This window comes from Plectropomus leopardus, chromosome 5, assembly GCF_026936395.1.
Source record: "Plectropomus leopardus strain MGB_pleo_1.0 chromosome 5, ASM2693639v1, whole genome shotgun sequence".
NCBI classification, from domain to species: domain Eukaryota; kingdom Metazoa; phylum Chordata; class Actinopteri; order Perciformes; family Serranidae; genus Plectropomus; species Plectropomus leopardus.
The window spans coordinates 12350657-12639014 of NC_142180.1; the positions used below are offsets into that span (position 1 = coordinate 12350657).

The window sequence follows — 288358 nt, forward strand, 5'->3', positions numbered from 1 at the left end:
TCTGCAGCAATCTTTTCATTCATTTATTCATTCATGCTGTTAAATTTCAGTGATTCGTGGGACGGTGCTGCGTTACATACAATGTGATTGTGATTGTTCACTTTGGCATTTAGTGCTGTAATCTGTGGTTGATCTGAATTGGTAGTTTTATAAGATTTTGTCTGTTTGCATACTGATTGGCCTTATCGCAGAAATGAGATTCCAGAGGTTAGGCGTAAATTAAATGATTTAAAGGCACAGGCCATGATTAATTTAAGTTTATTTATACAAACACTTGATTAAGTGAATCAAGTGATTCATTGATGTGGTTTATGATTAAGAGTCATCAACACTGATTGAGGTTGCTTGAAATTAAAAGTTAGATTTAGAATATTTTTAACACATTTATATTCCTCTAGAAAATAAAATAAATGTTATGTAAAAGAGCATAAATGTTATTTAAAACAAAGAAATACATGGTACAGCATGAAATTGATTACACTCAATGTGGGAGTCATGATAAAGTGATGTTCCTATAACTATGTGATTTTATTTAAGACATAGATCGTTTGACGTACCTGACATGATTTATGTTGTTTAAGAAATGAATATGATTTGTTTTTCTCTCAACAATACATACTTCAACCATCATCACTTTAATAAATTGAGTTGAGATAAGTGGAGATGCCCTGCATCCTGTGTGGTTATCTATTCCGGGTCAAGTTCAGGCAGGCTTAGAACCCCACAGAAACTCAATGATGTCGTAGTACAAAACGTTAAAGTCTCTTGTGTTGATCGCAGGCCTTAGTTAAGACTTCTGACCAAAAACACATTAAAAAAAAACATTGACTTTGAGACCAGGGAACAGGTGCTGAAATGCTAACAGATTTCCGGGTTTTAGGACCCAAGGGGATACCTGAGTGGCATCATCTTCTCGTTTAACTCTTGATAGGAAAATGAAAAATTTTGCAAAATGTGAAAGATTTGTTTGACAAAAAGAAAACAAACAAACATTTTTTAAAAGTGTTTTTAACAATGATTTTGCAGGTCCTTAACGGTCTACATAAAAATCTAAAAAGTCCAGCTCAGAGTGACTCGGCAATATCTGCAGATATGACTTCCGCTGGTTAACAACCGTTTTTGATGTTAGTTTTCTCTACCCACTACATTAACCGCAGGCACCATCCCCAGCTATCCCGCCCATAAGCGTCACTGATTCAAATTGCAGCCGAGGCAGAGGGAGAGAAAGGAGCGAGCCTGGCGGATCACACACACTCACACTGAGGAGCAGAGGCAGAGAGAGGAACACACAGAGCGAGTGAGAGGTCGGGGATCCTTCAGTGGCTTTCTACTTGCATGAACACAACCGGAGAACCCCCCAGGATCTAAAGATGTGGACAGAAGTCGGGAAGCTTGTGCTATTACATTTGTTACTCATGGAGCTCCAATGCGTGAAAGGTAAGACACTTGTCTCTGCGAGGAGGTGAATATGCATCGCATCACCGACGCTTTTTGGGGAATCGTTGCATACATAGAAACGTCTTGTTTGTCAGTGCAACGTTAGTCCGAGTCTTCCTGTGCTAACGTGCCTCTCAGACACTTCTGTCGTCTCGTGCATGCTATTGCTCTCACCTGGATGGCCACTTTTGCCTGCGCGGTGAATGCGATCACCGGTGACATGAGGTGACAATACGCGGAAGAAAAGATCCGTACAGCCACAACACGTGTCCAAACGCAGTAGGCTGGTGTTGCTGGTGGAAAAGGCTGCCAGTGTCGATGTAAACACATAGCAATGGACTGCAATGGTTTGGTGTTTTTGTAGCTGCAGCCATGAAAAGCTGAAATCGATTTGCCTAAACAGATCTTTGTGTCAGAGGGACACTTGTGATAGGCAGTCACGGTCGCACTACAGCTTATTGAAATAATCAAGCTAGCACATCATAAGCATATTATAACAGCTAAAGGGTCAATTACGTTGTGGGAATGTTTGGGAAAATAACTAACCACAGATTGAAATTATTATCATTGGAGGGAACCCCATATTGTAAGATTTCTAGCAATTATATACCACTCTACAACCTACAATCCTCAGGACAGAATTAATTACCTGCTTTATTGCAGTAAAGCATGTTTGTAATGTATTTGAGGCTGGTTTGAAAAGTGGAGATTGTTGCCATGTACCTCACAAACTAGAAGCACAGCCATGGAAAGTAATTTCAAGCCCCCTTTTGCCACATGCTGGTCTCCTTTAAGTACTCACGCTGCCTCTTTTCTCTAAATGCCTATAAAATGTTATGTACTGTCTATGTATCTGTTATAAATAGATTCATTTTAAAGTGACTCACATCCTGTTAATCTGAGATCTATATTTATTCTGTATTCACATTCTGATCACTGAAAGAACTTTTTATTATTGACAACACAGGAACTCATACGGAGTCGGAGTGTGAAACCGGGCAGTTTCAGTGCAAGAACGGACGGTGCATCCCTACCCTGTGGAGATGTGATGATGATGATGATTGCTCAGACAGCAGCGACGAAGAGAACTGCCGTAAGTAAAGTCTGGTTACACTGGCTGATAATGATGCTTTTGCTTGCCACCACATGGACCTTGACTATATCTGCCGTCATTTATGTTACAAGCAGGAGTCTATCTTAGTGAAGGACTCCCAAACATTTCCATGTGAAGGATATGAAACACCATAAGGCCTATTTAAGGAGATTACACATTCTGCTATTTGATATGAGCTGGAACAAAACTGGATATAAGTACATATAGCTGATTAAATTTGTGTTGCAACTTTTGAATGAATGAAGTTATCTTAAGAATAAGCTGCTTATTATTTAGCTTTGGGCATGTCTGGAATCTCCCTTTCAGTTGTCAGTGCAAGAACTGCTTATCCTGGATCACTGGTGGGGTCACATGGCTGCAGGAATTTAAATCATTTCACTTCCTAGGAAAACCTGTGACATAAGCAGAGATTTCATATTTTTGTTACTAATATTATAATTATTAGAATAATCTTACTGTGACTGTAGAGATCATGTTAGCTCTGTATCAGCTTATTCTGCTATACTGTCTCATACTGCTCTAGATATATAAAGGCTTCGCAGATTGGGTTTTATCTGTTTTGTGTAATGACAACTCACTGCTGAGTTATGCAGCATGCTCTAATGCAAATATTGTGGCACTTTGATATGGCTGATCAAACTGGCTGCTTTTGTGTTCTCAAGGTTGCTTCTGCTTCCGTGGGCAGGTCATTTGTGCATTAGAGGTTTAACATACAGAATTGCATTTCTGATATTGCGATTTAATGATGTATTATGCCCCTCAGGAATGTGTGAAAAAGACCCATAGTATGGGGTTTCGGTTTGACTGCCTCTGACTCAGTTCTGTTCAGGAAATTGCACGGACAACCAGCCGAGTAATCATCGCTTATAAATTTGTCATGGTACTAATTGCTTGAATGGTTATATTAGCGGCCAATTGATTCATCGCTTATCTTGTGGACCAGCACGCCAAAGCCATGATTCTCTCGTCTCGCACGCCCACCACGAGGGTGGCCCGCTGAATATCATGGGAGTTCCCTGGATGAATGCCGTGACATTTACAAGCATGTCTCATTGACTGCTGAAGCTGATTGGTATTATTAGACATTTAGTGGCCGATACTTGATGGCAGTGGAATTAGATTTTAATGAGCTCTCCTTGCCTTTAACAGGTATGGTTTGCTTTGTAGTTTGGTTGAAGAGTTGCTCAAAGAGAATGTGGAAATGGTACTTAAGCCACAAGGTGACAAATTGTTCTTTTAACCGAGCCACTTTGTCTGTAGCAGAAGCGTGTTCTGCCTCCGTCTTCTGTTCTCACTCTTTTTGCTACATATCCTGTAAAGCTTCAGATGTGGTTTCACTCTCCTCTTGGGCAACTCTGTCACTGTCTCGATCTCTTCCCCTACTCTGTCACTACCTTATCTAATTTTTACCTCTTGCTGTGCCCCATTCTATTCTTTGGGAACTCCAGCTCTTAGTCTGTGTTGGAAGTTGGGTGCATCTTTCTAAAAGGCTGTCTCACTCCCCCAGCATTGTCGCACCCACTAAGGGGCTTTTCTCCCCCCATTTTTAAATCTCCTGTGGGCACCTTGGCAGTGCAAATGCCAAAGAGGCTATGCCCACTCGTCTTACGCCCACAAAGAGCATCAGCTGACAGGTTGGTTGGAGATAAATCCAACAGCGTGACTCGGGTTGCCGGAGTGATGCTCAGTGGCTGGCAGCGTGCCAGCCCTTCGAACAGATGCCAGCACTGCCATTGTGCCCGCTCTCCAAAACGCAATATCACCAGCAAAGCTCAGCGGAGAGGAGGAAGAGGTTGAGGAGGAACAGAAAAGATGGGATAGATTTGATTGAAAGGATCTGAACAGTGGGATGAACAAGGGATGGGATATTGCGTATTTTCAGGAAAATGAAGGCTAACTTTACTTCACTCATGGTTGCGTGGCGAAGCTACGTGGGCTTGGAGCAGGTGTCATGTAAAGTAAGCTGTACATCAAATGAATGACATTTGTTAATCTGACTTGATGGCTGTAACCCTCGCTTGGCTGTCATTGGTCTTTGCTTCTGACTTTCAGAATGCAAATACATGTCCGGTGTAAAAAAGCTGTCAGATGTCTCCAAACAGGGTTAGACCATAAGAACTAAAATCCATATCATAATAAATTGTCATATTTACTTTCATAATGATACGTTTTATAACACTTCTGCCAACTGAAATATGATGCAATGATGCATTTAATATTTGTACTAAAAAACATCATCATTTATCTTTCTTGGGTTGGATAACTTGTGATGTATGTCTAAGGTAATTACAAGTTAAAGGTTGCAGACATCTGCACTAGACTGTGAGCTGATGAATTGTTTAAAGTTAGGGTTAGATGCCACTGGTTGTTGTAGCTATTCTCACTTTAATTGTATGGGACAGCGCATTTGTCCATAACCCGATGTAGTTCTGGCACCTTCTGGTTGGTTGGTCAATGGGTTGGTTGATATGCTCTTTCTTTGACCAAATTCTCATTGATTGGACAATTGCTGGTATTATTTTATTAAGGTTGTGAGTCTACCAAAGTGTTTCTTTTCTCAGCTGAAAATGGCAGTTGTTGTTGTTCAGCACTTCTCCACTGTGATTGGACGGCTGACAAGCGATGACAAGCACAGCGTTTCAGCCAAAGTTAAACATTTTTCAACTCCATTATTAATCGGAAAAGCTGTGAAATAATTACAGAAGACATTCAGTGTCAGATTTATCATTATGTATTTATTTTAAGAAGTCTGAAAAGAAATCGCAGGACAAATGTGGATTACAAAGCTTCTTCAAGGGATACGATCACACAGGAGCCCTTGTTGGAGCAGCAGAATGGCTAAAGTCAGCTAATGGGCTAAATATAATAAGTCTCTCTCTCTGGCTCTGGCTCTGGCTCTCGCAGCATTACAGAGATATTTAATAGAAAAAAACGTTATGTTGAGTAAGGCATCTTCAGTCCTCTTTTGTGTCCAGTATATCATATTTTTCTCAACAGTCCCATTCCACACTTGGTGGTGAAACAGACTCGCACTTAGACACTCCCAATGATACAATACGTAGTTTATTTTTTAGATAATATTACATTGGAGATTACATTTATTTTTCACTTGAGGCATTCCACTTGCCTGAACACAGAGTTTACTTGCCCTGTGCTAGTTTTAATGTTGAGCTCTGTGACAGGAAAAAAGAAACGCTTTGGTGCACATAATGCTACCAGGTATAGTGCACTGTGGCAGATTTAATTAGCTTACAAATAACATATGATTTTTTATCCCTGTTGACCAATTAGTTGGTTAAAAAGTAGGTAGAAATTTAGTCATCCAAGATTTTCTTTGTTTAATTACAGCCCTAACCCACTGAAGTTGGTGTCTGAACAAAGCTGAGGCTGGAAATACTCCAGTGGTGCTCAATCTGGTGTTTCAAACACCTGCTTTTAGTACTTGTTGAGGAAGCTTCGGGAATTTCAAATGCATTACAACATGTCACGATACCATTGTGTCATTGTAACATTGGTCACTCCTCATGTGCATGCAAAAACACACCAAGCATGTTTCTTTCATCCACGCCCAGGCCAGGGATAACTGTTTGCATGTGTGTGTATGTATGGGTATGAGCTAAGGTATTGTGTGCCTATCAGTCAGTAGTCACATCATCACCCATCTCGTTCACACAAACACAGGTCTCTCACAGTGAGGATTAGTCCTGTAGCATCCTCCCTCTAGCAGCTGTATTAGAATGAGTCTTGGAAGATTTGGTTGTCTTTTGTGCCTCGTCTCTCTCTGTTCTTCCACTCTCCGTTCTTCCACTCTCCATTCTTTCACTCTCCTCCCCTCTCTCTCCTTCATTCTCAACATGCCTCTTGGTAGATTTTGCTCTTGTTGCCCTGGGAGACAGTAAAGTGGTGGTGATGCTGGTGGTGGTGGGGTTTTTGTGCATGTGTGTGCTTTTCTTTGTAGTGAACACAACGCTCCTGCACACATGTATGCATACACATGGCAACCCTCCACCTCTGCACGGCTTTGTATGACCTATATTTAGGCAGTGGAATATACGGAAAAAAAGCCTTATCATTTTTACAGCGGATTTAAGTGGATTTAAACAACCTAATCCGAAGTGCCACTGTAAAATCATCTCGTATCTGAACCACATGTTAGCTTTCAGTTGTTCTCCCTCTCTCACATCGCTGTACAGTCCTCTCCTCCTAAAAGCCTTGGCCACACTGCACTGTAAAAACACTATCTGTGGGGATTTATTAGCAAGAGGAGTGCAGTGAAATCAGTCGTGGTGGTTTTCGCTGCCATGATTACTCAGTTAAATAGCAAGTTCATTCATACACCAAAGGAGCAGTCATTGAGAAACACATGGAGCTAAACATGTAATGTTATAGGAAAGGAACAGATTCTGAATCCTAAACCCTAAATGAACCATGAAACCCTACTGTTTTACAACAGTCACAAACAAGGGGATGGAAAGAGAACACATAATGGTGGGAATAAAGTTCTTGAGCTTTGTGTGTGTGTGTGTGTGTGTGTGTGTGTGTGTGTGTGTGTGTGTGTGTGTGTGTGTGTGTGTCACAGCAGGACAATGAGTCTGAGCAGGTCTGAGAAGGGGAGCGTCTCCTATGCAGCCTGAGACCAGCTTCCCATAGAGGGAACATCACAACACATTTCACGCCGCCGCTCTGTGTGCGTATGTGTGTGTGAGGCGTGCTCGCTCTCGCACACATTCACACACGCACACACAGTCACATGACACTGTAATAAGAGGCTGCAGAGAAGCGCCTCAGGCAAAAAAGGCATTGTACTGATAGACTCACAGAAACACATTCTGGTCACCTGCTGGCGCACACGCACACACACACACACACACACACACACACACGCACACACACACACACACACACACACACACACACACACACACACACACACAGCTTGCTATAGCACAGCTGGGGTCAGATTTTAATGGGAGTATGAAGTCAAAGAGACCAGTAGCTTAATCAATTACTCACAAACACACACATACAGACACACAATGAGTGTGTAGTAGAAGGAAAGTATGGCAAGACTTGTATAAAATAAAACAAAACACACACTGCTTCTGAACGGAAAAAATACACACAAACACACACTGACTGTGCTAAACACTAAGCAGTTCAACACTAACACTGAGCAGGTATTATTCTCATTGTGCCGTGTCTAACTCATAGGAGCATATATACACTTTCAACAAACCACACACACAACCACATAATGATACCCAATAGTGTATGAGTCCAATCGTGTTGTGTGCATGTTTGTGTGTGTTTACATGCATGTGAGGAGTGTACGCAGCTGCAGTGCTCCTGTCTCCAGAGAAAGAAACCTACTGCTGTGCTGTGTGACTCTATTTGTGTGCACGCATGTGTCTGCGTGCGTAGGTTTCATCTGGTCGGCTTTGTGCGCCGAGAGAAAGCATTTCACAAACGGATGACAACACACAAGACACACATGTCACGGAAAAAAGAATAAGCAGTTTTGGGGGGAAACTGGGTAGTTGGTAAACAAAGAACACGTCTGTTTTCATACAACTTATTTTCATAGTTTTGAAAATCTTTCAGATTCAGTGTGATCATGTTTGGTTAGTATGAAGTGATGCTTCCTTTGGGAGCATAAAGAAAACACAGAGACATAGAGACAAACACCAAACACCATGTGTCCCCTAGATCCTTTCATTCAGTGCACCATGCTAACACTCAAACTTACACTACTGCCTAAAAGCTAAACACTGAGGCTGCATTTACCGGTTCTGTGTGGAGGTTTGATAATTCATGAAACACATAAATCAGTTTGTACGATTTTCTCTGCTTCCCAAGAAATTAAACATGGAGGGTAATGACCAAAGTTATTGAAAATGTTCCAAAAGCGATCACAGAAATCAAACTGGCTTAATTTCATCAACTGTGCTGAGGCTTTATTGATATTGGGCCATTCCTAATTCACATTAACCCTTTGAAACATGGGCAAATTAGCTTGATTTCTTTAAAAACATTGGAAGAAGGTGATAAAAATCTGAAAATGAAATTGAAATAAATTTTGCAAGAAGTTAGAAAAAAATTATCTGAAAAAAAGTGAAAAAAAGAAACAACCTGGAAATTGCTTAAAAACTATAAGAATTTTGCAACATAGACATCTTCCTTAGCTTTTTAAAAATAATTTTCTAAATTTACTAGTGTCTTACAATTTGCAGAGCAGTCAAGTTAGATTTATTTATAAAGCCCATTATCACAAATCACAATTTTCCTCAGAGGCCTGACAGCATACTGACATCCCTCTGTCCTTAGACCCTAACATCGACTTTGCCAAGTTTCTCATTGCCTTTTTTCTAATTAAAAAAAACAAACCCAAAAAAACAAACAAACAAACACACAAAAAAACATTTTGCTTAGGGTTCAACAGTTTAAATACTTTTTATAAGGTGTCTAAAATCAGCACACGAAAATTGATGTTGCTCAACGTTTCAAAGGTTAATGCACCAATCACCACACTGAGAAATTAAAAAAAATATATTATTAACAAAATATTCTTTGTTTTATATCTAGTCCCATTATTGCTCTCTTGACACACTGATGGGGTGAGTGTCCCCTGGACGAACCCTCACTTAAAGAAAATGCTTTCCTTCAAGACTGAATATTAAACATAATCAAGTTGACACATGCATCATTGCTCTCCTGTCAGATGACAAGCCCAAAATATGCCAGGGCACCACCTTTGTCAGACACTGTATCATGCTCTACAAGCTAACAATACCATGGTGTGCTGAATAGGTGTTGGGTGCAGTGGTGCAAAACAGCAGCAGGGTAATTTTAGTTGAGGTCAGTGCTTACCTCAGGCGTTCGCTCTCTCTCTCTCTCTTTCTCTTGCTCTGGTCATCTATGTTTTCATCTCTCTTGCAGATATTAACCCACTTTCTGCCTTTTGCTCCCCTTTCCATCTTCCTCTTTCTGCATTTGTTACCTTGGACTGTCTTTCTCTAGACTTTGGAATAATGGCTTTTTATTGACATGAAGGGCAGCGGGATAAAATGCAACAAACCTACAAGGAGGAAACAGATGCTGTGAGAGAGAGAGAGAGAGAGAGAGAAAGTGAGACTGCACTGTCCATCTACATACTTCTAATCCAATTAGTGAGTGTCCCAGTGGGTGAGAATCTGCACTGTGAGGTGTGTGTGTGTGTGTGTGTGTGTCTGTGTGTGTGTGTGTGTGTGTGTGTGTGTGTGTGTGTGTGTGTGTGTGTGTGTGTGTGTCATCAGGGAAAGCAAAGCTAGGTAAGACTAGTGAGTTTGACTCTGTTCGTCTTTGTGTATGCTGATAATACACACACACACACACACACTCACACACACACACACACATATATATCAACAGCTTTATTGTCCTCTCGTCCTTTCTCTTAGACTGTCCATTTCCTCTTATTGCTTCTTCCAAAAATAAGGGCATATTTATCACAGCAAGGTTTTCTTGAAACCTAACTACTAACTTATTTATGGGGAGAATTAGTAAGTACCTAATCAGGAAAGCAGAAGTATATTGGGAGAGCGTGCTAACATTTCTTCAATATCAAATTCTGTTTTTAATGCGTAGGTTTGGGATGGTTACCACGAGGGATGGTTTAAACTCATTGTGCAACAGTTTAAAAGCATCTTTGAAATTATTGCACATTTTATCTCAGTAACATTTGAATGCAGGCCATGCTAAACTTGGATGATGCCAAGTTTATTCAGTTATTTTTGCTGATGGCAGAAAATACAGCTCACATCAGCTGAGAGTGCCAGCTTGAATGATATTAATCAATACCTGTGTGAATGTGTAATGTGAAAGGGGTCCCTTGTGGAGATAAACCCATCGGGAATTAAAGCCAAACTTTGCAGTTCCCTTCAGCATTAAGGAGCTTGTTTTAGATCATTGTGGTTTTATGGCTGCAACTTCATGTTTCCTTCCCACCACAAAAATGCATAAAATCAGTTTGCAACTAGCTTGAGAAAATAGTGGAGCATTTAGCTGCTATGAACTAGAAGAGGAGTCAGTTTCGGGATAATATTCCACAGGTGGCCAGAATCACAACTCCAAATGAATACCAATGTTGCGTCCACGTTTGCCCCACATTTCATTTATTGTTTATTTATTTATTAATGATATTTCTTTATTGCATTGACAGCTTGTTGTGCTGCTGTGGCAGCCCAATAATAATGAATGCAGTTTATTTAGTTTATTTATTTTTTTAAATATAGATGTTATTTAGTGTTTATGTATGTAAAACCTTATTTGTTTGATTGCAGGTGGCATGCTAAAAGCATGCAAACACCTGCTGACATTGATTAATTACTGATCAAGTCTACTGAGACCAAACAACCAAATAAGACTCAAAATTACTTCAAAGAGGCACAAAGGACTACAAAAAGACACAAACCCACAAAAAAGAGACAAAAAAAAAACATCCACAAGGAGACACACAATTACATAAAGAGAAACAAACCAAAAAAGAAGCATGATCACTGCAAAGTTTGTGTGTGTCGCTCCTGAATAGGAGAAGTGGTGGGGCCCTTTGCAATTATGTGCTCATGGCCCCAATTGTCTCATAGTCTGCCCATGCTTGTTGACCAACCCTCAATACAAAGTATGCGAAAATGCAGCTTATAAGCTTTAATGAAGGGGTAGCAGTGAAATCAGTGGCTCATATTGAAGCATGTGAGAGAATTATTAGTATAACTTCTAAACTTTGGAGAAACTGAGTATCACACTTACACTCACATCTGCTTTCTGACAAACACAACAGCGAGAGTTCAGCTGACCTGCAGCCGGGGCCTGCAGCATAGTCCCGGTGTCACAGATAGTCAAGGTGTTTAAAAACAAAAAAAGAAGCAGTGTTCATGGCCTCTGCTTTCACCTGAGGAACATTGTGGCTGACCCTGGAAATAATGTAACTGCCCCTGGCCTGATGAATGATGCAGAAAAGTAGTAGACAGTTAAAAATTATTCAAGGTGAAACATACTGTGGATAGAGAGAGAAGAGGTTAGATGGAGGAAGTTTGGGAGAGGTGTTGGTAGAAACTTTGTTTCTCTTAAAGTAAAGAGGGGAGATGCTGCTTACCTGAGAACTGACACTCTCTCTTTATTTCAATAGTTTGTTAATTCTTCTTTCTCTCCTGCTCTTTATCTCCCTTCCTCTCTGTGTACAGTACCTGTCAGAATTAGCTCGTCATTTTCCGACAGATTACCTCGCGTTGTTTGTCTGCTCTGCTGCAAAGTCACTTATTGTTCAAAGTCAAACTCCGATAACGCTACAATCCTATTTCCCCACCCATGTGTGTGTGTTTAGCTGCATTCTTGTGTGCCTCTTTGTGCCTGTGTTGTTGTGTTGTGCTGTTGTTATCCCCCCGCCTCCCCTCCCAAACCCAGCCGTGTCTGACAGGGTATCATGGCATTAATCCCCAGCTCAGATTAAGCGAATATCTTCATGTGCCTCCATTTTATTATTTACATTTGCTGTAATCCTGTTTTTCACCTTGCGCTCTGTCGCCTGGTATATGCAGTCAGGGAGCGGTGTATGAAACGACAACTAAGAATGCTAATGAATAAAACATGGCTGCTAATACCAGTCTGCTGGGCTGACACTGAGATAGGGCCCTTGAGTGCTGCATGTCAAAAGTTTTCATGAGAAGTTTTACATGAAAGTTACAAAGTGGAGGAAAGAGAGTTTAGTTGACTCCTTTTTTTTGGATGATATTGCCTCAATATTCTCTTCCTGCAGTCGCTGTCCCCTTTCGCTTTCTCTGTTCTGTTTCATTTTTTTCTTTATGCTCTTCTTCTCTTGTTCATTTGTCTTTGCTCTGTTGCTCTAAATTCTACTTTTCATGTTTTGTCAACCATTTCGCTTCCCTCTCCTCTTAGTCTTTGTCTATTACTGAAGAATTAACTGTTGGTTTGTTCAGTTTTATTCATTACATCTTACCCTGTTCTAGTGTCTCTTGTTAAAAAAAAAAAACAAGAAATTTTCCACCCACCATGACAGCAAAGCAGGAAATCATTTTGGTAAAAGTAGGAGTTTAGGGTTGTTGCGAATTTGGTGTGTGTACCTGTGCATTTGTGCACGAAGGTAAGCGTCTTTGTGTGTGTTTGTTCTTCTTTGATGGGTGAAACTTGATTTTCTTGCCCAACTCTTGCCGAGAGAAAACAGATGGAAAGAGGCTTTGAAGTGTCAAAAAAAGGAAAAGGTCTGAAATTATATAAACTCCAATCTCACCCTTATATCATCTGCATCATTAGGCAGCAGAAAACACCAACTGATGCAGATGGATTGCTTCCTAATAATACACTATGAGCTGTTTGCGGTACCACAGATTTGATGTGGCACAGCTGAAATGCAGAGCTTTCATTCTTGTTAATACAATTGCAGCAATAAGTAGTAAATTAAAGCTATAATGGTAGTAATGCAGCACTTGTTCCCAATCATGTTGGATTTTCATTGTCAGAACAAGTCTTTTTGCACAGAGTTTTGAGATTTAAGTTTTTTTTTAGCTGTATTCCCATCACTGCTTTACTGTTAATTGGGACACTTTATGTATCATTACACAATGGTTGCTCTCCAGTTACAGTAAACATATCTAGATGTAATGCATTTGTTAAAGTTGGTCTTTCTCATCATGTAGTATTGGCATACCAATCGATGCATAAAAAAGTAGCAAAATGCAAAGGTGTTGGCAATTTTGCATCAACAGATTGTAGAAAACTACAGCAGTGTATGTGGCTGATGTTAGCTGCATTTGAATTTTGCAGCTCTCCATCACATAGTGAATTTACCTTTCAAGTGCTGATCCCGTGTTAACTTCGGTTTTGATGGAACTATATCGTTGTCAAGCACATGGTGGGTAGTTTAAGGTTCCTGGAAGATTGGGAAATTTTAAACTTGTCTTAGATGCATTAGTTTAAGTCCAGTGTTTCCCACAGAATTTCATTCAATGTGTGGCAGTTGATGATGAGGGGAGGGGCGGGGGTGGTGGTTGGTGACGGCAACAGCAAACATTTTAGGGCTGATCAGATTGATGGATGACAGGAGCAACTGCTGCGAGTGAATGCAAACTTTAAGACCCAGCAGAATGAACAGTTAAGTTTCACTTTCAATGCACCGGACATTCTACTGCTCCATCTGTGCCCAGAGTACGCTCACTGCTCTGAGAATGTGAATGGATAACTGAATGGTTTATATATTCCAATAGCGCGTCTAATGAACGGTCTAGCTCCATTAATAGAAAATCAATATGTGGTGGCAGATGTTATAATCGTGGCGGATTGCCACAAATAAAAGAATGTGTGGGAGACCCTAAAGTCTTAGGAGTAATGCTGAGCTAATTTTTCTATTTATTATTTAGTTGACTGACAGAAATACAGTTAGGCAACTATTTTGACAATCAAGTCATTGTTTACAGTTATTTATCATCCAAAAGTAGCAAGTCACTTGGTGGTTCCCACTTTTTAAATGCAAAAATTTTTTGCTTTTGTTTTTCTTAATTGTAAATTGAAAATATTTAGGTGTCTGTAGGGTTGTGGCACTATGCATACTAGATTCAAGGTGTGCCTTGGTATGAACATTGGTGGTTATCATACCGTGCAGATCTGCTTAAGTATGGTATTAAACAGGACAGAGAATCTGACCTTTATTTTGTTGTTTTTAAATCCTTTAAAGGTCATTGTAATTGATCATAGTAATAATAATTAGATAGTTTATACTGTGAAACTATGATATTTTCTAAATGAATAACTTATTATGAAAATTATATACAGTTGCAATCACAGGACAGTTGATTGACAAACAAAGCAAAGCAAGCAATTCAAAGATGTCAGGCTGCACTCTTGAAACTGGTGATGGGGATGTTTTTTTAACACCTATAGGCCAAGCAATTGCTTGTAATATTCAAGCAGTAGTTTGAGCCCCCATTTATATGTTAATTACGCCTGTAACAGAAATTCCATGGAAAAGCTGACCAAAACATCAGTAACCATTAAAAGGTCCTTAATTAAGGACGTGATCAGCTAAAGAATCACAAAGGAGATAGAGGATTACCAACCTGAGAAAGCTGAGTCGACATCCTCAACATATTTTTTATGTATTTCCCTCCCTGTCCTACACCTTTCTCACTTTTGTCCTTACTTCTTTCTCTCTCTCTTCCTCTTGTTCCCTTCCCTCCATTTGGCTTTTGAATGAAGCTGTTTATGTAGATTACACACACAACGTATCTCCTTCACACACATGCCTTGCCAGCTCCTAAGCCAGGGAACGGGTCTTTTACCTTGAGGGGATTTTGCTTGTCATTCGTTGCAGGATGGTGGGGTGAGGTGGTGGTGATGATGGGGGGAGTCACTCTTTGATGATATAGCTGGTGCTCAGTAATACCGGTTATCAGCAAAAAGGGTTGCTGTGACACAAAATCTCTCTCTCTCTCTCTCTCACTCACACTCACACACACACACAGACACACACACACACACACAGCCTATGTTTTGGGGATAGGCTAATGTAACACTTTTACCTGCAGCGTGCTTTATTATCACAGCACACTGACACCATGTCAACATGAAGGGGTTGGGGGGGAGATTAAAGGGTGAGGAAATAGTGAAGGAATCAATGGTAAGAGCACATTTTCCTCTTGCTGATTAAGGAGAAAAAAAAATAAAACACCTCCTGTTGTGATTATCCTATCAAACTCCTGATAAAAAGTCCTTCCTCTTGGAGTAACGATGTGGGGATTATTGGAAATGTGTTTGAAGTAAAAAATAAAAAGCTGATGTGCTGTAGTCGCTGGAGCGGCATCAGGAGTCTCTCAGGATGTATTGACGTTCAAAACGCACTTCAGCTATTTGGGATGTTGGCTGCTTTGCAAATCTTTCAACTCACAGTTTAAAGATGCTACGTTGCGGGGATGAGCCAAATGTAGAGAGGGAGAGCAGATTCTGGTGGGAGGAATGAGTTTCTATCTGTTGTGCTTGTTATGTAGCGAAGTAAAGATAGTTTTTTTTTTTTTTTCATCAAATCTCACACCTCTCCCTCCATCCTCGCCTTCCTCAAGGTCTCTTTTCTTCTTTGCTGGCATGTGTTCACAGGGCGTTTAACCAATGACGACCACCTCTCTCTGTACCCTCCACCCTCCACCCCCACACCCTATTATGTGTCACTGCAGCAGCGCTTGAATGTTTGGAAGCAGGGTGACACCTTCTCAATGGGGCCTGAGAGGCCCCTTCTCTGTCTCTTGAACACACACACACACACACACACACACACACACACACACACACACACACACACACAAACACTTAAAAAGATGCATTAACAATTGGTTTTGTGTGTGTGTGAGCATAATGAATAGTGCCGTGACCTTGCATGCAACATCTGCATTATCTTGTTGGGTTCAATATTCTTTGCAAGAATTTCAATACAATTTTTTTTTTAAACAGAACTCCTCATGTTTTCATTAGCTTTTTAAATCTGTGTCTATATTTTACATAAACATGCGCTGACATGTAATTTCCATGAGGAAAAAAAGTGCATCTGGAAGCCCTTTTGTTTGTCTGGCTCATGTTGCTGTTGTTTTCCTTGGACAGGTCTCAGAGGTTTAGTATGATTCAATGAAGCAGCAAGATGATCGGCTTAAACATTTTACACTGGGTTTTAGTTGGAAGAGGAGAGGCTTGTGCTGCACGCACGCTCGCACACACACATACACACACAGACACAGACACATGCATGCGTGCACTTAAGCATCAGCTTCTTGGCTGCTGTAGCAGGTTGAAGAATGACTACCGCAACCTTTTCTTTGACATACTCAAAGTAATTTTCCTTTTGTTTGGTTTTTCCAATGTTGCTTGATACCATAGCTCACTAATGCTGTGCTCTTGCTAGAGATATTGATTCATACCTGACCTGTGTGTATGTCATGTCTTTAGATGTACAAACTTTCTTTTCATGTGTTGAATCACTTTCAAAAGGTTTTTTTTGAGGAGCTTTAGCACTGTTAGTGATGAGCAACTCTATTCTTCTGTACACAGTTCCTTTGTACTGTGCTCCATTAGTTTCTAAACATTATCATTTAGTTTTGGTACCTTCTTATCTCCCCTTTTAATATGTTGTCTACATTCTGACCCTTACCCTCCCATCTGTCTCTTTGCGTCTCCCACCAAATAACTTGCTGTCTAAGTCTAAGTAATCAGGTGTTTTTTTGGCCAAAATAATAATAATAAAAAAACGAATTATTTGGAGCAGTTGTACACTAGGCAGATTCTGCTGCTGCTGGCCATTAAGACACAGCCATGATCTTGAAAAGGTTTTTTACATTACATATTAAATAAGGTGATACACATTTTAGCAGTATAAAGCATTTGAAGCTACTCCCAAAAACTGACATCACAATAAGCAAAAATACCAATCTAGGTACTGGCAGACCATTTCTATTGCAGAGTTCATAGGGTTAAACTGAATTAAAGGGTTAAACTGAATTAAACTGAATTTAAAGCCATGATGAGTAAGATAATACTACTGCTACTACGAATAATACTAGATCTGTTTGCCTAAGAGTGAAGCTCTGACTGTCAAACTAGAACAGTGGGATGAGTCTGTGTAGCCAGAGAGACTATTGAAGGGGTGAATCCCTGGCTGCCATGGCCCATCTGCAAGTTTTCACGCGTAGTTGGCCATGAATTTCCACTTTGCAGTGCCTGCTGCGCTCAGGTGCAACCACCACTAAATCCCGAAACCATGTTTAAAAAGCCAACATTTAATGCCCAAAAGTAAACATCCCAAAAAAAAAAAAAAATACCCAAGCTAAATTCCAAGTACCTTCCAAACTAGTGTGCCAAGACTCTGTGATGTGTGTTCATGTGGCCCCTAAGGGGGACCCCTCTGAGAGATTTGAGACTCTGGGAACACACTATTATGATGCTTTGGTTTCAACAGACTGCTTAACTTCTGCCTTTAGGTACAAAGAAAAACAGATTCCTATTGACAAAAAGCAGAATGTTGACACTTTGATGTTCAAAAAATGAATTTAAACAACCAATATTTGCTTTCCCAGCTATAGAAATGGTTCAGTTCTTTAGAATATCTGAATCATCTCAAGAAATGATGGGGCTCAGTACAATTAACAAACACCTTAAATGTGATTTTAAAAAAATATATTAATAGCCTCTTGTATTCTACTGTCGCATTTGCAAAATAAATGTCCAATTTAGATACACAGAGAACGCTGATTCTAGAATTATTTCATTAAATAATGACACATGTGCAAACCAGACCCTTTACAACACGCACAAATTCACTTACTCCACTCTGCATGGAGAAGACCCAGTGACCCAGTTATGACAGAAGGCAGTAGTTAAGTATAAATGGTCCATGGTGTTATCACTGTGATGTTTCTGCTGTCTTTATTGGCCTTATTCCATCTCTTTTGGCCCAGACAAGGCGGCCTTGGTCCAGTTTTCTGTGTGCTTTCATAAATGATCGGACAGCTTAATTAAACCCTGACAAAATCTGGATGTTAAAAACTACATGGGCTTTAGTCTACTAAAGTTTAAGACTTTATTTCATGATTTTAACGTTAGGGCTTGATTCAGACTCCAAGGACAGATTATGTATTTTGTCAGAGTGGACTGCCCATTCTCCTCAAGAAGCTAAAGTAAAAGACTGTTTTGTGGGCAAAAACATGGTCCTCTTTTAGAAAAAAAAAAGATCCCCAGACTGTGAAAGAAAGAGGTGAGTGAAGGTGAGTCACAATCAAAGCAGACAGCCTATTGTTCTCCAAGATGACCACAAGTCTTTTTTCTGTAGTGCTAGAAGGCTTTTTTCACTTGAGTGGCTACTTGAACAGGTGGATGTCAGTAATTGTTTGACACTGAACAGTGCAGATGGAGCATGAGGGCGACTTAAAAGGCGACATAGGTTCCAACGTACGAGTCTGTCAACAAAAAGATTCTTCAAAAACGTTATTAAGCTGACTCTGTTGTTTTCGTGTTTGTTTTTGTGTGTCCCTTCGTATCATTCTGTGTCCCCTCTCTAAATTTGGAGGTTTTTTGTGGGTCCATGAATGCGGCATAGGGGGAGCTCTTCTTGAATTTATTTTATCTCAGAAGCATTTTGGAGTTTGATTAGTGGGGTTGATGACTGATCAGACAATCTGATCAGATCTGATCAGATTAGATCGATGGACGAGAGCAGCTGCTGCTGCAGAGGCGAATGAAAGCTATATTTTTAGAACCAGGACAATGAACAGCTAAGTTTCACTTTCACTGCATCTGCTATTCTGCTGCTTTATCTGTGCCCACAGTATGCTCTGCGCTCTGAGAGTGTGTAGCAATAAGGGATGCATGATAATATTGGCATTTGATTGATATTGGCAGGTAACGGCTTTTAAATGAAATATTGGAATCTACAAAGATGCAGATGTCCTAAACCAATTTTTGTTTTTAATTGACAAAGTGAACATGTGCAAAACATATAACCTACATTAAAGTATTTTTCTTATTTTGCACAATTAATGAATATTACATACATTGAAAAGCATTGAATTTTATGTCTCCATCTGCTGGTGGGCCATCGCGATAAGAGTTTACATAATATGATGTAAATTCCACTATAGAAGACACTTGATGATCACTAAAATTATGTGGGGAAAAAAGTGGATATGTCAGTATTGGTAGTTATTATATATCGGCAAAAAAAAATCAGATATTCGGCGTTCCTAGGTGCAATGGCTAACTGAAAGGTATACAAATTCCATAACGCTCCTAATGAACAGTCCAGCTCCAAAAACATCAAACCAATATGTGGTGGCAGATTGCGGCAGGCCGCCACAAATAAATTAGAATGCGGCAAACCCTGCTCTTTAAACAAGAAGACCCAGCTAAAAAAGTATTGATCAATAGCACTAGGCTATGATCTTCGTCATACTAAGTCCAACAAAATTACTGCCCATTTGAAATCTTCCATTCAAGGATATCACTACCTAATAAGTTTCTTTGAAGTTTTGTCCCTGTCCTGTGACAAAACTCTACAGGAGTTCATAATACTGTAAGTTCAGAATAATTGTTATTTTGTTGCAATTTCACTGCCAAGGGAGGGAGAGACAGTCTCGGGTTGCCTTCTGTAATTGAGACCCCCTTACAGTTTGTCTGATTAATTCTATTCACTTCTAGTTCCTTCTTAAAGTCATGAATATTGAAATGACACAATGTCTTCCTGTCAAGAATCCCAGACCTCATTTTCCCATAATCCAATTAGTCAGATGCCACGAAATGATGCTTTCACCCTTAAGGATGTTTTCTTTTTTTTTGCAATGGTAAGAAATATTAAGAGGGTGATTGTGTGAGTGTATTTGTGCACGTAAACACAAGTATGTTTTCCCCAAAACTTCAAAGAGCCTCAAAATGTTTTCATCTGAGCGCACTTGAGACACATTGATCCATTTCTAATGAAGGGACTCTTGGACTTGTTAAAAAAGAGAACAGACTTTTTTTTTCCTCACTCAAAACTTAAAAGGTTGGGTTGAGTAAGAATAAAGGTGAAAGCGATAAGTATAACAGAGGATGAAATAGAGGGAGCAAGGGAAAAAAGCAGGAGTGTTGCGGGTGATGAAAGGATAAAAAAGATTCAGTCTCCTTTCATATGTGCTCAGGGGATTGATAGAGAGATGAAAAATGAGTGTGGAAGGAGAGACACCTATAGGGATATAAGCTTTAAGATAAGATAGACTTGTCCATCAAAATACACGTGCCCTCATGGTAACTGATAAATCTTTTTGCAAGTTTTTCTTGCTTTGGAAATCACAATCAATACACGCACATCTTTTCACACTAAAGTATTCTCTTCTATCTACCAAGGAGTTTTTTGGGTTGTTCTGTGTCAGGTTGCAGCAAATGATTGTATTGATTATGAATTTATCAAAAGATCATTTTTGTGGTCAATGTGACGAATGTCTGTAAAATGTCTGAAAAAGGGAAAAATGCCCAACGGTGTTTTTCAGAGTCCATCGTGACCATCTTAAGATTGCTTGTTTTATCAGACCAAGACTCCAAAACACAAAGATATTCGATAGCAGACAGAGAATAGCAGAAATGTTTCACATTCAAGAATGTGAAAACATCAATCTAGGCCCTTTTTTTCGATTGTTGGTTACTGTCTGTGGAAAAAGTGAAGAAAAAGCCAACCCCAAATTCACCCTTGTTTGGCATTTTTGCCTCGCTATAGTTTCATTTTTTTCCCACACTGCCTTCTGTTGCTTGTGAGGGATCCAATGAAATCCTTTTTTTGTTTTTTTCTGCTGTCCATTTAGTATTTCTGAAATCTGTGTTTTAGGATTTAATCACATTTTGCCATCAGAAAAAGTGTTTAATCATGTGGTGGATGCAAAAAATATTGACAATTCAATAAGATAACATTCTTATTTTAAGTAATATTAATGAATTTGATGTAATACCTCCTTTTTTAATCAAAGAAAGTGCTTCTCTACAGTTATCTGTTTTTTTATGACTGCAGGGACCCACAATAATGTTCATTGTCAACACAACCAGTTTATAGGACCCTACTTACAGTCCAGCTCCTGATCTTTAGCTTTTGATAAAGCCCTGATCTCACCTGAGTGCTGTGGGAGTACACACCCATGAACATCCTAAACACAGATGATAAGAAAATATAGGCAGAGCACAAAATTACGAGCGAGGGATTACTTCTGTAGAAGTCTAAATGGGTTTTTTCGGGGTGAAAATCCTGCTTTGTAAATCTTTAAATGAGCAATTTATCATCAAAAATGTTGCCAAACCACTTCCTTTTCAAATGACTAATTGGTTAATAGACTAATTGTTTCAGCACTAGTCCTGTGGCTGTACTAGCGTGAGAAACACATGTACATACTATATGATTTTTTTGTGTGAGGTGTTTCCATCATTTGGCAGATATCTAAATCTGCAGTTGGCAGTATTCTAGTATGTTAATTGGCTGCGGCTGTTGTCGGCCAGTGGCAGTCATAGCTGATCTCAGGTCACTTGGCGAAATCACAGCACACAGATTTACTAACAGCCACGTTTATTTGTCACCTGTCTGTTTCAAATTTGTTTTTGTTTTTTTTCTGCCGCAGTCCCCGTGTAATGCTATGGTTACTTGAGGTAAATAATGCAAAACATGGGCTAGATCTATAAGTTGCTAATGCAAAAAGTAGTAGCAGAAAACCCTGCAGTGTGTGTGCATGTGTGTGTTTATATGCATATTTGTAAGTCTGTGCTGTTGACCTTAATTCATCATATTAGCACCGAGGCTCCAGAGGGCCTAAGGAGATGTGTTCAAAGTTAGAAACCCCCGGCTAATTGATTTCAATGAATGCCACATTTATACTTCACTTAGTAAATTACACCAACATGCAGTTGGGGGCGTTCATGTTGGGGGGGGTGTGTGTGTGTGTGTGTGTGGGGGGGGGCTCCAATGGCAATCTGTACAGTCAGAGTTTTTTAATGAGATCAATGCTTTCCTTCCTGCATCCCCAGATGGTCACGGTAGTAGAAGGTGTGTGTGTGTGTGTGTGTGTATGTATGTGTGTGTGTATGTGTGTGTGTATGTGTGTGTGTGTGTGTGTGTGTGTGTGAAGAGGGAAGGGGCTGTGGGGACCTTGGGCAGATAAATCTTTAATCATGTACTTGCTCTCATGTTTCATTTAATTGCCCCCCTAAATCCATAAAAGGATGACGGCATTGTGGTTTAGAAATACGCAGTGTGTGTTGAAAAGTGTTTGTGTGTTCAATAAGTAGCATTAGAGTTGCGATTAATTGTTTTACAGTACATGTAGGTCACTTTATGTGTGTTTTTCTACATATGGTTGCAAGCATTACATCTGTTGTTAACATGCTCTGTTTCTTTCTCTGTGTGTGTGTGTGTGTGTGTGTGTGTCATGATTTCTTTTGGGATGTACATGTATTATACATATTCTGTTTATGGCAGAAATGTCTTCAGAGATCTCTTGCATGCTTTCACAACTTGATCTATTTTTTTGCATTTTGCGTGTTCCATTGCATTTCCATTTCCTGGTCTTTATATATGTCAGTAAATCAGACAGACCCATTTTCATAATTTACCATTCCATTGTTTGTCTATTTAATTGTACATCTTCATCATCATTTTAAAAGCATTTGCCACTTCAGATAAAAATAATCCTTTGTGCCTGTGTGCATATGCATGCACACAGCATGTGGCTAAATTCTTGGCTGCAGTCCGTTCTTTGCTTGTTTTTCCTCCTTCTATAAGCTTAGACACAAGACTTCCTTCCAAATGTTGTTATTTTTTCCTTCTCCCCTTGTATCTTTCTTTCTTTTTTCTTCATTTTAAATCCTTCTCTGTCTCATCCCTCTCTCCCCGGTGCATGCTTTTTAATCAACAATAAGAACTGTGCAGAGGAGGTAGAGCTTTGTGGAGGTGATGGAGAAAGAGCTAAAGACAGATGTTTAAATTTGTTTGCTCATCTTAAACGTGCGCCTATATGTCTCCTTGTGTGTGGTTGCTCTTGCTTTAAGCAGCATCACTACCTGTATACAGTGCAGCTACCTAAAATCAATCTAACATTGGCACAGTGATAGAAATAGATGCATTGATTGATGAAACTGATAAATGGGGCTGTTTGCGTCACTCAGTAATGACATAATGTGTAGGTGTGTGAGAGAGTTTCACCGACTGTTTTCCTCAGTCCATCTTTCTATCTGCGGTGATTGAAAATAAAAACATTTGCTATGGCAGATATAAATTACGGCATTCGTTTTTAATTTTGTGGCACAGATGTTCATGCTTACCACAAGGGAGTCTCTTGAGGTAGCTGTGCAGAAAGTGTGAGAAATTTTAAAGAAGCATGACGTGACATTTAGAATGATTTGTGCATCTGTTATTTGATGTTCATCTGTTTTAAATAAAGTTAACTGAGTAGATGCTAATTTTTTTTGCACAGGGCCTTTGACCTCCTTTAAAGACTCAAATCGCTGCACAACAGCCTGTGTGGTTTCTTAATGTCACTGTGTTCACGTCTGAATTTAAAGGTTTATATGAAATGAGGTAGAAATGGCTTAATGGGAAAAGCAGTTGGCAGTTGTACTCTTTGATATGAAGCCAAACACCCAATCGGACAGGTATACAAATTTGACCAGGTGTCACAGTAATAGCTGCTCCGGAGTGGAACATAATGACAGAGAACTAGCGTCTGACCACAATGTAGTATCACGTAACATCAGAAACTCTCTGTCCACATTGAATTCATTAAATAAGCACTACTATTTCATCATGTAAACAAACCATGGAGCTATCAGCTGTGCACTCGATATCAGACTGGAGGCATAAACACTTAAAAGATATGTGAGTGGCCTACTCACTATTCTCCTACGTTTGTTACATTACTTTTTTAAAACAGAAAATGTTTTACAATGTGATATTTACTGGAAGCAAGTGGCCGAGTTTATAATAAATGATTGTCATTTTGTTCACCAGAAAAACTTTCAGCTCTGCAAAGTTTCGGCGAACTCTCTCAAACCAGCTTCAAATTTATTTTGGTTTTTGTAGTGAGATAAGGGGGCATTGTATTGATAAATCCTCATTTCAGCTTTATGTATCAGCTGTTCCTTGCAGTGCTTTCAATGAGAGTGAAAGGAATAAATAGAACAGACACCATCGGCACAGATGTAGGCTACTTTTTAACTTGCCAGAACATGTCAATTAGCAGTTCAGCCGGTTTTCACAACATCAAACTGGTGTAAGCTCATACACTCATACACTAAGTATTGACAGAATATTTGGGTGCAAATTTTAAACAGCTTAAGATACTCTGCATGTTTTCTATAACTTTCCATGTGTGCTTTATTGTTGACTACCGTCAACAGTCACATTCAAGTGAGTCTTTTGCATCATTCGGAGAAAAAACAAAACGGGTTTGACCAGGTTTTAAACCCTGAAATTAAATTTCAAAAATACTGTTGTCAAATATTGTACACAAAAATGCATCAGGATATAGACCAATGTCACTGAGATATGCTTCTTTAAGTTATGCAGCTATATTCTCTTCATGTAGTTACTATGTTTTCAACATTATACTGTATGTGTGTGTGTCTCTGTGTGTTTGCATTTACATGAGCCTCTTCATCTTACATTCCTTATATCTTTGTGTTTCTGTGTGTGGCTCTGGTATAAGTGTGTATGTGTGACTGCTTCCTACTGTTGGTGTCACCATGATGAAGAGACTATAGATTGGTGTGTCGGTTAATGAGTCTGTGTGTGTGTGTGTGTGTGTGTGTGTGTGTGTGTGTGCGCGTGTGCCTGCATATGCTTCAGAGATGTCGCAATGATGAAGAGTTTCCTGCCTTCTCTTTCTGTGTGTGTGAGTGTGAGCACATTACAGAGTGTGTTCCCAGAGATGGTCATTAGCTGTGAGGGACTATAAAGCCAGTGACCCCACAGTCAGAAATGGAAGAGCCTGACCATTCCCCGTTCACCTCGCAGACCCCAGACTTCTGTACTAATGCACTAAAGCAGCCATTGATGAGGGAGGGAGAGACTCATGGGGTAAAAAACGGAAGAGAATACATACACACATACACACACACACCAAAAAAACCCTCCTGCACTCCACATAGATCTGGGAAGCTTTCTTTGGCTTTGAACAATAGTTCATAGCCATAGTGTGTGTGTGTGTGTGTGTGTGTGTGTGTGTGTGTGTGTGTGTGTGTGTGTGTGTGAGTGCGTGTGTGTGTGTGTGTGTGTGTGTGTGTGTGTGTGTGTGTGTGTGTGTGCGTGCGTGCGTGCGTGTGTGTGTGTTTGTGTGTGTGTTAGAGAGAGACAGACAGAGATAGAGCTGTGTATATTTGCTTGAGTCTTAAAAGTGGGCAAACAAAGATCTAATAGAAAGAAGCCATGTGTATCACTATACATACATTAAAATTTGTAATTTGCTTCACAACATGCCTAGAAACAGCTTTTTTGGTGCATCGGTGCTGAAATATTTATATTGACAAACTGTCTTTGTTTTCCCCAGGCTGCGCCTAGCGATCTGTAATCAACTTCCTCCGCAAGTGATGGTTGTATGTCGATGATTGCGACAACACCGGGTCTTTGCCATTACAGCTAAATTAACCTAAGTCCCTTGGCTTATAATAAGCGGAGCGTTCACTCACAGGTACCACCAGGGGTAATCTAAAACATTCCAACGGATGGAGCACGCCTCGGCAAAAAGTTGACCAGGACTCGTGGGGAGCGATCGAAGAACATAATCCGTTTTCTCCAAATCAGCCCAACTAACCGAGGAAGCATAGTAATGAGAAAATGATTAGATTTTCTTTTCTGCCGCGGCTGCTGAAGCTCCCTCCATCTCTCTGCCTCGTCCTCTCACTCTCTCTTTCATGCCCACAGCCACTGTGGATTTGTTAAACAGTTTGTTTACCTCTTGCTCGGGTTTCTTGAATTCTAAATCACATCCACATGTCCACATCTGTTTTCCTGTTACTTCCTTTTCCTAACTTTATTGGGTGTTTTTTGAGATGTGTCAAGATTTATTGTAGCACAAACTGGATTTTACCAGCTACTTAACATAATTCATGGCACAACTTTTACTTCTCTTTACAACTTCTGGTTCCAGCTTCTCAAATATTAGGATTTTCAGCTTCTCTCTGGTATATATCAGAGATCCATAGATCAATCAGCTGGTGACCAGAATTGGATAATTTTCAGCTTGATCAGTGACCAGACGGTCAGTCTCCCATATAGCCGATCCTGTGCCAATCAAATTTATATGGATGTGCTGCACAATCTTTCATGTCGCTACTATTACACTAACTAGCACTCTTAGGTTTTACCACTCAAATCTGTATCACAGAGTTGAGAAGTGGCTCAAAAGTGTTGCATAACAGAAATGATAACCATTACATGTAGGAGGATGAAAGATGCTAAAACAATTAGCTTCTTAATTGTGGAATCAATAAAAACACAAAAAATGGTGGTCTATGCTAATCTGCTAGTTAGTCAAGATAACTTGCAGACCGCTGGGGTAGTTAATGAGCTCAGGCTGTGGCTCAGGAGGTAGAGTGGGTTGTCCACTACTCTGAAGTTTGGCAGTTTGATCCCTTGCTCCTCCGGTAAGCATGTCCAAGTGTCCTTGGGCAAGACTGAACCCCAAATTGCACTCAGTCGCTGTTCCATCTGTCTGTGAGTGTTTAAAAACTGAGTAGCAGGTGGCGCCTTGCACGATATCCTTGACCATCAGTGTATAAATGTGTGTGTATGAATGAGGACCTCACTTTCAACTCTGTGACCTTATGATGGGAATTTTGCTCTATTTCCTGACATTTTAAGTACTAGCTTATTACTCAAAAATAAATTATAAATAAGTAATAAATATGAAAAATACTCAGCTACAGCCATCATCTATCTAGGAGTTTGTTTGACAGCTGATCATACTGATTCGAGTTCATACGCACTTCTGAATTACTGGTTGTATTTGGACACATTCAGATTACAGCAGTGGAGGACAACTGGCAAGGTGAGAGACGATAGAGGCAAACAGAATTTTAAAGCATGTTTACTTGCTAAAATGTCAATTGTGGTTTAAAGTCTCTAGTAAATTGCTTTCATAGCACTGCAGGGCTTTGAATCGGGAAACAGAATTACACTTTCACACATAAACTCGTGCACACAGGGGGGTGTTGGTGTAGCGGGGAGAGTCTATGTGATTCTGCATGTGTGTTCTCTCAGTGTGTGTGCACCTGCTGCTTTGGAAAAAGGATGATGGATCCAAGAGGCAGATGAACACTGTTTCCATGGACTGACTCAGCTGTGTGTGTGTGTGTGTGTGTGTGTGTGTGTGTGTGTGTGTGTGTGTGTGTGTGTGTGTGTGTGTGTGTGTGTGTGTGTGTGTGTGTGTGTGTGTGTGTGTGTGTGTGTGTGTGTGTGTGTGTGTGTGTGTGTGTGTGTGTGTGTGTGTGTGTGTGTCAGTCTGTCTGGGCTCGAGGCTAAAGGGAATGGGAAGAGCGGGCGAGCCACAGATCAATTTCCTTTTTATTGTGGCGGAGTGGAGACTTGAGATGCATGGCCTCCTGTGACCCAGATTCATTCCTCCTTTCTCCTTCTGCTCCTCCTCATTGGCACAGTGGCATAACATCAGAAGGAGGGAGAGACAGGGAGAGAGAGATGAAAGAGAGAAAGAGGGGAGCTGAAAGAGAACGGGTGAGGGAGAGTGTGTCGGAGCTGATAATGGAAAAGAGGGGAAGCGGAGAAGAATGGAAGTACGGGGGGTTATTGTAAGGACAATTTGAGAATTACACCTGAGTGCCGAGAGTTACACATGAAAGCATCACTTGAGACGTCCTACATGTAAAGAATGCTTAAGTGAAGAGACTTATACAGTACACAACTGCAGTGATGTGGAGATTTAAGAAAGAGTTTCAAAGTAAATGACAGAAAGTCAACGAAAAAGAAAGAAAGAATGGGATGAAAAAGAAGAGAAGAATGAACTGGGGCCCTTTATAAACTGATAGAGACAGAGCTACACCACCCAGGAGGAAGGGAGTCTAACAGCTATTATGCTATGCCAATTATCATTATAAAAAGCCTCTATCTGCTTTGCTTCCTCTCCTGCTGTTTCAGAGAATCGGTTTCCGGCTCACATGTTCCAGGTGGTGATCCAGCATATGTCTCTGAGTGGTTACTGTCTCTCGTTCTTGGTTAATACCTTACTCACCTTCTCTTTGATGTTGTAAAGTACATTTTCAAGGTACTTTTGAAACATAAGAGAGAACAGTCTGTTCAACCCGCTGTGTGGCTGCACTGAAATCTGCGCATCATTACACATTGTTGTTGAGGTCTGCATGCACACAGCGCGTACCAGTGAATTATACATATTGTTTTATTTTATATTATATCACTGAATGAGTTTAGCATTTAACTATAATGGATGTTCATGTAGATAAAGAAAAAAAGTAGCAAGAAGTAGTAAAATTACTAGAAATTATTGTTTTAACACGAAATCACAAGAACATCTACAGGTCTTTGACACTGTGATGAAGAGATGCACACATTTATTTAAAAAAATGTTATTTGCTAGCGAATTGGACCAGAGATGGGGGTAAAAATACTCCACCCCTCAAATGACCTTTGGCATATTTGCATAATTACTCATAAATATTTTGAATTTTTGAAGAAAAGAAAACATATCAGTAGCAGTAGACCCGCAGCTTCCATGTCTAGCAAGGTAAAATGACATGACAATGGCATCAATAAATTTCACTTTCCGGTCAGTTCCCCATCAGAAAGATCTCTGGGTAACGACTTGATAAATGAGACTTGGATTATAGTATATGAGTTGTGTATATGTGTTTGTGAACAGATGTTTTTATATAATTTTACTGTTGTAAAATGTGGTTGCTTACGACTCAAATTCATCAAGAACTGTCTCAGTTTCTGGATTCTTTGTTTACTGAAAGCATTCATGAAAATTATTTTCTTCAGATTATTCATTACTTGACACACAAATTGTCTTTAATGAGGGTTTTTCTTTACGGGCTAGGAAATGCCTCACTCAAAGAAAAAATCTGTAAAATTGGTAATCCTTTATACTGCAATTTAATCCATCTGTGTAGCAGATTGCAGTAAATGTGGTTGGAGACATTCTCCACACTGCTTTTGAGAAACATTTATTGTGGATCTGTCAGGTATGCAACCTGTAAAAGCAATTGCCCTTTATTTCATCACTTTGAACATGTAATATATTCATGTTTGCATTACCTGGTCAGTTAAAGACAGCAACAATGAGGTGAAGCAATCTCATAAAAGTGCTGCTGTAGAAGCTGTGGTAGTAGTCTGAACATGGACCATTGGACATCATTATTACTTCAGATAAGAGCGACAAGTTAAAATGCAAACAGTGTTTGAGGCAGATTGAGAACAGCGCATTTGACTGCCTTTTCCAAGATCTGACAAAGACAACTGCCTGGTAGAAGCGCTAGAAAACAGCAAGAAATGGCACAGATGAGGATGTCCATTTGCCCTGTCCTTACCTTCTGTGGCTGCCATCTGTTTCCTCTTCCTTCATTTCACAATTTACATTTCAATTTCAAATTTACATTCATTGTTAATTCTGCACTTTATTGGTCTGGCAGTTGCGCCTGACGCCATATTTACCAAAGCAATTTACATAATATTGAAAATGAACTCTCTGCACAGGCTTTTGGTCTGAAGCTTGGTTTGATTTGGCCTGTTTTAGCCTTATTTGGCATGCTTTGGGGTTCCACCACCCAGGCGCATCCTGCCAGTGCACTTGCATAGATCTTGAGTCCATCCAGTTCAACAGGAAGTCCCCCTCATTCCAAAAAAATCTTGGGAGGTGTGAAGGTTGTTGCATCCAAAAGTGACTTTCTTCCACCCCCATGTGAACCGCCACTATGGGAGCCCATCTGTCATATGGAGGGGAGGCGCCATTTGCACACACACAGTGGCCCTTATGCATGCACACAATGTCATGCTGAGGTAGGGGAAATGGCTGATTATCCCCCGTGTGTGAGTGTGTATTCAGTGAAGCAATGCAAGGCCATAGTATGCAGCTCAGACTCCAGCTTTGTCTGAATTGAGAAAAAAGTAGCATAGCAACTGTCATCACATACACACACACAAACTGTACATACAGTATATAGAAACACACACCAATTTGCACACCTAAGCAGTATTTTTCTCACTAAGGAAATGGACAGTAAACAAAGACAGGCAAGCAGATTTTGTCCACACACTGACACACACACACACAATTCACCAGGTTCTTTCTTTCTTTGTGTGTTTAAAGCTTAGGGGTTTGCTGCTGCTTGGTCTCATGGTTTGGCTTTAATTGTGGTCTTCTTTCAGATAGGACAGGATGTCACTGAGCTTTCCAGGATTTGTCTTACTAATCAGTCATCTGGATGTAGCCTTATACATCTTAGTGTGTGTGTGTGTGTGTGTGTGTGTCTGTGTCTGTGTGTCTGTGTCTGTGTCTGTGTGTGAGTGATATGAGAGGACAAAATGCAGTATGCCAGCTATGGTCCTCACAAGTGAAATTGTGATTTGGTAAAATACCACTAAGTATATTTAGTGAAGCACTTTGTTACCACTAAGTCTGTTGTCTCTTGACACAAACACACACAGACACACACGCTAAAGCCAGCAGACCATGTAACCCATTATTAAAAGCCCAGTGACCTCCATCTAAAACAGGCCTAAATCTGAATTGTACTGCTGATGAGAAAACACTCATCCTTCACTGTGTGGTTGTCACCTCATTAAACAAGGAGAGATCCCAATCAGCCCCTCTCATCCTCTATGAAGCTTTATGCTCTTTTCCTTGTCGGATATCGTGTAGAAAAATGCCATGATACCAAGGAAAAGGATACAGACGGAGGCTGATTCTGATACTACGATGCTCAGTGGTGTAGTGGAGGTTATACGCTGGTATACTGGGTATACCCACCTCCTCCTCTGGTTGTGAGCAGTGTATCCACCTTTAAGCCAAAAGGCCATTGTAATATCCATATATAGGAGACTATACCCTCATCTCTGTCAGTATCCTACTCATCTACGTAGTAGTACACCCACCTCATTAACTCACACTACACCACTGACTGTGCTGAATATTCTCTGGTCCTGTGCTCCAAAGGTGTGGACTCCAGTCACCTGGCTTCAACCCAAGTCATAATTTTAATGACTTTGGACTCCACTTGACAAAATTTACTTGCAACTCAACTTTGACAAGAAAACCAATGACGCTTGACTTCTCTTGGACTTCAGCCTTGACTTGAAAATACTTAATTCCTAAGTGCAAAGAGTATCTAAGTATTAAAAGTACTCAATTTAAAAAGTGTAACACAGTTCAATTATTTCCCCTGTATTTCCTCAATCAAGAAACCCAAATGCGTCATTTCCAGCTGATAATTAACTCTCCAAACCCACTTTGTTTGAACCAATCCAGCAGCATCAAATCAAGTTGCAGAAAAGAACCACGAAGAATTTAAGTTACATTAAGCCAGCTAAAAAAAATTATAACAAGAATGATTTGTTTCACATACAAAAACTAACTCAACAAAAAATGGATTGCAGTATGCAAAACTTGCAGGTCGAAATGATTCAACTTCCAACTTCATCTGACATTTGCGGTACATCGGTGCAAATATTAAAACAGGGAGCTAATGATTAGCTAGAGGTAGCTTAAAAGCTAAGTATATTTTTTAACAAATTAAAGTAAATTTTAAGAAGTATTTTTGATATTTGTAAATTTAATATTGGTGTTCATAAATTTAATAAGAGCGCATTATGACTTGTTTAGAACTCAAAACTAAAAGTTTAGCACTTGGGACTTAATTTTGGACTTGTCAGTTTTGACTTTGGACTTGAGTTAATTGACCTCAGACTTACCTGTGTTTTGCAAAACAATGACTTGGTCTCACCCCTGCCAAATACTAATGTTACCATTTGTTCATTCTGAAAACTTTAAATTAACTGTACTGATCATTCCTCTATGTTTAAGGTGACATAATACACAGTTTCAAATACACCACACCTCTTGAGAAAATTGAGTCAAACACTCAAGACATGTATAAATCTTATCCTTCCTTCCTTAATGTTATGAAGAGAGAAGAGAAAACTTTAAGTGACTCTCTAGGTTGTCACGACGAAAAACTCTTGCACTGTTTTCTGGGGAGCAAAATTCTTCAATCAAGTTTAAGTACCCATTCCAAGGTATTTTTAAAGAAATAAATGCTGCCTGTTGGAGGGAGACACAACATGAACCATGTTGTCTGGCCTTGAAGTCACATGCTTTGAACACCCACCTATCCACCCCAACCCGCCCCCTACAACTATTTGAAATGCTAGAACAAAATCATGGTACTTGTCTTTGCTGCTAAGAGACTACAGTCATTATTTGCACAACCACAAGAAGTCACTTGTCAGGAAAACATACGCACAGGACAACAAATGGCCAAAGCTTTTGTTTTTCTGAGGACATTCTCTGTAAATGAGCGCACCGTCGCAGGGATCCAGTCAAAGCACACATCTCCAGGAAATCACAAAAACCACTAGTGGTGGCAATGATGCTTTGGTGATGAAACACACACGTGCGCACACACACACACACACACATCTGTCTGTATGTTAACAGGGGTGTCTGGCTTGTCACTGAGTCACCCTCGTTCTCCACACCTTCACATTCTCACTATTCGCACTCACCCACCTACCATCACCACATTACTGTCTTCTTCTCACACAACTCCCAGTGTGTTATTTCTCACCTTGGCAGCAGGTATGCACATATCAAGGATTTGTTGGCGCCACTGTACGTGTGGGCACAATGCAGCCAGCAGGTCATTACATCGTGATAGTGTCCATCATGCCCAGCAGACAATGTCCACATTCAGCTCAATATCCTAAACCTGGAGTTCTCAAGGATTGTCATTTTCAGAACAAGGAAATAAATGGATATAACTTAGTTACAAATGGCTACAGAGAAACATTTGACTCTTTGACTCAACATTTGAGAAGAGCAATACCAATATATAGAAATATATATTCATGAAGGCGCTGGTGTGTGTGGCTTGCTGTCTGCTGCTGTCAGCCAGCACTTTGGTCAACTTTGTTGTTTTTAAACATGCTTTATAAATAAATTTGGATTGGACTGGAAATTTGGAATCACACAGCCAGAAGACTACCCTTCTCTCTCCACAGTTAATTTGCCCACCAGCACATATAAAGCTTAGTAATTAACACATTTGTTTAACCCTATGCAGTGACTTCCTGTGTGGATTAAGCAAGATACAACATGTTAATTAGTGAGCAAGTAGATAAGCTTTAGGCATAATTTTGGAACTTTGGTAAGAGCCAGGCTAGCAGTTTCCCCCTGGCTTAAGTGTTATTGCTAAGCTAGGCTAATCACGAATCAGCTCTGGCTTTATATTTAGTGTAGATACAAAAGAGTGATATCGATCTTCCCATCTAACTCTCAGCAAGAGAGCAAATAAGTGTACCGATATGAGGTTCATACTATTTTAGTAAGTTCCATCTCACCACAACAACAACTAATCCTTTAAAACTCACCAAATCTGTCAACCTTGCAGGGTTGGAAATAAAAAATTTTGTCCACCTGCCACTGTAGCTGGTGGATTAAAAAATCTACCAGCCACTCCATAGGTTATCATTCTTTTATTGGCTAGTGAGTGAGGCAAATATAGCAGCCACTTGCACATTTTACCAGAATTTGGCTGGTGGCTGATGCTAATTTGGAAACACCTGTCACAAGGATGCTGTGTCTTAGCTAAACTTGCAGTCTTTTTTTCCCCTCTGTCTTGTGCACTTCACCCACCAAGGTTCTCCTCTCCTATTTAACTTTGTCTCTCCTTCAGATGGGACTCCCTCTTTGACTGCCCTCCTCATCCTCCCCTTGTTATCTCAACTGTTCTGTCCCTGTCCCTGTCTCTCTCTCTCTCTCTCCCTCTCCCTCTTCCTCGTCTGATTTGCTTTTCATTAAGTCTTAATCTACGTCAGGGCTCCAGCGCGTCACACGGTGCTCATTGTGTAGGATTGATGTGTCGCTCGTCTCCTCCCTGGCTGGGCCCTTATCAGCCCTGACAAACCACAGCGCCCCTAATGAAGGCCGCCCTTCTTTCCATGCTAATTCAGTGGGCTACAGCCTATTGGAATTCGACTCATTGTGTGCCATCCAGCTTAAGGAGGTACCTAGAGAGGGATAGATGTGTGAGGTTGTGGTGTGGCTTAACCCAAATCACTGACAAGACATTACTTTAGATAACTAAAGTAAAACTAATTTTCTCTCAATCTGGTGTAATCTAGCTGGCACAACTTCAACAGGCTAACACTGAAAATGTGAAGGTGTACCGTGAAAGCAGCTTCATGTGACTTTTAGATGTTTTGACAAGTATTTAATTGCCCATAACTGCCTTGCATTAATGTTAAAGAGTAGATTATTCCCAGTTTCCCACACATTCCTTTATTTGTAGCGGCTTGCCCGATTAAAACATCAGCTGCTACTTATTGATATTATATTTTTGGAGTTGGGCCGTTTAGTCAGAGTGCTAATGGAGTATGTTTACAATTCAGTTATTCATTACACTGGGAGCACAGAGCATACTCTTGGCACAGAGGGAGCAGCAGAACATCAGGCACAGTGAAAGTGAAACTCAACCATTCATTGAGCTGGGTCTTAAAGTTTACTTTCACTTTGCAGAAGCTGCACCTTCCTGCTCCATATATCTGATCACCTTTGATCTGATAGACCAATCAGTATCTAACCCATGGCTCAAACCCCTCAAACAGTCCAAATTTAGAAAGGAGACACAGAATGATAACAAAAGGGACACACACACTAGATTTAAAAAAAACAAACAAATTTACATACCTGTTGTTGATCTGTAGCTGTTTCTCTCGTGGAAACTGGATTGCCCCATCTCATCGATAGGTTTCCAAATTAACATGTAATCAGTGTAAAGAAACTCAGAGATTTGTAAGTGCTGTTAGAAATTATGTAGAATGACATAAATGGCAATTTGCATTTCAATAGATATTCAAATTTCCAGAGGTGTGACATTAAAGATAGAGCATGCATGCATAATTTTAATCCTCATATTTATGACTTAAACGCCTAAAAAACTATTCTCTGAATTGGCTTCTTACTATGAACAACTGGGCCATTTAGTGATGGATATTTAATGTTGAAGAGAATTATTTGAAGCTGGGCCCCAAGAACTTGAAAGTCAGAGCTTATAAGAGGCTCCTGAAGGTAGAATGCTGTCTCAAACAAAGGTATTTTCTGTGAATCTGCATGTAGAAAGTACTCACTGCGTGTAGCTTTAGGTCACTTAAGTGGGGAACTGTGATGTGAGGATGGATGAGAGAGACGAGGGACGGGAGGACAGCAGGGTGGGAAAAAATATGAAAGAAGACGAGATGAGAATATGAGAGAGGAGAGGACAAGAGAGAGACGTAGTGCTGCATATTAGACAGCAGAAAGTGTATAGAAGGGGAAACGCTACTGTGGCAGACTAAAGGGCACTGACAGGATTACAGATTCTATAGTCACCCTTTGTGCTTTTAGTATATACCAAGTAACTTTGGGGGAATATTCAATATTTTAAATATATTCTGAATTTCCGGCAACATGCTGTTAGTTCCTCATGGTAATAAGTTTCATCTTGGAATCTTGTGTGCCTGGTGTTACATCAGGACACTGAATTACATAATGACTCCACTGAAGTTGGAGGACTTTTGCTTTAAATCAAACATTTGGCCCACTTAGACACTGAGCTTGATTTTTTGCACTGCTTTTGCTGGATTTGTAAGATAAAGTGTGTTTTGAGTGTTAGTCATCTTCTCACTTGTCCTAGCTTTGATGAGCGAGATGTGCACTTTATAGAAAACCAAATCTTGGGTTTAAATTATGTTCTTGCCAAAGGATGAAGAATGAGAATAAAGGATGAATCATTATGGCGAGGCTAGGGCATATCTGGACTGCCCTACTAATTATTATTATTGATTTTATTTTTCAAAAGGTTGCGTTAATCTTTAAAGCTGTACTAATCAATATTTTTGTATTATCAGTGACTGTAATTACTTTGTATAAAGGGGTAGTTTGGAGTTATATAGCCACAGAAAATTATCACCCGACTCTGCAGTTCCCCCTCAGCTTAAAAGAGTGTTTGAGCACCTTCCAGGTCATTGTTTTGATTTTTCAGCCCAAAACGTAATGTTTTTGAAGCATTTAGCCACTAAATATTCAGAAAGTTCCACCAGGAGTGGGTGGAGACCCAAACAAGGTTAATAGGAATGTGTGCATTGGACTTAAGACACTGTTTTCCACAAATTCATAAGGCCATAATGTGGCAAAAAAAAAAAAAAAAAAATCAGATATCATTGCTTAAATGTCAGAATACATTGGAAAAATGCCATCACATGTTCTCAGAGCCAAATGTCACATCTTTCAACTTCTTTTGTCATCCAAAGAAGAATCGAAAACCCATAGGTATTCAATTTTCACTGGCATTAAATCAGCAAATCCTTATAGAAGAGACTGGAATCAGCAAACGTTTGCATTTATGCTTTTAAATGGCTTAAGCAATAATTTGATTCTCTTTTTTTGCACTGACTAATCATTTCAGCACTAGATTGTATTTTATTTTATATTACCTGAATTGTGTTGGTAAATTAGATGTGCACACATATTGCCCCGGGTAAGAACAATTTGATAATGGAAATAGAATCGATTCATCAAGCCATTAATCATCCACAAAAACATGGTGGGGGGTCCTTTGGATTGATTGTGTGTAACATGGCAGCACAGCCACTTGAGAACATTATATAATATTGATAACAATATTGTATAATGTTGTTTTTTTATTTCAAAATTGTCACCAAATGACTCAACATTGCAGTGTTGAAGGTCTCAGCTTATGGAGCCACTTAAATGACAGTGAATTGAATGTGACTCAAAAGGCTGTGTGAGTCATTTTGCTTTGGACCCATATCAAATGTGCATTAATCTCTCCATTAAAATTTATATGCACAACATGCCGCATTTTCCTGCAGTATGTAGCAGGAGTGCGGCGTGGCTCAGGCAGCTCAGCCACTGACAAACAGCTGAACTTTTCAGTGCAATAATAGCAGGCTTTATGATCAGGATTAATGGACACGTGTCGTGTTAATGATGATTGTTAATCTTCACCCCATTGCCCCAGCCCCAACACACATACACAGACACACACATGCTTTACATCCGTCCGTGTCTAATCATGGGGTATCAGTCTGGAGAGATTAGGTTGCGCGCACACACTAATCATGGGGTGTCAGATGGTCTACGTGGGGTCTCTCCTGCTTTCTCCCTCCCCTTCTCACTCTCAGTAATCCTGGGGTGTCAGTCAGTGAATGAGCCAGTGGTTTTGGGTTCAGTAATATCCAGGCAACTGTTGATTAAAGACACTGAGATGATCCGTAAAATGACGGAGGAAAGAGTTGATCTAGCTGTGATGATAATCATCATGATGAGAAAGCTGTCTTTGTTGGAGGATTGTCTCTTTTTTTTCTGGCTTTCCTGAGGGACCCAATGTAGGACTTTTGCGAGAATATTAAAAGTGAGATTGTTCTGTGTGGTTCATTGCTCTTTGCACCTCCAGTGCACATGGCACCATATCCCCTCCCTGCCCTGTAACTTTTGATGATCTGCTCATCCAGTTAATACATTCTGACCTCTATTATAACGTCTGACACACCACTCAGCAACTTTTTTATCCTTTAACCCTGAGGTGGGTGCGATCATTGTCTCAGTTTCCTCTTTCTCTCTTCTTTTACTGCTGTACAGCCTTCTTTTTATCAGCTCAATTGTAGTACAATAGTTGTTGATTTACGATGCTTTATAGTTACCCCTGCAGGTTTCAGCAGAAAGGTTACACATACGTGTTTGATCCTTTCTGTCTGCAGTCGTGGGGCACTGGTGTAATGATGGTCTGTGTTTCCAATACAATTAGATTTTTGTGTGTGTGTGTTTCCCTTTGTGATCATTTTGTGTCATCTATCTAAATTTGAAGATTTGTGCAAGTCTGTGAACGCAGCGCAGGCGGAGCTTTTTTTCCCCCCTCAGCAGCAGTTTAAGGGTTTTTCCACACATCTATTTATTTGTGTCAGCACACAATGATTAAAAGATTTGCCTCTACACATTGATTTTACATTTTTGGAGCTCAACTGTTAATTACTAGTACTGTTAAAATATATATACCATCTGGCTGTTAATTGTGCCATACCCTCTGACTGCAGAGCATACTCTGGGCACAGATGGAGCACCAGAATGTCAGGAGCAGTAAAAGTGAAACTTAACTGTTCATTGTGCTGGGTGTAAAAATCTGCAGCAGGTGCTCCTCTCATCAGTAGTTTGATTAGCTCTGTCTGGATCAACTGACTAATTACTCACCCCGTGACTCCTCAAACTGCTGCTAAGGAAACAAAACAGAACTCATGCTGCGTTCCACCTGTACTGCATTCATAGACCTGCAAAATATGTCCGCATTTAGAGGGGACACAAAATCTGCTACCACCACACATAAGCTTTAAGGAGAAACACTGAGTTTGAGGAGCTGGTGGAGAATTAATCAGTCGATCAGTTTGTGTTCAGATCAATTAGAACTGAATGGATTAGATTAGAGGCACACCTGCTGCAGAGGCGAGTGAAAGCAAACTTGTACATCAAACACTGGACTGCGGGATGCGCACTCTTCATGGGAATGTAGTCCATTTCATCCAAAGTAGTTTGGAAAAATGATGGACAATACTAAAATGAGAGCACTGTTGTTTTAGGAAGTAGAGCGTTCTATTTCTATGTGAATTAAGGACCGGTTAAGTTTCACCTTTACGGAGCCTAGCGCTCTGCTGCTCAGTCTGTGCCCAGAGTATGCTCTTTGGTGCTCTGAACAATCAAATACATTCAAACAGAGCTCCAAATGAGCGATGAAGCTCCAAAAATATAAAATCAATATCTAGTGGCAAGGCCGAGACTGTTAAATGTATATGTGGGAAAACCATGGATTTTGTGGTTGAACTGTACATATATGATTATAGCTAAGAGGAAGAGCACATTGTTGGTATGCACTGTATGTATATCGAGCTTTTCATGAGAGAAGTAGAAGTATGCATTGCACAAGCAATACAATGAAATTAAAAAGCAATACAACAAAATTAAAAAATTAAAAAATTATTTAATTGATGCAGTGCATAGATAAAACTCTGTTAAGTCTATTCCAAGTTATGAGATAATTAATGCAAGGACAGAACAGAGGCTACAACTCAGTATCAGTCTCTTGATGTTTTACACTTTTATTGTATGTGTGTTGGCTTTTACCCTCTAATTTTTTTGCACCCTTTGCAATGTTCCTAATTGCCATTATGGATATTAGCAAATCATATGTCGTGGTTTATCTTTTTTGTTCTGTTAAAAGAAACGACCAAGCACAATTTTCACCGGAAAAAATCGACCTCGGGTTCTCACAGTTGCTCCTCTGTGTCTTCCTTTTTATTTACTTGCCACCGGTTTGTAGTGCTGACTCCTCCAAATCCTCCAGCAGAGGATGTGATCAGTCACGAACAGACTGTGCTGAGCATTGCCAAAATTAAAAATGTTTATAAAAGGTAAAATAAGTTTCACCATTAAGCATCTCACACAAATTTTACCCTTTAGAATGTTCTTTTAAAGTCTCACACCTGCGTGGTCTGCAGTGCTGACTCCTGCAGAACCAGCCTGTGCCGTGATCAGTCAAGGTCAGCCTGGGAGCTCCTCTACCCCACCTGCATTGCTAAACACACGCAGGCCCTCTTAGGTTGGTTCATTTTTGTCCTCTGCCTGACCAAAATCCAATTATTCTCATCCTTGATGAATGTAGGAAGGACTTGGGCCTGGGGATCAACCCCAAATTCATATTCAGTAATTTAATAAATGTGTGCATGTATAAAAGTAAGAGAAAATCACCTTTAAAAACACAAGAAGTGTACACTATTTGAGTAGTACATCACAATATATCATTGAAAAAGTGTTATTTGGAGAAAACACACACAGAGATCAGTGTGGAAAATTGCATTGTAACACATTTGTGTGTAAACAGTTTAATCAAATGCTTTTCATTATAAAGTAATCTGTCAAAATCCTCCCTGTGGATATATTTACTTTGCCTTTGAATGTGACTTTTACATGAAAAATGTGTTGCCTTCTATGGAAACCAACTGGCCAGGTAACTTTTTATGAAATTCCCCTATTGTTTCAACTCAGCTGCAGTCTGTTCTTTTTATTCATCTGTCCACCCCATATATGTGAATGCATTATCTCAAGAATGCCCTAAGAGGAATTTCTTCAAATCTGGTAAAAACGTCCACTTGGACGCAGTCATAAAAAGATCAGATTTTGGTGGTCAAAGGTCACTTTGACCTCATCTGTCTGATACTTGTGTGCAATTTCATTAACACCTTAATGGATTTTCCTCAAATTTGGAACAAATGTCCACTTTGAGTCAATGACAAACTGATTAGAATTTGGTGGTCAAAGGTTAAGGTTGCTATGACCTTATCTATCTCATTCTTCTTAAAGCAATATCTTAACTACACCTTGAGGGAATGTTTGCAAATTTGGCACAAACCTCCAATTGGATTCATCAACAAACTGATTAAAATTTGGTCAAAGGTTAAGGTCACAATATTTTGTAAAAACACATTTCACTTCTCAGCTTCAGGTCACATACTGGACTGGTGACACTAATCTTGAGTGTCCACCTTGAAATTGTGCTGATTTTGTGGATCTACTATGCTACCTGGTCACAGGTGTGTGAAGCATCCATGTTTTCACAGACACAAATATAAACGGTAATGTGAATCGTTTTCATAAGTGACTATAACTCCTTTAATGTATGGAAAAAAAGACACCAGCTGCTAAAATGTCAGGTGGAGAAACTGAGAGAAAGCAGACCATTAAACATAGGTGATACAAGCAAAGGCACTCATAGACAAGCCAAGTGTCTGTTTATCCTTAGAGGCTGCTAATGATGCACAGGGACATGTTGATGGAGCTCTCCCTAAGGAGAAAGTGAGAGGGGAAGAGTGAGTTTGTGTCTCAAATTTTATGTGCGACTCAGACAGAGAGAAAGAGGAAGCCTTTATGTGTCAAGTGAAAATGTCAGCATCCTTGTGTGTAGCTTGCTGTTGAACCAACTAAGAGAGAAGGAGAAAAAGAAGTGTCTCTCTTTGATGCTTTTTATTTTTTACTTCCTTCCTCTCCTTCTTGGGTCAAGGCTGTTATGACTCACCCTTGAATCCTCAAAGTACTCAGATGTCTGCGCTGAAGAGAATGAAATGGCAAAATGGAAAAAAAAAACATGATTTCATAACATGGAAGTCTCTCCAAAAAAAAAAAAAAAGTAGATGGATGCCAACATGCAGTAACTTTTTTTTCCCTTCAAAGTTTTTGAGACGAGGGAGTTATTTTTAAATCTGTTTTGACCTAGAAAGCAGTGTGTTGGAAAAAATATGCAGTTACTTTTTTTTAATTTTTGAGTATTAACATCAGTATCTAAATCCTGAAATATCTTTAATGAAAGTCTTAATCTGTTATATATATTCTGCTCATAAAACCTGAATAAACTGGAAGGGCGGGTTGGCTGTTGCAGAGGAAGTTTGGATCTTTTGAAAGGGTGTTGTATGAGGAACTTATCCGTTGTCAGTGTTTTACATACAGTAGATGTCACCATGTGGGCAGTTTAAGGAAGCAAGGTGTACCAACACTAGAAAAAATCAAGATTAGTAAAAGTACACACATTATTTAGAATATTTTCACTGCTTTATCTGTCCATCAGACAGCATTTTCTGCTGAGGAATTGAAGGCACTATATGTCTTTCATTAAAGCCAGACTCCATTAAGAAAATCAAGAAAGACATTTAACATTGCTGTACATAGGAGTTGCTGGTCTACGGCTGACTCGAATAGTAAGCTAGTTAATATTATTGTGTGATTTTGGCTTTAAAAAGAGTTTTTTTGAATTGAGACAGTGGTAGACCAGCAGCTCCCATGTTCAGCAAACTAGAATGACTTTCTTTGTCAATGGAGTATGGTGGCTTTGACACGAGCATAGATGGGGAACTGAAGCAGTTATTGGCTTCCCCATTGAGAGTGGCAAACCATTTCCAAAATAGTGAATACTTAAACTGATATTTTTTTTTTATTTATTTTTTTTTTTTTTAGGTGGCTAAAATACATTTTGTTGCTTCCCCCATCCGTCACATTGGTACATTGTTTAGCTTCCGTGGTGGCGCTCCTCTCTGCTTCTTCAAACTGGGGTTGTGCAGACCAACACCTGCCATAGATAATACTGACTATGGATAGGTACCTCAGACAACCCCTCTTCAAAAAATCCATACTAACTCTTTAACCCCTGATGTTTAGTGGATGTGGTTCAGACTATGAATTGTGTAGAGTGTGTGCTATTCTTCTTGGACCTGCTTGAGTTAGTAAAGTGGAATATACTTTTTTGAGTTAGCTCCAATGAAGCGTTATAGATACAACTGATAATAATAAGAAAGCTTTCCTTGTTTGTTTAAATTTGCTCAAATATAGATACCCATTTATCTTAAACATAGAAACCTCAAAAACCTCAGAAACACATCTTGGCTTTTCAGAAAGACAAACAAACAAAAGGTCCCATTTATGGAGAAGCTTACTGAGTTACATGTGCTCCAAGTAAAACAGAAGCTAGATTTCGGCTTTTCATTGGAGTTACTTGGAACATTACAGAAACTGTATATCTGTCTTTTCCCTGCAGCTAGTTCATGGATAGCTAATCAAGACAAAGGGAGTAAAATATAAATCAATATATTTTTCATTTATTTGATCTACTCAAGTGTACCTGCAGACATTTTCTTTACTGTGACCAGTTTTTCATCTCTAAAAGCAACTTCAGGTCCTGTGTTCATCCTTTATGTGAATTTTAGTTAACAATTGGCTTTTATGTCTATATACGAATATTGCTGGAATATTATAGTGAAGGTGCTATTCAGGTAGCCAAATATGAGTATATTAAGAGTTATTCTGTCTGCTGAGTGTGATTCAAGGTAAGCTATAATTTTATCACAATGACATGTCTGTTAAAGCGCAGAACTCCATTTACATGAATTGCATTTGTTGGAGGACTTAATTATTGGTTAAACAGCACCAGATGGATGGCAGTAAAACAATGATTTTATATAAATAGAATCATGAAGATCTGGTGTTCAAAGACAACTATATTTCAGGTTGATTTTTCTGGGCTCCTTTAACAACAGCAGGGAAAAACAAGAAATTGGCACCGCATGTCAATTACAAATTTACTCTTGTAAATACAGTATGAGCTAAATAAATGACAATAAGGTTAATTGATTCTTTCAGAATGAGAAAAAGAAAATGATGCTTTGATAACAGCCTCATGCTAACTACAATTACCAACCCTTTTTTTAACATTGCTTTCCATATGCAAAGATTAAGTTGCTTTACCCTCATTTATATTGTTATTATATATTGAGCATCAGTTTTTGGTTGCTGGTCAATTAAAACATGCCAAATGCAGTATTTTTGACCATTTTGTACAACCAGCCAAAACATTAAAACTGCTAACTGGCGAAGTAAATAATAATGAATCATTTCATAACAATTCAATGTTCTGCTGGGAAACCTTAGGACCTGGCATTCATGTAGAAGCCACTTGACACGCACCACCCACCCAAATACTGTTGCCAACCAAGTACCACCAATCATTGGCATGGCCCGTCTCCCCAAGTGGACAATGCACCATGCCACACTGCAAAAACTGCTCAGGAATTGCCCGAGGAACATGACAAAGAGTTCAAGGCATTGCCCTGGCCTCCAAATTCCCCAGATCTAAATCTGATCAAGCATTATGCGAATAAGTGGTACCCAAGAGGTACAGCAGATCCATAATGGGGTTTCCTTGGACTTGGCATTGACCTGTTGAGCCATGGGTACAGGAACACAGGAAACCCCCCAGAGGTCCTGTGGTGTCTGACACCATGGCATTGGCAGTGGATCCTTTCAGTCTTGTGAGTGGTGGGTGAGGTGGGGTACCCGAACGTCCCATGTATGCTTAATTGAATTTGGGGGAAGACATTGACATTGGGCAGTGCTTTTGCCATAAAGGGCTGTACTTTGTCCCAAGGTTTGGACCCAAGGTTTCTCAGCAAAACATTGCATTGTAATGAAATGATCAATGTTATTCACTTCACAAGCTAGTGGCGTTTTCTGGATGATTCTGTAATGTATTTGATAGTTTCTCCCAGTGAACACTGTAACTGCTGCAGAGCTGTGATAAGCCATTGCACTGCTGAGCCAATTGCAATAAATGCAGATATTTTGTAGTAATTTGGCTGACACGTTATGTGGCTGCTTTGGAAGTTTTTATTGATCTTATTATAACAGAAATGACTATCATTTGTAAAGAACTGTCCCTTCTATCGATGCATTTCTTTGGACATATAGTAGATTTGGTGATCAATGAATGCAAAGGTCACAAGCAGGACAAAAAATTCAAGATACGGCATATCCATCATGCCTATATCCACCCAGCTCACTGATCCAGTGACTGCTGTTTTGTACATCATATCAAGTTAAGCTGATAGTTGCTTTGTTTACTTGACTTGTTTGTCCCAGCTTGTTCTAATATTCTCTGACAATAGTTTGAATATGAAAGTAAATATGTGCATATGTTACCTGTTTTTGCATCAGACTGGAATGAATTTAGTTGCTTCGCGAGTCTAAAATGTGACCCAGGTGCATCTAACACACACGTGATCTCACTGAGGTGGAGAGAGACAGTGGGATGCTAAAGCTCAGGGCACTCATCCATGGCAACAACACCACAGGAGCTGCATGTGCCACCATCATGCAGCTGAAATCAGTTGAAACGACTCCTGGTGGGGTTCGCGTCTGCTCCATGGAACATTTGAAGTCAGTGTTGTAGACCATTATCTTCAAAATATTACCAGGAATGTGATAGTACACTCAGAGCATGAGTAAACTGTATGATAAAGCAGATGTGTTATAGCCCCGATTCGCCTGGCAGGGTCAGCGCAATGAAATGAAGTGAAATGAAACTTTTCCTCTGTATCACATTAAACATAAGTCTCAAACACTTTGCTGATGCCCAGTTTTATAACACGCTGATAATCCCCGCTTTCTCTCCATCTCATTTCGAGTGCACCGGCCAAATGACCTCTGTTGAGAATATTGATTTGAATGGGAATGCCTGTTCGAGCCTTTCTAAATCTGGAAGCTCACCATCCATGGAAGAAAATAACACGCTGTTCTGTCGCTCGCTGTGAAAATGTCATTACACCAGCTGTCTCAGGCCCAATGCCCACCACAGCCACTCAGCCACTCAAACACACAGAGTGAGACAGAGTGACACAAAGCTGCATCTTGGTAGGAATCCTAATATTATGTTCTGCTGATTTTCCTACTTTACAGTAAGTGGAGTCATAATGATAAATAAGATGTAATAATGTAATAATATGTTTTAAGGTTTCAGTTTTGGTTGAGGAAACTCAACATCTGCTGCTGGTAGATAGAGATGTCTGGTCCGTATAAACTACCGCATCTGCTTAATATGACTAATGGATTAGATTAAGCCGGGATGATATGCATGTCCTGTATGTATGCCTGTGTGCTGGGATGGGATGGGGTGGAGCAGAGAGACAAATTGTGTTTGTAAGCGTTTTTATTCCCCGAAGAGTGCGTACGCGTGTGAAAGCCTGCATGCATGCATGTGCAATAAATCTGCATTAATTAGACGTGAGAGAAAAAAATCAGCATCCCAAAATCTGGCAGAGAAAATGTGATGAGTGCGTCGCAAAGGTGGGAAAAATGGCTCAAGTGATTCAGGGCATCTTCTTCTTGTTATACTTTATGCAGGAATTTATGACATAATGCACTTTTTTACTACAAAGTGTAAACATCAGAGGTTTTTGTGAGCAAGGTTTTTCTTTACAAACAGTTGAAAATGGCCTGAATATAAGAAGGTTGTTACACTGGGTTTAAATTGGGTGGCAGTATTATGGTTTTGGGGCCATGATGAAATCTTGGGATATAAGATTATCAAAAGTAACATGGTGTAATATAGTTTTTTGCCCTCTGACTTTTGGTCAAATGGAAAGATCCATATCAATTTAATCTCTATGAGCTCTGAATGGAGTTGGACGTGTTAGAGTGTAAAAATAATGGATGTAGTTACTGTGATGTCACCCATTGGTTTATGGACTCCCATCGGGGTTCCTGTAGTCATTGAAAACCTTAAAAATTCATGTAATATCACAATCTCATTTTCCAGACCTGGAAAAGTCATGGTATTAGTAAAAAATATCTAAAGTTTTGGAAACGTCATGTCATTTTGTTGAGAGTAAAGAAGTTGATGCTGTAATCTTTTGTGGATAACCTTCCACATGTTGCAAAATAACTGCAAATGTTTTGCTGCTGTTGTAACGTAGCTATACTATGCGTTACTGTTTGACAATGTTTTATCATAAGATACGTTTCTTCATTTTTCTCCCCTCGTTCCATATCTCCCTTCACGTTAGCTGCACTTGTGTTTGAAAGGATTTTGAATCGGTCTTGTTTAGAAGATGCCAGACAAGTTTCACAAGGATTGTTTGTTATTTTCATTATTGTCATTATGGCATTTCGAAAAAATCATGAAAAAAATCATGAAAAAAAAAAAAACATTTGTCCTTGAAAATTATTGGGAACCTTGTCCTGTTTTGAAGCCTTGAGTTTGACATTTTGTTTTGTTGGCATTTGTTTTTTTGGAGCCAGAATTAACCAAATTTAAACAGGAGGTTGGAGCTGTGGAGGAGCGAGGGGTAGATCTGACAGACACTGATTATCCTCACACAGCCTGTCACTCAAAGCAGCTCATGCTTAAATAAAAGTAACTTTATGATATAACAAAATTAAATGGGTGCGTTATAAAAAAATAATTTTTCAGTTTTCATGAATGTTGAAATTAGCTACAGAGAGAGGACCTATGTGGATTGACTCGCCAGCCTCAAGTGGCCATACAAGGAGCTACAGTTTTTGGCACTTATGTGTTGACTTCATTTTCAGCCCTGTAGGTTGCCACTTGGTTTAGTCTTATGGACAACAAAAAAGGGGGAAAAAAAACTTCATAACTATCTTTTCAGACGGCTAACAAAAAAAGTCTTCCAATTGTAACGCACAATTGTATGTTGTTTAAAATAAAAGTATGAGCATATCTGCACAGATTTCATCTTCTCCCCCTTAGGGATGTTCTGATTTGATGATGTCTGATGTTCAAAGTGCAGTCTAACGGGGTGTAACAGGAAAAAGAGAGAAAAGGAGTAGATAAGTAGATGAGAGCATAATGGACTTTGAACCAGACTTAAACTCACAACATCATGAGTAGATGTAGGGCATATCCACCTGGTCTGCTGAACCTCAGGCTTCCCTTTATGTCTTTCTTTTTCTTGAGGCAAAGATTCCTCAGGCGATTTAGAAATGACAGCATCTACAATCCTCAGAAGCCGGGGGCCAGAGCGGTGAGCGAGGCTTTATGCATGATAGCCTTTGTTAGCCACTGCTACAGTAGCTCTGTGTGTGTGTGTGTGTGTGTGTGTGTGTGTGTGTGTGTGTGTGTGTGTGTGTGTGTGTGTGTGTGTGTGTGTGTGTGTGTGTGTGTGTGTGTGTGTGTGTGTGTGTGTGTGTGTGTGTGTGTGTGTGTGTGTGTAAGGGGATGCCCGGGCGTTGTCACATGCTGTGGGGCTTATCTGCTCTCATCCTCGTTCTCTTTCATCGCTCTTCTCCTTGTCATTGCCTTTACTGCTTTCTCTGTCACTCTCTGTTACTTGATCAATGTTCTGTGATATAAGAAATACCAGAGAGCTATTTTTTTTAGTAATTCTGGTTATTTTCTATCTTATTCTCCTAGTTTCAACTGCCTTTTCCAGTCATAACAACTGTTACAGTGAGCAAGTTAGTTGCCGAGATAAATAGCTAGGGGCAAGAAACATGAGCAGTAAGAGGATCATACTGGTTTTGAATAAACCCCCAAATTATTAATGCACCAATCCTACTTTAAGTCTCTTAGTACAAATTCCAATACTTTGACGCAGAGCATCTGGTGATAATAATGCTGTTTTCACCAGTTTTAAAATCTGAATATCACTAATTTTGTTATTTGTTAATTACTGTTTTTTTTTTTTACCAGAGAAATAGTTCGCTCTCCGTGTCCTAACTAATTGTGATTCAAGTGCAAGCCAGCAACACAAAAAAAAGTTTGATTGCGATGTTTTCTACTAAAATTTCCTATGTGGTAGGCAGAGATGCATCAATGCTGTTTTGAGCTGCAATTTTGGCCGACACTATGCATGCTTATTTCCATTGCTTGCTTTGAAAATGCAGCAGCGGGTAAGGAGCAGATGATTTTTTAAGTTAAAATAAGGAATTTGATGACACCTCCTCATTTTACAAAAGAAAGTTAAATGAAGAGGGAGCTTGTTGGCTACATTATTTGTAATTTCCAGGAAATGTAACAATCTAAAACATGTGTTTTCCTTTTAAAAAGTGCAAATGTAGGGAAAGGCTCAGCAGTCATTAGCCCGCGAGGCCTTCCGGGCACTACCACAGAATCCAGTAGTGGACCGGGACCAACGGAAACCCTCACATCACACTATTTAAACTAATTTATATGTACATTAACATAAGGCTAGAGATTGTTGAGGCACTGAAGATTGAGTCGGCAGTACGCCATGACTAAATGAATGTGACTAATTATGTGGAACAGTTATCAGTCGTGATCTGCATAATAAAGCCAGTCTTTGTGCTCAGAAAGATCCGACATATTGGACTGATGCAGTCCTACTTATTTGGAGCCAAGAGGTAAACCAGCCCAAATTGTAAGAAACGTACATCACAGTTAACAGAAAGACTTTCTGGTTCATTAACCTTCTATAGTTGAGCATCTACAAAAAAGTATGTGTCATTGATAAAAAGAGAAAGAAATTAGATGCAAAATATTGATTAAATTGGACCAGTGGTGTTTTGGAATGAATGAATGAATGAATGAATGAATGAACGAATGAATTTCTACTCCTCTTGAGCAAGACCAAAATGCCTAAAAACTATAATGTTTACACTCAAAATGCATCTGAAATGTAATGCAAAAATGGCATGCCACATGCTGTGTGCTGTCATAGTGTACTAAATGAGAATCCAAGCCCCTGAGGATGCCTCGCTGGCAGGACAACAGTGATTATGTTCAGAAATATCTGCATTTATGAGATCTAAATATGAGTGCTGCAAATACAGCAGGCAGTTAAAATCACACTGTGGCTAATGGGTTCCAAGAGATGGAATAGAAATACAGGTCATAGTGCCACCCCTCCCTTCATGCAGATTGCTCTCCTTTCCTTGCCCCAATTACCCAAGTGTGGTCTGCCATAATGACTTATCACCAAGTCTGTAGAGAGGGAGGGTGTATGGCAAGAGGGGGAGTGACACAGAGAGGGGATGAGAGGGTGATGAGGTGTAAATGATCTCATGCCATGCTGCTTGTCCCTTGCATCCAGCCTCTCACCCACATTCTTTTTGCCTGTAGACTCAGTGAGGGGTTTACGTTTGCTGCTCGAGGCCCCATGGGTGCTCCTTGAGATCTATCACATTCATAAACTCAGAGTTAGTTGAATCGCAAGAGCTGCCATCACTGCTTCTACAGATCCTATATGAAAACCCACCTCCTGCCTCGTCTTTGCCTTTGTGTGAGGCGATCTTCTCTCTCTGCCCTCTTAGCTACGGGTGCACATCAGATTCCGCTCTTTAACCTCATCTTTATCCTCAACATTCTTCTCATCCTTTTGCCCCTGTTGTCTTCCATTTGTCGTACTTTGTCTTCTCATCTATGTTTTGAAATGGAATCAGAGACAGTATTCTACGTGTTTCTCCCCACTGGAGCAACATTAATAGGTTTTGGTGTTTAATTGGCTGAGCAGAAGCAGGTCATCAGTGGTGAATGAACTCATCAGCGTGTAAATAACATCTCAATACCACATTAAAGACATATGCTTCAAGCCCACACACAGACACGCACTCACATACCTTTAGGGCCGTACTTTAACTCATGTCTCTTGTGGATTACTGGCATTTGTTGGCTAAGTGCTCCTTTGTTCAGAAGCAATTAATTATGAAAAGGGATCAATTGAATTGTTGGGCTCCTCACTGCAGGCAAAGTGAAGGCATACCTCTAATTGTCACGACTGTCCAAGAGCTCTGCAGGGAAAGCCAACTTCTGTTGTTTCAGAGTTGTCTTTTAAAGTGTTGAAACTGCTTTTTTTCCAAATGCTTTTTGTCCTGGGTGATTTAAAATTGCCCAAACTAACTATTTAGAAATAAAAATCATATTATTATTATTATCATTATTAAAAGAAAGGAACATAAAATTTAGATTTTATGCAAAATCAATTCTGACTTTTAGTTGCTATTATTAAGCCCTATTTGCATCGGACTAGTATTACCTGGGCACCTCATGTGATTTAGAAATTACCCCCCTAAATCTGTGATTCATGCAGCGCATTTGCTAAGGATAAGCAAAGTCTTAATAAGAATCAAATTTACTAACATTATTCCCTGGGTATGATGTGCACAGTCATTTGTCACTCCACTCTGCACATCATAGAAACACTACACAACACCATTAGCAGTGATGAACAGTGTTAATCACTTTTTTTCTTTTAAATATGGTTTAAATGCAAAAAGTTGAAATAGCGCAAATCCATAAAAATGTTGAGGAAGGTGCTGGAACCACATTAAGTGCAAACATCCAGCTCCCTTTACAGTATTTTATTATTGAGATACTCACAACCCCGTGATGTTTCAACCTACATGCTCTTCTTCAGACTGTTGACGTCTGGTGAAGTGTGCGGACCATCCCCTGTTAAATGTGGGTTAAACAAACAATTTATGCCACACAGTGTCCCATGTTATCGAATAACTTATCATTTCGAAATGTGGCTCTTTTGCTTTTTTGCAAACAAGTCTCCACACTGTTAAGTGAGATTAGCCTTCTGCACCAAAAAAGTTGTTTAAACTTTTATTTAAAATTGGCATGTGGTCCATGAAATGTTGGACTGGAAAAGAGACATAAATGGAGCTAGGACGAAACAGAATACTTAAATATCACTCTAAATTACTGAGATGCCAATGTGCTAGGGACAAATATCATCACATGACCTCTGTGTTTGGCGAAATATTATAGGTAATTTGTGGTGGAAGTTTTAGTTGACAAATTATATGGCAGATTTGCATAGGATGGGGATCACCGACAACCAGGGCTGTAACTGACTCAGAATTATGTCAGTCGAATCAGATTTGGCTGTTCAATGCTAAGTTTTGACTGTTTCCAGAGTTATAGAGTTTGATAGGTTTAGCTGGTTCAGGAGGACGTTTGTTGTGACAGTGACTTTCATGTAATGTAGTAAAGAAGTTAATTAAACGCCAGAGACTCTATCATATGAAGTTGTTATAAGCTGTAAATTTATCATTTCTAAGCAGAATGCAAAAGATAATGTTATCTCTAAGCCTGACGTGGCACAGTCTCTACCTGCTGGAAGTTGCCTCTGTGTCCGCAGCTGCCTGTACAGAAGACCAGTGTGAAAGCGAGGAGTGCTCACTCTGCAGCAAAATCTGGGCACATAAACATCCCCAGAAGTCCACTGCACACTGCCTGAGAAAAAAGGCTGCTAGACTTTAAGGAATCTCTGTTGACTTAGGAGTCTCCAAATGATGATTTGAATTTGAATTTCCAACTTTCAGAGGGAAGCCCTATAGACAACCTCTGCAATTAGTACAAATTACCAGAGGTCCCCAGTTAATACTAGTCATGAGCAAATAGGGCTGTAGTCAAGCTCCATAAAATGATGGATTCTGCACCATGCTTTAATGCAGCTCCTTAGCAGCTCTTTGTTAGACTCTCCCTAAACTTCACATTGGCTGTTTAAAAACAGACTGCACTGCAGACTTTCTGATTATTATTTCTCGTCTACAATCCAAGCTGCGATAACCCTGGTAACACCACTCAGGTTATTTTTGTTCAGGTTTTAGAAAGCCTCCTCCACAGCCTCAGAAGACATTATAGTCCATGTAACCTAATGTGTTAAATTGGTGGAGTCTTGCTGTTAGATGCAGATGCACTTCAAATTGTTCAGTTTATATATGAAATACATATTTTGCTATTATGAGGCTGAGCCAAAGACATTATAAACATTTTATAGTTCTGATATCATAGCATTGCAAGGTGAATTTTATGTGTTGCTTTTGACTGTTATTTAAGGTCCTGGGGCCAATAAACTGCCCACTTCAAAGCGTAAGAAACTTTCTACTCTCACTTGTCAAAATCCCACACAAAATGCATGCCTGTTGACTTATGTGAGCACCATCACTGCACTTTAAGGACAGTGGTTGCTACTCAATTAAAGATACGCTTTACGTATAGATCCTACGTATTTTTAATGTGCTGACAAACATTATAGTTTCAGCTATAGAGGTGTGTTATATGGCTGCACAGTAGTGCATTTGTTCAGCTCACTGTGAGGTTGTTATATTAGGAGAATTAAATAATAGATACATAACTTCAGTGGTGGTAAAGTAGCATGGTTTGCCAAGCTGACTTCTTCCGTTCCACTTGCAGCCTGTGAACATTTAGGGAGTAATATCAGTGTGTTTATAGATGTGACGAGAGTGCTCCTGGCCGCTTAATAGAAGCACTTATTGGGTGTCTTCACGTTACCACCATGGAAGAACAGCTCTTTAGAAATGTGTTAAAGAGATCTGTCACTCTGAAATGAAGCTGGACGAGATGTCGCGGTAATAATGATGGACGATGCTCCCAAACTGGCCTTTCAGTCCCTATTATGCACACAGCCAACAGTGCCTGGATATTTCAACATGAGGAAGTCACTTAGCCCCATGCTATCTGATGTGATGATATTCAGGGTGTCAGTCTGCACTCATCCATGCATGGATTCATTTATTCGCAGAGCGGCTGTGCTAAAATATTAGCATATTTTTCTCCTGCTGTGTGGCCGTGAAGAAGAGGCTTTAGTCATAGTCCAGACACAGTGACGGTCCATGCCTAAAAGTGTTTGTTGAGTGGGAAGGACTGAGCAACAAATCCCTCGCCTGTCATTCTGCTTCTTATATATAAAAGTCCTGAAACACGGGTGTTTCGGCTTTTTTTGATGAGGCTTTGCGTGATTCCATCAAATAAAAATCATACAGTCCAATGAAGCCAATTTGCCAAATATTTTATTTATAAATGGCCTCTGAAATACCTCAGATATGAATGATCCATGCATGTATTTGTATTATCTGTAATATCGCTGAGTCTGAATTAAAACAATTTTTCTCACAGCTACCGTACAAAGGCTATCATTTTTTAAACCCCTTTTATGCCATCACCATTATCATCAGTGTAAGTAAAAGGTTAGGTATAATAGTGGGTCGGAGATTATTCTCCCTTCCCTTCGATCTCCAGTTAATAAGGTTGGATAAATTACTTATTCAATGCTGATTCAGAGGTACTACATCCCCTAACATCCTGTCTCTAATCCCTCCCCTGATTATCATATCCACCATTATCACGGTTTGCTCAGTGTCACCTCACAGCCAGACGGTCCCAGGTTCAAACCTGCTGTAGGCTTTCTGTTTAAATTTTGCATGTCCTCCCATAATCTCACACTTTTCTTTCAAGCGTCATTGTCCATGTGTTTGTCAGTTAGCCCTTGTGGTTTACTGGCTACCTGTCATGCTGGGATCGGCCCCAGATGCCTTCAATCTTGAATAGAAAAAGAAAACGGATATAATGTCCCATTATTCGCTTTGACTGGTGATTGATCGAATATAACTTAAACTTTTCTGGCATATATTGTCTCTACGTGGGAACTCTGGGTGTCACAAGAAATGGCAATCTTGTCATAAGCCAGCTGGTTCTCAAATTTTGGATTTATCAAGGGAATAGTGTGGCATTTTAGGGATCACACCCGTTTGTTTTCTTGCAGAGAGTAGATAAGCAAATCTATACTACCTTCATACCTCTTAAATTCTCATCTAATGGTTTGTATATCCTACAAATTAACACCCCATGAATGATGTTATGTATGTAAAGTACATAACAGAGTGCCTCTGGGATGACATTTTTCTGTAGGCCAATGCATAAGTTAGCTTCCCCCTGGTTACGTTGTCAAACAGCCTATGGGCTTTTTCCATTAGACTTTTGGTCATTGCAGAAAATTAGCTCTGTGGCAATAACACATCTATGATACTGACAAGTTTGATCAGCAAGATAATCTCCACAGATAAACCACTATTATGTATATTTTTTAATAATATATGCAATCACCAGAAGTTAAAAGCTATTGTTAGGCTATGAATGAGCTACATCACGGTCGCATGACGTCAATGTTACCACTGCAACAAGGCCGTAAAACCACATTCGGCCTGATGTAGCTTCCTGTTAGCAACTGTCTTTTTTAATGCATGTAAAGGCTTCAAAATTCACAAGTGGGGCATTTACTGAAGTAGTTTTTTTGTAGAACAAAATGTGCAAGTCTCTTAAGCTTGTGTTAACCACAGACCTAAAAAAAATGCAGGTTTAAGGCACCTCTGCATTGGCTTCACTTTCAGACCTGCAGGCTATGTCCACTTCTTTTATTCAGTCTGTAATTACGGCACCGCTACATTCTCTCAGGGTCACTGCTTAACATACCTGTTGAAGTTTTTCTTTCCCCTTAGGGGCGTTCTGTAATGTGTTGTGATCTTTGACAGCAAAACTTTTAACTGTCTTCACCCGCTTGAAAGTATGTTGCACCATACCACACCAAGGTAGTGTAATTAGCCCTGCTAAACTGCCATCATGGCTCCTATAATTTACCCCTGACATCTCAACCTTACACATTTCTGACTGTCAGGTTTTTTTCTGCTTGAGTGGGAGTTGATGAAATTATCATTTCTTCTTCCGCCCACATACACCTCAACCTGATCCCCTTTTCTGGTGACAGTGTTGACTCATGGCTTTCTTGCTTCGCTGCTCTCTCAGTGATGACAGCTTTTTTAGGTGCACTATTTCAAGCTGAACTTCAGAATCTTCCGGGCGTTCGAGGTGAATTTTGGAATCCCCTTCCCACCTTGTTCATATGCTACATTTTCATCCCTGTGCCGATGCACTGACTTTTTCCTCCTCTGTGTAAGATGCTGTGCAACCCTGTCACCTGTGAAACGCACCAGCACACATTTGATGGATAAAAATTAGCTGCTATATCTGAAGTCAACTTTTTGGGAGAGCAGGTTTTCATCTCCTTCTATTAGAAATTCTTCCTAGCTGGTGGCTTTTCCCAGGCCTTACAAGACAAGGATCTGTAAACAGCGCAAGAGCAGCTGAAGTGGTGGGCAGTCCTGCTGGTCAATGGGCAGACCACAATGACTCTGGCACACAGGACGCTGGAGGGTTTCTTTCTTTCTCTCTTCCCTGAATGTCTTTCTTGCATTCTCATTATATTCTCTCTCTCTCTCTCTCTCTCTCTCTCTCTCTCTCTGCTGCTTTTTGCTCCTCTCTCCTCCGCCTCCTTCCTCCTTTTTAAGTGAGAATGAAGGCTTATGAAGGCAATGACCCCAATAACCGTCCACCAGGGATGTAGAGATGAATGGCAGCAAATGAAATACAAAGACCTCCCTGCTCTGCTGAAACCACACACTGTAGCACACACGATGAACTCTCAGACAATATGCGCTTACACCTCCAAGCACACCTGTGGTCCTCTTTTAAAAATCATGCATGTTTGTGTGTGAGAGTGTGTTAGTCACAGCAAATGCATGTGTGTAGGACATGCCTCATTGTGTATTTGGGCTTTTTTATGTGTTTGTACTGCAGTCCCTTTCACATCAGGGACATGATGTCCTGTGCTTTCTGCTTTTAAAGGCCAGTAGAAATTTTTCAAAGAAGACATTTTTTTTTTTTTTTTTTAATCCTTTGTTTGTGTCTCCTTTTTATAATTCTATGTCCCCTCTCAAAATTAAATATTTTTGCAGGTGATTGAATGCAGCGCAGGTGGAACATGTAGGGCTGCCCCCTTGAAAGTTGGAGATTCAAATCATGAGTCAGAGACCCCTAAGTTGACTGAGATTGCTTCAAGCAGTCCTTTTTTTGTGCAGTGTACTTCTAGGGATGTTTTGGTCCCCAGACGTTGCTGTGGAGTAAGTGCTCTTCACTTTCATGGGACAGCTGTGTTCATGCAGGTAGCTGCATGGAGAAAAGAGAGGGGAGACTTTCTGCTGAGAAATGTTGAATTTACAGCTCACAGCAACTTAATATGATACTGTCTCTGGCTTTTGTTTAATATCTAGTGTTGGCAAAAAATGTTGCATAGTTTCAACCTGTTGTTGGCGCAGTTAGCTTGTTCACTATGTGACATGAATGCCACTGTTACGCCCTGCAGATCCTGTTCAAACATTAAAACTTTGTTTGGAAAACAAAACAAATTGTCAAATATTCATATTGAACAGCCATATCCAATTCGACTGGCATATTCCCGAGTTGGGCACAGCCTGAATTTTTTTCCTCATCAGCAGTTTGAGGAGATTGGGGCGCAGAGTGGATAATTGAGCTGTCAGTCAGTCAGATGATGGCAGGAGCAGCTGCAGAGAGGCAAGTGAAAGTTAACTTTAAGACCCAGAGCAATGAATGTTTTGAAGTTACATTTTTACTGGGTCTGGCTTTCTGCTGCGTCTGTATCCAGAGTATGCTCTGTGCTCCGAGATTGTGGTGCAATGAATGGCTGAACAGTATTTATATTCCAATAGCACTCCCAGTGAACGGTCCAGCTCAAAAAAATTAAAATGTATATGTGGCGGCAGATGTTTTAATCGTGTCGCGCTGCCACAAATAAATTACTGCGTCGGAACTCTGACTGCCAGGTCACAACTTACATATTCAGTGAGTTATAGCATGCATAAAGTTGTTCTCCTTCCTTCAGGGCAAACAGAGGTTCAACCCAGCCTTACCCTTCCTCTCATCTTCTTAAAAAATGTTCTATGAATGTGAGTAGAGTTAATTACACTGATGACCTAAAACCTTTCCACATACTAACTTCCACACGAACAGTCACCCAGAACCCACAGCTCTGCACTGAGGCTTTAGTCTCACACCCACTTGCACACTTTGAGAATAAGTGTGGGTGATGTGATTCCTGAAAAGATCAAAGTATGCAAGTCCTGAGAAATATAGAAAAACGTTTGTAATACTCAAATTAACTACAGAAGACCAGGAAAAGCTGCAAAGAACTTGTTGTGATCTCCGACTTTGCACTTGCAGAGTGATTAAAAACAACGTCTTATTTCTAGTGATGGGAGAGAATGTACAAGCTTAAATAGCTGACAGATTTGTAAAGAAGAACCTGGACGTAATACCATATTTTGAATGTGGACTTTAGCTGGTTAAAATGAGTACTACACATTAAAAGCAACTTAAAGTATTATTTGTAATCCACAGGATGTGTGACTGCTGCCTCTCCCGCTCAAACACGTACGCATGCACACACACCATGAGCTGCCGTAATGAAATCCTTTGCTGTCAGAGGGGCTTAGACCTGTTTCAGACGGTTTCCTTTTATATTCCCCTTTAATAAAAACAGGATTACTGTGTCCCAGCCACAGTGTACAACTATGATATAGAGGGATGGCACTGACAGAGAGTTACATATGGGGCTCATCCCTGCCCCGTTTTGACCCATGAGACAAGGCTCCAGAACAAGAGAAGGACACCCCAGTATTGATCTGTGCCTTTGGAATCAGTGTTCAAAGGGTCGGCCTTCTGCCCTTCTCTTCTGTTTTCTGTAAGTAAAAGAGATATCAGAACCAAGGAGCTTTAAATGAACATTTAGTGGTCATCTACAACAAAAACATTACTCATTTAATGCATGTTGGTAGTAGCTCATCCGTAGTGTGCAATGTGCAGTGAGCAGCAATTTTATCTCCTAAACTTGTAGAAAATTTAAATTTAATGTATTCAAAGGAGCACCCCACCCGTTTTATATGTCAGCATCAATTTAGGAGCCAAGTGGAATATTACTTAGCCTGTAGGAAGATGTGCCTAATGCAGTTTTAGGCTGGAATTATCTAGTTAAATCCATAGCCATGTTAAGTTACGTAAAATAAAGTGTAGGATCCAATTGTAGCTTGACCTGTTCTTTAGACTAATGTCAACGATTTTAGGCCTCTTCTGCAATAATTAGATTGGTTTCTTGTAAGTTTTCGAGCCTCATTGCATTGATTTGAATGACAATCGTGTTAACAATATTTTAAATGTTTAATGATGTAAGAACTTTACGTTGTTTTGAAGTTTTGCAGACGTTGGGTTTTGGTCTCTTCTTTCTAAGAAGAGATGATATTGGCATGAGTTGTTTTGAAGATATTGGAATTTGGATATTTAACAGCACAACTTAAAATCAACAAAACATCAAAGTTGTTGCCAGAATGCTATGTCAAATTGATGTTGGCATTAGACGATTTTCTGACATTTAAGTTTGGTCACCTGATGTCACAACCTAAATTCAAGTATCTATGTCTAGGATCATTGGTGGTCTGCTGGGAAATCAATTTAGTACCCGGGTTATCATGTATTATTTTTCATTTGAGAGCACTGTGAAACCATGGTTACTACAGATGCAGTATATCTGTAAGGAAAAACAACAAAATTTGATAAATGTCAGATGTCGTGGTGTCTGTTACATGCATAGATTCTGACAGCATGATTGAAGACCTCAACATTTGTTGGTGCGTGCACCATGCACATGTTCATGATGAAACATGAATATAGACATCCTGAATGCCAACTGCATACATGTAGAAGTAAATTACTTTGTATTGCGCATAAAGGGACGATCCCTGTAGCCCAGTATACATATGCAAATTTCCATGCATCATCACAATAGTGAATTGAGGTTGTTTCCGTGGGGATTTGTGTCATTACGCATACATGTGTATCATGCTGTGAAAACATTACCATCTCAGGAAACAAACACTGAACGAAACAACCAGTGAACAGTTTGTTTTGTTTTATGAAATTCTAAAAGAACAACTCTAAAGTTACCCTCCACCCAGAGTCTCTTTATGTACCCACCAATAAAAGGCCAAGGCAGCTCATCATGCATTTGCATTATTAATATCTACTATACACAGCAGTTATGAAATTCATTGTAATACCAACTCCAGGTAAATGCATTATTGATGATATTTAATGATGTTGAATTAGCATAGGGGAGAAACTTGTGCCATGCTTCCAGCACTCTCCCTTGCATAACATTGGAATTTCTTTGCCAGACGACCCCTGTGTTGTAATGAGGAATGTGTTTATGCACTTTCATTTCCACTAGAGTAAAGAAAAGTGCCCCGAGGCAGAGGCAAAGCACTGAGAGAACACTCACTATTATGCAGGGACTATCATTGTGTGTGTGCATGTGTGTGGTTATTGAGTCAGTGTATATTTGCATGTATTTGTATGCGTGTGTGTGTCTGTGTGTGTGTGTGTTCATGTAAGCTTATGTAGTTTTTATTAGAATCTCCAGTATGTCAGTCCATTCATACATTGTATGAACTTGTATATTTTACCTAAAAAAGTGGTGATGGATATTTGGTTTTTATTATCCCTGATTAACTATTTCATATAGTGTGAGTTTAATTTTGCAACCAAAATTTCAGTAGTTATTTCTATTTGTTTGTAGCAGTACTAGTTAGTTAGTTGTAGTAGGGTTCAGTCAATATCAAAGTTTTCAAACCAGTTTGATATTAAGCCAAAGACCTGACTGGACAGGTACACTGACTCTTACCACTAAGTGTCACACTTAAGTTATTATTCCGCTCCTGAGTGTAAAATACTGATGAGGTGAAATGCCGCACCGGGTCACTCGCAGCCAGTACTTCAAATCCAAAATGTTACCATGCTACCACAGTTTTAGTATTCTTGAGAGACTCTGCCATATTCTTGTCACCCCAAAAACACATGAACATGAACAGCTTTCTGGTACACAAACACAATGTAGGCCGCTGTTATTCCCTCCCACCATAAACAAAACACACAAAAGTTTAAGGTAATGATGTTGTCATATTGCTCATTACTAATGCAATATAAGCTGGATTTATCGCTGTGAGGCTGGCAGCACAGATTGCTCATGTAGGCTACTTTTTTATTTGCCGTACAGTGTTATAATGACAAATGCCAGTTCTACCGATTTGCATAGAATCAAACCAGTTGAAACTTGTTCACCCGACCAGACCGGCAAAACTGGATACTGACTCAACTCAAGTTATTAGGCCTAACCGTGGTTCTTCACATTTTACAGTGTCAGCATTGTTAGTGGTATGCGTTTATACTTTACCCGCTCCTCTGGCTGTCTAGTCTTTGTTTTCATGCTTTTATTTTTTTCATAATGTACCAGTGTCAATACTTTCTGCTCCAGTGACCCAGTTTCCAAACAGTGACCATTAAAGTTTGACGTCTCACTTACAGAGTTTCAACAATGTGCTACAAGACACTATGAATGCTTGTTTTTGTCATCTTACTTTTTTTTTCTTGTGTGAGGAATGCATGCGAGCTTGCGTTTGTATACCTTACTTTGTTCCTGATGGATGCTGGCACATTTACAGTTCACATCATTTATTTTTGGCACTGTGGTTTTTATTCCCGACCTCGGCGCAGCTATTCTTGCCTCCCAAGTCTTACATGTTTTCCTGTTATTAGGTGTGCTCTTGCCAGAGGAATCAGAAGATAGGAGATCAGAGCCATCTCCTTGTTTGCCTCTCCTCTCTGCGCTCGTCTTTTGTTCTCCATTCAGGGCTTTGTAGAGGAGGAAGGGAGACAGTAAGGTGTACAGTAAAAACTCTGGCAGAAGGGAAATGAGGAGATGTTATCACCTACTGATCTGGATACAATACAAATTGGTTTTGCTAGGATACCTTCAATACACCTCCTGTCTCTCTTCCCTTCCCCCATCACCCACCTGATTCTCCACCTTTTGTATTGTATCTCTAATCATCTCTCTTTTGCGATCTCATCCCTTTCCCCTCATCCACCTCCTTTCCTTCCTCACCCCTCTCCTCCGAGACACCCATAAACAGAGCATATATCGCTGTCGCTGCTCATTTCTTCACCCACCCATAAAGCACGCTGACGGGTCATCCGTTTCCCTGCCAGATAATGTTGTCTTTGTTCATTGCTACTTGCAAGAGAGACGTGTATATTACCGGCGGCCTTTTTTTCCCCACTGTATGCTTGATTGTTGAAACGATGCCACTTTAATATTGTAAATGAGGTGAGAGAGACAGGTAGCTCAGGAATTAAGATTGATGAATAGCCAAAACGAAGCACAGGAGGGGTAAAGATTTGTGTGTTTACTGTACATACATCTGAACATACCTAGCAAACATTTTGAGTACAGCATATAACAGTTTGCAGCAAAGTCAAGAAACACTAGCAGAAATTAAAAGCAGCTGGTTGTTTTAATCAGATTTTCTCTCTGTGATAAAAACATCCCAAACAGACATGTTTTTCATAGACTTGGACACCATTCCTCAAATTTGCTTGCTAATTTGATTTCACTACTAAAATACTAGCTGTAAAAGCAAAAAAAAAAAAGAAAATCCCTGAGATACAGAGAGTGAAACAAGCAAAAAAAAGTTGTAGGCCATACAAACAAAACAGTGGGCTGAAAGATGTTAACATGCTCCCTAAAGCTGAAGGAAATTGCAACATTTGGTGATACTTTCTGCGGGTTTGTCACTATGGGCAACCTGTTTCACAGTAGAGATGTTCCAGTACCATTTATTCCTTCTTAATATTAATATCTGAACCTGCCTGTTGGCTTTTGGAGTAGTGATCATATACTGTTGCGTTACAAAAAATATAGTAATGTGTGTGTGTGTTTATATATAGCTGTATATAGCTGTATCTGTATGGATGTGAAATGATTGTTGTCATTGTTGTACAGCATTGCTCAGGTTAAACCCTTTGTAAAATATAAATGTGCATAAATTTAAGAAAAGTGAAAGAAGTTTATTTTTAACCAGTGTAAAATATGGCCAAATTTCATTTCAACATTTTGCGAACAGCTAACCAGGGTAACTCTAGAAGAGAAGTTAGGCCATGACGGAAATAAGGGGGACAGCGACACACTTTGTGTTCAGTGCAGCTATGTTGAATTAGAATGCTTTTTTTATGTCCAAAAAGCAGCATTTGGTGACTGAAAAAGGAGGGTTTGGGGGACTAGATTTTAACATAGGGCCCCATAAAAGCTAGAAACAGCCCTGCTAGCTGGTGTGTCGACAGGATGCACCTGTCAAAGGGAGATCTCATTGCAGACAAATGTCCCAAAGTAGATGAAGAGGAGTACGTGGTTAACGTTAGTAACGATTTGTTGCAGAGTTATGACTTGAAAAAAATAATGTAATCTCAATGTTTTGTAAGATCACTAACTGTAAATGTTGGCCAACTGTAACATTGCTGTTAACGTCAAACAGTTTCACGTTACCTAACTGGTGACGTTAACATTAACACTAGCAAGCTTAGCTCACTGACTTGGGTTGAATTCCCCATTGCAGCTGCAGCTGTTGTGGCAGCTGTGTGCTGTTTGTGTGCTGTAGAGGCTTCTGTTTTGGAGCAGCAAAAAAGAATTGATTTTCAGGAAAGCTACTGTTACATTTTTTATCTTAAATTTAAAAAAAAAAAGAAAAATTGTATCAGATCACTGCGTAGACTTGCATACTCACTGATCCATACCCAATCCAGAATTCTATGGAGGCATTTCTCCTGGTGTTATTAGAACAACTCTTTCACATTGTAGCAATTTCATCCATTGCTGTTAAAGGAAATATTGAAATGAGCAGCTTTTAGAAGTGTGAAGCACACAGCTTGGCAGTGTGTGGGTCTTTTTTTCAGTATGTGGTGAAGGCTCTACCGTTTCCACTGGGTATCTTTTTTAAGTGAGAGGGATTTTGTGGTGACTGTAGGTAGTCACAAACACATACACACTGACACTGATCTCTGCTGACGGGCACCACAATGCCAAGGCAAGGTCACGGCAGCTCTCTGTCCTGCCGTCAGCCTCCTGGGCATGCAGAGTTCAAAGGCTTCTCCGCCTGTCTGTCTCTCTTTCGCTGGCTCTCTTTCTGCTCCAGATCTCCTCATTTTTGTCACCTTTTGGGTTATATATAGGCCTATATTAAAAGAAAGCTTAGATATTATATTAGGACTATTGTAATTTTACTGTAGTGCTAGATGAGCTGGTAATTAAATTTTGACTGGCTCTGTTAGGACCTGTAGCAGAAACCAGGCTAATGACGAATCTCTAAACAGCCTGATTTAGCTACACAGTTGAAATCAGGCTATTGTAAGTTCTATCTGAATCTCTTCCAGGTTGTGTTTTCATTAAAAGAGGGATGACGATAACGATGACTCCAACAAGTCCTGGGGGACCTAGTGGCCTACTAATGGCTGCCTACACACACACGCACACACACATAGATTTAGGCACTTGTATATCCAGATGCACCCGTGCAAAAAAAATCACTTTCTCTCACACTAACATGTCACACAGCTGTTGTGACCTTAATCTGGGTTGCTGCTGGCTGCTGCTTACAACAACACCTTGCAGGACAAGTACTTAAATGTGTGTATGACAGTAAGCCCATGAAGCCCTTTCAGGGCCCTCTTTTACTTCTAAACATGTGAAACAGTCCACATTTGGCTCAGAAATTCAGTCGTTTCAGTCTCACTCAAAAACGCCCTCAAACTAAGACCCCCCAGTCACATCCAGAGCGCTGTCAGGCTCAAGAACCATCTAAATATCGTATTAAGGGAAATAATGGAGGAATTATCCTATAATGTACCTTGTCACAGGAATGGAAAGGGGATTTGCATTACCCATCTAATCTCTTCACTTCTGAAATAATTGGACTTCCACCTTGAGATCATCCCATCAAAGATGTAGGGAGATTACCATTCATATGTAGACATGGATGGGAAGCGAATGAGGGATCGGAAGGAACACTTGGAATCTTCTAACGAGACACGTGGATGGACAGAGAGATTAGTTTTTGACTAGAGAGATCTTTGGAGACATTAACCCTATACTGTGCCTCCAGTTGAAGGAGAAAGCTGCATAATTTTAGCCTCAAAAGGGTCATCAATGTGAGTGATATCCTTGTTGTACATAAAAACGAAGAATTGTTGGTTATTTTGTAATTTTTTAAATCTGATGCTAATGCTCATAAATGTCCGGATGCATCAAACCAACATCAAAGAACAAGTTGCGACAAGGGTCCACTGTTGTGTCACCTCGTCTTGCCTGTTTCTCTGTCATAAAGTTGCACTAAACACAATGTAGACTGCAGTCAATGTGCTGTGCGAGAAAATAAGTCCCCGTGTCAGCAGGTGGCAGTGGGCTGTATTCTCAATTAAAAAAAAGGGAAACTGACAGACAGGATGGATTCAAGAAGCTAATTATTCAGCCAACAACACAACCTGATGTTAGGGATAATGGTTATTTATTGTACACTAGAGACCAGTAACACAAGCTTTTGCAAACTGCTTCTGCTGAAGAGCTGAATATTTAAAAATGAAAAAATCTTGTTTCAAACTTGTTTCAATCACATGCCCTATTCACTTCAGCCATTTGTTTGTTTTTTCTTATTTCCATTTTTCTTCTCTTGCCCTGAGCTAAATTGCCAATTCAACATGTTGTCATCCCAACTCGTCAAATATCGTCGCTTGGTTGGTGGACTGCCGCAGGTACAAATGATGAGCTAGGTACCCTGGGTGTCTCTTTTGTTGTCGTTCCGGGAGTCTGTTTCAGTTCATGCCTTTTACTTGCATTGTGTCTTTTCAAATTACACTTTCACAGAAAATGTACAATTTTTGCTTGTTGGATGCATTCAGTCTTCTTTATAAAATTTACTTCAAAAGTCTGTTAAACATCTCGTATTTACGTTTATGTCCTTGTGCAACAACAGATCATGGTTAGGTTTTGGCAAAACAAATGCATATAGTTAGGTTTAAGAAAAAACAATGGTTTAGTTCAACATTGATACAGAAGTGAACAGCAGATTCGCAGGTGAATGTCCAGGGTTTGTTGGCTGTTCAACATGCTGAGTCGCCTGGAAAAAGAGCCGACAAAGGGCCAACGATTCTGGACCCAAAGCAGAACTAAATGTTCACTGACGGCCTTATATTGACCAGTGGCTGACCAACAGCTTGGTATGTCAGGGCCCAAAGAAAACACAGCAGACAGACTGTTTGGAATGTGATAAGGGGACTCTAGTGTACAAAAACCCTGCAAAATTAAAACATTGTTTTAAACTTTTGCTCTTTTTCCTGAAATTTTTATTGAGTAGAAATTGTTTTGTGAAGACCACACATGCATTGCAGAAAGAGAGTTTGATTAAATTACAGTGGGTGCAGGTTTAAAGGAGTGATATGTCTCAGCTCTGTCTGATCTGAAATTGCCTCTTCATTCCCTCAGTGCTATCGGCAAAAGCAGGTGAAAGCACCTGCGGACATCTTTTTAAAAGTGTGCTTTAAAATTTTATTTACACCTTCATTGCAGTGTAGCTTCGGTGGTTTGAGAAAGGCAATTTTCTAAAAAATGGCTTTGTTGTGTATTTAATCGTGGTGGAGTGCAATATAGATGAAATACATTTTCTATCTGCACTGGGATTTTAGATTCAGGTTGCAATGAAGCCTGGGTAATTTGGGAAAATTGCCACTATTTCTCTCTTTTGGTAGGTGCAGTTACCACTTTTTCTCTCTCAGCTCTGCATGCTAAATCGTCACTCTCATCCATTCATTATAAGACAATATTAGAGTATAGTTTAGGTTGCTGAGGAAACACATCTTTGTCTAAATGTCCCTCTGCAAAGCTTAGTGTCCTTGCAACCCTGCCAAACAAGATCAAATGTCTTCAATCTATAGTTGGATTGTAGTGTCAGCTCTAAGTGGGATCAAAATTGCCTTTTCAGATCAGTAATGATCTCTGTAGCCTGATGAAGATATTCATCAGACTGCAGAATGCTGCATATGAAATGGTGAAGATGGATAGGAACACAGCATTGAAGCAAGGCAGGGGAAATAGAAGATGGATGCTAATATAGACCCCCCAAACACACATAGAGCACAAGGGGAGGAGAAGCTATGGTGGGCTTTCATCCATCCCCTGCCCAGCACTGGCAAGAACAGAAGGCAACACACACTTACATGCACACACAGAGAGTTGTGCCCCCTAATAACCTCTCTCCTCTGTAAATCTGCTCACACACAGATTGGACTCTTGAGTCTGGTTCCTGGCTTCACTCACTGTGCAAATTGAAGCCTTCAGGAATCCCATTGTAACTGGCCAGAATGACTTAGACACATAGTGTGTGTGTGTATATGCGCATGGGTGCATGTGTGTGTGTGATGTTGCCTCATGTGCAATCTGTAGTTTGTGTAGGAGGGGGGCATGGGAGACTCACTTTCTGCTGCTCCAGCGTATTTCCACACACGGAGGTATTTGCCCCTCGTACTTCCTTCCCACAAAAGCTGTGTGCGCACATGATACCAAGCTGCAAGTTTTAGCTGCTGCTGTAAAAATTGATTGAGGCAAAAACAAAAGGGAAGCTCGTGAATTGGTTAGTATTAGGTGGGAAATTCACAATTACTGTATTTATTATCAGTGTGATTCAAAGTGGTTGGAAATGTTTCCTGCACAACACTCGGCGAAGATATGTGTCACAAATGTGACGGCCTGTTGCGAGAAATGATCCAGCCTCACTGGGTCATGAATATCGGCACAGTTTAGTCTACTGCCAAGACACTTCTCAGGAATGATTTCTCCATTGGTGAGCTCACACTAATCTCACAGGCCACGGGCGAACAAAGCCCACAGAACACCCAAGCAGGGGACACTTAACACTAGCTATTAAATCACCGCAGAGGACGGGTAATGCTGCAGAGTATAACTGCTGCTGAAGTGCTCCAGTGTCTGAGCAGATTACGGCATATACTGCACACTCATCGTAAAATGGATTTAAACGATAATGAGATGTAGCTCAAGGCTTTGGTCAATATAGACCAACAGCACTTTTTTTTTTCATTCATGTTTTATTGAACTTTTTTCTGCTTAAAATGTCACCTATGGTCATCAGATCAAATGTCTCATTCAACATTTCATTCGTAATTTGAAAATAATAGGGATGTTCCAATGAAATCTTAAAGATCATTATCAGAGACTGCAAGCAAACATACAGTAGGAGTAATAATGCAATTTGTGCAAAACATGTACAGGCGAAAATAAATGCTCAACAAAATACACTTAAGTCAGGTAACTTGGGGAAAAAGCTGCACAGAAGCAGCAAACACTGGGGAATATTCTCTTAAAGGGGCTGAGCAATTCCCAAAAGACAGTGACAATGCCTAAAAGATCACAAAACAGGTTTATCATTTTAAACTTGATTACATTGTTAAAAAAAAAAGAAGAAGGAACAGCTTGGATGCGGGCATTTTTTTTTCTCAATGCATTACAGAGCTGTTCAATTGTCAAGCATAGACTGTACATACAATGGATAGTAATTACTTGAAATGTCCACTGTGCAGCTGTATTATCTAGGAAAATAAAAGTATCACTTTTGGATTGTGTATAAGCACATTCTCTATATTAAACAACGTGGATCAGGTATGAGATTTTCAGATATGATTTGATATTTATACATCCGAAAACAGTTTATAGTAGTGTAGGGGGGCAGTGCATGTACAGTAAGAGCTAATGACCTTTTTTTTTTTTTTTTTAGCTCAGTTGCCTATTTTTAGGTAAATCTATCCAAAATGAATGCAGTGTAATGCACACAGTCCTGCAATGAAATCTATTTCTGTGAAGTTATAATGTTCAGTTTTTGTTGGAGCTTTATTGGAGAGGTGTTGATTCATTCTGTGGTGCTGCTTCAGTGTATCGCATTATACTGACATGTGTAACACTCCATTTACATCAGGGACGACCAACGTAAAGAAACACCTCTTTTTTTGTGTGGTCTGAGTTTGTCTGCTGTGCTGAAAAGCTTTTTTAAAGAAAAATAATAATAGAAAGTGGTTAAAGGAACTGTTATTGGTGCTTGTCCGGCTGGATTGAGCAGAAAGAACAACTGCTTCTGAGGTTGAATGGTCTGATCTCACTTCGCTTCACCTATGCAGACGACTTTGACGAAAGAAAGCTGAATGTGTTGCCCCTTCAATCAATAAGCCATTAGCAACCAAAGAAGCAGACTCTGTCAACGTTTGTCCCGGGGCCCTCACCCTCACCCCCAGCCGTCAGCTTTTCATTTTGTTAACTCTCTCACCCCTTTTGTAGATGTGTCCTGGACCCAGACAGGTTGATCTTAGCGCCAGAGCCTCCTCGGAGCTATGTTCTGGATGTGCCTTCACCGATGTGGCTTTGCAAACACGGCAGTGAGTCGTGAAATGAGATTTCTCTGCTATCATTACCGGGGCCGAGAAAGAAGGCCACATCTCACTCTGAGTGAATGCCTCGCTGCTCTTCCCCTTTGCCTCTTCTCAGCGCAGGCATGTCTAACCATCACTAAGACGGATCGATAGAGCTGAGCTCCGTAAGCTGCCTGCCGCCAATACAGGAAATACTGTATGCTGTAACGAGATGAGGATATTAAGCAGTTAAAGAGGATGGTTTTAGCTAAGCAGTCGTAGGACGTGATTAGCGTGATAAAAAAAAGCTTTGTTTGCATAAGTTTTACAACAAAAGAGCCTTTGATCTCCTTAAGGGTCTGGTAGGAGGAATAAAGGCATGAGAGACCGTATCTTTCCCTTCTGTGAAAATGTTCTGTGAGCCGAGGGTTCATGAGATTTCTGCTGATCCGACAGTGTAGCCGGCCATATATTGAGCTCCATTGTTTCCACGCTGTGTGATTGATTCTTCTTTCTCTCAATAAAGTAAGCAAGTAAATAAAAAACACAGGATTTCTTTGTACAAAAGAAATCAATTGTATGTGTAGTTTTTAACACTGTTTTAACTGCATTTTTTGTTGTTGTTATTGGTAAGTACAGTGTGATGTTAAAGGGACTGTCTGCTTGACATTCTATATTGAAATGTTATAAATGATTCTGTTGGATATGAAGTAGTCAAAGAGCAGTGTTTTTGTTAAGGGTATGGATTCTTTTGAAGCCAAATCTCAATCAATTGAACCTCACATCAGAGCACCAGCAAAGATCTTTGAACGAATCGTCCTCACCTTGCTTGTCTTTCTTTTTTGAGGAGGATGAAAGCACATGAAAAAAAAAGACTTTTTTTGGATAATTTAGCAGTGTTCCCCATATACCCATATATTTGCCAAAGGGCATGTTTTGACATCAAAGGACCAGCTGTCAGCCTTGAAGGGTTTGTAGTGATGGCAGATGACTGTGAATTGAATGACTTCCAAGACTTGATCAAAGATTGACTCTAACATTTGGAGACAGTTTGGCACTTTTCTGACTAACCAAGGTCTGTAAAGGCCATGCAATCTGCTTGTTAGAGAGCATAAGGTTGTTTGTAGAGAAGAAAAAAAGAAATCAAACCAATCATTCTTTTCTTCAACTGAAAACAAGCACTGAAATAAGCATCTGTAAAATATACAGTATTTGATAATCACTTCTAATGAAACCCATATTTCCAGCTCATTGTACTTCTATTCTGAAAAATGCGTGTTCCTGTTCAAATCCGTCCATCCCCTGAAGGTGTTTGCATTTTGACAGAATTGATACCTTCTTGGCTGCTATTGAGGTCGGCGCATGTCCATGTGGTGCCAGACGCTTCCTGTTGCTCACACAGAATAACAGGCTGTGGTGCCATGCCAGGCTGTGCCATGCTGTTGCCTCTGACCTGGTAAACTCCCCTGGGCTCCACAGTCTTTTTGCCTGAGGATGATCATCCATGGTGGATCAGTCTTTGTGTAATTAACAACAGCTTTGGAGCTTTTTGGAGAGGCTGAGTCATTAAAGGTTCAAAGGGAGTTTTTATATGAATTTGGCTTTCAAATCTGTTTTAGCAGGGTAAAACAGATTTTGATGGAGCTAAATGTCTGCTCCGTTTGCCATAAGCTGCATCATTTGACTCCAGCGAGCTTTAGGTTTACATGCTGGATGTCGCTTGTTTACAAGATCAGTGTTTGTGAAAGTCACGTTTTAAGTGATTATTGCACTCAGAATAAATTGCACTTGTTTGCTTCATGGAGGTGATAATAATGATGATGCGTTACTTCACATTAATTTTGTAGATGCCTTTGCCCAAAGCAATGTCCATTAAGTGCATTCAAACTTCTTAGGAACAAGAGCTACATATGAAAAATTCAAAGTGCATCCCTCCCAAACAAACAACTCAAAAAGCTACAGTACAAGTCCTTAGGGTTGATACAAAGTGTTTACGTAGTAACACATTTTTTATTACCAGCAAAGTGGCACTTTAGAGGCTTAACAAATCCTCGTTCAATCCTTATTGTTATTCACAATCCTGTAACATGTAATTTTATAGCCGGACGATTTGTCTGAAATCATTTTGGACACCTATGCAAAGTTCCTGTCGAGCTAATATTCAGAAGGAGGTTTAGTCGCATTCAAGGAGCCAGGCAGGAAATTGTAATCAGTGGTAGAATATGTACCATTTTCCATGGGACAGTCATAGTGAAGGTGATGGGGAATTACATCAAAAACTGAATTCTATACCTCATTCTCTTTGTTATTACTCCGTGATACTGAATTATTTACACGTCTAACTCTCTAAAGAGCAGGTGCTTTCATCCCTTTGTTGTATATTTGAAGAAGTGGACCAGTTGTTCACATGCTAGACACAATATCAAAGATTTATGAAGGACATCAAAACATTTGGAAACTGTAAAAAAAAATCTTTTATCTTGCAATATAAATATTGGCAGATAAAGATGTATGTAAACTCAAACGTTATTTTAGTTTGTTCTTATTTTGTAAAGCATTTTCATGTTTCAAATTATAGCCAAAAAAATCACTTATTTGACCAGATATGTTTACTAGATGTTTTGTCATACTGTCAGAGCAAATATTGCATTTCAGTTGGACTGAACAATGTGACAATCAGCTACTGGTCACAGCAGACCAAGTAGGCCTTTAGCTGCAAAACCCCTAAATGTATTGAATTAGGCCAATTCACAGTAGCCCCATGGACATGTGCGCAGGGGTCTGGTTTGGCCTGTTTGAAGTAAAAGTTGTCATCCACCCACGTCCATGACGGTCCAATCGCACCCCATTAAGATGTTTGCATGCAGCCCATTTTTAGGTCACCATGGACTGTATGCAGAGCAAGCACGCCAACCAAAACAGTCCAAAACACGTGAATGCCAGCAGCAGTTGCCTCATGATGGTTAAGTTATTTTAAGTTGGATACCTAACATTTCGTGCACTGTAGCATCGTTAAGTTTCACTTTCACCAATAGGAGGATAATAGGACAATAGGACAATAGGAGGACCCCCCCTCAGCCCACCCTTTTACTGTCTGTCCATTGTACCTCTGTGTCCGCGTAAATGCAGCTGTCCGCAGACGTTTAATGCAGAGTATGTCCAAGCCTTAAAGGTGTTTTTTTGCTCATGAATTCAACATTTTTGAGTGGGATATTGTGTTATTTCTCCTTTTAAATCAGTTTATAAACTCTTTGTAAAGTTCAGCCTCCAACCTGCAAGTAAACACAGTCAGTTTTTCTTTGTTTAAGATTATTTTAGTTTTTCCAACAAATTTAATTTCATTTAGACTTGAAAAAAAAAAAATATTTGTTGCTGCCCATGAAACAGGGATCTCATTATGACAGTACCTTCAGAGCAACATAATCTGTCTGCCTCCCTCTCTTTCTCTCTCCAAACTGCTAAACTGCGTGACTGATGAGACACCGTGTCAGTGTCAGCAACCTCCTCTGTCACTCTCGGAGGAATATTGTAGCCTTGTTGACAGGAGTTTGACAGGAGTTTAACTCTGTAATTTTCGGGGCAGTATGAATTGAAACAATCCCTCTTGCACTGGCTCACTGACTTATAAACTATCATCTTTGTGATGGAACCAATCAAGTTCCTTTTTTTCTTTCTTTGTCGCACGTGTCAAAATGTCAGTGTTGTACAATATGTCCGCCCCTTTGAATATGTTGACAGCATGGGGCCATTTCCGATACGCAGAATGGGTCTTTGCACATGTTCTCAGGTGGCATCTGATTGGTCTAACTTAAGACAGTATATATACATTAAAGAAGCAATAACACACTGCTCTATCCTTCTCCATTGTATATCAATTTTCCACACGAATGTCTGTATATCCATAGCGCTAAGTATGTGTTTATCTGTCAAGTGTTTGTGGAGGGGTTAGTATGTTTGTCTTTGTCTCTCAGCTCGCGTGTGCTGTGTATTCTGTTTGTGCTCCGCCATCGTGCATTCACACTTCTCAGCAAACGTCTTTGCCTCTGTTTACTCCTAGATCGATTTAATTGCAGCGGTGTATTTACAAAGCACAACAAGCAATTCAAGCAGCTATACCAAAACAACTAAGGCACTTATTTAGCAGCCGGTGTTCCCTCCAAAAGTGGTCCTAAGTTAACATACACATGCACACAAAGGCTGTGAGTATATTTGAAGAGTAACATAGGGAGATACAAGACATCTTAAATCATTATAATCCTGAAAGCAAAAACTGTGCGTCTGCAGTGAATTATAATTGTATCAAGATGCTGCTGTTTTAGTTCTTTCTTCTCACTTACTGCAGTCTCTGTATTTTCTCCTGTTTTATTCAAAAGATAAACGGATACAGTGCCCATAAGGATACACTACTCTTTCCATAGTTTCAATCAGCAGTAATGAGACCATTTGTCTCACAGTGTTGCAAACAACACAGCTTATCTTTGCTTATCTTTGATTATTTCCCCAAGAACAGCCTGCTATCAATAGAACCTGTCACACAACTAAGCGAAGTTTTAGAAAATGCTTGTCCAACTCTTTTATTTGCATGGGCTAGTTCACTACTTCAGTTTTGATCATGCCTCTGTGCTCGGGATAGCCATGGCCACAGGCATTATATTTTTAGGTTGTCCGTCTGTCCATCCCATTCTTGTGAACAAGATAAGAACACCTTCCTTCAAATTTGGCACAAATGTCCATTTGGACTCTATGGTGAACAGATTCAATTTTGGCAGTCAAAGGTCAAGGTCACTATGGCCTTGTGTGCATCTCATTCTTATGGATGCGATATCTCAATCCCCCAAATTATGCACAAACCCTCACTTGGACTAAAGGATGAACTGATTAGAATGTGGTGCTCAAAGGTCATTGTGACCCCACAAAAATATTTTTGGCCATAACTCAAAAATTCATATATTAATTATAACAAAATTTAACACCAATGTCCAACAGGAGAAACTAATGAGGTGATATCATTTTATGTCTAAAAGCTCAAATATCAGCTTCACTATGACTTTATAATGTTCTGCAAAAACACTTTTCTGGCCATAATTTAGCACCATTTCTCTGAAACATAATGGGAAACATCTGAGGAGGCATACGACCACGAGACGGTTTTCCTGAAGTTTTCCTGAAATCCAGTAGGTGATAGTGTTCAACATTTTATATCATGCTGGACTTTAGAAGAATATCTTGGCACTCTCTCCAGCAGTATCTGGAACTGGTGTTCATGTCTGATCCACTTCACCAGTCTCATTCAACTTTTTCTTCTTTAACCCTCATCTTCCGTCTTACTTATCATCCCCCCCTTCTATTCCAGTGGTTGAGATCAGCAGAAAGAGGAGAAAAGCCCCTGCATGGATGGGGAGATTCATTATCTTCTCCTCCTGCCGTGCAAATTGCACTGTCGCTGTTCACATCTGATCAGTAGATAATTGGATACTGCCTTATTTAAGGGACCTCCTAACTTTTTCACAAAGAACTTTTGATTTTTTGCTGTGCTCATCATTACCTCAAGGTTCTACCTTACTATCCATATTAATCCTTCTCTTGTGCTGGGGTTTAACCCTCCACAAACCGTTTCCTAAGCTCTGCTAACTATAGGAGTGAAACTTCGAGAGACAGTCCTAGTGTCCATAGTGTAACACGATGCTGCAGCTTTGACATTGCCATTGCATCTGAAATGTTGCATATTAAACTCAAAATAAGTCTGCTAATCTATTTGGGATGCAGAGCCACAGTTTCAGAGGCAGTGATGTAAAAAGAGGCCCCAGAGAATACAGATGACTTCATGAGGCGCCGTCCAGGTCTTTTACACTCGTAACTTCTGCCTCCGACTTTTGTTCAGCATCAGCCATTACTGCTCAATCGTGGCTTGTCCAGCATTTGAAGCTACATCCCTTACGCCTTGTTTGTGCTCGGCTGCCAAGGAGTTGTTGGGAGGGCTGTGTGTGTATGTGTGGATGTCTCGTCTAAGTGATGGGGAGGAGGCCTTTATAAAGTCCAGGGCCCATGTTAGGGACAGAATGGGGGATAGCATTAATCTTAAGAGTTCAAGCCTATAGTTGTCACCCTGTGCGGGGGTTGGGAGGGGTGATGGGGGCTGAGACACTGACTTAAAGGCCTTTAGTCTGTACAATGGCTGCCCTGTGTTTTTGTAAAAGGCGAGGGGTTCACAGTTCAACCCTCCACATCCTTTTCTTTCACTCGTTCACCAATTGCTTGAATCTTTTCTAACCAAGTGTCCACTTTTGACTCTTAACTTTATATCTTGTCCCATTTTTTTTCTTACATTCATCTCTTGCCATACACACATGATCTTCACATGCACATGACCTCTACCTTTCATACTGCTTCTTCTAACATGAGCCATCCTAAAAGGTACTTTTATACATGTAGCCTTTTCGGTGTTTGTAGCAGCACTCTGCTTAGATGTTGTGTTCGAATAAGCTGCCACAACAGGCACGCAAATCAGCTCTGCCACAAGACATAACTTAAAAAATGGTGAACAGATGATTGTGACACTAGCGGCTCAAGCACACAGTTAGGACTAATTTCAGAGAATCCCAGCAGCATTTACCGGCAGATTCAGCTTTGTTTGATGGGTATAATTTGTGAAAGGGACTAAAAATACTGAAGTGGAGCTTTGCTTTGGGGGAAAAAAAATCATAATGTAAGTCAGTGTGTAGAAAGTATTTTCTGAGTAGATTTATTTTAATTCACAGGAGCTGAAGAAACAAGAGAAGAGCAATAGACAGTAGCCATAATTCCCAACACTACCTGATGTGGGATGTCAATGGTTAACTATCAATAGGTTAAGTGCGGATAATATTTTTGACCAGTTACACCTGTGGGTCTATAGGTTAATTTTGCTACGCTTACGTTTACTGTGCATCACTTGAGTCTGGTAGGAGCTAGGTAGCTAGGTAGTAGCAGTGTTTATCTGGCGATTAGTAACCACTGTTCTAACCCAACAGTGGTGCTGTGGAAACATTGTGCCCACCCTCTGGTTGCCACCTTGCTAACCTGGGGAGTAAGAGGCAAACGTCTGAGCTATAAACCCCTTTAGAATTGTTAACTATGTTATCACTGTTGCTTTGTTACCACTGTTAGCAGTGTCAGCACTGCTTGTGGTGCCAACATAGATAACAATGCTAAAAGGGTTTTGAGGGTACCCACCAGTGCAACCTGAGGGGAGACACGAGGGTACAGTGTTCCTGCAGTAACACGTTCTGGCACCAGGATGGCATTACTAACTGATTGCAGAATGTTTGGCTCTGCTGGTTAGTTAACATTTGCTCCCACCCAACCTGGGTGGTGCGCACTGCAGAGCAACTGAGGATCCAGTGGAGACTGAACTGGATATTGGGTATGTTTCCACATGTTCACTTGGTTGGCCAGCCGTCTGTCAGCAAAGCTAACAACAAAGCCAGCAAAACATTAAAATTTCACCACCTCTAAATGGATAGTGCTTTGAAATCTAGCGCTAAAGCTCAGTAGGGCCATGGAGCAACGGACTAAAAGGAAAGGCCTCCTTTATTTCACTTTTTGTTTTCCTAAAAAATAACTGGTTAGTTACTGGTTGATGGGTGTCGCCCTAGCAAAAGAAAAATTAACCAAACCTGACATCCCTGAATGGGACATACACAAATATTGTAATGGCTCTACCATGGATAGCCTACCTTAAACACAGGACCAACTGCAGGGTTAACTTTCCTGGGGGGTTGTGATGGACAGATGCAAAGAAGATTCAAGAGAGTAAAAAGACTCAAAAGTAAAAAGACTGACCTACTCAATTGTTACTCATAATGAAATTAAATCATTCATTGGGCCGGCCATGTCAAGCCACTCATTAATAATTCAACAAGTGCATTTTCAGTTCCTTTTATCTTGTAATTTCCTTCATCGACTAAAAGATTTTCCACATCAAGAGAGCATAAACATGTCAGTGAGGAGGCAATTTGATCAAATTTGCTGTTTACATCTAACCATCCCTAATTTGGTATAATTTGCACGGTGGTACTGAGATGGAAATGTTGCTTGTGAGAGAGAAGAGACAGTTTACTGAAGGAGTGAGTCTTAAAAGGAGGAAGAACAGGAGAGATAACCTCCAGACTGTCAGCGAGGGATTATTCTTCTCTTTTGGTAAATCAAAATTCCATTTCAGTACTGCCTTCACCAGGTTTGGACGCTCCCTCTGGCCCCTGACGCCCCCCTCCCTGTAATACAATTAAGATCCATAAGCTTTTCCCAGGAATAAAGGGGCTGAAAGAGGGATTGCTCCATGCTTCACTGAAGTTGGGAAAATCTGTGTGTGTTCTTGTGTGTGTGTGAAGATGGATTGATGGAGGGGTGGAGCAAAGGAAGGTAATAACAGTCAGGTCCCCTCTCCCCTCTACTCAAGCATTTCTCACAAACAGTCATGAAGAAAGGGTTTGAGTTGTTTTCTACCCTCTTATAACACACGCGGAGTAATTTCTCTCTCGCTGCCACCTCCACTCCCATTGAGATGCTGTTGTGTTGCCATAGTGTCACATTGACTTTTTGAACAAAACTCAAACCATTCAAGCATTTCCCTCTCAGCCAATTCAAAGCCATCATGGCTGCTGGCACAGCAGATCACTTGTTGGTTTTCTAAACCAAAAAAACTACCTTAAACAAGTAGTAACTTTTTGTTGCTGCAGATCAGTTTCAAGCTGTTTGCTTGTGTTTTATGCCAAGATGAGCATTTTTCTGCAGTTTTAAGATGAGTGATGCCTTGGTGATTGAATGTGAATGGGGTAACAATGGGAGCTAAAGAGCTAGATTCCCACAGGTCAAGAACAGTGGTTAGGTATGCCAGGTAGGGATGTCAGTTTTGGTTGATTTGGCTTTAAAAGGCCAACACCCAATAACTAGTAACTAACGGGTTTAATTTAACCCCAACCCCCCCAAAAAAAGATGTGATTTCCAAATGGACTTTCCTCTTTGTCCAGTGCTCCGCTGCCTCAGTGAGGTTTAGCACTGCATTTCAAATTGCTATCTATTGATGGGTGATGTAATTTTAATGTTATGTGATGCAAATGTCTGGACTTTTTGCTGACAGACAGACAGCCAGTTGTGTTAACATGTGGTGACATGTCCACTGCCCAACCTCCTGTCTCTTCTGTCTCTTGGCTGTTCTGCGCTGCACTAATCACATTGGAGCTAATGTTAGCTTGAGGCGGCACTCATTCAATGATCAGCTGGTACTTCCCAGTGCTATAACGCGTTGCTGTGACAACATTATGCCCACCAATCCCTAGGTCGCCCGGTTGAGTTAGCAGCTTCATTTGACAGCAAAACCCCATTTAGCATTGTTAATTATGTTAGCACCACTAGCTGTGCTGACACTGCTAACGGTGATAACAGAGCTAACCGTGATAGCATAACAATGACAAAGTTGGTTTTACAGCTCAAAATAAAGCTGCTTACTCACCACTGCGAGCTAAGGCATGACCAGAGAAGGAGCACAGTGTTTCCAAAGACCCTGTTGGGTCAGGACCACGTTATTAGCAGTAATTAGTGCCAAATGAGCCGCGCTGCTAGCTAGCTAGCTCCTATCAGACCCTGGTGGAGTGCAATGCAGTCCCACACTGAAAGTACACAGTGCAATATTGAGTGGCAAAAACCTATGAACTGACGTGTAACCAGTCAAAAATAGTCTCTTTGGTTAACCAATTAAAGGATAATCACTGACATCCCTAACACCAGAGTAACCAGCTTGTTTTAAGGTTATTTGGATTCACACCTTTACTGCAGTGTTTATACAAAGACAGAGACTGAGGTGATACGTTTTGTTTTTACATTTAATAAGACTTATCAGGAGCAGAATGTAATCTTTGCACAGCAGTTTATTCACATGAATAACTCCCTTTAAGGTGTTTCAGCTGATGCATTTCCACATTTAAACACTGCAGGTGTACCACCACGTCTTGTCTTAATTGTGCATTCCTTATTTGTCAAAGATACTTATTAAAAAAAAAATATTTACATGTGTGCATCTATTCTGTGTGTAGTAAAGTATATCTGCATGAAGAAGGCATTTGAAAGTGTCCCAGACAGTCATTCAGTGGCTGCTACACAAATCTAGATGGCAGGAAGTGGCAGTGAGTACACTTTGTTTATGTTGCCTAACAAGCAGCAATCCTCCATGTCTCTGTGTCAACCACAACAAACTAGATTGCACTTCAGTTCACTCCATCTTTGTCGTCATACACAACCATATACTATTAAATACCCTAGAAAAACATAATAAAAGAAAACAAAGTCAGCTTTTGCTTTATAGGTCACAATTTAATGCAGTTTAGGGCTTGTTAAAAACTGTTTTAAAAATACGGCCACACTCACTTTTTGGTGGAAGAGTTTTGATTAAGGATGCAATTGGATTTTCCTCCCTTCTTTCTTTGTTGCTTGCTCTGCCCCAGATTTGTCGTTTTGCCAGCATTGTTGGTTGTTGTGTGCGTTCAGTAACAGCGTGGGCAGTGCCTAAGCAGTGTTGTGGTGCGATTGAGAAGATAATTGGCTTTTCACTGAAGCAGTTTTATGCTGATGCAATTGAACCAGTGCACGGCGTAAAGGTTAGGGCGATATTAGGCCCCATACAAATGAGAACAGGACAATACACACTGAGGCAGATGTCAAAGCCAATCTCTTCTTTTAGCCTAACTGGAGGGAATGTGTGTGTGTGTGTGTGTGTGTGTGTGTGTGTGTGTGTGTGTGTGTGTGTGTGTGTGTGTGTGTGTGTGTGTGTGTGTGTGTGTGTGTGTGTGTGTGTGTGGCACAGAAGTTTAGTTTGTGTACTCTGCTGAGAGAGTTAGATCTTTGTTTACGTGGAACAAATGTAAAAGTCAGTGGGGTGTTGAGCACGTTGCAGCACATGCAAAAAGGCATTAAAAACTAACAACAGCACACATCTGTGTATAAGTGCACACAGACATTGTAGCTGGAATAAGAAATCAATTACCCCCCAAAAAATTAATCTACAACAATTTAGATAATTTACTATTTACTTGAGGTGATTGATGAAGCTAATATGCCAAACATTAGCTGGTTCCAGCTTCTTCAATGTAAGGGGTTTCCTGCTTTTCTCTGATTTATTGTTGTAAATGAAATACCTTTTGTAGTTTGGACTGTGGGTTAGAAAAACATGCAATTAATTTTAGCTTGAAGGTTCATTATTGAAGTTGGAAATAGCAATTTTCTTAGCTCAAGGTCCACTTTCTGTGAATATTTCAGAGATTTAAGTTGAACAGTGTGGAAAACAAGCTTGTATTTTTGTTTATATTCAGGTTGATCTCATTCACTGTTTTTACTTATACATGTATAACCAATGAAATTGGAGCGAGGAGACTGTGAACATCTTTGCACTGAAGGCTGCTGTTTGTCATATGTTGAGTGCAAAGGAGGAAGTCAGGTGATGGTGGACAAAGAGCAACTTAAGGAAAGTCTGCAGAGGAAGGTCATCTGGGTGGATGGATGTGTCAATCAAACCCAGGACTTTGACCCAGGAGACCAGGGTTTGTTTCTTGCGTAAAACCAAAAAAATCTGTTGTAAGGTGATCAGGCCGTATTAAGGAGGTAGACGGGCTCAGTGAATGAATGAGTCAAACAAACAGAGGACTCTGACCCAGGAGATTGGGTTTTGTGTACTGTGTGAACCCAAAAGTTACACCAGGCAACGTTACATTGTCATGTTACATTAAGTACATAACATGACGCCTAGCCATGATTCTTTTTATAACCCAAACTGGTAGGGGCGCTATATATGGGATATCATGGCACTAATTCATTAGATATTATACGAACTGTGTGCATAACCTTCATGAAATGTCATACAAACCATTGTATGAGGATATTTTGAAATATTCATATGTTATTGCATGACTAAAATTACATCAGCCTATTATAACTGACCCATCTCCATGACAACTAAGTTGGCCTCAACTGCTGATGAAAGCCACGAGATACTGCTGAAAAATTTGTTTGTGGATTTTTTACTAATTTCTGCTTTACACAATTATTTTAAAAAACAATCATTTGATAAAAATGGCAAGATATATCGATCAGAAATCACAAGTTGTAGTTCAAGTAGACATACATTCACACGCAAACACACTAACACTGCCATTTGGTTCACACACTACCGCAACCCCCATCTCCCCCATTAGAGTACTGTTTTTCCCACTTTATAATAAATGTTCAATAATTCAAACCATTGCCTTCCCCTCTTCTCTCCCTCTCAGCTCCTTTGTGTGTGATTGTATGTTGCTTTGCTCAGCTCTCTGCCAGTGAGCCATGGTGCTATGGCCAGTCTCTGAGTGCCTTTGGTTGTAGTGAGGGAAATCAACTGTGGCAGAGCTGTAAATTATTCCTCTGGAGGGCTAAATGGGCCACAGCCCACACTCACTCCCATCCGCCATACCTTTATCAGGGCCCAGTCGGCTCCTATGGGCCCCTTATCCGTCAGGTCTGAAAGGCCCTGGCCATGCAATACCAATGACATGGACCACAAAAAGAGGTTGTTTAGTGGGCAGGGAGAGAGAGAAAGAGAAGATGGACAGAAGAAGATGGATACAAAGAGAGAGGGACAGAAGGGAGGGCGAGGAGAGCGTTGGGAATATTGCAGGGCCATTGTGTATTCAATGAAATGAAGTATGGAGGAATGTTTTGCATTGGAAGGAAGTTGTCAGCTTTTTACATTAACATTCAAACAATGAAATGGATTGTTTTGTGTGTGTTTTCATCTTTTTCTCTGTAATATAAAGCTCATTTCAATATATCGTCAACCCTATTTGATGTTATTTCATGACTGCTGGCTGTTATCGGATTGAATTGGATCACTGTGGATCATACAGTTTTGAAGGAAAATCAGGATGTATAGTATTTGGATGTATGACTCACAGTAAAATGTCATATTAGTGGATTTTCTACTATTGTAGTACTACAAACTAAAACTGTGTCATTAGCTTTTAAGATAATTAAAATAGGATGAAGTTCAATAGCTCTGAAACAAATCGTAAATTAGCTGATAAGCAGAAAAAGTCAAAAATTTGATGACCAATTAATTGCTTACATTTTTAGGTTTTCCCACACATCCTTTATGTCATTGTAAATTGAGTATCTTTTGATCTTTGACTGCGTAGATATCGTCTGTTTCTTGACCAGTTTCGCTAACTTTTCTTACAAAGATATAAGTGTCTGCTTTTCTTCACTCTTTGGAAAAGCTCACTTTTTGTCAACCTGTCCCTGCTGTCAAAACAGTTTCCTTCAGTCTATTTTGTTCTTTTTGACATGTGCAGATGCAACTTTTCACAGCTCATATTCTTTCAGCAAAAAGAAGGAGTATTCAATTTGAGGAACATTTACTCTGTACCAAAAAAAAGGTCCATAAACAAATTTTTACTCTACCAAAGATCTTAAACACCTCAAATTAAACGAAGGGGAGACTTTGTCTTTGCCCTGCTGGCTCTTCTTTCAAAATTGTGCAGCATTGTAAATGCGATCTTTAAAGCTTTGTTTACATGGCAGACAGGCCTCCGCTGTCTCGTCCCCCTCACCCTCACTCCTTCACCGCCTGAAAGAAGACTTCCTTGCATTCTGATCGCGGGCCTGTCTGTTCGTACGGACTCCAAAGAATACTAATGAGCAAGGCCTCCTTCATATGCAGACTCTATTCAGTCAAGGATGGTTGAAAATAACAGGAGACATATGATAAATGGTCGGCCCCATATTGCTCTTACTTATTATCTGCTGAGAGCCAGACTCTTTTCCCGACAGAGATGAGGTGTATATTATAGCACGTGTGTTGTGTTGAGTACACGCTGAAGGGCCAGTCCCGATACTGTAACTTCCAGGGTCTTAACTGGGCAGAAAAGAACTGGATTAAATTGTTGACCCTTTTTCAGCATTGTCCTACAGTATATCATGCATATCAACATTTTGGACTGCAGCAGTTTTACTACGGGCAATTTCGACCAATGTAACCTTGTTGAACTTTTGGTTCCTGGGTGTGAAAAGGTCTCTTCCCCTAAGGTAGTAATGGTTGTATGGTGATGTTCTGTCAGGGTGGACTGGTTTCATTTGACTGCAAGCAAGCACTGATAGTTCTGTCAATATCAGGACCGGGGAAGAGAAGTTTGAGTAATGTTAGTGAATATTATGTAACAGTTGCATAAGCGACCACGAAAACTATGTAAAAGGGAGATAAAAGAGAAAAAGAAAGCAGAGAGAAACTAAACTTTATGTGTTAATCATTTCAGTGCGGTTACACACTAAAGCAGACAAAGGGATGCTAAACTTTGGAGATCTTAAACAACCTTTTAATTTTTTATCCCTGCTTTTCTACTTCTAGACCTCCTCCTAACAGAATGTACGATTGGTTCAGTGTCTTCCCACAAAGGCTGGCTCTATTTTTTTATTTTTTGGAAACCTTGTGCACCCCAAACCTATTTTCAGAGCAACAGAAAGCATTCCTTAGGCTGGCCATTGGCTGGAAAATCTCCTTAAATTTTTCCTTGTGTATATGTTAGGAAGAGGTGTTACACTTTTGCACAGAAGTAAATTACACAGAACACATGAAGACCTCAGCCCCTGCTGTTGTCTCATCACGTGAATTACCCAAAACTTTGCTTTCTGCCTAATTTGCCTAATCTTTGCAGTTCTTGTGAAACAACCAAAACACAAAACCAAATGCTCCAAAGGAGATTTTAGTTACTTCCTGGCTTTAGCTCCTGGGCCTCAATAGATTCTCGGACTGAAGAATCTATGACTTACACACATACCATCCTCTGAAAAGAACGATAAATCTCTATGCAGCTGTTGGCCCTGGAGCATCTTCCCCCTCTTGTCAACTGTACTTTAGATTTCATCACCCTTGTTCCCATGTAAATGGACAAACTTTAACTCCCGAATACATCATGCTGTAGATCAGTGCTTCTATGGGTGACAACCCCTGATTGACATTTTATAGATATTTTATCATTTGTTCAAAGCATAACAAAAATAGTACAGAACAACACTGTGACTGATTAACTCATATTGTCAATGCAATAACTTCAGGATTTGTGTAAAATGACCGATTTAGATTCATTTTGAGCACAGTTTATTTAGTTTTCCTGATATTTAACATTTTATGATTCTTTGTCCACTGTATTATTATTTTTCAACTTTCATACATCATACACTAATCTGACATAAACTTATTAGGCTTCTTTTTTGACAATTTCAGTGTTTTCTTCTTGTTGACACTTGGCTGTTGTGCCATTAGTTCGTCTGTTGTTAAACTGCGTACTTTTCTAATGCAGGATGAGGCTGTTTAGCAGAGAGAGAGGGGGCTCTCTTCTTTTTAAAGTTTATACCTTTAATATGAAACTTTAAAAAATAATTTCATGTAGTTTTATTCACAGAACTGAATGAAATTCTGAGAAGGCTAACTGTATATGTATTTTAAAAGTTGTCACCCCTTAAAATCAAGAAGGCCTCATAATGGTAATTTGTATTATAAGGTGGATGTTATTCCACTCACTTGCCCCTCCTTCACCCCCAGAAAGAATCCATGTGTAAAGCTTAGATCAGCTTACCGGCTAGCCAGGGTTTTGGGTGGTCAAACGGGTTCAACAAAACCCCCCTAGTGCCTGGCAAAAGCTGTACAGAACACAAACATGCTCACACAAACACACACAGAGGAATTAGAAAACATCATCGCCATCCAGGGACACTTTCCAAAAATGCTAATGTGGTGTATTTGACCCGTTTGCTCAGCCTACGTTTTTTAAAAAAAGCATTCAGTCATCCCCAGAATAATGAAAGACGGTCCTGTACGAGGTTAAAGCTCTGCTGTTATCGCACCAATCCAGAGAGTTCAGGCCATCCTTCCCTTTCAGTAGCTGGTTGCAAAAAGAGAGGATGTGAGGAAGGGAAGAGAAGAAAATAAAGCACCTGAAATATTAAAGGCATCTCTTGTACGCACACCTAGCCACGGAACCACATCCTTTCTTTGTCTCTCTTTTCCCACACATAGAAACACCTTGTCTTTCCTGTTTGTGCCTTTGGGATGAGGCTGATCAGGTTTAAATAACCCTCCAGCAGGGATGTCTTTGATGGCTGTTGCCCAGCCAGGAATCATTGCAAGCTTCCCAGTGGGATACTGGATCAAAAAACTTCCAGGGGAAAGAAAGGTGTGCTTGGAGGTGTGTGTGAGAGTGCTAACTGTGGATGCACATGCCTAGTATTTGTGCAACTGTGTTGTGAGTGGATGTGTGTGCTCACCTTGCTGTCCATCTACGAACTGCCAGTTAAGAACGGTGAAAGAGGACAGAGGACGGGGGTGTTTCTGACAGTTCCAGCCAAGGAGCCGGCATTTCCATTTTGTTCGCTGGAAGCCGAGTGTGAAACTTTGATGAAGAGCAATTTGCATCTCTGGATGGCTATGAAGAGGTCGGCTTTGTTTGCCGCCATCGAAAAGCCGTGCCCGCACACTGCTCGCTCCAAAACCTGCCCACCCCACCACCAACCGGCACCCACCCTCTGCCCTTCACCCTCCACCCTCCTGGCACTACTTTTCGTCTGCTTCGGCCAGCAGCTATTCCACCATTGTGTTGTGTGGCCAAGAGCACCTGCTGGGAGTCCTTTCATCAACCCCCTCTCTGGGGTTTTTCAAAGCGATCCAAGGGCACCCCCCACCCTCAACACACACACACATACACACACCTAAAATCAGACAGATGAAACAGATGCAGAAAAAGTGTGTGTCCGTGTCAACCCCAGGCAGTTTGCAGACACATCATCAGTCTCCACTTTAGTATATGAATAGGAGAAACAAATGACAACCACTTCTTGTTATCTTAAATGCACATTATGCATCCCACTTTGTAAATTATGCATAATCTTTGAAGAGCAAATGGAGGAAAGGATTCCCACTGTCCCGTTTATTAAAACTGAACAAATAGTCCCCTGTGACTGTTGAAACGGGGAAACTGTTAATGAAGGGGGATGTTGTGGGAGACAGTGGAACGGGAGAGAAGACAGCGTGTGTGTGTGTGTGTGTGTGTGGTAATGGGTTTTAGAGGCGAGTGCCTGGGTTGTATTTGTATTCCGGTGGCCAGGGGTATCCGTGGATACACCTAGGTGACTGGGAAGCATGCAGGAGGAGGAAATGGGAAAGCGCTTATTTCACAAACGTGCCCCCGATACCCACGATGATTAAAAAGAACCACACAGGGAAAGGTAACTTTGGGTCACTTCTGTCCAAATTATGCACATCTATGGTTACGTCCTCACTGGTTTGCTTTGTGTTACTGTTTTGCAGGTAATTTTGTAATCTGAAGAAAAAGCAGACAGAGGGATGGCGTGTTTGCAAGTTTAATTCCAAGCATCTCCTGAATTAATTCACTGAAAATATTGTTGAAAACATAGGACAAAAAAAATATTTCTAATTGTTTGTGGTAAGTTATTTACCCACAAGACAGGAACTAAAAGAAGAAAAATGTGAATGCCTGAGCTTTGTTGAATCTGCAGATGCCTGCAGATATCAGAGTAGCTATTAGTAATATTTTACCAACTCTTTGAACAAGATAACCATTCAATATTTTTGTGGATGTGTGAGTATTGCTCAATAATGGCACTCACTCTCTTTCACTTTAGTGGTTGCTTAGAATTCAAACACAGGAAATATACAGAGCTGACTCCTTTGACTGGAAATGCAGCACATCCCCCAAACTACCCATTTTGTGTTCGGCACCTTATATGCTTTTTTTGTTTACGTAATCTTCTTTTAATCAGGCTGTCTCATTGAGATAAGATGTCTTTTCCAAGAGAGACTTGAACAGGAAACATTCACAAGAACACAATCAGCAAAACAGAAGCAACACAACTGCACAATAAACAAGAAATTTAAAGTGTTTGGCTTCCTCTCAACCATAGTGAACGTTGGTGTAGTAAAAGGCAGAGGGAACCTATTTGTCACTTTGCACAGAATTAAATACTTCGATGAAACTTTAAATATAAGACTATTTTGAGTGTGTATGCAGGTCCTCAAAACATCTAAAATGTCTTAAATGATTATTTTTTTAAATATTGGGCCTTAAAAATCATAAAATTTGAATTTGTGCGGTCTTGCCACAAACATTCGATCTCATTTAATTTATCCATCTCTTATTTTGTTTTTATCAAAATGAGTTAAGCTCTTTTGCGTGACGATATATTTTTGATGTTACAAATCTTTAAACCAACCTCTGAACCTAATACTGTCTTCATACTTCATACTTGCACTTGAACACCCCCAAAATTAAGAAATTCATTATGTTATTTCCACGGCCTAGGGAAGTTCAGCCAATATTTGCTGAGCTACTCTCTCTCAAAGTCAGAAACCAAAGAAGTAAGTCTCAAACTTGTGATATTATTAAGTATAAAGTCTGGATCTACTCAATAGATGATGAATAGAATTTTGAGTTTGTGCCCCCACAACATGTTCGTTTCCTTTTTATACAAAAAGGAGCCGTATTCTTTTGTTGTGTTCTAATTTCTGCTCTAGAGTTTATGTGCTTTGACATTGCAAATTTTAGTTTTAGCACTCTAAGTTTTTGAATTTGGAAAAAAGGTAAGGTTCCCCTTTAAGTTTCTGATACCCGTAGACACCAGAGCTAACTTCAGTATTTACTCAAAGCTTGAGTGGTGTGGTAGCAACTTACTTGTGTCAGTTTATTGACTTATGAGAACTTTGTTCCAAAATGTCTGAATTACAGTGAAAATTCTTCACCCACATACCAGCAAAAGCTTATTCATTGATGGATTGTGTGTAAATTTGTCAGTCAATGCTCTACAGGCATCAATATATCTTTCCTTTATCCAGACCATTGCAAATTAAAATTTAGGGAATGAACATTGACATAGTCATAATTGGCCACCACAGTAGTTTATCATTTAGTAATCTTGAGATTTCAAAGTCAAATCCCAACATATATTTAGAATTAAGTAACCACAGGCTGCTCCCAGCAGGCTCCCCTCCATTTAAAGTTGAGATGTCATGAGATTATACCCGACAGTCGAGCTCATTTGGCCAGCTTACAAAGTATGATGATTCATAAGCCGCAACAAAGGCTGTGTCAAATGGTTCCTACCACATCCCTTTCTTTCCTCCCTCCTAATGTTCTCAAATCAAGCAGCTTTGGGCCAATGAAAAGAGCTTAGTCATTGTGTAATTTCATTCATGCAGTCGATGATGATGGGACATGTAGGCCTTTAAAGGGATTAGCTGAGAAAACATGATTACTTTGACAGTGTAAACCTGCTTGAGACACCAGTGGCAGAGCTCTACAGAGGAAGCTTTGTTATTAGTGAGTCACAGTGCTGACCTGCCTTTGGCCGCGCTGTGGAAGAGTCACTTTGACTTATTTAACAAATACTTTAAAGGACAGAACACATTTACATCTCTTTATCTGTGCTATTTTTTTACCGTAAACATTGTGCAATGCTTGCCATATACAGTATATTAGGACAGTTTTATCGTCATTTATTTGCTTTTCATTGTTCAACTTTATGATGTCAAACCTAGCCTGATATTAACAACAGTCCTTAAATAAAGATGCCTTAAAATAAGCAGGCATAGATGTGACTGTTCAGTTTGTGTGGTAGCATGCTTTTCTGGGATTATTTGCTCGGTGGAGTCTCCTGTTTCACCAAGCTGGTGATTGACAGAATACAGAGATGAATGTGATGCTCAAACGGATATGAAGCAGAATCTGGAAGGAAGGCTTCATGTTTACGTTGACAGTTAATATCGCACAACAGAAGTTTTCTTTTAATGTTGTGCAAAAACCAACAGAAGCAAGTTGCCTTGAAAGAGACTTCTAGCCTTGCTGACTTTGTGCTTAACACCTCCAGGAACAAAGAAATGGAAAAAGGTTATCAAAACAATCATTATCACTTTGAAAGAAAGTTATTATCCTTGAAGTCCGTTTGAGGCATTAACATTTGTGAGCCATCTTAGAAAACTGTTACTTTTTGTTATTTACTCTCCATTTTCTTGAATTGAACTCAACTGTGCTCAGTGGAAGTGGTGATCTTGTGTTCTTTATCAGTTCTTCTCTCTTAAAGTTCCCATATGATGCACTTTTCAGGTTCATACTTGTATTTTGGGTGTCTACTAGACCATGTAACATGCTTTTAATGTTCAAAAAACCCTTATTTTTCCGCATACTGTCTGTACTGCTGGAACACTTGTATTCGCTTTCTGTTTGAAACACTCCGTTTTAGCACCTGTCTGAAGTACCCTCCTGAAAAAAGCCCAGTCTGCTCTGATTGATCCACATTTCGGTGTCATTGCAACCTGGAAATAACTGTAACGTTACTGTAGTGGAAATTCCTACCTTCATATAGTATAGCTGTGACATCACAAAATTGACTGACAGCTCGTTTAGAGGCACAGTTTCTGAATACGGGCTGTGTGCATTTTGCTGTAGACTGAGAGCTTTGATATCATCAAAGTATTTATATCACATGTATACCTGCTTTATAAAAAAAAAAGACTTGAATGTCTAACTTTTTACAATATTGCACCTTTAAGTAAGACTCAGAAGTCATGAACATATTCCTTATTGTTTAATTGTCATTGTCACATAGGAGAGGTTCTATGAGAGAAATGAATTCAAGTCTGTTTTTCACAGACATTTTTTATCTTTTAGCAACATACAGACCCACACAAAACCCAATCCTTGTCATGTGTCCTGAAACTTGTCTTCTATTACCATTTTCAACACATATCTATAGACACAAACTCAAATATTTATCTGTCACTATTCTATTACAGCCTCAATTCAGATGTTTTTGTCACATTGAGGCTTTTCCCAGTGGGAGTTTCTTATTTACTCTGATCTCAGGCAATAATCCTTTCATCAAGTAGGTGTTTTTTAAATTTATTTTTCTAATCAGCGATCACCAACAAAGCAGACAAAGGAAGGGACAACTGGCTGTTTGCCAAAGGGAAAAGGGGGCGGGAAAATGCGAGTGAAGGTGGGAGCGAGCGAGGGAGGCAGGAGGGGAAGGGTGGAGAAGAGGAGCGGATAAGGAACGTAGAACGAATGAGCGTGGCAGGAAAGACAAAAGGCGAAAGGCTGTGTACAGCGTTTTGTTTTGCTGAGAGCGCAGCAGAACACGGAGGGAGGCGGGGTCAGTGTGTCACAAAAAATAATCACATTCCGCCATCGGCTCTGGAGGCTCTATGCAATGCAAAGCAGCAGGTTGGGTTTTTTTTGTTTGTGTCTTTGTCACCAAATATTAGCTATATTCTCTTCTACCTTCTTTTAAACGGAAAGACAAATAAGTATGCGGAATCTGTACACCACTGTACAAGTAAATGCACACAGACGCACACATGCTCCAACTCCTGGTGACCTTTGTGAGGCTCTTTGTTGTTTCCCGAGCAGCAGCCATTTGTAATTGAAATGAATTCTTTTTGCTTGTCAGCAGCCGGATAAATTTGTCCTTCTCTTTTGTCTGCAGATGCTCAGGCTTTGTTGGAATCCCAACCGCACCCCTCTTCCTCTCTCCCCCTCTTCCCCAACCACTCCCTCTGGCGGGTGCTGATTTTTGATAATAAGCCCAGTAGTAATTTGTCATGTGGACCGACCAGCAGCACGCTGCATGTGTGCGGTTGGGGACTTGAATGGCGATGGTGGAAGCGCAGGGCCGCGGGAGGAGAATTACAAGGCTCACAGCGAGCGGCGATTCATGCAGCCAGCGGGAACGTTGTTTGCTAGTGAAAGGCTTTTTCTTTATGTTTTTTTGGAGGGAGCTGCTGAAATCTCGCATGTTCCTGCTTGTCAGTCAGTCAGTCACTCGCTAGTAATTACAGAACGGTGTTTATAAATTTTTATTTTGCCTCTTGTGTGCGGCTGCCACAAGCATAGTAATTTGGGTTTGGAACGTGTCATTGCCACAGGTTCGTAATTGAAAATTAAATTGCCGTAATCATCAAGGTTATTAATCATTTAGCAATTTTGTTTTGATAAAGAGAAGCTGATAAACGGATTAACCATTTTAAGATGTATGTTTACATTGTTATCCGGAAGCACACATCTGTGGGTTTGAGGCTGGATTCAGTATCTACCACTTCTTCATGCATGTTCAGGATAGACATGCACACACAGAACACACATTATTGTGTGTGTGTGTGTGTGTGTGTGTGTGTGTGTGTGTGTGTGTGTGTGTGTGTGTGTGTGTGTGTGTGTGTGTGTGTATGCAGGCTAACCACAAAGGGTCGGACTAACTGAGGTTTTATATAGTACTGTATATCCCCTCCCCCAATGCATCACACAGGTTTTATGGCCCCAATGGGACATTTATGTGATGTGTGTATGTGTGTGTGGGTCTGTGTGTGTGTACACCACACAAGGAGGCTCCTGACCTCTGGAGGCAGACTGGAAGCTGGCCTTGTTAATACTCTGCAAAAAAGGCATTTTTCTCTTCCCATTGTGTTGAGGGTGTGTTTGCTTTTTTAAACCAACATAAACACAACATCTTCACACAAATAGCATCATGAGTAAGAAACCTAAACAATATGAAGCAATGAAAGGGAAAAGGAACTGTTTATGTACGGTATTGTCAGAACTCCCAGAGCCATAGCATTATAACATGATTTAGCTGCTGAATCTGCTCTCCAATACAAATAAAACATTTATGATTAAACAGTATCCATTCAACAAAACAGACCCCTCAAAATCAACGAAACAGTGTCCAGCTACTTCATAATTTCCCATGATGACATCAGTCAAACTGCACTGACAGCACCCCAGTGAATAAAGAGTCATATAGGTTTTACATGTGTGGGGACTGGGGAGGAGTGGGCTTAAAGATTGATAGCTGATATCATTAAAACGATGACCCTGTCCAGGAAAGTGAGCGTCTGATGAGATTGGAGTGTCGGGTGGGACATGGGGGAGGGGGTGAAGTGTGTGTCTGTCTGTGTGTGCATGTGCAAGTATTTCTGTGAGTAACATGGGCTGGTATCAGTGTCTGAGCGTTTAATAAATCAATGCAGGTCAAGTCTGAGAGCCGGATGTCACCCAGATGGCCTGCTGTTAGCGGGATTTGTTGTGTGTGTGTGCGTGTGCGGGTGTGTGAGGGAGAGACAGTACATGAGCAGTGAGGTTTCTCTGCGCATATGTCACTTCTAATGAGAGGTACTGAAGCAGAAGGATATGACCTCATAGAGTCTCATGAGATCTTTGAAAAGAATACCGTCACATACCCATTAAAATGCCCACAAACCTTTTGTAATGTCTTTTATTTTGTAAAGCCAGACACTGTCGTTACAGTTCTTTAAACATATCTTTAAATACCAAACTGCATTCACATGCTATTTAGCATTATTTAAATCAATGTGATACTACAGTGGAAACCAATCAGGCAGCGTTCACATGGAATCAAAAAGTAAAAATATTAACTTTGTATAGCAATGCCGTATACTGTCACCGTTGCTAATATCGTCTGCCAGCCTCACCTGTTTTTTTCCATTAACATGATATCTGTTTTACCGTCTGCTGTCTCGATGATTCTGTGTGTATGAATTATAGTAGTGGTAATGACTGTCAAAGTCAAACTGATCACCTTAAGTGGGTGAACATAACAACAGATTTTTCTTATACTTCTTTATTTCTAATACAAATTACCATCTAATCGACATGTGTATATTTTTTACATGAATATAAAGTAATGACATTGTCACCTTCTTTATTTACTGAATTTTACTGGCCGTCTCAAAATACAGCACCTGTGTCATTATGTGGGCATGATGCAGCTGAGCATTTGTTTTCTTGCTCCATGACTAGCAGCCATTATCTTCAAGGACACTTTGTTTTTTATTTAGAGAAAATCAAATTCTTTTCCCAGTGATTTCAGTGTGCACGCAGCACCAGCCTCAGGTAGGCAGCTGGAAGCAGATGGGTTACCGCAAGGCAAAGTATCATGGGATTAAAGTTAAAAAAAATAGAAAGAAGTGATTGCCATAGTTTTAAGTTGTTTTTCCTGCATCGTTATGTATTGAAAGACCCCAAATGAACACTGAAAGCAGACTATTTGAAAAGAAAATTATTTAAACTGCAGACACTGTCCCAAACTTTTTGATCCATCTTGTTGATCACTTTAAACGTTACCACTGAGTGGCTTCCACTGTAAAAAATAAAGATCTGAATACAAGAAAATGCAACAGAATATTAAATTATCTTTAATCTTTTCGTCTCATAGAAAACGTTTTTCTAATTTATCTGTGTTTATCTTATAGTGCCAAGTAGTCATTTCTCTAAATTGCTTCTTGCTGTGTTGATACTGTTCTCTTCCTTAACGTTTGATCAAACAGTACGTTCGCTCCCGTCACATAGTGTGCTTTGGATTTTCTGTTGATGAAGCAGTACTGAAAAATCTTTGTACAAGTGTATTTTTTTTTGGGGGGGGGGGGGTCATATTGAACACTGCATGTAATGTCGACAAGTGTAAAATATTCCATGAATTGGCTACATTGACAGGAAGTATGATGATGTTGAATAGTAGAAGCTGACAGTCATTTATATGGAAATATGTATTACTTTTACATTCATCCTATTCCAAACACCATAGCACAGACTCACTTTTTTTAAGTTCTGATTTTCTTATGATAGACTGAATCAGATGAATGTGACCTGGTCTGCGGTGCTGCTCATTGTCACCATCATTTGAAGGACTGATAGGCTTGTTGGTGTAAAAACAAAAACAGGCCTGGCCCTGTTGGTTTCACCCTCGCAGTGTGCTTCCACAGTGGCCCCTTTTGTGCTGCTACTTAATTAGCAGTCTCTGAAGCTAACACAGCGTGGCGTACAAAGCGACTGCTCTCTGATCTCTCTGACGAGATATCCACTCACCCTCAGAACAACAAACACACTCACGTTTGTCTCAAGAGCGGGCTAAGAGCCTTGCGGGCACACAACGTCCGAAAGAAGGTTAGAGGGAAAGAAGACAGAAAGAAAAGAAATGCTAGTATTATTTATTACATTTTAGGAGGAATTTCTGAAGTATGTGTGATGACAGTGGGCTGTAATTATAGCAGCTGTATGAGTTTCAATTATTGGAATGATTGCCTTTGTTGCTCATGTGTTTGATTGATAAACAGAAGAATTAACGTAGGGCGGGTTGGCGGGACACAGGGTTGGTAAATGGAAAGAAAAGAAAGAGAAGAGATAAAGAGATAGATTATGTGTATGGAGAGCCCTAACATAAAAGGAGAATTAAAAAAAAGACTGATACTTTTCATCTCCTGACAAGCAATTTCTTCCCATTATGTCTGATTTATTTCTGATTCTGTCTTTGATCATCACTGTGGCTCTGTATCTTTATTCCTTTCTCTTCTCCTTCTTTTTTTTTTCTTCTCCTATTGTCATGCTTGTTCCCCTCCACTTCTAAGCTGCTTTGCGGAGCTGTAATGCCCCGCTTATGTAAGGGGGAACGAGGATCGGGGACCCGGGACGTGACAGGATTTGGGAGGTCTTAGGCTTTTGCGTGTGGCTGGTGCAAATGCCGTCGTTCTGGGAGTTAAAATCCACGGATCTGGGAACAACACAGAGCCAAGAAGACAATGGTTTAACATGCTTAGAGTGATTTTTCCCTTCAACCTGCCAAACTAATGAGGAAACTGCATAAGTTGCCAAGTCATTGGTAAATGACAGAAGGGCCTTTTTTGCAGGGCAAACTAAAAATCTGTCTTTAAATCAAAGTCTTAGCTCCGTCTTTGATCAACTGACCAGGCTGGTTTGAAAATGATGCACCCCAGACTCTTGGGATATGTATGTCAGACAGGTAATAGAGGAAGAAAATGTCCACTTGGACAAACAAGAATTAAGCTGTCATTTTAGAGCTCTAATATTTGGTAAAGGTGTCAAGCAAACATGGTTGACTCAGAGGGCATGCCTAATTATTCTCAGCAGTGTGATCAAAGAGAGAGCAGGTTGCAGGATGAACAGGGTGTTTCACTGTGCTGATCTGCAGCATGCAGGCTGTGTATTTATTCGGGCTATTCAAAAATGCTGTTTTCTCAGCAACTTAAAAGTTAATTGTAAAGTAATTCAAAATGTATAGCTTTATTCTGCACCACACTCTCTCTCTCTTCAGCTCCTATTAACGTTAATCCCCCATCACAGAAAAGGCTCTTCACATTTCTCTGACAGCTTGAAAGACAGAGAGAGTGGTGCAGTCTGTTTTCTTGAAAAGAGTAAACAGAGGTATAAACAGATTCATGAGCACACACTCTTATAGATACACACAGGAGGGAGATTTACCTTGGGGAAGTAGTTGTTTAAAAGTTGAAGCTGACAAGCGCTACTTCTTCGAAGCCTTTTCAGTTGCCTTGATATTATTTATTCCAGGCCCTTCAGAATTCCTCTTCATATAGCTGCTGTGTGATGCGTTCGCCACATTCTGCATTGTTTCATTGGTTCTTTATTTGTGAACGTAATTTAAGCTAATTATTTTGCTAAAGCAGGACAACACCTGCTTGCAAAACATTTCTGTAGGGGGTTGGAAAATGAAGGAGTTCACAGTTGATAGACTACTTAATAAGACACAGAGAGAAATGGTTAACACTAAGATTACCAAAAAAAGGACAAATATCGCTCTGTACACCAGTGTTTTCTTGGTATTTATAGAGCATTGCCAAACATACTATCATATTTTTTAGTATATAATTACATCATATAAGTTAAGATGAGGCATAGTGTAGCTGCACAGCACAGTAAACAGTCATAACATACAGTTATTTATAGTACAACATCAAGGCTTTATACTGTACATAGTAAGAATATGTATAAAGTCTAAACAGTTTGAACAGGCGACAATATGGCTTCAAGGTTTTCAATGCTATAACAAGAGGTAACAGTAGTGTTGAAAAAAATGGTAATAGCCAGCAAAAAAACCAATATGAAGTAATGTAAAAGAAACACTATGACACTTTCAGTATACAAAGTATATAGCACACAGTATCTTAAGTATTCTTAGTAAAATTGTCATTCAGTTTACTACTAACTATTCATAATCAGTATGGACAAAACCAGCATCCTGGAACAATTTATTGTCTCTTTGCACTCCCTTCTCTGATTTCACCACAACATGTTTCATTCACCACAACAAATTTGAAGATGTGAGTTTTTTGGCTTACTTTCTAGCCTTTCTGAAGGTCCCAGTGAATATAAATATGAGTTAAGGATCTCAGTTTTCCAAAGTTTGCCTCCATCTCTTTCATCTCCATCACATAGAACTTCAGGTGATCCCTCCTTTACCACATGATGCAACCATCACCCAGGTCTCTGTACTCCAACTCCTGCCAAACTCTGGTAACCCCCCATTCCTGCTTCAATCGTGTTTTTGTCTCAAAAATCTGGAGACGGCATCTTGCCCTACAGGCTCAACTCTTCAGTGTCCAGAGAGGGAGATCATGAAATGGTAACAAGCTTCTTTGAACTGGTAGGTGGTATTTGATGTGCTGTGAGGAGCATAATATATAGTGTATTTGATCTAGCCAGCTGTCTGGATTGCTGGTCCATGAGTTCTCTTCACACGCCTGCCTTTGTAGTTTGTGCATCTGACTCTCACAATCATATACAAAAATGTATGAGACCATGTGCGTTCAAATGCAGGTGCATAGGCACTACCTTAGATTTTTGGATTACACTTTATACCCAAGTTAATGTTACACTTACAGTATTCATTCATTCCTCTCTGATGGTATGGAACATAAATGCTTAAAGGTCCAGTGTGTAAGATTTAGGGGGATTTAGAGGCATCTAGTGGTGAGGAATGACAATTGCAGTCACCTGAAACCTAAAGTTTTCATTGTTTAGGAGGTTTTTACCAGGATCTGTATAATCTGCAGAGGTCTCTTCCTCTCCACAAGAAATGGACGTGGTGATTTAAAGTAGTAAAATACTGAAAAAAGCAGTATCATAAAAAATCTGTAATTCCCAACACTGGTTGCAGAGTAGCTGCTAACTGTGATGAGAAATATAGCAGTGCAACATGGCAACCTCTGTGGACAGGGACCAGCTCCCTCTGTGGGTAACTGCTCTTTGTAAGGGAAAACAATTGCAACAGTTCTTATTTTAAAGTGAATATACACCAAGGAAACACACTGATTATATTGTATTCCATTCAAGTCAATATTCTGCCCTACACCCTGGGCCTTTATTGCCCATTGTAGTCACAGATTTAGGTTACAATTTTGCTAGTTTGGCTTTGAAAAGTTAATGGAACTTTGCTTTGGCAGTTAAGAATGTTGAGTTGGCTGACACTTGAGTTGGCCTTTTATTTCCAATCTTTCAATGGGCGGATCAAGTGTTGATTATTTCTTTGTTTTTCCTCTTTGTGAGTGGACCACTGTAGTTGGTATTCAAGCTACTTGAATGAAAAAGTCAGAAAGTTCAAACGCATTACGGATGGACAAAGTGCTACACCCATTCCATCCCTGCTGTCTGTCACTTTGCAATTATTGGGCCATCTTTTTGGTAGCACTGTGCTCCTGTTGTATTCTGGACCTTTTTCCACGATATCTCTCTGTCTTCAACTGATTATCGGGAAACTGGACAGGCCTTTAATCACCTCAAAAGACCAATATTATACTTGTCTACCTTACTCCATCCTTCCCTCTGTCTCTCGCTCACACATCCTCAGACACACATACAATTCATGGAGTATTCTCCACTCCCTCACAGTGGTGGTTCGACCTCCACTCGCTGATTAACTGCCTCTTTCCCTCCACTGACACATTGCGTTCTTTAGCTCTTTAGCCGATCACAACAATGTGGAGGACCATCTATTTCCTCTCCTCTTTCTCCCACGCTTTGTCTTTCTCCATTCTCTCTAGCTCTATTTTCTTTCAGTCTCTCATTTTTCTCCCTTTGCTCGCTTGTACTTGCTCTTTCTAGAGTCCTCCTTAGATTTGTTTACAGTACGAGACTGCTATTCTCTGCTGTTTGTCTTCAATATATGGTGTCTCTGAGACGGATGTGTGTGTGCACTACATCTGGCTGTGCAAAGCATAAAGTCACAATGTCCTTATTAAGTCTTGAAAATACAGTTAGATTCCACTTGTCAAAAAACGAGTTATTAATTAAAACCGTTTAAACTTTTAGTGAGTTTCATGAATTCCTTAGAATAATATGGGAAGTAAATACAGGTCTTCACAATGAGCTAGAAAAGCCTGAGGCAGAACAATTTTGATTTTCATATCAACAGCTCACTAAAACAATCTTTATTTAGCATTAACCAGGCTTTTCATCTTTACTCTACAGAAGCGACAGCAGAGATTATTTCAACCCTCACTGATGAAGGTCTTTGTCTATTTCTGTCACTTGCATTAGGTTGGTTTAGCTCTACAGATGGACTTTATTTTTATGCATGAATAGCTCAAAAGACTTGGAATAGACTCTTAAGTAACGCAATACCTGAGCGGTGTGACATGTTTACCACAGTGTTGTCTGTGGTTTTTTGTCATGTACACAAAACAGACTGGGTCAGTTTCGGCTTTTCTCCAGTTTTCTCACAAGTAATGTGGTGAATTCCTGCTGGATTATATTTTAAACCAAATTTCTCTAGCTTGTTCAATTTACGAGCCCTGGTCAGGAAAAATCATAGTTTTTGGTTTATGGTAGAAGTAGGATAAGAGTTGGTTTTCCAGGGTTTGGGTTAGAATAAAATATGTAGCAAATACAAAAAGTCATATTTTATTGATGAGTATTTGTTACTAAATTCAAGAACAGTTTGATAAAGTTAGAATTCAAAGGTGGTAGAATGTCTATCAAGTCAAAGACATGGAAAATGGTAAATAAAAAAAAAATTAATTGTTAGTCAGTACCTTTAAGGTATATGCGCCTGGGCGGTTTCTCACAACTGTCCCTGGCATGGAGCTCACACTCCTGCAGCAACAGCTATCCGTACAGTTTGTGGTGTTTTAAAGTCAACTGTGGTGTATTTGAAGGAGTTGGTAGTTGAGTGTGCCGATAACTTTTGAAATTATGTTTATACTGCACACCATTCCATTCACATGATGGGTATTGAATGAAGTACTCTATTGATATCAGTATTTCTTGAAGGGTACTATTATCAGTACTGGTGTTGTATTTTTTTTAACAATACCCAGCCCCAATATTAAGTCAAATGTATGTAAATTTTACAATAAGGAGATTGTCTGCAGGTTCTTCCTGGTTCATAATGGAGATGTTTACTGAAGATGATTCTCTGTACCACCAGTCCCTTGCACATATACTGTACAGAGGCACACTCCACACAAACTGCTGGTGTCTGTTGTTATAGGTAATGTCTTTACTGTTAGTCTGGGAACACATCCAATCGCTATCGTTGGGCAATAAACACTGACTGTAAAAGCATTTCAGTAGTCAATCTGCTTGGGTACAGTAAGACAGAAATTCTCCTTGTATTGTATCAGAATTTACTAGACTATCATAATAAAAAGCGAACAGAGAACCGTCCTAAAATGAACTTGAAAAAAGCTTTTGTTATTTTTACAGTATCTGCATCTCAATAAACAATCTGCTTTTACCGATTCAAAGGTCGGCCAGCAAAGCTTTGTTCTCTTGCACTTGGAACTTAAGCAGATTAAAAGGTGTCAGTGTCTCTGACTGAAGGCTGGTAAATAATCTCACTACCGCAGCGGTTGTTTCAGACCTGTGTTATTGGAGCAAATCAACATTTCAGGGACTGCAGTCAACAAATCCTAATTAGAGGCGACAATGTTCCCTTAGCTATTACTGTGCTGTTGGATGTTTTATTTCCATTTCTCTTTCACTCTGTGCGTGTTTGCGTGTGTGTAATGAGGTGTGTAAATTGAATGACTTGAAGAAGGACGCTGACCTTCACCTGTTCCCAGGTCAAACAATAGCATCCCAAATCATGTTGTCAGGAGTGTGTGGTAAAGAATCCTAAGAGGTGGCCAGCATGTGTGTGTATTGTGCGGGAGGGATTGAGGTCATATGAACTTGATTGGGTCAGCATACTCATTGATCATGGGGGTCTGCAGAGCGTGACATTAGTTGAATGTCAGTGGAAGATTAACACACACTGTCTATAGCAAAGGTGGACAGTAGTTGAACCTCTTAAGTGGACTCTAAACATTCCCACGTGGTCACCTGCATGCACTTGGCCAAATGAAGCCGACGTGACAACACATAAAAACTCTCGGTGGACTGAAATCTACCTAATCTTCAACAAGTTGAATGGTGGATTAAGGGTGAGAAAACTCAGCATGTTATTTCTAGATTAACTAAATCAGCCACAATGCAGAGTGCACTGTTGGCATTGTGTGTCCCCTAAAGCGTTTTTTACAGGGCTCAACATTAGCGCTTACCCGTGGAGAGCAAACTCTGTGTTTTAACTCTGGGGTCCACAATTTCATAAAAAAACATAATGTTACTACCCTTTAAAGAGGTTTACTTTCTGTAACCCAAAAGCTGACGTAAGCCGTCATGCAGCTCCAAAAAGGGCTCTGGTTTGATTTGATCTCTCTCAGAAGCACTATAATGCAACCTTTAATTGCAGTTTGTTTGTTTTTTTGAAGACTTTGCAAAATAAGTCCATAATCACAAATCTGACACTCAATGTCAAAATTGACATTGTATTGAGAATTTAATAAATTAGAGTAAAGGAAATTTTTCAATATGAAACACAGCGCTCGTCACCGTCACTTTTTACCTAGCCATCCATTCATAGTGGAGTAGGGGCAGGACATAACCACAAACACCAAACATCACAATCATGTAAAAGTGCTGGGAAAAAATGTTTTGGTGGAAACGGACAGTATGAAAACAACATCAGCGATTGTCTGACCAATGAGATTTGGTTGGACAAGAGCATGTTGCCCAACCAATCGACCAGAAGGTGTCAGCCTTAATAATTAGAACACCTATGGTACATTTTTATACTAAGATTGTTCAAAATCAGTACTGTATATTATTAGCACAGCTTTGGCGAAGGAGGGTGGGTGATATGCTTCCATGACGCCGCTGTCCCGATATCAGCGGTAACCACCATATAAGCACAGTGCAGGAATGATATATAAAAAATGAAAAAACTGACGTGGCAACTCAAAAGTGCACAAAGTTAGTCATGACTCAAGAATGTGAATAAAATCACCTTGTGAGCAAGCTAGAGCGCTTCTGGTCCATCTGCTATTTCACATAAATATTAATCACTTTTCTCCATTGGGGATAGAGGACTAAAAAAACAAAATGCTTCAAATCTAGGAGCAGGGGTGGTTGGTAGGTAAGGGTGTGCGTGCATGTGTGCACAGTATATGTGGCAATGTGTGTGTATGGTTTCCTTGTGTTTGTCTTCTGCACATTCATTCACACACCTCATAAGGCAGGTTTAGGCTGTTCCATATGGATGACACTCGTATATGACAGGTCGCAATGCATCAGAATGTAAATGTAAGCGGCTGCTTGTGTGTGCATCAGCAACTCTTGAGAGGCATGGGAAAATCTTTGTATGTGCAGATTTTTTCCACATTTTCTATAACGTGAGTGTGCGAATGTTCACATATTTTCTAATTTCTGGTCTCTATATGCATTTGGCCACCATTAGGAGTAGATCTGTGTCGTGGGATGTGTGAACTTTTAAATGTATTGTTCATCTCTTTCTTTTGGTGGTGTTGTTGCTTTTTTTCATCCCTGGTGTCAGTTTCCGTGCCTGTGGCAGCTGAAAAATGACTTTTATTTGCATGCTTATTTCATTACATCAAAGCTTTCTTTCCAAAATCCACTGTATACCCATTTGTGGGAAAATTTCCTTGCAATGAATGACTCACTATTCATTCAGTGTTGGAAACTCCAAACGACTGCACTCTCATAAATGTAATTCTCAGTTTCAAGATAGATGATAATAGCTTTCCATAATGTGCTTTTTAGAAATATTACCATTTTTTTTCTTATAGTGGGGATGTCATTTTCAAAGTAAAGTCTTCATACTGAACATCCCCGTTCTGTAATTGTGAATCTTTATTCAACAGATGATTAAAAATGTCCACTTATCATGAGATGTTCAACAAAACCTGTCCTGCACTTGCCCTAGATTGCTCAAATGGCTGCTCCCATTGTTATGTCTCTTTCTTATCTTTGCTACTGTTGAATAAATGTGCAAGTAACGTCATTCAACCGGAGGTTAATTAAAAGAATATTTTCTTTGCCCACTGAGGAAGAGTTGTTGCAATGCCTTTGGCCCCCAGAATAAGACGGGGCCAAGGTGAATCGTGTTATTTTCCCTTTTGTCCTCCAGATAAGAAAAATGCGAGTTACAGAGAGGGCTGAAATTGATAGGCTTACGGTTTGCTGGCTTCTGCATTTTAATTAATCCTCTTGAGTGTGACATGTTGTAAGCCAGTATGTCACCTGCACCATTTTGCATCCCCAACTGAATTAAACAAGCTGCTTCTGGACAGGATTTGGATAGGAGATATGATATGAGGGCGAAGGAAAACTGTTATTTGTGGGTGTCTGATATCAGCTTTGTTGTGATCTCCAGTGTGCATTGTGTATTTGACTGCCCAGTGCATGCTCTGTGTGTGGCTACAGCTGGCTCTGTTATCGGGCTGAGATTGAGGGAATGATGAGAGAAGCAGGGAAGATGGACGGGAAGAGATGGGATTTATGCTAACATGCTGGTCGGAAGGAAAAGGATTTATTCAGTCCTGTGTGAAGACAGATGTCATTACACGAGACCTCACCTCAATGGCCTCTTCCCCTTTTGCCTTTGGTTTCTGTACCCATATTCCCTACACCTCCTTTTTCTCTTTACCTTTGTCTTTGGCTCTGACTTCTCCCCAGGGACATGCTTTTCATTTATTCTAGGCCTACACCTTCTTCAATTACATCCCTCTCATGTCTTTAAGCCCCCCTTTTTCTTTTCTTTTTTTTTTACCCTTAAAATCAATACTCTGCACTGGTGAATATGTGCTTGTCTTGATCTTTTCTTCAGTCAGCCATACATTGTCATCCATATCAATGCATTTAGATGTACATATAGAAAGCACTGGTCCCCACAGCTGAGATGCTGTCAGTCCCTCTCGCATGTACTTCATTATTATGGCTCCCACTTGTGCCATCAGTCATAACACTGCCTTTTACCTCCCACCATAGGACATCCAAGGCTACACACATAAACAACAAGCTAATAAGCTGGCTAGCTCTTCTCTTGCTAAGTGGAATGGGACTGTATATAACACAGCGCCAGGGTTGGACTGATTCCTTGTGTAGTGCAGCAGTTTAAATCAGTGCGCTAATGCCGTCCTGCTAAATTCTTGGCAAAGCAAAAGGGATTTTAGATTTTTGTTTTACTTCCTCTAACTTTGAGAGCATGTCGTTGTTGTAAAGCGACATTTTTACATCTCAGCACCAACGACAGCCGTGGCTAGAGGTGTTAAGTTTTCAGGTTGTCCGTCCATGCCATGCTCGTGAATGTAGTCTCTCAGGAAAAAGCCTTTAGGGAATTTCTTTAAAATTAGGACAAATGTCCACTTGGACTCGACATTGGACTGGTAAGACTTTGGTGGTCAAAGTTCAAAGGTCAAGGTCACTGTGACCTCGTCCGTCTCATTCTTGTAAACGTGATATCCTCAGAAGACCTTGAGGGGACGTCTTCATATTGGCACAAATGTTAACTTGGACTCAAGGATGAAGTATTTTAGTGGTCATAAGTCAAAGGCCAGTGACGTCTTCAATCAGAAACTGGTGATCAGAAGTCAAGATCACTGTGACATCAAAACATGTTTTTGGCCATAACTCAAGAATTCAAACACTAATCATGACAAATTTTCCCAAAAATCTCTGAAAGGATAAACTGATAGAATTATATTTCCAAAAGATCAACTTCACTGTGACATCATAATGTTCTGCAAAAACACAATTGGCTATTATTCAAAATAAAAACTATGGAACAAGCGGGGAGACATTTGGTCAGAATTGGTGACACCAATCTTGGGTGTCCACCTTGAAATTTTGCTGGTTTTTGAGATCTCCTGTGCTGTCAGGGGGAAGATGATGCATTCGTGTTTTCACAGACATGGATGTAAACTACAAGTGCAACTTGACTGGTTTGTAGAGGCTTACAGCCACTAGGCGGCAATTCTAGTTTAGCTGTTGCACTTCAGACCAAACCTCAACACAGTAACAAAGAGATTTTGCAAATTTTCAGACAAATTGTTCTGAGTAAAAGTGCAATAGTGTATATGTACTAGCAGAGTGGATGTTGTGTTCTCTTCACTTATCAAGGGAATAATTGCTGTTATCACTGTTCATGCAAACTGATGGGGACTTCATTGCCTCTCTCTTGGTTTCATGTTAGTTTGTTTTTCTCTCATCTTAGAAATCAATCTTACACGGAAGCTGCGCATGCTGTCATCACAGGTGATTAGAGGATAGGGAGCTTTAGTTGGAAAAAATATGATTTAATTAGCTGTTGCTCCATACAGTATCATCGCCTATACATTTCACTGATTTAGCCCTACGCTCTGCCAACCAACATTTTCAGCTGGATTAAACTAAGGGTCGGTGAGGTGGTTTAACACCAGGCTCATGTGATAGAAAATGGAACAGTAGCAGTCACAGTTGCTCTTTTTCACACATGCACACACACTTTCTTGCCATTTGTCAGACCTCTTCTTTGTACAGTATATTTCATCACGGCGAGGCAAGGCATCGCTAACACGGCAAGGGAGTGCTTTCTCTTGTTCAGTGGCTCTCGCTGTCAAGGAGAGGGATTTTTTTTGCCTCTGCCCGTGACAGACTCAAGTGCTTCAATTTTCCCCATGCTTGGAGAAAACGACTGCACAAAATCTGTCCATAGGCTATCACGAAACCGCTACACAGAGCCAGACCCGGTTCTGCACAGACAGGGCTGGGCCTGAAGGTGGATCATGGGATGGTTAAGATGGAACAAAACCTCTGAACCAGACAGTTCAGGTAGACATCTGAAGGGTAGCTGCTCTGCTCACATATGACATACTCCATATACCCAAGGCACTCTTGCAAACTACTTGAGCTGTCAAAGCGGTACTGATTAGATTTGTCTAAAAACAAATTGCTCTGATAGAAAACTCTGCTCCTGCACCAGAGCATCCGCCTATAAGCTCTTTTACTGGATTTATTAGTCAGATAATACTTTCAATCTGTTCCAGGTTGTCAAATGTAATATTTTACAATGCCCAACTTTATGAAACTTAAATTCTTCATGAGTCATATTTGACAAGTAAATCTAACTACCTAAAATACTGAAATAATGTAACAAATTAGATCCTCATGAAAGTATTCAAATGATTTATTCCAAAATGTAGAACATCAGTATGGATTCAGCAGGAGACTGGAGGCTCTTTCATCCATGCTGGATCTTTGTATGCCCATCAAGTGAGCGACTCGATGTGGCTAAGAAACTTCCAAAGTCTCACCTGACTAATAGCCTTGATCCACTTATTCTACCTCAAAGAACAGACACTAACAAAGGCTAGCTAAACAAGCGCCTCTTGTTCACTCATGTCTCCTGTTTCAAGTTGCACACAATCACACTGATGGTTAAACTAAAATTGGTTTACAGTCCATGCTCAGGAATTATTCTTGACTTAAGTTAAATTTTAATTGCCTAGCCTTGTCGCCTTGTTAAGTGGATTACCGACTTTGTTTCCAAAGCACTTACTGCTTCAACCCTTATATACTTTTCAATTTTTATTCCTTCACAGTATGTCCGGGTCAATTTCTAACCCAGCCCAAGAATGTCATAACTAGTGTATCTACCAAATTTTGAACTGCAGATCTATTAAGAATCTATAAATAGCCTGACTGACAATAATAAATTGGGGATTAATTCTTAATTATCGATTCAGAGAGCAGGGAGAGTTTATTTTTGGGTTTGGTTCTGGTGGTTTATTGAGCAGCCTCATTGTACAAAAATGTGTAGCTCCTGCACAAAGTACAGGATATTTATTTATTTATTTATTTATTTTGCATTTTGGGTCTTTTTTTGGAAAGTCATTACATTTCAAGCTAAAAGAATGGCTTTTTTTTAAACTGCTGTAAAATGTCAAAACAAGTCAAATTTGGTCTGCTTAGTATGAAATATTTAAATTTTAACATTTTCATCATTTGTCAGTCATTGTGTCCAGTTTCTGTAGATGTTCTTGTGTCTAGTCGGACATAACTCTGTGAGCTCCCATTAAATATGTTATACAGTCCAGTGGTCAGAACTGGGAATGAGTTAATTCACTATTCAACTTTTATATGCAGTATATGACCAGTAGAGAGAAGCTTCAATTCTTAACAATTCTTTGAGCCATACAGTAATGCTGCATATTATCTTTGTCTCCACAGCAAAGAAAACGTGTGCAACCACAGACTTTGCCTGTTCAAATGGACAATGCGTCCCTGCAAGGTGGCGCTGTGACGGAGAACCGGAGTGTGCAGACGGTTCAGATGAGGCTGATGCAATCTGCAGTAAGTACCCGTGCAAACACAACCACAGACAAACGATGCCACAAAGGCAAACATGCAAACAGACAGTGGGGACAGCCATAGACACACGGTCAGGGAGGTCAGGACACGCACACACATTTAGTATGTCTCAAATGTGCTAGCAGCTACAAGTCTTAAGTGTGTGTGTTTGTAAGAGTACGTTTGTTCTTTCATGCATAATGAAATGAAAGTCTACAGAAATACACCAATTTTCCAAAACATATATGCACACCAGCATATGATGTAAGTGCTCTTGTCTCTTTTACAGTCATGCAATTTGTGTTAAAACTAGTAGACCTCCTTACACAGACACACAAACACACTGACACACACATGATTCCTCCGGCGTTACGCATCCCAAGGTTGCTCGGTCTCAGCGTGTCACATTTTGCTGCGCTCCAGCCGCTGTGCCAACCTTCTTTCTTGCACATTGCCTCAGAAAATCGCTTTCAGTTGCCTTTTTTTGTTGTTTGCTGCACCATCAGTTGAGGACATCCATGTGGTTTGATCACGGCCATGAAGGGCAGAAGAGTGGACAAGATGTCTGCCTCTTTCATTATTTCTTATGGAGCATGCATGAAAAAAAGTTTGAAATAACCCCCCCCAGAAAAGACTTTTCATAAATGACATGTTAAATTGTTCAAATATTAAGTGCACATTTAAAGCAATATTAATAGTTAGGATTAGGAGTAGTGTATGTGAGGGTCAGACCATTTGTCCAACACTGTAATATTCATAAACATTGGCATATTTAATTTTTTAAAAGTTTGTGTTTTCAGCAATCACCAATGGGATTATGAAAAATGGGCCAACGCCTGTAAACAGACCTCACCTGTTACACTCTTGTATAAAATGGGTTGGCAGGTGCTGAGGTCGCTCGCTGCCACAATTATGAAAAATGGAACACTGCCGACTGTGATTACTGAATTTTTTAATCCGCAGAGGTAACCCACTATTCACAGCTGGGGAACTGAGCCACAAAGGAGTGATGAGTGTGTGGTGAGGCAGAGAGAGCATTTGTGTGTTTGTATGTTGGGTTAAAGGATGAAAGTCAGAAAGTGAGTAATAATGAGACTGAAGTGTGAAGTGATAAGCAAAGGGCTGTTGCTGGAAGTTTAAAAGGCTGTGAAAGGTGTAAACACAGAGGATACATTATTATTATGACAAAAATGTGCTTTCAGGAGCTACAAAATAGCTCTGCAAGTGAACTTTTGAACTTTTTTTTATTTTAGTAACTGCTTTAGTTTCATGGTAAGACAGGGTCTACAGCAAAAAGTAGAAAAAAACTCAAAGAGAATGGAGGCTTGGAGTCTTCAGCGGCTTTGAAAAAGTTTGTCAATGATGGAATAAGAAAGAAACTTGAAAAATAACTCTAAAATGTGTACTGTATGCATAGTTGTGTTTCACATATGGGTTTAAGAGAGAAGAAGAGGTGTGGATGCTGATGGCTTTGAGCAAGGCTTGGGTGAGAGGAGATAAATTCATGATATTTGAAAAGACAGTGCCCCAAGTACTAAAACTGCTGAAACTAACTAACTACTATACTATTCAGTGAAGGTGATCCATTTTAAAGCTAACAAAACTGTCCTCCGCGGTCATTTTTCTCCTTTTTTTTATAAGTCGATTCCTTGTTCTGTTGCATTTTCAAAGCAGCTTTCTAGGACTAAGTGTTTGTGAAGGTCATGGTCAGACTGACAAAAACAAAACACATGTTTTTCATCCAGACAACTGTCTTGGCGGGGTACCATTGAAAAAAGAAATCTTACCGCAGCTACCTTGGTAATGCCAATGCCACGATAAGTTTGGCTGTCAACTTTCTGAGGGTAAAATCCCACCTCAAAGCAGAATCAAGAGCTTTGCAGTGTCTCGTCTGATGAGCCTTCAAACTTGGTTTGTGTTTCATCTTCTAATTAACACAAAACAGAATTCTGTTTGATATGGGTTACAATAGATTTAATTGGTATTTCACACTGACCAGATTGGTGGAGTTTGGAAGTCCTCTCATTAGGATTCAGTAGTTATATGGTGCTTTGTCAACATCATAACGAAGTTGTTGAACAGCAAACTTGACAAACTTGTCAGGCAAGAGGTGTAAGATCCAGAAATACCATAAAATTCACTGGCAATTTACAGGGATTTACATATTAAACTCCCACATAACCAGTGTTTCCTCCAAAGATAAGTCACAGGACAGAACTGTTGGAGGTCACTCTTCCCACTTCTGTCTTATCACAAAACCTTCCATATGGCTGTATCTACAGGCCAGCTCCTATTTGCAATTTTTATTAAGATGATTTTCAAAGAGGTGATCAAAGAGGCCTTTGAAGATTCTCAAAGTAATAAGTCTGATTGGGATAGGCCAAGGACGTGTGTGTGTGTGCGTGTGTGTGTGTGTGTGTGTGTGTGTGTGTGTGTGTGTGTGTGTGTGTGTGCGTGCGTGCGTGTGTGTGTGTGTGTGTGTGTGTGTGTGTGTGTGTGTGTGTGTGTGTGTGTGTGTACGGGCACATGCCTATGAAGGGTACGAGTGTGTTCCCACAACGCGTGAGTATGAAGCTAGAGTCAATGCTTGTGTTTAGTATTCATCACAAGGTGAATCTGTAAGTCATTTCATCAGATTAGTGGACTTGTGGTTAAGTCTCATTATGTCTAATCAAGGTCAGACTCTGTCCAACTTTCTCAGCCACATTGATCCTCACAGCTGTCTGTATGTTTGGATGCATGCAACAGAATGTGGGCATGCTTTTTAAAGGTGTATTTGCATTATGTGAGATATTTAAAATATTACTTGAGTTGAACAATATGGGGAAAGCAATTTTCTATTGAGGTATATATACAGTATTAAGAAACTTATACTGTCAGATTATTCAGTTGATTCGAGTCCTGAAATATGAAGTGTTATCAGAAAAAGTCATGCCATGAGCACATGTTAAAGTGACAAGTGGTGAAATAAAATGTCAGATGCCCTTCAGCGTCTCATGGCGACGGACGGGACACCCCTTTGCGTCTCTATGTGACACACAGCCTAAACACAATGTAACCTGGTTGAGGTTGTGAAACGCTCCTGGATATTTTCGGGAATGAAACTACCTGGTTAGGTTTGGAAAAAATACTGTTTTGGCATAAAATAAGTATGTAATGTAACAATAACATGACATTACTTAAATATATTACTTGAGTGATGGAAATGTGCAAAGTTTGAAAAACTTTTTTTTTTTTTAAAGATTATTTTTTGTGGCTTTTATTGCCTTTAATTGACAGGACAGTGTGAGTGTGAAAGGGGGAGAGAGAGAGGGGGAGACATGCAGTGGTCTTGGGCATACTTTCTACAAATCTCTTCCAAAAGATATTTCCTCCTTTGGTGTTTTGATGATGGCGATGAGAACACTGTGTAATATGTCAGCCCATTATCTCCCATGGGTGCAAACCATTCGATGACTCCTTGTTAAAGTCATACAGACACGTCTGTGTTTCTGCCCCTTAATGTGTCCTGACACCCTCTGAATCTCTCTCTACCAGAGTACCATCTTGTATCACATTCTTTTCTCCATGCTCTTAGTTATCCCTGCTGTTTGTCCTCCACTTTCTGATCTGAGTTCAGTTTAAGTAATGCCTTTGATTGAATTGATTTCCCTGGGAGGGAATCGATGGGCTGATCCCCAAGACTGCTGATTAACTATGGACCTCAGATGACGCCTCTGAAACCACACACACACACACACACACACACAGGCTCCTCAGGAGTTGTCTGTAATTACACATCTGAAAATGAATCTGGGCCTAGAGGGGATTCTGGAGAAAATACTCGATCAGGTGATGCATGTGTCTGCACACAATGTTCTTCACTGATCCTAAATGCAGACATCATCCCTCAGTAGGAGGTGCAGGAGCGTCATTCGTAGAGTCCCTGCATTTCTAAATAGAAGACAGTAATTTATTAAAATAAACAAGCCAATAACAAACAAGCAGCCCAACTATTTGGACTTGATTTGTCTTTCTTGATTTATCATTTTCCAAACTTTAAACAGGCTCAAGTTTAGTGAATTTTTCACTTCAATGAAAACACACTTAAAACTTGCAAACTTGGATAAGTTGGCAGTGTAAAGCCTTATTTTAGGACATGGACTTAATAAAAATTTAACACAGGAAACAAAATCAAGTTGTTTTTTTTCTTTTCTAAATGTTTCCATGCCAGCAATAGTTGTGGCCGGAGCCATAATATCTTTGAGTTGTCTGTCCATCCGTCTGTCTGTCCAATTCTTATGAATCTCCAGAATGCCTTGAGGGATTTTATTCAAATTTGGAACAAATTTCCACATGGACCCAAGGATGATCTGATTGGAATTTGTAAGTCAAAGTTAAAGGTCAGTGTGACCTTGTGTCTGTGTCATTCTAGTGAACGAGATACCTCAGGAACACGATAAGGGAATTTCCTCAAATTTGACACAAATGTCCATGTGGACTCAAGAATAAATTGATTAGAATTTGGTGGTCAGAGGTTAAAGACACTAAGCCCTCACAATTTTTTTTTTTAATCTTGATTTAAGAATTCATATGATAATCATTTAACAATCAATTTAACACAAATGACTAAAAGAATAAAATTGTGAAGTCATGTAATTTTATATCCCAGAGGTCAAAGACCAACTTCGCTTTCACATCATAATGTTCTGCAAAAACATGTTTTATTCCATACCATCATGCAACCCCAAAGCTCAGGAACAGAAGGGGAGACATTTAGTCAGATACTGAAATGGTGACACTAATCTCTGGTGCCCACCTTGAAACTTTGCTGATTGTATAGATCGTCTGTGCTGCCAGTGGGGAGATGTAAACTGTAACTGCAACTTGACTGGTTCGCAGAGGTACATAGCTACAAAGCGAAAATTCTTGTTTATTTTGGTGAGTTAAACTTGAGGCAGAGCACCAATTTTTACTTTCCAAAAGTAGAATAAAGAAAAAAGTCATTAAGCAAATAAATATTCATTCCAACTTCTGAAGCACTCTCATTGTTGTTTCGCACTCAATAGTTCCTTTTAAGGGTGCTTTTGTTACGAATCCGGGAAATCGTACCTGATAATGAATGCTGAAGAACACACAATTATGTGTTTCCAAAGAAATGACTCATCATTGAGTCATCTGTATAGTTTCACATAACTATTGAATTTACATAAATTGCTATGCTGTGGGGCGCCCATGTTCATAATCTGCGTGCCAGACATCAAAGGTCTGTTTTTCTGGGGTCTAGACATTACAAAGTCAGCATCCATTTACTCTGAGTGGCATCAGCAAGATCCTGCGGTTTGACAATCAGTGCTGATTAGTGGAGCTGTTTCCACTCTCAAGTGTTGTTTGAAATCCATCTCTATGTGTGCGCACTCTTTCGGCTCTGCTGCCACATATCTCCACTCCAGGGAAAAAAAGAGCCCTTCTTGCCACCCAAGTGTCTCTGTGTAGATAAAGGTTGTTGAATTGCAACAAGTCACTCAGCCACATATTGGACCAACATGTGACACTCTCTTTACAATCCCCCCCTCGCCAGTCCAAGTGATGCTTCAAAATTTTGGATTTAGTGAGAAAACTACTCAATAGCACTTAAGCTGTGGTTTTTTGGAGGATGTTTTATATTCATAACATAAAAGTCTTGTGCCGTCAACGTAAGAAATCTAATCATAACAAGTCTACTCGGGCATATTTCATACTCAGAGGCATGTTGACAAAAGCTGTGCTGAGAAGCCTCCAAACTCATTGTGAAACATAATGGGAGGGAAAAAAGACAAACATTAATAAGAAATTTTGATAACTTAGAATAGAATAGAATTCACGTAATCTCAAGTCACACATGGTAGAGCATTTTGAGATAAAACTGAGAAAACAACAGTCTTACTATCCCCTTTGGGTCCTCTATTATAATGTGAAAGCGGTTAGATTTTCATTTATTCCAAAGAATGAGAGGCAATTTTGTTCTTTGATGTGAGGATCAGTATTTATTTCCTTGATGTTTAAATTGGACTGTGCCACAAACTAAACTCTATTCTTGCAGGGCCCTAAAACTCAGCACCTACACTCAAAAAAAAGTTCTTGTATTGGTATAAGATGGAATCAAATGAATCAGGTAATGTAAAGAAGAAGGTAGTATTACACCATAGTCAATGTTGATGTGTTTAGGTGTTTTTAATGATTGCCTGATTAGATCTTTTTACCAACACTGCAGGGCATTAAAACTGCCACGATTTCAAACTTTGCTACTTAATTCCACTTCATCTGATGAAACCCATTCATCTAAAGACACAAACTGTCAGAGCAGAGCCTCTCATCACAGCAGGACTCCTCTCCCACTTTGTGTAGCCTTGATTTATAGAGCTCATATCAAATCATTACTCACTTCTTCAATTTCTTTCTCATGTGGTAATTGAAGTACTACGGAGGAGAAAACTGTAGCGAAAATATTGAAAGTGAACAACTGCTACTAGCCTTATACAGCTTAGTAAAGCAAGCAAAGCTAGTCCATTAAGCAATATAAGCCATCGTTCATGGCCCCCTGGCCTAGAATATTTTTTTCTTTTTAAACAAACAAGAGACAATAACAAGATAAAAATTGGACTTCCCAAACAAAAATGGGCAACATGTTGTGCTATATTTGTCAAGAAATAGTGACAAAACAATACTATTAAAAAAACATTTAGGTAGACAAAGTAAGTAATTAACTGTACCCTGCACAATAAGCACTCCCAAGATCCTGCAGTTATTAAAAACATTTATGGGTTAGGAAGTAATAGACAAATTACTGTGTTTACTGCAGTCTGTTTAAACATAGTGATACTGCCAATGGGTCTCACTTTAGTCTTTACACATTATTTGTGCTTAAACTAATATTTACAATGCACAAGTTGGTTCAGGGCCATGTGAATGTGTGCCAGTGAGGGAGACATCCAAACCCAATCCTGCCCAGGGCCTCTAAAAAGTAGGGACGGACATGACAGCAGGTATTGCAGCTTTATTCTTGGGCCCTCTGAGTGTTTATATAGGGAGGAGGAAGTCTGTTCAATCATGATTGCAGGAAGTTGCTGACAATGATTGCTCTTTGTCTTCATGCTGTAACTCAACACTCTCTGAACTGCTTGCTCTTGTAATGCCTGTTATTCATGTTTTAGTATGCTTTAATACCTGTTGTGATATTCAGTTTGGTTGTAAAACTACTAAGTTTTAGCCATGTTATCAGCTTGACTCTACTAATAGCAATTTCAGTACTTAGGTTCAGACTGAAATATTTTAGAAGCTAATTCTTGGATGGATTTCCATCAAATTTAGGTCCCTGGAGAATGATGCCTATTGACTTTGATGACCCTACAGTTAGCGCTTACATGCTAAACCGAAGTGCTGTCAGAGACCATACTATTTTAAACATATTAGCATTGCTATTGTGAGAAAAAAAACATACTAATTTTAGCATTAAGCACTTAAGCATGGTTGTTAAATTTATTTTCATGAATACCTTTTTTGTGACCAATTTTTAAGCATGAAAGTGTTTTTTGTTGGTGGTGAGCAGCTTGTTTTGTCAAATGGTTAAGTTAATTCTATATAATGTAGATTATTGCATTTATATGAAAAAGTAATGAATTTGCAATTTTATCACATTGGTCAGTTTTATTAAAAAGAAACCCAATGTTTAAGTATAGACTGTAAAAAAAATGGATGAAGCAACCATGACATCGTCCAGTGGTTCATGGACTGCCACTAGCCTGTCACTCAAAGTGGCCAGCACTAAATTATGTACAACTTTAAGCCTTAATAAAATGTAAACGTGTGAGTTATATGAAAATTCGGCCCCTGTACAATTGTCATGGATGGGGAATTAACCATAGGGAGAAAAACTTTTTTTTTGTACCAGGTTTTTAACATGTTTATTTGTGCTGTAATGTTGGGCATTTTAACATGGGTGTCAAAGAGTATATATTCTGTGTTAGAGGCAGCCTCAAATGGCCATAAGAGGCACTGCAGTTTTTGGCACTTCCATGTTGGCTTCATTTGTCAGCCCTGGAGGTTGCTCCTTGTGTTCAATTATTCAGCACTGGCCCAAGGTATCAGTGTAACATGATGACTGTGAAGCCAGCTGTCCTTTGGTGTCAACTAAAGTTGAAACTTAAACTTTTATCCCCCTATCTCTTTGTCTTTGTGTCCCTGCTGTCATCAGTTCCACCTGCTCCTGTGTACCGAGGTGGCTTTTATCCTTGTCTATGTGTGCTGAGACAATAGACAGGTCAGCGGATTATAGCATGGAGTCAGGAGGTTGTGCTAGTTAATTATTTTGGAATATGAAGGGGAAGGATCCGGTGAGTTGCATTGTCGGATCGCTTCAATTTCATGCTTGAGGCAGCGGCAGCGCCAGACGTAATTTCCCTGGTGGCCCCTCCCTCTCTCTGTCTGTCTCTCTGTCTGTCTGTCTCTCTTTACCTGTGGCTCATATTCAATCAAATAGAAAGTCAGTGACCCTGCCATCAAAAGAGGCACATGCAGTTATACAAACACATTCAAACAGATGCAAAGAAACACTCAGAAAAAGGACACACACTCTTATATAAGTTGTATAAGTTGTGTGTGTGTGTGTGTGTGTGTGTGTGTGACTGAGCATTCTGAGTTCACTCTGATCTTCTACTTCATTTCAGAGTCGTCTAATTTGTCTCTAGTCTCTTGCAGCATGTTCTTTTAATGGAAAGCTCTGTTGCTCAGAGCTGAATTTCACTCACTGGCCACGATTCACACACCAGCTCCAGCACACACACACACACGCACACACACACACACACACACACACACACACACACACACACACACACACACACACACACATTCATCAGCGCAACTGCACAAAACCCAAACACACATCCCGACCTTCCTTAGTTTCAATCATTCCCTTTCTTTTCATCTATTAGATAGTTTGGTGTGATTCAAGCTGTCAAAATGATCAAATGATGCATAACAGTTTCTCAGCTTGCAGTGCTCAGTTTCGGTCAGTTTCTGTGGCGAGTACAATCGATGGTTGAACGTACATTTATGAGGTTTTTAAAAAAAAGAGTTCAAAAGTTTTTTTTCTTTGATTGTCAGCAGCTCTGGATGTGAGTTACAGGCTCAACCACCGTGAGCCCTGTTTAATCAAGGCAGCAGGCTGTGTGACCGACACCAAACTCAAGGCTCTGAGTTACTTTGATTGGCTGAGCATTACTGTGACTGCACGCACTTCAACATTTCTCCTACTAAATCTTTTTCATGTTGTGAATTATTGCACACTTCAGGTTTGAATTACACACTTATCAGTGAAGGCTGTGATAACTTGACACGCCTCAATTTGAGAAAGGGACCCTGTAGTCAGGTACTCAGTAATACAAGGATGAACATACTGAATATGCAGCTGTTTCATGTCTGTGCACCAGGCTGACAAGTTTCACAGGACCAGTCATGTGTATACAGATATATTTACAGAATGCAGGCCATTTTTGGACACCGTGGTTATGGTTTGTCTCATTTTAGACATTAAATCTACTAGGCTCATTACTACTTATTTCATTCCATCTGATGAAACCCATTCTTTAAAGGCACAAACTGTCAAAGCAGAGCCTCTCATCACAGCAGGATTCCTCTCCCATTTTGTGTAGCCTTGATTTATAGAGCTCATATCAAATCATTACTGACTGCTTCGATTTCTTTCTCATACAGTAATTAAAGCATTACTGAGGTGAAAACTATAAAGAAGATAATTAAACCTCTTGAAAAAACTTTAAAAAAATAGAAGTCTACCTACTAGCTTTTCCCAGGGCTTCCCATTGTATGTCATGAACAGCATTAGCAGAGTGTTTGATCCATTGTCATCGAGATGGATCTGTTGACGTTCGACCACAGTGTCCAGTAAATGTTGTTATCCATAGGACTTTTAAGACTGTCTTAATTGGCTTAAAATTTTACTCTTGACAATATGTAGACAGTGGGATATGGTTGAAAGCTAGTTAGTAAGTTGACCTTGAGTTGGATTTTTTTAGGTCAAGCTACTATTTCCAGGTCATGCTTTGTGTGGTTAAGGTTATAGAAAAAGTATCAGTGCCCCCTTACAGTTGAAGATTCAAAATCTCAGTTGGAGATCCCTCATCCTTCAACTCAAGTAGTCTTTTTTTTGTGTTGGTTCAGTGTACTGTTAGGGATGTTTTGGTACCCAGAAGTAGCTGCAGACTGAGTGCTATCTGCTTTCACACTGTTCTTTAGTGCAGGCAGCTGCAGACCCAAACCCAGGGTGAGTCTGAGTGAAACAAAGAAAGCTTCCTAGAAATAATAGAAGTTATACAATGTTACTGCAATTTTAAACCTAATGCGATATGCTGAGTGTTGAGATAAAAAATATTGTGGCATATTGCAATTTATTATCGTTTTTCAGATGCAGAATTTGTCCCTAATAGGAAAACTTTTTAGCATCTTTTTTATCTAATATGTTAAAGTTTTCGGTCTGTTTATCCGACTTCAATTATTTCTATTGCAGTAAGTTCTATTCTGTAGACTAACTATTGATTTTATTCATTATTCTAGTAGGCTACAAAAATTTTAATTTGTATCTGGAATATTGATCATTTATATAATGAAAAAAAATGTATTGATGCAATATATCCGCTCAAAAATTTTGTGATACTGTGCGGTATCAATATTTTCCTTTACCCCTGCTGTCTGCCAATCCAGCTTGTAGCAGTTGTCTCCTGACGCACTCTCATCAGTGTGTGTGTGTGTGTTTGCTTGTAAAATCTGGTTCGTAAATAATTCAAGATACAATACTGACAATGAGTGTAATGTCACTTTAGAAGTTGTTAGGAAAAAATAACATCAAAGGTCATCTCTCTGTCTTTCTCTCTCTCACCTCATATTGTAAGCCCATCATCTCGAGCCCTCATGTGCATTGTTCTGCTTATCTTGCTATCTCGTGGCATGTCATTAACCGCAAATGTCTTTACCTTGATTTATATCAGTAATAAGTGAAAGTGTATTGATCTCTTAAGGAAGATACAGAATAGTCACCTAACAACAACATACACAACAGGAAACACCCCAGACATTAAAAAAGCACATTTGCACATGCATGTTACATGTCATATAATTCTGTAATTAAGACACAGAAAAAAACTAAGCCTAAGAACTCCTGTGGGGAATAGCAAATATATGAGAAAACTTAAACAGTTATTTATCAGAGGCTGTAAGTGATCATTAATGATGTAACTCCCATAAGCCTCACAGTGAAAATCTCATAGTTTCAGTGGTACAGTACATTTAATGAATCATTTCTGATATCAGAGAACATTAAGGGTGCTGTGTTATGGTAGTATGGACTTGAAATAGCTACAGCAAAGATGCTTCCGTGTTTACATTGTACATGGCAATCAAACAGGAAAAAACATCAACGCAGCAACCACCACCATGTGATTTTTCTAGTCAATTCCATTCTTCCGTTCAATTAGTGACCCTTGCTCTTGGCTGCTTACGATTGATTGGTGGTCAATATGTTGTTGCTCTCAAAGGACGTCTTGTGGAGCTGCAACAGCCTGATGGGATTGCTTTTGCTCGTGTTTTGCTCGTGTTTCTAAAGACCATGCATAATAACAATTATGTGTTCATCTTTTCTTTTTCCTTCTTCATTTAACTGGACTAAAAAAAAATTGGAGCTTTTTCATTTTACTTTAATTTTCTTCTCATCTTCCTAAATTGTATCATCGGGTGACAGATGTGGTATCTAAAAGCAGACTCAAGACAAACCAGGTGTAATAAAAACAGTCTTTATTGGGTCAACAGGCAGGTCAGCAAAAACAAAGCAGTCAGACAGGCAAACTGATCCAGTCATGTAGGCTACGGCTGAAAGAAAGCAGTAAAAAGAAAGCGGGTGGTCAAAAAACAAGTAGACCTTAAAGGAGAAATTCCACTTTTCATAGTCAACTTTTCCCCAATTAGGTGTCTGAGAATGCACACTACCATGGGCTCCAGCACTGACACATGGAAATGGAATTTTTTAATTTATTGGATAAACCTAAAGCTGTGCGATAAAACGATAACGATAATTATCTTGGTATATTTTCCTTGATAATGATATAATAAATGTTTGATAAATCTTCGGTGTAATTATATTACCCATACTCTCATAGAGGGGGGCAGTAATACACCCTAAACACTAGTTGCCACGTGCCATCAGCTAGAAGAAGTAGTAGTAGTAGAGAAGAAAGACAAGACTGGCCACTAATGCATACAGATACATTATACCGTTGCAACATTCAACTAGCTCATAAAGTTATTTTTAGTATTATTGTCTTGACCACTGAGAACAGCACAGTGCTACCTGACAGTTTAATTCCCCACATAACATGAGCTTCAGCAGCTCTAAAGTCAACTCTTCTAATGCTGATGTTGCGTTAGCATGTGACCCATACAGGCTGTTGTCTGTTGGATTCCACATTTTCATTCTACTCATATAAATTGTGCAGGAAATTGTTTCACCAGAATAAATCAAAATCCGCTGTTTTTTAACAACACAAAACTTGCTAAAGCATATCATTTAATGAGTTCACCTTACATGGCAATGACTTTGAAAGGCAACTCCACACAGCCAGTTGCTTTCTTATAATATTAGACAAGAGCATTCAGGAGCTTTCAAAAGTCAACTACGCTCTCCACATAATTTGGCTGCCTGTTTCAAATTTCACCCCACTTCCTTTGTGTCCCAACCCAGCCTTTGAATAAACTGCCACAGAGGAAACAAGCTCAGGGTTTGCTGTTGAGTTCACTCCGTGCATCCCAACCTCTCCCGCTCCCTCTCCTTTCTTTTGTCTGCCTCCCTCTCCTGCAATCATTAGCTGAGATGTGGCACTAGCCACTGGCAGTATTTTTAATGCCCAATGTGTCGTCTACTAAACAACCATTAAGAGGGGCCTGTTGGAAGAAAGTGGCAATTTCCTATGAGAGCACTGGTGTCACGCTGTATTTCTTCCCCCCACGGCACTGACAGACCCGTAGTCTAGACTGCGTTAATGGTTCCACATTTAACAAGCCCCTTCTTCTTCACACAGCCTTGAGAGAGAGATAGATACACACTAAGGGAGAGAGAGAGAGGGCACTCTAGTTTCACTTTGCTGCAGAATCTACTTCAGACCCCCGGAAAAAACAAATTGCACCAGCTTAGAGACACATGAGAAATCTCAGTCATATAAAATGACCCTATGGATACATTTTGTGCATAAAACGTCCTGGAGTAGAAATGCCAGACATTTGCAAAATAGTGGTGGATGCATAAAGACCTTTAATAGAGCTTTATGTTATGGTACCTGCTTCTGCTTTTTCTATTGTGAAGAAAGTGTTTGTGTCATGTTGCTACTCAGTTGTTGTTGGTGTATTTGCTGCAGTCTCATCAGCAGCAGCTTTTTAGAATCCTAAAAGGTATTCATTCACTCGCGCTGATTCACACAGTATTTTGCCAAGCTTTTAGAAATTTGCAAAAAACCTTCACAATATTTTAATGGCGACATCATTTCTGTTGAGCATCTTAGAATCTACTTTGAACATCTGACTTTTTCAGTGCTGTCACAAGTTCCCTGTGTTACTCCGCTGCATGGCTTTTATTTTCCTGGCTTGTTTTGTCACCATCCCACACTTCCTCTTCTCTGTGCACCTGCTCTCTCTGATCATTTCTTCCTCTCCTTTCTCTTGACTTTGATCTTTCTCTCTGCAGCATACTCCCCCTCTCTCACTACATCAGGGCTGCAGTAATAGGAGATCAGTGTTCCAATGAAAGCCACTAATCAACACTAACCTTCATTTAAAATGTAATCTGATATTAACCACATACGCCCTTTCTGTAAATTGGATTTCACTTCTGAAGGACATGGGGGGTGAGGGTGGGGGGTTGGCGCTACGGTAACATTCAAGGTGAGACTTAGCGGGTCAGCCTTGACCTCCAAGTCTGAAGTACTCGTTTACATTCCGTGCCAAGGGGACCACCAACTGAACAATACTTAAGAATCAAAAAGTACACAGAAAGGTGTTATGTACCAATTTGTTGGAAACATCCCTGAGTATTTAAAACTTTTTTTGAAAGTTGAGGACATCATTTAAATTCTGAGGTTTTTGAGTGTGAATGTAACGCAGGCGGAGCTCTCAAGTTCTTTTTTCTTCAGCAGCAGTTTGTGACTCACAGGGTTAATAATTGGTCTGTTAATCTGTTTAGAGCTGTTCAGATCATATCGATAGATGCAAGGAAAAGCTGCTGCAAGTAAATGCAAACTTTTAGTTACCAACAGAACGAACAGTTAAGTTTCACTTTCACTGCACCTGATGTCCTGCCCAGAGTAGGTACTGCTCTGTGAGAGTGTAATGCAATGAATTACCGAACGATATAAATATTACAACAGCACTCCTAATGAACAGTCCAGCTCCATAAATAGAAAATCTATTTGTAGAGGCAAATGTATCAGTCGTTGTGGGCTGCCATAAATAAATGAATGTGTGGGAAACCCTGATGCTTTGAGTTGTAACATGCTCAAGATGGAACAGTTTCTAATTGCACCTTGTACCTTTTAATCTAGTTAAGGTGAAAACTTCATTTCGATTATAACACTATTATTGTTTACCAAGTTCTCTTGGTTATTTGGCATTCCTTACCCAGTTCTAAAAAAAAATATTAATCATTTTTGGTCTCGTTAACTCCCTCTCATCACATAACTTTTCTAATTTTACATGGCCATGAAACATCATGTTCCAGTTCTCAGTGTGTAATGTGAGGATATGCAAAATACACAAACTCATGCATTCACACATATAATATGCAGCCACTCTTATAAACAACCAAACACACAAGCTCTGTCATGCATACACAAATATATGCAACCATCCTTACACTTACAGTACATAGAAACATACCCCCTTTAACTCATGCATACAATAATTATGACTGCTGTGCACAACATGCTTACTCACACACACACACATACACATGCTCTTTTTCTGTCTCCAAATAAATCATGAACTAATTGTGACCATGGAATGAGTGTACGCTGGAGAAAGCATTCTCTTTCTGCACATTGTGAATGACGTGTTGCTTTGTAGACTGAGTTGACTCTGTGAAAGGAAATCGTCATTGACCTGTGAAGTTTGGTTTATATGTCATGCGGGTCCTTCAACTTGTTTTATCCATCTTTGTAATTTGACAGCTCACACTAACCCTCCGAGGCAAGCTTCATGTCAAATGATGGATTAAGGTTCAAGGAGAAAATTCTGCCTTTTTTAGAAACTGTGTGCAGGGCAGGGATGGATTTTGTATTTATTTTTTTAAAGGTTAAGTACAGTGGACATTTAGTGTTGTTCAGGCAAACTAATCTCTGCACAAACTGAAGGAGGTAAACCACTAAACAAAAGAACACTTGTGTATGAAGGCTGCATTTTGTGAATACTTTGTTGATCATAGATCTTTCTTCTTTTTTTTAAGAGGGAATCATTTAATCATTTGTCTATGAATTGCAAAAAAATTGTGATAAATGCCTATTACAAATTCTGAGTCAAAGATGACATCTTTAAATGTCTTGTTTCATTCGACCAAAAGTTCAAAACCCAAAGATATTCATTTCACAACAGTATATGACAAAGGAAAGAAACAAATCCTCTCATCTGATAAGCTGGAACCAACTACTCTTGCTTGAAAAACAATCAGTTATGAAAACTGTTGATTATATCTCTGTTAATTGACTCAGAATTTTAGTTGTACTGTGCATATAAAACAATAGGCCAAATATCCAACAATAAAGAAAAGAAACAGTATATTTTAGGACTGTGTAAACTCTTATGTTGCCTGTCCAGAGGTTAGCTTTAGTAAGGAAGGGGTTCCTGATGGGCACACTCACATACACAAATCGTTACAACCCTAAGCTTTGCTTAACAAGCCTGTGGAAATAAGACCACTGTTTGGAACGAGGCTAATGAGCATCACCATGATGATATTACCCACTGCAAACAATCAAACCATTAGACTTGCGAAGTCTTTACAAGCCGAATAATTGGCTGATCCATACATCTCTGGTCTTGTATGAATCATTGATATATTCGTGAGCTCTGCGAGCTTAAGGCTCCCCTGCCTCCTGTCCTTTGTCTGCCGCAGTCTTTTCCTCTCCTCTAAAGGTTAAAGCTCATAAGAAAAGCTTGCATTCATACGGCATGCGACGCAACTCCTGAAAGAGATTAACTATTCACCCGCAGCAAGCTTCCATTTATTTGAATGAAATTGCAGACACTGAAATTAGAGCAACATATTTATTATGGACTACTGCTAGCAATCTGAATCTCTTAATGGATAACAGCATAACATGAGGGGATTTGCAGTACATAATTTCATGTCTGTGTGCTTTTGGTTGTGTATTTGTGTGCATGCTTATGCACAGTATCTGTGTCACTCGCTGTAGAGTTTGCAGAAATTTGTAAGAGCTGAGTGACCAAAGGAGAATGTTATGTCTGGTCCGTGTGCATTTGTTGGCCCTCAGGTCACAAGAAGCCCGAGTTGATCAGATTCCAGCCCAATACCTCTCCGTCTCTCCCTCTTTGAGTGTGTCTCTGCAATATCTTGCTCTAATTGTCTTGGTCCTCGTTCGTCCCCGCACTGATGTTCTCCCTTCAGTGACCAATATCTGACCTCACCTCCCCCTCTGACATCTCACATTGTTTATTTTTTCTACTCTTATTTCCTCCTCCCTCGCAATGCACTGATAGTAAAATTCTGGGCAAGTGCAGGGCAGATAGCTGATATAAATGTTGTTGTTTATTTTGTTTTTGTCATTATTTATTTCCCCTTTTTGTGCCAGGAAAACAAATAAATCTACTAATTATTATATATAAACAACTTAACTGTGTTAAAGTAATTCAGTACTTCAAAACACTATCTTTGAATGACACAAATTCAATCATACGCATTCATGGAATAACCTTTAAAATAACCTCACATGAAAAAGATTTTAAATGAAAAACTGCTTCGAAGGCCTCTTTACTATACTTTCTCATATTTCTTTTTGACAGAACATTTATCCTAAAAAGTCACATTTCTCACCAAAAACTACATTTTAAAAGATCACATCTGAACACGCCATGAGAATGTTACAATTTACCTTCACTAGATAAAATTTTTTTAATGAATAGACCTTGAACACAGCACAATGTAATTAAATTATTATTAATACTAATCCCACCTCCTTCAGTACTTAGTTCCAGCCATCAACTGCTAACAGCTAATGTTAACAAGAGTTTACTGCATACTTTAATCCCAACTGCATCACAGGGAAAATCTCTGTCCAAAATACAATTTCTATTTCTATGATGTGAAGTTGTTAGTCACAAGCCTTGCCTTTTAGCCCGCGCGAAATTTATTTGACAAACATCAAAACATCAAAAAACATCAGCCACTACTATTCCAATGTTTCCCAAAAAATCAGAATCTATATGGAGGGGGGTGAATCAGCAAACTTTTTTTATGTGTGTCTGTCCCTTTGTGTCATTATGGTAATGTTCTGTGTCCTATATCTATACTCAAGCAGAAGGGCAGGAGGATGTCTTAAAGAGTTTAATTTTCTTCAACAGATTAGACCCAGTGCAATGAACAGTTAAGTTTCACATCACTGTGCTCTGAGTACACACTGCGCTCCGAGAGTGTGGTGCATTGAGAAACTAAATGGCATATATATTCAAACAGTGTATGAATAGTCTGGCTCCAAAAATAGAAAACAAATTGTTGCGCCTCATGTTTACATTATGGCGGGCAGCCACAAATAAATGAATTTGTGGGAAACCCTGCATTGGTGGATGTCATCTTATGAGACCAATAAAACGGTGCATCCCTACTTCTTACTCGTCTATCTTCATCTTTATTTTCTCATGTGTTGTCCATGAATCCAGGTTAATCCAGGTCACTGAGGCTAAAAATAACAATTAAAATAAAAAAATATGATTTTGAGAAATGCCAGTGTTTATTTCCTGGCATAAAATAAATTGTCTGAAATTTAAGAGCTGAAATTTCATATGGTCTCAATATAAACAGACTGAGTCAGCTCAGTGCACGATGGTGTATTGATTCAAAGGATGGCTTGGCCTTGTTTTTACTGCAGATTAGCCAAGCGATAAAAGTTTACTATTCTCAAGCAGGCCACTCGCCAATTTATGGTGCAACCTCATAGCTGAAACTTGAGTTTAATTATGCTATTTCACAGACGATCAGCTGTTATGGACCCCCTGTTAGTTAGACTTAATTGATGATGTGTCAGATACATGCAAGGAATAAATGTTGTGACTTTCTCTTACTTACATTCATTATTACATACATTATCCTGCTCAGTATTTGTGGTGCCTCTGGCACTCACAACATTCATGTTGTGTTTGTAGAAATTCTCACAAGTTAATAGTTAATAAATGGAAAAATTAGATATTAGACATGGTAGTCATTTAAAAGAGAGTTCTAGCGCTTCTATGTTTTTTTAATGAAACCTTCAATACGTTATGTACTTTGCATTGGAGTTCAATTGTGTAAGAGTGCAATTGGTATTCACAGCAGTGCTGAGTTTTGGGCATTCATAATATTCCACCAATGTGATGAGACATTGTTCTCAGGTGTTTGCATAAAAAGACATTGAGCGATGGTACTTCATCAATCAGCAGTGTGCTGTCTGGGGTGCAGGAGAATTCAATGTACCTTTAAGCATTTTATTTTCATGCCACTACTGTATGATGGTGGTATGGGGTAAATCATCCGTAAGCTTCCATTCAACATGTGTCATATTATCACATACGCTCCTCCCATGTGCCTATGTTTTGACGTGGCGTGTCAGTGACTTTAGAATTACTTAGATTACCTCCTGGCCTCATGCACACTGCTCATGATAAATAAATTACCTTAGCATTAGCCTGCGGGGCTACAGGCCATCTGAATCAATCACCTGGGAGGCTAGCTTTGATGCTAGGCAGGCAGCTGGAGAGTGGACGTAGTGCCACGTTACAATGCTCCAATCCCCTCCCTCCTTGTGAAGGGAAATTAAGAAGGTAGTTAATCAAAAGTTCATTAGCATACAGCGCCATGCTCGGTCCACCCCTATACCCTGCTCATAATAGACACTTAGGCAGGCCATGTGAGGAGAATAACAAGTCTGTACCAATTCTGGTTGTGGACTTGTTTGAATTAAAAGACTGCAACGTCCCCCTATGTGCCAAATGAGTTTTCTGACCTCAGGTCCAGCAGAGCCCATTTAAAATCCACACAAAATCCAAAATACTAAGAACAAGAATTTTAGGAAAGAAAGCTTATTTTTGAAGGACAGAGATCTTTTTTCCCAAATAAAATCCAAGAAAACCATATAATTTCATTAAGATCTAGTTCATATATGCACAGGACAGATACAGTTGACCAGATCATCAACAACATAAATCTTTGTATTTATACCTATAGCCAATGCAAATTCCATGTGTGCCAATTAAAGGGATAGTTCATATTTCTTGACATTGGGTTGTATTGGGAACATATTCAGTGTGTTACTTGTAGTAGATGTGAGTCAGCACACTGCCAGATTGGAGAAATGTGCGAGGGTCCGACATGGAAACTAAGTAATGTATTGCTGTGAAAGAGTCAGCAACCAAACTTATTTTAGCCACCTAAAATAATCCCATATAAAAAAATCAATCTTAACCTAATTGTATGCTATATTGAAAGTATTTTCACAGCTTTACCTTAATGTCAGGCAGCCCATTCCAACGGGAAAGCCATTACCAGCTTCAGTTCTCCATCCATGCCTGAATAAAAAGCCACCAGACTCCATTTACAAAAACATTTTTGCATGTCGAACATTGGAGCTGCTGGCCCACTGCTGTTTCAGTCAGTTTTTATGTTTGTGGGGTTTTTTTTGTGTTTTTTCTTTAAGTGGCTTAAATATGTGTAATTGCTGACAGCAGTACATTGCTTAGCTTCCATGTCTGCTTCTTCAAACTGGGGGCGTGCCGACTGCCGTCGACTGAGAGAATTATACTGTCTAAAGATAAGTACATTCTAAAACCCCACCCCCAAAAAATATTAAATATTCCTTTAACTTACTCTTTGAAAATGAGCTTCTATTAATACAATTTGTAAAGGTCTTTTAAAAAACAAAACAAAAAAAAAAAGTTCAGTGAATCGGATTTGCAACATTTAGCTAATTGCATGCTGTATCAAACACAGAAGATAATCACTTTGGTGTTTTTTTAAATAGATTTAATGTAAACATCAAGTCATTAGTGGGGTAATCGAGCATTGGATTGGCAGAGTGTTCCCTGTTTTTCATGTCATAATGATGATTCTATGCAGTTTTCCTTTGCATCTTTTCACAACGCTGCTCGCCAGCATCTTGATCCACCATGGCAGCCATTCTGTATGTATTAGAGAAATTTGACTCACTTTACATTAATGTTTTAGGAAACTAAAAAGCAGAGCTGTAATAGTGTGTGTATTACATCTTTTTAATGCCTCATCATACTGTGAACAGAACAGCCTCACATGCAGATGCAAATTAGTGCTCACCCAGGGCGACTGTGAGATGAATATATGCATAGGTTACAGTTTCAATAAAAAGGTATTGGGCTGAATTTATTGAGGTTCATGGGCCTTTGTATGTCACTGAAATTTAAGTTGAGGGAGAAAGCCTGACTTGGTCATCCAGCCAATTGTATACATGTTTATTTGTTTGCTTTACCTCAGAGTGACCAGGATACAATCGCTGACCGCACATGCTCAGCTTGACCCTGTTTTACACTCATTCGATAATGCATACACCCACCTGGGAGCTGCCATGTCCAACCAGCATCTCTCATTGCTCGCCACCAAGCAGCTCCACTGGAGCATGGCTAGCATCAGTTCCTCAGCTGTTATTCGCTGCAGGCCTTGGCAGCAAGCGAGTTAGCTGGCTGCTAACGGCCCCGTGTTTGTCTCTGTGCCCCAGGAGTTTTATAGCCCATGAAATATTCATTCAATACAAAGTCAGGAGAATAGTGAATTAAGTTAAACGCCTATGACGGGCAGCTGAGAAAAGGATTTATGGCTACAAGTAGCTCTGTCTATGTATGAATGTGTGTGAGTGTGCCTGCCTGCATTAACATGTGTGTACAGTTTTGTTCACAGGATACATCGACTATATTTTTGTGTACAAAGTAGGGATGTTCTTACCTAACTTATTTTCATGCCATTTAAGCAGGAGGTTAACACAGACTAGTCCAAAAGTAAGAAAACACATTCAGAAAACAGTCTAAATTGAGCACAGTTTAGCCAATGACGATGCACTTTGACTGAACAAAATGTTGAAATTTATCATTTATATTTGTTAATCACATTTTTATGAAACCAAATTTTATTTTAAATTCTGCTAAAATGTATGACATTTTACACCACACATTATGAAAATTACGCATTATCCTACAAAACATTACAACAACTTACTGAAAATACTGCCAAACAGTGCAGGATTTACAAAATGTTATCTCCATCCCACCTTCTACCTCTCTACTTGTGCTTCCACTGTTTAAATAGTAGGCCTTAAAAGTCATTAAAGAGTTTTAGAAATAAATTTTTGAGGTTTCAATAGCCTTTTTTAATCTTATATCATTCATGCATCTTTTAATGAGTCAGATGACTTTGTGTGCATTCTTGATTACATGAGCATTGTTTTTGATTATTATCCTTTTTGAGGTGAGATTCCTGATAAGCCCCTAGTTGTTTCTTAGTCTCACCCACACTCTTTGTCTTCTTTTATTGTTGTGTTTCTGTTTAAGTAAACCTTAAATTTCAAAATCTCAAATCTTCAGAATCCACATTTCGATTACAAATCTTTAAGCCTACCACTGAAACTAATACAGTATTTTTAATTTTTTACTTACCTGATGGCAAAAAAATAGATAACCTAACTCACTCTAATAACCTATTCAATACCTCTTACTTTTACACTGTATACACTGCGTAAAGATGCAACCTTTACATTACAGTTTTCTGCAGCAGGAGTTTCAGTCGATATACTGCACTTGGCCTGGTATATGATCATAGTCGGCAATATCTCTGCAGGCACAGATGTGTCCCCAGCTTACTGTCAATAAGTCCATCAATGCTCCTCAGTGCCTGGACTGCTGCGGGATACACCTGTCAGCATTTAGTGAGTAGAGAACAAACAGAGAGGGCAAATCTGTGCTAAGCACTGACTTTCAAAAGTCAGGAGAAAGTATATAACTGCAAATACAACTTAATTATCAACACCATTACCATCTGGATTGGCAAAGTCAGACACCAACAGCCTTGATTAGAAAAAGCTTTAAACCTCTTCTCTTTGCTTTTGATTGTCCTGGTACTAAATTTGTAACCCAGTGATGTTTAAATGTGATTTTTCTCATTTATTTTCAGACATACCAGATTGTCTCCCTTTAGTTGGCATGTTTTTTTCTTTGTCTGTGCAGACTCGGTGGCTGTTGTTGATAATGCTAATTACCTTCATGTACAACCACTCCTGTTTGTTCCAAGCAAACTGCTCCTTTTTCTGGCAATGTGAACCACATCTCTTGGTTTTGCACATAGCAATTTTCTCTGTGAATGGGCTGCAATACTGTGGCTGACTGAGGCAGCAAATAGAAAAGCCTTTTTATAGACTTTATGATTGTATGGGCAGAACTGCTATTGAATAATATCAAAGGCCAATTGAGAGCAACTGAGTAGACATTTTAATAGTCACAAATTATTGCTTAAACATATAATAATAGGAAATTGGAACTGTCCTTTGCATTTGGTGAATATTACCCTTGGGGTGAAATTCATCCAATTGATTTTTGTCATAATCAATGTAAATGGAGTTCTCTGTTGTTCTTGCTCGTCTGTATTCTGTCATTTGATTGGCACCTGATCCATGACTCCACCCCCCTCAACTACCAGGGCCCGAAATGGTCAGTCAGACAAATTACATCCTTTTAACTCAGCTGTCAGTCACACACTTAGTGGACTGAACCCCTGCGGGGGTGTATATCTGTGTGGGTTAGAGTGAGAAAGTCTCCGACAGTAGCCCCAGGACTCTGCTGACCCACACAAACACACACACCTCTGAAAGTAAATAGTGTGAAACATGAGACCAGTACTTTCTACAGTGTATAGTATTTCTAAAACGCACGACAACACACGTTAAAATGAACCAGATGTCAGACAATTCAGTGGTCTCCTATCTCTCATTAACACACCTACACACACATTCCGTTGATATTCATATTCACAGCATCACATTGACCAGAGGAGCTGCATTTTGTGCATCAAAAACACAACACAACACAACACACACACACACACACACACACACACACACACACACACACACACATACACACACAGTACTTGCTCTTTCACTTTCTTAAATGCGATTAGCAGAGGGCTTTTATTCTTTAAAGGCCAGCGGGGATCATCCAAAAGATCAGCACCAGCAAAAGACAGGAGAGGAGAGGAATCCAAACCCCAAACCTGTCCAGTTCTATAGACAAATAAAATGCTGCCACTTTTCAGTAGTGTAGAACCTGGCAATGTGGACTGCACAGTTGGAGAAAATACTGGCAATCACTCCTGGCAAGACTGGAAGCCCCAAGCGTCCCCTCCACAAGGGGCAGCCTTTGAATGGCAGCAATTTATTCAGAACTGTTAAAGATAAAAAATAAGAATAAAGAAATAGTAGATGAATAAATAGAGAATGAGACTGAAATAGGCAAATCCCACAGGTACTATTGATCTGTGGCTGCAACACACACACACAAACACTCAGGCCGGTTGCCAAGATGCTGGTGGTCAAATATGTATAATTGATAGAGTTGAGTTTGACACAGCGCTGTAATGTAATCTGGGGCTAGCGTTCCTGTGAGGTTTGAGTGTGTGTGTGTGTGTGTGTGTGAGCGAGAGAGAGAGAGAGAGATTGAGGAGGGAGGTAAGGGGAAGGGTGAAAGAGTGTAGTGGTTTGTAAGAAGAAGGGACAGGGATTTGCTGTGGGGACTCAGTGTAAATTTGATGTATCGGACGGCTGTATTTTTCCTCCCTGTACCAACCCCACGGGCTACACATGTAGGAACAATGGCCTTCTCCACTGTAATGGGCTTTTACCAAGAGGGACCACTTTCTCACTCACATGCAGTGTGAGTGTGTGTGTGTGTGTGTGTGTGTGTCCAGTTGTGTTTGACAAACTGTACCCAGTGATTTGTCGTTTCATTCACGTTTTGTTCACTGATTTACATTTAAAAACCCATCGTAGAATACAGTCTGTATTGTAGTGTATTTCTGTTTTAGATGTGTTGTGTTTGTGTGCTGAACTGATGACCTGATAAATTGTTTAGGATAATTTGATAAGTAATAAGTAGTGCAAGTCATTAATCAAGCCAAAATGCCAAACAGCCATTTTTTCCAACTTTTCAAATGTGAGCATTTACTGATTTTCTCAGATTTTATGACTGCGTCAGCAATAGTGAAGGTATAATGTTTTTGGATTCTTCATCCATCCCTTCGTCCCATGTTTATGAACCCAATATCTCAAAAATGCCTCAAGGGATATTTTTCAAATTTGGCCCACTTGGACTCAAAAATTAAAGGATTAGATTTTGGTTGCCAAAGATTGCTGTGACCTTGTTCATGTTATTTTCGTGAACGGATATCTCGTGAACACCTTGAGGGAATTTCTTCAAATGTAGCACAAACATCTCCTTTATAGTATGAACTGATTAGATGAAGGCAGTCATTCTAGTATATCATTGCAGTCACTCAAACCAAGCTTAGGTTGGTTGATAAAAAAAAAAAGCAGCTGAAGAGTTCACTTTGAGCTTAATCAAAATAATTACTGATGAATCTGTAACTAAAATAAGCATCCCTAGTATCTACATGGCTGCAAGTGCATACAAAGTGCTCATGTGTTTCATATCTTGATTTGAGTGTTTTGAGTGTGTGTGTGTGTGTGTGTGTGTGTGTCTGTGTGTGTCTGTGTGTGTCTGTGTGTGTGTCTGTGTGTGTTGTCCTGGCTTTGTGTCTGTCTGACAGTGCTCTGGTTCTTTGTTCCTCTGTCACTGTGTGTCTAGTTTAATTGCAGCCCTTTGAGGGCAAATCGATTGGAGCAACAAGATAACTAAGTTATCAAACTGTTTCATTGACTGGCTGTCCCTTCTCTCTCTATCTTTTGCCTCCTCCCTACTTCTTCTCTCATTTTACTCTCCCTGTCCTTCTCTATCCTCTTTGCTTCCTGCATCTCTTCCATCCATTCCCCATCAACTTTATCATCTGCTACCCATTTTCCTTCTCCCTGCCCTGCCTCACCACTCTGTGCTCCGTCTCTCTCTCTCTCTCTCTCTCTCGCTGTTTTTCACCTCCACCCCCTCACAACAGGCCGACAGACCTGTCCACCAGAGAAGTTTGATTGTGGAGGGGCTGCCAGCAAATGCGTTTCGTTGTCATGGCGATGCGACGGAGAGAGAGATTGCGAGAACGGGGCAGATGAGGAGCAGTGCGCTGCAGGTAAGTTTGTGGTGGGTGGTGGAAATGTGGCATGAAGAGAGACAGAAAAGCACTGAGAGGACAAAAAGGATTGAACAGTTTCCATTTTGAGCTTCATTTGAACTTTATTTTCATTTCTTCAGTCAAAAGTCTGAGGGGCCTGAAAGTAAAAAGTCTACCCTTGAAGCTTTGAGTCAGCTGATGTTGTGTACATTTCCTGTCACTGATAGAAAGGTGAGTTTTGCTGCAGGTTTAATCATTGGTTAATCTACTGTTCTCAGTACAGAGTCCTTGTTTGAGGGTATATCAAGCATATCTACAAATACTGTCCTTGATTTAATCATTTGTTATTATTGAAAGGGTCCTTCAGTATTTTTCTTTCAGTTTTTAAAATGATTTTGGAAGGATTTATAAAGTCATAAGCTATTTGAAGTGCACAAAGCACTGAATAAACTGACCCTGAAAACTCTCCTACAGTTAAAAATGGTGAAGATTAAAAAGGAGACAGGGATAGCAGAGGTGAACAGAGAAAAAAAATCTAATAAAAAATGAAGATGGAAAATTGTGATGTGGGAGATGAAAACAGGAGAGAAAGAGAGGAGAAATAACTTGAAAAGCTTAAGGTCCCGTGAGATAATATTTCTTGAAATGTAGTCATGCTTCAGTAATAACTGCGTTGCATGATGTGTTTCGACAGACGTTTCACTCACACCCTGGGGTGATGATCAATCTTAAGTTCAGGTCTAAAAATATACTTAAAAAAAAGCTGAACCTTGGGAATCATGGCTTTTAGCCAGTATGAAGTAGGCGTAGAAGTTTCCTCTACACTTCCTAGTCTGTCACCAGGGTCGTCGCATATTTAAGGGTTCAGTTAAAATCTGGTCCGAAGTGCAGCCAGGAGTATTTTTAACCTGATGTCATAGCTGCCAAAAAAGTAGTATGTTTCACCTCTTCACATATTTTTTCTGTGTTATGTGTCTAGAGATGTCAAACGTGATCTGTTTTTCCTCCCCTCCATCATTTTCTTGTTTTTGGCTGTTGCTCGAAATGGAGAAACCAGGTCACTCTGCAGACTGGGAGAGTTGGGCCAGTTGCATTTTACTGGGGAAACCAGTTATGTATCTTGAAAGTTTATCTTTGAAGATGTGTCATATACACCTGCAGTTTGCTCTGTGTTTACAGAGACTGACTGATGCTCAAAAAGTCACGCCAAAGCAAATAGATGCCAATACTGGCACTGTGCGTCATGCACTGTGTGCAGAGGGTGTGGTGGCACACTTATAGTTTTTTCATAGTTTAAGACGCATGTTGCACTCGCACTGTATGAATGAGTTGCAAATAGCTATAATATTACTTTTATAAGTCATGTGTGTGTATATGTGGGTCTGTACCCACACAAGATAGAGCCCATAGTATCACTCTTATATGTGCAGTGTGGAGAATTTAGGGGGATATATTGGCAGAAATTGAATTTGATATGATAAGTATCTTCTCTTTAGTATATAATCACCTGAAAATAGAAATATTTATGTTTTTGTTTCCTGAGAATGTGGAATAGATTATGATACAGAAAACCTTTGTGAATCAGCCACACACACACACACACACACACACACTCCACAATGCTGTTTCATATACACTCACATCACATTGTCAAGCATACATTCTCACAGCTTGCATTAAAGCTGTATAAAGTGCATTGATTTTCATCAGCGTAAACATCTGGCCGACAGCGTTATTGATTTTAAACGTGTGACACATGCTGAAACACACACATGCATACATAGCATTTTTCCCAAGAATATATATAGATTGCATGTATTTTTTTGCCTTTGCTAAACCTGAGCTCTGCCAGATAGAAAAACAAACCACTTTAAATGTATATGTAAGGACAATTTCTGTATGAGCATCCGTATATTGGTGTCTTTGTGAACGCTTCAAAGTATGACTTCAGAACTTCAGAGAGATTGCATTTCTGTGGAGTGAGGGTGAAGTAATTTTGGCCAGTTGCAGTGTAAAAGAGAGATTGAATTCAGCACAGGAGAGTCCTCATAAGAATAGAACTACAAGGCTGCAAGTGTGCGTGCGTGCGTGCGTGCGTGCGTGCGTGCATGCGTGCAAGCGTGCGTGTAGCATCTCAGTTTCTGTAATGTTGCTCTCATCCCTCAGGCATGACATTCATACATTTTCATGTTTAAGGTGATGCACAAAATGCACATATGCACAGAAGATGTGCACATGCATGCATAATTAAAGACACACACATACATGAACAAACACACTGTAAGACTGCTTCTGGACTTCATTTCCTTTATGTGCAGAGCAAAAGATATGTAAAATAGGAAGTGAAACTACCATTTTTTAATGAACATTACTGATTGCAGAGGCAATTTAGATAAAATGATATCCAAATTTTAATTATTTTTTTTTTCAAGTGTGCAATCTCATCACTTTGAACACCCTGGGGTCAGCATGATATTCTAACCACAAAAATCTGCAAAAAAAAAAAACAAAGCATTGATTTAAATACTATTTTTAAAGCTGGGGTTTGTAACTCTGGCGAAAGACAGTTGATTGTTTCTGATTTTTCTTATTTTCCAGAATTTGAAGTGCAAAAAATGACAAAAACAACCCAGTACATAGTGCAGGAAGAGGCAAAACAAACTGAATGTGCTCATTTGAAGCTCAAAAACAAGTTTAAATTTACACATTAAAAAAAAACACAAAAATGAACGCACAGAATGAAGTGACAAGATGATGGCAAACTGATAGCAGAATATATATGTCAACAATAACTAAAAGTAATTTAAAGCAGAAAGATGCGAATGTGTAACGTGTGTGTGTGTGGGTGTGCGCGCAGGTCTTTATGAGAAGGACATTGGTTCATTCACTCAGTCTACAACTATAGAATTAATAGGCTACATCTCTTCTTCACAGAGACCTCTGGCCTGTCACTGTGAGTGAAACTAATAAACATGGATACAGGCACAGAAATACATGGAGAAAAGTCTCATTCTCAGGTGGTCCAAAACAGACACCTTAGTTGGCTGAATTTCCAACCTGAAGGCCTTAACACATCAAGCCAGTGGTTGATGGTTGGTCAGTGTTGGGCCTTCGGTGAGTGTCTGTTGTCCTTGTTGCTGCGGTGTGTCCTTCGCTGTTGGTCGTGGTCAGCCCTTATCTGTTTATTTCTGCCGATTCAGCCTGTTGAATTGGCATCAGAACCAGCGAAGCCTGTTGGCTGTTCAGCTCAGCGCACGAGAAGAGAAACAGAAGTGGGAGAAGTAAACAAAGAGATTAAGTCAAGAGAGAGTGATCAAAACAAAATTGCTACATAAGGTAAGATTATTTATCTTTAGCCAATGAGCTCTTTAGCAGCCCAGTTCCTGATGGTTTGTGTTATTGTTCACACTGGCACACAGAATATATGCTTTGTTCTTTCAACATTGGATTTTGCTGTTAATTATTCAATTCTTTTTACTGATTTTACAGTATAAAAATTACAACAATGCAAAATGATATGTAACATAAGGGGCAAATAGTTCCTGAAAATTACAGGCCATCAGTGGAATATAAGTATACATTTAAATGTATACATAAGATAAAAGAAATGAATACATCTATAAATAAAAGCACAATTACTGACAGTATCTGTTAAGGGATATGCACACAAACAAGCGACTGTCTTCCAGTTAAGGAGTACAAGACATCTAGCAAGTTAGGTGAATTGTAGATCTTGTTGTTAATGTGCTAACGAGCATCATGACGGTCTTCTGAATTCCCTTTTTAAATGTGTTACAGCCGCCTGCTGGTATGGAGAGTTATTTCCTCTCATGCAGGTGCAGAACATATGTTGGTTGGCCCTTGGCTGTAGTCATCATGGTGTGTTCATGTGCAACTTTTTGGCCTGGAATTGGGTGAAATGAGTTGCTGTAACAGTCTGCTTTTGTTACTGCTAGTTATTTAACGTCAGTTTGTTTTGTCTGGGCCAGAAAGTGTCTGTATTTGATGACCTGGGAATGAGACTTGATAATGTTTTTCCAGAGTAATACAGCACCTTTATGTTATTGCTGTTGTTTATCATGTGTTGCTCTGAAACCACAAGCTTACCATTCTGTTAAACGAGGTACATTGTAAGTACATTGTCTGTCCAGCGGATGCTGTAAAAGACACAATTGAAATGGTTCATCTTATCGTCGTACTTCTATACTTCTTCTCTCCCATCTAATGTCTCTTTATTCATACTGTTCATTAGATTTTAATCCGTAATTTTTAGCATTTTATGAACAATTATTTTTAGTTTAGATTAAATAAAATGAAATATGAACACATTAAGATAGAGTGTTACACGTGTCAGAAGCACTAGCTTTTTATTTGGATCGAGACAGATAGCATTGGAGGACAAAATGAATAATTCAGGTTTGGCACAATCCCAAGCATGTCAAAAGTTGTGATATCTTTATAATAAACAGCTCTTGAAAAAATTCAGTTTTGTTAATATAAATGTTTTTGACATTTAGAAAGCTTATTACGATATTTGCTTCAACCCAACCAGCCCAAAACACATTAAATGCATATTTTATCTAAATTTTTCTACATTTCATAAGTGTCATTGAGATTTTCGTGACAGGTGGAAAGAAATGTCTTCACTCCCCTTGCTGTCTTCACATTGGCTCTGCTCCCTCAGCTGCTGTCCTCACTTTCTCTGAATGTTTCTCTGTGTCGTTCATTTATCTTCATTCTGCCTGTTATTTCTTAGAGTGTAGGCTGCTGGTACACAGAGTGATCACATTAGGGAGTTTGTGGCCACAACCTAATGAACACAACTGCCGCTGTTGATTTAGTCACGTAACCTGAGCTGCTATTGTTCACATACCATCTCCCTGATGTACAATATAAACAAGAACGCTTTCTCTCTTCTCTTCTTTGCCCATCACAGGTACCTACACTCTTTTATTCTCTTTTAATCCCTGCGTACTCACTGGGAGGGCAATAAGACACCATATGTATTTTTCTATTGCCTTTCATCTGTCTGACCTGTGTGAGCCTTTATCTCTTATTGCAGTGTGAAATAGAGTGGTTAATACAGCTGTGAAATATTTCATAGGGGTCTTGATGATAATTGATTTCCTGCCTAAACCTTTGAGTGTATGTGTGTGTGTGTGTGTGTGTGTGTGTGTGTGTGTGTGTGTGTACGTGTGTGTGTGTGTGCGTGTGTGTGTACGCGTGTGTGTGTTATTGGAGTCGTGCTGTTCTAATAACCTGTAGAGATCAGCTTTTGATCTATCATTTAAAGATGAAGGTGCTTTCAGTGAATATTAAGTTCATCTGATCCTTAGAGAAGGACCTGTGTTATCGGAGTTCACGCATAAAAGTCCACTTCAAAGGCCACACGATGGATCCATTAGCTCCTGGTTTCTTTTTCTTTTTTTTTTAAATTTATTCCACAGTTTAAAGGTCCAGTGTGTAGGATTTAGCGACATCTAGTGTTGAGGTTGAAGCCAACATGAAAATGTGAATGACTCTGTCTAGACCAAGTGTTTAGCTTTTCTGTTTTGGGCTACTGTATTGATTTTGAGGTAACTATACACTAATGAAAAAGTAGTTATGAATATTATGTTTCTGCTAATGTATGCCCTTATTTCCTGCATATTGAACTCACCACATTTTCTTTCTATATTGGGCTGCATGAGATAGCTTTTGTTTTTGGATGAACCAAAGGTAATCCACCAAATTAGGTTTGCCCCATTACACTATGACAAAAGTAGTTCAATAAATAATAAAAATTATTTAAAAATAAATAAATAAATAAAAACATAATATTGTGCTTTATTGCTTTAAGTGTCGGGGAAGCTCAGACTAAGGAGAAGAGTGATACAAATGTTTGCAAATGAGAAACAAAATGACTTATCAGGTTTATCCATCTTTCTCTCCTGTCACTCTGCACTCTGTGTATTTATTAAAACAGAATAGGGTTTGGGTGGCATAAAACCTAATCATGCTGTTGCTGTTATATTTATTATTCTTTGGAAATTGATTTATTCTTCATGTTACAGCCATAACAAAGAAACAAATGAGTGTTGTGTCTACAGATAACAAAGCACAGCTACGTGACAAAGCAGTCTGATGGTAGTTTGGAAGCAGAGTACTGTATGAACTGTGGTGCTGCACTGGCTTTATGGAAATGTCAACATCGCTGCAATGCACGCCACCATTTAGGTCTTTCAGTAATAAGCGGTCATATTTGAAAGGTCTTTGGAAAAAAACAGAAATAATTGGAGAAGCCTGTGTGTTCCAGACTAAATTAATGGCATGCTGATGAATGGTTGCATAAACAATATTTAATCTATTATGTACAAACTGCAGTGTAGGAGGTAAGCAGTACTATACCATCCACATACAGACATTTATTTAATTAATTAACCCTTTAAAACATACTTTTGAAATCTGCTGCTTTCACCCCTGCCCCCTTCAATACCATGCCTCCACCCTCCACCACCCTCTTCCTCCACCTCTGATCTCCTCTGCTCGCCCTCCCTCCCTCCAATGTCTGCTACGATTGGAGTACGGCAAGCGTTAATTAGGGCTGCTAATTGAGCATATCCAAATGTTGAATAAAACATGGATCCAGGAAGAGAGGTTCTTTATTACATTTAGAGGAGGCCTCTGAAGAAAGTTTATGAGCCTTTAATTTATGTTAATGCGAGATCGCGTTCATTTAGGCACACAGACGCCGTGAAGATTTAAAGCAAAACATAATTGAAAAGTTTTTCTTACCTTCTTACCAATCAACTTTTAATTTCAACAAATTGGACTGTTTAAATTAATACAGCGTGTGTGCGTGCCTTTGTAAGTGTGTGTGTGTGTGTGGCCTGTTGAGATGCTGATTCAGCCAGCGCAGGAATGATCCAGCTTGCTTAAGGTTGAGCACCAGAGAAGTTTACATTTCCACAAACCTAATAAGATCACGCACACTTAAATTAGAACAGACACCAGGATTAGGTGATTTTGCCCTTTCCTCTCATTGCATCACAAATGCCTGTTAATAGAAACTAGAAGATGTGTGTCAGTGTTGGAATTAAGACTTAATTAAATTACCTACAAGTGAGAGAACAAATTCCCCAATCTATTAATTACATTTGTCTTGTTTGTGTCATAACAGCCCTGGGAAAAACAAAAGTGGACTGCAACTTTCTGTGGTTTTATCCATATAGTTTGTCTTTGTTCTTACTCACGCTCTGCATCTTCTCCCTCTCTCCAGTAACTTCATGTGTATGTGCTAAACCATTGCTAGCATCAGTTTAGGTGCATTACAGTCAGGTTGTCTATTTCTCAGTTTTTCCAGGATGTTACATTACTAAGATTGTATTAACTGCAACAATTAACACACATTCAGTCAAACCCTGTGAATCCTGGCTGACCTTGCATTTTCTTTCTTTCTTTGCAAATTTACAGCAAATCTAATTTTTTTTAAATGGTTAAAATTAAGTTAATTTATTGTAGAGCTGGGATAACTGTTAACATCACACGGCTAATGTTAGCAAATTTTTGTTAATGGATTTAATGACAACGTCAAGCCGTTTTGGTGCCAGTATTAGATTGTTAGGGCCGTTTAACAGCGCAGTGTCAGATGTAAGCTGCTGTGTTAGCTCATGTAAACTGGACAGAGTGAGCAGGATGAGAGTTCTTCACCGAGACCTCTGGCCTGTCAGTGCTGTGTCGAAAAGCAGCAACAGCTGATCATTGAGCTCCTCAAACTCCACCATGAAAAACAGATTCTTATTCTGTGGGAAATTTAAATTTTCTCCCACAATTTCATTGCAAATAAAAAAAACAAAAAAAGCCTGAAAATATCTCAAATTTACATCACAATCTTTTAGTAAAGCTGTCTTGAAATCAGGCATTTCAGACCGCAATAATCACAAAAACAGCCCGAGACTCTAATCAGGTCAATGTGTCAAGTTCTGTTTGCTTATATACATGTTACCTTTATCAGATCAGCAACCACATACAAACTTTATCTTCCACTTAAACTTTATGCTTTGACATACTGTTAATCTGTCCCATTGGGTCTCATTTGGAAAGATGAAAGCAAAAGGACTACTAAATTGCTGGGGCCATTTAAAATCTTCCACAAACAATTTAAATACGTTTTATGTCCCTTTGACAGAAGTATGCTGAATAATGTTGTTTCAATCTTACATCGTTTACCTCATAAGCACGTAAAAAGCATTTTGCTTTGTTGGCCAGTGTCAAGATGTCTATCAAAACTGGATTCAGGCATCCAGCAGTGGACTGAGCCGCTTTCATTTAGCAGGCTTTGAAACTGTGAAATCGGTTTTGAAATCTTTGTAGTTAACCACATATCTTAACAAAACTGTGCTTTTTAATTTTGCTCTTCTTTGAATTGCTGCGCTGGATGTAATACTGAAACATGTTGTCTCGTTTAATACTTTGAATATACAACAGATTCAGGTTTGACCCATGGCCGAATCCTTTCTGTATGCAAGTTTTTCTGTTCGGTCATTCAAAAAAATGCTGTGATTGTGAAACTTTGACTTTGCTGTGAATATGAATGTGATGGTCCTCCTAACTCTTTACATGGTACCTTTTTGGTGCCTTTTTTGTCTGTCTTTGCTTTACTTCACTTGGATGCAGTCAGTCTGTTTTTGCTCTTTCAGCAGGATGTTGGTGAGAACAGGAAGATGCAAATCAACCTAATCACCAGGATAGATGTTGGCAATTAATGTTACTGCAAACCACACACATGTTAAATTTGTACATTATCATGTGCTCTGGTTATGACATAAGAATCACTTGAATATGGTTAGGAAAAGATCATGGTTGGCTTAAAATTTGAGGTGTTGGTGGCACAATTACAGCTGGGAATGCCTCCAATTTCTCACTAAAAATCACCCGCATTTGGCTTCAGAGTCATAGAATTACCGCACATTACATAAAAACAAATAATTCTGTTTTGGTTGCACAATCACGGCTGGAAATGCTACAGATGCTTTGCTGAAAAAAACATCTGGTGTCTTATTAAAAACCACCCAATTTTAGTGGCACAATTATGACTGGAAAGGTCACCAATGTTTTGCAAAATATCACCTAGCTCTGCTGTTTGCTGGTCTTGAGCAGTGGTCTGCAGCTTGTCAAGTCTCGCCTAGGTGTCAACATCACTTTAGTAATATTAATTTGATATATATGAAACGTACAAATATCATATATCAATGATTTGCAAAAACATACAATTTCAACATTTTATTTTGGCAAATAAGCTGTGAGAAACACAAACAGACAAATGGGTGGACAGAGAGACAGGCAGAGAGACGGACGGAGAGACGGACAGAGAGACGGACAGAGAGACAGACAGAGAGACAGACAGAGAGACAGACAGAGAGACAGACAGTACTCAGAGAGGCTCCTGCAGGCCCTGGGGACCTGTTGCTCTTTTCACACCAGCCTGAGCTGCTGTGCTACATTACAGCAAGTCGCTGCTGGATCGATGCCCAGTAGGGATATGTTAGCTTGTGTTTTATAGCAGGGCAGAGAGGGGCGGAGGAGAGGGAGACAGTGTGTGTGCGTTTTTATGTGTGCTGTATGTGCGTTATTCTGGTAGGAAGTAGAAGGAGGGGAGTAAATACAGTGGCACATCTAAAATGTAAGTGAAGAAACAAGTTTGTTGAAAGCTCAAGTGCTTTCTAGACTGAGGAAACAACTTAAGTGAACACAGTGAGATACAAACTGTACACACATGAGCCGCACATCCCCTCCTCCAGGCATCTACTCACATGCAATTTATATCTTCTTTAGTCCAGCTCGCTGTGGGCTACAGTAAATGTAACCTCTATTCCATTATTTGATAACAGATCAAAAGGACGAAGGAGAGTCCACCCACATCAGAAATACAGTATGTAGTATGTGAGTGCATGTGTGCCAACATTTGTGTGTATAATGGCTTTGCCTCTTTTATCTTGCTTCACTCACATTTCTACTAGAAGAGGGGACTGCATAGACGTAGAGTGGTAGCCTCTTGTCTCACAGTTTCTTCCCATTACGTTCTCCTTCATTTATAATCCTCTGACTGCTCTCACTGTGTGCGTAGGTGTAATGTAATGGAGCGCCAGCACACAAACAGGCTCGCTACGCACCCAGAGGCGATTGCACTCGCTTTCGACTCAGGCAGACCGTTTTCTTCCAATGATAGCTTTAAGAACATTACTCACTCCTCTTTCAACCCCCCAACCTTGTCCTTTCCCCTCCACACTCACACACATAAATTCACACATACTATATGAGAATGACATGGAGACGACACGGAAGCCTGCTTTTCTGAAAATTGACCAATGTGAAATTAGGGGGCATGCAACAGCACGTAAAAAAAGTCAGGGGGTAAGGATCTGTTAGATTTGCTGTTTTACTGGCCAGTAACCTGCAGCAAGTTTTCTAAAAAGCTTTCTCCCACAGTAGACTTTTATACAGATTTCTTTTTTAGTTTCTTTTAAAAGATAAGAAACTATTCCTTCTCCCTATTGACCTTTTATTGCATGATGGTGCCTCCTTGTCACTTCCATCTACTAGCAAACAACAGAAAAATGTCCAAAAGTTATTGTGTAGTGGGAAGCCCTACGAATGAGCTAAAGAACCAAGTTTTTATGAGCTGTCAAATTGAAAAATGGAGCCTTTTAGAAGACAAAAGTTGACACAGGCAATAAGACATGAGGCATCAGAGGGGAGAATGGGAGAACTGTGTGATCCTGATTCTCAAGTTGTTAATTTGGCCAAATGAACTGTAGAGGTTGAGGCTAATTAAGCTATGCAAGGCTGGGTTTTGATCTTTGTTAGGTCAGATGATGATCTTATCTGGTGATTTGATAAAATTGTTGTATATTATAAAGTATTTTACTTCTTGCTGTTCAGTTATGGAGGTTTAAAGAGAACGGGATACAGTGTTCAATGCGGGGCCGTGTGTGAAGCCAAAAAAGTTTCTTCCCAGATGTTAAATTGCTTAGACTTACCCCAGTTGTGCTGGCTACCTCTGGTTTAGCGCTCCTCTAACTTGAATGAGACTTTTTAATCGTCTGGCTCTTCAAGGCTTTTGCAATGTTATTTGTGTGGGTTGTGATGTGACACTGAAGTCACTGATTTCCAGACTTCTTTTTCTCAATGCAAGTCTATGGGAAAAGTCTTTCAGGGCCTGATGCCACACGACAGACCTGGAAGTTGTATTTACACAGTTTGGATTCAAAGTTCGGTGGGCTTCCTGTGGGTCTGCATTTGGTGAAATAATTTCTTCAAAATAAGCAAAGATAGGAGAGGGGACACTGAGAGAGGCAGACAGTTTTTTGTTTGTAAAGTTTGTGGTTAGTTTTGCTAAAATTCAGAAAAGTTTCTCTTCAATCAGGTGCACAAATCAACATTTTGCTAGCTAATGTCAACTAATGCGCTCTCACCTTTGCTTTGGCAACAAAGACTTTTTTGTCTTTCACCTCCCAAACAGCAGCATTATTGATCCATCCACATCAAAAATGGCTGTCTGTATTTTTGTACAATTTCATCCTGGAAATAAGCTGTTAAAGAGGCTGAAATACTGAGGGGGTGCTGTGAATGGATTGCAAGAGCCCAAAACTTGAAGTTTGTTCACATATTTTTGTTTTCCTTCTTTAAAAGGTGTTCCAGATATACGAGGCTTAAAACAGAGAGAATATTTGTGTTTGTATTGCAGTCTGATGGAGTTTCCACCGTTGGCTTCAATGTTGGAACATTTTTTTGCCCTTCCGGGCTCTGCACCAAGGTGCTAGAATTAATATTTCGATATACTGAGTCTATTGTTTTAGCTAGCTACAGATAGCCCTTGGTTGCATATTGTGACACTGACTTCATTTCCAGTGTAGATATGTTTTTCAGAGAATGATGTTATAGCAGGTCTCTCTGGCACCATGAGTTCACCTACACATGACAGTCCGCATACAGACAGTGTCCTTTATAATAGTGACTGCTCACACAAATAGTTTGTCAAATCAAAAAATAATACACACCTCTTTACCTCTGTTTAATATTCCTGAACAGACGCCATCTGAAATACAGACAAAACAGACCCCAGCTTGCTAATAGGCTAATAGGTTGAAACTATGTGTCTCTCATTAAGCTTTAGCCATTATTACAAGTAACAACACACTGTAACTCAGAGTAAGAAATATGGTTTTAGCTGTGGAGAGTGATCAACATGAAGAACAACAAATCTGTCATGATGAGGTCATCCCAAATGTTAATTATATCATTATCATGCACGGTAAAAAAAAAAAAAAACATGTTTATTGTGGAGATGTAATCATCACACTAAATCACAATGACCTATTTTAATGTATTCATAGATTTACTACCTCACAATTATCAGAAGGAATGCAATTATTTTCCAGACAAGCGTGCACAATGTGTGTGTGTGTGTGTGTGTGTGTGTGTGTGTGTGTGCGCGCGTGTGCGTGTGCGCGCGTGCATGTGCGTGTGTGTCTTTGTATGTTGTGTGTGCATGCCACAAGGGTGGAATGACAGCCAACATGCATTTAATAGCTGAAATTACATGAAATATGAAATGTTTTTTGACCAATGGCATCCACAATGCACATTATTTCAATACACACGCCTACATGTCTACAGAGACGCACATGGACATTCATCTCACACACACACACACACACATAGATTCGATCTACTGTGATTGCTGGTGAGGCAGTTAATATTCAAGTCTAAGCTGCTGTCAGATGGTATAGTGATTGAGCTATTGAAATATCCTGGCCTATTCAGCATACTGTGTGTGTGTGTGTGTGTGTGTGTGTGTGTGTGTATGTATATATATATGTGCAATCCCCATAGTCCCTACTCATCATGACGGTGGTTAAGAGAAAGTCTCTCCCTGGTGTATACCAATCAGGTTACACAGAGAGTTTCAGTCTCTCAGTGAATTTTGTGCCGTTTTTCTCCTCATCTAAGCTGCCATTTCCTTGGATTCCCCAGACTCTGCTGCCACACTACATTGAGGTCTTATTTTCAGTGGCTCTTCACACTCAGTTTGACATGTTTTTACTCTGAGAGAAGACAATCTAACCAGCACTGGTGGATAGAACCTTTATATTTGGAAGATGAAGTTGAAATGCTGTGAGGGTATGTTTTTGTTATTTATTTATTTCCTTCAGTTTATTATTTATAGTGATGCAGTTGCATGCTGGGCTCAGAAAGGCAAAATGTGTAAATGTAGACTTGTTTTTACCTGATTTGGACAAGGGTTTGTCAAATTTAATACAGATGAAGACATTTTTTTTGTCAAGGGACCAATTTATCAGCAGCGCATTGCTATCGGCCGGTATTTGCCCTGTTGGTTTGCAATTGGCCTGGTAGCAAACAAGATGGCAGTCGATGCTTTTCCATTCTGTCACATCAATTTTGCACAGGCTATAAAGCAGGGCTCGAAACTAATGTCCCTTCATCGTCCCGGGACAATAGAAAATGTTTTTTGGATGAGATGAATGAGATTTCCCCCTGGGATGCAGTAAACTCACTATCAACGTGCTATCAAGAGACACACCTGATGATGCTACATTGTGAAAAACATATTTGTGTTGATGCGTTCAAGCTCTGTTTATTAAAAATCAGTGTTAAGCGAAGAAAATTGTAACATTGTCATGATGTGTTCATATATAGTTTTGCAACATGCCATTTTTTTGTGATAAACTTGATTGAATACAGTAGTTTAAGGGAGGAATTTGTTGATGTTTACACAGCAATAATAAACAGATAATGAGGGAATTATGATATATATTGTAAAAGGGCTTTTGAAACATTTTTTAAAATGTTCTTCATGTGAAAGGTGATTTTACGGGTTGTTTCACAAATGTGTATATGGTTGCATTTCTTCTCTTTCAAAGGTAGTGTAATGAAGGGCTTAATGATTTTTTAAAACAGTTTTGTTCTTGGGGGTTTTTTGCACACAAGGGGAATTAAATAACAACAACGAAAAAACAAACAATCAACAACAACAAAAATACTTTTACAATTGGTGCATAGCTAAAACTAATGGTTAACTTGTCTCCCTTTTTGATATGTTAATATTTCCAACATGTTAAATTTTTTATGTCCACAGCCACATCGTAATATGCAGGGTAACCCTAAACCCCGGAAAATAAAACACTGGGTTTTTAGCTGAATTTTTAAACAATCGTGGTATGGCCAGCTACTCAGGAACCACCTGGTGTTTTGAGTACATGGTGCCATCCCTGTTTATTGATTTAAGGAAGCTCATTTCAACAATGGCCAACACCAACATCTTTGATTAATTGTGGAAGCTCAGCATATAAAAAACAACCGTAGGATGTAGACTACTGTGGACATCTAACGTCAGATAAAATATGTGCATCCACAAATTCAATGCTACCGTTAGGTTATAGCAAATGCAAAACCACATTAAAGCTCACCTTTCATCCCTGCAGATATGTTTACTCGTGCATCTCCTTTCTATTTCATTTCTCTCAGTGTTTTCTGCTGTGCTGGCTGAGTTGAAATTATTAAAACCAAATTATGTACAAACTAATAACATTTGAGAGACAAAACGATAAAAAATAAGTTGCTCACTGAATCAGCAGGCATCAGTTTTAATACTCAAGGACCCAAGGCTTTGTTTCATTATGAAAAGTTAGCAGATTTCTCTGAGGAAAATCCTCATAATGTCAGATTGAGTGAGTTAAGTAATATAATTGTTCTAGTATTAGACATTTGTGCTTCTAGTGAAAATGTAGTTCAAAATATCTCTATCTGCACTAGCATCTACTATGATATTTCTTCTTTTTTTTTCATTTTCTTACTTAAAGAGATGACTGACATGTTAGATGATGCTTTTCCACCAATGCTCCGACCATAGTGTCGGCTCTGTGCCTGGTAAACCCCATTTGGCCAAGCTGTTGGAAAGTGAATCTCTTGTGAAGCCGCCTTCTGTTTGTCAGCCAGTGATGATAAATCTATTCTGAATTTCAAACCTCCTTACTGTCTGTCTATCTATTCCATTAGGAAAAGAGGATCACTTTTATGTTACAGAAAGTCGAAGAGCTGAGGGCTTAGGGCCTGTCTGTCTGGTGGTGGTCATGAGTATGTGTGTGTGTGTGTGTGTCTGTGTCTGTGTGTGTGTGTACTGCCATCCTTCTGCGCTGATGCTTCAAAGGTCTAATATAGCTAAAGCACTGATAAACACTTTGTTAAAACCCTGGAGAGAAACTGCATGTCAAGCCTGTCTATGTCTGTCCACACACACACACACACACACACACACTCACACACACACACACACACACACACACACACACACACTCAGGGCCCCTCTGGCCTTCCTGCAGAATCCATTCCATCAACAGTATGATCTAAAACTGCTTCTCCTCCCTCTTGTCTTCCTCCTCAGCTCCTTAGCGTTAAGCCCCCGTCTAAGTGGAAGGCTAACATTTCTAGACCAGTGCAACACACAACCATCTTGTTACAGACGCGGGGATGCCAATGCCTCTGGCACTCTCCTTCCTGCTGTTTTAATGATATCAAGGGTAATGGTGCCTCATACATAGCAAATGCTACATTAGCTAACTGTCTTCAAAATACTAACTCAATACATGTAGATGTGTCTGAGCGCTGTGGAGCTGCGGAGTGCATGAAAATTATGTGAAATGCCTAGTAATTTCAACATTACATTTATGAAGTTTAAAGCTGGCACCCTGTAATTTTGTTACTTGGTCCCCCTAAAAAGAGGTGTTATCAAGTAATTGCGCACTGATTTCACCTTAAAAATTCTGCTCCCTATAATTCTCCAGCCAGCCATCATTAGTGAGATCTTGACAGAGAGCTTTCTTGCCATTTAGGAAATAATTTTATATTTCACTGTTAGTTTCTATTTGTCAGTTGTCATAGATCATGAAGAGGATTGTCATCCAAAATTAAAGACAATCCAAAGAAAAACGTAATGATAATTTGCCCAAATGTACAATGCATTACCATCACTCCTCTATTGCAGTCCTTCTTTACATTTTTTAATACTGGCACTTTTGTTGAAAATTGCATTACCTGTAGCTAAGTATGCAAGGTTCCATAATCAATGTATTACTTTATTTTAGTTTATTTTAGTTTAGTTTAGTGATTATTAGAGCCTTGAATACTTATCTCATCTCTCTATTGCTTATGGTGTTTGTAAAATGTGTGTCACGATGGATGTCTCATCTGCTTTAAGCCGAATTTCCCTACGGGTTCCAATAAAGTGACCTGACCTAATTTAGCGTAGCTTTTTTCGAGTACTTGACATTTTGCTTTTGTTTTGGTGAAGGGGATCCTGCTTTATCAGGTTAGGTTTTCAGTGGAGAACAGAGTGTGCAAAGTGACAGGTCATGCAACAACACCGGTCCCAAGTTTCTCTCAAACCAGCAGAAGTATGAAAAACTCCTCGGTCTGGTGCTCTGCCCATCTCCATGTGAAAATCATGTTTTGAGGCAGTGGGTACTCATCCTGCACAGCCCTGATGAAAACACGCACTGAAGTGTTGGATGCAATTTGGGCTGGGATTTTAATAAATGGTGAATAATTGAACAGAAATTCTCCCTCCTCTTTTGGAATATTTTTTTCCCCATCAATCCTCATGAATATAGTTGGTGATTTGTTTGCAATTATCCTTGTGTATCTGACAGTACAAGGCATGCTTGACTCAACACGGATTTGTTTTTTATTGATGCTCTTGTGTGAAAGATAAGGCATACATATTGATATTTTACAGAGTAGATGAACATGTCGCTTGTCTACTATACAGCCCATTAAGCTTACTCTCCACTAAAATGCCTTCAGCTGTTACTGTCTGTTTTTCAGCAGATTGTAGAGCCGACGTGTTTCTGTTTCCGGGTTAAATGCTGCATTTTACGCAGTGCTGTGAAGTTAATGTTTTATTTCCATATCTGGTTGTTGGAGCTGAACTGTGAACTTTAGCTTGCTTTTCTGCTAGTGCACCTGGTGAACTAAAGTATGTGACAGGGGTATGTTTGTGGGGGAACGCGTGAGTGTATGCTCGTGCACACATTTACGGGCTCCTACACCACGGCTCAGTGGCTGACATGTTAGACCAGAGTCTGATTGGATTCCACGCTCCAGAAATAGTAAACCCACTGGCTCATAGAGAGAGGTGTGTGTGCATGTATGTGTGTGTAGTGTCCCCAATCAGGTTTTAATATCAACCTGTGTGTGTGTGTGTGTGTGTGTGTGTGTGTGTGTGTGTGTGTGTGTGTCTGTGTGTGTGTGCCTCTGTTGAAATGTGTTTCTGAGAGAATGCATATCTTTTCCTAAAGTGGCAATTATGATTTTCCTTATATTTTCTATCACACAGAAATGTTTAAATATTGATACCATTGAGATTCAATTATAAATTAAAAAAAAAAGAAAGTCTTTGCATAAAACAAACAATCATTTGGTAAAAGATTAAAAGAATGGATATCTATATATATATATATATATATATATATACATATATACATATATACTATATTATGGTAAAATACCTTAAAATTACATTATGTAGTATATTTTTATTTTTCCAAATGACTGTATGCAGAGATTCAGGGACAGTCCGCTGTCTGTAATGTAGGAGTGTATATGTGTCTATGTGGATGCATAGCTGCTTGCTTTAGAGAGTAGTCTGTGCTGGACGAGAGTTCAATTGTCCTTCAGATCAAGGTCAATGAGCTGTGCCCTATCTCCCTGCTCTATCTATTAGCTGTCCAGTGGAGGGTCTGGGGATGGATGGATAGAAAGCTTCGACCCCAAGTTAAACACAATCACCTGCAGGTGGGGAAGGTTACTGTCAAGATGTAATCAGTTACAAATTACTGATTACCTATTTAAAATTGTAATTGGTAGAATAATCTATGGGATGGATGTCTTTAATTAACTGTCAGGAGTCCAGCTGTGTAAATTCGCACCCTTACTCATTTTTAAGGCTTTCTTTGATTTATTTTTTCGTTAAATCTAATATTTAGTAGGATCTTTGAGACATCGTATGTAAGCAACTTAAACAAGCTACTAATTTTTTTTTAATTCCAACGTGATGTGAATTAGTTCGTTTTTTTAATGTTATCCCACCATTTCTAATCTATCACCTACAACATCTGACCATCTATCCTCTCCGCTGTTATCTGCTATTAAATCTGCCTCTCTGCTGTTCTCAGTATGGGTCTCATTTGGTGGGAAAGGACATTTCTACTCTCAAATCTATCAATGGATCTACCACCCCATGTGCTTCTCTGTCTCCTCTCCAATCTCCCCCTTCTTTGTTTGTAAGGATTGGTTTTGGCCTGTGTTAACCAAGAGACCGCCTTCACGGAACGATCAGCCGAATTCTTCTTGGCGTGTGCCAGCTTTGACAGATAGCTAGGTGATAGGATTTAGGGATTGAAGTAACACACACCGGATGTGTCCCTGTGCTCTGTTTGATTTGGGAAGTTTGCCTTGGAAAATATGGCCTAATGTATGTCAGATATTGTATTTTGACATCAGTAAATTATTCAGAAGTAATAAGGTAAATTTTCCCATTTTAAGTATTTTGCAGAGTGTTTTTCCATTTGCAAGACGTCTTGCTTCAAATTAAATCTCCTGGATTTACCCAGCAAGACAAAGGGAAATTACTTGATTGCAAAAAACAGGAACAGTATACTTTTCTTTCAGCACAACCAGCAGTAAAACTTGTAGGGTTTCTTGGCAGAAGATAGAAGAAGTAAAATGATTTAAATATGTTTATCTGATTGAGTGAACCCAAGGGGGTAAAAATAACATGCACGGAGAGCAGAGCTGTGGAGGTTGGGCAGGTGGCATCATCTTCATCTTCATTCTCATCTATGGGATCATATTTAAAGACTCTTCACTTCAGTAATAGTAGTGATCTGAGATACAGTCAGTGGTACAGCGGAGGGTAGACATGGTTATACAAGGAATACCCATCTCTTTTTCTGGCTGTTTGCAGTATATCCACCCAACAGCCAAAAAAACATTGTACAGGAGAGTATACCCACTTCTTCCTTCGTAACCCACTCATCTACTTAGTAATGCACCCACCTCATCAACTACCACTACACCACTGGATACAATAGATACTAAAATTTGACTCAACAATGGCATTTTCTTTAAATTGTTTCAGCAGACCTTTGATTAATCAGACATACCAACATAATTTTTTAAAGGGCAATAGTTTAACAATTATAGATTTATTCCTTGTTAAAGATCAGGTTTTAAGTAAAGAATAACCCTGAACTGCCCTGGCATTAGCAGTCTGGAAAGTCCTGATTTCCAGCCAGTGTTATCAAGCACAGACCAAAATGCCTCTGGACACAATTTGATAGACTTTCAACCAATCAGAGAAATAAAAATGTGACCTACAACCAATCGGAGCAATGAAACACAACCTACAGCCAACCGTGTGATGTAGCATTGAGTGACACATTCAAGTTGGATCTGTGCTTGGTCTATTTCCGGGCAGGGAAGAGATGGCTGTCTGGTCACAAGCTTTCTCAAATTACAGCAATGGGGTACATTAAAATTGGTTTCTAAAATGTTTGAGACAATAAATAGGTAATGCAATGACAGATTTTTTATTCATATTTGATCAGCAGTACCAAGAGATTAATCAGACTTTAATTGGCCTGGTGGGATATGCTGAACAGAACAGAGACAGGTGATGCTGCTCTGTCAATCATTGTATCAAACCTGCCCCATATCAGATAAACTTGCCTGCCCAAGAAGTGGCAGGTGAAAATCTGTTTCATTGTTTGAGAGAGGAACCGAATGCATCTGCCAGAGCAAATGAAACATAAGCGTGTAGATTTGTCCCTTTCCCATGGTAATCCTGACCTTGGTTAGGCTATTAATTTATATTGCCAAGGATCAATCAGAAGTTCTGCTGAGCCAAAAACTTAAAAGTACCATAAATCCAAAAGGTTCAACAACTATTGTGGAAAAAGCCATTTCTAACCCAAATACGACTTTTGTTTGCCCAACTGTATATTGCTACTCTGTGTTTTGACATTTACCAGGCTTTGGCATCATGTTATCAAAAATAGCTGAAATGTGTTGGGATCTAGGGATGATGGGAAAACCTAAAAAACAAGAATAGATGCCTTGCCTACCTCTTGTAACTCTTGTAGGATGTTGTGGATGAATGGGTTTAATACAGCCCGTGTTGCTGTGAATTTTAAACCCAAGCTAAAGTTGTTTTTATCCATGAGACATAAATTCAATGAACTGCAAGCCACCTGCCTGTTCCTGTAAAGAAATAAAGGTAGCAAATGCAAACTATCTTTTTTTTTTTGTAGCTCAATATCCCAGTGGGAACCATACTAACAAGCTTCTTATCCCAGCCCTGCTGTTTATAGCCAACACACCTGGCTGACCAAGCTTGCTGCTTTAATGAAAAACTCTTTAAAGCATAAAAAACAAAAGGTGTTTAGTCCGACTAGCAACACATCATCACCCTCTGGGATGAAGCAAAATATGTTTATAATTTCCATAAGCAAAAAGCCTCTTGCTGTTTGTGCGGAAAGTTTGTAAAATAATCACTTTTTTAACTTCACCCAGTATTTGTTTGCACAAACACCCTACGTGACCCCCAAACCACCTGAGCTTCTGCCGGGCTGCTGCTGATGTTGTTTATGTGCTCATGTTAATTAAATTACTTAGATCTGAGTGGGGATGATTAGCATGCTAGCAGTAATAGCTAGCAGGGAATCCAATAGCCTATTATCATAATGAGTCCCTTTGGCGCACTGTGTGGGTAGGTAAAAGAGAGAGAGAGAGAGAGTGAAGCAGTTATGTCAGTCGCCCAGAGAAGAGAGTTACATCAAAGGACAAGTGTTTCCATGAAATACATGATTCAAATTGATTTGTCCAACCTGGCTGGTATTAGATACTGTCAGTGCTAGGATATGGCAAAAAGGAAACATACAGTTTGCCAAGAAAACAGCAGCAACACACCTTCACAGATGCATAAAAAGTTCAAATATTATTCATCATAGTTTCATCATTTCCCTGAAGTCTTGAGATACTGTAGGAGAAGAAATAAACAAATGCACAGGCAATCATACACATACATATACTCCACAAGTATTTCTGTACAAACATTGCCACACATATATACACACATAAACACTCATGGTGGGGGGCTCTGCACTGCAGCAGACACCTGCTGCTGCGTCCCCACTCTGCTCATTATACACCTGCTTCCACACACTGGACTTCTGCCGCACATATGCTGTCGACCTTGTGCTTAATGTGGTACAATATCACATTTATGTAATGTGTTTCTGTGGAAAAATAGTTGCATTCGGTGTTTAACCCTTTGATTTACGTATTTAAACCTTTGAACCCTGCGCAAGGTGGTTCAAAAACATGGGAAAAGAGACAGTGAACAACTTCGTAAGAAATGTTCCACAAATTGCAAGAAATGAGTACATTTGTTTTAAAAAATATAAAAATAGAAAAACTCTGGAAAAATGTCTGGCAAGAAAAAGCTAGGTGAAATTATTATGACTATAACTATTCCCATAATTACATATTTTAAATGATGTTACAGAAAATGATAATATTTTTAATCACTTTTTTGTGGTCAATTCTTATTTTGTTTGTTGCCAGTTTTTTTTTTTCTTTCAATTTGCTACTTTTCAGGTAATTTTCTTGTACTTTTTTTGTTTGTTTGTTGTTTTTTTTTTTTTACTATTTTCTTGTTAATTTTCAAGTTATTACTTTTCAAGGTGCTCACTGCCTTCTTTCCATGCTTTTGAAAGAAATCAAATCAATTTGCCAAGGGTTCAAAGGGTTAAAGGATATTTTAGATATGTTGTGATTGCTGTTGAGACCATGTTTATTTATATTCAGTGCTGTAGAATATGCTTTTCCCATGAGATACTGCTTTTTTTTCCCCCCTGGCTCTTTATCCCGTTTACTTGAACACTTACTGCTCATCCTCTTTTCGTTCCTCCAGCTGCTGCACTTCTCTCTGTCTGACTACTAAAGAGTGTATGCTTTTAGAGAGGTGCTCCTCAGCACCACACAGTCACCAGTTTGACTTTAGATCAAACTCTTTCTTTCACTCTCAGCAGTGAGCAAAAGCCCCAGAGCAAATGAGGAACATCTGGAATTGCCCGCTGCTCATTAACTCAAAATTTCAACACCAACACTGTCTTTCATTCCATCTCCAGGGAAGGAGTGGAAGACGTATTGCTGCATATATTCCTACTCCCTCAAGGAGTTTGGATACTGTATATGCAGTGATAAGTCAACTATATCTGTCCTCTAACTCACATTTTCCTCTCAGCTTCTCTCTCATGCACTAAAGTTGTTAACTTAAAGTGGATGGCCTTGTTTGACAGTTCAATTAAGTTTCCTGAATTCACTCTACTTTAAAAAAGCTTCTTTAATGAGAATCATTAGATTTATGGTAGATTATTCATAATCAATAATGATAATAAAATGAAAGAAACATTGTCTCTCGAAATGATAACCTCTATTTTTTATCTTTTCGTGCTGTAGATGCCAAGGCCTGCCCCTCAAAAGATTTCCAGTGCCGCAATGGAAAGTGTGTGGCGCCAATCTTTGTATGTGATGGCGACAATGACTGCGGGGACAACAGTGACGAGGAAAAGTGCACGGCTCCCACCTGCGGCCAGCACGAGTTCCGCTGCAATGACTCTGAGTGCATACCCGCCCTGTGGAGTTGTGATGGCGACCCGGACTGTAAGGACAAGTCTGACGAGTCCATGGAGCGCTGCAGCCGGAGGACAGAGCCCCAGAAACCTCGCTGCCCGGTGGGCGAGTTCCAGTGCGGGAGCGGGGAGTGTGTTCATATGAACTGGAAGTGTGATGGAGACGCGGACTGCAAGGATAAGTCGGATGAAGCAAACTGTCGTAAGTCATCTGTGGATATATTGTATTTATGTGGATGGACTGGTGAGTGGGTGGGTAAATGAGTGTGTAAATGAGTGTGTAACTGAATGGACTTCTAAAGATGAATGCTGCTGTCATTTTAATTATTATCAAGAAACCCTTCAGAGACCAAATTTATCCAATCAGCAGTAATTTTCTGTGTTGCCACAGCATGATATTGCATTTCTCCAGTGCCAAATAATGCCAGTGTTGTCACACACAAAAAAAAAAACATAAAAGAGTCCATTGACATATTTCCTGATTAAAACAAACATTGTGCCAGTGCAGTTTACTCTGAAACAATGCCTTAACTGCATCAGCTCTGCAGAGTATCCTTGAAGTCAGTGTTCATGTTCAGGGACACAGTTTTGCCAGTAATTGAGATTAACAATGTAATGAATGAATATGTTATCCAATCGCAATATTTTGGTTATTTTATGTAATAGTAATAATAATCATCATTATCATAATAAACTTTATATAGAGAGCACTTTACAAACATGGGATGTAGCTCCAAGTTAGACAATAAAAAGACAATGCAGTGATGAACAAGATGTAGTAAGCGTAGTAAGTAAGCGTAAAAAAGTGCATAGACCACTATAAATATTAAAAATTGGAAAATTGATATAACATAATCATTTTAAGATTAACATTTGTTAAAAGCCAGACACAATTAATAGGTTTTTAGCTGTCATTTAAAAATATTCACTGAGTCTGCATCTCTTGTTGCTTTTTGAAAGGTATTCTATAATTTTGGAGCGCATTTAACGGAAGCTGTGCTGCCTACTTTTTTGTACATATATCGTGTGTATTTGAAAAGCTAGTAGCTGAGGATCTGAGAGCTCGTGAAGGATTATAGAACAACAGAGACTCTGCAATGTAGGCCAGTCCCATGCTAGTAAATGCTTGAATAACAAGTAGAAGTAACTTAAAATCTTTTCTGAAATATACTTGGAGCTTGTGGAATGTAGCTAAAAGCAGGGTAATGTGCTTTCTTCCTTGTTTTGATTAGAAGTCTTGCAGCACAATTCTGGATAAGTTCAAATTGTCCAATCGACTGTTTCAGGAGGCCACTAAAATGAGCATTGCAATAATCTAACCTTTTTGAAATAAAAGCATGAATAAGATTTTCAGCGTTAATGGCCTTGCCTTTGCAATGCTTCTTATGTGGAAAAAAAGATGTGATTTAGTCACCTTCTTTATGTGTGAAATAAAATTTTAGTCTCAATCCAGAATAATGCCCAGACATGTTACTTCAGATTTAATAATATATCTGTTCCATGGCACAAAAGCTACGCACAGTACTTGTTTAGAGGCTAAATTCATGGTTGGTTGGGGTTCTTAAAAATTAATTTCATGATAAATGATAAAAAGTTATTACCAGCCGTAGGCTTTAATGAAGGCAATTAATGCATACCAATAATAAGGCATGTTGTGGAACAATAGTAATGTGTGTGGCTCACCACCACTGAAAACACTTCAAAGGGTGACATGCCATGTATTGTGAACAAAGACTGCGAGACAAATCTCATTGTGCCGCCACATGATTGAAGAAAGATCAATGCTAACTTTATCATGATGATGGTTGCCATGCAACCATGTGATCTGTAGAAGCAGAGGGAGAAACTCTTGAGTGTGTTTGACCATATGTGTTTGTTATGTGAGTGAGTGTGTTCGTGTGGGAGGTGAAGGTCCTTCATCAAGCGAGACCCCCATCTGGTCTCCTCTTCACACTCCCACACACCACTCAGGGAGATGACAGCAGCCTCGTGCATATGACATGATACAAGCACACTGAGCTGCCACACACTCACAAACAGACACACACACACTTTCACAGGTACATGCGTGCACAGAGATCATACATTCTCTTACACACAGATTTTTATGTACATGTAAATAAAATTATGAAATAATCCTACAGTTACTTTAAAATGAATTACCACAACATACCACAGTACAAGTAGCTGTGACAATTTGTACGTCACACTCACTGAATAATAATATTCCTCAAAAACCTCCCATTTCCAGATGCAATTTCTCAAGGCCAACAGGTCATTACTATTTATTGTCTTTCAGGTGCAAATAACTATGTAGGTGTGCACTGCATAATGCATAACTGTCATGTGAATATCATATGACAACAAGGTTAGAAACAGCATGCAAATGAGCACCACAGTCATAGCATTTACACTTAAACTTCCCTGGTCATCAAATCTTTGTTCCTTTGTCCATTTCCTCTTGTCTGATAGAAAGAAACATAATAATGTTCCATGTTTCCCAGAACAATGTCACACACATGCTTCATGGTTTGTAATGCTAACAGAAATGAACTCAGTTATGCTCATTTTAGCTCTTTGGGCTATACTGTTCATTACCTCTTTATTCTTACCTTTACTTATGTGAAACTGACTAAATATGTTTCTGAAATAATTGACCCTGCTACAGTTTTTGTCCTTACTTGTAACTTCCTACACACCCATTTTGAATATTATCACTCCATTAAAGTAGTAGTGGTATAGACATTATAAACAAAGGTTAGAAAGCTCCTCCTACATCACCTAATATGTCCATTATGGTTTTCTCACCTTATGTCTAGAGCACAAATGCTGCTGGAAATGATGACATGATGAAATAACACTCATTTTAGGGGATGATGCCCCAATGGAAGCGGCAATGTGTTACTTTTGGGGACCCAAGTGGCGCTGGATGGCTCGATGTGTTGTTAAAACCCCTAAGGTTGGGGGCACCAAATTGCCGGAAATGCCTCAATGTTTCCCTAATGAACAACTGGTGTAACAATCAAAAAGGAAACTCCAAGGCACCCTTTTAAAATGTTAAAATGCCTTTATTTCTACTGGTGTTTCTTGTTTGTTGGCCTCAATCTGTGCTCTACAGTGGTCTGCAGCTTGGCAGCTATTTCGCTTAGATGTCACACTTTCAACCGTCCCCTCCACCTCCTGATGACAATGTCAACTCATATACATGTGGACGCAACCCAAAAATATTCCTATTGAATAACTAACATCATTCTAAACATACTAGTCAGAGTGGCAGGGGCCTTCTGTCCTATAGCTATGATGCTGATAACCACTGAACCTGTTTAATAGAGTAATAATGTTTGAAGGGGATGACCTAAAGCATTTTTACTCTTTAGTTTTGGCTACAGAATATTAAGCTAATTAAATAGTTGAGCATGTTAGCCTTACTACTAAAGAAATAATTTATGATATAGGAAAAGTTCAAGGTTCTGTTTTCAAAGTCTATGTTTAAGGGCTGCATTTGTGTATAATTTGAAGAATGAAGTACACAGTATGTCTACATAAAGAAAAACAAATCCAGTAGCATAACTGAATAGCAATGACTCCTGACAGAGTGACAGCAAGTGAAGTGGTCTTGCCTTGTCTACATGAGCCAGTGAAGTCATCTGTCTCAATATCCATGTTCACTATTTAAGAGATATGATGTGACAGGAGCTGTGTGCGCTGCATGTATTTGATGGGGACTGTGTGCATGCTCACCACACTGTGAATAAAGGTGGGCGGTTGGAGGGTTTGTGTCAAGCACGATGTGATAGTTTTAGCTGTCTGTGTAATGTAAATGAGAGAGCAGGGCTCAGCTGAGGGAGGTGCAACATTTCAATGTAAATTAGAAATGTGCGAATCATTTCATATCTCGAGTTTGTTCTCTCCTCCTCTTCTATTCCGCCAAGCTTCGCTCATTCCCACAGACCCGTCCCCGGGTTATTATCTCCCATCTTATTTGAAACATCTGTCTCAATAATCCTGTGTTATTTCACAGACATGCTGAGACAAGTGACTGCGAGCAGGGTGACAGGAGGTTAATGTAAATGAGGAATGGTCAAATCGTTTCTCTAGTTGGTTCCCTCCTTTCCCTTCTGCCAACATTTCTGCAGATGGCAATCCGTTATTATTGCTATTCATCCTGGGGATTTATCATAATTAGCTGAGCTCAGATCCCAATCATTTGGCTGAAAGAATCAGCACATTTCATGATGGCACAGGATTATGTCTTACACACTTCGTTGATTTTAGCATTAATGTGTTTATCTTTATTTTTTGTTTGAGCATCAAATGTCTGAGTCAGCTTTTCTGCATGTTCATAAAAATGTGCGCTCATCTTGCTGCATACATGAATTTCAGTGAGGTAGGTCATTTCATGTGTCTGCATTTGTCTGCTCAGCCACACGACGTTAAGAACTTCTGTCGACAGCCCAGTCGGGATAGAAAAATGTTGGCATTGTATGTTTTTGCAAACCACTGATACCTCACATTTGTTCATCACTTTTGTATCCTATCAACGTTGTGTGGCATGTACAAAATGGCTGCCAAGCTCCAGATTACTATAAAGCACTGTTTGAGACCAACAAACTGTAAAACCAGTAGTTTTTTAAGGAGAAATCAGCAGCACTTTGCCCTTGATTCTGTTAGTGATGTTCATAGAAAGAATCCTAAGGCTCAGCAGGGGGAGGGAGAAGAGTGTCCAGTTTGGGCATCTCAGAATTGTATCTCTGCTCTTTGCAGATGATGTGGGTTTGTTGGCTTCAACCAAGCCCCCAGGAAGTGCGGCATGCACTGATGCAAAATTTGAATAGTGGTCGAAAGTGGAATAACAGCATTTGAGTCAGTCACGTGATGTAACTGGCCCAGAAAGACTTCACCCCATTTGCTAACATGAGGAAAGAGTCTGTAAATCAGTAAATATTTTGTTGTGAGCATCAAAACCTGCGAAACGTCTTCTATCCCTGTCTGGATGTAAACCAACCGGTTCAATAACATTTGTAAAGTCTAAAAGAGTCACAAGATTACATTTTTTAGACCGCCATTCAAGCTAGCAAGGCGTTCCTGTCATTAGAGGTGTTTCAGACATGTCCAACTGGTAGGAGGCCCTGGGGTAGAGCCAAAACACGCTGGAGCAAATATTTATCTCATTTGGCCTGAGAATTCCTTTAGATCCTCCTTAAAAAGAGCTGGAAAGCATTGATGGGCAACAACCCGACATGACTTTAGGTTAGGTGGCAACCAAACAACATCTAACAACATTCCTATCCATAATCAGGTGTTTTTTGTGCCTAAACATTACCATGCGTTAATCACAGTATTGCTCAAATGTAAAGAAACATTTCAACATGCTGCTACATAATAATGTACAAATGTTACATATCAGTGGTTTTCAGAGACATAAGATGCCAACATTTATTCTGATGATTGGGTTGCTGTGGATGTCTGCTCACTTGGTGTAAAACTGCTGAACTTGGTGTGTGTGGCTCTGTTTTATTCCATATTTCCTGATATAGTGATTGTGTGCCATGCATTTTTGTGGTTGCTCCACAGCCATTGATCATGTCTGCCTCCATTCCCTTGGCAGAGCCAGTCCAAAACACAACACATGAATAATTAAACAGCCAGTTAAAAAGACGAATGAGTTAAATAAACCTGCCCTCCGCCGTTAGAGCAAGCACAAACAAATGCTCATACACACTTGCACATACACACATACTCAATAGGTCACTGGGTGTGCGTTTTTTTCTAAGACAGTGAATGAATACCTGCCTGGTTTTCATTTCCATTGGGGCTTTTTCTGTGCAGGTAAGAGTTGTGAGTGACTGATTACTGTTGGATTGGAATGCACTCCAAGATGGCCTGATTAAACAAGCAAAACAGACACGGGAAGCAAATACACATCTTCATAGAAACAATTGAGTCAGAGAAATGAAGGGCTAAATGTTGTGTTTTTTGTCTGTATGTTGTCTTACTTTGATTAAATTAAAATGGAAATCTATGGATGCTATAGAGGGTTTATTTCTCCATCTGTGATTTTGTAATACTGTCTCACGTTATCAGCTCTTTATCTTTTCAAAGATAAGACAAATAGATGACATTTTCATACTAATAAAGATATAACTCTAACAGTTAACTCTGTGTGTGATTTGTGTCCCACAGCCCTGCTCACATGTCGACCTGATGAGTTCCAGTGTGGTGATGGATCCTGTATCCACGGCACCAAACAGTGTAATAAAGTTCACGACTGTCCAGACTACAGTGATGAAGCTGGCTGTGTCAACGGTAAGTGACTGGTGAGAGTGTGGGACATTCATCATGCAATACACACCTGTATTTATTTTCAGTTATGAACCTAAAACAGGAAGTACAATGGTAATTTTTCATCTTGAAGCCGTGTTAAGATTCAAATTCCATATTTTACTGCTTAGGAAAGTGGTAATTCAACTTCATTGTGCATTTTTTTCGTTGTTTTGTCACACTTGATTCACCCTGAAAATCCATCCAATTACAACTTTAATACCACTAAGAAGATTCACAGGGGATATGGTAGAGAGTAGCACAGATGGCTGCAGTTGGCTGCACTCGTTGAATCGGCCTCATGAGAAACTGTTTGAAGAATAAGTTATGCAATGCTAAAGCAACATGATATCAAGTAATGGAAGCGCAAGAGGCTACAATGTTAAAGTATTCACAGATTGTACGTATGTTTCTGCCTTGAATTGCCTTTGATGTGTACAAGAATTGTTCACAGCGAAACGTTATTGTGGAAAGACGGGAGCATTATTCGTGTTTGCAAATAACAGTGATATATTTACTGCATATGGCATCCAAATCACCTTGAGTTTACATATTGTGGCACACAGAAAAAAGCTCAAGGTCAACATTACACACTCTGCCTGACAGTGAACTTTATCTTGAAGCTGGTGTTTTGAAGTGCAGCTGTGAACCTGAAATTGATTTTTTACTCGCCATAGTTTCCAAAAAGGGCACAGTACAGTATGTGTCTTTATTTGGTGGATACCTGTCTTGTACTGTACAGTTGTGCCTGTTTGTATTTCAGTCACATACCATGGCTGATATGAAACATGCTGCACATAAAAGTGACACCTAAATTAGCTATTTTCATATTATCTTTTAGAGCCTGCTGTTATTACACTCACTCACACACATAAACACACACATGCACACACACAAATCTACAGTATATATGTACAGTATATCTGTGTGTGTGTGTGTGTGTGTGTGTGTGAGAGAGAGAGAGAGAGAGAGAGAGAGAGAGAGAGAGAAAGGCAAGTTTAAAAAATAATGTTGCATAATTGTTACAAGCCATAGCCAAAAGTGCAATGTGTAGGATACATGGGATCTATCAGCAGAATTTTTTCATAACTATATAGCGTTGCCCGGGTATGAGTACTTAGATCTAGAAATGAGTGAGCAGTTTTGCGCTCACATTTCCTTCGTCTTGAAGTCTTGAAAACCTTTATAGACATTTTGTTGTACAAAGTAAACACATCGTTCGGGTTTTCACATTACCTGAAGGCCGCTGAAAAGTCTCTACATGCTTCTAAATGGAGAGATTTAGTAGAGAATTGTTAAGTTGGTTACATTCCCCAACATCACCACTAGATGCCACTAAATACTACATGCTGGACCTTTAAATATAGTCTGATTAAACCTTACTTTCAGTAAATAATGGTCTTTGAAGAACTTTAATGCTTTCTTAGGGACATCTCAAGATATTTTTATATTAAAAAATATTAATTATATTAATGAGCTCCACCAAGTTTCTATTATCAGTGATTGTGTAGTAGGTAGCTATAACTAATCACTTAAGCTTTTACTACAAGCAAAAACAGTCAAGTTCCTTGCTGAATATCTATGCAAACTACAACAAAATTTACATTATTGTTTGCAAAGACATCCCAGTTACAGTACTGCACATACCAAACTACTTTTATACACAAAAAAATAAAGAAGAAATTCTCATTCTCACTTTGGAATTATCTGCCTTACAAATCATGTTAGCAATTCGCATCTTGGTGGGATTAAGTTTTTCGTTGCAGAATACTGATTTGGTTCAAGTGTGCAGGATTTGTTTTAAACATCACTAAAGTCCATGAATAGTGTGTGTTTTTAGCTGTAAAGGGATGTAGTTCAGTAGGAAATCACTCAGCCTTTAACTTTGTGTCTCTACTACAGCAACAAAGTGCGACGGGCCACGAAAGTTCCGCTGTAAGAACGGGGAGTGTATCGACAGCAGCAAGGTGTGCGACAATGTGAAAGACTGCAAGGACTGGTCTGATGAACCCATGAAGGAGTGCGGTACGCTAATTAGTCTCTGCTTCTCTTCATACATCTACATACTCAGATACTCATTAGCTCTTATACCACCTCAGGCATACATGGATGTACATACACGCTGGTCTAATAGCGCCGATGCACACGCTCATACTTCAGCTGCCTCTAATGTGGGTGGTCACTCGTCTAAGTAAAAGGAGCTTCATTTGATCAAGGCAGGGTAAATCAGGACATTTCTCAACTGCCTTGTTATGATCAAAGAGCCAGGCGACTCTGCCCTCTAGTACGATCTTAGCCGGGAAAACGTGAGTAGACTACATTAGCCATAAGGAACCACACAGATTATCCACACACCATAGATAATTACCACTTAGCGAGCTTTAGTCATGGATCTTACATCACAAGCAGTGCAATCCAGCTGCAAACAGAGTGAGGCAGCCGAGAAAAAACATACCTGTTAATAAAGTCTATAACTTTTGGTGAAACACTACTTAAGTGCAAGCAGAAGTCTCTTAAGGGAACTGTGCTTCACTCACGACCGTGCTCTGAAGTAGAGTGTTCTCAAGTTGGTCACATGGGTATAAAATGATATGCGAGAGTGCTGCCCTTTCAGCTAGCTCTGATCTGGAGGCAGGTTGATATACACTGTAATGAGATTGCCCCGTAACCATATCATTAATGTTAAACATGATGCTCAGCGTGTCACAAGGCAAACCTGCGCCTCCTCTTTGTTTTAGCTGTAACAGACAACTGCCATTATCTGCAACAATGACAATGTGCGTTCCAAGGTCAGGCCAAAACGGTGTCAAATGGTTCAAAATGAAGTGATATTTACCTTCAGTGTTAGTCAGTAAAATGCACTGTGTGTATCCTTGAGGTCTAACAAACACTTTGAATGCATTTCCTAAAACATAAAGCATTTGCAATCTCATCTCTTTTTTAAACCATTTTTATTTACTTCTATTTCTCTGCGTTTGATGTCAGGCAGTGTAATATATGGATATATTGATATAGTGATATGAGACTAGATCCATGCTTAGAGTTTGGATACTATAATATCATAACTGTTGTCTTGTTATGCCTTGATAGCCCTGGCTGGAGCCATTAGGTTTTGGGTTGGCTGCTATATGTCCATACGGCCATCCGTCTGTACTTTCGTATGTCTGTTCGCCACATTCTTGTGAACACAATATTAGAATTATAGGAATTTAATTTTTAAGTATAGCACCTTCTTCCACTTAGTCTCAATGATAAAGTGTTCCAGTTTTGGTGGTCAAAGGTCAAAGTCATTGTGACCTCACCTCCATCTCAGTCTGGTGAATGTAATGTAATGTAATTAGAACTCTGGTTTTAAAGGCTGCATTACAGTAAAGTGATGTAATTTTCTGAAATTACCCAACTGTTTTAGATGTTCAGTTATTTTTCTTTAGCCAGTCTTTACATCCATATGACTTATGATTATTTATCAAAAATCTCATTATGAAAATAATTTGTAAAGGAAGATATATTTAACCCTACATTCAATAACTATGGCAAGGTATTTGGTCAAAAATACTGATTTTATTTTGACACAAATTGTTGGCACATTGCTAACTGTCTTGCAACATTATAATTGCTAACTGTTAATCAATGAAAAAGTATAGAAATGAAGTAAGGATGCAAAACACATTTTCTTGCATGAACATAACAAGGATCCAGTCCTTAAAAAAAACAACATTTTGCTGGCGGTGAAAACTCATCAGGGTTCATTGAAGTCAAGTTTTGCTATATGGCCAAGTGTATACGGACATTTCATCCATAATTTTCAACATCTCATCCCAAAACTGTGGGTATGTACACTTCTGACAGGGCTTTCCACAAGATTTTGGAACTTTGCTGCAGGGATTTGCTCTCATTGAGTCATCTACAATAGCATTAGAGAGCTCAGTCACTTATGTTAGGCAGTAAGGCTCTGCTCACAGTTGGCATTCAAGCTCAAGTGTTGGACGGTGTTGAGGTCAGGACTCTGTGCAGGCTTGTGGAGTTTTCCTCAAACTCTAAATAACATTTTTGTCTGTCCTGAAAAGGAAAAAAAGAAAACTCCCAAACTGACCCAAAATTGGAAGTGTCTAAAACTGTGTTCATGCTGTGCTAAGATTTCTATCCACAGATTTTATATATCAAAATCAACTGATAAAAACAATACTATTTTCAAAAAAAGTTAAAACAATAAGTTAAAAATAAGTTGTTTCAAATGTCCAGACTGTCCACATAATTTTGGCCTAAAGTTTATTCTCTAGGTATCCTGCTAGATAACAATGTTTCCATGTTTTCAATTGCTTTTATTTGCTTTTTTTAATGCTATGTTGATACCGAGTTGATTTGTTGTTATTGGATAAGACTACCCTGGCTATGGTGTAATATACAACCTGAACTTCAGTCCAACATCTTTGTAAGTCTACATCCTTCTGTATCTCTCTGTCAGTCTCTCTCCATTTCTATTACAGTCTCTTTCTTCCCCTCTCTCCCTTTCACTCTCACTGTCTCACAGCAGAACCTGTAGCCTTGAAGCTTAAATCTTTAATGTAAACCGGTAATGAAGTACCAGCTTTAGCTTTCTGCAGCGATCTCTCTCTGTACTCCCTGAAGGGTAGTTGAAAGACAAAGGAATAAATGGAGGTGCAGAAACGGATACAAAAAGGAGAGAGCATAAAGAAAGCCTGACTAAGAGGGAGTCCAATCTGTTCTGCTGTTCTGAAATACTGAAACAAAAAAGAAAATTGCCAAAAAAGAAACAAACTGGTACACATGGCCAGGCTCCCTGTTGGAGAATGGATTAATTCCAGGTGCATTTGGCTAAGACTGTGACTATAGGCCATGAAAACACACAAACAGGCCTATGACTATACTGCAAACACACACACACACACACCTACACCTACACACAGTTGTGTCTTTTTTTGCTGCTTTTAAGCTCATTGTCTTATCTTTTCAATGGAAAGTTCTTGTGTACACAGACACACTTAACAGGACTAACTTTTCAAAACTGGCGGGATAATAAATGCAGTGCACAAACTTGTTTTGGTTTCTGTGCAACTTTTTCTTTGTGTTTTATCCAGGCTGAATTGTCCTGTCCAATAACCTGCTGGAGGTATTTCATCAGTCCTCTTAACTTCCCTCCCCGTTTGTGCCTGTCCCATCTTCTGTCCGTCCTCCCGCTGTCCCTCTTTCTACAGGCATGAATGAGTGTGCGGACAACAATGGCGGCTGCTCCCACATCTGCAGGGACCGCAGAATTGGTTATGAGTGTGACTGTCCGTCTGGGTACAAACTCCTGGACAAAAAGACTTGTGGAGGTAAAGAAATATGAAGTTAAGCAACAAAACTATCGCTTTAATGCAGAGGACCATGACTAATATCCAATCACATCTTGTCTGGGCCTCAGCTGGTGCAATCTATAGTGCTTTTTTTATTCCTCTCATGTTTCATCATGTTTTATTAAGCTCTGTTACATGCCATGAGAGCTCCATGAGTTTCACAGAGTTTCTACTCCAACTATTGATCATCTTAAGGTAAAACGAACATTTTGACATACTGGGAGATTTGCTTCTTTTTGAGTTGAGTCATGTAATCTATCTGTGTTTAATAAAGCATGAAGTGTGGAACATGACCTGAAGCAGGGATACACTGCTGCAAAAACACTTTATTTCAACCACTCCAAAGCAGACGCATTTTAATTTTGTATCCTCTTTATTTAATCCACGTAGGGGCAAATTCATTTTTTTCTTACTGCACAAATAAGACAAAATGAAACCATGTCATTTTTAAAGCACCTGCAAAGGGTGAAATGCACCACGAACTGTGCAATCAAGCAAATAGCTTCATCGTGCTCTTGTGCTATTTGCATGTATTTGAATTAAGCATACTTTTGACGCAAAATTGGCCTCTTTCTATGCAAATGAGCCTCATTGCAAAAATAGTCCAATTCCCAAAGATCAGTGCTAATAGTCTGCGATTACTGAAGTGCATTTATAAGGGGTGTCATGCTCGGATTTACCAGAATGCCTTAAGTTTTGAGGAATGCATCTGTGCACCTGGGATGGCTATGTGTGGTAGAGCAGGTCATCCACTAATCAGAAGATTGGCGGATCAGTCCCAGGCTTCTCCAGTCCACAAGATACTGAACCCCATATAGCTCCCTGTGGCTGTACTATTGGCGCGATGTTGCATTCAAGCTGAGTAGTAGGTGGGACCTTGTTGGTTGGCATCAACCACCAGTCTGTGAATGGGTGAATGTCACGTGGTGTTAAAGAGCTTTGAAGACTAGAAAGGTCATTTACAAGTGCAGGTCCATTACCACCATTTACCACCACCATCTCAACTGCAAGGAAAGTTTCAGTTTTCTTTTCTCTGCCACAGCATAAAGGTAACATTTATAATTTGCCACATGGATAACTGCATTGAGACACAAAAACAGGCAAGTTGCACTCAGCTGCAAAACTTTATGAATGTGTTTGCACCGTCATGGATTTTTTGAACTTTTCATTCATTCAACACAAAAACAACACATAGAACACAGAGGAGATGTTCACAATAAAGTTCACATACTTATCATACTTTTGGGATTTTCATGTCCACATTCAACATTACTAAGTACATTACTTCCTTAAATGCACATATTAATTTGTTACATTTTATAGTCTAATGGAAGAGCAGAAGAAATATACAGGTATGACAAAACAGCAATAAAGCAACTGCACTGTAATTATATTAGCACAATACCTTTAGTGAATTGGACCTTAACATGGGGTAGATAGAGGTTTCAAGCAATGCACAATTCATGGTGCCAGTCCAGTCTTTGCAAATTTTGCCCTACAGAATGTGAAATGTAGAGATTCAGCATAGGTTATACTGTGACCAACAACCGCTGGGTGTTATTGTAATTGTAGTGTGGCTGTCAGGCCCTATAGTAAACACAAAAGATAAGACTGTTTATTTAGCTTCTTATGGTATGTTTTAACAACCTACTACCATCGGTGATAGTAATATTGTTTTCATATCTGTGTGGCACAGAGTTGTTTGCGAGATGAATAAACAGTTATGAAAAAATTGCTCAAATTTTGGAATCTCCTGAAATCACACAGCCAGATTTTTAGCATTTCTCCTCCTAAAAAAGTTAAATTAACAAGATAAAAAGCATATTTAGGACTGCTTTAAAGTTGCTTAACAGCAATTTGTTGACTGTGTAGGGAGCCTGGGAAGAAGTTTCCCCTGCTTCATGTCTTGGTGTTAAGCCTGACTAAACACATCCCAAATCCTGATCTCGGTGAGATCAAATTGGTATTGATCTTCTCATCAGGTTGTTTGTTTGCTAGCAAACAAGCATTTCCCAAAATGTTGTACTGCCGCTTTAAAGTCCTTTTTGGATTATCTGTTTAAATGTGCCGCCTTTGTCCCATCAACAAAGTATCAAGGACAATATATCGGTGCAGTGTACGGGTGACATATACTGTGGATACAATATACATAAATATATAGACAAGTCCAATCCAGCAAAGCACATGAAACATGTTCAGCCACCACATCCTCTCTGGCAGATAATATAGATAGATAGATTTTAAAGATTTTCTAAAAGTAACTTCTAAAATACTTAAAAAGCAATGATGGTCTCAGTACTGATCTGTGCAAATATAATTTAACTGGGTTACTCACAATTTGATTTTTACTTCACAAGCACCAAGCATGCACATTTCTCAAAGCAAGATCTAATCCTGTCTGTTGACACCCTCGGCCAGATAGATAGAAATCCCAGAAACCCCATTAGAAGAATCTTTATTTGAAGTGAACATTCTTTTGAGAAAGATTGTTAACATGCAAGATACAGAAAATGTACTTCTCTTATTTCTCACTCTTCAGACAAAAATCACTTTGTGTTTGTCTCTATAGTGTTGTTTTGATCTGTATGCAATGTTCTCCACAGACATAGATGAGTGTGAGAACCCAGACGCCTGCAGTCAGATCTGCATCAACTACAAAGGAGATTATAAGTGCGAATGCTACGAAGGCTACGAGATGGACCCTGCCTCTAAGACCTGCAAGGCCGTGGGTGAGCCATTTATTACACACACACGCATACACACACTTGTTCAGGTGAAGACGCACAGGGTCATAGATGGATGTTCTCACAAAAATGTTCTCACAGCATGGACACACATGTACTGGCAAGGAATCACACGTCGAGACCAGCTCTTACATATACACCAATTACTCTCCCATTCCAACACCCCTAGCTACCGCGGCACATCCCACACTATTCTCACATTGTGGGATTCTGTGAAACGAGAAGCTCGCTTTGTATGCAGGCCTCGCACAGCAATCTGTGCAAAGATAAATATTTGCCACCTTTTTCTGCAGTTCTCACTAATGAAAAGTTTGCAGCCAGCTGCCTCTGCTCTCCCTGGAGTGTCCAGGAAAGGATGTTGCGTGGGGAGGGGGTCTGCCCACTCACTATAGGACACAAGCAGGGTCTGTACCCCTCGTTGGCCTGGGTAAACACTCGGAGCAGTGGTGTGAATGAAAATAAAATCTTGTTCTCAAAGCTGCACCAGGAAAGGTTTTTAGTGGAAAATGGTCCGCCAAAGTCCTGAAGTGAAGATGTAACTGTGGCTTGTTAGCTGCACCTCAGACTACCTTTTGAAAAAGTTCCCTGTGAATTCTGGGTGTTTTCAATCAGTCCCCCCCATGCTTAGTCTGTTACAGCTGGCTTTTCTGATAACAACGCTGTCTGTCAACAAACGTTTAAACAGCTGCAGATAACGTTTACAGCTACCACTGACAAATTAGAGCTTCTGATGTGTAGTGATGTTGTGATAAAAGTTGATATATATTTTACATCTAGCAGTACTAGAAGCAGAATTTCAGTGCTTTTGGTAATGCAGAACTTTTTTATGCCTCTACGTCAGAAATAGCCTAGCCATAGGCATTATTTTTTCGGCTCATCCATCTATCTGTCCTTCTGTCTGTAGGTCCGTCCATATATCCATTTGTATGTCTGTACATAGGTTTGTCCATCACATTCTCATGTGTGTGGTATCTCAATAATGCCTTGAGGGATTTTTATTTTATTTATTTTTTTAATTTAGCACAAACATCCACTTGGACACAACAATGAGTCGATTAGATTTTGGTAGTCAAATGTCAAGGTCACTATGACCTTGCATCCATGTTATTCTTGTGAATGCAACATCTTTAATACCTTCAGGGAATTTCTTCTGATTTGGCACAAACATACATTTGGACTCAAAGATAAAGTGATTCGAATTTAGTGGTTGAAGGTCAAAGGTTGAGGTTACTGTGACCTTACAAAACGAGATTTTGCCATAACCCAAGAATTCATACACTAATTATGATAAAAAAAAATTCACACAAATATCTTAAAGGATAAAATGGTGAAGTGAGAACACTTTATTTCCAAAAGTTCAAAGCTCAACTTCACTGTGACATCAAAACGTTCTGGCCATTATTCAACACTATAACTCAGGAACAGAAGGGGAGACATTTGGTCAGATACTGAATTGGTGACACTAATCTTGGGTGCTCATCTTGAATCTTTGCTGATTGGAAAGAACTTCTGTGCGGCTGAGTGGAAGATATTTGTGAAGTATCCATGTTTTCAGAGGCATGGATGTAAACTGTTTTTGTGCATATTGAGGCATACAACTATTAAGCAGTAATTCTAGTTTCCAGTTAAAACAAATAAAAGGCCGAATGTAAAACAAAAGACAAAGTTTAGTAGGTATAATCAGTGCTTTATATACATTATAAATTCTGCAGGAAACATAAATCTTACCCCGGTAGTGTTAATGCCTTGCAACTACCGCTTCACATAAACTGGGAATGGAACCATTAACTGATTGAGTTACACAGCAAATTACTTTTTTTGTGGGACAAGAGACAGAAAATAGTGTTACTAAAGATTGCTGCCATCGGTCTTCGGTTGAGTCATTATAGGGTGAACTGGTCTGGTAATGAGAGAGCTTAAAGCAGCAAACAGGCCCTCACTCTTAAGCTAAGTGGCATAAAAACCACCATTGATTGCTTCATGCCTCTTCGTGTGAATCTTTATTACTGTTCTGCAGCGCAAACAGTCCTTGTCAGAGGCCAAGACATTTATTAGAAGGGAGGATAGGCAAGCAGAGGAGGGAAAAAGACAAATGGATGGATGGATGCATTGTATGAATATCTCTCGGCTCATTGAGGTAATGCAGAGAGGCGTCCGCGCTGTTGATTATAGCACGTTATAGCGTGCCAAAGGAGACAGCATCAGAAGGAAGAGGCGGAAAATGTGACGGGATTATTGTTTATGTTGAGGTTTATTTATTCAGAGGCACAAATAGATGTGGGACCATAAACACAGAGATGTTTGCTTCGTGAGGCTGATGTAATGCAGAGTTAATGAAGCCATGTTTGCCTGTGAACTTATTCCTAGATGCGCATACTGTACATACGCCTAATCACACATGTGCCACAGAAATCAGCATGCGTGTACAGTTTGGGATTCTGGTCACACAAATGAGCACATAGTTATTTCAAGGAGTCACGTCAATGTTCACGCACAGATACTGGCAAGAAGTGTCACATTCTGTAATGAGATGTGACACGTGCCAATGTCGTTTGCAGACATTGACGTTCAGGCTGTTATTTGTGCTTCTTTCTCGGAGGCACACAGCAAAGAACAATGTCCCCCTCAAGTTGCACGCGATGCTTTGTTTTCCCTGCATTTTCTACTTGTGTTTGTTGTGCAAGTCAGTGCAAGCAAATAATAACCTTTGCTCTTTCTCCGATGTACACAGAGTGCATTATTCCTAACGCATGGTTTCAGGCTCTGCAGATTAATTTCAGTGTAACTGCTACACTAGCAATGCTAATTAAAAGTAGGGTCCCAGATTGAAGCCATAAAGCGTTAGCTCTTCTAAGCTGGTATTTGTGAGTGTGTGTTTGTGTTTGTATGAGTACATGGCAGCGTCCATTAAGTCCTCTGAAGAAAGCCTTGCTCTACACTAATTGCATTCATTGCTTTTGTGTTTACACCTTTATGGGTGTGATGCCACTCAGTGAGTCGTCAACTTGAGTTATTATTATTGTGTGTAAGAGAGAGAGAGAAGGAGTGTGGGAGTTTAGTGTATGTACGAGAACAATGGATCCACACAGACGGCAGTTTCTTGTGCTGTTTGGTCTTGTGTCATACATAAATTAGACTTGATGCAAAATTGAAGTTGGCAGGGCCAAGACCACGAGAGTGATGAAAATATTAAAGCATAAATAACACCTGTCCCATAGAGCAGGTATGTTCTTTTCTGGTGTCCGTCCCATTCTTGTGAATGCGATATCTTAAGAATGCCTTGTGGGAATGTCTTAAAATTGGCACAAACATCCACTTGGACTCAATGATGAACTGATTAGAATTTGATGGTCAATGGTCAAGGTCAGTGTGACCTTAAAAAAAAACATGTTTTTGGCCATAACTCAAGAATTCACACACTAATTATGACAAAAAAAGTCAAATTGGATAAAATGATGACATTATGACATTTTGTATCCAAAAGGTCAAAGAATAGCTGCACTGTGGCATCATGATGTTCTATGAAAAAACACTTTTCTGACCATTATTCAACTCCTCATGACTCAGAAACAGAAGGGGAGACATCTGGTCAGAAATCTGTAACAGCAACTGCAGGGTTTTGTTACTGCCGGGGTTGCTGGATTCAACAAAATTCAGGATTGCTAAACCACCAAATACTAGCTATGCTGCAGATATGAGGTGTCACACAAAACAATGAACACTCACTCCCTTTCTCTGCTTACTACCTTTCATTAGCATTGCCTTTATACAAATTGAAAAATACAAGGCAAACTTTGCAACTGGTAGCCTAGTTTTTATTTTAAATTGTCATTTTTTAACAAATTTAGTAGCAGTGGTTTTGGGGGGCAATATCAGTAATGACATCTTAAGGTAGTCAAATAAAATGTTGTGAAATTTACAGCCAGGAGACGGGATAAGGACAAGAAAGACATGACAGCCTGGAATACATTACAGGTACACACACAAACCGGTTGATAAAAGCAGGCCACGCTGTCACAACGATGCTGAGGAAATTTACAAACTGCCTGTGGACCGAAGTCTTGCTTTCTGTTTTTGCTCTTGTTTCCTTCTCTTGTTCCTTGTTCTCTCCCTCGTCTACAGTGTACTGCGGGCTTAACCACAGTGCCAAGAGCAGTTTTTTCCACCCTTGACAGTTTGAGCACACACTTTTCAAAATGGGTTTAAAGCAGTGGTCAGATTTTCCCCATTGTCAAAAGATTTTGCCATGGGACCGAGATGTTGTGGAACACTGTCAAATCTCATCTCAGAAGTTTTTTCCTGCAGTTTGGGGCTTTTAATAGACAAGCACATAACATTTTATTCTGTCTTCCTGTGGGAATGTTGCTAACATTAATCCAGACTCCAAATTTTTACATTTATCATCTATGTCTATTTCAAATTCCTAATGGTGAACTGCAAAATTTAGGTGCACATATTATTTGAAGAAAATGCGACATTTTTTTTCCAGTCTGGCTGTCCACCACAGAAATAATGAAGAGTTATATAACTTGCTTTGTCATGAGGAATGCCAGCAAGACGGTTGACTTTTTGACTTTTCATCCGTTTGTTTTTGCTCCCTGCTGCAGCATCTATTCATTATATAGCATGGTCTGTATGTCTTAACGAGCATGGCTGACCCAGTCACGTGTGTCTACTTCCAGACATAACATCATCCTAATAACCTTATCTGCACCGCCATCGCCATCACACCGGCTTCAACTAAACATCCCTATCATCCTGCAGAAATTCATATTTATTTCTGACCTTTCCGTTGGTCTTTATGGCTCCTCTCACTTTGCATCCACAATATCAACATCTGCTTTGGTGCAAATCAAATCAATGCTTCCGCAGGGCCTGACGGCATTTTCCCAGCTCTGTATTTATCTTTTCACTGCATTATCTTAATTGGCTAACGGGGCAGAACGGCCCTGAACTGGCAATACAGATTAAAATATATCTAGGGGACCCTGCTCTTGTTAAGAAAGCTGACTGTTGCTCTGCCAGGGAGGAGAGGAGAGATAGTATTACACTTTTTGATGACATCTCTCATGTCATGGCCCGAAGAAAACAGTGACTCAGCTGTTTTTCACTGCGAGGGCGACATATTGCTGCGACGACAGTGATGAGGGATAAGAGATGTTGTCTTGAAAGAGTGAGTCAGGGGGATTGATGAAAGAAAAGTTAGATCTGTCTCTGTCCTTATTATACGTACCTCCAAATGTTCTCACTCTCTTTTTCTCATCCTGTCTTTCTCGATTCTCTTTCTCTCTTCTACTCCGACTTTCTTTCCCCTGCCGTCATTTGATCTGTTAATGTCTTTTCCTTCTGGCTTCCTCCCCAATTACATCCTCTTACTCTTCATTTCTCCACAACTCTACCTGCATCCATCACATTTGCTTGTGCCTGTCTCTTTTTTTCTTTCTTCTCTCTCGCTCTCAGCAGGTGAAATTGATGGTTTCAAACCTTGTAGTCAGAGGAAAATGATTGGATCCAAACAGTAGTAGAAATGTAATATATTTTTCCCTGTGCAGTAGGCCGTATTAAACCGCGGCTGAGGAAACCTATTGAGGGATGGTCGGCTCTGTGTGTGCACCAGTGCGATTGTGTTGCCAAACTTTGTCTCGTTGCGTGGCATTTCTGCTTTACTGGACAGTGTAGAGTGAAGAGTAACATGACAGAGAAAAGTGAAGATAAAGGAAATAAGCGGGAGAATGAGATGGATGCGTGTTTTTGTTTGAAAGAGAGCAAAATATAGAGACAGCGAGGAAACCAGGCAGAAAGACAGATCTAGGGCAAAGTAGAACTGTTGAGCTAAAGTACATGGAAAGTTTTGGAGTATAGTTTGATGAATGATATTGATGGTTTAGAAGTAAAGGTGTGGCTGGATTTGGGTGTGAGGTAGTTTGACTCAACAGATATATACTGTGGCTATAATCCTGCCATCAATTAACAAGTCTCCCTCCCTTCAGCTATCTGTGTGTTTCAGTTTTTAAAATCCCCTTTGCTATGGGAATCATCAGCCTCCAAACTACACACTGAAAATGGCAAGTTTTGACCAAGATGCAATTAGGCATGCCTGCTTTGTTCTTGTGATGAGTTGTTGTAAAGAGCTACACCAAATAAAACAACTTGCAAACACACCTCAGAAAAGGCTGGACTTACATGAGTCCCATGCCTGATGTTGACCTGTCTTCTGACACAGCAAGCTGATGTTGATTTACCACATCTTTCGAGATGTGTCCAGTCAAAGGTCTGGCAATGCGAGGGGAGGCTTGAGGTGCAGGCTAGTGCACAAACCCTGGTATTTTTTGTGTGTGTATCTGCTTAAAATGAAGTTGACCTTGTCAGCTGCATGAGAATTATTCAAATGCTTGACTCATGCTCACCTTCAGCCAGCTGAAAAATGTGCCCCGGGTAACTGATGTGCTAGCCAAGAGCACATACTGTATGCACCTGAGGAAGAGAACCCAGAAACACACTTTTGACAAGCCGTTGTTCTAAAAATAGAACGATGTGTCATGTCTAGTCGTTGGGCTACTTTTTCCACCTGCACATTGTGCTTTATTACTTTATTCAGCAGCAGGTCACACTCACATTCACACACTAGACTCTTTTAATAGATGTGTCCTTTTTAAGCTGTCTTTGCTTTCAGTTGGGCCCACCTTGCATAATGAATGTGATGCTTTTCTCTGCAGAGTATAATTGTGTGAATAATTAAGTGAACAGCATTATGTTGTGTCAAAAAGCACTGCCCGTGTTTGCAGAATATATTTCCTTTAAAAGTGTTTTTTTGGATGATTTATTTATGCTCACATCATCAAAAATGCATGTGTTAAAGACCTAAATAGTACAACTGCAAAACAAGACCTCGGTTATCTTACATTTTGTTCCCTCTTGGGAATAAAAATCAACACTCAACACCACCCATGGTAGCTTTGTAGATAACAGTATGTGTAGGTTTTTAACAATACTGCTGACGGACATTTGAAGGGGGGAAAGGGGCTGGAGCGCACTGATTGATTTTCAGCCTTAGAGTATTTTACCACTGAAAATATGGTCCTTTCATGAAACTAGCCTCTAGAGAGATACAAATACTTTCAACATTGGTGCTACATGACTGGAGAAAATGGCTGCTTTTGCTCAAGAGGTAGAAAACCTACAACAATCACCAGAATGCACTGCACAGTAACTGACCAATTAATGCTGTTGCTGGTGGGCGATGTATTGCAAGCTTGTTCATTTTGTTGACACAGGAAACATAATGGCAGTAACAATATTGTCTTGCAGTTAAAACGTCAGCTAAAATATGTCTCTGAAAAAAAAACATTTTTCAGCCTCCGCTGTACAGAAAACAGTTCCACGCCCACTGCCTTTTCACAGTCTCATCATACAACCAAACAGTGCACTTAAATATGTTTCCAAAGACATTTTAGGTTAGGAAGAGGCAATGCAGTAAGACAATCTTGGATTATATTTGATCGGCAATACCTAGGTTTACTGTTTGATCTGAGAGAGAGATGAACAGGGAGATTTGGTCAATTTGCAAGTTTTTCACAGTTCATTTACGTAAACTACTGGTGTAGTACAAAGGTTTTTTGAAAATTGAGAAAGAGTTCCTTTAATAACTCAAATAAACCAACATTTCAATCATGTGCATCTTCGTAACAGTCAAGGTAATTACACGTATTACCAACAATATAAAGTGGGTGTACAATTGTCATTGGATAGTTGGTTGAATTGAATTTTTCTTTGAGCAAGAGTTTGCATGGCCAGTGTTGAAGTGACAATCCATGTCAGCATCACTTTTTAAGACTTTTTTTATATCAAGTCGACAATGTCCAGGTCTTGTTGACCTGGTACACACAACATCATGTAATACCATCAAATTGTACTGCCAGTGAGCAGCACAGAAATGAAGTCATTGTGACCTTGTCTGTGTCGGGCTCAGGAACAGTGATGATTGCTTTACATAAGCCAAGATGCAGATATGAAGGTTCACCTTTCAAATACATGTTTGGGATGTGCGCTACAATTTATGTGTCATTGTCAAGATGGGCAAATGTTTCCTTTTTCACATATACACTAGCACACTTGAGACTGACAGTATTGCAAATAGCCTCTGTCTAGAAGAGAGTGGGTTAAGAATGATAAATGTACTCCTTTGAGGGTGCAATAGTAGGTTAATGGCCATCAGGGGTCACCACACATCTCCTGAGATTTGTGGTCTATCAGTTTGACCTTGCTGATCTCAAGTTATAAATAAATAGCAGCAAATGATCTTGAAAGTAATGTCTTTCCCTCTCCATCAGGAAAGAGTCCGTATCTGATGTTCACCAACCGCCATGAGATCCGTCGCATTGACCTGCTGAAGAGTGAATACACACAGGTAGTCCCTACCCTAAAGAACGCCGTGGCCCTGGATGTTGACGTTTCCACCAACAAGATGTTCTGGTGTGATCTATATCATCGTAAAATATACAGGTATACACATGTACACAATGTATATATGACTTGTATAATTTTTGTCTAGCCAATATAGAATCACAAGAGGCACTATACAGAATTTGGACTTTGGAGTTTTGGATAATGCTCTCTCCTCGATCTTCAGCCACTCTGTCATCCTGTTTCTCCTCTACCCATCCATCTTGTCTGCTTCAACCTGTCACACCTTCTGGTACAGAGACAGACATACCTGGGGGTAGTGAGTGCACGCGTGGGAGTTTGTGTGTGCGTGTGTGTGTGTGTGTGTCAGTCACACCTGGAGGGCTGTGTCATCTGTCAGTAAAAGGTGGAGCTGTTTGTCCTTCACACACATACAGTATATCCACACACACAAATACACATTGTGACGGTATATTATAACTGTGTGTGTGTGCGTGTGTGTCACCCTGATGGCTGGCAGGTAGTGGGAGGAGCCTTCTATCATCTCAGCTGAGCCATATGCTCTCTCTAATTTCACTGCCTCAATAATCACCTCCATTATTCACCTGCATACGCACACAGACACACATGTGCACTACCACACAAACTCAGAGATACATTCAAGGGCTTGTGACAGAGAAGGACAAATTAACCCATTCATCATGATGAACTCTACTTTGAAAGCAGCAAGTGAACACACACAAACACTTAATATGTACAGCAAAAAGTAATTGGTAAAGTTGGAGTTGTTCCCAGTTTACCCCAAACCATAATAGCATGCCTCCACCTCAATCTATTTATGTTTCAGATTTTCTGTTGCATGATATAACTTTTAAGGACTGTCATACAATCCAAAACTCTCAGTATACAAGTACCTTTTAGATCATCCACTCCTTTTGACTTTAATATAAGGCCCTCTTCAAAGTCACACATATTTCCATCCTTTTCCTCTATTCATCGTGCCTGGGTCCACTTCCCTAGATTAACTCTCTGACAGCAACTTCTGTGTTGACTGAAGATGACTTTAGTGGGGAGCGTACACTGATTGTTTAGGGTAATCAGTAGAATCATCTTCAAACACGAATACAAAATCAGACTGAAATAATGAAGCGAAACAAGATGTCAACTCATCATTATTATTATTAGGCTGCCTTTAAAGTTAAACACATATTTCCGAGGCTTTTTGATCTAATGTGACCAAATATAGTGGTAAACCTGTTCCCATGGAGTTGGATGCGATTTTTTGGTTATTTATTGTATCATTTTATTACTTGGCTGCTCATATGTAATGTTCCAAGAATGTTTTCCTATTTTAAAGCTGAAGCCCCGGAATCTTAACACGACGGATCAGCTTTTATCAAGCATCTTACTTTCCAGTGCAGTACTTCTCCCTCTCAAAAGGAGCAGTTTACCGAACAGAAATAGCTGTGTATTTAAAAATGATTCATCCTCATTGTTCCTCACTGCAACGGTGTGGTTTTCCAGGCTAATTAATAGTGATTAGCAAGCTACGGGTCGATGACTTGTTAAATTCTCGCTGTGATGGAGATGTCTGTTGCAAACAATAATATAGCCAATTAAAGATGCAATCTGCTCAGTGGTCTTGGACTCATCAGTCTTTGTCTTATTTCTTACTCCAGTCTGCCCTCTGTTCATCCCTCCAACCTGTTCATCCCAGTATTGTATCTGAAGATTTTGATCTAAAAATCCGTATAAAGTATGTTGCAACACAGGAAAAAATACATGTCACAGTGTGGTGTTTATTTCAGTCATCTACAGTTCCTATATAGACTGTTGCACAAGCAACATAAGGGATTTCTTTCACGTCCTCTGTGTTTCAGTCCTCACTTTAATTTGCACCCTTGGTGAGAGACAGGTGTTACATCTCTGTTATAAACCCTGGGACACAAGAGAGAAGCCCGAGCTTATCCATCATGAGATGCCAGCAGGTTAACTTTCCCCCCATAGATAAAGATGTCTGTGGTGGCAAAAAAGAAACACAGCCAATTATCAGCACAAGCTGCTTCCAAGTCCCTCGCATATTCATCTCCTACTCAAAATTCTCTGCAACTATTCCACTAGCCTTTAGTAAAGCCTCTTCTACCATCCGTACGTAATCTATTCTGGTTCGGTTTTGTAATATGACAACGGGGTGTGCGTTGGAACATTGCATTTGCAAACCTTCCAAGGTTGTCTTGCATTGTCCTGTTTTATACATCTGAAGATGTTGTGGAAGGTAGAAAAATAAAGGGACTGAAGAATGGACAGACAGCAAGAGTAAAATGGAGAGAGATTGAGAAGACAAGAAACAGAAAGACACAGAGGGGGGGAGTGACAAAAACAGATAGAGCGGCAGGTTGTTTTGTAAGCTGCTGATAGATAAAGAAGGACCCTCTCTCCCTGGGAGGTGCTGTTTGGTGGAAGGCCTACGGTTTGCTATAGAGGTGTCAGCTTTAAGTGCCCCTGACATAGCATTATCTAGAGTAAAGAATACACATTCCCCAGCATGTGCAACCATTGGTAGCTGAGGCACATACTACACTCAAGTCTTTGTTCACAAGGAAGGGAGACCAGAATATACAGCCTCAAATCTTGCAAAGTACACTTTTCTCTGCCTGTTCCTAAATTATTGGGTATTTCATGGTTTACTTCTCTTCTCTACCATTTGCCAGTGCTTACATCAACAAGGCCAGTGACTCGTCGCAGCAGGTGACTCTCATCGAGTCGCTCCACTCCCCCGAGGGCCTGGCCGTCGACTGGGTCCACAAGAACATCTACTGGACCGACTCTGGCAACAAGAGCGTCTCTGTTGCAACAGGAGACGGCAGGAAGAGAAAAGTGCTGATAGCCACCGAGCTGAGCGAGCCGCGGGCCATCGCAGTGGATCCACACCAAGGGTGAGTGGGAGAAGTGTTGGACAGATGGACAGAGAAGTGGCAAAGGAGCGAAGGGGAAGGGGGAGCAGCGGGAGTGAGAGTGTGGCTGGACGAACCTTTGGACATCGTTGTCAGTATATGAATGGCGAAAAACCCAATGTTGTTATGAAGAACAGACATTTTGTCTAAAAGCATGTTTTGTATTTACACCATACAAACACTATATGTAGTGCTGCACCCATCTGTTAGATTAACAGTTCAACAATTATAAGGGGATACGACACGACTCTCTCTATTCTTTCTGCCTAGTCTCTTTGTTTCGGATGTCTTGAGTTCCCAGAAGGACTCTATTCATAACCCTACAAAGCTAGACCAGCATGAATTACATGCAAATGGAGCCTAGCTTTAACACACACATTTAAAAGTGGTCCAAGTCTCTACTCTACTACCAGCACATGTATCTCCTTTCCTCTAGTGTTTTCAAGACCTGTTTTCAAACTGTTTGATTTTGTAGAGAAAATGGGATGGAGAGTCAGACAGGGACATTGTGTGGTAGGCCACAGTAGATCCAGTCACATATTAATTGTTCTCTAAACTCTGACTATAACATTGCACATGAAAACTGATTTACGTCTCTTGAAAATTGGCTCTTTTTTGTCTTTTTTTTACTGAATTGTACCTGTTTGTGTCTAATTGGTTTGTGTCTTTCCACAGGTTTATGTACTGGTCAGACTGGGGAGGTCAGGCCAAAATTGAGAAGGCTGGGATGAACGGAGTGGACAGACAAGTTTTGGTGTCTGAACACATTGAGTGGCCCAATGGAATCACCCTGGGTAAGGACAGAAAAGATGCAACTTTGAACATGCAAGGCTCATTGAAGAGGGCAGAGAAAACTTGAAGATTATACCAGGATGTTTTTATAAACAAAGTTATATTGCTTTTGGAGTGAGAGAAAAACATAAGTAAATACAACACAAAGAAAGAGACAACAAGAGAGATAGAGGGAAAGAAACAAAAAGAGACAAACAGAAGGAGCTTATAGAGGAAAACAGTCAAGGGGTGCTGCAACCTCTGAGTAGCTCTTATTGTTATAGCTCAGTTTGTGTCTGGCTCTCATCAATCAAGCCAGCGAACACGGGTCTCCGAATTAATAAGCCAGACGCTCTGCGCCGTCAATACCTCCCATCATCCCTTTCAACTCCCTCCACAGCACCAGCCAATTTCTCTCAGCTGCCCTTGCCTGAGGAGAAAGAGAGGCACGCAGTCGCCACACTCTGTGGAATTGAGGTGTCACTACATCTGTATGAAAACAAATTATTTTTTAGAGTAAGGCGAATGAGAGAGTTGGCCAGACTGCTGTGGCTGGATTTATTTTTTTTTCCCCCTTGGTCATTGATTTCATGCAGAGCGGCGAACAGAACAGTTGATTGTCTGAGTCAGGAGGTGAAGTTGTGAATGAAAATCACTGTGGTGTTTCCTGTTTTGTTTTGGGGTTTTTTTTGGCATGACAGTGTTAAATCAGTTCCCTTTTAAGTTTAATCAGCTAACTTGCCTATTACATACTGTGAATGCCTGCTTTTTTTAAATTGACATGACTTTCTTATAATATCAAAAAGGAACAGTTTTGTTACTGCTATTATTGCAACAATGTGGGTTTTTACCAGTTAATGTTGACAAAAATGTATAAATTCAGCCAATGTAGTCCAAGAAAATAATATTTTTTTCAAGTAATTCACCTTTAAAAGAAGATTTTTTAAAAAAATTTAAAAATTCAGAAACCAAATTATTGTGGATACTTAAGGCCTCCCTAATTATTTTTTGATTTTTTTCAAAGATGTCAGACTCCATTAAGTATGATGATTTAATATATAAGAATCAGATTTTATTGTTTGTTTTGCTTCTGTACCTACAATAGCCACAGCCATTATGTTTTTGGCTTTTCCCGCCATCAGTCCCAATCTTGTGAACATGATATCTCAAGAACGCCTTGGAGGAAGTTTTTTAAATTTGTCATAAACGTCTACTTGAAGTCAACGATGAATCGATTTGATTTTGGTGGTCAAAGGTCAAGGTCACTCTGAACTTGCACCTGTCAAATGCTTGTGGGCATGATGTCTCAAGATCACCTTAAGTGAATTTCCTGAAATTTGGCACAAACATCCACTTCCACATCCACACAGATGAAATGATTAAAATTTGGTGACCAAAGGTCAAGGTCACGGTGCCCCCACAAAACACGTTTTGGGAGTTACCCATACTTCTTCTGTGCAGTCACATTTTTTAGAATTCATAGCTTCTTTGCAGCAACTTTGCTATTTGAATAATTGTCCACTATCATGGATACATATGAGTCTGGACAGACTGGTAGTAAATTGTGACTGCAACTTCACAGGCTTTTTTTTTTTTAACTCTAAAGCATTCTTGTTTACTTTGTATACATTTTTGTAATAAATTATTTATAGAAATGCCTAATTTGAAAGGAAAGAAATGTAAAAATACTTGGTTAACTTCCTCATGCAAAGCCATAATTGGATTATGTCCCTTGCTGATGGAATCCCTCATCTAAATGTTCAAGTCAATCACAGCATTACTTTGTGCTCTATAGAAAGAGTACAAAAATGGAGTCCTGAAGTAAACCAGCATCAGGGACTGATACATGGTGATAGATTTGTAAAACAGCAAAGTGTTCCTTTAACATAAGCCCAGCAAGACTAATCAATTAGCTCAAGGGCACATACATTTTCCCCCGCAAAGAAGTCAACCGGCAATATTACAATCACATCTGTGTTTTCTCAGCGCAGGGCCTCAGCCGTCACGTCAAAGAAGATTGATGGTGTGACCACTGGGCCATTACATTCATATACCTCTCACCCTAGGCCTTTTCTCATGGAGTGACCTCTCTCTCTCTCTCTCTCTCTCTCTCTCTCTCTCTCCATTTGCCTCTATTTCTCCCTCTCCCTCCCTCTCTCCCCTTTTTTCTTTTCCTCCTTGGTTTTGTTCTCTCTCCTCCTCGTTTCCTCCTCAATCTTCTCAGACTTGTCAAACAGGCGTCTCTACTGGGTGGACTCCAAGCTGCACCTTCTGTCCAGTGTGGATCTGAATGGAGACAACCGCAAAGTGCTGCTGTCCTCCCATCACCACCTGGGACACCCATTTGCCCTCACTGTGTTTGAGGTATGGAAGTTAAATAAATAAATTCAAGCCACAGAATCAATCCACCCAACACTATTTCAAGGGTTTAAATCTCTCTGTATTACTGCACAAGAAGTAAAACTCACCACAACATGCTGTCATGTATTATCCCATTAACCACAGATAGCGTATATTGTACTTCTTTAGTCCTAACCATTTTCAAGAGCACACTGGATGCTTTTATGTTTGTTTCCTTCCTTCAAGGTAGCTATTGCTTTTATGTTGCTTTTAGTTTATTATTATTCCAACATGTTGTGAAAAGCAAGTCACAAAGACTCTACTTGCAGTCGTGCAAGGGTATAATCCACCAGAAGTCAAGCACAGTCGAGCATTTTATTACTTGAAATATACAAGAGCACCGCTAAGGTTTCACCTTATAAAAATATATTTTTATTGACTGGTTCAGTCAGATAGAAGTATCTTAATCGAAGTATCTTATCTTAAAGAAAACATCCAGGTTATAAAAGACACAAATAATGGCAGTAAAATCCATTTTAAACCAGTTTGCTCGAGCAGCATAATTAAACAATACCTAACTGGATGTGTCTGTATGTGTGTCCGCGGGTTGATTGACGAGGACCAGTGGATGTGCAGTGATAAATTTGGTGCAATTTGAACACATTCAATATTTTTGATAAATTTTGAATAAGAAAGGTCTGCAGCCTGAGTCTAGCATGTCTGCTAAATGTATTTTGCTAGTACTGTTTGACTGCTAGTAGCTACAACTTAGGTGTGTTTTTTTTCTTTGCCATACTAAATTCTAACAACAAAGTTCTCACTTTTAAAATACCTCTGCTTATTAAATTCGTGCTTTATTTTATAACTGCGGTGGTTATGCCAAACAAGCGACCAATATGCAACCAGCACTTCAATAACTGTACAGGACCACAGACAAAAGCCATCTTTATTTTGCTTTTCACCCTTTTTCTAACTGGAAATATAATAAATGTTATCTAACATCCGTTTAAAGTGGAGCGTTCAACTCTGATATGAGGTTTAAAAGTTCATTGAATAAAAATGCATCATATTTTAATTGTTATATTTTTTGTTTGTAAATCTGAATTTGCAATATAACCAGAAACATTTCTCTGTCAAGTAAGTGTAGTAGTACCATGCTTTCTTCTGAGGTAAAAGCACTCAGTAAGTAGTACACAGCTGAGATGCTTTTTTTTTTTTTGCTTTGGGGGCCCTTTTTTATGTTATTGCAGGGTGCAATAAATTAGAATAGCAACATCATTCAATATTTTTCATATCTGTGGTCATATTTAGTCTATAGGTGTTTGGGCCCAAGTGTTATTGTTCAGGACACAAAGGGAATGTAGTGTCAAGAGTTGGTCGTTTGTACGAGTGGTTCCCGAAACAGCTGCAAGCAGCAATTCCACAGGCAAAGCAGTACAGCCAGCCATGTTTTGAAGGGGCACTGCACTAGTTAAAAAGAAAAGAATGATAACCTCAGAATACATAACAAGTATGTGTTTATTTTCAATTTCCCTCTTTGGGACTTGGCATGCATTGCTTTTAAAAAATTGGCAGTGCTTGTATGAGGTCTCTACCTGAAAGGCAAACAAGATGTAAACGTCCTTATTTGACCTCCAAAAGATACACACAGAAAAATAGGTTTCTCTTATCTCTGCCTTGTGGGTGACACTATGCATATCTTGTTTGTTGATTCCCATCTTGGTAGTGTATTTTTAGATTTTCTCTTAGCCAAATTTGAGCCCTGGATGTTAGTTTTTGCTGTTATTTTTATCTGGAGATGTTTATATTTGGTTAACGTCTTTGTCTGAGAGATTGACTGAGAAGAAACGAAAGATGGAGATGTTTTCAAAGTATAGTAGCAAGATAAACCCAGAAAAGGAATCGTGTTTTCAAGGGCTGACCAGCGTAGAGTCACAGCAGAGCTTAGTAATCGATGAAACTAATTTGTGTGTATTTATTGAGGCCGCAGTGAGTCGGTCTGTTAGAGCCCATCAAGTGTAGATGATGTGGAAGGTGAAAAAGAGAAGCCGAGGAGAGCAGAGCAGAGGATGAGGGCGAGAAAGAGGGGAGGTTAAATGTGATCAGAAGGAAGAGCTTCCTCCATTCCTCTCTTTGCTGCACACACTGTGGTGATGAGAAGCAAAGGGAAGCGGGGACATCCATCATGTCCAGCTGAGTGTGGCTGCATGTGTGCTGGGATGTGTGTGTAAAAAAAAAAAAAAAAAGGAGAAGAAGAAAACCAACGTTTCAGGCAAGCAGTGAAAGTTAATCCCTGGAGATTAATAGCCTACAGCTCCTCTGGTCTTTGTTCTGTTCTGGTTATGATACAGACCAAATTAAAAATCCTTTAACGGTGCAGCAGATTGTCCTGGTCCCAACAGGCCGATAATGGGAAGTTTGTTTTTTGTGGAGTTGCCTGGAACGAGTTGTGAACCTTTTTTTTTTGTCCGTTTAATTTAGTTTGTGTCTTATCTGGGAAATGAGCCGCAAGGGAACGTTTTTGACTCTGGGTCTGAGTCTGTGTTGAGCTGCTCACTGCGCCCTGTGTAGCTCAGTTGTGTAACATGCCATCCCTTGGACCAGTTAATGGTGCAACATTTATTGACATAAGAAGGTTGATAAAAAAGAAGAGTGGATCGGTCATTTAGGACAATTTTTATACTGCACTTCTGACTTATTAGTACTAGATTGGCTGTGATCACAAAACCATTTGGTATTTTTGACGAGGTTTGGTTGTGTGTTACTGGAAAGGTACGTAAAAGCAGATGAGCAGATGCATACAGACTTGCAGATTTTAATCACTGTAAAATGAGGTTGACTGCTGCTGCAATAATTGATTAATCAATTAATTGATAGTTTAATTAATTTAACTATTTTGAAATCATTGAATCAATCATTCAGCTAATCATTTTAGCAATTTTTCAAGAAAAATTGCCAAACCAATTCCCTGGTGCCAGCTTCTTAAATGTGATTTTTGATTTTATGTTTATTTTTTTGTCACATGACACAGTGATGATGATAGTGAACAAGATGTGTTTAGAGTCTGTACAGTAGGTGATATAAAACATGCCAGTGTTTACTGTGTATGTATTAAGTAGTGGCGCTGCACTGAGTGAAATGATTAGTGCCGCTGCCATTTCCAAATCTCCTGATACGCAATTAACTTGCTATCTTCTCTTTAAGCAGCCAGAGTAGGGGATGAGCAAGGATTATCAATTGAACACCCCAAGGGTGCTCCAATAAATTTATCGGTGTTGATTTTACTGTCACTGTTATGGTATAATAGTTATTGTCATTATAGATTGCGTTTGTTGCTTGTGTTGATTGCTGTAGCAATATGGCACATTGCCAGGGGTGGCATGGCCAATTTTTCACTTTGCATAATTGCACATCCTTAATAGCATTTAATTTTATTTATTTTTTTAAATGTATTTATTATCTTCAGAGGCAGTTGTATGGATACTTTTAGCATTTTACTATTGTTGTTGTGGTGGACTATTGCACTTTTTCTATGCCTGGTGCTACATTTATTCTTGTACTGCACTTGTCTTATGTCTTGTTGGTCAATGAGTTTCCCCTTTGGGGATTAATAAACTTAATCCTGTCCTGATTGACCACAAATGTTCGTGCTAAATAGTTTGAAGGCCAATCAAAAGAGCTGATCAAATGACACAAAACATGCAAAGAAATTTCTCTGGTGGCTGCTAAAGTAGCCTCACTGGTCTGGCTGCTCTGACAAACTGTAGCTGTCTCTGATCATTTAATGCTGTATTCATGGTTTACTGCGAATCTGTTGGCCAGCTCACCTGCCTGTCCTGAGTGCAGACACACAATCACATACATTTAATTTTGTTTTGTCCTGTATTGTGCCCACACAACCATGTTGGCATCTTGATATGCTCTTTCTCATCTGTATTTCTCACTGATATGAGTTGTTTTGCCTCTGCGACTGGTTGATTAGGGGAGACCAGGCTCAATTAAGATTGGATACAACTTTTTTGCAGAGAACTTGGATCTGTGTTCCGCTTCTTAACAGCGATTTGTTTTATGAGCAATATTAGAGTCACAACACTGATTGAAATGTCAAATGTTCCATCTGCTCCCGTATGTGGCAATGATTGTAACAGCATATGGGCTATGGGAAGCATTTCATAAAGCATCATTTCACATCCACGACTGTGTACAAATATGTTTCTAATGCCCTTTGTGTGTCAGTGGACGCACTAAATATCTTCAGGTGGCGGAAAATAAAACTCATGCACTTTGCTGCTGGAAATATCCTTTAGGGGAACCACTACAAGCTGTATGAGTACATCACCTCTGGCTGTAGCGTTTGCTCTACATTTTATGGACCAAAATGACTAATTCTACTTAAAATAATCATTAGTTGCTGTTAGATAAAGGATATATTCAGTCTTAACACAGAAATAATTTACTTTACTAATAATCCATGCAATATTTGAAAAGGGAAAACCATAAATATAACATGTTCAGGGTCATATGTAAAACTTTGTAACAATTGTGGGCAATTATTGCAAATGGGGATGTCCCATTATATTAACCTTTCCTCACATGCACTTCAATTATATCACATCATCCATCAAGCATATAAGCAGCACTCACAGGCATTTCTTTTCTATACATGCCCAAACAAGAGCTCTTTTGAGTATGTGAGAGATATGAGGTTTCACAAATGTAGTATCTGTTATGCCCTGTACAGCCCCTCATATCTCTGACTGGTACACAGTGAATTTTAAAGTAAATCCACTTGAGCATACCATCTGCAAACGTCACATCAATACTGATGTGCTAAAGTATCTTAACACGGTAGAGGAAAGACGCGGGGTTTCTATATCACAGTCTGAACACACCACCACCAAACACATACATATAAACCCTTCCAGTCAGTGTCCACCCCCTGCCCAGACACCGAGCCCTGAGGAAATGTAGATTGCAGAGGCCTGTGAAGATTAATGTTTCCTCTTTCTCTGGCTTTAGTTTCATTGCATTACTTTTATTACTTTTTATCTGCTCTAAGAGGGGAAGATGAGATGAGGTTGGCAATGGAAATAAACACAGTCAGGAAGCAAGAAAAATAATGGTGTAAGGCACAAATTAGCCCTTTTACCTTTAACTCAACACCGTAGGAGGATTTAAACAGCTTCCAAAGGCCCTGCACACCCACACTGTTGTTTTTATTTATTCTATTTGATTAGACCTCTTCTCATGCTGAGTGTGGGCAGTGCTGGTTGTAATGCACTCAGAGAGGTGGATTGCTAATGCTAAAGCTACTGTTTGCTAGCTGGCTAATAAATACCAAAAAATGTGATTCTGTCAGTACATTTACCATTTTCTTACGTTCCATGCCTATCTCTTGACTCACTGCCCACCATGCTGCATCTCCCATGTTGGGCAGTTTGTATTTTTATTGGCCAATATCATATAGCATCGATTGGTCAAACACTATATAGTCTCCTTCACACACCCTTCTTTGCTATTGGTTGAGGCTATGACTTTGCCTGTCAGCCTTCACAAAAAGTTGAACTTCTTATGCAAAAAATGCAAATTTGCTTTGCCAGCAGAAGCAAAACTAGAGCATGCTTTTCACCATTTCATGCCAGTTTTTTGAATAAAAAGCTAATTAAGACAGAAATAAAACCTTCAGATGTAACTGACATACTAACGGTCTTTTTACAAACTCACTAGCTTGTTAGCTTTGTTGATCATTAATGGAACAATTACTTCACAGTTTTTTCAAAGACATATTTGAACCATCCACCTTTGTATCACAACTGTCTTTTTTGAAACATTTTTACCTCTGACACAAGAGGTTAAATACAAGTTAATGATGCAACACAACTGCTGCAATAACGTCCACTATTTTGGCCTCTCCAACTCTCCGTCCCCTCAAAGGTCAGGACTGTCAAGGTGTATGTTCAGTCTCTTGCCGTTTTAAAGCCCAGCCAGGCAATTAAATTCATATTTCAAATTGCACTAAGCGCCAAATAGAAAGGATACAATATCAAAAGTCCGTCTGTGACAATAAAGAAAATAGTAGACTGTATGAGCTTGCTGGTTGGTACTCACACTGAAACAGGACACGCATTCATGAATTCATCATACACTCAGAGGTAAATTAAATTAATGAGGTTTGAGGTGAATATTGAGACTGGAGCATGCACGACCACAGATTTAACAGACAAGGGAGAAAATTGTCATTCAAGCCCTATCTGTCCACTCCCACAGTCCAGATTAGAGGTCTAATCAGCTAAAATAACTGGAAACACCTGTGTGGGTGCATCATGCATGTGAAAAGGCTTTAATACTCTTCTGCAGCTTAGTGGAGATTAACACAAAATGTCTCCTAACATCATTTGATTCCTACAGATTGAACACCAAGCCCACATTATTTTTTCATAACTCGGGCTGATACAACAAAGAAATACAAATCAAACCCAAACAATCAAAGGCTTCAAAAGTCGAGTGGGTTGGCTTTGTTTGAGCTTTCATTTGTAGTTTTCTGGCATGACATCTACGCGTGAAGGAGGCACCAGAAGCGCATCAGGCAGATGTGATTTCAAAAAGAGCCCCGCATTTTTCAGAAGGTTCTTTTAGGACACAATCATGACAAAATCATCAAGGGCTGTTCTCCCCTTGACCCTTAAAAGACTTCACATCCATTTAGATGTAGTCTCATCCCCTTGACATCGGCAGACATACACAGACAGCTCTGACTGAAGTGATGCAATGCCGTGTGTTCAGCAGAGCGTTTGCGTGCACATGTGTCATGTGTGACTTCTAGCCTATCCTTCAACACACGGAAGACTCACCTTGATCTTACAATAAAGAGCAATGACCTTCTCAGGTCTGCATTGCTGTTTGAAGCTTTCATTGTGAGGAAAAAGTGACAGATGCAGAGACTGACAGTAGAGAAACTGAAAGAGAAAAACGGAGACGGAGACAGACAGAGGCCGATAAAGATATCCACAGAGACAGAAAAGCAAAAGGAGAGATGGAATGATATATTTGAGTATTGTTTTATCAACACGGCTGATATTTGTCTTTCATTGTTTCACCACTACTGTCATATAAGTAAAGGTTATCTGAGTCTGAGTGAGGGGAAGATGGAGCGATGGAGAGCTCGGTGAAAGATGGAAAAGGAGAAAGTGAGGGAAAGGTTAAGTCCGCTGATAACCCGCACAAATGGAGAGCATGGATTACAGTTGTGACTGAACCACACACAGAGATACACAAATACATATATACTCACACCAGACAAATCATTGGTCATTGCCCTTCAAAAAGATCATACAACTGTTAACATGACCTCAGCCTAGTGAAAAAACTGCATACATGAGCCACAACTCCTGTTTCCATCTCACACTCACCTCCAGAATTGTATCCTTATCCTGTTTTAACCTTTCTATCATCTCAATGCCTCTGTGTATTTTCTCTTGCTTTCTTTTATTGTGCTTTTCTTAATTGATGTGTGTCTGCAGATGTAGCATGCTGCAGTTGCTATGGAAACCAAGTGTCATAACCGCTTGTGCCGTGCATCCTGTTATACTGTATCACTGAAGAGAATTAGGACGAAGAGAGAGGAAGAGAAATTGAAAAACAGAAAACTAAAGTGAAAGAGGAGAGAGGAGATCTCACGGGTCAGGGCTGGCAATATTCTTTTTTATGATTTCCAAGGAAACAGGGGCAGATCTTTTTTTTACAGAACGGACTTTATGGAGAATCAGTAAGGTGTAGATTTTTCTGCTCGCCCAGTAGTCATGTATTTCTTGTTTTTTAGTGCTGCAACAGGCCCCTCCACCTATTGCATATGCCCTCTAAAAGAACCTATATGATTTTTTTCTGATACCACCCAAATGTATTTTAGGCCCCTCTAGTTCTCCTTAATACAGCTTTGCTACAAACAAATCCCAGTTACCACCAAACGTCAATATGACATCAGAGAGACATTGGCCTCTTACATTGGACAGTTGTTACAGTTTATTTAGAATGAAAACCGTGTAGATATTTTAAATGTCTGACAACATTAGATTTTCACGTTGTGTAGATGTAAACATTATGTTTTTTTTCGGATTTGGATTTTGCAAGAGGACGAGCAGTTACGGACAGTGAATGCATAATTACATGACAACTAAATTTTTTTATTCTATGTCAAGATGACATTGGCACGAGACATTAGAAAGATACTGGATTTTTGTTATTTAACAACATCTGTAAACCATCTACATAGGATGCCAAAAGTCTTCTGTTTTATTAAATCTGTTAAATAAAAATTCCAATTAATGACTTAGGATGTGTTAATATTAGGTGTATTTGATTCATACCAGTATAATCCAACTTCTCATTAAGGCTATTATGGTTTATACTATGGACAAAATGTTGAGGATGACCTTCTCACCATACTATATACCTTATCAACCATGGCCATGGCGCATAACCGGTGGCGCTGAGATATGCCTTTGCAACTCAACTCACCAAGTGCTACTCGCGGTAAATAGCCAAGTACACATGAACTGAGACCACCTTTTCAAGTGGACCCGGGCATGGATCAATGTACCAAACCTGAATATGCACACTGTGTTCACAGTGGACTTCACAGTAAAGCGTACTCAGACCTGGGCCTGGGTCCCTGATGTGAAAACTGATACAAATAGAGACTACAGCCTCCTCTGTTTTTATTAGTCAAAATGCCACTTTAGTGTTTTAAAGCTGTGTATCCCCTGACATTTTATCAAAGAAAAAATGTTTTATTTTCATTATTACAATCTTTATCACTTTGTGATCTTTAATTGCTGGTTGAGTTGAGATATCACAAAATGCAAGGAGTGGTCTATGATGGCAAAAATAATGACAGTTTATTTGTTCAGCATTAATTGACTGTCAGGATTTCGTGCTGCATGCTAAGTGTCAGAGGATACAGTTAAAACAGCACACTCCCCATTATAACGTATTCAGTGTCTTTAAACATCTCCTTGATTAAAATGCAGTGCTTTTAACCTTACTTCAATAAATAATGTTTTTGCCTTCAAACCTGTCATTTCTCATATGCCTTTAATTAAAAATTGAATTAAAGTTACCCCAGGCATAAAACATCTCCGTAAGATTAGTCTGTCCTTTTAAGTAAACTGTAAATCAACAGAACCTAAAAATAATCACGTGTCTCTGAGGAATCTGATTAGTAGTAGAGATTTGGTTTTCAGATATTACACCTAATTGTATGCATGTATGTATGTATTCCTTCAAACGTTCTTTCTATTTTTCTGTCCAGGATCGTGTTTATTGGACAGACTTGGAGGATGAAGCGATATACAGTGCCAACCGACTGACGGGACACGATGTGGCAAAAGTGGCAGAGCACCTCAACAACCCTCTGGACCTGGTGGTGTTTCACGAACAGAGGCAGCCTAAGGGTAGGACATACACGAATGATGACACATGAACATTTTGGTTCGTTTGTTTCAAGGGCAGCATGATTAAAGACACAGAAAACCGATTAGAGTAGAAGCTACAGGTGACAGATTTTCATTGCATATTGGGCATTATGGGCTCTGACAATGGTTGCTAATGTACTTTTCTCATTGGTGCCATAATAGATGTTGCCACTGTGAAGTCACCCATTAGTTTGCTGACTCCAGTGTTGACCATGGATGTACTATTGGAAGTCTGGATACAGCCATGGAGGCGGGGCCCATTCATTCCTATGAAAGCTGCTTATTTGCGTAAAATAGCTCTTTTTGCGGAAGTAGAATCAGTGCAGAATACCCAGATCTACTGGCCCATAAGGCGTGCATACTAGAGAATCATTGCAGCTGAGCATGGCCGAGTGTGCCTGAGTGGGTAACTTCCACTTGCAGAGTGACTGACTTCTTGCTCAGCACCTTGCTAATTTAAATGGCTAGGCTTTTGGCTTCTTTGGACTTTCCAAATGTTATCAAACTGGATGGCTTAATTTGAATAGTGAAATGAGTCATTTCACGAGGGGACTGAACTCTCACAAAAAACAATTTACTGATTTACAGACATCTCTTTCCTGATGTAAGTCAATGGGAAAAAGTCTTTCTGGGTCAGTGGGCATCAATTGGCTGACCCGGACAGTGTAATTCCACTTTGTGGCCACGATGTAAAATTTGCATCAGAGCCTGATGCACTTCCTGGAAGCTTGGTTTTAACCCCCTTTATGTGTGGCATTTTGACAGTAGACATCTTGGATTTTTGGAGCCAGAAGTGACTATATTTGGATGCGGGGGTGGAGCTAACCCTAAAGCTAACAGCTAGCTTGGTTACTCAAAGCATGAACGCCCTTAATTATGCATCATTTTAAGCCCAAAAAGAATTTAAATAGGTGACTCATATAAAAATGTACTCCCGTACAATTGTCATGAATGTTGACATTAGATATAGGGACCAAAAGCATTTTTGGCAGCAGTCTTTGAAGATGTTTATCTCTGCTGTAAAGTTGGGCATTTTAACATGGGTGTCTATGGGGATTGATTCTGTTTGGAGCCAGCCTCTAGAGGCTATCTAATGAACTGCAGCACTACAGCTTCACCCGGAGCGCAGGTCTAGTAAAAAAAAACACCTGTGTGAGTGTGTGTGAATGTTTGTTCAGTGCTTGTCTGTTGTCTGTCCCAAAAAATCCTTTCAACATCCCACTTTCTGGTAACAAAGCCTTGAATAATCCATGTATAGACCAAAGGATCCACTTATTAAAACTGTCTGAGATAATAAACAAATAACCTCGTGTGTGATTAGATTGATGTGTGTGCTGTGCGTTTCAAATGATGTGTTTTGATGTAGTGTTTTTCCGGAGATGGATGCTTCCCCAGGTGTGCGAACGAAACACCTGCATGTGTGCGTGCAAGCTGATCATGTCTGCGTTTGTGTGTTTGACAGTGTGTACAAGCAATTTGCTCGTGTGAGTCTGTGTTTTCATGCTTTGTTTTCTCCCCTCACTCAGCGCTCAAAGCAGTCTTGTCTGAGTGCCAGTGGGGAGCTAATTGCATTCTCTCATTAATAAATCAAGAGTTCTGCTCAAAGAGATATCACAGAATTAAGCATGTTTTTTTTCCTTTCCCAAAATGCCAACAAAAGCAAGACATAACACAAACCAGGCCTAACTAGGCTAAATGAAGATATAGTGAATAAACTGTAGCTGCCCTGTGAAGATACCAGCAGTACTGATAAGTGAAATACTCAAATAAAATGTGACCTTGAGTGAAGCAGTTTGCAAGGTCTTTTGTTTGACTGCTTGCTTTTCATATCCATTCATCCTGTCAGAAAATGTGCTAATCTAAAAAAACCCAAAAGGGAAGATCACCATTTAATGATTGGTTGTCACGGTACACCTCCACAATTTTTGAAAGGGCTAGAGCCGCATTTGAACGTCTTCATTTTCTGACACACTTCCTCAAAAGAGCCTCTTTTCCTATCCTGTCTTGTTGTGCCTCTTTCATTATTTATCTATTTATTTTTTGACCATACAGCTGTGCTTTGAAGCCTAGGCTCCATGTTTTCGTTCTCATTCTAAACCTAAGGGAAGCAGTGCAGATGAGGAGAAGGGGACACTGGAGCGATTGCACTTTCAGAATGACATAATTTTTTGAAAAATTTTATCTCAGTCTCTCCTCTGCTGCTTTCTTTTTCCTTCTCAGTTCCTAATATCATTTCTTCTTCTTCTTCTTCTTCTTCTTCTTCCTCTTCTTCCACCCAATGCTGCCCAAAATTTAAATGTGTAGTCATGATGTGTCATGGCATTTCAAAGACTACCGTTTATGCAAAGAGCTTAATTTCTTTTTAACAATGAAGGTAGATGTATTAGATATTAGTACTTTCATTTAGATAGTTGTTCTTATTACATACATGCAATGCTGAGATACTGTACACCAAGTACGAGTGTATTCCCATCTTATTAGAATCTCCCTGTGTGTAGTGAGCAGTGGTGCTGTTTCCTCTGATGTGCTGCTCTTTAAAACTACGCACAAGTCAGGAGGCAGAATCGACCGCGACCTGACCTAATTCTTCCCCACATGACAAGAGTAGCAATATTTTTCCATGACGCTGAGTCTTCGGTTGGGAAAACTACTTGTAAATTTTTCATTTGAGTGCAGAGATTGAAATAAAAAAAAGAAAGTTTAGACACCCCAGCCTTAACCTAAGCATCACTTTATTCAAAAATAGGCTGTGGCGTAAATATAGGTCCCTAAATAATACTTAGCAAGTTGGTTCCAACAGCTATGTAATGTTTTGCAGAAGGCTATCGGGTAATAAGAATAATAGGTTGTAGGTCATTATTCTATTAATAATATTAATAACTTCATTTATATAGCACCTTTAAAAACTGAGTTTACAAAGTGCTTTGACAAGCAAAGCAAAGCAGAAATGGGACACACAGATAGCGATACAATCGTGAAACACAAGCAAGAAGAAACTAGGGTAGATTTAGAGTAGAAATAAAAGGACAAATAATGTCAATATTAAATAATACAAAGAAGTAGACCAAAAACAATAAAAACAATGAAATGAATCAGATCACAAATAAAGGGAAATAAAATAGATAAAACATCCTTTAAAAAGATGAAATAAAAATGAATAAATAAAAGTATTGTTATGTTATCTGATGCTGTCTACTACAACTTTGTTGCTGGGCTTCCACTGTGTTCTGACATGGTGTTTCTCAATGGGGTCCAGTGTTACCTCTAATAGCACACCATATTTCGAAACTTTTAAAAATGAATCCATTCTGACCACACAAGTGTAATATTAATAAAACAACATAATTTTAGAAGATATTTAGATGTTTTGTCAAGACACATGTTTGTGTTTTGTGCTAGAATTTACACTCAGAAGTTATGTCTGTATTTAAAAAATATTGTTCACACCAGCACCGGCTTGAACTTAGCTCAGAATTACTGGAACTCTTTTGATGCTGACTGAGACACAAAACTGGGGTACTGTCTTCAATTCTTAATAGCCTTTTTCTCTTAAGTATTCAGGTCTGCAGTTCATGTAAACCTCTGTGCTCATCACCCTGGAGCTGACATGGGTTAGTTTGTTCCAAAGTGCAGAACTAAAACCTTTGGTGAAGCAGCTTTTAGTTATTGCACGTATGCACCGAGTTGCTTAAACAGTCTGAGAGCTGCTGGAAGTGTTAAAATCTTTAAAATGTGAACTAAAGACCAACCTATTCTACCAACATTTTGAATAAGAATGGTTTAGACATTATTTACCAGCGGTCTTCAATGTTTTTAGGCCAAAGACCTCTGAGCTGAAAGAGAGACGGAACAGGGAGCTCCTACTACCTCGAAAAAACTGAGTGGGGCTTGAGATAAATCCCTGAATATTTTTTTTCTTTTGTTTGTTTATTTTGGGTCTTCTCTTGTTTGTGCTTGCCTGTAGCTGCAAGGTTAGGAGCAATTGTAGTATAGCTAGCTGCATTAACCTCACCATCTGCACTTTGGCTGGTGGTTTCTTAAAGTGGATGGTGTGTCAGAGTCACTTGCATTATAGTTACAAAATAATAATACAGCTAATTGGCCAATTACTGTTAGATAGCTCTATTGATTGCATAGTGACTCATGGGTAAGAGTTGGCCTATCATATAGGTTATATACTGTTTGTGCATACGACCTATATGATATGAATGGGTTTTTTTGGGTTGTCTTTTTTTAATAGGCACATATGTAGAATTCATCCTAATGTGTATTTCCAGACATATTTTGATTTTTTTTAAAAATACATTATTATTGTTGTTATTATTATTATTAGTAGTAGTAGTAGTAGTAGTAGTAGTAGTAGTAGTAGTAGTAGTAGTATCAACATTATTAGTATTACTTTTTTTACTAGCTCTTATATACCTATATTATTTTGAGTATCAATATTATTTTGCTGTTTATATTTATTTTATTATTATTCTCCCTGTTTCACTACCACTTTAGTATTACCATTATTATTACTTTCAAATCTATTTTATTACATTTTATTCATTTTTATTGTCACATGTGCTCTGGTCTGTTTTTACAGCCTACTGTGTTCTGTCTGATTGTCAGCTTGTCAGTCAAATACTGTATTACGCAATTAGAACTGCACTAATCTATAAAAAAGCTGCTTTAGAAAAAAGTTTGATTGATTGATTGATTGATTGATTGATTGATTGATTGATTGATTGATTGATTGATTGATTGATTGATTGATTGATAAGATTTCATGGGCAGGAAGCACGTAAAGTTTATTCAGTGTCATGACTGAAAGTTTTCGATACATCATTATTGATGTAGATGTAAGGCTGCAAAACACATAAAGTAAAATGTATCCTTTATTGAATTTGTAAGAGAAAATGCAAGCCCAAACCCTTTTTAATCCTCTTTTTATATCTTTTTGTGTCCCTCCAGCCCCAGATACCTGTAACATGGGCAGTCTGCCTAATGGTGGCTGTGAATACCTCTGTCTGAAGGCCCCGCAAATCACAGACCATTCTCCCAAGTATACCTGTGCCTGTCCTGACGGCATGGAGCTGGGACCAGACATGAGGCGCTGTGCTATAGGTAAGTCGGTCACACTCTGAAACCATAAATCACAAGAGACCAGGAGCGCACTTAATTAAAAGGATTGTGCTGAGGAATGTCACATGGAGGTCTACATTGCTGTAATCACAGTGACATGATGGAGTGCTAGGCCGTACAGATATTTAACTGGTTTCGCTCTTTCAGCACTGCTAAAAAGAATTCACCTCATAATTAGTATTTATACATACCTTTATAGAAATGTTCCAATTTAAACTATTCAGTATATTGGTGATGGCCAGCCTTATACTTGGGTGACTGTGGGAAACATTTATAATGCCATTACAGGCTGAGCAAAATACTCACAGGTTATATTTCAGCCTCATATACCTTGAATCTTGGCCAGTCATTTCAATTTTGATTTAGGTTCTGCTCTCACCACAGCTAGACCAAGAACAACTTATTTCTTTATAGGTTTCAGTGCTAGAGTTGTAGCTTCCTATACTGGTAATCCCACATACCGCCACTCTGATGTGTAACATTTGAGGGAATCTGCTGAATATTCACCGTAAATTCTTACTATATTAAATGCAAATCCAATTGTCTAAAGTATAATCTTCTTATTTGGTGAATTTGTCGACTCTCACTCATGATAAAATTGTTATGTTCGTAACCATTTATATTTATATTTGTCTCAAATCATAGCATAGTAGTCTATGCAGTTTTTATCCAAATCAGCCTTCAACAATTCAAAATGTTCAAATATTATTGTATTTAAGGAACATTGTGTAAGATTTCTGAGGATGTAGTGCCCTCTAGTGGTGAAGATAGCAGATTGCAACCAGCTGAAAATTGTCCTGTTCAGAATTCCTTCAGTGTTCATTGTATGGGAGATTTTTACTGAGAGCTGGATTATCCACAGAGGTCTCTTCCTCTCCAAAAATAAGGTGATTTAAAATGGTAAAACATTGTTTTAAAAAGCAGTTTCACAGTACGGATCAGTGTGTTTCTCCTATGCTTTTTCAGTCTGCCTGCAATTTGCCAAGTGATCAGCACCAGCTAATGTGTGCTCACCTATTTCCTCTGATAATTTAATGTGTGCCCATCTTATTTCTGATCCAGATGCTCAGGATGTTTATATTGGGAACCAAATTATCCGCAAAGGTCTCTTTCTTGCCAAAATAAATTGACTCAATTATTTAACAGGCAAAAACGCCTAATAAGGCAGTTTCATGGTAAAGAATCAGTGTTTTTTCTAATGCTGTCATCATGGAGGAGCTGCTAACTATCTACAGCCAGTGTTTGGTTTGTCCCTTTTGGACTAGTGTACAAGCATGGTGTAAAACCATGGCAATCTCCATAGGTGAGGGCCTGCTGTCTGTGTAGTTATAAATAGCTCATTCTAAGATAACGAAAAACACAACAATTCTCAAATAATTCTACACTTCAAAAAACATGTATACGTTATTTACCATTTCTGCCAGTACATCCCCCTAAATCCTACACACTGAATCTTTAATTACGATTGATTCAAAAGCCACTTCCTTCAGAAAAATTGTTACCTGTGCTTAATGTAGCAGCTCGACAATTCTCCCGGCTTACCTGTGTTCCCAGCACACCTTCATTATCTCACCGACCCTATTTCCCCCGCTCAGCCAGTCCCCAGCCTCTACAGTCACCACATTTGTTAAGTTGTTATCCTTATTAGACCCTCACTGTTTGCACAGGTGAGGACTGGAGAAAGGAGCTGAGACAGACAAAAGATGATGATGTATGTAGGCCACCTTTCAGAGAATCCCTCTGAGAAAGAGCAAACATGGCCATTGAATGTGCACATAGAGAGAGAGAGAATATGCACTCACAATTTCTGGACTTCTTATTGCAGTGCAAATATTTCTGCTGAGCTCTTATTAAAGTTGATAAAAAATGGCCCCTTGCATTATGTTCCTCTTTGCTTTATGTCTATATTGGAGAAAGGCTGTATTAGTTTTGCAGCAACCATAATAATTAAAGACATGTATGTAGAAATCCCAATCAAATCACTTTTTTTAAGCTGTCATTTGGTTATCTGATTACACAGATAGAAAGGTATGGCAGTGGTGACCTATTCATGTGTTATATGCAATATGGATACACTAAAAGTAACGAGAGACAGAGTTAGAAGTGATGAGAAAATGCCAGTCAGTTTGAGTTTGATGCCCTACAGTTCATCATGCTCCTTTTACTACAACAATTATCATTTCTGTCCCTGTTCAAGCAACAAACGAAAACATGACTTTTTAAAAAGGTGGTAAACGTGAAAGATGACTTGCCCTTCCTTTCTATTACAAAACAGGGGTTTGTTAGCCTTGGTAGCCGTAGAGTCACACTTCAGTACTGAGGGGAAAGGAACATGGAGGCCTGATTAGCCTCAAGCTAGAAATTGGTACAATGAAGATACAACACACAGCAACAACACAACACACACCAGCCTTGGTAGAGGCCCTGCTTTTGTTACCTTAGAATAAGCCAGAGACCATATTCTTTAAATTACCCTACAATATTATTTTGCACACATTTTCCATATAGTTATATACTTATATCAGAAAATATCCTTATTATTATTTTCATTTATCTCCCAGCCCTAATTGAAAGTCTAGGTAGTTGGGAGCATCTTATATTCTTCTCAGTTCATGTTGCGGATGTACTTGCTGGCTTTAAGCATTTTCAAGTAAAAGCCTGAGTACTTAAGATTTTTGTCCTGTCTCTCCTGTGCAGTTCGACCCAGAACAACCACAACAGTTGCTCCAACTACAACCACAACTCCTACCACAAGCACTACAACCAGCACTACAACAACCAGCACAACTGTATCCACCACCACGGCTCCCTCTACCACTACCACCACCACAACCACCACCTCTGCTGCCACAACTCTCAGGCCCACAACCAGACGCCTGACGACACCTGCCCCTCCTCAGACCCCGAGAAGAACCTCTACGGAGCGGCCACGGACCCCGGCTGCCATGAACACAGAGACGACCAGTTTCAGCAGCACGGGTCAGACGTCCACATCCACACACACACCCCTGTTGGGTCCAGTGGCACCTAACAGCATTCAGAGAGAAAATAATGCCAATCTCTCCCACAGAGGTAAGTATCATTTGTGCATAGGAATGTGAGTTGTAGTTGAGTGTATGCAAACTGTTTGTGTGTGTGTGTGTGTGTGTGTGTGTTTCTGTGCGTGAAATACCCTGCTGCCATCACTGCCGTTACCACCTGCCATTAAAGCAGCAGGGAGCTGAAAACCACTACTTACATCAGTTTCCCCTCTCTCTGGCTTCTCTTCCCCATCGTTTCTTTGTCTGACCATCTGTCTATCTACTGTATGTCCTCTGTTTTTCTCTCACACACACCAATACACACTATACTCACTGGTGTGCCTCTCGGTCTGCTTGCTGTCGTTCCCCCGTGAGCAGCGTGTAACAGAGCTGTCAGAGCTAACAAACGACAGTCCCCTCCATTCTCACCTTCCACCTCTCATCACTCATCCTCACTTTCTGACAGCCTCTCTCACTCTCTTTGCTTTTTTGTTTTTTTTTACTCTCTCCACCTCTCTTTTGCTCTTTCTGTCTCAAAACTGGCAGCATTCTTGGTTCTTGCACCAATCATGCTTTACTGGCTCGCCAGAAAAATACCGCTTTACAGTTTGTCGCCCAGACAAACAATGACAGCAGAATATAACAGCAGTTACAATGCTTTACAAAGCCACACTGAGACTTAAATTGTATCTTGAAGGGGGAGAAAAATCCTTGAGAGCACCAAAAAGCAAAATTGATAAATCACTGTGCTGAACACTACATGCTACAGTGTAATTTTAGTGGCAGAAATCAGTTACTTAAGTTTTTTGCTTGGATTTTTGTTGCCTTCGCTACATAGAGCCATTTACATCAGATAGTAGTAACTGTCAAACTGCAGAGGCACTTCTTTGTCCTCAAGTCATGTGTTTCTTATAATGGTAGAAAGATAACAAAAAATACTCAGAATAAGTTATCTTTTTGAGTACTGACTTGCCTTTTATTGAGATAAAGTGGATGTGTGCATTTCTTTATGTATGTTCTACTAGCTCCAGTGCCATTGCATCACCCTTTTCAGACTAAGGCAAGAGTAAAACAAGTAGAGATGCACAGTATATATCAGACACATAAAACATTGGTCAATAATGCAAAATTCATATTAATATGTATAATTTGGATAATGGTATTATAACTGATAAATATTGCAGATAATACAACACCAAATTGCTTTCATTTAATTAACAAGGGCAGCATTTACACACCCCGACACAGTAGGTGGCGCAACCTTTAAAGTTGGTTTGCATTAATAATAATTAGGTAACTAGCCATGTGATCCTACAGTTAGCCCTGTCACTGTGTGTGCAGGCAGACTCATCCACTGTCCCTAGTGCAGAGCTCACACACCGACAGCAGTAGTCTCCTAGTTTCTCTATGGTGAAACTTTCTGTTTCAATACTTGTGTATAACTTGTTGACAAGTCTGTTCTGACAGATTATGTTGAAGCATTCAATTTCAATTCTTAGGCAAAATGCTCCATAAAAACCAACATATGTTTGGGAAGATTCATTTATCTATTTCAATCTATTTCACTAGAACCAATAAATGAACATTTAAAGAGTCAGAACTGTTCATTGTTTTTGTTAACAATCGTGATGGTTACATTTGTTGAGCTCAGGGCTATGGAACACTATAGAATTTATATTAAAAATGTTCAAATTAATTGGGCAATCTTAATCTTACACAAAGGACTATGTAATTTTTTTATAACAAGCATTTCAGAGAAATTGCCACTGTGTAAACAGCACTGCTGGATGTTTCAACTGCTGATCTGTTACTTATAGCAGACTAATACTATTTTAACCATTTGTCGGTTAAAATTTAGCTAACTATTTCAGTTAGAGAAAATAATGCCAACCTCTCCCACAGAGGTAGTTAGTTACAGTTTATTCATTACTTTAAGCTAACTAATGGTATTTCAACAATATATCAGTTACTTATAGCAAACTGTTTCAACCAAACGATTATAGACACAACAAGTTGCGTCCCATTTCCAAGATTATGATTTAAAACCCTTCCCATGTGGCTCTTCTGAGGGGCCAATAGCCGGTCAAGGGCACTACCTTCAGTTGTGCATGAACTGCAGGTTCTTTTAAAATTAAAAAAGGGGATATTGTGAGTTATATTATCGATTTTGGCCATGAAAAGCAAGTAATTATCAGTTATCAGTATCCAAATCCAAATCGTGCTTTCCTTAAAACAATGTTTAATTTAATGTCATGTTTATTTAAAAGGATTTAAAGCATTTAAATGAACATCAGTATAACATACAAATGTTAATATGCCAGCATTCGTAGGACTGCTAATTTACATCTGTAGTCATCTGGCAGGCAACAGGCATTACAAACATTAAGAAAGACAGAAAAAAGAAAAATAAAAGAAAGAGATACAACAATTCATTCAGACAACAAAAGTGTAGTAACATGGCGTTATTGACACACTTAAGAAGAACCCGCAGCTAATGTCTTATACTTCAATGACATAGCCTACTTCTCAGAAGATAATTAAAGATGGAGCAACAGAAGTAGAAGGATATAAAAGTGACAAGTCAGAAAGATTGCAAGCTGCTGTACTGTGTTTGAACTCAGATTTGACAATTTTGCATTTACATCAGAGACATTTCTCATTATATCGAGAAGCTAGAGAGAGCTGAGATTGAAAAAAACTACACAGGCTAGGGGGAAAGGAGAAAGGAAGGATGATGAAAGTTAGTGTGAGAGAGTAAGAGTAAAAGGAAGAGTTAGACACACAGGGAGGACAGGGAAATGAACGAGATAAAGAGCGAGGAGTAAAACTAAGGATTGTTAAATGAGAAGGTACAGTGAGAAGCAATAAAAAGGCCATAGAGGAAAAAGAATAAGCAGAGCACTAAAAGGAACATGACAGTCCAGCACTCGAACAGGGAGGATGGGACGAAGATGACACACTGTTGGGAGTGAAAACAGCATTTACAGGGATGAGAAAAGATGGGATGGAAAACAGGCAAGAGAGAAAGTGATTTTCTGGGAATTAAAGAGAGTGGTTGCTAGTAGCTTCACTTTTGGGGGCCTGGGTTTTTCCAGAGTTACTAAGAAGCAAGAACATGTTTCCTCTAGTCTCTGAAGTTGTCAGCCTCCTCGCCACACCACAAGTGCTCCAGATGAGAGGTGGAGCAGACACGGATGGGAAAATGGGGCATGAACAAGACGCATCTCCAAACCCACGGGCCATGTGTTATCATTTTCAACTCAGTGCACACTGTCAAGTGTGCCGGCATCAGCTGTTACACATGTGCGGCACTGCAGCGGGCATGGTGGAGGGAGGAAGAACCAGAAGTTTCAAGAATAAAAGATAAACCACAGCTGGTACACAAGGCTCACATGCATGTATGCTCTTACAAATTTGAACTTTTACTCATGATGTCAGTAATTATTCATCAATCTCTCAGCCACATTGGGCAAGACTAGAACATGCTGCCTTGCACTTAAAAGGATAGCTTCTCTTTTTTTTTTTTTAGGTCAGTCAGGTTTCCATATGAAGACTGAATTAGGTTTTGCTTGGTTTTCATTAGGGTTGGGAATCACATAACATATATTGCTGTGCATTGCAATATATATTACTCTTTTTAAACTGTTTTAAACTGCAAACTATGTCTCAAATGGAAAACTTTGTCAACATCTGTTTTAAGGCAAGTTTTCAGTCTGTTCATCTCATTTTAGTCATTTTTATTAAAGCAAATTGTGGCTATTAGCCTGCAAAAAGCAATCGATTCAATTATTCTAGTTGAATATTACAAAAGTTTTAATTGTATTTATGATACTTATTATTTATACAATAGAAAATTAAATCTTGATGCCCATGTATTGATACAATATTGCTACATCTTCATCTCCTCTTTTCATGGCTGACTCTATTCACAAAAACAGTCATTTACCTCGCTGAACATGAGACCTGCTTTACTATTTCTGCCTCAATAACTTTGTGTTATTGTGTGAATAGTGATTTAAAGAGTTACTTTGGATTCCCTTATTAATTTTCTGCAAAAATATATGTCATTGTGGTATGACTAACAGTGTGTGGAGTTAATATTTTGATACTTATATGGTGACTTTAATATAATCTACTGTATAAACTGTAGGTAACCTACACATTATGGGAGGGTTATATTGAAAATATTATAGTGATATAAATAGGAACATTTTCATCCAAGCAAACAGCAAATTCCTTTTGAACTTAAAATCCCTCCAGCAATAATAGTCTTAATGAAATTGAGCCTTTTTTTTTCTTTTTTCCCCCCTTTTTCTCACTTTCTCCCTCTCTCTCTCTCTCTCTCTCTCTCTCTCTGCCTTCACTTTCCGGGATTGCTTCTTTCATAACTGCTGCTTTAATAAGATTCTATTAATCCGCCTTTTAGAGTCTTAGGACCCATTGGACGTCACTCATACTTTGAGAAAAGCCAAATTCATACTTGTGCTGACTCAGGGCCCAGATACTTTAAGTTGCGTCACCTGCTGTGCCTCTTTAAGTTACAGTATGTCTTTGTCTGTGTGCGTACGTGCTTGTGTGCGCGCATTTATCTAAAAGCAGTTTATCCTCAGTATGATTGCATATATGAAAGAAAATATGTCCTTATTGTATTTTTCATCCATCACCTTCCATCTTCCATCTTTTTCCATGCATCCAACCACACTGTCTTTCTAGAATGAGCCAATCAGTATGCGGGGCCAGGGCTGTGATCGCCTCTGTTAATCTTCCTCACTAGACTTCATTATAGCCATCTGATCACACTTTGGCTAATGGCTAGCCTGCTGCTAATAGGAGGGTGGGGAGCAGGATTAATGTCACACTGCACGCTGACCTGTTGGGGTGAGAGTTGAAGGGGAGTGGGGATACAAAGCATGTCTAGAATAAATGTTACATTATGGCACAATATGTAGACAAAAAAAGAGACTTGCAACACAAAGTCGTGCATTTGAATTCACTCTCAAGGTCAGCTGGACTGTTTACCATGTTTCAACCTTTCACCGAAAGATGTATTACCTCCCTAAATCAACATTTGTTTTTGAATTTTATTGGTGCAAATTCTGATACATTACTTCCTGCATTTATATGGCACCCTGGTATGATTCATCTGCATTTCATTTACACATGCACACAAAGTCAGAAGTCCAAAGTAAAATCAGATGGATTCTCTGCCCTTATTTTATGCAAATATATATTTTTCCAGCAAGATGCTTCATACTTGTGTCTCTCTAGCAAGGCCTTTGGGGAGGGTGTTGTGGTGGAATGAAACTTTTTGCTTAGTTTTATTTCTCTCTTTCTTCTTCATCTCAGCTGCGAGTGATCACTACCTCATAGGTAACAACATCACAGTAGCTGTTCTGGGGATAGTCATTCCTATCGGTGAGTACTCTTGACTTTCTCACTGTGTTGCCTCCGCTTTCTGCCCGCCTGCTTTTCCCTCCTCGCTTCTCCGTCTCTGCCTGTCGCTCAAAGTCCTGCATGCTGTGTGTGGATGTTGTGTTTTACAATATGTATGTATGTGTACTTGCATGTGTGTGTGCTTCTTTTGAGAGTTTTTGCTCCCACCTGGCTGATTAAAAAGGAGTATTATTTTAGATTTAACAGGAACAGTTGTGTGGCTTTTGAACATGTGGACCCTATGCCGGCCTCAGTAAATGTCTGAGCACAAAATAATAGTTTAGTAATTGAGAAAATGTACTGAGCTGTGGTATTATCCAACAATGGCTTCCTGGCCTACGGCTAGAAAAAGCCATTACGGGCCAGTGAGCTCGTCAGCCGGCGATGGCGAAGCCTTTGTAATGTGCACATTATGTCATTATTAATGAGATTTGGAGCAAATGGGAAATTCAGTTCATGTTTTGTCATCACATTTGACCAGCTGTTATAACATTAAGCTCGTGTTCTCTGCTCTGATCGTACAGTAAGCTCACACTGCAATCAATCCACAGCTCTGACCTATTTTTTTTGACCCAGTGGACTCAGAGTGTGTTACACAGATGCTGGAATCAGATTTTGAATACGGGGGAAAGGGGCTTAACAAGATAAGATTGTGTTTTTGGCTTGGGGCAGTGGAAAATTTTGACCTGAGAGATGACATTATCGTCTGTATAGGGTTGAAGGCCACCATACTACGCAATACAGATAAAATAGAAAAAGAATGCAATTTTTTACAATCCAACCACCTCAGTAAGTTTATCTATTCTATTAGCTTTAATTAAAATGAAAATCCCTAATTTTATGGAAATATTTAAGATTTTCATGCATAACTTAGCTGAGAAATCAGCTGAATGTGCAAATGACCGTATAGCGGCAGCATATGTCACTAATTGAGATCTCTTTCATCCCTAATATTGAATACTTTGATAAATTATGGGGGCTCTATAACATCATAAAGCATTTTTTTTCCCCTTTTCATTCCCAACGATTGTGATATCAGCTCATTAAAACAGCCCCCGAGACTGTTAACCCTTTTTAGCTCCATCCCTAATTCTGTCCTTCTGCCATTCATTGCTGCCATAAATCCCCCCATTCTGCATTTTTTGGCAGCTTTGAAACGTTAATTATTGTTGAAGGTCCACAAGGGGCCAGATTTCTGCACCCCAGCTCTCCGCTCATATCCGTTAACGCACCACACCCACCCGCAGCTCCACAAGGGGAAACAGCCCAACAATGATTATCGGTATTTAGCCAAAGTCAGGCTGTTATGTCGCTCTCTAATTGGAGTGAAAATTTTCTAAATGAGACAAAAGCTGATGGTTTTTTTTAAACCAGTGAGCATTTAGAAAAGAACAAAGGAGGATCTGGGGTTTCCAGCCCAGTCGCACAGGGATCTCAAGCGCCTATCCAACAAAAGAGCAATTAGATGGGGCCTCCACAGGGGATGCAGACACATCTATGGACGTGGGCATACACACACGAAAACACACCCCCACACACACTTGTTTTATCACTCCTCATTGACACACCTCTGGTTTGGCTGTAGGTCTCTTCACACACATAGACTCACACATGCATTACGCACACACTCAGGTCCTAAAGGGCAGCTACGCAGTCATGCTGATATGGTAATGAGAGACGAGAGACAGAGCTTATCTCAAATCCTCCACTCACCCTTTTCTCTCTCTCTCCTTCCTTCTTCTTCTCCCCTGTCCTTTCTCCTCTCTTAACCTCCTCCAAAAACAATAGAGTCAGGCAGTCTGCAGTTTGTGCTTAATTTTATTTGCCCAGGCTAGTGCAAAATTGTAAATCATAGCCCAAATGTAACATGAGAATAATGCGTTTGATAATGTGTGCAACCTCGCAGGGCTTTTATAGAAAATAAATAAATAATAAAAATAATAACCCAAACCCTAAACACTGCCTTCTGGGCCTGAATGCAAGATTTAAAGTTTCCATGTGGTTCAGCCTTTGTGTATGCATGTATCTGTGTGTGTCTGTTGTGGATATGGGGTAGAAAATATGTGTGTGATGGTGCATGCAGGCATTCATTGTTGCAATTGTGCATGTGCATTTATGATTTTGTGTGTTTTTGATCATTCTGTAAGACTGAGACTTAGAAGGAAATGTAATAGAATGTGTATATATACAGTATGAGGGCTCATTATTTTCAGATTAAGTTCTTTTTTACCAGTTCCACTACAAAAATACATCAACATTTGAAAAGCTTTTGGATGTACAGGATTTCCTAAAGGAAATGTTGTAACGGAGCTACACCTATTGACTATATGGATTGATTTTTTTGCATAAAAATAATACATCTGCTCCTCCCTGAAGGTTGATATTTTGTTCCAAACACAACTTTAATACCTCCATGTCGGCAATAGCCGTGGCAGCAGGCATTGTGTTTTTGGGCTGTCCGTCCCATTCTCACATAACTTAAGAAAACTGTGGGAGATTTTCTTCTTCTTCAAATTTGGCACAGACATCCACTTGGACTCACATATATATATATATATATATATATATATATATATATATATATATATATATATATATATATATATATATATATATATATATATATATATATATATATATATATATATATATATATATATATATATATATATATATATATATATATATATATATATATATATATATATATATATATATACATACATATAGCAGAGGTGGTCTTTGTTTTTGGTGGGGTGGCTGACCTCCAATGAAAAACACTATCTGAAATCCTGATAGAATGCCCTCATGCATCAAAACTTGCTTTCCTCTGCAAGAAGACGCTGATCACTACAGTTAAGCTGCAGTAAATGAAGTCCTCTTAGGGTGACGACTGTTGAACATATTCTCTTCATATTAGAGAGTAAAGAGAACAACAAACAAACTGGTTAAGTACATTCAGAGCTTTAAGATCATTTTAAACAACATGATCAGAACAAAAGTGTTCTTGTCGCAAATGATATCCTTACATCCTTGTAGTCCTGTTATGCTAACAGCATCTGGGAGTTCACCACTTCCTTCTCTTCATTTAGTTCCTTTAAAAACCTTTCGTACCGTTATGCATTCAATTATATACCATTTTGAAAAATAAAGACAAAATAATGAGCCCTCAGTACATGAAGGAAAGTGTGCGAGGCGTGTTTGTGTGTGAGTGCTTAAAGCGCCGCTCTGTGTCCCCTGGGCTGTGTTAACGCTCCCGCCGTGTGTTGTTGTTGTGTGTGTGTTAAACACATGCAGTCCCTATCCTTGCCACAGTGGTCATTGGATTACTCTGCACCGGTGGCTACCTGGTTTGGCGCAACTGGCGGCGCAAGAACACCAAGAGCATGAACTTCGACAACCCTGTGTACCGCAAAACCACAGAGGACGACGACGACGAAATCCACATCGGGCGACACAGCGAGTCCATCGGCCACGTGTACCCAGCAGTGAGTGGTAGCCACAGTCAGCCCTTCATAGCGCTTCCTCTGGGGGGCGGTGTCACAGACAGCAACTCTCACTGGTACTCAGGGGCACCGATGCTCTCCAGCGGCAAATGAGAGATGCTGAGGAGGAAAGGAGGGAATATTTGGGATATGGGAGGATGGGCAGGAATTTTTGAAAAGCCCGTTTGTTGTACATGTAGGCCTGGTGGAAAGAAAGAACAGGCTTGCACATGCCCAAATTCTCACACATCATTTTTGCTGTAATCACTGAAAATACACACAGATAAGCCCTCCACGAGTGCATCACATTTATGTCACCTTCATGACCATAATCATACAGCACACGTTTATCACCATCGCATCCTTGTCGCCAACCTGCCATCTCTTCTCTGTGTACATTGTGTTCGTTTTTCTGGTGATTGAAGTGTTTGATCTGTTCCTGGGCGACATATGTTTCTTACAAGGCCCCCGTTTCCTCCTTATGCACAGACACATATCATCTTTGTTTACAGAAGCAGCTGATGCAAAAGTTTTCAACTCGACTATGGAAAATGTGCCACCAGGTAGCATCCTTGTCAGGGAGGAATGTTGTGGATGTTATGTTTGCTGCTAGAAATGACAACAAAGGATCATCCAAACATTAAAAGGGCACCGGGGCTTAAATAATTACTGCTGTCTTGAAGGCAGCTAGTTTATATAAAGCAGAGATGCATGATGGGCATCCTCCATGGTGGCCTCGATTTCTTTGGAGAACAAAAATGATTTTGAGATGCCTTTGACGGGAAAGAGCTTTATAGTCAGACATTTGACTGAAAAGACTGCAGAGCATTCTGCATTCTGCAAATAAATTGGATTTTTGGAGTGGACCATAACATCATGACATTGCTCTTATGTTGTTTTTACTTTACAGTGCAAATAAGACATGGAGGATAAAAAGGAGAGCACAAACCAGAAACAAGGACAGTCCAAAAGAATTTATCAACTTATTCTGCCTCGAGTGCAGAAACAGTGATTCTCCACATTTCAGTTGCACAACAGTTGCAGACTGTTGATTTCCCATTGATGCAATTTTGAGAATCACTTATTCCCAAAACAACGCCAGCTGTTATTTGCACATTCTGCACTTAAACGTATAGGACACTTCTGACATTTATTGAATATATTCGTCGTTTTTGGTATCGGAAAACTGAGCGCGGAAGGACAGCCAAAAAGGATTATGGAGGGGTGGGAGTCTAGCGCTTTGATCGGTTGGCATGGTAACACAGATTTCTTTGTGTTGCTCTGGAGAGAAAGGAGGCAAAGAATTCTGGGTATCATTGGCACGATGACAGGCTGGAGACGCACACTCACATACACACACACACACACACACACAGGAAACAGGTGCACGACTGAGTCATATTAAGATTCAAGGTCGAATTAACAACCGCCCTCAGTGGCGGGCTGCAGAGTTGCTCTCTTCTATCCTGGTTTTATTTTTTACATCTGCAAAAATCTCTTTTATTGTCTTTTTAATTCTGTCTTCTTCCTCTCCTGTCCTCTTTTTTCCTTTCCTCTCTCTTTCTTTCCCTTTTGTGGCAACTCAGACAACCAGAGAAATCAGGTTGGCATTATGTGGGCCAGACATTTTCAGCCGTAGGCAAGCATCCTGCATTCCTCGTATAGGAGCAGCCAGAGAAGGAGGGAATGAACTGCGGGGGGGTAGGAAAGAGGAGAAGGGGAAGGTCAGGAGGGAGAAGTAAGGAAGGAGCAGGAGAATGGATTCTATATGAATATCTCTTCTGGGTGCTCTCTCTCTTTTTCTCCTGATTTTTTCATTCTCTGTCCATCTCTTGTTGTGTATCTCACTTCTCTCTCTCTCTCTCTCCGTCACCAGCCTACTTGTGGTAACAGTCTTTTTATCTGCTGTTTGCAGCGCGTGGCACTCAGTCTGGAGGATGATGGCTATCCCTGAGGAAGGGGGGAGGTAGATGCAGCCTGAACCCCCCCCTCCCAAAATCCCATCCTGGCCCCTCCTCTCACCACAGCCTCTACACCACTACAATGAGGCCAGTACAACGCAGAGGAGAAAGAGAAGGAGTCCTCATTTTGCCTCCCCCACTTTTTGCGGAGCAGGGGATGACATGTACATCTTGTAAAATCCCCCACTTTCTCCACTGGAGTAACATTACTACCACTACTACTTCCCTTAGTGCTAGTTCATTAGTAGCCTCTGCTCCACTCTGCTCCTCTCTCTCTGCCTCTTGTTAGCTGTAGTGGTGTGTTAAAATGCTGCTTTGATGATTTTGTTCAAACTAACCTCATTTGGCCGTCTCAGTGCACATTGTACATAGAAGGCTGCTGTCTGGCCACCGTACAGTGGGAAAAGCCAGCATGTTTTTAATTCCTCATTTTATTTATTTGTGTTGTAAATATGTAATCTCTCAGTGCACAGTCAGATCGTTTCAAGTTTGCAAGGACATACAGTAGTAGGCAAGGACGTGATTTTTCTTCATAGCTCCCTTTGCATCTTCAGTTGACATAACAGATTTTAAAACAGGGCGATGTCATCTTTTTTCACAACGTTCGCCCCTTGACATACTGTATGTAGGCAGGCAGAGCTAAATATAGCCAAGGGGAATGGAGACAGAGAAAAAAATGATGGGGTTGTCTGCATGTTTGGAGGTTATTTCGGGGTGAAAGAGTTAGAAAGGGTGCTTTTTTTTACAAAAAAAAAAGGGGGGGGGGATTTGTGCCACCAGAGGGTAGTGCCTCAGGGCAAAAGGCAGCAGGGCAGAAAGGCAAAGGATTATGGGTAATCCTCTCTCCTGGTATCAGAGGTATGCGCACAGTCGATAATGAACTTGGGATTGTTTGTTCATTCGCTGTGGGTGTTAGGACTCACACCTGTTTCTGACTTTTTGTTTGTGTTTGTGACTGCCATCGTCAATATATCAGAGGTAAAGCTTAATTTCTAGAAGGTAGAGTGTCACAAAGCATCTTTGTGTGACTGGTTTGAAATATAAAACTGGTGCTTTGAGGTACTGAGTTCTGTGATTTTCAACCTTTACAATGGAGCATAGATACACAAAAAATATGATTTATTTTGCATTTTTATTTCAGAAATTCAAAATACAATATATTTATCATGTTATCTGGATCTGTGTACATTTAACTGTGTAGTTGCACATGCTGTCTGTAGAAATGAAGTCTCAGAAAATGAAGCATGAGGAAAAAAAATAGCTCTCAGTTTTTTTGTTTGATTGCTGCAGTATAAAAACAAAGATCCATTTGAAACCTAATTTAAGGTTTATGAAATAGAAAATATGGGAAGAAATTGTCAAATATGCTGTACAGTCCCTTAACATATCTTGACACAGAATATGGGAGAGGAACATGTAAAGAGGTGTGTATTTTCTTTCACTGATTAAAGGCAAAGTATGCAGGATTTTCCTTAAAGAAAAAGAATATATCGACAAACACAAGAAATCACTCTGTGTGTGGCACCATTTTTATCTTCAGAGAACCTTTCCTCTGCCTGTATTTTCTTATTTTCATCTTGTTTTGGTTTGTTCAGGATGTTTCCATGTGTCAACCTTTGTGTAGCGGTTTGTAGCCCCCAGCCAATAGCAGCGAAGGTTTGGGACTCTATATAAACAGACTATAAAAATGTAGCGACCAGCTGTCTCTCTTTTCTGCTCTGTGGATGCGATCTGCAGGTCTGTGTTTGTTCGATCGAGACCAAGGTTGAGCCACAGACACAAGCTTTAGCTGAATTCACACAAGTCCTGAAATACAGCACCTCACTGCAAGTTGTGCAGAGGTGAACATGTGTTCATTTGTGCTTTAGATCGAAACGATCAGAAAATTACGTTGTAATTCTCTGATTCACCACTTCATTCTCAATAACGTTGCTCCCTCTCTTTACTCTCAAGCTCACTTGACTCGGGTTACTCCTTGAAAGTCGAAGATTTTAATCATCAGTCGGAGACATCTCAGTCGAATGAGATTGCTTCAAGTCAAGCAGTCGTTTTTAGTGTTTTTTGCTAGTCGGTGTGCTGTACTGTGTACTGTAATAATTTGGTCCCCAGATTTTGCAGTGGATTGAGTGCTCTTGAGTTTCACGCTACTCTTTGGTACAGGGAGCTGCAGACACGCAGGCAGAGGAAGAGAGGGGAAACACCTTCTGCTTGGTAGTGATGAATTTACAGCTCACAGAAACTTGATACTACATAGTCTCTGGCTTTTGTTTAGTATCTAGCGTCAGCAAAAATGTTCAAATTTTCAAAAAAATGAAAATACAATGAATAATAGTACTGAATGACCAAATCTTATTCAACTGGAATAATTCTGAGTCGTGTACAGACTTACATTGACCACCGTTGGCCACGTTTGAATGCTTACAAACTGTAAGTGACAAATCCTGCATAGTAAGCCTTTAATTGATCTACTGACACAAATTTTATTGGCAAAACACAACTGAAAGTATGCTTTTTTGCATTACTTTTGGGTAACTCTTATGGGTAATGCTCCCAAAACATCACTTTTCCTTTGATTTGACATAACATGGTTTCATAACTTCACATCAATCCCTGTGTTCCAGCAGTTTCACAGCTCTGCTTTTGGTTTTTCTTGGCATCATAACTTCTCCATTTCTCATCCCTCCCTTTTTTAACAACGTGGCTGTGTTTTTTCTGGATGAGAGGCTGTCGAAAAAGAGCCCATATTTGGAAGGAATCACTTTCCGCTGTCACTGACTGTTCAGCGTGGTTGTTAGCGTCCCTGTTTTGTATGAGCAGATGAGTAATACGTCGAGGCTGACTGAGCCGAACACTGATTTGATTTGAAAGCTGGATAGAGAGGAAGCATGTAAACCAGCGTAAGGAGCTGATCTTCCATTGGCTTGCCACAGACATGCTTCCAGCCCATCAAATCAGATGGAAATCATGCTCAGTGACTATTGCAATAATTGCACATAATGTGTTGTAGTTGTGAATTACCAGAGGCCGTTATGACAAGTTAATATGATCACTGTTACAAGTCGTTATAGCTACCATTTGGTCTCAAGACAGGGGCATCTCAAAGGACACACTCATTATGCATTATATAAGGTATACATTGTACAAATTATAACTACATCACTGGTCTTCCATTTTTTAACAAATTTGAACAATGCTGCATCACAGTTGAGCTGCTTCTGTCTGTCACACTGTCTTTTTTGAAGCAAAAACAAGCGTAGAATGCAAACATTAAAAGTCTTCCAACGTCGGCTCAGAATAGACGCAGCATATGTATTCATCTTACACTATACAGACAGTATGTGCATACAGGCAAACAGTTGATTAATGGTAGTTATTATTCATAGTTCTCACTGTTTCCTGGAAGTGTTTGCTCAGTGTGGATGCTCGGGTAACCACAGGGGAGGAAGACAGAAACAGACAAAGGTAGGCAGGAAATGACTGCCAGGATTCAGACTTAACCACAAGCGAATGGGTTTGTGCTCGGAAGATGAATAGTGGGCCATTTATTTTGCCGGATTTCTGCTGATGTTATGTAGCAGTATTCTGACAGTCATTCCCACTCACCTCCCTCAGAAGGATGGCACTCTCAGTTTATGATGCACCGTGGGGGATTTGTATGTTCTGTATGTGACAAGTGGCATGCTAGACAGGTAAATTATAGTCCTCTCCGGCACTGCACTCCCCTGTGTCTATCTAATGAAGGAGGATTGAGCACAAGGGAGAGGCTGTCTCCCTTCATCTTAACCTTGCACAGATAAAAAATAAAATGCATTACATGGTGGGGAAGACTGTGACTCAGCTCAGTGTGATCCCAGACTGGTTTGGTAGCTTGCTTCTGTGTTTGTTTTTTGGGGGCAGAAAATAGCAGTGACATGTAGAGAACCGTTTAAATAGGTACAGCTGCATTTTTTGTATATTTTATGGTCATTTTTATGATTTTGATTTTCCATTTTTACTTCCTAAAGTAAAGTTGAAGATGATGTAAGATTCCAAGAAAGATGAAACAGGTCAGATGTGAATTTTAGATTAAATAAATCACAAACCGCCTGCTAAATTGAACCCTGGGCTCAGCCAGCTCTGCACTCCACATACTTTCCCTTCATGTCCATGTTTGCTGCAGGTCTAATGGAGTTCCATACGGGGAACGTTGCAGTTAGGAGAATAAATTGCTTATTTATTGAGGTGACTGAGCGTGGCATTGTAGAAAAGTTATTATAGCTACAGTGTGAAGACAGATTGGCTGGTTCACATTGTTGGCCACCTTGGGAGCAGCCGTCTCCACTGAAGGACACTGAGAAAGTTCAGAAAGGGACTCTTGTCATTCATCATATAGCAGGTAGTAATTATACTGTTAATAGAGGATATGCTTTGACAGTTTGCTGTCTAGACATTCTTGATTCATATTTTTCATAATTTAGCGGCTAATCATGACCTGATGGAAACATGACCATAGTTGTAATATCAGTCAGCTCCAAAAGAACAGGATCAATTTTGGTGTTCTGCCTCTTGTTGAAAAGAGCTGTGTATTGGCAAGAACCTGACTGTACGATACATATCACAATACAGGGCTACAGTTTAGTTTAGTGCGATACTCCAAGCAAGGCAATATATAACATTGTGATTTAAATCTAATATAAGCAGCGAGCGATGTGCCCTGTAAAACTTTATGCCTGTTTTATAGGCCTGTTTTCTTTGTGTTTGCGCTAGCAATTTGTTATGCTGGAATGGAAGAAAAAAATGACTGAGTTAGGTTTAAAACATTTCTTTTACTTCTTAAAAATAGTTAATTTTGTGACTTCCTGTTTGAGTAATTGATTGCTGTTGCTATGACAACTCTGCAGATATTTCTCAGTAATTTGTGTTGTAAGTTATGTTAGTCTTAACTAGCTAACACATTCCTCCTCCTCCTCCTTCCTTTTAATGGTTAAATCCCACTAATGAATCACTAGTTTGAAACTACAGTAGCTGTTTCTATGGACTTCAGAAGGTCTTCACACAAACTTAATGATGGATGTACAAACAGCTGGTGCAACACAAGCTTGGTTCTTCATTTAAACCGATGACTGTATATAAAGATGGATGATATGGCAGCTCCTGAAAAGTGAAGCTGCAGTAAAGGCCATGAACCCTGCCACAAATTTGTAAATCCTAGGATAGCTCTACTCTCCCTAATACTGGTTGTCTTTGTTGGTTGGATTGGTTAGGTTTAGGCAAGAGGAGTGGGACTGGTTAGGAAGGAATGTCCAGATAAGCCAGTCAGAGGCAGAGTAAGACAGGCCATTCCTTTGCTATCCTAGGAAACCCATATTTGCTGCTCCTTCCATGTTAGTGGATAGGACATGGGCCAAACTAAAAACTCCTGATGATAGTTTCTGTCGTTTTAGGAAGTTCTTATCATGCTGATGTTTGTTCGAGTGTTCTTTTTTAGGATTGGTTACCTGATGCTATAAAAAATGGCTATGACGTCAACATTGTCAGTCTTGTGTGTTAGTCGGTGTACTCTACTTCCCGATCGCTAGTACCCAGACTCTGGCTCCAAATAATGAAATCGGCAGCATCTGTGTCTGGAATATTTTGTCTTATTATTTGTACAGTGGGAGGAAGTGAAGACATGTTGTCCATCTTTATGCACAGTCTATGATCGCGACATACACTTTTGCGTAGGGTACATACACACCTGCTCAGTAAAAATTTCTATGTTGTGTAGGTCTATTCATCTATAGATTTGAATCATAAATTCATTAAGTATTGGGATATTCCTAACAAATCCTAATGCAAAGTTGGCAGGTTACTGTCACAACTTAATGATGTCAAAACATCCATGAAAAGGTTGTGTCTGGTTTATTTTATTGGAACAATATTACATCATTGGCTCATCATAGCAAATACTAACAGCTGTGATAACCCATAATCCAATATAACTGTACGCTGTAATTACAGTGCTTCTGATTTGTGCTCTCTGTTTTTAACTGTCCCGTCGCATGTCCTTCTCTTCCTCACTTCGCTCTTCTAATTGGTTGCTTCCCGTCTTTTCTGAGCAGAGAATCTGACCCATGCTGCTTTTAACCAAGATCCACTTGACTGCTTTCTAACATCACTCACATCTCTCCACCACTTCATTTCCTCATGTATCAAAAGTAATGCCAGCTGTGAGGCCTCAAGTTTTTTCGTGGTTGTTGAGTTTTAATCTAGAGAGCAAAGCCTCTTGTCCTCCCATCTTCATCTTTGCCATCAACATCTTTCCTTTGGCAAGGGCTATCAGTCTTTGGGTAGACAGACACGCACACACTGGAAGACAACACTGGAAGGAAATGACCTGGAATCCCCCAAATAACAAGGAAACCCCCAGAGCTTGACAAAAAACTTTTGATGTTGAACCAGCGAACAGGCGTAAAGCACGCTTACCCAGGATAAGCAGCCCCCCCCCAACCCCCAGCTACAATTTCGGACTGTGGAAAGAACCCTCACTGACTCTCCTTAACTTGCATTAGCTCTTGTTGACCCAGTGACTTTCCTTCAACTGGTTCCTCTTCTTATCATGTGTTTTATTAGTCTGTGAGTAGTAGTTGTTGCTCTCTCTCCTTGCCAAACCATTCTCAGTTTCATATTTGATCTTGATGTTTGATTACTTGAAGGGCATTGTTTGGTCGCCTACATTTTTCTACCAGTCAGTGTAAAATAAAAGTTGGGGGAGAAAACAGCAATGGGGAAGTTGCGGAACTAGGTGTGTAAATCTCTTAATGGGTTGGAATGATGATATAGACGGCCAACATTTTTGATAACAGTATTGTCACAGATTTTTTTCCTTCAACAGTGACTGAGGTGGGAGAAAATCACTGCAAATCTAAGAAACGTATTGGCTCCCATTTTTGCAAAACTGTCTACCTGTTATTTCCTCAAAATGTTGCTGATGTGTCATTGCCTGCAAGGAAATCTCAAAAACCATCCACGGCTCCGGCCATTTCACAGCCATACGACAGGCATTTTTTACGCTGTTTGTTGCACAAAACTTTTCAAGAAGCCTTCTGCACTGTGTAAAGAGATAACGTTGTTAGGAGGGGCAGAAATAAAAGGGGAGGGGGGGTGTTCAATGGTACAGTCCAATGGTTTTGAATCATGACTTGTAAATACGTTTTCATACAGCAAAAAACTTTTGATAATGTTTTAAATGTATCTGTAAAAAAGATGTACATAAACCTCTGGGGTAAAAAGGAGTGTAGACTATATATGAATTTATTTGTACACAAGAGCACTGGATTTATTTACTACTTGATTGTAACTAAAAATTAATAATCTGCCAAAGTGTTTTTATTTGACTTTTTCTCCTGTCTGTTCCATTTGTTTGTTGTTGTTGTTTATTTGCTTTTTAACAGCGTTGCAGATTTTTAGTGTTCATACTGTATTTAATTCTGTTGAATAGATTTTATTGTTGTGTGTTTTTAAAAAAAAAAGAGGGGTTATCATTTTAATTTATTGGTGCCTTGTTTTGTGCTCCTGTATACTTTTACTCTTTCTGTTTTTATGTGTTCTGTGTCTGCGGAAGGGCGGGGGCGGGGTTGACTGGCGGGTTGATGAGGGACGGGGTGGGTGGGAGTTAAAAACTTAGCAACTTCTGTACTTACATGGAATATCTGTACTGTATGCCAAAATGGTCTCACTCACGTTTCTATGAAATCAAGCTGTTGATAAATATCTCTATATATTGATATATTAAATTTATAAAAACTGTCCAACTTATTTGTCTCTCTGTCTTACATCTGGATTTTGCCTTGTTTTTAAGCAAGAAAATATGGAGTTTAAAGTAGCTCATCACACATTTGAGACATGTGTCGAGAGTATTAATACAGCATTTGTTTTGTGTTTCAATTTGTTATCATTAATCACATTTCAAAAGCGTTTTAATGACTTTAAGCTCAAGTAAATAATCTTTCTTGTAAGACTGTAAACCAAGGTAGCATCTACAAAATGCCAAACGTCTTAAAAAAAAGAAGTGTTTTGGTTAAACAAACTCTGGACTTTCAGCCAGGAGACCATTGTTTGTGTCCTGTGTTAAACTAAAAGTCAAATTAGTTATTTTGCAACAATGTCATGTGCTAGCATGTGTAGCTTACCATGCTACTGATGTATGTCATGTGGCATTACTTTAGCAACAAATGTACTTATCTTAAGCTTAAACCACTTTTTTTTCTAAACCTAGATATGTGCCTTTGTTACCTGAATCTAGCCTAAAAGACATTTTTCTCATAGGGTTTTACTAAATTAAGCATGAGTTGATGTAGCCAGGCTATTTTTAAAGCAAGTAGCCTAAAATATATATATTTGTATATCTTCTAGTAATATTAACATCCAACACAGAAAATACCAAACAAGAAATATGAACAATCCATGATGGCTTGTCAAATTAAACTGGTAAATTGTGGATGATGAGATTGTTTTGTGTGTTTTTGAGAGTCACTATGCCAAACTAATCCACTAAGAGGGCACACACCTGTCTTGTATTTAATATAATTGAGGATTAGTGAGTTTTAGCTTTGGAGCAAAAACAAGTCATTTGACACAAAGTTGGTGAACACTCATGAAAAATAGTATTAAAATGTTTTGTTTTGAGTGGTGTTTACCTAGGTCATAAGATGATAATGGTGAGCTCTTCAGCAGAGCACCTGATTCACTCAGAGGAAGCGCACATGTCTTGCTCTTTATACTAATAACCTTAATTCTGACACCAAAAATAAGTCATTTAAGATTTGAGTTAGTAGGGGCACATGCTTTTGTGCTCACGGAAGGTGCTTTGCTGAATGATTTCACAAGGACATACAGGTGATTCTGACATCTGTGTGTACAAGACAAATCTTTTGGTGTGTTTCTTTGATGATGGATAAAACAGTGACCGACACCCTGAGTGTCCACAGTACTCTCCAGAGAAAAAGACCAGAGAAAAGTAACAGTAGAAGGTGGAATTGTAGAATGGGCTGACAGTGTAACCATGGGAAAAATGTAGCAGGTGATGGGAGACGTGTGTAGTCTCTGGAGAATTGAGGGGACTGACAGTAAACGGGGGGGGGGGTTTGATGGATGAGTCGTCGGGGAGAGTTGGCTGAGGATATGGGCCCTCTTTGGCTTGCCCATTGTTCCAGAGTTGCTGTTGCTCTTCATTGAAGATTCAGCCCAGCGCCCTGAACTGTCATCTCCAGGGGCATCACAAAAGTTAAAGGTTTCATTGAATATTCATGATAACTGAGTCGTGGTGGGTTATGGTGTTATGGGCTATACTCATGAGTCTGAGCAGACTATGGCAAATTTAGGCTATTCCATCTAATTTTGGGTCTTTCTCTTATTGTTGCAATAATTGTGTTTTGAGCGGTTTTCAGGAGCCATTTCCCCATTTTTTGATTTAGAAATTATAGAAATTCTAAAGTGAAGAGTCATTAAATTAGTTCTTAGGGCAGATAAACCACCTGACTATAGAAACAGAGTCCATAGAGAAGCCATTCATAGCTAAGAAAGCCCTGCAACACTAGAGACAGTTAATAATGGCCTCTCTATGGACTCTATTTCTATGTTCAAGCTGACTGATTGCCTTTGGAACTGATTTGAAACACTTGACTTTGGCACTATTTATGTCAGTGAGACGATGGTTGCCTGTTATTCTGCAGAAGACAACATGCTGAAAACACTGTTCTAAAATTAAACTGTCAGCTGGCACCTTAATAGTTCTTCCTTTAAATAAAAATGTGTCCCTAATTTTTAAAAAAAGGCATTAAAAAGCTGTCACAGCACTGAACAAGGGGTTTGCTGTGGATTTTTTCACTGTTGCGCATGATTTTGCAGAGACTGGTATTATCTCAATTTTCAGGGATGCCTTCCTATCTCAACTAGTCCTTTTTTGCTGGTTCCTATTTCTGAAACGGTAAGAAAAAGGAAGACATCTACAACAATCCACTTTCACAGGACTGTGGTGGATTGTTGTAGATGTCTTCCTTTTTCCTTTTTTTTAGCCATGCTCATCAACCTCTCCCTCCAACTATTTTCCTCTCCTCTGCTAAATGGAGCTAATGTCGGACTCTATTAGTTAACATTTGGATTTCATGGGGCATCCAGGTGGCTAAGTGCAGAAAATCTTCACTCTCCACCTGTCACTTAAAAATGAATAAAATATTATGGGAGTCTGGCATGACAACTCTACTTATAGAAAATTATTATGGTGCAGCACAGCTGACCCCGGTGCGCTCATCTCCTCCTCTTTCGGTGAGCATTTCAATTTGTTCTTTAGAGTATGAAAGGTTTCATGTCTTTGCAATGGGTTGAAAAACAATTATTTTAATCTGATGTATAGTGACAATGCTTGTGATTTATCAATTAAATTGGAAATTAAGTTTTTTGCTTTAGCTCATCATCAAGTAAATGTTGACTGTACAATATAAAGGCTGTAGAATAAAGCAGGCTGGTCTCATTCATTGTTTATACTTCTGCGCACAAAATATAATGCATTATTATTCTTATTTAACCCAAATAATCGGGAGACAGAGGGTTATGTGCATGTGACCTATGGTACATCAGGTGACATGGTATAAAGACCAACAAAGTCCATGAACAGATGAGTCCAAGGATGAATGGGTCAAACAAACACAGGACTTCGACCCAGCAGACTGGTGTTCATGTCCTTTGTGACACAGAGCGTCAACTTTGAGTATTTAAAGTTACGTATGTGCATATTGTCACAGCACTTAACATGAAAATGCCCAACAGTGATTCTTTCTATAAACCTAATCTAACCACTACGTGCGTTAACTCCAAAGACATCAAAAGAACCATTGTATGAAGATACGAGCAGTAATAAAGCCATCAGCGTTTAAATTGAATGGCTTTGAGCAAACTGTTCACTAGTTCTATATCACCAGGTTTGATCTCCCATGAAAATGAAGGCTCAATTTATGGCACTAAGAAAGTATGTCATCAATTACACAACATTACGTTAAAGCTTGGTCACTTAACAGCACAACTTGAAACCACCAACTTATCATCGTCATCTGTCGTCAGTATGCCGAATCAAATCGACCTTGGCATCAGACATCGTCCTGACATTGAATTCTGGTCATCAACGTCGCAACATAAGTTAAGTTAATATCAACTTTACTCTCAAACTTTTTTTTACTGCCTGCACCAACAAGACACAAGGTTAGCCACTAGCAGGTGAACATAGTGGAGCATTTAGCAGCTGAAGAGCTGCTTCCCTCAGGAGCTGGAGACATAAACAGAGCTGAAAGGAGAGCAAATATTTGATTCACACATTCGTCATTTATCCAGAAACATGCCTTAAAAAGAATGCTAATATTCCATGAGGTTTAACTTTGCAGCTGTTTAATAGAACAATTGATTTAACATATTTTCCATAAATTCTCTATGCTGCTTTTGTTTTGTGTTATTCACCTGGAATTGTTTCAACCCCAACCATGATTTCATTTTTTATTTTGTGTAATACTTTGTAGATCAATTCAATGTAGACTACACTGAAAGAGCACTTACAAATCGGGTGTGCGCAATGTGTAAATGACATCTGAATAGGCCTATACTTAATCCTTTGTAAACAAAGTAATACTTGCATTGAATTAGTATGGTATTAAGACACAGCTGCCTACACAGTCCTGTCATATACTGTCAGTTTCATGCTCTGCTGCCCCTGCTGACTGGAGGAACCAACTACATTAATGTTACTGCCATTAAAACTGTTAGTGCAGCAACACAATGAAACCCAAGCAGGCTGCCAATCTGCTTGGCCCCATCATCCAAGAAAGATTAATCCGACATTGTGTTCTCAGGGCACAGCACTTTCTGTAAAGCAAACTGACATAAAGCAGAGTCTATGCTTATGTTTGCTGTAGTAATTCCCTTTAAACATTCTTCATTATTCCTCCTCTTATTCCCCATTTTCATTACTTCTCCCTTTCTGTCATTACCTTCCTCCCTGCCTTTGTGTTGCCTCTGAGAGCTTTGCGGAGGAGATGCCGGTTTATGGCACTCCTGTGTGTGAACAATTTCACAGAATTAACAATTGAAGTGTTTCACAACCAGTGCAATAAAATGTGATGGTTAAAAGCAAATTAACACTCAGTCTCTCCCTCCACCTCCTTCAGTTCTTTCCATTTGCATCAGCTCTTTCTCTACATTTTATCCCTCCTACATTCTCCCTCTCACCTTCTGTCTCTCTCTTGGTCCATTTCATTTTACCTCTATCAGCACTTTTTGCTCCTCCCTTTGTAACACTTTCTCACTGTGGCACCCTTTTTTCTTGCAGTGATAAGATGTTTCGACTTTGTGAAAGGAGCCACATCGGTTAATTTGCCACATCTGGCCTCGTAAAGTTATTGCAATAAAGTCTCTTTCTGTTTAAAAATGCAGCGAACACTCGGCCACCCCTCTGCCTCTCTGCCTCCCTCCCTCCTCTGCCTCACGGATGACAGTTCCTATTATCTCCTGGATAATAAGTTGCACAGATTAGCCATGGGGGCAGACGGAGGAGCGGGGATATGGCACACTGTATGTGTGTTTGCTTGGTGTGTGCCTGTCTGTGTTTGTCATTGTGTATCTGCTCATGGATTTCTGTTAAGCTATGTGTGTGTGTGTGTGTGTGTGTGTGTGTGTGTGTGAGCTGGCTGCTAATGTTTGCCTGTCTATGTTTGTGTGTCTGTTTGTCTGCTTCTCTTTGTCTGCATTCATGGATTTCTGTCCAGCTGTGTGTGTCTGTCTGTCTGTCTGCATGCATGCCAGCATGTGTGTTTGTGTCTTAGTGTGTGTGTCTGTGTGTGTGTGCCTGCACTGGAACACACTAGAGGAGGAGCTGATGGGCTAAGTGCCATTACCAGATAATTACGGCTAAAAGTCTCCATGCTAACGAGGACGGCTCATCATGATGGTGCTGGCAGACAGGAAGGCCACAAAAAACATCTGCAATTCAGATTAGAGCACTTGTGTGTAAGTGTGTGTGTGTTCATTCTATATCGCCCTCCTGCTCTGTTCCCTCTTTCTCTATATATATGTGTTAAGTACTTGTATGATGAGGGGATTACTGTTATTCACATTTTGAATAAGAAGCCAGTGTCTCAGTGTGTGTTTGCATGTGTGCAGGTGAACATCACACAAAATTTGAGCGCTGTATATCAGTGTAATTGGCTGGCACCGGAGCCCAGTGTGAGTTGAGTTTGAGGGCATCCATACACCACGTAAAGTGGATGCCTGTAATGGGCTCACTCTTCACTCCCTGTGATGGGCTTATTTCCCGCCTAAATGGTGTCTGTGGCACAGCAACAGGGACATAAACGTGTAAGGTGCAATTACACAAAAACAACAAAACAAATATTTTACCCCTTTTGTGCTGCTGATGTTATTTTTGCATATGTATGTGAGAAATGAATTTAATTAAAATGTCTACCTGCTGGGACAGGTGAGGATGTTCAGACCCCAAAGTACCACAAATCTGATTTGCAACCCGCCTGTTAGGCCTTCATCTTTACAATCCCCTGGCATCCAAACGGTAGCTGATGAGGAGAGAATAACATCAATTTTACTCATTATGCTCTCCTCTGCAATCCTCAGAATACTAAGAGTGTGCAAAGGGAAATACCAGATTGCCTTGTGTGTTTCTGCGTTCACATGCCTCTGAGTGTACATGCACACCACTGTATATTGTGTGTATATAATTACTGCCGCCAAAACGACTCAAAAACAGCACTAACACATCATCCACTTCAGTTAAGAGCAAATCACTCTCCTCCTCTCAGTTTGTGATTAACGGCCATCTGTTTCCTGTAAAAAACCCCCCCAAAAAAACCCAACAAAAAACGAGTTTCCAGTATGTTTTAATCAATCAAATCATTCAAATAAAGTTTTTTAATCATTGTAAAAAAAAGAAAAAAATGTGTAGATAGTGTGTTTATGAAGAATAGTAATAACAACAAACTTAATATAACAAATAAAAACCCACAGACATCTTTTGATTTTCAAATTATCTTTGCATAGAGGAGCTGGTCCAGTTGGCTCAATGTGTTTTTTATACCGAGTGACTTACAATTGCATCTGGCATGTTCACATTTCTGTATGGATGATAAAGGAACATGAAAGAAACAGAATGTAAATGTTTACAACATTTTAATATTGCAGAAATTATTATATGAAACTGCACGCTCTATAGACTTGAATTTCTTCATTTGTGTGCCTTATAGCTTGATTTTTTTTTTTGCAATGTTGGTGAGTGAACCTTGGTTGATTTAAGTTTTCTTTTTCTCTCTAAATTCCCTTTCATAGCTACAAACTGACACTTAACCCTTTGAAGCTTGGATCGACATCACTTTTCTTGTGTTGCGTTAAGATGCCTTTCAAAAAAAGGCACCGATCATCTTAACAGGAAATTTCCTGCAAATTTCCTGAAAATTGTTAAAAAGGGAACGAGGGAAAATGTCTCGAATACTAAACTAAAATGATCACAGTTCTATATTGAAATTTATGTTACATTATTCTTATTATTTTAAGCACTTATTTTTCCAAATGATGTCCTTGTTTGTTTTTGTGTCTTACTTTTCTTTTTCTTTTTTTGTGTGTGCTAATTTTCTGGTGATTTTCTTGTTCTTTTTACTAATTTCTTGATAATTTTTGAGTAATTTCTTTTCAAGTTGCTTATTTTCTTTTTCCCATTATTTTTTAAAAGAAAACAAGCCAATTTATTCAAGTTTCAAAGGTTTAGAAGAGGACAATGCTTCTTTTTTCATTAGTAGAAAATTGACAGTCTTCTGTATCACAGCCCCACTTTTTTACTTTGACAGATATAATAGGTGTATTTTTACAGAAATATTTTATCTTGTGCAACTTTAAAATCTGACAAGCCGGTGACAGTCGACTGAACAAATCACAAGGCAGAATTGCAGCTCTAATTAATTTGATTTTTTTTTTTTTTTAAATCTGCCTAAACTAAGCCCTCAATATGCACAAGCAACTGCCAGAACAAAAGAAATACTTGAGAAAGAAGGATACAAAGTCTATTGATAGCAGGTGTTTCCATTCATACGTAGTCCCTTAGGAAATCAAGCTGTTAATGTGGCATAATGATCAAGGTTATCTAATGATAGGCACTCCTAATTGTCCATGCTGGCTACTGCAGCTGAAAGAACTTGATGCTTGAGATAGGACAGATGTGTTGAAGCAGAGAACATGTTTATAATGTTCATACATCACCACCATGATCAAGATCATCATCTTGGTAAATTGTGATGCTATTACTGCTGCACCTTAAATCATGGTGGTGTGTGTTTTAAAGCTGGGAGAAAAACTCAAAAAGTGGCAGTGGTGGAATGTAACTTAGTACCAGGGGTGTATGTAACCGATTACATTCACTATAACAAACAAAGCAGCATCAATGTAATTGTTACTTTTTTAAAATAGTCAGTCTACAGGACAAAAAGCCATGGTGGCTTTCTTAGTTGACAAAAAATGCCTATATGGAGTGTAATTTTCACAATGCATTTTTATTTAAGACTGAACATTCATCACTCTTCTCTCCCTTTGTTTGTTTGTGTTGGACAGGTGGTTGTGGTGAAGCTGTTTAAGCCGCTCAAATTTAGGCGGATCTGCTCACTGTGATACCTGACAAATGTGTGCAGTCTCCGCCCACTCGGCGCATCGCAGGCCTACGCCTACATAGAAATTTAATGCACCACCCAGCCAGCATGCTAAGTGCCCCCTGCATAGTTGGTGGCGGTAATGCATCTTGAACATTACTTGCCACCCTACATTAATAAGCAAGAAGAAGAACACACCTGCGGTGTTTTGCCTGGCTAAATGCTAATATGCTCATGGTGGATCTTCCAGCAGTGACTCCTGTGTTGACAGAGGAACTTTAACTTAAGTTTTTTTAGACCCCTTTTCAGCTTAAATTTGAGGAGCACAGTGGACAGAGTGGACTAGTTTTATCATGCTCTGAGAGTGAGCGCGCATTGGACCTGGATCAGATTGAGGAGGACTTGCTGGTGCATTCAGGCAGGTGAGCGAAACAAACGCATTGAACTCACTCTCCAGGTAAGAACGTCAACAAACGGCATTATCCGTGCGCATTTTGCTGTGTTTTTCCTGGTTGCATTTGCTGTGGAGTTCATATTGTTCATGTCTGTGTTTGCTTTGCTGAGGCTTTATTACACTCCTGATTCTCGCAGACGTGACAAGCTGTTTAATTTACGTGGCCTTATATGATGCTGCACCTGCCATGGTGTCCACAAACTTTTAGTGATTGATGGTGTTTTTTCTTTAGATGTTAGAGATTTGTCTCTCTTTTTGTGGTTAATTCTAGCGAGAGTATATTTGCAGCTATACTGAGGACGTTGGCTGTATATTAAAAATTGACAAAGGTTTCTACAGGCTGAATAGTTAGTCTACAGAGAAGGAACTCACTGTTGGTTTGGACATCATGTTGTTCCAAAGTGTGTTGTAATTTCAAGCCATTTATATTGTTACCGAAAGTTGTTCTTTCGTTAACAGTAGTAACACATCATTGTGAGCCCCTGAAAAAAATACTCCAGAAATACATATTTACTTTTGTCTGAGAACCTTTTAACACAAGTAGCAGTACTTTTGCTTTAGTTCAATATATTAGTTTTCTTTCCATCCCTGCCAGTAATGTAATAATACTGACAGAGGGCATTTTGTATGAGTACGTTTACTTTTGGTACATACACTTTGTTGTCGGGACTTTTGTACTTTTACTGAAGTATACTTTTAATACAGGACTTTGACTTGTGATGGTATTTCTTTACTGTGGCACTGGTAGCCTACTTAAACTTATGAAATATCTTTCTGCCTCTGCTTAAGGGCTTATATTTTCTAATTACTGTCTTCATACACTCCTGGCTGAGAAGCAGTTCTCAGTTCTTATGTTTAAAAAGCTTCTCAGTCATCCAGGACAAGAAGGACTGCTATTCTCAGCTGGTGTTCTTACCGCACAGTAATACCACCATCTGCTGCTCATTGCGTTTCATTGCACCATAAAATGGTTTTGGAGCAAAGCGTGCACATGCACATCAGCATCCAGAGGACTCTTTTACGAAAAAACAGCTGTTTTGAGGAATATCAGCAGATAGTGTGACAGAAGACTTTTCCGGAGTTTAAACATAATCATTTACGGGCACTAACCACTAAATGTCACCTCAGTTCTTGTTAGATCTCACACATCAAGATATTATTTTCTCTCAAATGTTCAATTATTGGTATTTTTCAAATCAGTGTTCACACACACATTTGACTTAAAAATGTGCATAGTCTAACATGTAGTTTTTGCATAAAGCTTCAAGGAACAATCAGTAACTTTTGTCTCCATACTGTAAATTAGAGCTATATACTCACCACTGATTGGGTTTTTTTGAAGTAGGGTTGTATGATGCAGTGGTGGGTGAAGTATCTGAAAGCCACACATGAGTAAAAGTACAGATATCTTACCAGAAAGTGACTTTGGTAGAAGTTAAAGTCATCTATTAGAAAATATTACTTTAGTCAATGTCTTAAAAATAACTGATATTTACTGTAGTTAAGTATCAAAAGTCATTTTAAATATTAAATCGGCTAAAGTAATAAAAGTAAAAGTACTAGTCAATGCTGTTATTAAAAAAAGCAAGCAGTCAAAATTTTGAGAATGACATTTACTCCTTTGTGACAAAAAATAAAAAATAAAAAATGGTGCCTATAATACACTTGAAGAAGTAAAAGTTTATTTGAAACGGATTTAAAGATCAAAATCCATTTTTTCTTCCCTCCCATTCCTTCATTCACCCATCAATTCCTTCCTTCCTTTCTCATTTTGTAGTAACTGAAATGCTTAATAGAGAAAAAGCAGCCTTTACATTTTGTTTAGAAAATAAAAAGTTAAAGTGAAAGTTGACAGAAATATAAAAACAGTCAACATACTCCCAAAAAAATACTTTATTGAAGTATTATTACTCACTCATATGAGGTACTCATCTAGTCAGTGTAGCCCACTTGCTGTGGACTTGGGTGACAGCAAAACATATTTTAACCATTTATAAAAAGGCCAACATATGTATGTATATATATACATATATATATATATATATTAGTGCTGGGCATAGATTAATTTTTTTAATCTAGATTAATCTCACTGCAATCCTGTAGTTAATCTAGATTAAAATTATAGATTTGAATTTTGCCAAAGACATTCAAAATAATATCTATCTATCTAAATGATGAAAATGCATCACAAACTGCTTGAGAAAGCTGTTCTACTATAATATTTGGTAAAGAAAAATAATGTTCCATAAGATTTACTTTGGTGTTTAACTTTTTTTTATTTTGTTAAACACAGACATTTAGGAACACAGGTTCTGTCTCCATGTAGAAAAAGCTTTTTCCTGCTAACTGGAATGAACAGCAGAGGGCGCAGCCTCTGATAACATGACCCTAACTGAACTGTGGGCCTACATTAGAGGTCATGAAGAAGACCATTAACAGTCAGCAGTTTTGTGACACGGCTTGAGCCAATCACTCCAGTCACTCAGGCAGACCAGCTCCCGCCTTGTTCACGCCCCCTCCGCGTAATTCGACCAGGTATACCGCGCTACAGTGAAATTGGTGCCTTGCTCACTGTATAGACCCAACTTAATGAATATTTTATCGCGCGATAACTTCCTTATCGCGCGATAAGAATCCCGCGTTAACGCAGCACGTTAACGCCGTTAACGGCCCAGCACTAATATATATATATATAAGGAAATTATCGCGCGATAAACTATTCACTAAGTTGGGTCTATACAGTGAGCAAGGCACCAATTTCACTTTGTTGTTTAAGCGCGGATGTATACCTGGTCGAATTACGCGGAGGGGCGTGAACAAGGCGGGAGCTGGTCTGCCTGAGTGACCGGAGTGATTGGCTCAAGCCGTGTCACAAAGCTGCTGACTGTTAATGGTCTTCTTCATGACCTCTAATGTAGGCCCACAGTTCAGTTAGGGTCATGTTATCAGAGGCTGCGCCCTCTGCTGTTCATTCCAGTTAGCAGGAAAAAGCTTTTTCCACATGGAGACAGAACCTGTGTTCCTAAATGTCTGTGTTTAACAAAATAAAAAAAAGTTAAACACCAAAGTAAATCTTATGGAACATTATTTTTCTTTACCAAATATTATAGTAGAACAGCTTTCTCAAGCAGTTTGTGATGCATTTTCATCATTTAGATAGATAGATATTATTTTGAATGTCTTTGGCAAAATTCAAATCTATAATTTTAATCTAGATTAATCTAGATTAACTACAGGATTGCAGTGAGATTAATCTAGATTAAAAAAATTAATCTATGCCCAGCACTAATATATATATACACACATATATATATATATATATATATATATATATATATATATATATATATATATATATATATATACACCTTGCTGTCAGACAGCCCATTTCTTTGGCTTTACATTTTCTCAAACTCATCTGTATCCCTAGGCACCAGCCCAATTTTTGGATGAGCCACCCTAAAATTTCCCCATTCCTCGGGCCTGTATTTAAAATGATAGGGTGAATAGTAAACGCATCTTTTTCTGAATGAGAGGATGCCAGCGCTTCACGCTTCACTGGTTGTTTGGTTAGTTGTTTCATTTATTTGTCGGCGGTCGGGGAAAGCACTGTTTTTGTGTCTCTTTCGCTTGTTTGGCAGTGTTTTTATCTTATAATCCTCTTGAGAGAAATGTTCACTGCAAACACAGAGTTGTCTTGCAGGTGGAGTGTTGATGTTTATCTTGAGTGCAAATAGCCACAGCTGTTTTCATTTCTTTGTTTGAACTGCCTTTTTTTCTTTTTCTTTTTTTTTTAAGTTTATTAGTGAATTTAACAGGATGCATGCAGAAGACCATTGTTGAGCCAGAGTTAGCAAATTTACTAATTTACATCTGTGACCCCTGTACAGGAAAATATAAAAAAAATTAACAGTGCTATACACGTTGTATGTAATAAAAAGCAAATTAGTTTGCAAACAACACTATTTGAAAAATTTACAAACAATACATTTGTAAATGTAATGTCACACAAAATAGGGACACATAGTCTCCTTTCTGGGTTTAGAAAAGTGTTCAAGAGGTTGAATTTTTATGATGCAATTTTCTATTGCTTTGAGCATTGTACACTATATCCCTTTAAAAAACAACATTACTATATACAGTACATTACAGAACAAAAACAAACTGGGAGGAATGTCAAAATTTACATTATGAACAGGTTTCTCTTGTGAAGTCTTGTCATAGTAGTTTTATGCAGTCAATCAATTTTGTCCATACACTGATATTTTGAACAGCCTTATTTTAAGTGGATAAAATACATTTTGCGGTGCATAACTGAGCATATAGGGTGCTAGTCCCGTCTGTTCCTGCAAACAAGCAGCACACCGACCGCCATTTACTGTAGCACAGAGCATCATACACAGTGAAAAGGTGGAAATTGTCTCGCCTTATTAATACTTGGACACTTTCTTTGATGACCATCTGAAATTTGATGTGAATACTGAGGCTGTTTTAAAGCATTGGCAGCAGAGAATTCATCCTCTCTGCAAACTAAGCTCCTTCTCTGCCTCTAGTTGTTGTATTGAATTGTAATACAGTGACTATAAGTAGGCTATCTCATATAGACCTGATTAAAAAAAAAACAACAGCTATCCCTTTAAAGCATTTTGTGTAGTGAAAGACAAGGCGAAATATGTGTAAATTAATACATACATCTTTCTGTTGCAGTAGCTGCTGTTTCCTGTTAGAAATGATTGAGAACAACATGAGCTAAGTTTTAAATCTCCATATTTATTTATTTATGTAGAAGTAGTTCTCTGGTTTGCAACATATAAGCCCATTGTACAAGGAATATTACAGAGAGGTACAGGTTTTTACATTTGACTCTGTCATGTACTTAGACTTGGATTTGCAGATAGGTATCCAAACAAGAGGAGATGTTGCCTGAATAGTTTTAGTCAGTGTCGAATCTGCTTCACATCCCCCCCACTCACAAAAGTCAAAGGTAGCATTAAAGGGCACATGACACAATCCACAACCTTGTCAAAATCACACATGTACTACACCACCCAACCAGTCAGAGATAAGCTGAATAATCACATCATCAGGGAAACTCTCAGCATAATTTTCAGTCATTCCCCTCCAATAAAATCACTGGAATATTTGTCCATGCATACATAAGTATACTATATGTGTTAAAAAATATAGCATTTTTGAATAAATACTTATATCATTTTTAGAGCCAACTGTCAGACAATACTTGTTATATATTTTTCACAATACTGTATGTACACATATTTGGGTAAATTTACAGGAACAGATAAAACTATATATTTAACCCCATGTGAAACAGATCTGATTTCACTTCTTTGGTGTTGAGCCAGTTGTGAAACCATATTACATCTGGGTCACACTGGATTAAACATATGGATGCGATTTACTTTAAGACTTAATACACAGGCACGGAAGACCAGATATACCAGATATTTGGCACAGCACAGATCGGATCATCCTTTAGCTGTCTGACATGTGGGAAGCTACACTTATTCCTGCCCCTTAATATATACAGACCACCAATAATGATCAGATGTGCTGCGCAGAGTTAAAATAAATTCTTTCTGATCCTGTGTTAGCGCAGCCTCATTGTTGAAATAATCTCTGCTACTTTGTGACTCAGCACATGACGATCTGATTACTGAGCAATGTTGAAAAATCCCCATTGTTGCTGAGTAAATACAGCCACTGTGTGTGTGTGTGTGTATATATATATATATATATATATATATATATATATATATATATATATATATATATATATATATATATATATATATATATATATATATATATATATATATATATATACTATGTATTCAAGATTTTTAATATCAGAGGTCTGTCTTTATTTCACTCAATATAGTCCTTTATTAGCACCCATATTAATAAAGTGTCTGGGAAAGAGAGAGCACTGGTGCAGCATCAGTGGTCAGATCACACTGCAGCTCAGAAAAAAGAGTTAAATTTAGCTTAGAAGTCACTGAAGGCATACATATAAATTTATTAAGACTGAAGTAAACCAATAAATTTGGATTCCATCTTTCTAAAACTAATAAGAGCTGAGACTTTTGATTTGTCACTAAGAAACAGATACTGAAGACTCTCAGAGTTCATTGTGATCCAAGTCTTGGACCATCATTTTGACTCTTGAGAAAGTTATTTATTTTCTGGCTGTAAATGCAGACTGGACCATCATAGACCACAAATATGGCAGTTATTAAAATGAGTGGTATTCCCCTTTAAGTTTCACCTTCAGTTACCCCTAGCAAACCCCATGAAACAGAAAAAATTATCTAATAGAGATGCAAAATCCCTCCCCTTCCAGTGGACCACAATGGGACCTTATTTTTTTAAAATAAAAAGTATGTGTGGTAGTTAATGGTGGGATACAAATAATTTTTGATCCCATTTGAATTGTGCCATGAATAAAAATTCATTTATTCATTGTCCGTTACTGCTTGTCCTCATAAGGTTCGTGAGGGATGTTGTAGCCTATCCCAGCTGAGGCGATGAATAACAGATAATTTTTCAAATTAAAAAAGTTGCAATTTGTAGTAAAACTGTTGAAGCAGGGCTGGACTGGCACAAAAAATCAGCCCTGGCAGTTTGGGCCTGAACCGGCCCCTCACAATTGGTGGAACACAACCCACCAATACTCTATGTTTATGTTTAATCCGTCTCCTTTCTCTCATTTTTGCTTTTCCATTTTTCGCTCTCTCAACATACGCCCGACTCTGTCACACTCTGATTCTCTTAGCAGGAGATACAGAGGACAGCAGGGGGAGGTGTGAGGACACTTTAGTAACAGGTTCTGATTGGTCCGGCCGACTGTCTGTATAGAAAATGCACCAATGGGCCGCAGCCCCTGTGTTGTGGGCTGGTCTTTGTACAAAAAAACAAAAAATACATGCATTTGCATTGGCTCCAAAGTCTGTCAGCCCACCGGGAAAATACCCGGTGTGCCAGATTCCAGTCCAGCCCTGTGTTGAAGTGTAAGACTGAGAAGATTCCTAATGTACTTACACAAGCACCTTTGCTCATTCTTTTACTTCCCACTGATAAAAAGAAAAAGTCGCAAAAGTAGATACGAGACATTATGCAAGACATTTGTGCGCGAAACATAGCTAAGCTACATAGCTAGCTGGCAAGTTAGCAATGTTAGCTTACATCGCTGGTGTTGGTGATGTATACTGTGTGAGATTAGAGATGTGGTTCCACACAAAACAACAAACTTACTTCAGACTGCGACTTTCTTGACTTGCAAATTTTCTCTTAAATTGACATATGTGTTATTCATGGCACCGTTCAAATGTGATTCAAAATACATACATATATATTTGTCTTTTGCCAATGACTACTGTACATATTTTTTTGTGAAATAAGGTCCCATGGGGTACATCAGGAGGACAGGTGCTTTGCCTCTCTATGTCTTCCCTGGAGGAGCTTCCTAAAGTCAGACAAAGTAACATGCATCAGGGTTATCTTGTGTTGTAGATTATGTTCATAACAGAAAGCCTGTGTTACAAACTGAGAGTATGGCTCTTTAAAGACATCGGGATTTAACAGGCAAGAAGGGTCAAGCACAGTGACACCACAGATAGGCATTATGGGAATTGGAGTATCCAGTTATTATGGAGCTGTACACATATAGAGGACTAAAAGTCGGGATATTTCAACCTCTGCTGCTTCCATTTTGACCTCTGAGGTCCCCCTGCCTGTATATTATATTATACCTTTATATTATATAAGTGCAATACTAACTTGCTGGAGTACCCCTTTAAAGCTTTCATTTAAGTGCCGACTTTTTCCTCCAGATGCATGTGCAGTTAAAACTATTGATCCCTGTGTTTCCTGTAAATTTCCTGACATGCTGGACATTTTGGGGATTTCTGCAGGGGTCACTGAAGGGGGTCTGTTGAGTTGTAAACATTTGATCATACCAGTGCTCCTGTTTTAAGATACTTTAGGAATATGGGTGTGAACAGAAGAAAAACACCACACTCCCTGGAACACATCTCTAAAATGTAGGATTGGCATTTGATTAAGGCTAGACGAAAGCCACTCCCCCTACCTAATTCCTGATTGAAAAGGTAGAGTTTCATTTATATTGCTTCTTTTAGGACTGCAAGCCATGTACAACCCATTGCTTTCCATTTTAACATCTTTACCCTTTTGAAATACGAGTGCCTTGAGACAAGACCAAAGTGTTAAACTTGAAGAAAGGCAGATCTTTGTAATCAAGATGTTCTTGAGATTAAGTGTCTTAGTTACACATAATAAAAATATCCAGACTCTATGTCTGACATATTCACAGACGGCCTGTGTTTCTGTTAGTCCCTTGATCCATGCCAGTATAGTTAGACTTGCTACATAGTTTACTTGGAATGTATCACAGCCAGCCTGACATTCATTGTGCATTTCGTAGCAGTTGCATACAGGATTTGCTTTGAAAGGAGCAGGCGAACAAGACATATATTACTGAGGGACGAAGAAAGAGAGGGAGACATGTTAATCATGAGAACAGACAGTATTACAACATACTGTTGTTTAGTACTATAAGACAGCCAGTAGGGGGAGTAACTGTGTATTGGCATGCAGCACCTTCTGAACAGTACAATCTTCTCATTAGAAGACGTTTGTCTTTCTGTAATAATCTGGTTATACTGTGGTTATAAAAATCATTTCTCTTGTGTCCAACAGAAACATTTTATCTCCAACTAAGCCATTTGTTTTTCAATAATTTCACAGATGATATTCACCCATGTCCCATATGTGAAAAACATCATTACTATGGCAAAAACAATGCATTTAACATTATCAAATATCCAATGAATGATGGGAAGTTCTATTCTATTATTCAATTTTCTAATCACGCTTTTGGAGATATATAGTTTCTTGTGGACATCGATATTTGCGCAGACTATTTACTGTACACAAACACAATAAAAAAAGTGCAGTAGAAAATACAGTTTCTGTGTTTGTTTATGATTATAATCTGTTAGAATAACATTCTACATATACTATGTTCTCAATAATGGCTTATGTCCACATATGAAAAGAATAATGTCGATGTCATGACTAAAAAAAAAAATAGAAATAATGTATCTAATATATTTGAAAGGTAGATCATGTGCTTAGTATTTTGCTTGAAAAGCTAGTTGATGGTAAGAAGCAGCAGTTCTTCAAAGTATCTCTTCATCCACTTGCCTGTCTGTCCACCCCTGCTCCTTCTTTATATTCTCACCCCGTCCCCTATGTAGTATCATGTCAATCAAGCTTGTCACCATGGCAACGTCTTATCATCAATCCAACTGGGGCCCCTTTGTTGTCTGTCCACTGAGTGGTTGATGCAGCATATCCATAAACACCCACGGGGCATGTTGGCAGAGATGTGGAAGAGAAAAAGTGGGCGTACATTGCTGGACACTCCAGTCTCAGAGGTTTTTATGTAGTTCCACTTTTTCCACTGGTCATACAGCGTCTTTCATGGTGTCAACATGTCTTTAATTTAACATTTTCTCTCTTTGATGGTGTGCAGAGTGTTGAAAACTGAAGGTTTGGGGTGGGCAAGCTGGAGCAGTTTTAAGCAGTAAACACGGTCGATCTGGCTCAGAGGAGGTCTGATATAGACGAGGGCTCAGAGGCTTGGGTCTCAGCGTGGGCCTTCAGAAGGTCAACTATTTCTTGGTGGGAGGCTGCCTCTGCCACCGACAGCGCTGTCTGTCCATTCTGGGGGGAAACAGAAAGAAAATGTCACAGATTCACATCAGAGATCATTGCAGTGACTCCTTGTATCCTGACAGTGGCAGTGTTGCTCTTTCACTAGTAATTTGATATTTGCGTGTGCATATATATATATAAAATGCACCTGCCCTGATGCTGAGGCAATACTACACTGGAAGAGCTGAGTTTAGTATCTGGCAATAATTTTTAGTTTTTTTTTACCTTCTTGAAATGCCAGATGAGATTATGATTTGTCACATTTCTATAAACCTGATCCAACAATTTTGTTCCCAAATTACACATCAAAATGTGCTGCAGAGATTATGATAAAATCCTCTGATAAGCTTCTTTACATTTTGCAGAAATTGCCTGTGCAATAAACCAGGGATAAATAATAAGCCGGGGGAGGTTTTGTATGATGAAAAGATAAATGAAGGGAATGTCTGATCCCATACAAGACCTAAACATTGGTAAAAAAAAAAACTCTGGCACTTTAATATAACAACATTGTAAAATCTTTACCCAGCACCAACACGAATGCTGCAAAAATAACACCTGTATATATCAGAAAATATTATGCTTTAGTGGACCAACATTTGTTGCATCCGCACATTCATATACAAGTTATACAACCAATTTAAAAAATGATGTACATGCATTACAGAGATCTGGCTATTTTAGCCTGATGATTTTGGTGTCACTGCTTTGACTGACAAAAAACAACTGTGGCGGTGGTTGTGTTATAGATATTTGCCTGTAGATTTGCCAGCATTGGCGATGCTGTTTGTTGGTTTGCTTTTCAGTTGCTGTTTACAGCTCAGATATGTGTAGCTGTCTCACATGAAAGCCATGATACTTGTGTATAAAAACAGGTCATGCTGTACTAGCAGATATTAAAAATTAGAATAATACATCCAAGTCTATATAGTTTAAGATGGGTTGTGTTCTTGATTCAGACATCAATCAGGAACATTACTGGGAATTTGTTAAGAATTGTTAGGAAATAAGGTGTTACATGAAAAATAGAAGGCTTCAAATAGACTGTGATCAGTGATCAGTGTCGACCCTAAAATCCTAATTGGAGCACCTTTAATGTTTTCTCCGCTGAATGCACTGGCAGTTCTCTGTGATGCTGCTTCTAACTTCCTGCGTTATTCTCACAGAGTGCCCTGGTGTTTCCTATTTATTCTTCTTATCAAAGGCTTGATACTACACATTACAGCAAACTGGAACAGACAAGGCCGCATACTAAGAGGGACCTCATGTCTCTTGGGAACACAGATGTCTCTAAACAATGTGAATGCTCTGTATGATACTTTGTCTAAATTTCACAAACCTGTGGAACTGCTTGACTTGCTTGCATATGATTTCAAATTGCTTCCCAGAGCTGCTTATTTTCTCAGTTTTGAGATTATGTTTGTCCCCAGCCACCACTAAATATAGTGTGCGCTCATGAGTTGTCATGGAGCCACTCAGCAAATTATCTACCCGAGGCAGATGGTTGAGTTATGATTGCAGGATATGACTGTATATAGATTCATCTCAATCATACAAGTGGTACAGTAAAATACATCTTAAGGAGCTCTTTATAACATTCAGAATATTAATATAGCAGCAAATAACTTTTGCTTTTTTAATGATATTATGGAGTAATGGCGTTCTCAGTGGAGAATGAAGTCACGCTACCTTTGTGTGTGTTGTAATCCGAGCTTCTCTGTTTTACCTCTCTTTGTTTTGTTTGGTAGTCTGGCCACGTGTGCATGTAGTGCATGTGATTCCCTGTGTGTATCCCACTGGCTATTTTAAAGTGCATTCAGTCTTAACTGTGAAGTTGGAAATTTTACTGAAACGCCCCCTGAAGTTTGATTTCTGAAAGTCAGATGAACGTCATCAACCTCAAAATCCAATATGCCTGTTCCGCACATTAATAGTTGTGAACGTTGTCATTATATTCTGTTTATCAGCACATCTGTCTTATTTCAGTCTCATTAAATCAGGCGTACACACTGCACTGTCAAACTTTTATGTGTGGACATGTTGATGCGATGTTTGTATGCACCACATACTCTCTAATGTTGTTATCCATAGATATTGCAAACAGTGGCCAACTTACCTAGTGCTGGTATTGTTAACAACAGCTTGTTTTAACCATAGACCATATATAAATATAGACAACATGACAGTTCCCCTTAAGTGTAGCTTCTCAATCTCAATCGCCCCCTGGTGTGGGACTGCAATATAAGTCATAAAGCCTGCCCCCTCCATGTTAGTGAGGGGGATATGGTGTTTGTTCAAGTGATTGTTTTTATGAGAAGTTTGGTTTTAATTAGTTATTCAATTCTATAAGAAGGGGATGTTCCGCTATGATTGACAGCTGTGACAGCCAATCCATGTGCTCACATTCAATGGGACTACTTGGGATTGGTCAGACAGGTGTTTTGGGGTGGAACTCCCCCACAGCTGGTTTCAGGGTAACATCATTAGCTTTGTCAGCACTGTTGCTGTTATTAGCACTGTTCATGCTGTTAGTACTGTTAGCTGATAGCTGCCGGCTCATCTATCTCCATGTTGAGAACTGTGTACAGACAATCCCTGCCCATACTCTGAATCATTGATATGCTCTTAATGTCAAATAGAGCTGGTTTCTATCTATCTATCTATCTATCTATCTGTTTATCTGTCCGTCTATCTGTCTGTCTGTCTGTCTACATATCTACCTACCTACCAACCTAACAGCTGACTCCTCATGATTTTGGTTTATCATTGAGGACAGGTGTCCTCTTGAGTCCCATCCCGTGAGAATGGGTAGGAAAAATAGTGCTGTAATGTCATAGTAACGGTGGAAGCAGCGACATGTTGTGTTTAATAAGGAGTGACAATACTTGTGTCCTTTGGGAAACTGAAAACAAAGCCCACAGTTGGATGCAGATGTTGAGGTGGGGCTTATGAAATGTTACATGAACAGTAGCAGCGGTGTATCAACGGTGTTTACAAGATCATTTTCAAGGAGCAAGTGCAAGACTTGTAATATGGCCATTCTCTGACAGGACACCTCAGACTGCAGAGGAGAATCATCAATTCAGAGAGATATCAATAATATACCTTAAGAAAAAAATCCATCTACTAGGTATGGGCCAGGTACCAGTTAAACCTGTATTTGTAATATTCTACAGTATGCATGTGCCTGGAACTAGGAGCCTTAAGACCATTAATGAAGTGCGAGCAGCTAATAACTAGATGTTGAAATGAGGCAGTGATCTCTAGCATCTCAGTAAAGGATGAGCCCTTATGAAAGAGTCAGCGTGGTCCAAATGAATCTAAAGACAGAAGCACAGAAAGGAGGTCTCAGGCTTCTGCCTTGAGCTTCCCCTTGGTATGGATAAGTTTCTTGACACTGCACATATAATTACATGCTAGTGTGAGGGTTAAATGTAAACCCATTATGAAGCCATGTGTTTTCTTACAGAGAACACCTCTTTTTTGTCTCTGCAGTATTAAGATACAGGTCTGTAAGTAAGCATAACATGTCTGGGCTGAGCTGCATTCTGTTATTTATATACACCATTGTGATATATTTCAACCCTGGCAACGCACTACGGCAACAATTCACCCAAGGGACTGCATGCTCGAAGTGCCGTAAACAACAAATGCAGCAATTTATGTCCAGGTACAAGAAACGACAGTCCTGAGGACAAAAATGTAGACATCCTAGAGAGAGACCGTCTGGCATGAGAGGTGAAACAATCTTACATCAGCCCAGCTGAGGGTGTAATTTCAACATTACAGTTGAACAGTGTACCTTATCTGTGAGGCTGGTGTCACAGCGTCCCGTCTCCAGTAGCATACGAGCAATGTTCGTGTGTCCGTGTTCGCTGGCGCACATCAGTGCCGTGGAGCCCTCGCGGTCCTGGGCATTTACATCCGTACCGCAGCCTAGGAGCAGCTTCACCATGGCAACGCGGCCATGGCTCACCGCAAGCATGAGTGCCGTCTGGCCCGCCTAGAGAAAGAGTGAGAGATACAGGGAATTAGAATTAAACAGTGAGAGGGAAGGTAGGAGGGGGAGATAAAGAGATAAAGAGATGCAAGGTAGAGGACGGGGGAGGAAACAGCTTTCCTAGCCTAACATGCTGTTCACTCCCATTTATTAATTTAGTTCGGTTTGCACTATAGATGGCCTTGCTGCTGAGGAAAAAACAATTTTTATTCCTGTAAAGTGACCCACTTGTAAAAGATTTCTAACAAGCCTTGATTTCCCATGAGGATTTATTAAATTCCCAGACTTACTGTGCCTGAGAAAACAACTTTCTGTACAACAACAACACCACACAAATCTTCTGATATGCAGGAAATTTAGTGGACCCGCAAGCATATATAGTACCTGTCTGGAGCACGCATTGACGTCACCCAGTCTCAACAGTTGTTGTGCCACCTCCAGTTCATCAGGGCTCTCAGCAGCCGTCAGTGCAGCGAGCATCACTGGAGTATAGCCTGCTTTGTTCACATTGTCTGTCTCACATAGACCTGAACACACAAACAAAACATTTTATTAAGTCATATTGTGCTTTTTGTCTTTGGTTAAAATTGTGTTTCTGATTGTATTTATGCTCTTCTATTGTGCATTCAGCTATGTGTGTTTGCATCTTACCAGTATCAAGCAGCAGTTTGACCACAGGGAAGTTTGAATGTGACACACTGTAGTGGAGGGCCATGTTTCCATTGCCATCGGTCAAGTTAACTACATATGGCAGGAGAGTGGGTGTGGTCAAGCCCACTTGTCGCAGGTATAATCTGACGGTATCGGCCTGAGAGTCTTTCTGACTGGAGATCTTGAACCACTCCTGGTAGAGCACCACTAAAACCTGACGCTGCGGTGAGAGAGAAAAAGATATAAATGAAAAAGCTGCCTGTGGCAGCAGTTTTACTGTTCCCTCAACATCATTTTTACTGTTTGGGCTGCTGAGCAGCTTGCATTTTCAGCCTGAGGAACGGCACTGTAAGCTACATTATTCTGCTCCGTGGAGTCAAAGAGCTCTAGCAGAACATCAACAAATAACCAGAAGCTTTTTCCCTAAACAGATCATTTTTATCAGTGTTTTGGAAGCTGAATTTAGAATGTGGAGTGGGCGTCATTTTTGCAGCTTTATAATAAGAAACACATATTACAAAAGCCTATAGTTGTAGTGCAGTGTAGAGAACAGACCAATAACCATGAACTTTAACTTTGCAGTCAGGTCAGATTTTAAGAAAACTCATGGGATAATCTACAGCTTTGATGAATTAAAACCCAACCCCTAACATCCGTCCCCTAACCTAAACCACCCACTTTTGTTGCCTAAACCAAACCACATACTTTAACCACACCTAGATCAACCCAGCTTCAGGGAACCATGAAAAAACTAAAATGACAATATTTCAAAATTGTATTGAGGCTGATGTGTTATATTTTTTTATGCTTTTTATTATGCATGTTAGACCATAAATTACATATCAAGAAAGTTTTTGGTGATTTTGGTTCCCAGAGGCTTTAACTCAACTACTCACTTTTGTTGCCTAAACCTAACTATCCACTTTTGTTGCCTAAATCACCATTCCACAGGGTTGACGAATTTACCCCCAACCCCTATCCCCTAACCTGGGAAAAATAAATTCTTACCATTTCTTTATCTGGAGAAGAAACTTCCTCCATGCGGTCTTTTACGTAGAGGCAGGCATCTATAAACCCCTGGTCAACTTTCTCCCTTCAGACAAAGACCAAATGATAGTAAAATCAGAAACAATCTTTTCTTGGTGCTTCCTATGTCAATTCAAAAATATGTTTTTAGTGGAGAACTTTTAAACAGATTTGGAAGTGAAAAAACATCTAAATTTAACTCAGCACATTCCACATTTGTTTTCTTAACTGTTTTTTCAAGTTCAGTGTCTGCGTAACAAAGGGCCAAGAGACGGCTACTTCGGTTCTTGTGTAAATTCTGTCTGGAGTGAAAACAAAACATAAAAGATATCTCGCAGGCCTTTGCAGCACTCACACTCATCAGTCAACAGTCTGACATACTGATGACACATGCGATCCTCAACAGCAACAGTTCACACTGATTCACTGCCCAATAATATCCACCAAGCGCAAACGCTGCTCATCTATCACGCACAGTCATACTACACCTCAAGCTACACTAAGCCCGAGCGGATCACACTCTCACTGTGTTCTATACTCCACACCTACAAGCCCATAAGATAAGACAGATGCTGAGTGATGGGTTAATATAGGTCCTGCCTTCTCCCAGGGGCCCCTTCTACAGTCTGAGCCCGAGGCCCTCAGCCCTGTCCACATACCTGAGACAGTGATCAGTTAGTGACAGGGAGGACAACACTGCTGGTTATATACTTTTTGTCCCAGACCACTGGCACTTTAGGGAATGAAGTGTGTCTATGTGTCTGTCTGAGACCTCACAGCAGCTTATACCAAAGTGTGTGTCAGTTGTGTGTGCTTGTGCAAAGCTTATTTATGTGGGACTCATAGTGTGTGAGCATGCAAGATATGAAGAGGTAAGCAGGACTATATAAAAGTGTAAGTCGGCATGAGTATGTTTTAATTGGATTTCTGTATGTGTGTGTGTGTGTGTGTGTGTGTGTGTGTGTGTGTGTGTGTGTGTGTGTGCGTGCGAGGCCCACTGTATATTGAAGCATCATTCAGCACCTGTCTGTCTCAGACACAGTATGTAGGTGGGACATATAACAAAGCACTCACTTGTGCTTCCCGACATCACGTCAAACTGTCATCTCTATGACTGTATGATTATTTTTTGAATATATCCCCTACATTAACAGTGTTTACATTCATTCAAGGTGCCACTGCGCTGGGGATAGCTGAGGACATAGGCAAAATGTTTTTGGGTTGTTCCTCTGTCCCAGTGTTGTGAAAACGATATGGTAAAAATACTTTGAGGAAATTGGCGCAAACTTTCACTTGGACTCAATGCAATTTGGTGGTCATAGGTCAAAGGTCAAGGTCACTGTGAATTGAGTGTGATATCTCAAAAACACCTTGAGAGAATTTTTTTCGAATTTGGCACAAACATTGTCTTAGACTCAATAATTAACTGTTTAGATTTTGGTGGTCATAGCTTAAATTTCAGGGGCACCTAGACCTTAGCTGTCCCATTCTTGATAATGTGATATCTCAAGAACACCTTGAGCGTTTTTTTTTTTTCAAATTCTGCACAAACTTTCACTTGGACTCAAAAATGAACTGATTCTGTGTTTGTGGTTATAGGTCAATTCTCATTCTAGTGAACGAGGTATCAAGAAGTTTCTTTAAATTTGCCACAAAGATCACTCAGACTCAAGAATGACTTAAGTAAGATACAGTGATCAAAGGGCAAAGGTCAGGGTCATTGTGACCTCACAAAGCATGTTTTTGGCTATAATTCAAAAATTCATATCCTACAGACATAGAGGGCAGACATGGTTGTAAACTGTATGTGCAACTTCAATGGTGCACAGACATATACACCCCTGTGGTAGTAATTCCAATTTACTTTATGATATGAGCTACTGAATATGACATCAGCAATCTCTACCAGCAACAGAAAGCGGTCCATGCTGATCAGTTACAGTTCATTAGGTACTCATGTCATATCTCTACGGCATAGCCTACAGCGACTACATGCATCTCTGCGTAGCAGTGGTTTAAACCCTGACAACAACCCTGACAACAACAACTGCAAATTAAGTTTTACTGTCTGTCTCACCCTTCAGCCTCTTGTTCTGGGAGCTCCTGGGTGCCCTCTGGATCCAGCAAGCCTCTTTCGCCCTCCTTCTCTGCAGCCACAGCACCTCCTCCCTCAGCTGTGACCTCTGCATCCTTCTGCTGACTCTCGGTTTCCTCCTCAGGCTTCTCTGTCGGCTGAGGCTCCGTCTCCTTCTCCTTCTCTACCTCTGGTTCTGAGCTGTCCTCCTCCTCCACTTCCACCTTTGACTTCTCATCTCCACTGGACTCCTCGCTGGATGTCGTCTCATAGCTGAAGGCAGAAACAGTCAAGTAGACAGTTTTTAATGCCAAAATCATCCACATTACACCATATATAATAACACCATGAAATACTCTAGCCTGTGAATGTCTGTAAGTGACAGTGAGAAAATACTTTTTAGCTGAACAGAATTCCACCTTTTAAATTACACAATACAGACAATATTTATTTATGGGCTTTGGAACATTTGACGTATTTGACATAAAGATGTTTACAGAAATGTCATATATACAGAAGCAGCCACATCAGTGAAAAACCCTAAGCAGGTAAAAATGAAGATGAAAACGGTAAAGTCAACACAGGCTAAAGCTAGATAAATACTAACAGCTTGTTACCCTCTGGACCTCCAGCTTGGCATGAAAAAAAGATACTTGTCTAACACAACCTTGGCCCACATATCCAAAACATCCTTCACACAGTTAAACATATACATGAAAATCCATAGGCATGTTTGCACACTCTCATACGCAACCTTGGACAAAACCCATCCTTGTTCAGAGAGGAAGGGCTGATATATTTAGAGCAGTGGAGGCTGCAGGTGTGTGCGTGTGTGTGTGCATGTGTGTGATCATTGGGATGTATCATGAAGGACCCTCTGTGAGGCCAGTGATCAGATAAGTCTTACATTGAATGCCAAGGATTCATTCTTATTTGTAGACACACACACACACACACACACACACACACACACACACACACACTGAGACACCACACCACAAGAGGTGTTCAGGGGCCACAGCATTCCCTGGATTCCAGAGGAGCTCAAGGGAGAGCAAAGATAGGTTAGACCATCCAAGGAGAAGAAATGCAAACAGCAGCCCACTTCCTGGTGTGGGCAGAAGACTTAAGATAGCCCAAGAAAATATTGTTGTCTGTCATGTTTGTTTCTGTATAAATAGCATCTGTAACATTGAAATGGAGAGATATTTGTTGTCTAGATCAGGGGTTAAAAACTCAGAAGAGACAAACTTGCCATCTTCTACATACATATACGGTTATATAAGGAGCAGATCCTTACAGTACCATGATGATAATTTATTATTTGTTCTGGCTTTTAGGTTATGTTTACAGATAATTCTAAAACGGGGAGGAAGGAATAGACCTCAGCACAGTTCTGATAAAACATAGCAAAGGCGAGCAGGTCGTAAAACAGTGGAGCTCAGGAATGAAAGAGCAGGAATAAAACAAATCTCCTAATGGCAACCATTTCCTTGATATGCAGGAGGTAATTCCGCCGAGGCATTGTAGATACGGCTTTCAAAAACAAGCTATTAAGAACAATAGAAATATTGTTTTGAGATAATGAGAAACAAATGTATCATTAGGTATGTGCATGGTGTTATTATCAAACATTTGGTCATTGTCATGATTCATTTCATAGCTTTGCCACCTTTGGGAACTCGCACAAAATGAGCACACATTAAGAAATGGATTAAAGAGTGGTGTGAGTTGCTTGTGTGTGAGTGTTGGAGATGTTAGTCGTAGAGATGTCGGCCCTCTGTTAAATGTAATGGAACTAAATTGCACTCGTTTATTGGTGCTCAAAACGACACAAAAATACATTTGAGAAACTCAACAAAAATGTCTAGTCCTAGAAATCATGACCTTTTTACTCAAGATAATCCACAGACCTTGTTGTGAGCACTTTCATGGAGGAACTATTTTCTTTCTACCAAACTTCAGCCGCCAACCAGTCCCCATGTAGAAGGAAGCATGCATTTATGCTAGCTCACCTGACATCACAGGTCTAGCTAATGTTAGAGCTCAGCCAATGAGAGTGCCATTAATGTTTACATCCCGTGCTTTCATGAGCCTTGAAATCACTGATAGAGTTGGCATGTGTAGTTTGGTTGAAATAAAATAGGTTCTATATGAAACTGTGCACAATAAAGTCTGCGGACAAACTTCAGTAATTGGGTCATGATTTCTAGAAAGAGACACTGCTGTTGAGTTTTTCAAAAATATTTTTTGGCACTTTGAGCACCACAAGCCAAGTGCAATTTAGTTCCATTATATTCAAGACAAGGCAGACATCCCTATGGCCGATATCTACCACACTTGGCAACCCACACCAACACAATTTAGACTGACAAATAGCACTACAAGCAAGAAGACAAATATGCATTTAAGATTAGGGGGTGAACTGTCCTGCGAAATTAGTCAGAGAAAAATAACCAGCAAGCTCTTAAATGTCTTGGCTGCTGCTGCTTTGACAGAGAAGTGGATCACTGCCGGGTGTTATACGCACAAATGAGGTAATTAGTATGAATATGACTCCAGACAAAAATCTGTCTCCACAGTCACAGTATGAGGACCCACTTCCATCTGGGGACGACATCTGGTCCCAACAAGGTTAACCAATTTTTTATTTCAGGACTCGACTTGGTTGTAGGTTTAGTGTTGGGGTAAAGACCATGCATGTAACAGTTTATGGTTAAGGTTAGGGTAAGCGTTCAGGGCATTTATGTAAGTGTGTGTGTGTGTGTGTGTGTGTGTGTGTGTGTGTGTGTGTTTGTGTGTACACAGGTGCTTCATGTTATAACTGTAACACTAGACAGCTAACTATAATCACACCAGCCAGAAAGAATAATCTCCCTGCTTTGAGACGCACCTTTGTTCTTCCAACCACAACCATCTGCTTACTTAAAATTCATCAGCTTTTACGAGCACACACACAAACACACACATTGCGTCCAGCACCATCAATTGCTGACATGAGCACACTGGCACAAAGAACTGAGGAATCATCAATGCAAAAAATATGCACACACATCACATAATGTACAACATATATTCATACGCACTCACATTCACACTCCCAGTAGCAGCGGTGAGGTCAAACTCAGGGCAGTGACTTCAAATGAGCCTTCACAGTTAACAGCATGAAGCAGATGTGTGAGGCACAGCTGGATTTAGTTCATAGCCACCGTGATGAAACTCAGACAACTCAGCTTACAACTTATTTGTACTAATTTTTTTCTGAGACAGGTGGTAGGATATAACAGGATGGAGGATAGTGCTGCTTGGAAATCCAAGCTGCTGCCAGTGGATTATTAAAATATAAGAATGAACACATTTATCAGGCTAAAATTATCCATGAATGATAAGAACAAAATTCCACAAGTGAGGCTCAGGTGAACAATAGTTCTGAGCATTTTTCAAATATTTTTGATGTACGTTATTTTTAGTTTAAGTGTATACTCTACTTTCATTATACTGTTTAATGTTTTTATTTTTGGATCCTCTGCTTTTTCTACAAAACCAAATCCAGGTTCTCTAAGGATTACCTGCAGTCATTTTCCACAGTTTTCTGGCTAACTGGCTAATCCAACTGAAGCCACTTTGCAGAATATAACACTTTAAATCTGACAACTCTGCAAATTGAATATATGTAATCCCTGTTTTTGAAGGAATCCTTATAATTAAATCAGGATAAAAATAGAATATTACATTCTGCACAAATGTCCACAAAGGAAAGAAACAAAACATTCACGGATACACAAATCAAAGTGCGCAAAAACACACTGCAACCCACACAAAGATATCAATCACATAGAGAGATTGGACGCTGATTAAAAAGAAAATTTTACCCTCCGTTCACCCCAACAAACTTGAGGTTTTTCTTGGCTCCCTTGTTCCCCTGCTTGTCAGCAACGCCATTTTTCTTCATAATAGATTTGAGACCTGGTGAAGAGGAAGACAGAGAGAGGGAGAGACAGAAATGAAAGAAAAAGGGAGGGTTGGAAAAATTCATGAAGCCTTTGTGGAATTTCTGTTTGTTTTGGTTTGTAAAAATTCATATTCTGTATCATTTCTGACACATTCTCATACCTAAACACAGAACGCAGTAGGTTGTTTGTCAGTGGCTCATATGTACATTTAAGATTGACCACCCCTGTTTTTAAGGCATGACTAAGTTGACATCATAAAACTGCTTAATTAAGTTTACAGAGACATCATGATATGACACCTTGAGCCATTGCTAGAGGCATGATTTGGCACTCTAACCACATTTGCACTTGCTGTTGATGAGTGTATAACAAGGAACTTGCAGATTGGTGACAAATTTAGGAATAAAAACCGAAAGAATGAATAGAGAAAGGAATATTATGTATGAAAATGATGTAAAACGTATATGGTCTTTGCAATTAGCAGATCTATTGTAACCCCAACTGAACACCTACTGGAGATTTTGGACCAACTTATGAGTTCCACATACATCTTTGTTACCAAAGATTGTCTGTAATAAAAGATGATGCATTACATGCGGTGTCATTTGTATGAAATGGTATAGTTCCGGGCTCTTAAATGAGCATGGGCATCTCTCCGCCCACATACCTCCACATCACTTTTGAACATGGTGTGGATGCAAGCATTTATGTTTGCTTCTTATTTCTCTTGCTCAGTTTTATCTGTTAGCTTAATATTTGACATCAGCCCAGTACAAGATCATATCAGTTGTTGCCTCAAAAGAGTGTTTTCAGAGAAAGAGACAGGCCTTGAAAGATTTATCCATCTAAAATATGCCATTTTAGCATCTCAATTGAGTTATGTGGCTTGTAAAAATGGTTGCATTTTAACATTTGTGACTATGGGGCTAAAAAAATTGGTCATAATCTGGGATCACATTTACTTCTCCCATTTGGAATAGACTCAAGACTTGCCACTAGTATCCTAAAGGGGCAAATTGTTGGGAAACCACATAACACAGATACAGGAAAGTATTGCCGAAAGTGAGTTGTCTTCATTCTGAACACTTTGTGTTGTTACCTAGCTGTCAAGTTAATGCAATAAGTGTCATGATCTGCCCTGATTTCTTCTTGAGGTCCTGTTTTTTCTGAAGTTCTATCTTTCAGTCATGTTTCCTGTTTTATTTTGTTATTCACATCACTCATTTAAAATCACTCTGCCTCCTTTCCTTGTGTTTTCCCGCCAGTTTTTTTCTAGTCCTGTTGTCCAATCATGTTTTGACTTCTCTAATTAGTGTCTCCCTACTTACACCTGCCAAGTACCATAATTCTTTGTCAGTTCATCTTCATTTTTGGATTAGAGTGGTGTTACCTGCTTTCCTGTGCCTGATTGTGGAAATATAAGCTTTTTCGAAATGTATCTTATTTGTTTGTCCAGCTGCTTCTTGGTTGTCTGTATTTTTGTTCAAGCATGCTACCTGCTCTCTAAGACTGCCAATAAAAAGCTCTGTGATTGAATGGACTACAGAAAAACTTGTCTACACACCTACCAATGCTATATTTACTCAACTCACAACTCATTTACTGCCAGAGTCATATATAACATTTCCTTAAATCAAAATAAATTCTTAATCTTTCAACCATCGAGGGATGAAAGATTTCCGAAGAATCACTCTATTTTTCGCCATCATATATATCCAGCAAAGACAATGAAAACAGCAGAGTAACTGTTTAAGTCTAAAGGCTGAGTGAAAGCAATACATCACACTGATAATGGTAGCTCATGAGACTACAGACAATAATGGTTTGCACATGTTGCCTGTATGTCTATGCAAATGTATACAGTATGCCTTGTTTCAGTGTGTACCTCTGCGTGTCAGTGTGTGAATGTATGTGTCTCTCTATGAAAACATTCAAGGCTGGTTGATATTAAAGAACCTCTGGATGCAATTACAAGCAAATATAGCTCATCATATAATGCAGATGATGAGAAGAAGGACGCTGCAGGGCCTCATCTGTATACTCCACATACACAAATGACTATACAAGCTTTGTGAGCACGCGATACTGTACGACACTGTCAAGAAACTCAATTTTTCTTTATTAGGAGTGTCTCACAAAGAGTTGTCAGTGTGAGCTCATTACGTTTTAAAGGATTACATAAGTACGATGTATATATTCCATACACAGACAACAGTAAAACCAATGTGAGTGTATGGTATGACATTGTCAAAAAATTATTTGTCTTACTAGGAGTGCCATGAAGTCATTATTTTTTATTCATTTATTGTTTTACTTTCCTTTATTGTAAAATGCAGTAATAACAGAACCAGTGAAGGCAAGTGTAGGTACATATAAACAGACAAAAGAGATTATCTAAAGAAACACGAAGACATAGAATAAAAGTGAAGACAGCAGACCACTGAGAAAACACAATAACACAATTTAACAAAAAAGAAAATTAAAAAGGGGATAAAAGGGGGGTTATGAGTGAAGATCGACTGACATACAATAGACATATATATGTATGTGTATATATAAACCTACAGACACACACACACACATATAAATATATATATATATATATATATATATATATATATATATATATATATATATATATATATATATATATGAGCTCATTAATTTTAAGGATTATTCAAGAAAGAAATTATGGCAATTACACTCTCAAGAAGAAAAAGGAAATATATCTGATCAAATCAACTGACCATTGCATCTATTTTTACTTTGTTCAGGACCACACAAAGCATTTCCAGGGTGATGTACACAAGTCAAGATTAAAGGCCATGATGACAACGTACAACCTTGACATTGTAAGGCCTGCTTATGTTTGTAACTGCCCTATAATCGATTCTGCATGGGCTCCTTTGCTGACTCTCCTTGGCTCTAAGCCCAGTACGGCTGTCTTAGTTGTGCCTGACAGCGAGACATGGTGCAGAGGCTCTGTAATGTTTTATGCAGGGACATAACACATGTGGCTTTGAGCCAGAAACCACCGACTGAAAAGATCCAAGCGACCACCATCTAAGAAGAAGAATGCTTTTAGATCCTCTTCCTCTCAGGAGGTGGCGACTGGGAGAGAGGAAGTTTAAAACATATTTGGCATTTAAATACATCCTCTTACCATCTTCTAAAAAATAGAACAATTGTGTAATTTAACCTTCTCTCACTTTATCAGTTATACTGAGATGCTTCACTCATCCATACAAATCTCTAAAGCTCAACTCAAGTCTCTGATGGCTGGGATGAGTGAGGGTTGTCAGCAGTGGTGGTTTCCGACATTTGTAGAAGTAAAACACTGATATATTTTAAGGAAGACAGGCTGGGAACCTCAGATGGCAAAGATATAGAGAGAAACCACAAAGAGAATACTATATATCCAGGCATGCATGCAAACACAAATAACTTAAAACCAATCTAGAATTCTGTACTCCCAACACTGAACTTTAAATGAACTCGGAACATAAAATATGTGATGTGATAGCAGAGGGTTTCTGTGCTTCAGCTCCTGGGCCAGAAACAGAGCAGTGAGACATCGAGGGGGGAAGAAAGGAATTGTCCGTTTGATGTGTGTGAGGGTGTGTGAGGGTCTGTGCTTGAGTGTCCATTTGACTGTGTACTGTAAGTAAGCGCTTGTACGCATATATGTGCACTTGCCAGTATGAGTGTGGGTGTGTGTTTGTCTGTACTGTGTGAAGCAAGAATAAGTACTTTATCTGCCCACCTACTATATGACAGCCAGTATATACTGTATCTTATATACTGTATCTTTAAAACACAGTGTGTGTCTTGCTGCCACCATAGATGATGATATTGTCCTGCAGTTTTCACAGATAATGCTTCTAATTTTGAGTTTGAGTTGAGTTTGAGGAGATTAGTGGGTGGAAAATTGATCTGTTGATCAGGTCAAAGCTGATCAGATCGATGATCAGGTGCATTTAGACTCAGCGCAACGGTTAAGTTTCACTTTGGTCCAGCTCCAATGATATCAAATCAATTTGTGGTGGCAGATATTTTAATCGTTGTGGGCTGCCACAAATTAATGAATGTGTGCGAAACCTTGTAAATGAAATTGAATTCTAAGCATTTTTAAATATAAAAGAGGGCACTACTTGAATATCTTACACTTGTGTTGTACAGTGAAACTGAACAAACTGATTTCTACAAATGATGAAGTACTGACGGGGTGCATTCAGCTAAACCTTGATCACTATTAGAGAGAAGCTTCAAAAGAGGATGATAGCAGCAGATTGAGAGAAATCAAAAAAGAAAATATAATGAATAGAGTAGATATAACTATGGACTAGAGGGCCAACTAGACATTTTCTTTTCAAATAGTCCACTAAAAATAATTGGCTCAAAATTACAGTCCATATCACTCACAGTCATTGGACTACCGACAGAGAAGTGAATAATTAAATACCAACATACCTACAAGAGTAGCAGATATTATATTTCTGACAAGAGGGAAATAAAATCTTTTTTCCTGACTTTTTTCTACTTCAACTGCAGAATCAAACTGATATCTAGACACAGGGACTGTGTCCAAGTCCAAGGATATATCCTACAAAGATATACTCGTCAGGGCTCATTTGTACTCCCTTTACGTATGAAAATACGTACATCCAATTTAAACGTTGCAAATGTCACTGACCTTATACTTTTATGTGTCATTTATGATGGCACAAGTATAGTCAAAAGATGGCTCTAAAGGATAGTGTCAAAAGTTTCCGACAACAACAAAGAGGCGACGGTGGAGGATGTTGTTTTATTATACCTTTTAAATGACAGCATTATAGATGGCTGTAGACTGGGAGGGCAGTAAACACACTACAACAGATTTTTTTGTTCTGCCATTTTTTAAAATGTCTTCGTTATTTCCAACAGTTTATAACTCATTTGGACACTGCCCATACAGTCTCTGTTGATACTGCTCTGTGTGGTATGTATCTGTAAGCTTCAAGAAAACACGCACAGATTTGGACAAAATGGATGAGGAATACAGACAGAAGGCTCCATCCATGTCTTTATACATATCTGACATTAAGCATAAATGAGCCCTTACTCGTACATCAACCTAAATACTATTACTGCATATTTTAAGAGTCAGATACACAATAATCCTTGTTTTGACATAGTGCTGTTGAAAGAAACACCAAAAGGCGTGATTTGGAAGCACATCAGTTGTGTATTTATGAATGACAGAACAGGACCAGTGTGGTTTCAGATTGCAGTGGAAATAAACTAAGAACAATAATGACACCATCTTATTGTCAGTTTGATTGTAATTGTTTGTGTCTTACATCAGCTGAGAAGTTTGCAGGAATAAATGTTCTACATGAAAAGCTCTACACAAGTGACACCACAGAAATATGTCAAACCATTCTGTCAATGTTTAACTGCTCCTGTCGGCCTTTTTGTTCAAGGGAGAGAAGTATGGAGGGGAAATTAATATCCAAGGCTACTGAGTTGTATACGAACACATTAATCATGAGACTTCTTGGCAGTGATCAGAAGGAACATGCTGTAATTAAGTGTCATGGAGAGTAGGAGCTGTGAATAGAGTGGAATGGATTCAGCTCATTGAGTCCATTACAAAAGGTAAGCAGGTGTATGACAGACAGATGCACAATTGTGTATACAGTATAAACCGTGGGGTACAAATGGAACCACAGGCCTACCTTGTTCTTGCTGTTTGCTGGCGGCAGCTGCTTTCTGGCCTGGTGAGTAGAAGGCAGAGAGGACACTGAGGGAGCTGACCAGTTGACTTTGAATAGTGCTCATTTTGGAAGGACCAGGCTTCCCTGCTGGTTTCCCTGTCGTTGCTGCGGGGACTGCCTTCCCCGCAGGCTTGGCTGATGCTCCTTTCCCTGCCTCTGCTCTTTTCCCTGCCGTCTGTTTCTGTGTGCTGGGGCTTTCCTGCTGGCTGGCCGTCTGTTGAGTTCCAGAGCTGCTCCCCAGCTGCGCCCACTGCTCGCCCAAAAGCCCTGTTAACCGTGTTACGACTTGTCCCAAAGCCGCAGGCGATGTTGGTGACTCACTGGAGCCTCGACGAGAGGCCTGGGCTTCACTAGAGCCTCGGCGCGAGGTCTGGGCTTCGCTTGAATCACGACGTTGGGCTGTTTCACCGGAGCCTCTGCGAGAAGGCTGAGCCTCACCAGCGCCCCGCCGTGAGGCCTGGGCTTCATTTGAACCACGGCGCTGGGCTGTTTCACTGGAGCCTCTACGCAGTGATTGTGTCTCGCTGGCATCCTTGTGAGGGGGTTGAGTCTCACTGGAACTTCTACGAGAGCCCTGAGACTGAGGTTGGGTGTCGCTTGACCCCTGACGAGTTGGGCGGGTCTGGACTTCTCCTGATCCACGACTAGGAGGTTGTGATACACTGGATCCTCTCTGTGATGCTTTAAGCTCTTTGGAGTCCCGCCGAGTTGCAGTGCTTTGAGAACGAGACTGCGCTTGAATAGTTTTGGGACGGGCTTGGACCTCTCTGGAGCCTGGAGGCGGGCCCTGAGTCCCAGTCTGAGGTTGTGATTGAGACTGTTTCTCACTAGACTCTCCAGGAGGCCTCTTTGCTAGGGTGTCGTCCTCAACCTGAGAAAGAGATGGAACTTGCTGTTTTGTCTGTGGTTCAGAGAGAGATGTTGGAGTTTGGGCCTCAAAAGATGCAGGTTCAGGTGGACCCTGCACCTGGGGCTGCTGGGCTTGAGTTTCACTGGATCCCCTACGAGGACGCACAGGTGCAGTCTGAAGCTGAGAAGGTGATGGCTGCGCCTGCTCTGCTGAGAGCTTTCGGCCTCTCTGGGGTCGCACAGGAGCTACTGTCTTTATAGTTGTGTTATCTGCTGCTGCTGTTACTACAACCGTGTCAGTGACCACAGTTTCTTTGATTGCTGCACACACAGTCTCACCTTCTGCTTTTTGTTTTTTCTCCACAGTCTCAAGTGCAATCTGCTGGGTTTCAACAATTTCTGTTACTTCACTTTTTGGGGGTTTCGTTTCTTTTTTTTCAGAGTCCTTCTGTGCTGTAACCATTTCAAGCTTTGATTCTGTGCTTTCTTCTGCTGCAACAAGTGGACTGGTACGGCCTTCACCCTGACTTACAATATCCAGAACTACAGTTTGATCAGCTCTGCTCTCTGTAATTGTACCCTGTGTGACAACTTTCACACTTCCACTGTCTTCACTATGTCTTTGAATGCTTTCATTTGCTTCCTTATCTTCCACTCTTTCACAGACCACAGTACTTACATCCTCTACTCTTTCACTGTCCACACTTTCTCTCATTTCACTCTCTTCTTCTGCTCCTCTGGCTGGATTGCTTTCTTGTCGTCTTTCTACATCTGTCTCAGTCTGCTGGTCTGTCCTCTGTGCTTCCAATGTCTCTGTCACCCTGTCCACAGTGTCCACTCTCTCTGTCACTGTGCCCCGTTCTACACTGCTTGCCCTCGGTCTCTGTGGATGATCTGTTACTGTTTCTCCCTCTGTTTCTGTGACTTGGTTTACCCTTTCTGCTAGGGGCGTCTCGGTCATCTGATCTTGAGTGGCGATCCTCTCAGTTACTGTGCCCCGTTCCATGCTGTTGGCTCTGGGTCTTGGTGGGCTCACAGCAGCTACCTCTGCTCCCGTCTCTGTCACCTGTCCATATGTGTCAACTTCATTAGCCTCTGTGCCTTGATCTGAACTTCCAGCCATTGGTTTGGGTACGCACACCTCAATACAGATTCTATCTGTATCGGTTCCCTGATCTACTGTACCAGGCGATTCTGTCTCCGTCTCCTGATTGGCAAAATCTACTTTTTCTGTCTCTGTCCCTGTGTCAATACTCTCTCTTCTTGGCCTGCTGTGTGCCTCTGGAGAACACACCTCCACTCTCATTCCGTCACTCAGTTGTAGTATTTTTTCCTCTTTTACCTTGTTCTCATTTATTTGCTCTTTCAAAAGAGTATTTGTTCTCTCCAAGTCTTGTTTAGCCTGAGTAAGTTTAGCCTCCAGTATCATTAGCTTCTCCTGCAGATTCTGCATACTGTCTGGGTCCTCAACTTTTCCGCCTTTTGCTGCATCACCATCTTGAATACTGCTTGTCTCTGCGTCTTTTATAGCCACCCTAAGTGATGTTAATTCCTGCCCTGCAATGTCCTGTGATAGTTTTCTCACTGCATGCTCCACTGGACTCTCTTTTTGTTTGTCTGATTTTTCTGACAGCTGCGCATGTCTCTCCGATTCTTGCTCTGACAACCCGCTCTCTTTTTGTAACACTTTACTTTTCTCTGTAACACTTTGTCTCCCTTTCTCTGTTACTGGCTTTGTTGGCACACGCTCTGAAGCTTCTAAACCTCCAGTGGGTTGAGTCATCAGAGCTAAGTTGAGCCCTTCTGTGGGTCTGTGTCCTTGTGGCTGAACACGTGTCCCAGAGTCAGAATGTGTTGCTGTTGTAGAGGAGGATGTGGAAACCTGGGCTTGAGCTTTGGCTTGGGCTTGGAGCTGAAGCAGGAGCCTCTCTCTCTCCTCCCTCAGTGAGCAGATCTGAGCCTTTAGTTCTGGGATGGTTTTGACCTGCTCTTCCAGCTCTCTAACTCGCTTGAGTGCCACAGTAATCTGTTGGTGAAGCCCCGTCCGATCCTGGGGAACACACCGTCTCTCTGTGATGTCCGGTGAAGCACGGAACACATTCTCTGTTGATCCACTCTCTGGTGTTCCCACAACACGGTCTGGACTGCTTGAATCAGAACCTTTCCGTTGCTGTAGGGTGATGGGCATGCTTGATGCTCGTAGCAGATTCGGACGGCTTTGATTCTCCACATTTTTGTCTTCAACATCCCGAGCTCCAGCTCCTACTTCCTCTCTGGGCTTGGCTGAAACGTAGCCAGCTACTTGACCGGTTGTCCCCCTGCTGCTTTGGCTCGGAGTTCCCCCTTCACTTGCCTTAAAGTCGAAGATCTGTTGGACTTCTGTCACCCGTGATTTCGGCTTGGGCCCCAGGGTGGATGTCCCAGACCATGTGCTGTCCTTTTCCTTAGGTACCGGCCTAACCCCATGCCCAGGAAGGCTAAAATTTCTGGGCAGAGTGCTGAATTTTGGCGGTCCCTTGACTCTTCGCTGAATGTGGACCCTTTTGATGGTATTGCCTTTTTCAATATCGTCAACATACTTGAGGAAGTCAAGGTCCAGGTGGAAGCCATAGGGAGTTTCCACTGAGTAGGGCAGCTGCTTCCTCTGAACACCGCCCTCACTGGCGTTGGTCTGAAAGCCGTTGGCTATAAGGAATTAACATAAAAATCAATCAGTTAATCAATGCTTCTCCTCCTTCTACTATTAGAAATAACAACGAAGACAATAATAATAGCTGGAATTATACAACGAAAATGTATTGAGACATTCAATTGCTTGATAAAATGAACATGAACCAATTCACAGATTATCATCAGCATTGTTACTCCTTTTTATCACTTGTACAGACAGGCTGCACTGTGCTTCACACATGGTGCTTCATTATGTAAAACCATATCACTTACTGGGAAGTAATTATCATGCAGTGATTGCGCCAAAACAAACTAATCAGCATGCAAAACGCTGCTCATGCTGTGTCAACTTATGAATACCGTATGAGACAGGGGACGGTTATCACCTGAAGGAAATAAAGCCTTCATTGCTTCTGGCCACACAGAGGATTAGGAAGTTAAATGTTTAACCCTTTAAGTCTTTATTGTATTGTGTAATGGACAGTCTGATTGTACAGGATTAACTGCTATACTTGGAGTTGTAGAAAAGTAAGACAAATCTGATTTGTGGCAGATGAAGCTAGTATCAAGGAGATTGTTTGTTTAAACGCTTTTAGTGACACTCACCACTTTTCTTGTCCATCATGGGACACAGAGTTCTCAGTCATCGACTTGTGTTTGCTACAGTTGGAGCTGGCAGCCTGGATAAAACAGAAATGAGAGAGATGTGTGAGAAACTGAAATATTATCCATCAATGTCTTCTGAACAGAACTGTATTCAACGTTCTGCCAACTCTAATGTTTTACAGTAGAATGACAGATGTGTGAAATCAGAAAACAGTGTCTGGTCCTTGCGGATTAGGTTCCAAAAATTGTGCAGCCTCAAACAGCCCGAAGGTTTCTTTTGTTTAAGTTTCTTGTTCTCAAAGATTCGCTGAATATTTTCATTGGTTCAGTGCAGCAACTGAAATAAGACAACTCATATAACAAGAGAGCAAATATTTGCCTCTCTGAGATAAGATATTCAATAAGTTATGCAAGACCATCCTCCGGCCTTTGCTGGATTGCCAGGGGACAAAAACTGTACAAAATATGCTGACTGCTGTCAAAACTAACTTAAGCAATTTGCAATGGTATATAGATAAACCAAATATTATTTACATGTAGCAATATTTTAATCACACAGTGTTAAAACAGCACATTTTTATACTGTATACTGACAAATAGTTCCGTGTACAGCAGGGCTGCAGTACTAACAGTCCAGATGGTTGTACTGGGGTGTGGAAAGGCATTTCAATTATTTGGCTCCTATGCAGCTGTGACTTTAAATGTAATAGAAAAAGGAGGTAAATATGCACTTAATTATTGTGCAGGCTCAGCTACTTTCCTGAAGACAACATTAAAAAGGTATACCAAGTAACAGTAAATATTAATAGTGCAATGAGGGGAAAGGTAATTCCATTGTGTCCATTAACTTAATTTGATTTGCCTTGCTGAGGCATTTAAAGTCAACACAACCCTGGACAGACCCACAGAAGGGAACACGTTCCATTTGGTGCCACCATGTATCATTTGTTCCACTTGGAGAAGCCAAGAAACCAGAGCCAGTCGCCCCTTTTTTACAATGAGCTTACTAAGGAGTTAGAGCTAAGTGAGATGGAAAACAATTCAGCAAGGGGAGTCAGAACTTTTAAGGGCTTATGTAAAGCTTCCTAATAAAATATCCAATACTACTAATAAAAGCCGGGCAATTTGGCCAGATTTGAGTGAGCTGCACAGCTCAAATCCATATTAAATGAACACTTGAGCCCATACGGACAAATGTCAACTTTAAGGCTATTTAGCAAATAGGCACACATTATTCATGCAAGTTCCATGCAGATTTGTGTCACTGGAGAAAAATATCTGCTAGTGCACAAGTGCCTGTAGCTATGGTTTAATACATCCTGGAGTTCAGTCGTCAACATGTGAGGTTATTTTTAGTAGTTGGTCTGCCATATGCAGATATATGGTATATGTATAGTAACAGGTTGTATTGATGGAGGATTTGGTTGGTTTTTTTTTACACCAGGTTTTCAGGCCTTGTATTTTATTGTGCCCCTGGGTTACAAGTTACTGCTGATGTTATGACTGATGCTATATTGTACTGCAAATAGATAGAATATTGCAACAATGCAGGTCATATTGCTTTAATGGTGTTGTCTCTGTCATATGTCATTTGCTCTCCTATTTTGATGACATTTTTTACACTCAAAGATGATAGAGGTCTAGTGGGAATATGGAAACACTGTTTCTACAGAGGCGATTTTCCTATTTGAAATGGCTGTTTTGAAGTCTCTAAAGAATGGGAACACACACCTCCACATTGTATCTTCCGACAAGAAGTTTGTGACACTAAGAACAAGTCTAATGCATAAATACTGAACATACTAGTTGGCCTTTTCTTTGTAGCAGTTCAGTCCTAGTTTCTGAATCAATTTTCAACTGAACCTGTACCAAACTGGATCTCTAAAAGTCACCCACACTCTAAAGCTTGGGACCACTGCCCATCCTCATTACGAAGCAGTCAAATATCCTTGCTTTGTCAGTGATATTGGCGTCAGACAACAACATCAAAAGTTGCCTTTTGTGGCAGTTTGATAGATAAGCTGACGGGCGGTGTTAGTTGAGAACGCAGCTGGACAGAGCCTTTTGCAGTGTTATGATACGCCACTGGCTGCAGTCAGGTTGAAATGCTCCTGGTAAGACCGCTATAGGGTGGGTGGGAGGTGCGGTGGCTGGGTCCAACAAATGGACAGTGTTCACTTCCCGTATGAAAGTCTGGCCAAACTGTGATGTGTTTTTCAAAACCAAATAACGTGCTTTTGTTGCATAATCCTATCTACATGCTTTTGCTGCATCCCAACGTTGGTTGCTGTATGCTTTTCTTGCCAAATCTTAACTATGTGCTTTTGTTGCCTAAAGTTAACCATGTGCTTTTGATGACATCCTAGCATTGGCTGCAGCGTCCCAGAATGTCCTCAGCAGATGCAGGAGATACCTAGAGCATAATATGTAAACGCAAAAGTCTGCTAACAAAGCAGCAATATGTGACAACTTGGGATGAGAGCATATGTGTGCATATATGTGTGCTTGTACTGTAAAGTTCTTTGCTAATATAGAAAAGTTTGTAGTTCATAGTCCTGGCCAGCAGGTAAGCTCTGTGTCGTACAGTGCTGAGTGGAGACATATTGCAAGGCAAGCAATACACAAGCTGGCAATGCAATCAATCAAAATGACAGCCAGTCCACCCAGGGCCCAAACAGGAACTATAACAAGCTCTATTTGGCCCCTGTACCGTCTTTATAGATAGAGCCTTAATAATGAAAAGAGCTGGTGACCTGGAGCACAAATGTTGTCTCCGTTACAGATGAACAGATATACACGAACACATCGACGAGAGGCAAACAGATCAACTGACTGACAGCCTCGGCACAGGATCTGACACCATGTGATTGCAACCATGGCAACCATTCTTCAATCCACTACTTCTGCATGTCCCAGGAGTGAGGGGAGCACAGGCATTCCTGACTCCTCCTGATGCTTAATGTGACTACGATTGGCCCGCTGTCCTTAAGGCTTAATTAGCCGATTTGGGAGCAGAAGAATGCTGCTCGTAATTGCTGAGTGAAGTACAGGCAGACCCCGCTGGCAATTATACACAGTGGGCAGGCAACAAAACCCTCCTTAATTAGATCATTACCGAAACGTAGAGACAGAGGTAGAGTAGGAGAGAATGGAGAAGGGACAGAAAGAGGGGGAGCTGAGATATAAAGTAGGGGGGAGAGAATAAAGAATGGAGATAGGGTGGAGAATAAGTGGAGAACGATGAATGAAAGTTTGGGTTTGAGTTTGGCAAATGTATGATAGAAAGTAACAAGTAGGGGTCGAAGCAACAAAAAAGATGATGCTGTAGGGAAAAAAATGGCACAGTAACAATCAGAACAGCTTGGAAAGAGTCCTAGCCTTACCCACACTGCAGTTGTCAAGATTGTTTAAAGTCTCCCCCTTTGTTTAGGGGGAAGTCACTCTTAAACTTACACTAGGTAACTTTTATAAAACAAAAAATAACTTATTTGCTGAAAATGTCTTGAGATACATAGTCTCATAAAATCCTGTTCCTGTGGCTTCTCCTAATGCTCCTAATTGCATTTGCAAGAATCCACCCTGCCTGAATGCAAACAGCCAATCAGAGCCTAACTTCACAGCAGAAATAAACGTGTTTGTATGAAAATGCTTTTGGTCTCTGTAGCTGTTTTAAACATTTATGACAACTGTACAGGAAATGATTTTTTATTTTATTTTTTATAACTCACCCATTTACATTTTATTAAGGACATAATTTACGCATATTTAATGGCGGGTGGCTTGAGTGACAGACTGTCTGAAGAAAGTGTCCTCAGCTTGCAATCAGATCCACCCTTGCTCCTTTACAACACAAGCCCCAAAAACTACCTACTTTAGCTTTAATGCTTGTATAACTAATGAAAGGCCTCAGGGCAACAGAGAAATCATGCTGCATTTGGTGATATTCAGCAAGGTAATATGGATGATTACCTTATAAAATTAACCATATTATCATTCTATAAACATCTACTGCCAAAGGCATAAGTTTGTATATGCAGTGTTATTGCAGCATGGTAACTAGTGGATCATCCAGGTTAGGCTGGTGATTAAATATTGGAAGCCCTTGGTGATGCATGATCCACACTGGATTACAGTCATAATGACTATGAGCTAAAAGCTCATAAAGGCCTTGTTAATCCAAATTGACAGTATTTGCCACAGGCTAAACAAGGCTAAAAGGAAGCCACGGGCATGTGTGTCCAAAACTGTGTTTGCGTGTGTCAGCACCCATTTAGTCACTCTCTTTGTCAGTGTTAATGTGTGTGTGATTACAGTATGTATGTGTGTGTCTGGTTGAGTCACTGTTTTTGAACAGTCTCGCACACGCACAACATAACCCCTTAAAGGACATGCAGTAATCTTTCATCAGCAATCCAATAACTATGACAGCTGGTCGAGAGGCGACGACATCGGTTAATGTGAAGCCCGGAAGACAGGAATAATAAGAGTATAGTAAATAAGCTCATACTGACAGCCAGGGGTTTTCATATGTCATCAGCATGGAAACTTCAGCTTAAGTAATGTTGTTGTTTTTCTTTTGGGTATTTTTGGAATAGAGGCCCATTGAATCAACTAAATACTCAATGTGGTATTGTAAAATGTCATACAGCCAATGGGGAAAACTGCTATTTGTACAAATCAAGCATGTTACGATAGAAGTTAAGGTTACACTGACTGCCAAGCATTTTTAAATTATATATAAACCCACACACACCAGACAAACACACATTCTCAGAAAATTACTGCTGACCCAACCTACCAAGAAAAGGGGGGAAAGCATTAATTGAATGTCATGGGTCATTACATTGGAGTGCCTGTGTACTGGAGATTGAATTAGTCTGATACTGTGACACAGAGCAGGCTTACACAGAAGACAGGCCAACAGGAAATAGGACTGGAGAGCACGAGCAGGGGACAGGAGGTGGGCGGTTGGAAGAGAGAAAGCGGGTGAGAAAGTAAGAAAAGAGGCAGAGATGGGAGTGGCAGCTGCACACTCGTATCACAGACATGCAGAGCAGCTTTGCCGTTATGTTTCCCTCTCTTCCAGCTCTCATTCTGTCATTTTCTGTCTCGTACTCATTTCATTAAATAAATAAAAAAGGTATGCATGAATGCATTACAATCTCTCATACGAACACACTTGAGCACTGTGCACCGGCTGCCGTTCTAAACATGAGTGTTCATTAGCGACGTGAAAGCAACAGTGGGGAGCTGCAAACAGCAATAGAGGAGAGAGGAATAGAAAAGACAGCAACAATAACAGGTCCCCAAGTCCTTATCACAGCTCTGACATGGGACTGGCAATCTCTATTTACACATGTACTACCTTGAGAACGAAGGCAGAACAGTTGGACTTAATATGCTGGGTCTCAGCCTGAGAGAAACAAGTAAGAGCACATGTGGGGACAAACACAGATAAAGACACACATATGCAAAGTACTGAACATTTTGGTTAAATGCCTTGTGCTGCACAATCTTACAGGGGTGCAATTTCAAGAAAGCAGCGGAAGGTAGCATCTCATGGGGCACCTGACTCAAAGATTACTTTGCAACCTAATTTAGGTGTTTAAATGTGCCTTGTTAACATTTAAAGATACTTGAGGACATTTCTAAATTTAAAGTTACTGGATTAAAAAATGTAGCTGTTTTTACAGCAGTTTCTAACTTCAGTGAATTGGTTTTGTTTTGATATCCTTAACGGATTCATTTACTGAATCAGGGAAGTTTACAGGATTTAAAAGCTTTCACTAAGCAGGCTTACCTCATTCGAATTAGGAGAGTAATTGTTTAAAGCCAATCAGGACCACAACTGTGTTTGTCGTCAAGACCTTGGGTTAACCCTCACACTCTAACCTTAACCCTTACCCTAGACATCTCTCTTGACATTACTACAGTAAAGTGGATAGTTTTTTGGTTGTTCTGTATTTGTTTTTTGTTTTGTTGTTGGTTGTCAGTCTCATCAGCTACATTTAAATGGGAGAAGGGGGTGTATCAGTAAACAGAAACAAGCAGCATGTGCAAATAGGATCTCATGGATTACACCTACCTCTATACACCTGCTCAGGAGCACACAACCGAAATCTGTCCTGTGCTATTTCATACCATTAAAACAAGACATTAAAACAAGACAACTTTGCAACTTTGGTAAGAGGAAACCACACAGTATTACTTGAATAACTCTGCAATAATATGCTCCATTGCTCAATTCAATGCACTTTGCAGCAGCGCCTTACTGGTCTTGTGTACGTACACACTGTATAAAAGAAGTAGATGTAGCCACCATGACATCACACTTTAGTAAGTGGACTACCTTTTTGAAGACTCAAATTTAGCATTTATGGGCTTCACTATCTTGTTTCTTTGGGGCCAAAAGTGCCATATTAGGACAAAAAGGTGGAGCTGTGTAGGATACGCAATACTATGCTGTGGTAGGGACTTGTCAGTCACAAGGTAGCTATGCCATAAAGCATAGCCTTCTTTATCATTTATTTTTCTCTAAATTGGGAACATAATTTAGAAAATGTATAAATACTGGCATGTCACCATCTGGTTTGGGGACTCCTGTTCTGAGGCCTAAAGTTCTACATTGCAGCCAATGCCATCTTGGTGTTTTGGAACCAGAAGTTACTAGCACTGTGGTGGAGCGAGGGGTGGATCTAACTGAGAAGCCGAGGACATTATTGGCAGACAGCCAAACTGTTGAGTTATTTAATAATTCACCTGCTGTACAGCTGCCATGAAGGGGCAAATTACCTATGGAGATCAAGTTGCCTGTCAAACAATTGCAGTTTTTGGCACTTTGGCATTGGCTTCATTTTTCAGCCTCAGCTGCTGTGTTTGACCAGTAGTTTAAGGTGGCTAATTTTAGCTAGCTTTAGAATTATATCATTATTTTTTCATTGTACATATTCTTGTACTTTTGCTGTTAGGTTTTAGAATTTTCTGTAAAGCTTTTCTTTGAAAGGATTTAGTGTCACATCATGAAAGCTGTTCCTTTTTTTTCAGGAGGTTACATTAAATCCGATGTTTATCATCCATTATGTACTCATCTGGATCCCATTAAAGACACATTCCTTATAATACAAGTGGGAGTGAGAGCCACAGCTGACAGTGCAATTAGTTCAATCTAGTGAGTTGCAGGTGTGGATGACAATTTTACATAATGACACACTACAGCATGGAGATGCTTTAGAGCAGCAAGCTGAGAAAATTCACTAACAAGACAACTGGGAACTGGAAAGTTTCTGATTGAACCAGATGAAATGGGTTATGCTGTTGCTGTCCATATCATGCAGACAGAACCAGGAGACATTTATTGGATATCTCAGTACTTATTCTGTGTGTGCTCTGCAGGAACAGATCAATCCCTCTGCTCTACAAGACATTTGAGCACAGTCTCACTCCAGTCTAAGATTATCTCTGTCTATGTAGAGTACATTACAACAGTACTAATATAATACATCCTCTGGGCCAATTTGGCTTTAATCTTCTTCACTGTAGCTCATTCTGGTTCATCATCCAGACCTTTTCTTTCCAGTCCTAATCCAGTATGATCTAGTCTCGTCCAGTATGACAGTGCCTGTATTCACAAGGGGCCAGATTGTTTCCTTTTTGCTACACAACATCTGGCTAACAACCCCAGAGAGAAAATGAGAGAGGGAACTTCTGTCTATGGGCTTCATTAAACAGTGGCAAAATTATCCTGCGGGGCTCAAGCAAGCAGACTACTGCTTTATTGTAGGTCAGTTCAGGCTGCTTTTTCCATGAGGAACTGCAAATTAAGATAATGGGCTGTGCTGAATACTTTTCTAGAGAGCCGATCTTTGAGTGGAAAATTAATTTTAATCAAAGTGTGATAAGCACATGTTGTCCTCAAAGTACAATAGTAATAAAAGCAAAAGTAAAAAGCTGGCTACCTCTAGTCATTTGCTGGTTATCAATTATTTGTAGAGCCCAAAAGAGACAAAAAAAGTCATCTATGTGTTGAAAAACTCTATTATTACTGCTTTAGTTCAGCTTACATCAAACACTATGTTCCGTTACTGACTACTGAATAGGAATTTTCTTTCTAAGCTCAGGGCAAACAAAAGGAACCTATGCTTATACAAAAAAAGAAACCAAAAGGCACAAATTGATGGCATTTTAAGTCTATCTTTCTATTCAATTGCGAGTTTCCTCTGCTGCCACATAAGGAAATTAGCTGTAAGGACATCAAACACTGCAGGACCCAAGGATTCCACTTGCATTTAGAAAGATGCCAAAGAATGTACAGGAAGCATGTGGAGGGTGACCTTTGATGTACCTTTTGGTTCAACATGGAAGGATCTGGTTATACTGCTGCCAAATATTCTGTTGCTTTGCATTGATGTGATAGGTATTCTGAAAGAATAACCTTGAGAACGTACTCTGAATACACCTGATCCCCTGAATTTCTTGTCCACACGACTGTGTATACAGACACCCAAGTGTAAATAGAACCGCATCTAAATCCGGCCAGCATTTGGACCACTTGGGGTGGCTTAAATATGTCAAGGTATGTTCACAAAAGGCCTTCACACGTCAACAGCAAATCAATTTGCACCTTGATGTTCAACCTTTCAGCAAGGCTGTAGTGGGCACCGATCACTGCTCAGAATTACACCACACTGCTGCTTTTGTAGGATAAATTAAATAAACTTTAACAGTCAAAATTGTGTTTATCAGATTACAGCTGAATAAGAAGCTTAAAAGGTGAAAGACTGCCATAAAAATGAATGAAAAGCAAAAGCCCTGCTTTTTCTCAAAAGAGTACAGTTACGTTATGCCCCTTTCTGTGATTATTTATTCTGTATTTCAATAAATTGTTGTGGAGCACACGCTGCAAGGGTTCCCATTGACACACTGTGAGTTTGTTGTCGTATGGCTGAGCACAAAGGCTCTGACACACCAAGCCACCAGTGTGCCGTCGGTCAGTATTGGGCCGTAGGTGAACATCTGTCACCCTAGTCTTTGCACCACACTGTTGGCCCTTGTTGGTGTTTTTTTCCTGATGATTCAGCATGTTGAATTGGTGTCAGAGAAAGTTCATTGGTGGATGAAATTACTTTGATTGGCAAACTTGTATATTAACATACTTGTATGTAAGGTAAGATCATTTTTCTTTAGCTATTGAGTTCCCTAGCAGAAACAACTCCTAATGATTCATGTTATTGTTCACTGATGCACAGTTAATCTGCTTCGTTCTTTCAACATTGGATTTTTTTGTCAGTGTACTAACTGTCCAACTAGCGTCAAGACAGTCCTCCTGTTTCCCTTTTTGAATGGCAAGTAGCGCCATCTGCTGGTACGGAAAGTTATTTCCTCTCACGCAGATGCAGAACATATCTTGCTATTTGGCCATCAGTTGTAGTTTGCCGTGTGTTTTTTTGGTATGTTTATGTTCAACTTTTTAGTTGAGACAGAGGCAACGTGAGACAACCCAACAGTTGGTTTCTTCACCGCTATTTCTATGATGTTGGTCTGGTGTGTCTGGGCTAGAACTACTCGATCATGGCAAAAGTAATAATCAATATTATTTCAATTGATATCCCTATTATTTAACAATTATTTAACACAATTATTCCTTGGCTAACTGGGGTATTTCTTTTGAACTGAATTTCTTTTAACATTAAATACAATTAGCCTGGAAAACATGGGAATAAATGAGAATAAATAAATAAAAGTGAAATAAATTTTAAATACATTATGTCATAAGAATTAGCAAAATATATTTTAGCCAGTTAAAAATAATAGCAACTAAACATCTCTTTGCTAAATTCAGACCATTTTTACAACTTTATCTTGCTGTCAGACAGTCCTTAAAGCAACCAGACTCCAATGACAAAGATATTTAATTCAATACAACACAATGAGTCTCTTTCATTATTTTGTTTTGAGAATTGTGGGCCAAAATCATAATTGAAATTAAAATCTGAATGAATCTCCCAGTCTGGGCCTTTAGACAGTGATTTACCTGTGGTTCATAAGTGGTCCCTGCAAACTGAGGTGGCTATATCTGGACTTCTGCATTAAAAACCATCAATCAAATCACCAGTTTTATACTTAGTCATATAAAACCTCGGATAAGTGTTGGAACGATTTTTAAATACAAAGTGAGTGATCACTGGAGGGGAGTGGACATTCTTTTAAATTTTTTTATCATTTTGGAGAGTGTTTTGAAAAGGCTGTTCCTGGTGGTAGAAATAGTGTAGATTGAAGTCTAAAATAGATTTTAACTTTATCTGCATTAGCTTCGACATGACTGTAGCGTCACCACCCTTGTCCTGCTTCTGCCTCGTCTGTCAAAGCACAGATAACCCTTATGCCATGCCCTCCCTGCAACTGTTTTCTTATCAGCCTATCGCTCAATCGCTTCATCCCTCCGTACACAGTGAAAGCATCTTCCTTTCTCAGGCGGCTCTCCTCATGCCCTCATGGTATTCCAGCACAAGCAGCAGCTGCCTGCTTTCATTAGCGATAAGGGAAGTGACACACCATCTATTATTCATCGGAGCGCACAGCCAACCCCTTCTAGCTGCAGCTACGTTAGCACTAAGGCTACTTCCGCTCATGGAAGTTAATGAGAATGGTAAAGTAACTGCTACCGCTAATTAGCATGTGGGGGTATTGGACTATTCCTGTGTCAACATTAGCAGATGTTAAAATGGGTCGAAAAGGGTGGTGACAAGTGATAAAATGAGCGGTGACAGTTGGAGATGGGTGGCAGAGTAAGGGATGGCAGAGAGATAGAGGAAAAAAAAGAGGAGAAAGTGGTGGTGAAAAAATGTGAGAAATAGACAAGACATTGGCAGAGGAAGATGTGCAGCCAAGGATGGCAGATATGGGGAGAAAAAGGAAGGGAAAGAGAGGTGTGCTGTACGTTGCAACAAACAAGTAGATCACTTACAGTGCTGCCATGTCACATTACATCCCCCTCTCCTCACCATGACAGGTAAAAACAACTCACACACGCAAACACCAAACATGGATAAAATATTTAAATGTACAGAAAGTTTTGGCTGATGTATCAAAACACTCTCACGGAAACGTGGATTATAAATAAATCTGGGTCCCCCTGCTCATTAATTACTGCTTTCTACTTACACAGCCAAAACAGATGACACACATACACACACATGCAATCAGGAATTTCTAACAGAGTCGGGCAAACATGAAATAAGACATTTTTGCATGAAGGCACACACAAACACAATTTATACCCCCTCACAGTCACACACCCCCTGGTGATAAAGAGCCCGCCTGACACCAACAGAGTGTGAAGCCAGGCAGGCGACGGCTGTGCAGCACAGTCTGCAGAGCAGGCAGGACCACTCTGGGAAGAAATCATCACTTCTAAATTCACACTCTATTGATCTACACATGATGACAGCCACCCAGCTCGACTTCCACTCGCGCCACCACGTGCACACACACACACACACACACACACATGTAGGAGAACACAGATCAGACGCAGTCAGATACCGCTTTGGTAAAAAAAGAGTTGGCTGAATGCCACAGAGTCGCTCAATACTCATTTCACTGTGTTGCATGTATGTGTGTGTGTGTGTGTGTGTGTGTGTGTGTGTGTGTGTGTGTGTGAACGTCTGAATGCATGCATGTGTGTTGCCTGATTGACTTGGCCTGCCCATTTATTCCCCCCGCATTGTGTCAGCTGCCAAAGCTGTGTGAGCAGTACTAACATTCTGCGGATAGAAAAACACCATGCTGCCTCTCTCTCTCTCTCATGCACTTACACATTCATGCAAACACACACACACACACTGTCTCTTCACACTCTATGTCACACATCCCAGGCAAAAACATGTGACCCATGTTCTACCCTGCAAAAATAGGCTGGGAAAGAGGGAGTGAGAAAAGAGAGGTGAGGTGGTTCAGAGAAGATGAGCAATGGGAGGTAAAGAAAATGGAATTATGGTGGATAAAGAGAGCAAATTGCTCATGAGAGAAAAAAGAAAATAAGGAGAGGACACGGGCAAACAAGGAAAAAATGGGAAGATGAGTCAGAAAAATAACTGAATTCTCATAGGGTGTTTTGCTTCTCACCTGCCATGCAGCTTCACTCACCTCGTGTCCTTCCTCTTTCTGTGAGTGCTACTGACCCTGTCTTTCTTTTAACCTCAGCAGGGAAAGAGACAAAAAAATGAAAAGAGGAGGGTGGAGGGTGGAGGGTGGGAAAGGGGTGGAGGTGTTGGCAGAGATGGTGCTGAGGGGTGGAGGGAAGAAAAGACGCTCTCTAGCTCTCTTAGTATGATAGATTCACCGGCCTGCCCACTGCAACCGACTGGCCCAGAAAAAAAAATAACACCCTAAAAGATAAATAGGCTCATCGGAGAACGCACACGCAAACATGGTAATCAACAACCACTCTCTGTGTTGATAGTGCAGCAGCTTCGAGTTTGTAGTTTGTAGATGCGTGTCTATAGCAAGAGATTTCCTGAAGTGCAAATCACCACAAGGGAGACTTGAAGTAAAGCAGTCCTGTGTGTAATTGTGTGTATCAGGGTTCCCACCATCAGGGAAAACCTGGAAAAGTCATGGAATTTCATAATCACATTTTCCTGGCCTGAAAAAAAATCATGGAATTAGTCAAAACTAGTTTAAACTAGATTATTTTTTGTGATACATCACAGAATTTCAGCTGTTAATCGTGATAAATAGCATTTTTTAATGTTTAATGTTTTCAATTCCATTATTTTGCATTTCAAAACAGTTTGAAGTCCATATTGGTGAATACAGTAATTCGTACCAGATTGTAGTGATTAGGAATCAAATTACAGCAAAAACCTTCATGGGAGTGGCACTAAGTGAGCATGTCTGTGAAGGGGAGACTCATGGGTACCCACAGAACCCATTTTCATTCAGATACTTAAGGTGAGAGGTCAAGGGACACCCGCATTGTTCCATTGCCAAAATTTACCCTAACTTTTGAATTTCAACCCCTTTCTGAGAATCTAGAATGACATTCTTAGTACCACTGGATTCATTGGGTCATATGACACCAGTATCATTAACTCTAGCTTTAAAACTCAGCCTGGTACAGCCTCTTAAAGATGGAATTGTCGGCCCAATTATTGCGCTTAAAAAGATAACACATTAATTACGGACCTTAATCACAACGCGTGATTAACGCGATTAACGCGTTCCTGCTGACAGCCCTAGTAAAAAACATTGAAAGTCTTGGGAAAGTCATGGAATTTTGTTGCATGTAATGTAATTGTTACAGTAATCTTCTGTGGGGATAACCTTCCATGAAATGTAACACAACTGCAAATGTATTTTCTGCAGCTGAAGATGTTTGGTAATTTTCTCCCTGCGCTCTTCTCTCCCTTTATGTATGTCAGCTAGCTGAAATTATGTGTGAAAATAGCTTGGTTGAAAAACGCTGGGCAAGTGGGGTAAGAAGATAAAACGCATTATGGGTCCTTGAAAAGTCCTGGACAAGTTTTGAAATTTTGGTAATCAAAATATGCAGGAACCCTGGTGAATTAAAACTTTTTTGTGCACAGACTTGTGTTCATTCATGCATCTGCTGTGTTTCTGTGGTATGTGCATGTGTATGTGTATTTAGCCCACAGGCACGAGACCTGCCCCGCAGTGAACTCCCACCATGCACCAGTCTAATTATTACTGGAGGACTTTAAGTTAGCTCCCCGCTGTGCTGCCACAGGGCCACATGAGGCCAGCTTTGACCAGGTTGAGCTCCACACAACATCAAAAGTGCTTTTTAGAAGCATCAAAACTAGCTTCACTGAGGTATAATCTCTGTGAAATTTAAAGAGTAAACCCCCTAGTTAGCTCTGTTCATCTCAATAACAGAAAGCAGTCTAATGAGTAAACCCTGGCTGGACCATTCGGCTCTGTAGTGTAAATGAGGTAAATAATTAACAGTCTTTAAATAGGCTAACTGCCCAGGCTAATAGTTCCTATCTCTTATCTTGCTCCTGCACCGATCCCTCAGACCACCAAAGCCAATTCCCCTCTCAGAGTGTGTGGAACACATTTTAAAAGCAAACATCCACCTTAAATGGCTCGGCAGCAAAGCACACTAAAATATAGCCTCCACACTTTGGCTTGACATGCCATGTGAGTGCAGGGATATACAGAGCACATGAAATATTCACACAGATATATGGTGTAGCTGCAGCAATGCCAGGCGTCTAAATAAAACCCATCTGAATGGATGATTCTGAGGCCCCAGGGTTCATTTTAATTAAGACAGAGGGGAGAGAAGTTGACACTCGCACTGCTGATAGCCGAACTGCTAATTTGCACTTTAATTGTGTCATAAATTACTTTGTTTACTTTGATGATGCCGTTTGTAATAATGGCTAAATAAGAGTACGGGAAACAGAACATGTGAGGATGTCTGTGAGTGTGTGGTGGGGCTGATCGAGCGAACACCATATGGCACATAAATAGGACTGTAGTACAGTAACAACGGAATCCAATACACATTTAATAAGAGGAACATAAATTAAATAAAGTCCTTCAGCACTAGCTTGGAAGGAGCTTTCAGAATGCTTCCTGCTCATTATTATAAAACTGATAAAAGAAGATGTTACTTTCTTTCTTAAGACTTGCACAGAGAACCTCTTGTCAGACAAAAACTTAGACAATGTTCACATCTGAGGCTAAATCCTCCCCTAACCCTATGTGTCCAACATTCTGCATAAAATCAGCTCACATCCTTTCATCTAAAGCAGCGGACTGAAAGAGGGTGTAATGTGGCCTAGAGGGTTAAGCTTCCCTCTTGCCGATCACATGAACCGTCTCCTGTCAGGAGGGATCAGATCGCACCTCAGACCCCGAGGATGTCTAGAGTCTCACTCTTCTCTTGTCTTTTTCCCTGCGTGCCGAGGTTAGACAATGTCTGTCCCGTCTTGCTTGTTCTTATGTTAAAAGGAATGAAAATGTCAAAATAGTGGTCTCTGAATCAAACAGTGGTGTGGGGTAAGATTCTGCCTAAAGTATCTCTTTGTCTTGAGATCGGGAATATGGAGCATGAAATTGAATGGTGGTTTGGTCCTGCAGCCACAGGGTATTAGACTGAAAGTGATCATGGCGGAGGGATTCACATGACCACATGACCCTGGAGACCTTTGGGTAAACAGCTCCTGGAAGGGTTTCCCAAGGCAAGGCAACATGCCTAAAGGTTGGGTGAGGCTTGAAATGAAGTAGTTTGTAGTATGTCTTCTGGCCACATCTTATGGTCCAGACACAACAAACCAACATCAAAGAACTACTGACAACAAAAGCCGACTGTCGTATCACCTCACAGCATCTAAGTTAGCCAAAAAGTTGCACTTGAATAAACTAGCAAGACTGCAGCCGGCGGCCAACCAGCATATACGTTATGCGACTGCATGAGAGGAATTTAACCATGCCAGCAGATAGCAGTAGTCTGTATCAGTCTTTCAAAAGGGAAATGGGAAGACCAGCAGGACAGATTTAAGATGCTAGTTAGCCAGTTGGCACATTAACAACACAGCCTGATGTTGAAAGAACAAAGCATATTTACTGTTGGTACAATAGCATTATGAAGTATTTCTGCCATCAATCCATCCATCCATTTTCTTCCGCTTAGCCGGGGTCGGGTCGCGGGGGCAGTAGCCTAAGCAGGGAAGCCCAGACTTAACCTCTTCCCGGCCACTTCGTCCAGCACTTCCCGGGGGACCCCGAGGCGTTCCCAGGCCAGCTGTGAGACATAGTCTCTCCAGCGTGTCCTGGGTCTTCCCCGGGGCCTCCTACCGGTGGGACGTGTCCTGAACACCTCACCAGGGAGGCGTCCTGGAGGCATCCTAATTAGATGCCCGAGCCACTTCATCTGGCTCTTCTCAACGTGGAGGAGCAGCGGCTCTACTCCGAGCTCCTCCCGGATGACCGAGCTTCTCACCCTATCTCTAAGAGAGAGCCCAGCCACCCTACGGAGGAAACTCATTTTCGGCCACATTTCTGCCCAAGAACTGAATTACTAAAAGAATAATTTAATTGGGACAAGTTTGACAAGTTTCGATAGACTCCACTGTCTCTGATACCAATTCAACATACTAAATCATCTGAAGAAAAGCTGCCAAAGATCAACAGTGCACGACACATGACAAGCACTACGTTCTGTCGGTGACGCTCATGATGGCCCGGCATTGACCGATGGCCGGCTGACTGTTAGCTTGGAGTTTTTTGGGCCCTGAAGGAGAAAATGTTTGCAGTTGTTCTGAATGGCTGGACTCAAAGGCAGGGTGAAAACCTGGCCATTACTGATGAAATAATCATTTGAATATGGGAATAACAGCACACATCTTTCCCAGAGGCATTCATAGCGTTGCATATGTTTGTACATACCAACAGTGATGGAAGTAATTTATGTAAAGAATGGGAAAACAGAGCTGGGTTCACATCCTGTGTGCTTTCTCACCTCTGCTCAGCTGGTCAGTCACTGCATAAAGTGAGCATACTTGTCAGATTCAGAAAATTACAAAAATACACACTGTCTGCACAATTTCAATGTCTGAAAAATTGTAGGAGGAGGGGGTTTCAGATGTCATTTGACCATCCAACAAGCTCTTTCGCCAAAGTTAATTGTTGACCTGAGAGTGATCAAAGCTACAAAACCTGGGAAAGAGTAACTTTGGAGATCGGGCCCCCCTTTTGGGGGTGAGGCCTTTGTGGAGAACTTGCAAGTGAGCGTCTTGTGGCCAGGCTCATTAGACCTGGTGTGCTTAGTAGGCTAAAGAATCCACATGTTGCCATCCCGATGCCTCCATCAACAGGACAGCATAATTTTTCTGCGCCTTTCAAACCTGTTACAAATCACCGTTGGAAAATAAATATGTTTTCTGAGCTGACAACTCTGTCGCTATGGTTTGATTAGATATAGGTTTAGGGAAGGATCACAGTTTTGGTTTCAAATAAGCACCAAGTTAAGGTTAGAAGACCTCTGCTGTCATGGTTACAATAAAAACCACATGGTTGAGACTATGGAACAATTGTGGTGCCTTACAAAAAGACAAGGTTGAAATGGAAAACAAACTGTCTACCATATTAAAGTCCAATATTTTGTTGACCACCCACCTAAATTTAATCTGTACATGTTTTTTTCTCTATAATATTGTCTATATTAATACCACCCGATTTCTCTGTGCTCCGGTTATAACTGAAAGGAAAAGGCTAAGGGTACACTGTATGGACAGTCAGGTGGCCGGGGATGGCAGGGTCCGAAATCCTGGTGGCAGAGATCTTTTGTTGCTTGTCTGAAACAGAACATTAACTCTGGAAGTGTATTGCTGTATATCAGCAGTCTCACTGCTCAATTGTGGGCAGAAACACAGTTAAAATGTTAAAATAACAACAGGCAGCGTTATGCAAAGTCTGGCACCCCAGGATTCTGCAAAAGCATGTGTTAGAATGTGTCTGGCTGTGTGTGAAAACCTAAAAATGTTTAACTGCAGCACTCCACAGCTCATAAACATACATTTCAGTATAACAACTACAAGTCATATGCAGACTGTTTTTATAATCATGGGAGTACAAAGAAAATAATGCATTTGTAATATGCAGAATGTGATAATAACAAATGGCTGTGGCCACTGCCAGGGACCGTCATCACTCAGCATCAGCCTAAGTTTTGCTCCTACTATTTCTTCAACTCACCTGAAATCAGGTTATGTTGTCAAATATTTTGACTTTGCCTGCATTTTTTTCAAATGATCTTTTTCTTGGAAAAGCAACTAATCTGATCTTTCATAATACTGAAAGAAATACTCCTACTCCTACTAATCATTTTAAATACCTTCGGTGTCTGGTAACATAATTTGGTGTGCTATTGTTACAGTTTCAAGTTCACTGGCAGCTTGAGATTTATGCCAAGTGTTGCAACACACAATTATCTGTGCAAGTGTAGCCTGCGGTGTGTGTGTGTGTGTGTGTGTGTGTGTGTGTGTGTGTGTGTGTGTGTGTGTGTGTGTGTGTGTACATGTACAGTGTGTCTGAGTGGATGCAAGTGTGAAAAAAATCAAACTGTTTTTACTGGCAAAGCTCACAGCTTTCAAACAACATCAAATCCAACAGCTTGAAGCCTTCTGGGAAAAAAAAAAGTTTTATTCCCAAAATGAACTAAATACACTAAAGCACAAGCATTCTGATTTGTCTGCGCACCCCCATTTGCCAAATGAAATTATGAGTTGGGTTTTTAAAATATGAAAAGTCATAATCAGGGAGTGCCTGTTTAATAAACTGAAAAAAACACACATGGTGAGATAAAAATTAAAATCCAGTTTTACTCAAATTCAGCATTTCTTTTAGAAACTGTCCTCATTTAGTACTAGTAATGTGTAATCATTCATCAATGAGACCATGTTTTGCCTGGGGCTTCATAACATTTCAGTTAAACCCTCTGTGGCAATACATCAATGTTTAGGCTTGCCATTCTTTTCATAGTTTTACAGTGTGTCTCATTCATCAAGCTAAATACTGTATATGTTTTGAACAGACATTCCTCTTGTGATCTACGTTATCAAGCAAATATGTTGGCTTACCACATCTGTAAAACTGATTTTATTTATACAGGCATCATTTTTTCAATATTTGAAACATAGGTTGTGTATTACTGAGGCAATACATCATTGCTTTTATATGCACATGGTATCAAATATCTCTTTCTAGCAGTTAAACATTCAAGACCATATATAGTCTAGTCTTACCTTGCACCACCGACAGACATGATATCATTGGCTATCATCCCTGACAAAAAAAAAGAACTAGTGCTACATTTTTTCTTTGTTTTCATTGCTTGGTTTTGTCATTCCTGCAAGGAAGATGCATATACAGACACGGAGATACACTTTGAAAAAGTGTTGCCTGCACGTTCTCCTCACATGATTTAGGCTTTGAAAAACAGCCTCTCCTGGATCAAATTTTCAGCTGTGTGTATGTGAGAGTGGGTTACTTTGTGTATCCCAAATGGGGAATGGAGAAGCAAGAATATGGCATGGCTTTAGAACTTTCTGAATGTTGAAATTTTGTCAAAAATTCAGTTAGGAGTAGAAGTTTGACTTTTGACATTTGAGATGTGGACTGAGCAGTAAATGGGAATTTCTCCATTTACTGCAGGAAGAAAACAACCCACTATCCAAAAGAAAACTATTGACAGTTCCTCTGGGATATTTTTTCCCCTAATATCTACAAGATGCATAATGGCTGTGAGATTGGACCCAGACTAAATCCACTATTTTCAGGGTTTACCTGATCTCTCAAGAAATACCTCTGTAACTGTAACAGCAAATATCCATTACTAAAACGGTTTTAAGATGGAAAAAACAGCAAATCAAGCTATGACCAGGATTTTCCACTGAGTGTGTGTGTGTGTGTATACTGTAAATTTTTGTGTGTGTGGCTGGCAGACATCCTGAGGAAGGCCAGTTGCTGATAAGGCCTCTGGCAGGGAAAGGACTGTTTATACGTTGAAACAGACGCCCACTGAACTGACCACAGCACACACCTCACTGCACAGCTCAAGCAGCAATGACCTGAGCTTTGGTGAACACTGTGCACAAGTATGTGTGTTTAAGTGTGCATGAGAAACATAGAAATCACGAGAAAGTGAGACAAAAAGAATATTTAGTCTTAACTATGGAAGACTGCTTATTGATCCAGAACTTGGAGCCTTTTTTGTATGTTTGCATCAAGCTGCAACATCCAGAGCTAAATATTGTCACTTTTGTTGTCACTATTGTCAAAAAAAGCAAGATGTTTTGACTAAAATGCAGAACTCAAGACTTCAAAATGCTCCACAAACCAATAAGTGATGTTGAGGTGGTCGCATCCATTATTTTTAAAGTCTATGGTTTGCATACATTAAGTTGTGAGAAATGCATTATAAAAGTATACACAGACTAATGTGTGCTGTCCTTACTTTTCCCTAAAACCAAAGGAATATTACTTGTACTACTTCAGTCATTACACACTGTCCATCTATTTTCTCTACTCTACATATAGGTGTAGTCACTATGTCAATATGGAGGATGAGAAGCAGGCGAAATGAATGTATAGAACAAAGTCCTCCTTGTTGACTTGCGAGCTCAGACAGACAAATGTGAAACAAAAAGAGTGGACAAGAGTGAGACTTAATTCTAGTTTCTCCTATGAATGCCAAGATTAATATGCATTCAGACTTGTCCAGATGCATTCCTTTATATTTCATATTGTCACATTTCCCTGGTTTGTCATTTCTGACTCTCATCGGAGCCCCAGAGGAGTCACTGTAACCCACAAATTCTACTAAACGTGACAATGTGTCATTCTAGCTGCCACAGAGCAGCTTGTCTTGAAAGAAGAGCAAAGGGAAAATGCATCTGTACTATAGCAAATAGTGTGCAAAACAACAGCTTTGGTGCTTTTCACTGTTTGTTTTGCTCAAGAAACTGTTATGCCATAGCAAACTTGATTCAGGCGCCTGAAATAATTTGCGTTTTGGATCGGATTTGTCACTTTAAAACACAGGCCTGTCTGTAAGTGGGCATGAAAGTTTGTGTGAATTTTTGTGACTTGTTTTGTTTGACTCAATAAACCATAAAACAACAAAATCTATTTCCTTGTTGGTTCACTGCACTAGATAGAGGTGGAAATGCAGTCTTCAGGGATTTAATCTGGCCCATTTTTGAGCATGCACGTTTCCATCAGGTGTGAAACAATGCATCTGCAGTGTGCACACAATGTGATCAGCTTTCATTGATTTTGGAAGGAGGCACTTTATCAGCAGCTGATAGCGAAAGTAGAACTTCAGCATCAGTTTCTTATTATCTTCTTAAACAAAATTGTTGTTTTTATTTATCAGCCAGTGTCACTCAGTTTGATCTCAATCTCTGTCTTTCCCTGGTGATGATCTGATTTGGAAAGAGAAAAGCGAGGAAAAAAAGAGAATGCATCTAAACAAAAGCATGGGAGGAAAGACAGAGATAGAGAAACAGTTTTATCATTAAGTGTGGGTGAAGCATGGCGAAGCAAAAACCTGATTGTGGCTTTGGTCTGCACTCTCCCACAGACAGCCTCTTCCTGTAGGGCTGAACTGTGCTGACCTGTGGGGGCGAGAGACTACACAGACTACAGCCTGCACTCTAATATCACTAATAATCACTACAGCCAAGAAACCACAGCTACAGAGCAGCAAGGGAGTGAAACAAAGTAGAGCGAGAGATAATGTTTATGTGCCTGTTATTTTATCTATGTTTTATTGTCTTCGCAAAGGCACGGTACATCTCGTATTTCTCTCTTTATTCATGGTTTATTCCCAACCATGAATCAACCCTAAAGCTACCGAAGCCTAAACAATGACCAGAGTAGACAACTAATGTGTCTCACCCGCCAGTCTATAAGGGGAGAGTTGTAAGCTATGCATAAACAAATGCAATGATATACAGGCAGAAATGGGAAGCAATGGGAGAGATCGGAACAGGCCTGCTGCAGCATGATGATAGTATAACTATAGCTGACTAAATGCTAGCTTTGATTGATTGACCATTAAAAGCAGGTTTCAAGTCTTTGTACATTGATTTTTGTAATCTTATGAGATAGAAGTAAGCTGCTGGAAGGTGGGAAATCAATCTGTAAATATATGCTTTGCAAAATGGTTGGCAGTCGTGTTAACAGTGTGAAATGCTCATGATAATAGGCATGGTTGAAAGAAAATTCCTGTATTTTTAACCTGGGTGTTAAACTTATGTTTGTATGATACCAGTTTACTCATTGCTTACAATACACTGTAAAGATTTGGAAAATGCTCTGCCAAGCAGACCCGTACAGTGGCCAGCAGGGGCAAACACGTTTCAATAACCTGCTCTCAATCTTAGTTCTTCATTTACCAACACTTTGTCATCCCCCTCAGCATCTGAGAGTGACATAGTGGGCATCCTTTAGCACATCTATGTGGCTCACAGCAGAAACACACTGTAACACATGATTTACGTATGTATGTAACAGTCCCAATTTAGTTCAGCTAACAAAACATCTAGGTTAGGTTTTGAAAGAGGATTATGTTTTGGGTTAAAATAAGTAATATTGTTATGTAACATAATGCGACATTAATACATCATGTGAGCGTTATCAGTGGGCAACAATCCATGCGTTAAGTGCCTAATGTTACATTAAAACAACATCGACTTTTAGTTTCACACTAGACACAAACTTTGATCTACTGGAAGAAAGTCCGGTTTTGCTTGACCCTTCCACCTGCCCTCACTCTCACCCATAGGCAGTCTTTCTAGCTCTTTATGCTGCATCACTTGCTCTTAGTGTCGAGTTTTGTCATGGATTGGATTGACAAAAACTCATACCAAAATCTAAAAGCAAATAAACCAAAGGGAAAAGTGCAGTAAATGAAGAAAAAACAGACTGCAAAAAGGCCAAAACAAATATATTACAAACACACTGCAAATACAGAAACAATGCACAGTCAAAAACTCAAAATCCCCTAAAATAAATGCAACAGAAGTCTTCCAGGCCTCTAGGGGGAGTACTAAGTGGAACAGCTAGATTTTCAACCCATAAGAGAGACCACAGAGAGTGTTTGTTTTTGATGTAGGAAGAAAAGAAGGGAAGAGAGGTGACATAAAAAGGTTAGTGTTTTTTTTTTTAATACGTGGCATTTAAATCTCTGGTTCCAGTACAAAGCTTGACAGTATTTGACATCAGTTTGACAGCGGTGTTAGTCCTGTCTGAGTCGCTGATTGGCTAACCGTTTGCCCCTCCCCGGCATTCACTGGATCGTTTTATTTTAAACCATGGAACAACTATTTCATGTCATGATGCCAGACAAATAAGTCAACTTGGTTTAGTGGGCGAATTCAAAAGTCTGGACCCATTTATAAAATGTTAGAAATAACAAATACAAATCATAACACCCAAGAAATTCACTTACAAATAATTAAAAACAGGACAACAAACACAAAGCTGCTGGGTTAAGCCCGAATAGGAATTTAAAAAATGTTCATGTTTGTCTCTGATTTCCTTTACATTTGTCCAACAATCTGTGGGCACATTTGAGCTCAGTCTGTGCCACACTGTACGAGTGGAAAACAGCAGGGTTACCCAGGAGGCTGCCTCGGCTCTCTCAGCACAGGCAATTTGTTGAGTCTGACGGGAAGCTACATGGGGTCACAACCTTGTCTGAACAATTCTCAGGAATCTCTCCTTACATAAGTGATAATGGGAGGCAGTGGTGGGGGGGGGTGTCCTGGGTCAGAGGTCTGTTTAATGCTAAAGGGGTTAAATCTATTTGCTTGGGCATCTTGTTGTGAGAGTAATGTATTACATGTGGAAAAATTTGACATGTACTACAACAAAAGGTGACGGTCACCAAAAAAAGGTCTCACATAATTCAGATGTGATGTTAATCATAAAAAGATTTAAAGATGAACATTATTTCATACAACACATACTCATCTCTCTCCTAGTCCAGACCAGTGAGTACTGCTCACACAGAGCAGAGCCATCTTTATCTACCCTAGGGGAGTCCTTTGTTTGAGTGTAATGTTTTTCTTTGAGTTAAAAAGGGAAAACCACAAGATAGCATGTACATAAATCTTTATAATTCAAACAAAATGCTGTGATTTTTTTATCTTTTTTAAAACTGGGGCCACATGTTGGAAATGGCTTAGGGGATTTGCATAATTGCTGATAACAATGGAAGTAATTTCTTTGGGTAAATAAACTGCCTTTTGAGGGAATTTGTTTCTGGTCTACTTCCAGTTATGAGCAAACAAAAAGAATGTGGTCTCAGGCATTTTACTCCTACTCAGTGTTTTTAAGAAGCGAGAGGAGAGGAGAGATTTTCAGGAACGATGAGGAAAAAAACTGGAGAAAACACGTATGAGATGTAGAAGGAGGCGGCGCCGGTGAATCAGCTGGCTGAGCTTCTACCATGTGCTTGTGAAATCAAGGGTTCAAGTCTGGCTCACAGCCCTTTTTCGTGTGTCACACCCGCTCTCTTATCTTCCCTGACACTCTCCATGGTTCCCTATCTTAAAAAAGCTGGAGTGTCAAACTAATCTTGAAGATGAAGTGCGACCAAAGGGGAGAGGTTTGTTTATTGGCATTGTAGAGCAATACAGCTGCCTGCGGCTACAGAGAAGAGAGTCGGGGCTGAACCCTTTCATTTCTTCAGCCTCCTCCTCTCTCCACCTGTATTTCTTTCTCGCTTTTGCTCTCTTTTTTCCATTATCTGTCTTGCCACACTGGGAAGCACACTAAATACAGCAGAGCGCTGCAGGCAGAAGGACTGCACAAAGAGTAGCAGCGGGAGACTGGACAGGTGTGAGGAATGAGGCCCTGCTGGGTTTAACACCATAGATGTGGTGATGCAGATGTTGACTGGCCATTCTTATGTACAGATATATTACAATGGTGCAAACAGGGAAATGGGCAAGGCTGAAGGAGCATCAGAAGGAGGTGCAGACAAAGCGCAAGAAGGTGATGATAGTAGGTAGGAGCAATTAGGAAAGGTTGAAAAACCAGCAGAGAGCATCAAACAGCTGAAATAAAGAGAGGAAAGGGGAAACACAATAGGTTGATCTACAAGGGAACAGAGAGCTGGAGAGTCCAAAACCGAGGAGGCTATCATAGCTTATTAACTTGGCAAAAAGGATCTACTGCAGTGTCAATAAATCACAGGCAATATGGCTGCAAAGGCATTATCACCAGCAGCTACAAAATGCAATATTAACTCTACTAAAATCCATTCAGCTAATTTCAGATAACCAATTCTCCATTTAGATCTGGTGTCACTTGTTTAGGAACTTCTAAAAATAGGACAACATACTTAACACAACAAAATAAGCTACTTTGGATATTTTTATGGTGTGACTAAGGTTGCCATGGGATTGAGCATTTTACTTGTAGAAGAATCTGTGAACATTGCTAACTCTGTTCTTCCCATTTGGCCAGCATTGTACTTTGCAAGTCACCAAGCCTAAGTTACAAGCCAATGCCTATTTCCAGCATATTTTCATCCCAACATCAAAAACTGAGGGTTGATGGCCCTACACATCAAAATATGATGCCCAGGGTACCCGCCTGTGTCAGTTTTGGACGTTTAGGGACAGTGTTTCAATTCATGCTTGTGACATGCATTATGTCTTTTCAAAATACAATTCTGTTTTCACAGGAAATGTACAGTTTCTCCTCACTAAATGCATGCAGTCTCTTTTTAAAATTAACTTATAACACAAGTAAAGGACTTCATTTTTAGGTCTACTTCCTTAAGTTAAGACAACAAAAGCATAAGTTTAGAAAGAAACATGATGGTTGGCCTAAAATAAGTATGGTTTTCACTAACATAATCTAATGTCACATGACATACACCAATCAGCAAAAACATTAAAACCACTGAGTGGTGAAGTGAATAGCATTATCTTGTCACAATGCAATATTCTGCTGGGAAGCCTTGGAAGCTGTACTCATGTGGATGCCACTTGAAATGCTTCACGCAGCCATATGCTTTCAGGCCAATGGCAATGACACTCCTAAATAGCAGTGGCCCAACGCACCATGGAATACCACAGAAAGCGCTCAGGAATGGCTCAAAGGAACATAACATAGAGCTCAGGGCGTTGATCTGGCTTACATATTCCCCAGATCTCAATCTGATCCAGTATCTGTTGGACAAACTGGTACCCCAGAGGTCCTGTATCTGGGCCTCAACATGTCAGAACCAAGTCCCATCTATGATGGGGTTTCTGATCTGTCGAGACATGGTCAAAAGACCTCTGGGTTTATGGCCTTAGGGCGTTGATGGCAGATCCTTTGACTTGTGAGGGTTGTGAGGTGAGGTCAATACCTTGAACTCTGTCTGGCCATTCCTTAACAGTTTTTGCAGTTTTCCATGTTGCATTGTCCTGCTCGGGGGTAACTGCTATCAGGGAGTGCTGCTCCCATGAAGGGATGGGGGATGTACTTGGTCTGTAATGGTGTTTGCATGGGTTGTGCACAGTATGTGGTATGCATAGGAATGCCTGGACCCAAGGTTTCCCAGCAGAACATTGCACTGTAACAAAATGATTAATGTTATTCACTTCCATCTGTCAGTGGATTTAATGATTTGGCTACAATGTATGCATGTTTACATGAGAAAAGAACAGCGGACGCACTGGTGAATGTCCAGTGTTTTTTGACCCATCCACCTCCTCTCTCACCTGCCCTTTGCTTCTATTATTTATGCTACTGTAGTTGTCCTCAGCTTTAGAAACAGCCGCTGCACGTAGTGCCACCCCTAAGGGTGCTTCTGTGCTTTGGTGTCTGCCGCCCAGGGCACTGACCAAGCCTTGGTATTTGATGAGCTGGGAGTGAGACTGTCTGCTATTTTGCAAAGATGTGCTGATGAACTTCACTGTGCTACTTTCAAATGAGACCATAGTGAGAGAGAGGGATGATGGGGAAACATGAGTGAGCAAGCAATTAGGACATTTTGAAAGAAGAGTATCAAGGGACATCAGTCAGATAAAATAGGGAAACACAAGGAGCTTGAAGAGAAGTGAAATAAATCAAAGTAAAGAGAGAGGAGATGAAACCACATACTAAAGAGGGACAGGAAGGAGAAATGACAGGCAGACAAGATGCTGATGAGGGGGTGTTGATTATTGGACCTGCCTGTAGTACACAGCTTGGACTCATTTTGACAACAGGGCTTTTAATTTTCATTCCCTCTTGCTGCCAGACAAGATAAATCATTAGCCGGGTTGTCAGCGAGGTATATTTTTTATTTTCTAGAGGATTTCAAGGGGACTCATTTCTCTGTAGAAAGTGCCGCTTCGCTACACTTTTTGTCTTTCTGATCACGTCCCCACAATCGTTTTAATTAACCAGAGTTTTTTTCTTAAGTGCTTTCTTTTGATCTTGCGTTGTAAGCATTTTCACTGGGTCCTGCTCAGTCCTGGCCCAGCCCTGCTGCAAAATGTAGCAACTTGATTTTCATATCAACAGCACTGTAGTTTGCTCTCCCCAGAGATACTGGAGAGATGCTGCGACTGCTGTGCATCCATCTGTCTGTCTGTCAGATGCCGTGTGAGTGGGTGGATACAGTTTTTAAAAAATTGCACACAAACATGGAGGTGCACACATAACCCACATTTACCGCAGCTTGAGAGCATACAGTACATGCACAAACAAACACATGTGCTCACAGATGTTAAAGATCTGGGACATGCTAAGTTGAACAATGGGGACATCATTTCAACCTCCCCATCTCCCTTTTTGCTGCAGCTGCATCCCAAATTCTCATAGACCCCAGATTTATCAAAACGTCTTTTTGGGGGTATCTACCTCTGTGTAGCTAAAGCCCCATTCAACTCACCTCATTCTGTCTCTCACTGACTAACAGAAGCCATCTATCGCTGCAGTAACCACGGGGTGAGCTGGGAATAGATAAGTACCTTAAAATTCCAGCTAGAGAACAGACCAAAGACTTTATCCCTGCTTAAAGATACATAGAGAGAAGAGGGTTGAGGCAGAAACCCCTGCATGTTTATGTGGAAAACTCCCAGCACTCCCAGTTTCTTCAGTGCCAAAGTAAATATTTCACAGCAGAGACAATCGTCTGAGACAATGCCTTGCCATTTGTGTAGCAATGAACATGTCAGGTTATCTTTCTCAAGCACGCTGGATATGCATATCCTGTTAGATAAAGGTTAAGGGCTTGAAGCATACTGACGCTTGCCAAACGTGTGCTGTAGCCACTGGAATGCTTTACATGTTTGCTCTTACAGTATGATATGTGATAGGATAAAATGCCATGAATTTATTTTATTCTATATATGTTTATAATAGCTGAAAAGTGATTGCTTTTGGGAAGTTGAGTCATTGCAGTGGAATGAGAACGCTGCTGGTAGGAGCTGCTGGTTCCAGGTGTATTTGTTTAACATTTCATTTTAATGACTGTATAAAAGAAGTGGAGGACGGCGACATGATGTCAACTGTTGGTTTGTGGGCTACCATTTTGAAGCCTGGAGTTTGGTGTCTTCTTTATTTGGAAGTAGAGGAAGTGACCATATTTGGACGAAAGGGTGGAGCTATGGAGGAACGAGGATTAAATCTGACTAGAAATCAAAGGACATCACAGTGAAGTCTTATTGTCAATTACAAGGTAGCCATGCCATAAACATATCCTGCCTCACTGTCTTTTTGAGACTCAATGGACCATGATTTACAAAATTAACATCATGCTACACTGATGAATGCTTGAACCTAGCGATAGAGACCATAAAAACATTGGGAACATTTTCACTTACTTAATAAATTCAGTGAGAAGTAGGGCCATTTTCTCATAGAATTCTTTACAGTCAGACTTATTTTTGCGAGCAGTGGAGTCACACCCCCCACCACCCCTCCTACCACTGGTCATATTAAAAACAAACAAAAAGACAAAAACAATCCACATCATTAAAGCAAATCATCATTTTTTACATGTTGGCCAGTTGAAATTTCCCACCCTAAGAAGGATTAATAGTAAAACATTTGCATAAAACTTTTTTTTAATAAAGAAGTATTACTTATAGTGTACTTATTCTTAACCACACCTGTAAAACAGAGATTACATTCATCATCTGGTTGGAAGCCTTAGAAAAACAAGTTTATTTATGGATTCTGGCATTTATCCATTCTGACTCCATGGAGACACTCAGCCAATTAGTATTCTCATTTCATTCCAATTTATTTTCTGTTACTGATTCATTCTCTAAATCTGTTTCTGATATTTTCTTGTAAGCAGTGCCAATGCAATGCTGGTTTGTTTTGCTAATTGCCTGATTTTCAGATCTTCATATACTGACTAAATGGTTCTTATTTTAGTCTATTTTAAGGAGATTAATTATTGTGTATGTCCACTGAGAGATATTTGTTAAAAGATCATTTCTGGAAATGTAAACAGATTTCAGACC

The 288358-nt window shown here is 39.7% G+C and overlaps 2 protein-coding genes across 6 annotated transcripts in view; one reads left to right on the forward strand and one right to left on the reverse strand.

Annotated features, from left to right (window-relative positions):
- The first annotated feature begins 1190 nt into the window (after positions 1 to 1190).
- lrp8 (low density lipoprotein receptor-related protein 8, apolipoprotein e receptor) lies at positions 1191 to 216549 on the forward strand. Of its 3 annotated transcripts, XM_088077529.1 has the most exons (19): positions 1192 to 1437; positions 2405 to 2530; positions 106099 to 106221; positions 131672 to 131800; positions 154361 to 154735; positions 160717 to 160839; positions 162757 to 162879; positions 166071 to 166190; positions 168815 to 168940; positions 177286 to 177457; positions 180070 to 180294; positions 180988 to 181106; positions 183308 to 183447; positions 192731 to 192872; positions 197850 to 198002; positions 200718 to 201092; positions 206387 to 206455; positions 209771 to 209961; positions 211874 to 216549. In XM_088077529.1, exons 1-19 carry the CDS (start codon positions 1371 to 1373, stop codon positions 211910 to 211912), a joined length of 2937 nt encoding a protein of 978 aa, XP_087933655.1. In that variant the 5' UTR covers positions 1192 to 1370; the 3' UTR covers positions 211913 to 216549. The 3 variants fall into 3 exon arrangements, with proteins under 3 accessions (XP_087933653.1, XP_087933654.1, XP_087933655.1); XM_088077527.1 differs by having other exon boundaries at positions 1191 to 1437; positions 209771 to 216549; XM_088077528.1 differs by having other exon boundaries at positions 1191 to 1437; positions 209789 to 216549.
- Positions 216550 to 233813: 17264 nt separating this feature from the next.
- kank4 (KN motif and ankyrin repeat domains 4) overlaps positions 233814 to 288358 on the reverse strand; it is a 90384-nt gene continuing 35839 nt past the window's right edge. For 2 of the 3 annotated variants that reach the window (XM_088077530.1, XM_042512409.2), the window contains exons 2-10: positions 259362 to 259435; positions 255198 to 258770; positions 249397 to 249490; positions 245528 to 245797; positions 243433 to 243517; positions 242425 to 242644; positions 242158 to 242300; positions 241576 to 241776; positions 233814 to 237782 (exon numbers count right to left, since the gene is read on the reverse strand). In XM_088077530.1, the coding sequence (XP_087933656.1) occupies positions 237663 to 237782; positions 241576 to 241776; positions 242158 to 242300; positions 242425 to 242644; positions 243433 to 243517; positions 245528 to 245797; positions 249397 to 249490; positions 255198 to 258770; positions 259362 to 259380 (4725 nt within the window). In that variant the 5' untranslated portion in view covers positions 259381 to 259435 and the 3' untranslated portion in view covers positions 233814 to 237662. Of the gene's footprint in view, positions 237783 to 241575; positions 241777 to 242157; positions 242301 to 242424; positions 242645 to 243432; positions 243518 to 245527; positions 245798 to 249396; positions 249491 to 255197; positions 258771 to 259361; positions 259436 to 271484; positions 271591 to 288358 lie in introns of those variants that run through there. The other variant, XM_088077532.1, reaches the window with a different exon arrangement.

What these genes read in the sequence shown, in the direction of transcription:
- lrp8 (XM_088077527.1), top strand. Translation starts at nt 1,371, where the DNA reads ATGTGGACAGAAGTCGGGAAGCTTGTGCTATTACATTTGTTACTCATG. An exon ending in TGAACCCATGAAGGAGTGCG is followed by an intron (nt 162,880 to 166,070) that starts GTACGCTAATTA and finishes CTCTTTCTACAG; the next exon opens with GCATGAATGAGTGTGCGGAC. An exon ending in TATCATCGTAAAATATACAG is followed by an intron (nt 177,458 to 180,069) that starts GTATACACATGT and finishes ACCATTTGCCAG; the next exon opens with TGCTTACATCAACAAGGCCA.